Source organism: Gopherus flavomarginatus, chromosome 1, assembly GCF_025201925.1.
Source record: "Gopherus flavomarginatus isolate rGopFla2 chromosome 1, rGopFla2.mat.asm, whole genome shotgun sequence".
Taxonomy (NCBI): domain Eukaryota; kingdom Metazoa; phylum Chordata; order Testudines; family Testudinidae; genus Gopherus; species Gopherus flavomarginatus.
Window position 1 is genome coordinate 231,575,587 of NC_066617.1, and position 202,038 is coordinate 231,777,624.

Genomic DNA, 202,038 nt, shown 5'->3' on the forward strand with positions numbered 1-202,038 from the left:
GTGTTTCCTGGACTGGTAATTTCTAATTTCTTTCTTTGCACTGAAAGAAACATATGGATATGAAACAGAACCATTCAGGTAAAGAAATGTAAAAAAGTGAAAATATTATTAGAAGATTATTAATATGTATTAATCCTGTTATTAATTATGCAATAGCAAGTGAAAAGATGAGCGAGGACCCTTTGGTTTTTAAAACTATTTGGGTTTAAGGTTACTTACATGGGTGTTGCACTTACAAGAGGAATTATGTCCTTTGTCTTTTGTTTGCTTGGCGCTCCAAAGGGAAGTGTCCTGCTGACTTATTCTCCATCATGTCCTTATCAAACCTGGAGCGTTTATCAGAAAAAGGATATTTGCATGCCACTCATCACACCCATTCTGTCAGAACACATATAGCTGTGTTTTCTGTGTTAGCATATATTTTGCACAATTCCATTTTTAGCCTTGATACATTTGAGTCAAGAGGGTTTATGGCCTCTGAACAATTCCCTGTAGTGTCTGCAATCAAGATACTGCAACATTATGCTAGTGTATTATAAAAGGAAGAGCAACTAGTGTGTTTTTGTTGTCTAGTCTCATGAAAAGGATCGGAAGCTGTGAGCGAGGGAAAGCATGGGCTGTTATAGCAGGGATAAGGGGAGACAAGAAAGAACATAGAGGGGAAATCAGATCAGTATATTTTATGTCTATATACTAATGCAAGAAGTATGGGGAATAAGCAGGAAGAACTTGAAATGCTAGTTATTAACACAGCTATGACACAGCTGGCATCACAGAGACTTGGTGGAATAATACACGACTGGAATATTGGTATAAAAGGGTACAGCTAGTACAGGAAAGATGGGCAAGGAAAAAAAGGAGGAAGTGTTGCCTTATATATTAAAAATGTACACATTTGGACTGAGGTTGAGATGGAAATAGGAGACAGACTTGTTTAAAGGCTCTAGGTAGGATAAAAGAGTTAAAAACAAGGGTGCTGTCATGGTTGGGGGTCTACTACAGGCTCCCTAACCAGGAAGAAGAGGTGGATGAGGCTTTTTTTAAACAACTAACAAAATTATCCAAAGCACAGGACTTGGTGGTGATGGGGGACTTCAACTACCCAGACATCAGTTAGGACAATAACACAGCAGGGTACAGATTATCCAACAAGTTCTTGGAATGTACTGGAGACAATTTTTTATTTCATAAAATGGAGAAAGCTACTAGAGGAGAGGCTGTTCTAGATTTGATTTCGACAAATAGCAAGGAACTGGTTGAGAATTTGAAAGTGGAAGCAGCTTAGGTGATAGTGATCATGAGATGGTAGAGTTCATGATTCTAAGGAATGGTAGGAGGGAAAACAGCACAATAAAGATAATGGATTTTAAGAAGGCAGACTTTAGCAAATGCAGGGAGTCGGCATATAAGATCCCATGGGAAGCAAGTCTAAGGAAAAAACAGTTCAAGACAGTTGGCAATTTTCAAAGAGACATTATTAAGAGCACAAGAGCAAACTATCCCACTGTGTAGGAAAGATAGGAGGTATGGCAAGAGACCACTCTGGCTTAACAAGGAGTTCTTCAATGTTCTGAAACTCAAAAAACAGCCCTACAAGAAGTGGAAACTAGTTCAAATTATAAATGATGAACATAAACAAATAACACAAGTATGTAGGGACAAAATTAGAAAGGCTAAAGCACAAAACAAGATCACACTAGCTAGAGACATAAAGAGTAACAAGAAAACATTCTACAAATACATTAGAAGCAAGAGAAAGACTAAGGATAGGGTAGGCCTATTACTAAATGAGGAGGGGAAAACAATAACAGAAAATGTGGAAATGGAAAAAAGTGTTAAATGACATTTTTGTTTTGGTTTTCATGAAAAAGGTTAGTAGTGATTGGACATCTAACATAGTGAATGCCAGTGAAAATGGGGTAGGTTCAGAGGCTACAATAGGGAAAGAGCAAATTAAAAATAACTTAGACAAATAAGATGTCTTCAAGTCACCAGGGCTTTATGAAATACATCTTAGAATACTCAAGGAGCTGACTGTGGAGATATCTGAACCATTAGCAATTATCTTTGAAAAGTCATGGAAGATGAGTGAGATTCCAGAGGATAGGAAAAGGGCAAATATAGTGCCAATCTATAAAAATAAGGATAACCTACGGAATTACAGACCAGTAAGCTTAACTTCAGTACCTGGAAAGATAATGGAGCAAATAATTAAGCAATCAATTTGCAAACACCTAGAAGATAATAAGGTGATAAGTAACAGTCAGCATGGATTTGTCAAGAACAAATTGTGTCAAACCTACCTAATAGCTTCTTTGACTGGGTAACAAGTCTTGAGGATAGGGGGAAAGTGGATAGTAGATGTGGCATATCTTGACTTTAGTAAGGCTTTTGATACTATTTCACATGACCTTCTCATAAACAAACTAGGGAAATACAACCTAGATGGAACTACTGTAAGATGGGTGCATAACTGTCTGCAAAAACCATTCCCAGATAGCAGTTACCAGTGGTTCATAGTCATGCTGGAAGAGCATAATGAGTGGGGTCTTGCAGGGATCAGTTCTGGTTCCAGTTCTGTTCAATATCTTCATCAATGATTTAAATAATGGCATAGAGAGTACATTTATAAAGTTTATATACGATACCAAGCTGGGGGTGGGGGGGGTTGCAAGTGCTTTGGAGGATAGGATTAAAATTCAAAATGATCTGGACAAACTGGAGAAATGATCTGTCGGAAATAGGATGAAATTCAATAAGGACAAATGCAAAGTACTCCACTTAGGAAAGAACAAGCAGCTGCACACATACAAAATGGGAAATGACTGCCTAGAGAAGAGTAGTATCTGGGGTATATAGTGGATCACAAGCTAAATATGAGTGAACAGAGTAACACTGTTGCAAACAAAGCAAACATTCTGGGATGGATTATCAGGAGTGTTGTAAGCATGACACAAGGAGTAATTCTTCTGCTCTACTCCATGCTGATTAGGCCTCAGCTGGACTATTGTATCCAGCTCTGGGCACCACATTTCAGGAAAGATGTGGACAAATTGGAAAAAGTCCAGAGAAGAGCAAAAAGAATGATTAAAGGTCTAGAAAACATGACCTATGAGGGAAGATTGAAGAAACTGGGCTTGTTTAGTTAGTCTGGAGAAGAGAAGACCTAGAGGGGACATGATAATAGTTTTCAAGTACATAAAAGGTTGTTACAAGGAGGATGGAGAAAAATTGTTCTCGTTAACCTCTGAGGAAAGGACAAGAAGCAGCAAGGGATATTTAGGTTGGACCTTAGGAAAAACTTCCTGTCAAGGTGGTTAAGCACTGGAATAAATTGCCCAGGGAGGCTGTGGAATCTTCATCACTGGAGATTTTTAAGAGCAGATTAGACAAACACCTGTCAGGAATGGTGCAAATCAGGGGTCGGCAAACTTTTTGGTCCGAGAGCCACATCTGAGTGGGGATTTGTATGCAGGGCCATGAATGTAGGACTGGGGCAGGGGGTTGGGGTGCAGGAGGGGTGCAGAGTGCAGCAGGGGGCTCGGGACAGGGGGTTATGAGGCTCAGGGCAGGGGGTTGGAGTGCAGGGTGCAGTAGGGGTTTGGGGTGCGGGCTCCGGCCTGGTATCGCTTACCTCGAGCAGCTCCAGGGTGGCAGCAGCGCGCAGCAGGGCTAAGGCAGGCTCCCTGCCTGCCCTGGCCCCGCGCCACTCCTGGAAGTGGCGGGCATCTCTGGCAGTGGCTCCTGGGGGTTGAGTGGGGCAGGTGGCTCCACTGTGCATTGCCCTCACTTGTGGATATCACCCCCTAAGCTCTCATTGGCAGCGGTTCCCTGTTCCTGGCCAATGGGAGCTGCTAGGGGTGGTGCCTACAGGTGAGGGCAGCGCACAGAGCCCTCTCACTCTCCCTTTCCTCCAGGGGACACAAGGACATGGTGCCCTCCACTTCTGGGAGTGGTGTTGGGCCAAGGCAGGCAGGGAGCCTGCCTTAGCACCACTGCGCCACAGAGTTGGTAATCCTGCAAGCTGTATTGAAGGCCCTGATGGGCCGGATCCAGCTCATGGACCATAGTTTGTCCTCCCTGGTCTAGTTAATACTTAGTCCTGCCAAGAATGGAAGGGGACTGGACTAGATGATATCTCGTGGTCCCTTCCAGACCTATGATTCTATGATTAAAAAGAACATGCACCATTAAACCATGTCTGACCACCATGATGCTTGCCTTTTCCTTATTTTAGTGTCTGCCCATGCAAATAGAGCGACCGCTGGGATCAGAGAGCCGCTGTCAGTTCCTAACCAATATTCTATTTTCTGAAAGATCGTAGTAAAAGGCAACTGGGACAAAAACAAAAAAAAAAAGGTCATTTTGACTTCAAATGACAATACAAATTGCAATATAATAAATAATGAAATAGATCTTCCACCTGCCCTAAACCTCCTGAATAGAGGCAGTTAATTTTCTTGGTATATTGGCCCTCTATTTAAACTGTCTGCATGAACTGAAAAGGGAGAGCTGTAAGGGCCCCTCTTAGCATGTTGTTACACAAACTCTAAATATCTGGCATATCTAGGAGTCCTGTGAACAAGGCGGAACCAAGGTGACATTTTAAATAGAAACAAGTGCTTATTCATATCTTCTCTTCTTGACTTCATTATGGATTTCACATTTTTAAAACTTTAATCATTTCTGATTTTGAGAAACCTAGTGAATGCAAAGACTTTTGAATATACTCTAACCAAGGAAATTTACATGAAAAAGTCCAACAGAGCTGTGCCTCTAAGCATAGCCTTGGCAATTGCTGTGAGTGTATACTGTGACCATGAAGCCAAAAAATGAATGTTCCATTTGGACAGAATAGAGTCCATGCCTGTCTTGGCTCTCAGAAGAGCAGCTGGGCTATTATTTGGAAGACTGAGAATCTTCCTAAGAAATTTGTTTAGAATCACTTCCAGTCCCAAGTTATCATTCCATCCCCATATTTCAGCACCATACAAAATTAAGTGCATACCTTGGCCTCCAACAGTGTGATGGCTGGTGCTATTAAGTAGCCCCCATGAGTCCAGGAAAAACATAACACAGCTTCCATTGATTTTGAGGCCTTCTCTTTGGTCAGTAATCATGGAACGCAAGAGGCTAGTTCCTGGAAACAATGGATTGTGCTCGACTGTACTTGCCTGACATGTTGCTGTCTCCATCAGAGATTTTTCCTCTCAGCTTTTGCAGTGGGAATTCAGACTAAGAAGTAAACCACACACCATACCATAAATATGCCTTAAAAATGTTTTGGAAATTTTAATTTTCCCTTCTCTCCCCTTCTATTCCCTTTTAGCCAACGAGTGAAGAGTGGAGTGAAAAGAATAATATCCACAGATTAGGGCTGTTTTTTTGCTAGTCTGTAGCTTTTCACTTATAAAAATTGAAGAGTGAAAAAGGAAGAAGAAGAAAAAATCTCTGAAGTCATGAGACTACTGCATAGGACCTTCAGTTTAATGTTAAAATTGAAATCAGGCCCGTAATGCCCTCAGACCAGCTTTAATAATAAGCCCTTTTATAAAATCTGTAAATAAAGGAAGACAATTGTGACAGATCCAAACGAGTAGGGTACAGGAGTCTGGTAGAGGGCAAATATACTGGTCACTGGATGAGTAGTTTTCTGTTCCCTGAGTGACCAGAGCAGGGGCTACACTGGAGTAATCAGGAACCTGCAAGAACCAATTAAGGCAGACAGGCTAATTAGAACACCTGCAGCCAAACAAGGCAGGCTAATCAGGGCACCTGGGTTTAAAAAGGAGCTCACTCCAGTCAGGCAGGGGGGAGCCAAAGGAGAGGGAGTGTGTGTGAGGAGCTAGGAGCAAGAGGCACAAGGAGCTGAGAGTGGGAGGCTGTGCTGCTGGAGGAGTAAGGAGCACAAGCATTATCAGACACCAGGAGGAAGGTCCTGTGGTGAAGAGAAAGAAGGTGTTTGGAGGAGGCCATGGGGAAGTAGCCCAGGGAGGTGTAGCTGTCATGCAGCTGTTACAGGAGGCACTATAGACAGCTGCGATCCACAGGGCCCTGGGCTGGAACCTGGAGTAGAAGGTGGGCCTGGGTTCCCCCCAAACCTTCCCACTCCTGATCAGACACAGGAGAAGTTGACCGAGACTGTGGGGAAGATCACTGAGGTGAGCAAATCTGCCAATAAGCGCAGGACCCACCAAGGTAGAGGAGGAACTTTGTCACAACTGGTGTCAGAAGTGGGACTTGGTGTGCACAGCGCAGCAGAAGAAGGAGGGTGATTAAAAAAAAGTAGAGGGTTTATCTTTTTTTCACTACAATGGATGACTTAGTGCGCACATTGATACAAGCTACGGCGGCCCAGCAGGAGGCTACCCGTGTCTAGGCAGCCGCCCAACAGGAGGCAGTGCGGCTGCAGCAAGAGACTAATCACCTGCTGATGGATCAGGCTTCTCAAGACCGAGCTATGTTGCAGGAACTGGTAAACAAGGTAAAGACCCTTACAGAGCTGAACCGCGGCCATGATGGGATGCAGATCATACGGGCCAGCCATTGGCTGCAGAAAATGATGCGGGAGGATGACGTAGAGGCATATCTTCTGGCCTTTCAGAGGACAGCCCTATGGGAGGCCTGGCCTCAAGATCAGTGGTCTGGCATCCTTGCCCCATTCCTGCGTGAGGAGGCCCAGAAGGCCTACTATGATCTGCCTGAAGAGGCTGCAGCAGACTACTCCCAGCTGAAAGCAGAGATCCTGGCCAGATCTGGGGTAATGACCGCAGTGCGGGCCCAGCAGTATCACGAGTGGAGGTACCAGGAATACAAAACCCCGCGGTCCCAATTGCATGACCTCATCCATCTCGCATGAAAGTGGTTGGGAACGGAGTCCCGGAGTCCGGAAGAGTTGTTTTGGACTATTCTACTCGCTACCGCCAGACCTTCGTGCCTGGGTAAGCCAGAACGAACCCTCCACCTATGATAAGGTTGTCGCACTGACAGAGAGGTGAAGGACAGCGAAGGAGCTGACCCGACCAGTTAAGGAAGAGGCACGCTGGGTTAAACTAGCAGCACCAAGCCCTGGAGCTCGGGTGACTGGGCAACCAGGAGATCACAGGTGGAAAAAGAGAGGGGCTGAAGGCTCACCAGAAGCCACAAGGAGTCGGAGCACTGAGGGAGAAGAGGATCGTGATGTTAGACTGCCCAAACCAAGAGACCGGGGAATGCCTAGGGCCCCATACAGATGTTATGCCTGCGGGGAGTGGGGACATATAGCTGCACAGTGTCCCAATGTGGAGGAGCCTATGCAGTGTAACCTAGGAAACTGGACAGACCCATGCTCCCTCATCCACCTTGTGGGGGTCTCACTAACCCCACATATGTACACCAGACCAGTAAAGCTAAATGGGTTAGAGACTATGGCACTGGTTGATTCGGGGAGTGCTATCATGCTTGTCTCGGGGAAGCTCGTCAAGTGTAGTCAGCTGCTACGGGCTAAGCGTTCGGGGATAACGTGTCCACGGGAAAGTTGGTTATTACCCCACCATCCCAATAAAAATTGAGATTCAGGGAAACACTACTGAGGTAGCAGCAGGTATAGTCCCTAAACTCCCATACCTGGTGCTCATAGGGAGGGACTTCCCAGGGTTTGGAGACTTAATCCCAGTAGGAGGATTGGAGAAAGAGGGGAACCCTGAAATTAGTGAGGCATCCACAGTAGACTGTCAACCCCAGTCTTCTCTGAAATATCCCCAGATTTATTTTCCATACCCAGACAGGGCAAAAAGTCGAAAAGGGTAAGGAGGGCAGCTAAGGCCTTGGGAACCCAAATACTGACTCAAAGCCAGAGGGTCGCTCTTGTAGGTAGGTGGACCCGAGCAGCTGAAAAGGAGGCCACCCAGGAGGGAGAAGCACCTGAGTCTGACCCCGACCCTAATGCTTCTGAATCAGTAGAGGCAACAGAGACTAGGCCCCTAGTTCTTGGGCAGATTAGCCCCGGGAGAGGAAATTTTGGATGAGACGAGGCTGAAGACCCAAGGTACGACATTAGGAAGGAGGTGACTGAAATAGATGGGGTCCCCGTGGAAAGGAAGACCCAGGGGCCAGGACCCTACTTCATAATGAAGAAGAATCTCTTATATCGGGTTGCACCAGTACAGAGGCAGAAGGTACAGCAGATCCTAGTACCTCAAAAACACCAGAACGCTGTATTAAGTCTTGCTCATAGTCTTCTTTTTGGGGGGGCATTTGGGGGTAGAGAAGACCCTGGCACAAATCCTATGACAGTTCTTCTGGCCCGGAGTACATGAAGAAGGGCGGAGGTACTGTGCGTCTTGCCCAGAGTGTCAGCTGCACAGTCCCCGTCCCCACTTGAGGGCACCTTTAGTACTGCTTCCCATCATAGAAGTCCCCTTTGAGCGAATAGCCATGGACCTACTGGGACCCCTGGAGAAGATGGCTCGGGGCCATCAATATATACTTGTTGTTTTGGACTATTCTACTCGCTACCCAGAAGCCGTCCCCCTGCGGAACACAGCCTCTAAAACGATAGCCAAAGAGCTGGTGGGGATCTTTGTCTGAGTGGGGTACCAAAGGAGATATTAACAGATCAAGGAACCCCATTTATGTCAAAGCTAATGAAGGACCTCTGTACGCTGCTCCATATACATACCCTGAGAACTTCAGTCTACCATCTGCAGACTGATGGGTTGGTAGAAACGTTTAACCGAACCCTCAAGGCGGTGGTGGTAAGTTGGGACGGGAAGGATTGGGACACTCTACTACCCTATCTTATATTCGCTATCTGGGAGGTACCTTAGGCCTCAACTGGATTTTCCCCCTTCGAGTTATTATACGGGCGTCACCCCCATGGCATACTAGATATCGCCAAAAATATCTGGGAAGAGGAACCCAATGAGGGGAGAAATATAATAGAACATGTAATACAGATGTGAGACCGGATAGGCTGGGTCACCCCTATTGTATGGAAACATTTGGAAAAGGCACAAGAGGCCCAGAGAACCCATTAAAATAGCCAGGCAAAAGTCCGACAGTTCCAACCAGGGGATCGGGTGATGGTGGTGGAAGCTTTTGGCCCAATGGCAGGGGCCCTATGAGATGGTTGAAACCATGGGGGAAGTAATCTACAAGGTACGGCAGCCAGGATGCTGAAAACAAGAACAGATTTATCACATCAACCTTCTGAAACTGGCATGCACAAGATGCATGCATAACTGTCCGAAAAGACCTAACCCAGGAAAACAAGCCTTCCAAACAGGTGAAAGTGTCTCCCAATTTAACACCAGACCAAAAAAATGAGATGTCTGAGATGATCTTGTGGAACCAAGATGTGTTCTCAACAAAACCGGGTTGAATAACCGAGGCATATCACCACATCATCATGAACCCTGGGGCCAGAATAACTATGAGGCCCTATTGGGTACCAGAGGCCAAAAGGGAGGATATAAAAGCAGAAGTAAAAAAAATGCTGGAGTTGGGGATCATCGAAGAATTCCACAGTCAGTGGTCCAGCCCAATTGTGCTGGTGCCCAAACCCGATGGCACCACAAGATTTTGCAACGACTTCCGGCGACTAAACGAAGTATCTCAGTTCGACGCATACCCCATACCGTGCATAGATGAGCTTGTGGACCCTCTGGGTAATGCCCGGTACTTGACTACCCTAGACTTGACAAAGGGGTACTGGCAGATTCCCCTTGCGGAAGACACAAAGGAAAAGACTGCATTCTCTACACCAGAGGGTCTTTTTCAATATACTGTCCTCCCTTTTGGACTCCATGGGGCCCCAGCTACTTTCCAGTGCCTCATGGACAAGCTCTTACGCCCGCATACCAGTTATGCTGCTGCCTACTTGGACGATGTGGTCATTCATACCCCAGACTGGGAAACCCACCTAGAGAAGGTGGAGGCAGTCCTTGATACCTTCAGGCTAGCTGGCCTTACAGCAAACCCTGCCAAGTGCACCGTGGGGTTTACGGAGGCCAAATATCTTGGCTACATTGTGGGAAAAGGTCTGGTAAAACCCCAAGTGAACAAGTTGGAACCCATCCAAAATTGGCCTCAACCACGTCGCAAGAAACAAGTCTGGGCATTCCTAGGTGTAGTGGGGTATTACTGACGATTTATCCCCCACTTTGCCACAAGGGCAAGTCCCCTGACAGACCTAGTAAAAGCCCGTGGACCTGATCTGGTAAGAAGGTCTGATACAGCAGAGGAAGCATTCGCAGATCTAAGGACTGCCCTCTGCAGTAACCCTGTACTAATATCCCCTGATTTCACCAAGGAATTTATCCTGCAGACAGATGCATCGGAAGTAGGGTTGGGGGCAGTTCTATCACAGATGGCTGGAGAGGAGGAAACCTGATTCTCTACCTCAGTAGGAAACTCCTTCCGAGGGAACAAAAATATGCAGTGGTGGAGAGAGAGTGCCTCGCCGTAAAATGGGCCCTGGAAGCATTGCGCTACTACTTGCTTGGGCGCAAATTTGTCCTCGTGACCGACCATGCTCCTCTTCAATGGATGCAGCGGAATAAGGAGAAGAACACAAGGTTGACCAGTTCCGTGTGCAACACAGAGCAGGGAGCCGTCATGGCAATGCTGATGGCTTGTCCCATGAGCACTGTCTGGCTTCCCAAGCTGCCCAATCCCTTGGTGTTGAGCAGGGGGGAGGGATAAGTGACAGACCCAAACGAGTAGGGTACAGGAGTCTGGTAGAGGGCAAATATACTGGTCACTGGATGAGTAGTTTTCTGTTCCCTGAGTGACCAGAGCAGGGGCTGCACTAGAATAATCAGGAACCTGCTAGAACCAATTAAGGCAGACAGGCTGATTAGAACACCTGTAGCCAATCAAGGCAGGCTAATCAGGGCACCTGGGTTTAAAAAGGAGCTCACTCCAGTCAGGTGAGGGGGAGCCCAGAGGAGAGGAAGTGTGTGTGAGGAGCTGGGAGCAAAAGGTGCAAGGAGCTGAGAGTGAAAGAATGTGCTGCTGGAGGACTAAGGAGTACAAGCGTTATCAGACACCAGGAGGAAGGTCCTGTGGTGAGGAGAAAGAAGGTGTTTGGAGGAGGCCATGGGGAAGTAGCCCAGGGAGTTGTAGCTGTCATGCAGCTGTTACAGGAGGCACTATAGACAGCTGTAATCCACAGGGCCCTGGGCTGGAACCTGGAGTAGAAGGTGGGCCCGAGTTCCCCCCAAACCTTCCCACTCCTGATCAGACACAGGAGAAGTTGACTGAGACTGTGGGGAAGATCACTGAGGTGAGCAAATCTGCCAATAAGCGCAGGACCCACCAAGGTAGAGGAGGAACTTTGTCACACAATATTGATACCAATTTTGAAATTAAAAGAATAAATGGAAAGTAAGATTAGTATTTGAAGAAATTGCTAATAATTAGTATCAGTTTGTAATGACTTCAGTGAGATTACACAGAATACTGCTAAATTCTTTCACATTGGAAAGAAATTATAATGGTTACAGTTATGCCAAAAATGCCACTTAAGATTTTTTTAAAAACAAGATTGAAGATAAAAAAGAAAACTTAAACATATTGCAATAGGTGTAGCACTTTCCATACTTAATGGTGGGATTCCTGTGTTGTTTTGGAATGTTTGATGAACAGATGTGGAGAAAATAATTGTTTGTATTTACTGTGTATGGTTTGAGTTACTTCTAGGTCAAAACACAGGAAAGTTTGAACATGAGCAGAATGTGGTATTAATGTGAAACAGTTATTTTCTTGTTTTAATTTTCACTGATTTGTAATATCCTAAGAACATCCTTTTTTATATAGATTTTTATATTAACTCTTACTTCTTTTTTTCTAATGTGAAAAAAATAAATAAGGATATGGAAAATGACATACTGTGGGCCACTTACTGCCTTCAGTCTGCTCTTATAACTCCAGCTCCAGCTGATCTCAATAGACATTAGTAATACCTAGCTGTTCCATACCATAGTACTTCCTATCAGAGCTGACGTGATGTGACTTGCCCAGGTCACCTGGCAGGCCAGTGGAAGAGCCAGGAGTAGCATGCAGATCTTCTGAGTGTCAACCCACTGCTCTGTTCACTGGGTCACATTGTCTCAGTGCAGTAATTGTTAACTTTTCCATGATGGTGACCCCTTTTGCTAAGTCAGAACTTTTGCAAACATCTTCCTCCCCCCAATTACATTTACTATAGAAGTAAGAATAAAAAAATGTATCAGTGATCATAAGGGTAGGCCTAGATAATGTATTTTGTGTGTATATTTCGAGAGGTGGCTATAGATTGCTTCACCTTTAAGGGGAAGGTTGTGCAGGGGGTAGGAGAGTGATAAAGTAACTCCTGACTTAAAGTCGTCCCAGTTAACGTTGTTTCGTTGTTATGTTGCTGATCAATTAGAGAACATGCTCGTTTAAAGTTGTGCAATGCTCCCTTATAATGTTGTTTGGCATCCACCTGCTTTGCTTGCAGAAAGAACACTCGTTGGAACTAGCTAGTGGGGGCTTGGAACCATGGTGGACTGGCAGCCCCCCATCAGCTCCCCGCTCCCCTAATTTCCCTGTGTGGCAGCCGCCCAGCAGGCTATCAATTGCCAGGCAGTGCAGCTGTCCCTCCCCCCACTGCCGGGTGCTGCTCCTGCCCTCTGCCTTGGAGCTGCTCCCAGGAGCCTCCTGCTTGCTGTGCAGGGACTGGGGGGGGGAAGAAGAGAGCTAATGTCAGAGTGTCCCCTTACCCCTGCTCCTGCCCCCCACTTACCCCTTCTCCATATAGAGCAAGGTGGGGACATGACAGGGCTCAGGCTGGAGGGAGTTTGCTGGCCACAGCTGCTGTCTCAGCTTCCTGATGTCCTTAGAGTGGTGTTAGGGCACTTAACGGGTCAATGCGCATCTCTCGCCCAAACACAGGGTGTGTGTCTCTGTCTGACATGCTCTCTCCCCTCCCTCCATTCATACTGTCTTGTAGAGTGTGAGGCTACATAGACAATGGGTTAACCCTTGATGGCTCAGCCGAATGCTAGTTCACCATTTAGCAGGCAGGTATTCCCTGGGAAGTATCCCACCCTCTTCCACCCTCTGACTTCACCACCTCAACCAAGCTTCACAATCATCATTGCTGTGTACAGTATTAAATTGATTGTTTAAAACTTATACTATGTATTATATAGGTTTTTGTGTGGTGAAAAAAAATTCCCTGGACAGCCCCCCCCGCCCATTTACATTAATTCTTATGAGGGAATTGGATTCACTTAACATCATTTCGCTTAAAGTTGCATTTTTCAGGAACATAACTACAACGTTAAGCGAGGAGTTACTGTACTTTCTTTGCTTTAGAGTTTGAAGTTGCAAAACCTATAACTTCCAAGGCCTTGCACTGCCCTGACTACCTTTTGTGTGACCCTCTGGTTGTGAAACGCTGTCCTAGCAGAGCAAGAGCACAAAATACTTCTACTTTAGAATTTGGGATCAACTGTGTTCCCTCTAGGAGTAGCAGCACCGGGCAGGGAACAGAAATAGACACAGTGAGGCTGACATTTCTGTTTTTGATTAGGCTTGTTTGGTTTTTGTTGCCAGTTTCAGTTTTTCTTTCCTTTCTTTTTGTTTTGTTTTGTTGGGGACCATGTAATTGGTTTCACATTTTTCCCCTCTGCTCTTTCTGAAAAATAAAATGAGAGGCTCACTCTAGAAGATGAGAAATAGTATTGCCTTTGCCCTGCCCAGTATTGGGTAATATTTGAAAAACTGGGGACAGATGGGTCTAGGCCTGCCCAAAACTAAAGACACTCTCCTCAATTAAGGGGGAGGATCCACTGAGCTCAAGCAACAATTGATTTACTGGGGACAGTGAATGAAAAAAGAGGAGTGGGAGTGGGGTCAAAGATTGAAAATTAGGGATCTGGCAGGGGACACCGAGCAGAAACCCTCGACAGCACCCACTGATACTCAAGAGTGTCTAAGGAGTCAGTGGATGCTGCCCAGAGGAACTCTTCTGGAGGCATGATCATACAAGGGATTGGATAGGGCCCTGCAGTCGTGGAACATCTCTGTCTCCACCTTTCTCCTCCTGGTATGATGGATGGCCACCTTGGCCAGCTCCAGAAAGAGGATGATGATGAAATTCCTCCACTTTGTGCGGCCATGGATGAGACGTGCATTGATCAAGAGGAGTGAGGAAAAGTGTAGCCAGAAAAGGGGCTGCAACTTGATGTACCCTATATAGATATCCACCGGGGTGTTCCTCTCTCCACAGAAGGACAAGTGTCAGGGAGTTTGTGAACCATATCAGGTTACGGTTACAGCTCAATGAATGAGCCACCAGCTAATATCTCCAGCCAGCCATGGAACCAGAGTGGATTACAGACTGGCCCACTGGAGTGCCTCGCCCTGCTTAGGTGGCAGCAGATCCTGCCACTTGGGACATGAGAGTGAGAAAGTGGATGGAAGAGAAGCACGAGTGCCTACAGATACTCTCTGGGCATGGTTCAGAGGTGAACAGGCTAGATGTCATGCAGCTGGCTTAAGTGGCGTGTTGGGGGTGGCAAAGGAGGCTCACAGGGCAAGGGCCTGATGATGAGTTAAAGAGGGTCAGAGGTGAGGAGTGGGTAGAGAACAGCCTCCTACAGGACCCACTCAAGGAAAATGAGAGAAACAGGAGGCAAGGCTTCACTTATTTCTTGGAGCACATGACGGGGGCACACTGGATGGGCTGCCTCATGCACAGGCCGAGCACCACAGGGTCCAGACAGTCCCTTTGATCATAACCCAGGAGGACTCACATAAAGGGGGACTCTGCCACCTGCACATGGAGATGAGGTTTGTGTAGCAGGAGTTCTGTGAGGAGATCCTTCCCCTCGATGGCCACCGCTAAGGTACCAGATGTCCCAATTTTATGGGGACAGCCCAATATTTAGGTCTTTTTCTTACACAGTAACTCCTCGCTTAACATAGTTATGTTCCTGAAAAATGCAACTTTAAGCAAAACGATGTTAAGTGATTCCTATTTCCCCATAAGAATTAATGTAAATGGAGAGCAGGGGTTAGGTTCCAGGGAATTTTTTTTCACCAGACAAAAGACTATATTATATATATGTATACACAGTATAAGTTTTAAACAAACAGTTTAATACTGTACACAGCAATGATGATTGTGAAGCTTGGATGCGGTGGTGGAGTCAGAGGATGGGATATTTCCCAGGGAATGCCTTACCGCTAAATGATGAACTAGAACTTGGCTGAGCCCTCAAGGGTTAACACATTTTTGTTAATGTAGCCTCATACTCTACAAGGTAGCATGAATGGAGAGAGAGGAGACAGCAGGGCAGACAGAGGCAGCGACACACACCGTGTGTGTGTGTGTGTGTGTGTGTGTGTGTGAGTGAGAGAGAGCGCGAGAGAGAGAGAGAGATGTGCATTGCCCCTTTAAATATGCTAAACCACTCTATGTACATTGCCTTTTTAAGTAGACCAGGAAGTTGAGACAGCAGCTACTGCCAGCCCTCCATTCTGAGACACCCTGTCGTGTCCCCACCACCTGCTCTATGGAACTTGGGTAAGCAGGGGGGAGGGGAACACACTGATATTAGTCCCCCTCTTTCCCCTCTCCTCCCTGCACAACAAAAAGGAGGCTTCTGGGAGCAGCTCCAAGGCAGAGGACAGGAGCAGCACATGGTAGTGGTGGACGGGACACCTGAACTGCCCGCAATTGCTAGCCTGCTGGGCGGCTGCCGCACAGGGAACTTAGGAGAGCGGGGAGCTGATGGGGGGGCCGGCCCACCCTGGTTCCAAGCCCCCATCAGCTAGCTGCAACGGGCTGCTCTTTTTGCAAGCAGCGGTCAAAGCAGGCAGCTGCCAAACAACGTTATAAGAGAGCATTACACAACTTTAAACGAGCATGTTCCCTAATTGATCAGCAACGTCACAACAAAACAACATTACCCGGGACAACTTTATGTGAGGAGGTACTGTATAGGTGCTTATTGTCCCCCTAGCCGCTGTTCCAATTTTTCACACTTGCTTTCTGGTCACCCTAGCCGCCATGGACCTGGTCATGGAAACTAGCTTGCAAGTCCTGAGGAGGTCTGAGCAGCAAACTGACCACTCAGAGAGGTCTTGGGAGATACCTCTTGGGTGGAGGTAAAAGGGCTGCCAGTTGTATTGGAGGTGATAAAGGAAGGCATGTGCCAGCATGCTCCATGCTGGACTACCTGCACTGTAAAGGAAGCAACGCCGGGCCTGGAGGTAGCCCAGTGTTTGGTGAGTGGTTTCCCTGGGTAAATGAGGTCCCAGCCCTTGTGCACAATCTGCAGAAGAGTGTACTTGGCAGGGGTTGCCCAGAAACTAGCTGTGATGCTGCTTTCCGTGGCTGCGAGCTGGCCTGTCTGAATGTGTCTCAGCTTGGGGAGTGGGCACCAGGCTGGGACCAAGAGTGCTGCTGTGAAAGCTGTGTTACATCCCTGAGACTCAAGTGGAGTATGATCCCCCCTCAGCTGGGAGATAAAACCGTCCATCCTTTAGTGGGCAAGGGGGGTGTTGGGGGTGGGGTTTACAGTGCAGAGGATTCTGCCCTCTTCAGGTAGTGTGAGAAAGTGCACAGTGCATGTGTCATCTGGGATTACATTATCTGTGTCTGTGTGTGCGCACAATTGTGGTCTCTGTGATTGTCGTCTGAGTGTGCGATTGTGATTTGTGATTGTACATCTGTGTGTGACTGAGATCTTTGCAATTGTATCATCTGTGTGCATGTCTGACTGTGATTGTGTCAGTTTATTGATCCCTGTGTATAGTTGTTGTCTATGAGTGGAATAAGCCTGTGTGATTGTGTGTGCCATGTCTGCTTGATGTGGCACTCTTTCTCCCTCTAGCATCACCTAGACCATCTAGAGATTTCTGAGTCTGCTACAGCCTTAGCTAAGAACCACGTGGCTTTTAGCTCATGCAGTAGAGGCTCATGCACTAAGCTTCAGAGATCCCTGGTTTGATCCTGCTGACAGACACACCCAGTACTATTAATATGATAAAAGCCTCCAAACCTCTGTAGTATATAGCATTTTCCCAGCCCTGCACTACTGGAAGCTTCCCCTCCTAGTGTATGTGACCCACCCATCCTTTGTTTCTTGTTTGCTAGGAGACGGGGGATCATGGGTGTCATAAACAGATAGCTAAGGGTTAATGTCTCTTTCACCTGAAGCACCTGACCAGAGGACCAATCAGGAAACCAGATTTTTTCAACTTTGGGTGGAGGGAATTTGGTGTCTGAGGTCTTTGTTGTCTGTCTGCCTGCTTTCTCTGAGCTTTGGAGAAGTAGTTCTGCTTTTTAATCTTCTGTTTCTAAGTGTAAGGACAAAGAGATCAGATAGTAAGTTATATGGTTTCTTTTCTTTGGTATTTGCATGAATATAAGTGCTGGAGTGCTTTGATTTGTATTCTTTTTGAATAAGGCTGTTTATTCAATATTCTTTTAAGCAATTGACCCTGTATTTCATCACCTTAATACAGAGAGACCCTTTGTATGTATTTTTCTTTCTTTTTTTATATAAAGCTTTTCTTTTAAGACCTGTTGGAGTTTTTCTTTACTTCAGGGAAATTGAGTCTGTACTCACCAGGGAATTGGTGGGAGGAAGAAATCAGGGGGAGATCTGTGTGTGTTGAATTTGCTAGCCTGATTTTGCATTTCCTCTGGGTGAAGAGGAAAGTGCTTTTTGTTTCCAGGACTGGGAACGGAGAGGGGGAGTCACTCTGTTTGGATTCACAGAGCTTGTGTCTGTGTATCTCTCCAGGAGCACCTGGAGGGGGGAAGGGAAAAAGGATTATTTCCCTTTGTTGTGAGACTCAAGGGATTTGGGTCTTGGGGTCCCCAGGGAAGGTTTTTCAGGGGGACCAGAGTGCCCCAAAACACTCTAATTTTTTGGGTGGTGGCAGCAAGTACCAGGTCCAAGCTGGTAGCTAAGCTTGGAGGTTTTCATGCTAACCCCCATATTTTGGACGCTAAGGTCCAAATCTGGGACTAAGGTTATGATATGGTGTGCAGTGGTGGGATAGACAAAATCCAGAAGCCAGTAGGAATATTATTTTTTTTCTTTTCTCTGCTAAGGGCTTTTTAGCAGAGAGAAACAGTTTGGTTTTAAAAGGGAACCAGAGAGAATTTTTTTTTCTGCTCTCTCTGGCAGTTTGTGGCTTGCATCTTAAGCAAGAAACCATTAAGGTGCTATTAAGAGTCTTTTGTCACACAATAGCACTCCCATTGAGAGTCATTACCAGCACTATATATATGCAAATAAAGTGGTTTTTCAGGTTTACTTAACATTGAAGATTAGCTAAAGGCACTGTTGCTAGGCAGACTCCAGGAGGCAACAGAGCCTGCAGTTCAGAAGATAAACACCGGAGGGCACCCCAACACAAGAAAACAGGAATCATGACTTCTAAGGCAAAAATTGAGGCCAAAGGGCAATTCAAAGAAGCTGAACACAGGCGACAAATGGAGATGAAAGAAAGAGAATACAAATCAAAGCACTCCAGCACTTATATTCATGCAAATACCAAAGAAAAGAAACCATATAACTTACTATCTGATCTCTTTGTCCTTACACTTAGAAACAGAAGATTAAAAAGCAGAACTACTTCTCCAAAGCTCAGAGAAAGCAGGCAGACAGACAACAAAGACCTCAGACACCAAATTCCCTCCACCCAAAGTTGAAAAAATCTGGTTTCCTGATTGGTCCTCTGGTCAGGTGCTTCAGGTGAAAGAGACATTAACCCTTAGCTATCTGTTTATGACAATGGGCAGCAGGTATAAGACGCTAAATGGGGCAAGAAATGGCAGATGTGACACACCTCCCTTTGGAACTGTGCCCATCCCCCACCTTTGGAGTGCTGCCTCCAGAAGCTCCAAGAAGTGGGGGCCACAGGTGCCCTGACCATGGCCCCACCCTTGCTCCACCTCTTCCAACCTCCAGTCCGCCTCTTCCCCTGAGACCCCTTTGCCTGCCTTGGGGTGACGGGGAGGCAGAAAGGAGCAAGTGGCAGGCGGGGGTGGGGCTCAGGGGTGGAGAGGAGTGAGTGGAGGGAGGCCTCTGGGGAGGGGGCAGAGAGGAACCAGCAGCAGGCGGGCATAGGCGGCAGGTTATACATGTTTGTGGTGCCCGGGCACCAGGAATATTCAGGAGCTGCAATATTTGGAGCTGGGTCTCTCCCCTGGTCCTGCCTGGATCGGGCCCTGGCCCCTCCGGGTCATCCCCCCCCCCCCGCGCTGCCACGTCTCTGCCTGGAGCGGGTCCCGGCCTCTGCCTGCCAGCCAGCCTCCCCCTGCGTGTCCCTGCCTGCTTGGGCTCCCGGCAGAACTGCCGTCTGCTGCCCCAGGGTCCTCTCACCTGCCATCCATTAATGGCAGGGCTGGCTGCCATTAACCTGTGCTTCCGCCCTCGCCCTGAGTCTCCCCAACGCCCCAACCCCCTCATCCTCAGCCAGAGCCCTCATCCCCCCGCACCCTGATCCTCTGCCCCAGCCCTGAGCCCCCTCGCAGCATGAACCCCTCATCCTCAGCCCCAACCCTCATCCCCCCGCACCCTGATCCTCTGCCCCAGCTCTGAGCCTCCCACATCATGAACCCCTCATCCTCAACCCCAACCTTCATCCCCCCGCACCCTGATCCTCTGCCCCAGCCCTGAGCCCCCCCAAACACAAGAGTCACACACCACCTAGGCTGGGGATGATTTTACTGAATCATACTGAGTTGGTTACTCTGAAGTGCAGAGGGGGGTTAAATGAGAAGCAATCTTAGTTTGCAGGCTTGCACAGATAGGGAATTGCAAGATAGAGTGTTTTATAGGTAGGAGCAGGGAGCTAGGTTAGCCTAGGCATGTGGTGCAACTTTCCTTTGGTGGAAAAGAGAAAGTCCTTAGCTTCAGAAAATTGAGGCTCCCATCTTCTATTTTGGTTTTTGCTACAGGGGACACATTGGTTGTTTCCTGATTTAAAGCAAACAACAACCTCGTAGTCTTGTGCCAATTTTCTATCTTCATTTGCAGTTGTGCTGTTAACTGCTGTTTGTGAGCTTGTGTGTGTAGGTGCTTGTGTATGTTTTGTTTCTTTGCTTTCCAAAATATTGTATTGACAACATTTAAAAATCGTATGTATTTCCTTAGCAGACTTTCGAAATCCCACCCACTCCAGCAGAACACATCTGTTTGTTTGTCTATATATTAGCATACATTTTGCACAATTCAAATTTTTAGCTGATCCATTAAAGTTAATGAGATTCTCACATGCACCGTGATCCTTAATAGGGGATCCTGATATAGTATTTGGGTGTGGCCTGCAGAGAATTCTTTTGAGGCCTGGGGCAAAATCTGAAAGTGAGGGCCCCCTCCCCCACCCCCATCCTTCCAAATCCCCAAGGTTACAAAAACACTGAAGGGGAGCCATGGGGCAAGAGCAGGGAGGACACTGAGGAGCGAACCTGCCATGCACCCAACCTGCAACTGCAGCTCCTGTCCTACAGTGCTAGGCCTGGCTCCCCACTCCCCCATTCTGGGTGTTGTGATCTGACGCACTGAGTCACACACCAAACCTGAGTGGCACTGTGACCCAATAGACTCATAGACTTTAAGATCAGAAGGGACCGTTATGATCATCTAGTCCAGTGGTCCCCAACCTTTTTGTGGCCAGTAGCACATTCATGTTTTCAGAAGAGTGTGATGGGCGCCAGCAATTTTTCAAGGCTTATTTTGTATTTGTACATTAAATAATATGAAAATCATATTTAATACTACATAATATATGAAGCGCTAAGATAAAAAGGGTAATTTTACATGTAAAATGTATTAAATTAAATTATTCGACAATTACTCTTTCACCTTACCATGTGAATTTGCTCTTTTTTATCTACCTGTAAGGAAAATTAAGGAGTTTTTACAAAATAAATATCATAAACAGTTTTCATCTTATTTATCCAAATATATTTATTATTCTTTCTTTAACATAGAATGAAGCCTGCAGCCCCGAAGATCTCTGTCCCCGGCAGACGCGGGGTCACGGTTTCTCTCTGGCTTAAGCCACGACCCCACGCCTGCCAGGGACTGAGAACACCGGTGCCCGCAGCCCCGGAGTTCTCTGTCCCTGGCAGAGGTGGGGCTGTGTCTTCTCTCTGGCTTTGAAGCCAGAGAGAAAGGCCCGGCGCCTGCCAGGGACCGAGAACATCAGCACCTGCAGCCCCGGAGTAGCCGGAGAGAAGCCGCAGCTCCGCGCCTGCCAGGGACAGACAAAGCTGGCACCCATAGACTGCAGCCCTGGAGTACTCTGTTCCCTGCAGGCGTGGGACCCCAGCTTCTCTCCCCTGCTAGGCACTAGGTGGGCACACATAAATGCCCCGGCGGGCGCCATGGCGCCCACGGGCACTGCGTTGGAGACCACTGATCTAGTTTGACCTCCTGCACAATGCAGGCCACAGAATCTCACCCACCCATTCCTGTAACAAACCCCTAACCCCATGCACTAGGTGGCAACACCACTCCAACAAATTTTTTCTGGTTGCCCCACTGTCATGATCGAGGGATGACCAGGCCAAACCTGAGTGTGTACCCGGCACAGTACCACTCAGTTTGGGGGTAGTGTTGCCACGCATCCAGTTTTCAACCAGAACGCCCAGTTGAAAAGGGACCGTGGCGGCTCTGGTCAGCACCACTGATTGGGCCGTTAAAAGTCTGGCCATCCCCAAGCAGACCGGGGTGTGGGAGGGGTTTTGGGGTGTGGGTTGCACCTAGGAGCCACAGGGACATGTCACCACTTCCTGGGGGGTGCCTGAGGTGAGTGCCACCTAGAGCCCAACCACCTGCCCCAGCACCCAAACTCCCTCCCAGAGCCTGCACCCCCAACCCCCTGCCCCTGCTCTGAGACCCCTCCTACACCCCAAGCCCCTCATCCCCAGCCCCATCCCAGAGCCTGCACCCCTAGAGTCCTTACCGCCACTGCATCCTAATCCCCTGCCCCAGCCCAGAGCCCTCTCCTGCATCCTGAACCCCTCATTTCTGACCTCACCCTGGAGCCTGCATCTTCCCAGCCGGAGCCTTCACCCCCTACTACACACCAACCCTTTGCCTCAGCCTGGAGCCCCCTCCTGCACTCCAAACCCCTGGGTCCCAGCCCAGAGCCCCCTCCTGCATCCCAAACCCCTCATCTACAGCCTCACCATAAGTCTACCTCCCCAGCTGGAGCCCTCACCACTTCCACACCCCTACTCTCTGCCCCAGCCTGGAGCCCCCTCCTGAACCCCTCATTTCTGGCCCCACTCTGGAGCCCACACCACCAGCCCAGAGCCCTGCCCCATATTCCAACCCCCAGCCCCAGCTCAGCCCCCCAGAGCCCACACCCCAAACCCCCTCCCGCACCCCAACCCTCTGCCCCAGCCCAGTGAAAATGTGTGAGTGAATGAGGGTGGGGAGAGTGAGCAACAGTGGGACAGGGGGTGGAGTGAGTGGGAGTGGGGCCTTGGAGAAGGGGCAGGGCAGGCACAGGGCAAGGGCATTCAGTTTTCTGCAAACAGAAAATTAGCCCTCAAATGTGGCATCTAGGGAGGTCCTGATTTAGGTTATAGTTTTTGAAATAGCTGCATTATTTACAGGCCCTTTGTCTTGGAATTGCCCAGGGAAATCTGTGCAGAACTCTTTCAATATCTGTGGGCTGAATATATCTGGACAACAGCCCAATTCCCAGAATGTAATGATCACATTAGTTATGTAAGACTGGGATTTTAATTCACACGGGACATGACATAATGATAACTAAGAACCACATCAGCTGAAACAGTAAGCAGGGGCCACTGCTAATAAAACTGGTTGTGGACATAACATCTGATCCAAAAAAGGAAGGGCCAGGAGCTCATTCACGGCCTGATTGTGCTCTCATTGAAGTAATTGGCAAAACTACCATTGATTTAATAGGACATGCCACGTCTGGTCCTGAGTAAGAAATGAGTAAGCACTGCCAGATTTGTCTCAATATAAAGTCTCCTTTAAGCATTAGAATCTCATGTTCCATAAATGTACTTTTGCACAATTCTGTGCAAACAGAGTACTTTTAATGTAACTATTTCTTTATACAATACAAATTATAACATTTTTTTCTGTGATTATATGGAAATAAACATGTTGTAAAACTTATAAAGTTATGAGCTCTAGCTAGGGTATATTTTAACATAGGAAATGACATACTGGGTCAGATCAGTGGTTTATCCAGTTCAGTATCCTGTGTGTCGAAAACCAGTATCATGTTAGAGGTGTGAGAAACTCTGTAGCGGACAAATATGGAATAACTTGCCCATCCAATTCCTATCAGTCAGTGGTTGCCATATGTCCTCAAGCAAAACATTGTGTTTTTTAAATTTATTAAATAGTTATTACAGGCTAGTTCAACATTAAACAGTTACCACATAATGTGAGGGGCTGCTTCCTGGTAATAACAGGTAGTGCTCCATTGTACTTCCCTGACACATTGCTGGCTCCATCAGAGATTTATTCCCAGTGGCAAATATAGGCAAAGAATGATACCACTCACCATACCACAAAGATTCCTTTAAAAAATTCAGTTTTTGAAATTTCATTTGTCCCTTCCCTGCCCTTTATTTCTTTTTAGCCCATGAGTGAAATGATAGGATTTTTTGGTATTTTACCAGAGTTCTTGTTTTGTTTTTTGTCACGCTGTAACCTTTCACTTGAAAAATTATGGAGCAGACATAGGAAACAAGGAAGAAGACAAACAGGAAAGTTTGAACATAAACACAACGTGGTATTTATTTCAAATGGTTATTTTCTTGTTTTAATTATCACTGGTTCGTAACATCTTAAAACATGTTTTTTATATAGAATGTTATATTTACTTTTACCTCTTTTTCCTCTAATGTAAAATAAATAAATAAGGATATGGAAAACACTATGAGCCCCTGACTGTCTGCAATTTGAATGATGTCGCTCCAATTGATCTGAATGGAAATTAGTAATATCTAGCTGTTCCATAACACTTCCCTTAGGTATCATTATCTAAGCAAAGAGGTGGAGTGACTTGCCACAGGTCACCCAGCAGGCCAATGGAAGAGCCAGGAACAGCATGCAAATCTTCTGAGTGCCAACCTACTGCTCTGTTCACTAGACCACATTGTCTCAGTGCAGTAATTGTTATCCTTTCCATGATGGTGGCCCCTTTTGCTAAGTCAGATCTTTTGCAATCCTCCCACTTCTATAACATTTACTGTAAAAGTAAGAGTTAAAAAACACATCAGTGATAACAAGGATAAGCCTATATAATTGATTTATGTGGGCTTGTCTACAGTTCAAAGGCTACAGAATTCTTCTGTTAACCTAGTGCTGTCTACAGGGGGAATTATAGAATCATAGAATATCAGGGTAGGTCGGCTTGTCTACATCATTCAGGGGTGTGGATGTTTCACACCTCCGAGCAACATAGTTATGCCAACCTAATTTTCTATTGTAGATCAGGCCTCTGTGTATATTTGGAGAGATGGCAGGGGATTGCTTCACCTTGAAAGTGGAGGGTGTGCAGGGGGAACGGGAGTGATACTTTATTTGCTTTAGATTGTGATATAATTTCCAATGCCTTGAGATACCCTGACTACCTTTGTGTAACCCACTGGTTATGAAACACTGTCCTAGCAGATTAAGAGCACAAAATAGCTTCTACTTTAGAATTTGGGATTGGTTGTGTTGCCTCTAGGAGTAACAGCACCTGGGCAGGGAACAGAAATACACAGTTAGGCTGATATTTCCAATTTTGATTTCAGCTTGTGTGACATATCAGGGTACAGTACAGACCAGTGGGGGGCTGTGTCACCCCTGCCCTGCAATGTTGGGTGCTTTACTGAACTAGCTCCCAACTGGGCCAATCACAAACAGCCTTCCAGCATACAAGCCACACCCTGAGAGTCTGTGTGTAACTGCAGCCTACCAGCCACACTTGGGTTACCCTCTGGCTCTCACCAGTCTGGATTATATTGCATGGTGACCCTAACACACCCCTAACCCCAGATTTTTCCCCAGAACAGCATGTCTTCTGCTGCCCAGCCCTCTCCTAGACAGTATAAATATTTTAAGTACATTATTTCTTTAAGAGAAAAATATGCCAATTCATTATTACAAACAATTATTCAGACACTTCAATTTAAACACTCTGGATTAGATAAAACAGTAAAACAAGTTTATTAACTACAAAGAAATAGATTTTAAATGAGTACAAGTAGTGAGGCATAAAAATCAGAAATAGTTACAAGAATAAAGATGTTTACTAATGCCTAATGTAACAAACTATATTAGATTCAAACAAAATTTCCACCACATATTCCAGCAGATTACTGACCAAACTCTTAGGTCAGGACCCCTCCTCCACTGAGTCTACATGAAAGGATGGTCTCTGCTGTTTTTTTGTTTTTTGTTTACCTGTTTGAATTTCCTTTGTCTTCCTTTCCTGCTTGATGACTCTGTTAACTGCTTAAATGCAAATTAAGGCACACACACATTTCTTTGTCTAGAACAGACCTGTTTGCCAATTTTTGCCTGGGCAGAGCTCTGGGAAGGGCCCTACCAAATTCATGCCCATGAAAAATGCATCAGAGACCATGCAATTTGGTCTCCGCTGTGAAATCTAGCTATTGTAGAGGAGGAGCAAGGCTAGGGGGCACCACAGCTGGGGGCTCCTACTGTGTGCCAGGCTCTAGCTTTCATGGCGGTAGTAGGTGCATGAAGCCATCGGGTGTGTGTACCTTCCTGGAGGGTCCTGGAGACAGGTCTTGCCCAGCCCCTGGGGAGCAGCCAATGCAGGAGAAGAGGACATCCCATCCCTCCTGAGCCTGGCCCCTCCCTGGCTTCAGGTCCAGTGCTCAGGGATTAAAGGGGCCTTATGTTGGGTCTGTGTGTGCGGGGGACCACAGCACCCCCCAACCATGGGCAGTCACCTACTTGCCTGCCTATAAGGCTGGCCTTGCTTTCCCCACTCATGTGACCCTCACTTGTGTGCTGCTGCCAGTGGTGGCGCTGCCTTTAGAGCTGGGTGCCAGGCCACTAGCCCACCCTCTGGCTGCCCAGCTTTGAAGGCAACACTGCTGCCATCAGCAGCGCAGAAGTAAGGGTGGCAATAGCCCTGCAAACCCTCCCCCCTCCCCGACACTTTTTGGGTCAGGACCCCCAGGGTTACAACACCATGACATTTCAGATTTAAATATCTGAAAGCATGAAATTTACAATTTAAAAAAATCCTGTGACCATGAAACTGACCAAAATGGACCTTGAACTTAGTAGGGTACCAACTATGGGGTTTGGAAGGTGTTGCCACACGTATTTTACCTGCACAATAGTGACCAGCAAATTATGAGTTTTCAACTGGCACGTTAGGAGCCACACTTTAAAGGAAGCGGCTTTATTACGCTACCACGCAGCGGGCCTGCACACAGGCGTGCACATCACAGCTTCTTGGCTTTGATAACGAGGGTCTGGTTCTCTTCGCTGTCGTTTGGTTTGGTGCAGGGCTTTATTGCTGGTTTTGCAATTTTCTCCCGCCTGCGCTTTCGGACAAGCAGACGGCGCTCAGGTTGCGGAGCAGACCCAGTCTCTGCCCTGCCCTGCCGCCGGGCGAGTGGCTTCCCGGGTAAATGAGGCCCCGGCGCCATATCCGCAGAGGGGTGCGCCTGGGAGCGGGCTGAACAGGACCCGGCCGTGACGCCGCGTGGGAAGGGAGCGGGCACCGCGCTGCACGTGCAGCCCGAGGGGCCCCGCCGGCCGCTCTCCGACTCCCCAGGAGTCTAGAACGGGTCAGGGCTCCAACTCGGCTCCCCTAGGCGCGCGGACGGCCTGAAGCCCCGCCCCTGCCTCCCCGCGCCGCAGCCAATAGGCAGCTGCGTTCACTCTCCCCCCTCTCTCTCGAATTGGGAGAGGAGAGGGAGCGCTCGCTCCGTTCGCTCCCCGGGGGCGGTGCCGTCACTGCAGCGAGCGGGCGGGGGAGCCTCTCCGCGGGGCGCATGCGCCACCTGGGATGGTGTTTTGTGTGTGAGGGTAAGGCTACACTTGCACCGCTTTGAAGTGTGAGTGTGGTCGCAGTGCCAGCGCTGGGAGGGAGCTCTCGCAGCGCTGCACGTACTCCACCTCCTCTACGGGTGTAGCTTGCAGCGCTGGGAGCCGCACTCCCAGCGCTGCGGCACTGATTACACTGAGGCTTTACAGCGCTGTATCTTGCAGCGCTCAGGGGGGTGTTTTTTTCACACCCCTGAGCGCGAAAGTTGCAGCGCTGTAAGGCGCCAGTGTAGCCATGGCCTGAGAGTGATGATCTCTTGTGTCATCTCAGGGCTTGGCTACACTGGCACTTTACAGCGCTGCAACTTTCGTGCTCGGGGGTATGAAAAAATACCCCCCAGGAGCGCTGCAAGACACAGTGCTGTAAAGCCTCAGTGTAATCCGTGCTGCAGCGCTGGGAGCACGGCTCCCAGCGCTGCAAGCTACACCCCTAAGGGATGTGGTTTACGTGCTGCGCTGGGAGAGCTCTCTCCCAGCGCTGGTGCTCTGACCACATTCACACTTCAAAGCGCTGCTGCGGCAGCGCTTTGAAATTTCAAGTGTAGCCATACCCTCAGTGTGTGTGGCTGGGATCCTGTCACTGTGTTTGTTGATCCCTGTGACTTGTTGAGTGTCTGCGTTCAGAGGAGCAGCTGTGTTAGTCTGGATCTGCAAAAAGAACAGGAGTACTTGTGGCACCTTAGAGACTAACAAATTTATTTGGGCATAAGCTTTTGTGGGCTATAGCTCACTTCATCAGATGCGTGGAGAGAAAATACAATAAGTAGAATATATATTATTCCACATGAAAGGATGAGAGTTGCCTTACCAAGTTGGGGTGGGGGGAGTCAATGCTAACAAGTCAGTTCAATTAAGGTGGAAGTGACAAGATGCAATAGAATGGAACATATAGTGAGGATATATATATATATTCTGATATATATAATATATACTGTATACATATTCAGGTTCTGTATGTATATATATCTCCTTACTATATGTGCCATTCTACACATCCATGCAGTGGGTTTTAGCCCACGAAAGCTTATGCTCAAATAAATTTGTTAATCTCTAAGGTGCCATAAGTACTCCTGTTCTTTTTGTTGGTCTGTGACTCTCACTGAGTGCCATGAGCCGGTGTGACTGTATGTGTGCTGGCTGAGATAGCAATACTCCTGAAGTACTAGCACCATAAAAGCCCCACAGCCAGACTGTAGCATATATGACCTCCCTAGCACTGTCCTGCCCCGCCCCAGGCTGCCCCCCCCCCCGCATGTGATTCACCCATCTCATTTGCTAGGCAATGGGATGATTGTGCTGACTCATGCTGAGTTAGTTACTGTGAAGTGCAGAGCAGAGGGAGTTAAATGAAAAGCAACCTGCGGTTTGCAGGCATTGCAGTCCTGCATCAGATAAGGAGCAGTAAGGTACTTTACCGCTGTGGGGGGTATCTGAGGCATGAGGTGCAACTTTCCTTTGGTGGAAAAATGAACTATTTAGCTTAAGTAAATGGAAACCCCCATCTGCTGTTTTGGCTTTTGCTACAGGCAACATGTTGGTTGGTTGCGGATTTAAAGTAAAACCAAAATGTCATAGTCTTTTGCCAAGTTTCTGTCTTCATTTGCAGTTAATGTTTTGAGCTGTTAACTGCTCTGTTTGTATGTTAGGGTGCTTTTGATTTTTTACTTTCCAAGAGATAATATTGACAACATTTAAAAATCTTATCTATTCCCTGTGCAGATTTTTGAAGTCTTGGAAACTGCATCTTCTTTCAGAAGGATGGTAACTCTGAGGAAAGTTATCAAAACTGTACTCAGCATTGAGCAGGCGGAAGGGGTTGGGGCACGTGTTCGGAGAAGCATTGGCAGGCCTGAGGTATGCTCTATACTTTCTCGCCTCCCAAAGATATTTGATGTGATGCTGAATGATGATCATTTCCTGGTTGGAATGTTTGATGGTGGATATATGAAAAGCAAAACCCGTCCATAATGCATTAGCTTCATACAGCAGCAGGAAAAAATAGCACCATCAACTAATATAATAGTAAGTCCCCAGTCCTGTGTCAGGGCTTTCCTGATGCTCTGGTTGTGATATGATTTTGGGGCTTGGATAAGAGGAAGCTGGTGATGCTCAACCAGAGATGATGGAGGTAATGCTGTGAAAGCCTCTAGGGCAGGGGTTGGCAACCTCTGGCACGTGGCTTGGGATGGGATGGTTTGTTTACTTGCCATGTCTGCAGGTTCGGCCGATCGCGGCTCCCACTGGCTGCAGTTTGCCACTCCGGGCCAATGGGGGTGACAGGAAGCCACGGCCAGCACATACCTCAGCTTACCCTGGCAGCCTCATGCCAGAGGTTGCCGACCCCTGCTCTAGGAGAAACAGGTGAGTTGATACCTGCCTCATTTACTTTTTAAGTTGGAGATTTTCAAACTTTTGTCGATATAGTAGGAGAACTGGGGGTCCTGCTGTGGGGACCATGGCTGTTATTAGATAAGAGTGGCAGTTGTGCCACGGTATTGTCTTGCAAACTGTGGCCTTCTCTTTGACATCTTTCATCCGACGAAGTGGGCATTCACCCACGAAAGCTCATGCTCCAATACGTCTGTTAGTCTATAAGGTGCCACAGGACTCTTTGCTGCTCTTTCACGTATAGATCTTACCAGTTATCTGTGTCTTAGGCTCATAGACTGGATTAATACAATGAACACTAGATGATGCTACCCCTAAAAGCTATGGGGAAAACTGCTGTTGCAGAATGCTTGCTTCTTGAAGCTTCATGTAGGTAGGGAGCACATTATATTTGTGCTCTCCATAGCTTGCACTGGATTCAGGTTTGCTTCTGGGTACAGTTCATAGTGTTGACTTTGGTTGTTCCCAATATAGCTCTGTGTAGTTTGAGTGCTTGCTGTCTTAGAGCCTGCCTCTTTATCCTTGTGTGGCGCTACAGCAGTTGAGATCAATTGATGCACTCAAGTTGACAAATAACAAGGGGCCTTGTGGTATGGTGTTACCCAGAGTTCAGGACTCTGGAATTCAGTGCATCCATCAGAATCTGTCTGCTGACCTTCCAGGCATGCGTCTAGTTCTGTTTATTCACTCAAGCTTTTGCTGGAGTCGATCATTAGTGAGAATCTTTTCTCTGGGGGAGGAGCTCTCATTGGACTGGAACCAATCTGTAAATAGTTCTATAGTTATTTTTAAACTACTGGGTATACATGCTATGAAACTGTTTTGATTAGTACGTTTCAAAAATAAACACAGGAAATAAAGATAACAAGCACTGAAAAATGATATAGCTTCTATAATTTCATTTGCACCTATATTTGTGTAACTTAAATTTTGAATGCTGGGCTGTAAGAGAATTTGTTTAAGAATCAAAGGATATTTTGAGGTTCAGTATTTCTGACAATGTTATGTTTTGTGTGCAGCATGTAAAGTAGAATTTGATGCAAAATCTTTGTCTAAACAGCCTAAATTTGATTTATTTCAGTTAAAAAATGTGGATCCTTTTTTGTTGCTTGATGAATTCAAAGGAGGTAAACCAGCTGGCTTTCCTGATCACCCCCATCGGGGTTTTGAGACGGTGAGTAATTTTAGGTGATTTTCTGATGTATGTGTTTTTAAATTTGAACCTGCTAGTGTCATTATAACTCAGGGACCTGTTATTGCATCTGTGACTGTGTCTACATGGATGGTGCTGTATAGAGTACAGGTACTCCATGTGTAGCAACAAGGTGCAATGAAATGAAAGCTGCGTCCACACTGGTCACTGCAATGTTGTAAGGTTCCCACTTCTCAGAATCAGGGCCCCACCCCCTTCCCCTGGTAGCGTCGGGGACTAAGTGCCTACGCCAGATCTGTTGCTCGGAAGTTCTGGCTTGCAGTGGGGCAACTAAAAGAGCAACAGCTTAGGCATCATGGGTGTGGGCTGAATGAACTGGCAGTCAATAATTCAGGTCTCATGGGTGTGGGCTGAGTAAATAAACAGTCAGTAGCTCAGGCCTCCTGGGTGTGGGCTGAGCAAACAAACAGTCACTGGCTCTGGCCTTCAGCCATGAGTGTGTGCAAGGGGACCTGGGCCCACCCTGCACCACTGGGTCCCAGCCTAGTATCCTTGAAGCAATGAGTGATCCTGTTGCTTCATTGGCAGGGAAATGTGGGGTTACTGCCTCACCTCTAGCAACTCAGCAGGACCAAAGTCTCGTTTCCCTGGGCTGCTTCTTAATGGCATCTGGTTGGGTTGCTCTGCAGCCACTGGGGCGTGGTTCCCAGTCTTCTTGTTGAATGGCTCACTCTCTGCTTCCTCTTTGGATTCCTGAGTCTCCTGGGTCAATGGCTTGCCTTGACTCCAGGCCAGCTCAGGAGAGTTGTCACCCACCACAGCTGGTCACGGACTCCGTGGACAGTTTGGCTCCCTGGGAAGGACGTCTGGCTCCTGCCCTGGTCTGGCCCAAGCTGAGCTCCAGGGCCTTGTTCATATAGGCCTGGTCTACACTACGCGTTTATACCGAATTTAGCAGCGTTAAACCGAATTAACCCTGCATCCGTTCACACAACGAAGCCCTTTATTTCGATATAAAGGGCTCTTAATATCGATATCTGTACTCCTCCCCGATGAGGGGAGTAGCGCTCAAATCAGTATTGCCATTTCGGATTAGGGTTAGTGTGGCCGGAATTCGACGGTATTGGCCTCCGGGAGCTGTCCCACAGTGCACCATTGTGACCGCTCTGGACAGCAATCTGGAGTCGGATGCACTGGCCAGGTAGACAGGAAAAGCCCTGCGAACTTTTGAATTTCATTTCCTGTTTGCCCAGCGTGGAGCGCTGATCAGCATGGACTGTACGGGAGATACTGGATCTGATCGCTTAATGGGAAGACAAATCTGTTCTATCAGAACTCCATTCAAGAAGTTGAAATGCCAAAGCATTTGAAAAAATCTCTAGACAGAGGCCACAGCAGGGACTCAACACAGTGCTGCGTGACAAGCATAACGGAAAGCCAAAGAATCAAATGGACGCTCATGGAGAGAAGGAGGGGGGACTGAGGACTCCAGCTATCCCACAGTCCCCGCAGTCTCCGAAAAGCATTTGCATTCTTGTCTGAGCTCCCAAAGCCTGAAGGGTCAAAAGCATTGTCCCGGGTGGTTCAGGGTATATGTCGTCAATTTACTCCCCTCCCCCTGTGAAAGAAAAGGGAAACAAATCATTTCTCGCCTTTTTCCAGTGTCACCGTATGTCTACTGCATGCTGCTGGTAGATGCAGTGCTGCGGCGCTGAATAGCAGCATCCGCTCCCATTCCTTTCCTGATGGCATACGGTACAAAAGGCTTGGAAACTGTCCTCATCATACTGTGAGTGCTCCTGGCTGGCCTCGGTGAGGTTGGCCGGGGTCACCTGGGCAAAAATGAGAATTACTCCTGGTCATTCCCGGCAGATGGTGCAAAAGGATTGAAAACCGTCCTCATCATAGCAACTGGGGGCTGAGCTCCTCACCCCCCATGTCTAATGAAGATTCTGTACTGCCTGGACTATCATAGCAGCGGGAGGCTGCCTCCCTCTCATTTTATCTCACTAAAAAGTCAGTGTTTCTTATTCCTGCATTCTTTATTACTTCATCACACAAATGGGGGGACACTGCCATGGTAGCCCAGGAGGGATGTGAGAGGAGGGAAGCAATGGGTGGAGTTGTTGCAGGGGCACCCCCTAGAATGGCATGCAGCTCATAATTTCTGCGGGATATCTGGGCCTCTGACCCGGAGCGGCTGTGCTCTCTGGTTCTCCAGTAGACTTGCCCCATGTTCTAGGCAGGACTGACTCTAATTTTAGACAAAACATAAAGAAGGGAATGATCTGGGGAGTCATTCCCATTTTTGTCCATGCGCTCCCGGCCAACCTCAGCGAGGCCAGCCAGGAGCACCCATGACAGCAGCAGATGGTACAAAAGAATTGATAACCGTCATCGCCAATTTCCAATTGCAGATGGTGATATAGGGCTAGTAACCGTCTCTACTACCTTGCAAAGGCAAATGAATGCTGCTGTGTAGCACTGCAGTACCGCATCTGTCAGCAGCATCCAGTATACATACGGTGCCAGTGACAAAAGGCTAAACAGGCTTCATGGTTGCCGTGCTATGGCGTCTGTCAGGGCAATCCAGGGAAAAGGGGTGCGAAATGATTGTCTGCCGTTGCTTTCATGCAGGAAGGATTGAGTGACAACATTTACCCAGAATCACTTGCGACACTGTTTTGGCCCCATCATACATTTGGGTCTCAACCCAGAATTCCAATGAGCGGGGGAGACTGCGTGAACTATGGGATAGCTATGGGTTAGCTACCCACAGTGCAACGCTCCGGAAATCGACGCTAACCTCGGTACATGGACGCACACCGCCGAATTAATGTACTTAGTGTGGCCACATGCACTCGACTTTATACAGTCTGTTTTTAAAAACCGATTTCTGTAAAATTGGAATAATCCCGTAGTGTAGACAGAGCCTTACAAGGGAGAAGGGATGGGGTTAGCTGAGCTCAACTCTGCCTCAGGGCTATAAGGGGCAGTCAGCAACCTCTTCTGATCCTGCCAGGGTTTCAAGATGTTCACGTGGTATATTTGTAATTTCTTCCTCTTGTCCAGCTGCTGGATTTCATAGTTAATAGCCTTATCCGGCGGATCACTTCATGAGGCCCCAGCCATTGGGTGAGCAGTTTTGACTCCTCAGAGGGGAGTAACAGAAGAACCTTGTCCCCTGGTTCAAAGGCCATTTCCTGGCTCCCTGGGTGTATGACTGCTCCTGTGACTTCTGTGTGTTGTGAAGATTCTTGCCTGCTAAGACCCCCACCTTTTCAAGTTGGGTGCAGTCAGAGGATGTACTGCAGGGGAGACCTTATAATGGGGAAGGTGCCTGCTCCCAGCTCTCACACACCAGGTGCAGGACTCCCCGTGGCTGCCTCCCATAAAGCAGCTCAAATGCAGAAAACTTGGTTGATGATTGGTGAACTTCTCAGATTGTGAGTAGCAGAAGCTCTGTCAGAGAAAATCTCCAAAGCATGCCCTTGACGGTTCTGTTTAAATGTTCCACTAAGCCATCCATCTGAGGGTGATAAACGGACGTCTGAATCATCTCAATGCCCAACAGGTTGCGGACTTGCTTAAGCAACTTTGATGTGTCGTTTGTGCCCTGGTCTGTCCAGATTTCTTGCGGGAGGTCCACTTGAGCAAAGACCTTGAATATCTCCACAGCAATGGTCTGGGCTGTGATATTATGGAGGGGGATTGCTTCAGGGAAGTGGGTAGCAGAGTCCAGGATCACCAAAATGTATCTGAAACTTCTCTTGAGGGGTTCCACCAGTTCCACGGTTATCCTCTCAAGGAGTACCCCCACTATGCGTAGTGGGAGTAATGTGGCTTTCAGTGCTCACTGTAGAGTGATAAGCTGGGAGTCTGGAGAGAACCTGCAAAAGTCTTTGACTTCCTGGTGAATTCCTGGACAAAAATAATTGGTCCAAATTTTGGCCCAATGTCTTTTCATGGCCCAGTGCCCAGCAGCAGGGACATCATGAGTGAACCTCACGACAGCTCGCTTGTGGCACCAGGGCACAAGCAACTGAGTCTGGGCCTCTTGACTTTGCGGGTCACAGTCAACCCAGTATAGGCAGTCCTGTTTTAGCTCAAACTGGGGGTACTCTGTTGCTGATCGAGGCTCTGTGACCCTTCCATTTATGCTGGCCAGTTGCTTGTGCGCTCAACTGAGTTTAGAGTCTTCTCGCTAGTTTTGGCCAAAGTTGGCGCCCAAGTTTGGTGGATCCTCCCCATGTTGATGAACAGGGTCTGCCTTCTCATCAGGGCTGTCGAGCTTGGTGCCCTGGGCTCCCTCAAAGTCAGTGTCGGGATTACTAGATGTCTCCCTCATTTCCTCGAGGGGGTTCCCCCTCAAACATGGGATCTGGTTTGCCTGGCTCAGGGTTTGTAGTGTGTAGAACCCTTGTGAATCCCTTCCAATCACAGCTGCGGATGACTGTGTAGGCTAGGCCTACCATCATGATTCTGATCTCGCTGTCCACGATGACCCAAGTGCTGAGGTAGGGCTTCACATCCCTGTCAATATACTGTAATTGGATGACTCCTTTCTGTGGATTTGGGGTGGTGATGAAGTCTTGACAAGTAACTTTGACTACATCCCAGGTCCATGAGTGTGGGGACCCATACCCTGTTAATCTCCATGGGAACCATCAGTTTGCCAGAGGGCTGTTTTTGAGCATGAGCCTCTCCGGTCCAGCCTTCCCTGAAGTTGCAGTCCATTGCCGGGCATTCTCTTGAAGCCCCTATAGAGTCCCATTGCCCCTGAATCTGGAACTCTCCCAACGAGCCTACACTGAGCCCCTTTGGTGCACCTGGCCCAGAGGGGCAGAGTCCCAGGGTGTTTCTGGGACAGGCTATGTGCTATATTAGGGTCAGGTGCAGCCTCACTGCTGAGTCTGTGTCCTGAGGGTGAGGGGCTGCAGGGTGATCTCCCACCTTCATGCAGCCAGTGGCCTATGTTGCCCACTGCTATGCTGGAGCCTCTGCATTTACTTATTGGCAAATAAAAGTTGCAGAATTTTAAAATATTGTGTGCAGATTTTTTTTTTTGGCGCAGAATGCCCCCAGAAGTAATCTATTCATACGTTTCTATTCATTATAGGTTCTTTTAGTGCCCTCATCATCTTAGTATCTGGGTACCTTCCAGTAATACATGAAGTGACATGATTGACAGTGACATATCTGTTACGTGTGATTTGTTTTCTCTTCCTCTCCCCGGGAGGAGAATTACATGTCCTCTTTGTTTTGGTAGGGTTATTTTTGTGTGTGTTTGTTTTTTAAATGTGCATACTGCTGTGTGTTTTTAAGTTAGAGAGGGCAGATCAAAGAAGGACACCTTGCAGTTACAGCGGAAGGTGGCGAGGTTCATGATGCAGGTTTCTTCCTGATAAAATTAGATGCTGCAATAAAATACTGTTGATTTAATATATGCCAAAGTGTATGAGAGATAGAGATTTTAACTGCCAGTTAAACTCTAACATTACTTCTCTATTTCCTAACATCATCTCCTTTTTATGATGTACTTAAAACCACACAGAAACTGAATGCATCTTTCCTCAAACTACTTCTGGTTTGTTTCTTTGCAGGCAGACCGTAACAGTTGGTCTTGCTTGGAGATGTTGGCTATACTTTAAACAATATTCAGCCCACCCATCGCTACCCCTTTGCAAACTATTATTTTGCAGTTATTTACATGTCATCTGTCACCATAGGAGCTGGACGTCTTGAATAACATGATAAGAACACTACAATCCCTACTGGGTGGCTGTAAGGGTGTGGACTCACCCCTGCGGCACCTCCTGCTGGGCTCTCAGGGAATTAGCTCAATTTCTAGCCTGGAGCGCCCTCTGCAGGCCGGTGATCCACGTTACCGCTTGCTGTTGGCCCTCTGTGTCCCTCCCTGGACCCGGTGCCCCTTTTGCCTGGGGGGCTGCCCTTTGGCAGTAACCCCTTTCTCTCAGGGTCTCCCCTCCCTGGGGAACCCCCACCCACTATCCCCACCTCACTTCAGTATATGGCTACTGCCAGTCATTGTCTAGCCCCATGTCCTGGGGCAGACTGCAGTATCAGCCTACTCATCACTGGCAAGGAGGGTTTTGGACCTGCTGCCCTGGCCTACCTCTGGGCTGCCCTCTGCAACCCCCAGTATCTATTAGCCCAATGCTAGGCTGCAGCCTGGGGCTTTCCAGGCTGGAGCTCCCCAGCTCCTCTGCCTTTCCCCAGTCCTGCTCCACATAGGTATTCTGTCTCTAGCTCCTTGTAGCCAGGTCCTTCTCCCTCTACAGGCAGAGGGAGGAGACTTTTTGGGCTCCTGGCTCACAACCTTTTTATACAGGCCAGCTGTGGCCTGATTGGGGCATGGCCCAGCTGCAGCTGCTTCCCCAATCAGCCCAGCTTTTAGAGCTGCAGCCCTCTCCAGGGCTGCTTTTTGACTCCCTCAGGGCAGGAGTGGGTAACCACCCCGCTACACAGGCCAAAACACGCTTTTTTATGATGGTGTAATGACAATTAATTGGCTAGCACCCATCTCATCACAGCACTCTAAAACCAACGCTAATTAAACAGATGTATCTTACCCTCATCCTTGAAGGGCAGCAAGCTGTACTCTCCAGTAAGAGGAGGTCAGTTCCATAGCTGAAGGTCTTCTATTGAGAGACTCCTAAAACTGGGACTTCAGAGTCTTCTTCCCGGAAGGGAAAGCAATCATGTCCCAAATGCACTTCTGAGTTGCAGTGAGTTTGTACGTATGGATGTGGATAATGGTAATTCAGTTTTGAAGGGAAAATTTTTCCATATGAGGTAGGTCCGGCATATGGAATCCCTCCTGGAAAGAGTTCTTCATTTCATTAAAGCCCTCGTAGTGTTTGCTAGTAAGCCTTAGGCCTAGTTTACCCATGCAAACTGCATGTGCAATATTATATTTGCATTTGAGAAGTAAGGTTGTGGTGGTTCAAAATACTAGCATTTTAACAATATGTTTTTGGAGTTACAGTATTTTTTATGCATTTTAAAGAAAAGGGGCTCCATTGTCTATGGGGAGAAATTTAGCACAGGGTATCAAACAAAGTAGCCATGGAGGTTACAGAAAACCTCAGGGCCAGCTTGCAATACCCTACTTGCATTGAACAGTGTTTTACAGCAAGAGCAATCCCACTGAAGTCAATTAGACTACTTTTGGAATAAAACACTACTCAGAGTGAGGGAGGACCTCAGTATCTCAGGAATACAAGATCAATTAACATGGAAATGGGAGCAAATGCAGAGTGATACATTTTTGCATTGTGGTATGCAGGGAGTTAGCAGTGCAACTCACATTAATATTTAAAGAATATCGCCATTTGCCATACCAAAATTCATCCTAGATTCAGTGTCTTCTCTAATGATTAATAAGCTGGTTAATTATGTGGTGTATTTGTGCAAAAGTGATTGAGAAATCCGTGAATTCCACTTAGAACTTGACTTTTTAAAGCTCATTGGCATACATTTCGAGTGAAAATGAACTAGTTGGACTCACTATGTATTCTTTCTATATTGCTGACTGTTAGAAATATTTACATTACATATAAGAGCAAGCACAAAACATACAATAGACATGACAGTTTAAACTCACTGCATAATGTACATTTTTTTTAAAATTGTGCTTATTTTCTTCTCCTCAGATTAACTAGCATTCAGGCTACTGAGTGCCAGAAGGTTTTTCACACAGCATATTAAAGCAAGTAAACTTTCTTTTGTTGGACAGAAACCTAGACAATAAGTTTTTCATGTTTTTGCACAATAATAAACTTGCTGAACCAGGTAAAGAGAGTGATTCTTGATAAAGCTTCAAGATTATAAAATACAAATATTAAAGTGTATGTAATATTAAAGTGTGCATGACACTTAATTTATTTAGAACTGGTCATTTACCAGGTGCTATGGTATGTAACCTATTGCTTAAATCAGCCTCTGTACCCAATGACTGGTGGATTGCTAATATAATGCCAATTTTAAAAAAAGGCTCTAGAGTGGATTCTGGCAATTACTGGCCGGTAAGGCTGACTTCAGTACCAGGCAAACTGGTTGAAACTGTAATAAAGAACAGAATTATCAGACGCATAGACGAATAGGATATGTTGGGGAAGAGTCAGCACAGCTTTTGAAAAGGGAAATTGTACCTCATGAATCTGAACAGGCCACAGAACCTCGCCCACCCACTCCTGTAATAGATCCCTAACCTTTGGCTGAGTTACTGAAGTACTCAAATCATGGTTTAAAGACTTCAAGTTACAGAGAATTCACTAATTTAAACCTGCAAGTGACCCAAGCCCCATGTTGCAGAAGAAGGCAAAAATCTGCTGGGTTCCTTGCCAATCTGACTTGGAGAAATTCCTTCCCAACCCCAAATATGGCAATCAGTTTTGACCCTGAGCATATGGGCAAGATCCACCAACCAGACATCCAAGAAGGTTTAAATGGGATTTAAAATGGTGCATAGGATGGTGAAGGCCTTTCACATACAGGTGAATTGAACCCTTAATGGACTGTATATAAAGGAACGCCCTGAGCCACTGGGGTAAAACTGTCCTTTACTGTTCAAGAGTGGAGGGTGAAGAGTGGCCATCTTCACTTTGCTTTTGATCACTATAATATTCAGAGGTGCCTTGTTTTTTAAGGAAGACATAAAAATATATTGGCTTTAATCCAATGTAGAGAAGTGATTATTCCATAAGCAATGATAATTTATGCACAGGATAGGAACTAACAGTAAACAGTATGGCCAATCCCAAGTATTCAAAAATCATGAGTTAGGCCCAAAAGAATCATATTTTAAAGAGGAATTTTTGTGGTCCCTTTTTGTCTTCTGGTTTTTGCACCTTTAGGGTGTACTCAGGTCCCACTTACAAGCTTTTCTCCTTAAGCTTGAGTGCTAGAATTTTTTTTTAAATGAGAACTGAGAGTTGACTTAGAGGCGAGTCTTCACGCAGAACTCCAACTGTCATTTGATTGGTTATTTATAACAATCATGAACTTACAGCAGGAAGATTTAATATGTACAGCAAACATAGTGTCAGTGGGCTGAATCCATCAAACTTTATTTCTCATGAGAACCGGCAGATGGCATTGTGTGGCAGCAGAAAAAATCAGTATGCTGAATGAAGTAAGAATTTATTTCATGAGTATTTACTTGTGGGTGGAAAGTACTCATAAAAATTCCTGTTTAAGAAATTCTTAATTTATGTTTTAACGATATGATCCAATGGCTATTGAAACCAATAGGCATTCCATTGACTTTATAACACCAAGGACCTGAGCCAGTGTCCATTAGACAAGTATCTGCCTTCTGACTCCACTAATAGAAAGATGAAAGAACAAGAAAAATCTGAGTTCCAGTGTCCTTGTATGTGACACACTTGGGATAATGCAGCAGCTTAATGCAGCAGCTATTCTTCTAAGGTTTAATTATAATGGTAAGGTACTACTTATTTCATTGCCCATTTTATTATAATACATAAGACATGGGGTTAAACTTAAAAGGAAACATTATAGTATAGTGCTGATATCACACCATCATATATTTTATGAACATAAATATATCACTGTAAGGTCAATATAACAGTAAAACAATTTTTTTTAATGCAAACTACTATTTCGTTCTAGTAGAACAAGGTATGAATCTGTAACATGAAATGTAAAGAAGAAATAGTATTTATAACGTAAAAATGTTCACTTAAATATAATAAAAATGATTGTCAGAACTGGTAATTCCCGCCCCTTCCCCTCCCCACTCCCAAACTCCAAATGTCTGTGCTTGTAAATAGATCCTGAAAGTATACGTTCATTAAAAATTGCAGAGAGAAACTCAAGGAAACGAATACAGACTTTGGCTGATGAAATAATGTCACTGAAAGTGTTTCAAATTGTGGTCTCACTTATAACTACTGTCAGCTTAGAATCATTACAGAGAAAAGTGTGGTTTGGAAGCCACTTGCATTCAGCTCTGCTATAGAGCTGGTTGGGAATTTTTCAATAAAATGTTTTTAATAAAAAAAATGCTGATTGATTAAAATGGAAATTGTTCACAAAACAGGGTCAGTTTTGATGATTCTCCTGACTTGAAAAACTTCTGGGGAATTTTTTTTCAAAATTTTAATATTTTAGAAATGAAGAATTCGGGTTTTCACTTTTGAAATAGCTTTTTATTTTGAAATTTAAGCTAAATGTGATTGCGAAAGCTTAAAAAAAAAGTCAGAATCACAGTGGAACATTTGAATTGACTCAAATTGGAAAACTTTGTGACTTCCGTCCAAATTTGGGATGGGAAAAATTTTTGAATTCTCAAAAATAGTCATGGGATGGGAAAATCATTTATCATCCAACTCTACTCAGCTACCTCATTACCAGATATTCTCACTGTTGCTGAAAGACAATTTCCTGTTCCAGTTGGAGTAAGGAGAGGCAGTACAACCACTTAATAGCTTGAGGGTGCTTGATATTGTGAGGTGAGAACTATATCCAAGTGTTTGATTCTCTGGTGAAAGAATGAATTTCTCCTGTGATGGGAGACTAGGGCCTTTGGTTTAAAAAATGCGAAGGCCAGAGTCTTTCCCGACCCCTCCTTGCCCTAGGATATGCCTATTACTGTACTGTCATGCTGAATATATTGAAACATTTTTATTTTGCCCCTGCATTCTGATTTGTTGTTGTCAAGAGAACTCAACCAAATGCCCACAACAAGCTTGTCAGGATAAGGAGGGGGTTACAAGTTAGTTTGTTGGTGTATGGGTGCTCGGATGGTAGAAGCCTATACAAACAGAGGACTTCATATTTGGTGCAAGCAAAGAGAGAGAACACTTGAATATATCTTCATCCTCAGGAGGGTACAGCCTGTTGCCTCAGTAATTACATCTTGGGTTAAGAAACTCTTTGCCCTTGGGGTATTTTGGTATTTGAGGCTGCCATGTTTGTGGTTGACCTGTCAATGAGGAGTTCTGAGAGTTGTAGCAGAGAGACTTGCATAATCACATATGGTTATTTTCAATCTGAATTGCCCTATAATATAAAAATAAAAGGAGAACAAGGAAAGAAACAAGTCTCTAGGGAAAAGCAGTATGCTTCCTCTAACATCTTGACACTCAGCATGGCAGCAGACCAATAAATACTTAAAAGTGCAGTTCACAGAAAACAAAACTCACTTACATAGCCACATACACTGTAGGAAAAAATATTCTAGAAAAATATGTGGGCCACATCCTGGGTGCACTTTAGCAGCATTTTCTGCTCCTGGGGAGATCAGGAAGGAACAAAGATAGCCTTATCCCACCTTTCTGCCTCCCAGCATATTAAATGGTAAAATTTGTGAAATCAAAAATTAATTATAAACACTTGAGTGTGTTTTCTGTTTAATAAGTATAGCTCTGGCTTTGGTATTCCCTTTATAAATGGTGAAAATTATTATTACTGCTATTTATGGATTATGGGCTCCTTTATGCGAAGTGCTGTGCAAACATAGAGGCGTTGCAATTCATGCCCCAAAGAGTCACAGCCAATAAGGTATCATTTAAGGAACTCATATTATTCTCCTGCAAAGTGCAGTAACTGTCCAGCTCACGCTTAATGTTTTGTTAGCTTAGTGCTTAGTTTTGGCTGTGTTATTCTATGAAGCTTCCACACTGAGTACTTTAAAAGCTTAACTTTTAGTATACAATATCTGAGTTTTTGCAGCCTCTGCTCAAGTTAATAATCTAGCCTTATTATCATTCTTGTTGACTGCCGCTGGAACATCTCAATGTCCGTTCTGTACAAGGCTGCCAGATACTTAGTGGAGTATTGTAAATGTCTTAAGAGAAGTAGATTAACTTATTCCTCTTTGTTTATTTACAACCATATGTTGGTGTTGATGGTTCCGCGATTCTGTCTCACACTCAGATCCGCTCTATGTGTTTGTGTAATATACGGGCCTCAGTTTCCATGGGCTGTGCAGCCAGTTTAGGATGCAACTGTGCAACTTGATTCAAATTCACAATGAGACTCATTGGGTGCAAACTCATACAAAACAGAAACAATAATGCTTGTTGAATCTTCTGCAAACTGAAACCTTTGAGTTCTGCACATCACTGGTTGAGTTTTTTTGAAACCCCCAAACCCTGACATCTTACTGGCTGGATTTTTTGGACTCTGATTTTGTTTGTGAATTGGGACTAAGTTACATTACGTTTGGTTCAGCGAAGCAGTTAGGTATGTTTTAATGTGAACATCTTTTAAAGAGGTTTCCTGAGGTATTTTCTCTATTGCACACAATAATAACTAGGCCTCATATGTTAGTTTTCATTAGAAGATGACAGTTACTGGCTTAGTCAATAGGGGAGAAGCGGTAGGTGTGATAAATCTTGATTTTAGTAAGGCTTTTGACACGGTCACACATAGCATTCTCATAAGCAAACTAGGGAATGATGATCGAGATGAAATTACTATAAGGTAGGTGTGCAACTAGTTGAAAGACTCTACTCAAAGAGTACTTAGCAATGGTTTGCTGTCAAATAGGGAGGATGTATCTAGTGGGGTATCACAGGGGTCAGCCCTGGATCTGGTACTATTCAATATGTTCATTAATGACTTAGATAAAGGAGTGAAAAGTATGCTTATAAAATCTGTGGATGACACCAAGCTGGGAGGGGTTGCAAGCACTTTGGAGGACAGGATTTGAATTGAGAATGACCTTGCCAAATTGGAGAATTTATCTGTACTCAACAAGATGAAATTCAGTAAAGATAAGTGCAAAGTACTGAACTTTAGGAATGAAAAATCAAATGCACGGTTACAATATAGGAAATAACTAGCTAGGTGGTAGTAGTGCTGGAACGGGTCTGTGGGTTATAGTGGTTCAGAGATTGAATATGAATCAACAATGTGATGCAGTTGTGAAAAAAAGACTAATAACGTTGTGGAGTGTATTCACAGAAGTGTCATATGTAAGGCCTCAGCTGGAGTACTTTGTCCACTTCTGGACACCACAGTTTAAAAAGGTGTGGACAAAACAGCAAGAATTCAGAGCATAGCAACAAAATGATTAAACGGTTAGACAACCTGACCTATCAAGAAAGGTTAAAAACACTGGGCATGTTTTGTCTTGAGAAAAGAAGACTGAGGGGGGGCTTGATAACAGTCTTCACTATGGTACGAGCTGTTTAAAAGAGGATGGTGAACAATTTTTCTTCATGTCCATTGAAGGTGGGACAAGAAGTAATGGGCTTTATCTGCAGCAAGGGAGATTTGGGCTAGATATTAGGAAAAACTTTCCATCTCTTTAATTAAACTAATTAAATACAAAATAAATGGAGATCAGCCAAATATAAATCCTGTTTGTAGTAGACTGAGGGCTTGTCTACAATATTGCTTAAGTTGATCTAAGTTACATCGCTCGGGTGTGAAAGAAGCTACTCCCCTGAGCTACAGAAGTTACATCAACTTAAAGCGGTGTCCACAGTTCACTGTGACGCTCTCCTGCTGACATAGCTTCCACCTCTCATTGAGGTGGAGAAATTATGCGTCAGCATAGCGCGTCTTCACTGTGGTGCAGCTACACCAATGTAGTGTGGCAGTGTAGACTAGCCTTTAGTTAGACTATCATTTTAACAAACAAGTTTAAGATAAATGTAGACCTAACAAGAAGCTGACCTTCAAATTATGATTTGGATGTTTCTCCCCTTTTATATTTTTAAGTAAAGAGTTCTACAGTCTGCCCATTTTTGCTCAATACAAGAGTGGAAAAATCATTGGGTTTGATTCTCCATTATATTGCAGCCATATCACAAGGGCTACTTTGCACAGCCTAAATCTGTGCAGTGTCAGGGTAAAAACACTACCATTTGGATTTACATTCACTTTACACAGACTTAGCCCTGGTCTACACTATGAATTTAGGTAGAATTTAGCAGCATTAGATCGATTTGCTCATCCACACAACAAAGCCATTTTTGTTGACTTAAAGGGCTCTTAAAATTGATTTCTGTACTCCTCCCCAATGAGGGGTTTAGCACTAAAATTGACCCCGCTGGGTTGAATTTGAGGTAGTGTGGACTCAATTCGATGGTATTGGCCTCCAGGAGCTATCCCAGAAAGCTCCATTGTGACCACTCTGGACAGCACCCTTAACTCAGATACACTGGCCAAGTAGACAGGAAGAGCCCTGCAAACTTTTGAATTTCATTTCCTGTTTGGCCAGCATAGTGAGCTGATCAGCACAGGTGACCATGCAGAGCTCATCAGCATAGATGACCATGGAGTCCCAGAATTGCAGAAGAGCTCCAGCATGGACTGAACGGGAGGTACTGGATCTGATCACTGTATGGGGAGATGAATCTGTGCTATCAGAACTCCATTCTAAAAGACAAAATGATTAAGCGCAGCCAGACACCAGGTTGGTTACAAGAGCACAGCAGAGTGCGCTGCGCATAAGAGAAGCTTTGAAAATCAGTTTCATGACTGGCCAGGCTACGGTGTGAAAGTTCTGTTTGTTTCTCCTTGATGAAAACCCACCCCCTTGGTTCACTCTACTTCCCTGTAAGCCAACCGCCCTCCGCTCCCCCCTTTGATCTCCACTTGCAGAGGCAATAAAGTCATTGTTTCAAATTCATGCAGTCTTTATTAATTCATCACACAAATGGGGAGATAACTGCTAAGGTAGCCTGGGAGGGGTGGGGGAGGAGGGAAGCATGGGGTGAGGTAGTTGTAGGGGCACCCCCTAGAATGGCATGCAGCTCATCATAGAAGCAGGATGTCCGGGGCTCTGATCGGGAGCAACCGTTTGGCTCTCTGGTTCTTTAGAAGGCTTGCTTGATATTCCAGGCAGGACTGAATCTCCATTAGACAAAACTTAAAGAAGGGAATGACCTGGAGTCACTCCCATTTATGTCCAGGCGCTCCCGACCGACCTCACAGAGGCCAGCCAGGAGCACCCATGTCTGCCCAGACGCCCCCAACCGACCTCACCGAGGCCAGCCAGGAGGGACCAGAAGACAGTAGCGGATGGTACAATACGGCTGCTGCCCATCTTTGCTAACTTTCAAAGGCAAGGAGCTGCTGCTGTGTAGCACTGCAGTACCGCATCTGCCAGCAGAACCCAGGTGATGTACAGTGACAGTGAGCTAAGCGGGCTCCATTCTTGCCGTGGTATGTTGTCTGCACGGGTAACCCAGGAAAAAAGACGAGAAATGATTTTTTGACGTTGATTTCAGGGGGGAAGGCTGACAGCATGTACCCAGAACCACCTGCAACAATGTTTTTGCCCCATCAGGCATTGGTAGCTCAACCAAGAATTCCAGTGGGTAGTGGAGACTGTGGGGACTGTGGAATAGCTACCCACAGTGCAATGCTCCGAATGTTGATGCTAGCCTTGGTACTGTGGATACACTCCGCTGACTTAATGGTCTTAAGTGGGGACACACACAATTGACTGTATCAAATTGATTTTTAAAACAATCAACTTATATTAAATCAACCTAATTTTGTAGTGTAGACATACCCTTAGAGACACATCTATTAGACAAAAGCCAGGCATAAACTGAGGAAAGGGCCAGCCCTAGTCAAATGCAGAGTGCAGTCTCATCAACCTCAAACATTCAGGAATCATTAGTCAACCCACCAGAATCATGGGATTATCTTAAACTTCACAAGATCTTAGAAGACAACAAATTTTTGACTCTGTATTTGCCTTTAATTTTTTTTCATTGAGTCTTCAGTGTTCATGTTGTCAAGCTTTTCTCTGCAACAAGGGCTAAAAATGTACTTTTATTTTAAATGAAAACTACGATTCTCATGACATCAGGAGCTGGGGGCTGCAAGAAAAAGAGCAAATGTGAAATTTGCAATAAAATCATGAGTTGTCAATATGCAGTGAGCAGCTCAGCTGCCTCAGGCTGTGAGGGCCCCTGAATTCCAGGGGTCAGACCCTCAGAGCACATGGCATAGTCAATTCTGGCTGGCTCTGATATCTCTTCACCCATTCTCTTTCTCGGAGTAGAGAACAGAAGCAGTGTGGCGCAATCCAAGCTGAAGAAACTCGCTCCCTGCATCCTAGTGGTCCACTGCTCTGCTCACGTAGTTCAGACGCTACAGGGAAAGGGATTGGCAGATGACAGTATGCACTGTTCCACAATCTACGAGCATGCTTAATGTATTTAACCTATGGTTCTGAAACCTTAATTTGTGGCTAACCCAAGTCACTCCCGATGGTCAGCAAAAGGAGAAGCTTTGTGAACCAAATAGTGGGAGATTGGACAGGGATTTGAGAAGGATGTTGCTCCATGAAAGGGGCTTTTGCTAAGTGGTCCGCAGCAGGATGTTGAGGTGAATCATTATCTGATGTGACTAAGTAATTTTCTATATGGTAAGTTAATTTATCTCATAACACATAGTAACAGAGATTGTATCACAGTCTTTCTAAATTTAAACACATTGAAATAATGATGAACTTGGTACACAAAATCCTAGTACATCTTTATGCTGTTTATTTCCATCGGTGGTATTTTTTGAATTAAAAGTTGGGTATTGAGATATGTGGGAATGGCTCCTAATTTATTCTGGGTTTTTTTTCCTGACTTGACTTTAGTCATATTTTGAAACCATTCTGATTGTTGTGATATATAAGACCTGACTCTTGGTGGTATTAATGGTTATTAATACTTAATGGTATTCATTTTATTGTCATGAATATCTTATAGGAAAGGTTTTTCTGCTAGTTAAAAGCTTATGTAGCCATGCCAAACCTTTAACCACATATGGAGATATACCTATCTCATAGAGCTGGAAAGGATCCTGAAAGGTCATTGAGGTCTAGCTCCCTGCCTTCACTAGCAGGACCAAGTGCTGATTTTGCTCCAGATCCCTAAGTGTCCCCCTCAAAGATTGAACTCCCAACCCTGGGTTTAGCAGGCCAATACTCAAACCATGGAGCTATCCCTCCCCACACATGATAGTCTATAACTGTTTTGAAGGACAGTAATTATGTCTGAGGGGTACTAGTGCCATGCAACTTTGTTGGAGTCTAACACATTAAAAAAACCAAATAAGTAACCTCATCTCAGTTATGTCTCCCTCCTTTCAGAGAGAGAGGGGGAACTCTTTGCCATGAATGTTGAAATGTGCATATGTGTTGGACTTCAAGAATGTGACTTTTTTTCCTTCCCTTCCATTCCTCTGATAAGTATTTTGTTTCAAACAAGCTTAAAAGTCTCAATATTTTTTGTTGACAGGCTCATGCTCTTATGTGCTGTTGGCAAAAAGGGCTCTTCGTTCTTTGGTTACTTACTATTAAGTGTTTTTTCCCTTCCATCTGGCAGAGTCTCAAAGTGAAAACGAAGATTACAAATGCTATTGTGGGCAGAGTGCTGAATATCTGAGTTACTGCAGACATTCTTATCCTATTTGTGTTAAATTTGACTATTGTCAGATAGAATTTGCATATAAAAATTATTTGACCATTTCATGCTAGTAAGCTCTCCTGTAAGATTATATACATTGCGGTAATGCTACAATTCAAAAATAAATACTGTTGCAAGAAGAAAAATTGCAGTCAACTTTATTGGACACTTAAAATCCTTAGGACAGGACTTGGTGCTGCTTCCAGTCTCTTTTCAAGAAGAGAGTAAATGCAGTTTAAAGCAACTACTTTCAACCCAGTTTAGACTGATATTTTTAAATCATGGATTGACCTTGAACTCCATAAACCAGGGCAAAACAAGTGCAAAGACCTTGTTTAAATTAATCCTAGTTAGGCCCTGCATCTTAAGTTTTACAGTCAAAGTTGCCTAAAACCCATAAGGGTTAATTAACACTCTTTGGGGGACTGCAAAACAGCTTTTCACACTACCCTGCCCACTCTCCCAGATGTAACTAGTTCTTGTCCACTCTCATCATGCCACTATACATAAGGCCAACAATAGGATTTTGGGGAGGATCAGTGAGGTAACTCTTTAGAGGAATTGATTCTTAACTCCGTCACCTTGAGCCTTCTGCTGAAAGAGAGTTTGTGCTGGGGTCTCTATATAGCTGCCAATATTTTGTGCAGGTACTAAACAAGTGGCCTTTTTCTTTTAGGTTACAGACACCAGGAATCAACTGGAGGCACAGAGGCTCTGTACCTCTGTACCATCCCTTGTAGCTCCACTCCTTGGCGTATGACATCTGATGTTGTCCATCAGAGTCTAAATAGCCTGATTCAATACCAGTGCCATGCTGTTGTAACCACATTGACTTCCATGGAGTTTATGTCAACATCAAATTAGAATAACTTACTGATGAACTGGCCCTTTGATTTAAAAATTAGCTTTCCTTATGTCTTGAAAGAAATAGCTAATGCATGACGATGCAGGTTTTGGTGTATGAGTAAGCCAGCCAGGCACTAGAGGAAGCTTACATTAACTAAAAAATCATGAGGAAATAATCCTCCTTAAGTGGAGTGGAAGGACAGCCATCAACCTTTAGTAAATAAAAAGGTGAAAAATGAGCAGAAAATTGTTGAACTAAACCTTCTAGTATGGCATTAAACCAGAGTAAAAATGAACTATTACAGCATTTGATAATGTCTTTTTAAAATGGAGAGGAAAAACTATTGAAAGTCAGGAAAACAATTTGTAATTGGAAGCATAGCTGTCAATTAAAAAAAAAACTTGGTTCTTACTATGCAATTCTTGAGTACAAGATGAACACTACTCATACTGAACATAAAGTGGTGCACAGAACTCCCAAGAAGGTTGTAATTCAGTGGATGCATAGTACAGTACAAACATCATAAACCACAAGGACTTAGCTCTAGAGACTTAAAAATGTTAGCAATGTCTCTGTAATTGAAATAGGCGCTTCAGAAACTTGTAATATATGCAGGATAAATTTCAGAAGCTTTTAGGCTTTAGGTTGTTTGAAGAAAGGCAGAGGGTACATTAGATGAGGAGGAAGATTAGTGTGGATACAATGTCTAACAATTAACTTGTTCTCTTTAAAAATGAGAATTTGAAGCAAACTCACATTGTTCAAAAATAGTATAGAGTGGTTCTCTAAAATATAAACAGATTCATAGCTGCACAGCTCAGGGTGCTTTTTGACCAGGTGACAGTAATACCTGCCTTGTGCCTGCAGACAAGACCTCCTTCATATGGAAAAAGTCTCTACCCCTTTCCTCCATCCTCTGATCCCTGCATAAATAAAACCCAGCTCTTTGGTTATGTTCTGCAAGCAAAGTTCAGCCTTGACATGAGGACGCACATCTATATCAACTCCAATGACTTGCCCTGCTTAATCCACCTCTGAATCTACTGTTGCCCACAGTCTTGTGATATTTGGAGGTTTTAAATGTCACTTGATCTCTGTATTTCTGCCTTCCAGCTTATGAATTTTTCCTGATTCAAAATGTCCATCTTTTCCAGTGGGGCTGAAACCAAGGAAAGATGGCTGCCATTTTCATACAGTCCTGGCATGTAGATGTGAGGCTGTCTAATAGAGATGGGCCCCATTCTCATTGTTTTTAAAGGGGGTTGAAACTATGATACCCCAAGGAAAAACCGACAGATGTGGCCTGACAGAACCCAGTGTGCAAATACAAGGGATTGTGTGGAGCACAAGACTGAAGAGGTGAATGGAGAGACTGAGGGAACAATGTAGAGGGAGAGGGGAGAGGAGGAAGCCTAAGGGGGCTCATGAAAATGTATGGGATGAGAGGGAGACTAAAGAAGAGGAGGGTGTAGAGGATAATTACATGGGAAGGAGATGGACAGGGATAGAAAAGCTACTCCGCTACCCCCGGTATTTTGAAAGAGTAAGCAGAGTCCTCCTCCAAGCAGTCAGCAGGGAGGTGTGTATTTTCCATGTGCATTTTAGATTTAATTGTGAACCTGAAATGATTACACATGCCCTGGGAACAAGCAGGCTTTCTAGAGAGACTCAAAAGGCATACCAGAGAAACAAGGTGGGTGAGATAATACCTTTTATTGGACCAGCTTCTTTTGATGAGAGAGACATGCCTTGTCCTCTCTGATGTCGTGGGATGCACACGACTACCACAACACTGCAAACATCCAAAAGCATATGACAAGTATGTTTTTAAGTTATTTTTTAAATCTCATGATTTTTGGAGGTCTGACAATACGTTGGCAATACCAGAATTTGGCTTGGAGTAAGGAGCAGAAGCTCTTTGATAATAGCTGTCTGTTGATGTCTGTCTGTCCTCAGTGTGGAGGATCAAATTTGGTTTAACAAACTATTTAGTCTGGAAGTCTAAATGTGTGGTACATTTTATATCTTTGCTTTATATTTAGCCTTATTTTTATTTCTCCCCCTACATGTAATTGTACTCCTTCCCTTCCTCCACTCTTGGCTCTATTGCCGATGATCCATAATTTGTTTTGGCTTTCTTTTGCTCCACTTGAGTTATGGCTCAGATTGTGTGGGAGGGTGACTCAAAGACAGATGCACAGTTCATTTGTGGTCCCAGATTCTGAGGCCAACCTGGCATTGGGCTGGTTCTTGAGGTGAGCAGGAACAAGTGATATGCTATAACTTATGCCCAGCTGCTTTGGCCCCAAATGGTTGTTCTGGCGGCTGAGAAGAGCTGAACCTCTTCTTGGCCATGCCCCTGACCAGCCCCTACATGTAATGTGGCTGACTGGGAATTTCTCAGTGGCCGGTTCAGCTGGCTTTATTTTACAGTCCTTTTATAGATGCAGAGCCAATGTAAAGATCAGAGGCTAGAATTGGGTCGTCTGCAAGGATATCATTAAATAGACTTCCTTTCCCCTGTAAGGGGACTGTTGGCTCCTTACTAACACTCAGTGGGGTTTTTTTGGTTGGCTAGCTCCCAGTACCAAAAGAAAGGGGAAGTGTTGATAGGAAATCAGGACCCTGAGACTGAATCTCCAGAGGGACTAGGAAGAGGCCAATGCTTCCGGTCAGCCTGATTGAAAGGGCAGGCAGGCCAATAAGGGAATCAGGAGGCCAGGGGTGTCCCATCCTCTGTGGGAGCTGGAGCTGCCAGAGACATAGTGGGGATGAGCTAAGAAGAGAGAAGGGACATGAGCTGAGCTGGGGAGCAGAACTCTGCCAGCCAGAGAGAACCAGAAAAGCATCAAGGAAGCAGGTCAGTGCTGGGAGGAGAGCTGCAGCAACCAGAGCAAGAGGGGCCAGAAAAAGCAGCTCGGGGGCTGGAGGCAGAATGGAGCTGGAGCTGGGGCTGGAGCAGTCTGGAGCTAGGTGTGATGAGCAGCTGAGGAGAGCGAGGGAGGACCCTGGGCAGCGGGCCGAGCACAAGGAGATGCCCCCAGCCAATACACCTTGCAGGCCAAACTTGGGCGTGGGTGGGAGGGGGGGAAGGGATCGTAACCCTGACAGAGGAACTGATACTGGGAAGAAGGGTCCTGCTACCTAGAGCCTGAAGGCGTGTGGCCATTGCCAGAGCAAGTGTCCAACTCGCGGCATCCCTGCAGCACAGCCAGGGCCTGAAAGGAGGCCTGGGATGTGTGAGGAGCAGACTGTGAACTTCCCCTACATTCCAGAGATGCTAGTTGTGATGTCCCCGTGCCACAGAGCGAGGTGACGTGTTTTCTTTTAATCTTTCCCATTTTTTCCTTATTTATTTTTTAAATTGATTGCTGTTTAATAAATTGTATTTGTTTTGAACTGTATGTAATGATCAGTGGCTCAAGGGAAGCATCCAGCACAGAGAGCATCCCAGAGTGGGGACACCCTAGTCCAGGGGTCGGCATGTGAGCAGCTTTTTACTGGCACACTGCCGACAGCCGGGGTCCCTGCCACTGGTCCCGCTCAGCCCACTGCTGGCCTGGGTGAACGGAACCCCTGGCAGTGGCTGAGTGGGGCCAGTGGCCGGGAACCCGGCTGGCAGGAGCCAGCGGATGAAACCCCCAACCGGCAGCGGGCTGAGCCGCTCAGCCTGCTGCTGGTCTGGCGTTCGAGCTGCCGGCCCCTTGCCAGCCAGGGTCCTGACCATCAGCCCCGCTCAGCCCACTGCTGCTGGCCTGGGATATCAGCCGCTAGCCCCGCTCACCTCACTGCTGGTCTGGAGTTCCAGCCACCCAGCCCCCTGCCAACCAGGGTCCAGGCCTCTGGCCCTGCTCAGCCCTCCTGCCAGCCTAGGGTACTGGCAGCCAGTCCAGGGTTCTGCTTCTGGTATGGTCCCAGCACTCAGCAGCCCTTATAAAAAATTACACTACAGTTAGCTTAAAAACTTGAAAACTTAAACTTTCTTTGTATATTATAGTAATCGTTAAAACATGTATAATGTTAATAAATACGTATGTTTGATTAAAGAAAGTAGTTGCACTTATGTGCCTGTGCTTAATTTGTGTTTTTGATGATTTACCTTCTAAAAAAATCTCAAATGTCTCGTATCCCCAGAAAGAGCATCTGGCACCCCAGGTTAAGAACCACTGCACTAAGCTAATCAAATCTGCATTTTAATTTAATTTTAAATGAAGCTTCTTAAACATTTTAAAAAGCTTGTTTACTTTACAACAATAGTTTTACTTGTTTACTTTACAACACTAGTTTAGTTATATAATATAGACTTATAGAGAGAGACCTTCTAAAAATGTTAAAATGTTTTACCGGCATGCAATACTTTAAATCAGAGTGAATAAATGAAGACTCGGCACACCAATTCTGAAAGGTTGCCAGCCCCTGCCCTAGCCCCTGGCCTAAATGGCCACGACAACGTTGGGGACCAAGCCCCTTAGGAATTCTGGGCTCAACCTTATCAGGGTTACGAGGACTCTGCCACTCAGGAGAGTGGAAAGGGAGCCCTCAAGGTCAGGCAGGCCTCTGAGTAAAGGAAGTAGGAATGAGTACTCAGATCCTTTTGCTAGCCTATTTCACCGGGGTAGTGTATAAGCCAGAAAAGTTCCTCACAATAGCGGGACCGTTCGTCCACTTACACCCTGATATGTCTGTCTTTGCAGATGAAACTGACCAAGGCTTGCACTTTGACACTGTCCCTAGTGCCTTCTGCAGTGATCAGGGCCGGCTCCAGGCACCAGCCGAGCAAGCTCGTGCTTGGGGTCACAGATTCTATGGAGCGGCATTCCGCCCAATCCTAGGGTGGCACGGCAGGTTTTGGGGGTTTTTTTGGTTCCCCGATCCGGCCGCCCTGTAGGGGGTGGAGGAGGGGAGCGCCCTGCAGCAAACTTGGCAGGGCAGCCCACGTCCTTCCCTCCCAGTCGAGCGGTGCAGAGCCCTCCCGGCAAGCGATGTGGTGGTCGGGCCCCGCTGAAACCCTGGCAGCCCCCCTGCTCTCTCTCTCCCCGCTCCCTCCCCCGCCCCCACATTAGACCAGGCACGCACTCTGCAGTGCAGGGAGTCCCTCTACACCCTGGCTCCGGCCGCCCTGAGGGATCCCCACTCCCGCTTTGCCGCTCCAGCCATGCCGTTTTTTTTTTCCCTGCTTTCCCGCTCCAGCCACCCCTGCCGCCCCCCGCCTTTTTTTTTTCTTGGGGCGGCAAAAAAGCCCTGGCGGTGATGATAATCTTAGCTGGTTTTACTTTTTCCTTATTGCCATCACAGCAAAAACACTACTATGCAGAAATAGAGCCTTGATTAGTTTCTTCTGCAGTTTCCCTTTTTGTTGGAATTGAGACCAAAAAGAAGAGTTCTGAAAGAAAAACAAAAGGGAGAAAAGGAAAACATGATGGTGGGAGAGGTCCATAAAGAGAAATGGAAGAAGAGGAATGAGTGAGAAGCTGAGAACAAAAAGGTGCAGTGCTGATCCTAAAATCGTAATCCTTTTCAACATGGGTAATTTTGACATCAAATTGTGTGGCCATGTGAGTCAATATTGGGCTACTAGAACTTTCTGGTTTCTGCTACAGTGGAATAGACTGATTCTGTTGTGCTCTCACCTGTTTTCTTATGAGTGCTCTCTATCTGCTTGTCAAGGTTCCTTCCCCACTCTGAACTTTAGGGTACAGATGTGGGGACCTGCATGGACACTTCTAAGCTTAATTACTAGCTTAGATCTGGTATCACTGCCACCACCCTCAAGTACCCCTTTTTTCCCCTGGGTAGTCTTGAGGGATTTCACCAAGTCCCTGGTGAACAGAGATCCAAACCCCTTGGATCTTAAAACAGAGAGAAATTAACCATCCCCCCTCCTTTCCCCCACCAATTCCTGGTGAGTCCAGATCCAAGCCCCTTGGATCTAAAAAACAAGGAAAAAATCAATCAGGTAATTAAGAAAAAGGCTTTTAATTAAAGAAAAGAAAGGTAAAAGAAAACCCTCTGGGAGAGATTAGCATACCAGCTACTCTCTCAGACAACAGATTTAAAACACAGAGGATGTTCCCCTGGGCACAAATTTAGTTACACAAAAAAATACCCAAATACCCAATTACGATAATTCCCTTAATGATACCAAGACAAGTTACAAAGAAAATAAACATAAACCTATTTATTCCTTTCTAAAACTTACTACTCTGATAAGAAGCTGGTTCCTTGATCTTTTTCACTCCGGCTGAAACTGAAACTCTCAAACAAAAGAAAAACTTCCCTCCTTCCTTTTGAAACATCTTGTTCCCCCATTGGTTCCTCTGGTCAGGTGTTAGCTAGGCTAGGTGAACTTTTTAACCCTTTACAGGTGAAAGAGGCATTAACCTTTAACCATCTGTTTATGACACTGTTAAAAACAAAACAAACAAAAGAGAGCTTTTGCATAACAATTTCATCTCTCTCTCATTCTTCCAAGGTAACTTACCTGTTAGATGGTGGCTCTATAGCCCATGAAGATTTTTGCGGACATGCTGGTATATTGAACCCAGGAGATTTACAGGTATGGGAAAGTGGACAGAAAGGAATCATTGACATCTTAATCTTAAACAGTGACTACTTCTGCCTTTTCATTTGAATTTGTGAAGAGCCTGCAGTTGAGGAACACTACCCCTCTTTCTGTTATAAGAGAAGTTGTAACTGGATGCTTTTAAACTCAGCCACTATATTGCACTCTGTTGTCATATGATTAGATAAATTCCCACTACACCATGTTACTGTGGGAAACTTCATATTTTAGCTTTTTAAAATCTTGGCTAAAATACATTAACAAATCAATTATATTGTTTCAATGCTGCACTTCAACATTTGAAATCAATAGATAGACTAAATGTTAGGAAAGGTTATTGTTTATCTAATCCATCTTCTAACCAGACAAAAGCTTTAGTCATATTAACTTGTCCCATGTAATGAAATCCAAGTGTGTTTTCTTTTCTCCATTTTCTAAAATTTAATGTCTGTGTGTGTGTTCTGTTCCTTCTATACCATTTTTCTAGTGGATGACAGCAGGGCGGGGTATTCTTCATGCAGAGATGCTCTGCTCAGAGGAACAAGCACATGCTCTGCAACTCTGGGTCAATCTGAGACGTTCAGAGAAAATGGTGGAACCCCAATACCAAGAGCTGAAAAACAAAGACATCCCCAAACCCTCCAAGAATGGTGTGACTGTGTCCGTCATTTCAGGAGAGGCACTGGGTGTAAAGGTAAACTGTGATCATTGGTACAAGTGGTGCCTATGTACAAGTAATATGTACATTTGAAGCGTTAACTATTCATCATATATTTGCTGACAAGTTTAAACATCAAATGTTTTGTCAGCTCACTTTTGTTGCGAAAGGAGAGATCCTGTGAGTTTTAGAAACATTCTTTGAAGGTTGCAGTTATATGGTAATTGTTCCATCTTGTCTTTTTTGTTTGGTAAGATATGTTTCTTGTAAGAAAATGCTGCATTACAAGTTATTCCCTTATGTAATGTACTGTAAATCATGCATATAACACAGTTCTCCACTCAAGAAGAGCAAAGTCTGTGTGCATGTGCTAGACAGAATGTTCCTCAGCCTTTTGGAGGGCTACAGTTAACTGTCAGTTAACAGGCCCTAAGGCCACGTCCAGACTAGGAATTAAAATCGATTTTAGATACGCAACTTCAGCTACGTGAATAACGTAGCTGAAGTCGAATTTCTAAAATCGAGGTACTCACCAGTCTGGACGGCGCTGCATCGATGTCCGCGGCTCTCCGTGTCGATTCCGGAACTCCGTTCGGATTGATGGAGTTCCGGAATCGATGTAAGCGCGCTCGGGGATCGATACACCGCGTCCAGACTAGACGCGATATATCGATCCCCGAGCAATCGATTTTAACCCGCCGATGCCGCGGGTTAGTCTGGACGAGGGCTAAGAAAAGAAATGTTGTCGCAGCCCTTAATCACATGCATAGTCCCTTTTAATTCAATGGGACCACTTGCATGAGTAGGGCTATTCAATATAAGGGTTGCAACTTCAGGCCCTTAAAAAGTATATGAAGATCTAAATAATGTCTCTGCAACAGGTTAGCCGATCATCTGAAGCAGCATATCCTGTTAGCAAGGTTTGCTCTTGTTGGAATCAAAGGAGGTTGGGAAAGGCAGGTGCTTAACTGTTCAGGTGCAGTAGTGTGCGAGGAGGGCACAGGGATCTCACTTCTCTAATCCTGTGGTCAACCATGTTGGGGGCAAACGCCTTCTGTTGGGATGCACAAGTGGTGTGGTGAACAGGCTGGCTAGTGGTGCCTGCAACAGTAGTGGACCCTGAGGGCCTGGTTCTATACTGCCTTACACTTCGTGTAATCATTGACATCTGTGCAAAGTGGGTGTGAAATGCATCAGATCAGAATGGCAGCAGTTCACACCCACTAGTCCAGATGCAAATGATTCCACAAGGCTTTGGGGAATCAGGCCCAGAATGAGCATGTCTGCTTGTGGAGCCATGATCTGAACCACCCAGAGTGCCTGTAGCAAATGGCTCTTCTGAGCACACTGCCCCACATTTCCAGCACCAAAACAGACATTGTCTCTTTGGAAATCATAAAGCTTCAAGCCGTCTCTACTCTCACCTTTGCAAAAGGCAAAACCAGTTCCCATAGTCTCTGTGGGGTCCAGCTGTATTTCACCCTTCTTTTTATAACTAACTGAATGTTGGCTGAATATATATTGCCTAGGGCCTGATTACCCACTGCCTTGCCCTTTGTACGGTCATGTAACATTTCTGAATCAACATGCTAACATTTTACAGCCATTCTGCACAAGAGGCAAGCGATGGAGAGTCAAGCCCTAAAACTATTCATAACATTTTCCCTGCTGACACTTCACAATAGATATCACTATTGTGCATGAAGTAAAGCTTCATGTTAATGTTCAGTTAAAGTAGAGTTTGGGGACTTCAGAACTGTAAATTCCTTTTGACAGATCTTTGTGTGTACTCGTAATTCCTAGTAATGGAAATTACATGCAGCAGAAGGAATCCTATATAACACTTAAATTTGTACTGGAAAAAGCAAGTTTTTGCAAACAGTGACCAGATAAGAACTGGTACCAGAGCAATTTCTAGATATTATTAGGGCAATTTGAAATATCAAACTCAACTTATTTGTTAAGTCTACGTGATTATGAAGTGTCTATTCCCTCTGCTTTTCTTTCAGCTACAAGTAGACTTCTTATGGAATGGATGCCAAGTAACCAATGAAATAGTATTGTTTCACATTTCAAGTTCTGCTTTCAACTCATATTTACTAAAACCAGGACAATTAATATAATTAAATCTTGGTTATTTTCATGGCAAACGATGAAGGTTCATAATCTTGGTATTTGAATCAGTCTTTTTATTAGGTATTTTATAAGCTTGTGTGACAAAGTTCCTCCTCTACCTTGGTGGGTCCTGCACTTATTGGCAGATTTGCTCACCTCAGTGATCTTCCCCACAGTCTGGGTCAGCTCCTCCTGTGTCTGATCAGGAGGTGGGAGGTTTGGGGGGAACCCGGGCCTGCCCTCTACTCCGGGTTCCAGCCCAGGGCCCTGTGGATTGCAGCTGTCTAGAGTACCTCCTGTAACAGCTGCATGACAGCTACACCTCCCTGGGCTACTTCCCCATGTCCTCCTCCAAACACCTTCTTTATTCTCACCATAGGACCTTCCTCCTGGTGTCTGATAACGCTTGTACTCCTTAGTCCTCCAGCAGCACACCCTCTCACTCTCAGCTCCTTGTGCCTCTTGCTCCCAGCTCCTCACATGCACTTCCTCTCCTCTGGCTCCTCTCTGCCTGACTGGAGTGAGCTCCTTTTTAAACCCAGGTGCCCTGATTAGCCTGCCTTGATTGGCTACAGGTGTTCTAATCAGCCTCTCTGCCTTAATTGGTTCTAGCAGGTTCCTGATTACTCTAGTGCAGCCCCTGCTCTGGTCACTCAGGGAACAGAAAACTACTCATCCAGTGACCAGTATATTTGCCCTCAGCCAGACTCCTGTACCCACTGGCCTGGGTCTGTCACACTAGTTAAATTGCACATAAATCTAGCAGCATATGGAAAAAATTGAGCCAATGTCCTCATGTATATAATGTTACTAAGAGGAGACATGGCTTTGTAATCTACTGGAATGTGCCTTGTAAAGGAAGACTGAGCTTTTGTCTTTGCACTGAATCAACGTGATCTTTTAATCAGACAAGGTTACAAAGAAAAAACAAACCACACAGCTGGCTAGGCTGGGGCCGGGGCCAACTGCTCACACATAGTGCTTGTGAGCCCATCCCCTCCCTTTCCAAGGTGAACCTTGACCACTCCATTTTGCCTCTACATTCCACTGCTCTCATTAAACTGACTGTTACCTTGTAGAAGCAGGGCATCAGACAATTGTCTCTTTCAGAAGTGCTTGTATATTTTCTATCCGCAACTAGGGGCAGTTCAAGCTTGATGCCCATTGAAATCTGGGTCTCACACAGGACGGCCAAGTGATCACACGAGCTGGAGTGATCACATCAGTCCTGTTTGAATCTTTGCATCACCTCCCTCCATTCTACTGCATCAAGTTTGATCTTGTTGTCCTTGCTGTCAGGGCTCTACAGGAATGCCCTGCCTCATTATCCAATCCTTAATGCAATGAGGCTGCATGGATGGTGTAAGCAGGGTGGAATTTGACCCTTAGATTGTAACCTTTTGGGTCCAGAAAACTTGTTGTCTTACCCTACTTAACTGTAAATCACCTAGTACACTTTGGCATTACATCATTTTATATTGGGAGGTGGGTTGGAAGAGAACAGTCCACACGCACAACAGGGATAGTTTGTCTTGGACTACTCTTCGAGGAAGTTCATACTTGCATCTCTTAAAAGAATGATTCCTAGTTCCCTATTAGTAGTGAGTGTGGCTGGTCATTTCCTAACTAAGGAAGTGTGAAGTAACTGGTTCCATCTGTAGCTGCAGACCTTTAAATGAAGAGATAGGTGTGATGAGATCTCTGAGGTGCAGTGTGGGACCAATGTGCCCCCTGAACTCTCTCCAGTCTGGGCTGTCTCTCACAATGCTCTGCTAGTGACCAGCAGCAAACCCCTCCAGGTGCTGTGATCACTTAGCACAGCCGTATGTGGAGCCCAACACTCAGTAGATTGCATAAAGGCTCCTAGAGCCACTCATGAATCACTCAGAGAAAGGCACCATCCCAATCCTCCCCCTCCGCCCAGCTCCCAGCACTGTACTCCAGGAATATACCATCTTGCACTGCTCAAGACAATCAGAGCAGATTTATTAATTGGTTTATCACTTCATCAATGAAAAGTGGACATACACCAACCTTTGCAAAACTTGAGCAGGTTTGCCAAACACTTCATACAAACCCACTGGTAAAGATAAGCAGTAAAACAAATGTATTGACTACAGAAGATAGATTTTAAGTGATATTAAGTGATAGGCAAAAAATCAGAGTTAGTTACCAAAATAAAATAAAATATAAGCGTGCAGTCTAAACTTTCAACCCTATTAGACTGGGCAACATCTGGATCAGGGGTGGGCAAACTTTTTGGCCCAAGGGCCACATCTGGGTATGGAAATCGTGTGGTGGGCCATGAATGTTCATGAAATTGGATGTTTGGGTGCAGGGAGGGGGAGTGATGGCTCAGGCTGGGGGTGCAGGCTCTGGGGTGGAGTCAGATATGAGGTGTTCAGAATGCATGAAGGGACTCCTGGCTGGGGGAGGGAGTTGGGGTGAGGGCTCCAGCTGGGGGTGCAGGCTCTGAAGTTGGGCTGGAAATGAGGGGTTGGGGGTGCAGAAGGGTGCTCCAGGCTGAGACTGAGGGGTTTGGAGGGCAGGAGGGGGATCAGGGCTGGGGCAGGAGGTTGGGGTGCAGGAAGGGGTCAGGGGTGCAGGCTTTGGGCAGCACTTATCTCAAGCAGCTCCCAGAAGCAGTGGCATGTTCCCACTCCGGCTACTACGTGGAGGCATGGCCAGGTGGCTCTTTGTGCTGCCTTGTCTTCAGGCACCGCCCCTGCAGCTCCCATTGGCCGTAGTTCCCAGCCAATGGGAGCTGCGGGGACGGGGGCAGCATGCAGAGCCCCTTGGCTGCCCCTATGCACAGGAGCTGGAGGGGGGACATGCCACTGCTTCTGGGAGCCGAGCAGAACGGGGCAAGCCAGCTGGAGTGGAGCAAGCCTCAGACCCTGCTCTCTAGCAGGAGCTTGAGGGCCAGATTAAAATGTCTGGAGAGCCAGATGTGGCCCCCAGGCCATAGTTTGCCCACCCCAATTTAGATTAAGCAGTTTTTCTCACTCCACTGGATACTGCAGTCCTTAATATATAGCTTCATCCCTTAAACCTGGGCCAGTCTCCTCTGTTGAAGTCTTCAGTCTTCTTCTGAGTGTCTTTGTTGCTTGCAGCATAGGTGGGGGAAGGAGAAAAGCCCAGCATGTGGCCACAGTGTTCTGTTTTTTACTCTTAGTCCCATGTGCTTGGGGAGCACAAGTCCAGGCATGTCTGGGGGGTATTGCTGAGTCTCCAGGCAAGGCTGAGTAATTCCCTTGGTGTGACCTCATACTGGTGAGTCACTGAATTGTAACTCCCTTGCTGGGCAATGGTGGTTGATGGTTTGTTTGATGCCCTGCCCAGGTGTTGGTTACTTTCTTTGCTGTTGTCTTTGGAGAGCTAATATCTGGCTGATTCCCCAACTTACAGCATGTTTTAGTGACAACCATATAACACAATTCTCATAACTTCATATGCATTAACGATATACATATATGGATAGAGAAATGACTTTCAGCACATCATAACCTTTCCCCTGATACCTTACAAGGCATGCTTCATATGTAAGATCACGATTATATAAAAATGAGGAATATGAGGGTTACAGGACACTCCTCCAAGGTATAGAATGTCACAATGAGCATTCCTGAAGTAAACAGCTTCAGGAATGCTCAGCAAGGCATAATCATCTTGTTGCTTTTTTTCTTGCCATCAGTTTTGTTTGTTTTCGTGATAGGCACAATGCCTATATGGAACATTGAGCAGGAATGAACTTGAGGAATTGAGCAGGAACTTTTCTGTTACACAAATATAACTTGGTGCAGGTACTCCTTTTCTGTTAAGGCTGCTCTTGAGACATAGAGAATGTACATGGTACCATAAAGTATGGAATTTCTGTTGCCTTCTCTCAGTGAACATCAGTGAGCGAGGAAATAGGCTTTTGGGGAGTGAATTTGCATAAGATAGCCTGCTACTATGGGTCCCCAAAAGGCATTCATTGTGAACATCTTCTACTATATTTTCTACAAACTGGTATTTTATTTATTTCACAGGCCCCTTTATTTTAAGAAGTAGATACTCTCCCAAAGAATATCCAGGAGCTTGGATCACACAACTACAAACATGAAGTGATACAACTTCATTTGTAACTCAAAATTGCAATGCAAACAGTGCTGCAGAAGGCACACAGCTCAGTTGTTCAAAGTCTTAGTAATGTTGATCTTGCCTGTGCTCTTGCTTATTCAGGGTGCAAGTCCTTGACATAGGGCTTGTCTTCACTACGGGGTTATGTCGACCTAAGTTATGCTACTCCAGCTATGTGAGTAACTTAGGTCGATCTACCCCGGTGTCTTCACTGCATTTGCATCAATGGGAAACACTCTCTGGTTGATTTCCCTTAGTCTTCTCAGGGAGCAGGAGTCCTGGGGTCAACCGGAGAGCACTCTGCCATTGATTTATCGGGTCTTCACTAGACCTGCTATATCGATCTCTGCTGTATCGATTGCGGCAGTGTTGATCTCCCCGTAGTGAAGGTCAGCCCATAGTTACCCAAGAATTACATTCCCACCTACTAGGATGGGATCAAATATACTCTTACACCAAAATAAAAATATTTGACTCACTACAGCATCATTATCAATATAATGGATAATAGTGAGAATAAACACACATCTGGTGCTCCACATTTGTATCTGGTGCTACAGAAATATGAATTTACAGTAGGACCTCACCACCAGAGAAACAAAAGATGGAACTGGTCTACAAACATTGTGCATAATATTGTGTCAGTGATGCAGTACAGAAATGAAGCTGGTTTTCTTCCAAATGCAAGAATTTATCTTGTGTTATAAAGACAGACCACTTATTCTCTGACTCATGCTTTGACATAGCACATGTGAAGAGCTCTGACTGGATTTCTTGTGGAGATTGTGCCTTTAGAAAATGCTCAGCCAGGTAGAGGACACATAGACACTTGGATGCCCGAGGTGTGCTTTTGCCACTGCTAAGTAGTTGGTGGAGCCTCTTATATCTATAGAGAAGCTAAATCGGACTACACTGCTCAGATGGAGCAGGCTTTCAGAGCATTGTCATCCCCCCAGGCAATACAGGCCATGCACATATACTCCTCTATACAACATCTTCTGCTGTTTCCAGCCATAGTGTTTAGAACCCACATACCTGAGGTCTGCCCTCATAGAATAATAGTCTGTCAACTAAAACAAAGGGTGTAGAATGGACTGGATTGACCTGATTGCACAATAGGATGGTTACTAAACAAATACACCAGAAAACTGCTATATTATTTAGTTTTTACAAAACACCAATTAAAAGTTCTCAGTCTAACTTCGTGGTTAAGATGGGAGAAGAGTCAGCTACAAGGGAGAAGGAAGAGAAGCCCTGACGATTTTGATTCCTTCAGTTGCTATGGCCAAAAGAAACTGTGGTGGGGTTGGGGCTGTTGCTGTTTGCATAGTATTACCTTGCACCAAACAGTGAGTCCTGCATGGGGGTATGTGTACAGCCACTGCCTTGCAGAAGTTTCTGAATTTCAGAGCTGAGCACATTAGTACTGCTAAGTGTGAGGGATCTATACTGACAATATCTGAAGAAGTAATAAACCTTTCGACATCATCAAGTCCCTTAAGAGTGAAAAATCAACAGGACTGTCTCGGACTTCCAAATAGCCAACCGTCTTCTAGCCAAAATTCAGTGCTATGCTTAAAAATCATCTCATAAATAGTCATGAGAATAGAAGAATGATGACTAAGACAATAAATTGCAGGCACTGGGTCTACTGCTACACTCAGAATGTTGGACAGAGTATCAACTTTTGCCTGCCAAAAACTCTGTATTTTGATGCAAGAGCAAGTCCAGCAGCTTGGAGTGTCCCTGGATGATCTGCATTTAGGAAATCAGTCTGAGAACCTGAAATCAATCACATTAAAAAGCAAAATACACACACACACACACACACACACACACACACACACACACACACACACACTCACAACCCCTACATTGGTGTTTACCTTGTAATAACAGCATCTGTTCAGGTATAGCTACAGATATTCTCTTCTCACTCTGGAGAGGTAGCATCTGTTGTGTAGGGGGCACAATCTAATGGAAACGATGCATAACTCATTTTGGGTGCCTCCCTAACTCTCTCTTCTTACATGTAGACCATAAGAATGAAAACTGTTCTGCAAGACTTCCATGCTATGCAGATATGAAACTGTTAAAGTGGGGAAACTCCTTTTTTTCAAAATAGAATGATGTAGAAAAGGAAGATCAGATGCTTCTGTTCTCCCTGGCAGAACACAAGAACAAAGGAAAATTCAATGAAACTGGAAGGTGGTAAATTCCAAACTGACAAAAGGAAATACTTTTCATACAATGTATAATTAGGTTGTGGGATTCATTGCCACAGGAAGTTGTTGATGCCAAGAAATAACAAGATTCAAAGCAGGACTGGAAATTGTATAGAGATAACAAGAATATCCAGAGTTATGTTGATTGCTAACAAAAATTTTGGAAAGGATATTTTGTTGCTTGCAGGGCTCATGATACGGGCCTGAAACCAGTCACTAACTATTAGAGATCAGGATAAGACATAACGTGGGAGGCCAATTATCCAACATCTTTCTGAGGTGGGGTCCTTACACTATCCTATGAAGTGCCTAATGCTGCTGGCTATTGCTGGAGACAGGATACTGGACTAGGTAGATTTTGGGTCTGATCCAGTATGATAATTCCTTTGTACATGGCACATAGAAACAAAGGGACAGTCCCCACTATACTCCATTTGAAATGAGCTAAAATGCCCATAGACAACTCAGAGTATGTTGTTTTTCTTCTGAGCTTATGTTTATATTAATACATGCATGTTGTAGGCAGTCACCTAATGAAGCTCTGGACAACCTGGATCACTTCTGCTATCTCTGCTCAATTCTTACCAGCTCACTTAACCTTGACAGGGAACTCGATGCTAGAATCGGCAAAGCTTCTATTACCTTTGGCAAACTTACCTCATGTATTTGGAGCAACAAGTTGCTAAACCTGAACACAGAGGTGGCTGTTTATCAGGCTTGTGTCCTGAGTACCCTCCTTTACGTTTGTGAAAGCTGGGTAACGTACTCCAAGCAGAAGCAGAGATTCAACAGTTTCCACCTCCGCTGTCTTAGAAAAATGCTTGGAGTTACTTGGGACAAACGGATCACCAATAACGAGATCCTTGAGATAGCCGGCCTACAGTCTATGCAAACTATGCTGGACAGTCGCAGGCTTCGCTGGTTGGGGCATGTGGACCACATGCCTCAAGACTGTCTGCCAAAGGCTGTGCTGTACAGTCAACTTAAGAACTGCCTAAGATGCAGAGGAAAGACAAAGCTCTGATACATCAACAAGGTGAAGCAAAATCTCAAGGAATTCTGCATTCTCACTAACAAGAGGGGAAAATCCTTCCCAAAATAGTTCAGTTTGGAGAAGCTGGGCTAAGACTGGTGCAGTCACTGCAGAGAGCCATCAGACAGACCAGGCTGAAGCTTGCAGGTGAGCCAGGAAGCAGAGTATGCTTCAACTTACATCCGGCGAGTGGACCTGTAGCCACTGTGCGAAGGTTTGTCGCTCGCGCAGCAGGCTCTTTTCCCATACCATTGCTAAGCACTCTGATGGACTGACTTAGTTGCATCTCCTTTCATCTGTCAGGAAGTTGGATGGCCGTTACTCTATGCCATATAGCACACTGTGTGATGTCTTCATGTTAGGATATGGCGTTCTTTCTGAAGGAGAGGTTCAGATGAGCAAAACTGTAGAACAAAAAGAGTTCATGTCATCTGCACTGAGAATTAGTGTTTCGTGGAGGTGGAGAAGCTACTAGAGGAGAGGCTGTTCTAGATTTGATTTTGACAAATAGGGAGTAACTGATTAAGAATTTGAAAATGGAAAGTAGCTTGGGTGAAAGTGATCAAGAAATGGTAGAGTTCATGATTCTAACGAATGGTAGGAGAGAGAACAGCCAATGGATTTCAAGGCAGACTTGCAAACTCAGGGAGTTGGTAGGTAAGGTGCCATGGGAAGCAAGTCTAAGGGAAAAACAATTGAAGACAATTGGGAGTGTTTCAAAGAGACATTATTAAGGGCACAAGAGCAAACTATCCTACTGCATAGCAAAGATAGGAAGTGTGGCAAGAGACTACCCTGTCTTAACCAGGAGATCTTCAATTATCTAAAAATCAAAAAAGAGTCCTACAAAAAATGGAAAGTAGGTCAAATTACTGGGGATAAATATACACAAATAACACAAGTAAAGGGACAAAATTAGAAAGGCCAAGGCACAAAACGAGATCACACTAGCTAGAGACATAAGAGGTAACAATAAAACATTCTAAAAATACATTAGGAACAAGAGGAAGGCCAAGTATAGGGCAAGCCAGTTACTCAATGAGGGGGGAGGGAAATAATAACAGAAAATGTGGAAATGGCAGAGGTGCTTAACTACTTCTTTGTTTCAGTTTTCACCAAGAAGGTTGGTGGTGATTGGAGATCTAACATAGTGAATGCTAGTGAAAATGAGGTAGGATCAGAGGCTAAAATAGGAAAAGAACAAGTTAAAAATTACTTAGACAAATCAGATGTCTTTAAGTCACCAGGCCTGATGAAATGCATCCTAGAATACTCAAGAAGCTGACTAAGGAGATATCTGAGCCATTAGTGATTATCTTTGAAAAGTCATGGAAGACAGGAGAGATTCCAGAAGACTGGAAAAGAGCAAATATAGTGCCAATCTATAAAAAGGGAAATAAGGACAACCTGGGGAATTACAGGCCAGTCAGCTTAACTTCTGCACCCAGAAAGATTATGGAGCAAATAATTAAGCGCTCAGTCTGCAAACATCTAGAAGATAATAAGGTGATAAGTAACTGTCAGCATGGATTTGTCAAGAACAAATAGTGTCAAACCAACTTGATAGCTTTCTTTGACAGAGTAACAAGCCTTGTGGATGGAGAAATGTCTGAAGTAAATAGGATGAAATTCAGTAAGAACAAATGCAAAGTACTCCACTTAGGAAGGAACAATCAGTTGCACAATTACAAAATGGGAAATGACTGTCTAGGAAGGAGTACTGCGGAAAGGGATCTGGGAGTCATAGTGGATAACAAACTAAATATGAGTCAATGGTGTAACACTGTTGCAAAAAAAGCAAACATCATTCTGGGATGTATTAGTAGGAGTGTTGTAAGCAAGATACGAGAAGTAATTCTGCTGTACTCCACTCTGATTAGGCCTCAACTGGAGTATTTGTCCAGTTCTGGGTGCCACATTTCAGAAAAGATGTGGACAAATTGGAGAAAGTCCAGAGAAGAGCAAGAAAAATGATTAAAGGTCTAGAAAACATAACCTATGAGGGAAGATTGAAAAAATTTGGTTTGTTTAGTCTGGAAAAGAGAAGATTGAGAGGGGACATGATAACAGTTTTCAAGTACATAAAACACTGTTACAAGGAGGAGGAAAAATAATATGTTCTTCTTAACCTCTGAGGATAGGACAAGAAGCAACAGGCTTGATTATAGCAAGAGTGGTTTAGGTTGGACCATTAGGGAAAACTTCCTGTCAGGATGATTAAGCATTGGAATAAATTGCCTAGGGAGGTTGTGGAATCTCCGTCATTGGAGATTTTTTAAGAGCAGGTTAGACAAACACCTGTCAGGGATGGTCTAGATAATACTTAGTCCTGCCATGAGTGCAGAGAACTGGACTAGGTCTCTTCCAGTCCTATGATTCTATGATAATTTATTGCTTATGTCCCATAAGATGATGAACTCTTAACTAAACTTCCACCTCAAAACAATTATGTTGAAAACCTCTGCTATGCTGTGTTTTGCACAAAGTGATAGCGAGGCTTGCATTGTTCAGTATCTGATCTGATAGATTAAATACTTGTGGCAGAAGTTTCAGGTGCAAGGCAGAATCTTTTATTTAGCTGTGTATGTTTAAAACTTGTTGCTTATTATTATTTATTTGTATTACCATAGCACCTAGGAGCCCCAGTGTGCTAGGTGCTGTACAAAGAGAGAATACCTCCACTATAGCTAGGAAGGGTGATTCCCAATGTGGGTTGATAGACTCCTGCTACTTCTGCTCAAGCTAGCACATAAAAAAGCAGTATTGATGTTGCTGCCTGGCAAGTGGCTGGCTGACCTTAGACCCAAGGGGTCAGGCGGGGTTGGATTTGGGCATCTAGCATGAGCTGCCGGGCTTGCAGTAATGTCCCACTCTGGACCCTTGGCTATTGCTCCTCTGACAGACATTCTGAAGAGTCTCACAACAGCTCTTTCCTCAACCCTGATCTCTCCATATCTAAAGAACAATTCATGCCTTTTATTTTCTGCCTTGCTTTCACAAACAGTTGTGACCCAGAACTAAATCCTCAGAATTCCCTGCCTTAAAGGGCTACACAGGCTGTGCCTGTGTTTACTTGGCCAGCATCCTGTTGCAGAATGTCAGAGATGGGAAAGACTATTAAGTGCTCCAAAAGTTCTCCTTGCCAGTAAAGGACCGTTCTCTATATTTTGTTTTCTAGTGTCTTGACCAGGCTAGTTTAAAAAGTGCTACATACTGCTTCCTGTAGACAAGCCTCTCGCCTCCAGAGCACCTCCATGTGCTCAGGCACATTGTTGCAGAGGTTTTTTCAGCCTAGTGCCTGTTAAGCCATTTTTGTTCCACAGCGATCTGTCATTTTCCATGGCCTAGCCCTCCATCCAGGTCACTACTTAGTCCATTCTCCTACTGGGGTAAACAGAAAAGTGCAAAAATAGGAAACTCAAAAGCTGATGTCCTTCAAGCCCATTTTCTGACATCTCTCTGGAACTTGTCATTCTTGGCCTCTCTTACTCTCACTCTTATGTACCCCCTTTTTGGTCGAGGGGCACAGCAGAGAAGCCTGTTTTCTCCTCTGGGTTCCAGCCCAGGGACTCTCTTTTGAGCAGATAAGGAGTGTTTCTTCAATCCTTCCATCACTTCTTGGAGCTGCTCCTACCTTCACCCTGCTTGCTGACGTCTTCACGAAGGTCCCTGGACTCTATTCCAGCTTAGATCCTCACAGCTTCTCCCTAGCCAGTTATGAAGGTCCTTTCTCAAAGACTGCTCCTAGCCCTTCTGTGCAGCAGCTGGGCGAGCAGTCCCTCTGTCTCTCGCCTTTAGAGCAGTCACTATTTCCTTCCTCCAAAGAAGAATTCCCCCTGATCCCTCTCTCTGGAGTTTGTCTCTCAGGGCTCTTGCCTTGGAATAAACATCAGCAAGGCTTTTGCCAGCTGAACACCCTCTCCATTAGCCTTCCAATCTGGAGGGTTCAGCAGGGCCAGCCTTCTCCTGTCAGTGTCAGTCTGCTGGAAGGGAAGACACTGTCTTTATGCTGGTGGTCCCTTTCTCTCAACTCCTTCCCAGTTGATTGGGTGAGAGGAGAGCCTTGCCCTGCCCCTCTGCAAAGCTTCGGGCCCTTAAAGGGGCAGTGCCAGGATCCCTTCCCCAAGCATCATTCCCAGAACCCTTAGGGTATGTCTATGCTGCAATTAAAAACCCGTGGCTGGCCTGTACCAGCTGACTTGGGCTCACAGTTGACTTGGGCTGCGTGGCTGTTTAATGGCAGTGTAGATGTCTGGGCTTGGGCCACAACTTGAGCTCTGGGACTCTCCCACCTCGCAGGGTTCTAGAGCCCAAGTCAGCTAGCATGGGTCAGCCATGGGTTTTTAATTGCAGTATAGACATACCCTCGCTATATATAATGAACCCCTCCAAAACCTTAAAGGGCCATGCCAGATGGTGGAGTACGGAGACCACTAGGCATGATGGCCCTTAAGGACAGGCCACCCCATCACACTTTCCTTAAAAGATTATTCAGTACACCTCACTGTTAGGAAGTATTTCCTATTATTTTGCTAACTTTTCCTATTTATGATATCATCCCATTACTTCTAGTTCATGCACCCCGTTAAGACACTAAATAAAAATATTGCCAATCCTTAGATTCAGAAATCACGAGTAGGCCTTAAAAATCATGAGATTTAAATTAAATAATACATTTTATTTGCCTTCTGGCTTCTGAGCCTTTAGAATGTATTTAGGTTACGTTTTCAAGCTTGTCTCCACAAATATGGGAGCGAGGTGCTTTGGTTTGTTGATTGATTGATTGATTTATGAGGAATGCTGAGATTCTCATAATCACATGAGTCCAGGAGCTGGGGCTTTAAGGAAAGCACCAAATATCACAAAAGTTGATAACAATGAAATAATTAATCTCCCACCATCAAATCTTTGTAGATCATCATCTTCTGTCCCCCCCTTAGCAATTGCCTAGCTAAGCTATACATACTCTTAATCTTTCCTTCAAGCTCGGTCCCTCCTCCCCTGTTGATATTTTTTGTTCTCTGAACACCTTTATATTTGCCAATATCTGTATGATAATGTGGGATCCAGAACTGAGCATGGTATTCCAGGTGTAAATGTGGCATAAGGAGTTCAGAGAGAGACAATCACCTTCAATAGGTGATCTCTGTACCCAGAATTGCATTGGTGCCTTTGGTGCCATATGGCATTGCTAATGTCTAATCTGTCGTTCACTAGTACTCGTTTGTCCCACATTTCTCCTTCTTATAGTGTGTGAGGTTGTCAGATTATTTTCCCCACAATATATTAGGGTTGTATTTATATATAGGGTTCCCCAATATATATTAGGTTGTATTTTTCCAAGATGTTGTTTTCCCAAGGATTCTTCCCATCCTTCTGATCTAAGTCCCTTTGTATGATTTTTCTGTCCTGACTGCTGTTTGCAACTCCTCACAGGAGTAGCATTGGCAAACTTCATAAGCGTGCTATTTCCCAGGGTGACCAGATGAGAGACATGAAATATCGGGACATGGGGTGGGGTGAGGGGGGGTCGACGGTGGAGAAAAAAAAAAAAAGCTGCTGGAGCATAGGAAAAATTGGTTGGGGCTGAGCACCCACCAGCAGCTCCCCAGCCTGCCCCCCACCACAACAGCTCACCTCCGCCTCCCCTGAGAGGGCTGCTGTGTCCTGCTTCTCCCCCCTCCCTCCCAGCGCTTGCACCGCCATACAGCTGATTCGCACAAGCCTGGGAAGGAGAGAGGAGGAGGAGGAATGCGGCATGCTTGGGGAAGAGGTGGGGCCAGGGTAGGGATTTGGGGAGGGATCCAATGGGGCAGGGAGGGGGTGGAGTCAGGGTGGGGCCAGGGCGGAGTTGGGGGCATGAGCCCCCTCTGCCTGTGTGCCAGAGTGCAAAATATCAGGACTCAGTCGGGACACGGGACAAACAAGTAAATATCGGAACATCTGGTCACCCTACTATTTCCTCACTTTCCGAGATCATAAATTTACACGTTACATAAAACCAGATTTAACACTGATCCCTGCACCACCTATTAGCTATCTCTCCATAACTCTGTAACATTATCATTTATCATAACCCTTTCTTTCCTGTTGGCAGGTTTTCAAACCACATGACTGTTCCTATCCTAGCCAATTCACATTAATTTTGTAAGATTTTGTGAGACACAGGGCTTGTCTACAGAGTGAGGTAACACACTCTCTGGGGATGTGATTTCTAAAATGCACTAATGTGTTGTTCATTAATTGGTACATGTAGACCTTGCTGGTGCTCACTAAAAGTAAATTAAAGCACATTAGGAACCATTAGTGTGCACTGGCAAGGTCTACACAGATGAATTAATGTGCAACATATGTGCTTTAGAAATCACTCTTCCATGGAGCACATTACCTCTCCATGTAGGCAAGCCCACAGTATGAAATGCTTTGCTGTAATCCAAGAATGATATTTATTGCATTTCCTTCAACCACTAGTCGTGTATTTCTGTCAAAAAGCAATCATGAAAAAACAGTGAGCATAACTAAATAAAGATGGAAGGTGTAGGTGTACATATGGCATATATAATCAAGACCTCACTCTAAGTAATATGACAGAAACTGTATTCACAGCTGAGGCCTCCACTTTTCACATAGGTGAGTATTTTCCTTCTGCCATTCGTGTAAATATGTTTCATCTGTGTGAAATGCTGCAAATATGGCCAAAATAATGAGATACCTTGGGGTTTTATGGTTTTCACTGCCAGATGAAGCAAATGTCCGTTTACAAAAAGGGGGGAAAGTAGTATAACTGAAATCACTGAAGTCAGACATGAATACTAAACTAGATGAACTACAGGTCTGATCCAATATGACAATTTCTATATCCCTTTCTATATCCCTTTTAATGTCTCATGACATTATGAGAGGGCACTTTTTAGTTCCACCTTTTCCCAATTACTCTTGTTCCTATCCCAGTACTCTGTAAATTGGACAAGAGAGGAAGGCTCCGAATTAATAGTCCTGATCTCCTCTTCTTTCATAGGTCATTTTCTATAAGGTGTCAAGATGTAATAATGAGCTCTTCAGTCTAGCAGAGAAAAAGGTATAATATGATCCAATGGCTGGAAGTTGAAGCTAGCCAAATTCAGTCTGGAAATAAGACATGAATTTTTAAAGATGAGAGTATTTAACCCTTGGAACAATTTACCAAGAGTTGTGGTGGATTCTCTACCACTGAGACTTCTTAAATCAAGATTGAATGGTTTTCTAAAAGATACTCTCCAAGAATTATTCTGGGGACGTTCTATGGCCTGTGTTATAGAGGAGGTCATGATCATAATGGTCCCTTCTGACTTAGAATCTATGAGCATGTCCCGATTATATGCATTTAAAATAAGCAGGCCCCTTAAGGGGAAGAATACTACTTTCTCCAACTCCCCCCCCCCCACATGAAGTCAGTTTTGTCAACTCCTTTAATTTTATTTGTGAGTGTTGTGATAGTTGGTCATTCACTCAAGGCCCTAGCTCCTGGAGTCAGATTATTCTATGAAAATATCAGCTTTTATTTATTTTTAAAGGAAATTCCTCACCTCCATGGTTGTAGAAAAAATCTTGAAAATTGTGGCTCAGAAACCAGAAGGGAAATTTAAAATAAAAATCTTACTGGTTTTTAAATCTCATGATTTTTAGGCCAGTCTCATGATTCTGGGGGTCTGAGTGATTTTTTTTTTCGTTTTTTGAATACTTGTGGTTCTGTACTAGGTAGTCAGACCAAATCTATCCATGCAATACCAAAAGGAGACAGAAACTTTCATCCTCACCCTCTGTCTAGCAAAAGGCATTAGCTTGATCTACCAGCCTCAGGATACCACAGATGGATTGGACCACACAAGCGCCCCAATATTTTAAAATGCAGAATCCCTGTTAAGATTCGTGGGGGGAGTTCTTAAACTGTTGTTCTTTTTTTCAGCTTGGGCTACAAACATGCAATATAGATAGGCTTGGCAGAATTCTGCTTTTATTATTTTATAATTTTGATGGATGATGTTGATTATTTTTAACCATTATTTAGATTTTTATCTATTTTAGTGTTCACAGTTTTTTAAAATTACGTATTTTAAGAATTTTTATTTTATTTTTATCAATTTAAATTTTCACAGTTGCAGGAAATTATGAGGGCATCAGACAATTTTTTAATGGCAGTAGATGTTGAGATTCGAAAGGTTAAAGCTTTATGAACCATTTAAACACAAATTGTCAACATCACATGTCAAAAGATACAAAGTAAATATCCTTAAATCAACAGCTCATAGCTGTTTTTACTGTTCATTTGCTAGTTCAGGTAAAAAACCGAATTCAAAAAATCTAAATAATTGGACTTTGACTCTAAGATCTCCTCAAGCAACATTTTTCTTACTTTGTGTATCTGTAAACTTGGATTATCAATGGAAATATTTTTTGTCAGTGTATGTGCACAGCAAAATCAATGTTTACTGATATTTACTGGTAAAAATCTAATCATTGCAAGCTTAATATGGGTTTACACCATCCCTTCAACATGGTCACTACCATATTTCCTGTATCCTGGGATGGCATTCATCCTGTCACCTGACCCAGTCCTTATTTTCCTCCATGCACGCACACACTCACAGAGGACTGACTGTGATGTATGCCTGTGGCTGTTCGTCACTTAAGAGCTGCTGTGCTGGAGATCAGGGGCGGGGAGGGGGGAGGAAAGAAATAAATGAAATAAGTGGGGGTTATGTATATTAGTGAGGCAACAAAAGAAATAGCAAAGCATGCTCCAGAGCTGTACGTTACTGCATAGCATGCCTCTTGTTTTGCCACTATTTTTTTTGTGGTATCTCCAACCAAAATTAGACATTGTTACTCTGTGTCAGCATTGCTGGATTCTCCTGGTCTGGAGAATGTGTCTTGGAGCTTGTAACCACTTGGCACATGTGATGTTGGAACTGTTTGTTTCCAAGAAAATTGAGGTAATTTTTCAGTGTGGGAGAATGTTAGTGTTTGTGGGTCGCTGTTGTTCTGACTTGGTTTATAAAGCTGCATGTGGCGCTCTCTGTTGTCCAAATTGAATTCAAGGTCAGTGAGATCATTGCAAACATGCCCCATATTTAGAGTGTGAACTGAATGGAAACTTTGAATTCAGATTTATTAGTTGATCATCAAACTGACAGGTAACTCCCTGACACTGACACATTCCACTGATTCTGATAGCCAATATGTAATCTCATCGCCCCAAGCACACCTGTTAGACTGCTGACATCAGTCATGTGTGGCTGCCATAGTTTATCCCATTTTGCTGTTTTGTAGGTTGAGTATGAGGCACCTGTGTTGTTTTATCTGTGTGTATCCAGAGTAAACTTTAGGAAGAGCCAGGGGACCCCAACACACTTTGAAATAGGTGTTACGTTACCTATTTAATGTTATAATCAGTCCATTTCTAGTTTTATGTAAAGACATCTTAGGTATCATAGTTCTACAGACTTTAAAAATATAGTAAATAGAATATAATCCTCTCTCTACTGCCCCAGCAGTGTGACTGAACCCTTATCTGGAGAAACAACATAGTGTGGGGGTAAGAGAATAGTTCAGGTTTCTTGACCTCTTTGTTGAGATGGTCGATGTGTATGCTAGCTGGGGTTGTCGTTTGTTTGATGTGGCTACTTTGTCCACTGAGAACAAGACTAACACTACCAAATTCATTTAACAGAAGTTACCAAAATGATCTATTTTAGATGGCGGCAGCACATCCCTGCAGCCCGCGCCGCTTCCTGCAGCTTCCATTGGCCGGGAACAGTGAACCGTGGCCTAAGGGAACTGCGAGCGGCTGTGCAAATGTAAACAAACTGTCTCGCGGCTCACCAGCGGATTACCCTGATGGGCCGCAGGTTGCCCACCACTGCCCCAACAGGTCTTGGTGCCCTGTTGTGCTAATCACTATGTGCACATATATAATGAAAAGATAGTCCCTGTCTCAAAGAAATTACAATCTTTGTCTTTTATGTTTTTTGTATATTAAAAAAAATCTAATTGCTATTAAATGCAAACAAAATTGGTTTAATTGTACTCTTTAAGTGAGTTAGTGTGGGAGAATAATTGGGTCCTCTGTTAATGGCCTGTTTAGGATGGACAATATAATCCTAAATGAAGAAATTCAAAATGTAAGGCTGCAATGACAACTTTGATGTAGGTGCATTGCAAACACTATGTATTTACTTTTATGATCTGTGTTTCACAGCAGGAGCAGGAAGACACATTTAGGCCCTGACCCTGCAATCAGATCTTTGCAGGAGAATCCTTGTGGTTGTGTGTGGCCCTGGGTCCCTGCATGGACACAAGGATCAACCTGTATGGATGTGACTGCATTAGTTAAATAGCTGATAATCTCTTCCCCTTCTGTGTCTTGGAAGGGGGACTAGGCGGGGAGGTGTTGGGGTTTTTCTGAGAGAAGAATGGAACATTCCATCCTCCTACATAAATATTTCAGTCCCATTTAAACTATCATCCTCTGAGACCAGTATCACTCAATCTGAGTAAGATATTAAGGTCCTCAATCTTACATCAGGATTTTCAACAGCAGACTCCCTGCACTAGTATGATTTCCCATGGAAGCAGGGGTCCACACTAGCAGATCCCGATGCAGGATTGGGACCTGACATTGTTCTATACAGAAGTTAGTGGCCTGCAGTTGAACCACCACATTCACACTGAGGTTTTTTCTATCTAGATACGGACAATGGACAAAAGACTTCATTTAAAAAAAGAAAGCACACAGGGTAAAGACCCACTCAGTCCTCTCTGGTCTGTGCTCAATGGAAGTCTTTGAACCAATACAAGATAAACAGCTGTTGCCCAGCTTGCAAATAAAGTGTGAAATTGATATGGCTTTGCACCCCTTTGACAAACGGTAATTGTAACATGGGTACTTACATTTCACTCCTGGTAGTTTGTTTGTTCAATGTTCTCATTATTAGTGTTAAGGATTTTGCACAATCAGAAATAAATGATAGGAAATACTGCTTTTGAAATTCTTCTGGGCAGGATGTGCATTTTTATTAGATTATCTCATCCTTGGAGAGAGAAGAGCAGATCTGTCCAAAGCGGATTCTGATATAGAAGGCTGGCTGCCAGGCATAGTTTCAGTTTCTGAGTTTACACTCTCTAGCATGTAGCAGAGCTGACTAATTTGATTTCAGTGACTGGTGTGTCCAACACAACAATGTACAGAAAAGGCGTAGCCACTGTCATCAGGGTTAATCATTTTGAATTTAAAGTTTATTTTAACTAGAAAATATACTGGACTTATTGACATTTAATGCCCTCTAGCAAGAATTCAGCAGGTCCACATGGTAGTGTTTATTTTTTTTCCCCTTATAAAAAATGAATGATCATCTCAGTCAGTATCTTTCTTTCTTTCTTTCTTTCTTGTTTAAATGACATCACAAATAGGGCCGGGGATGTCATAAGGCACACATCTGTCTGGCCCCACAATCATCTTAAAAGCATGCCACGTCTGTGGATAGGTAGGGAGGTATCTACACATCTGCATGCAACAGCCTTATCAGTCTCACAAAGGATGTACAGCAATCCATCTGTCTCACTGCCCCTAGCCCACTGGTTGTAGTGAAACTGTCACTTTCACAGTATGTGAGACCAATATCATAGGCCCTTAAAGTCCTTTGTGTGAGGGAGTCAGAGGGTACGTCAGCATGGGAATAAAAGACCCATGGCATGGCCACATCTGGCCCAGGTCAGCTGACTCAGGTTTGCAGGGCTAAAAATTGCGGTTTAGCTGTTTGGGCTTGGGCTGGAGCATGGGCTCTAGGATCCTGCCACCCAGGGCCAGTCCTAGGGGATGCGGGGCCTGGGACATAGGCACTGAGTTTCTATCATGTCCCACTTTACCCCTTCTCCCAAGGCCCCACCCCACCCCGCCTTTTCCCAGCCCCGCCTCATCTGCTCCCGCCCCGCCTCTTCCCCGCCCAGTTCTGCCCCTCCCCTGAGTGTGCTGAGCCCTCGCTACTTTCCCCTCCTCCCCAGGGCCTCCAGACACAGCAAAACAGCTGATCGGTGGTAGGCACTGGGAGGGAGGGGGAGGTGCTGATCAGTTGGGGTTCTCGCCCCTGCCCACTCACACCTCACCTCCCTGCCTGCCTCCTCATGAAGTGCGGGACCCAGGGTGGTTGTCCCGATTTGCCGTACCCTAGGGATGGCTCTGCTCCCACCTCGCAGGGTCCCAGAGCTTGAGCTCCAGTGCAAGCCTGAACATCTACACAGCAATGTTATGGCCCTGCAGCCCAAGGCCTGCAAGCCCTAAGCAGCTGACCTGGTCCAGCTCCGAGTATTTAATTGCTGTGTAGACATATCCATAGAGGCTAGCAGTAAGAACATTGTTTTGCTGGAGGCTTTCAAATGCTCTCCTGTGACATGAAGAAGAAATTTGAACAGTTAGTGTTTTAAGCTTTATTCTTGATGCAAGTCCATTCGTTGCCATTTTTATAATTTTGCAATTTTTAATTATATTTTTAAGTTGCGTATGTTGCCCTGTGTATGTAAATAATGGTACCATTTGTGACGGGATCCCCCTGGAGTGCAGCCTGGGACTGTGGGACCACTGTGGGAAGAAGGTGGTGTCCGAAGTAGATAAGTCCTAGGCCAGTGTCAACCTCTTAAACTTCAACAGACAGCCAATGCAGGTCATGAAGCACCAGTATCCTATGCACAGAGCAAGATACTCCACTTAGCAGCAGGCAAAGTTTAGCATTCTGCAGTAGCTTCAGCTTTCATAAACTTGGGTTTAAGGTTTTCCCCCTGCAGAACATGTTGCAGAAGTCCCAATCTAACGGTGGCCAACATGTGGGATTATGGTGGTGAGAAGTTCCTTCCTAGCCCTGTCAGTGGATGGGTTGGTTTATGCCCAGAATCAGGAGAGTTATATCCCTTATTTTAAAAATTCAGTCTAGAAACTGGATGTGCTCACTATTCATATTAATTTCTAGGTCTCTCCCTCCCCTTTTTTTGAATTGGTTGTCCTTTGGCCTCAGTGCTATCTTGTAACTGTAGATTCAGTAGGCTAATGGTCATTTTCTTAAATTGTTTTCTCTTATCAGTTTTAAACTCTTCACCTTTCACTTTAATTGAATATCCCTTTGTTCATATACTTTGAAACGATAAAGGATAAGTATGATATTGGATTTGAACGATCTAACCTGCAACTCCCGAGGTTCTCTGATAAGTTGGACTCTCATTATTTATGAAATAGTTATTTAGTCTTTATTAACAACATTTGATTACAAAGCAAACAGTTGAAATAAAAGCTGTTGTTTATGTCTTTGATTTCTCTCTTGGTGCTATTAACGTTTCATACAGAAATATTACATGGATGTTCAGCCTGAATCTGTGGTCCAAACTGCTTCAGGTATTCATGTTCATTCATTCATTATTGCTTGGAGATGAAAAAAAAATAGCCTCTCAATGAGTTTTTTAACAAGCCGTGGAGAACAACAACTAAACTGTTGTGCTTTGATGTCTTGGAATTTAGTCTTAGTCCTTTTAATATCGGTCAGGTAACCTAATCACAACAATCACATTCTTTGTTAGCAGTCTCAGCAGGGAAGGCAGGAATTGATCTGGCATGGAGACTAACCTCTCACCCCTTCAGGTGGTCCCCTCAGGAGAGTGTGGAGGCACATAAGTGGATTAGTGTGGGGAACCTTACATTGCTGGCTGTCAGTTCAACACTTTCCATGAGCATTACATTCCTCTAGTTGTGACAATAGTACAGCTCTGTGCAACAAGTGAAACACAGATCTATTTCCATACCATTCATGTTTTCGCATTCATTTTTTTGTATTCCCTTTTCAGACAAAGCTTTTCCATTGCATTTGTACCCTCAGTTCATAGTAATATGTGTGACTATGACTAATGCAGATCAGTATCCTAATTTTTTTAAGTAATAATGACTGATGGGTGGGGTATTTCCTGGCGGCTAGTGATCATCTGGAGGAGGCCTTTAACCCATCTGGTAATTAACTGCCAGGAAATGTTTGACTCTGAGGTTGTTATTGCTGTTATAAACCAAATAGATTTTTCTTCCCTCACCATGTCTGTTGCATTACATACCTAATGTGCTCTCCCTGATGAATATTTTTTCTTTACTAAATAATTTATTATGTATATATATAGTTGTCCAAGATGCACTAGGAGCTTTACAGACATAAAAAATGTGCTTGCTACCCAAAAGAATTTACAACCTGGGGCCCTAGTTCTGCATTTGGATCTGTTCAGTGGACCCTCATTGAATTAAAAGGGACTCTACAACAGATGCGAAGGTCTGTCCATTCAGATTCAGTTGCCGTATCAAGGCCTACAATTACATATAAAGTTACAAGGATTAACAACAGACAATGGGGTTTATGGGTATGGAAAATTGTGGTTACAATAATGTGCAGCATCCCTAAAAGATAAATATAGATGAATGTTAGCATGTAGGTTAGTTATATAACAGCAACCCCCCTAGAAGCAGCATTGACTGGCTCTGGATGAGATCTGTCTGTCACTGGTCGGAAGGACACATTAATCCAATACAGAGCCTTTAAGAGGAGGAAAAATTGAGGGAATCTGGGCAGAGCCTCCACAAAAGTCACTATTTGCTCATACAATTCATAATGTTCCATGAATTGTGAGTAGCTCCGATTCTAATACAATATCCTGATGGTATGTCATCAGTGTGCACCTAATCACAAATGTAAACAAAATCCGTGTGATTGCTGCATTCATCTGACAGGAAATAACTATTCTAGGAGAAAAGAGGAGATAGGACCACTAATTATGAGATGAGGATTGGAGATTTTCATACCTCAGTTACAAATTGTAATCTGATCAGGAATTGAATCAGAATTGGAAATGCACCATAGTGAATTAAAAAAGTGGGTCCCCTGAAAAACATTAAATAAAAAATATCTTTTAAAATGATACTATAAAATACATACGGAAGCATTTGAAGCCACGTGTTGATAGAATTTATGACTTTGTTGGTATGCAAACTCCACTTCATTTCGTCGTATTTTATTTGTTCTGTTTGAGTATGGCAATAAAGTGCCTGAGTTAAAAAGGTCCAGTAAATCAGCTCTGATATGTAGAAAGCAGATTGATGGAGGACTTCGTGTATTTTTGTCTGTCACGCTTGTATTAGAAAATGCAGTGTCGCCTCATTGGTGCAACCATGATTTCATTAGGCTACGCAGCTTACATGTGGCAATGATTTCTTCTCATAATTAAGAAAACGTTTACAAATAAAACGTGAGGAAGGAAGGAAAGAATGTTCAGGGTGATAAAAATTACAGACTTTTGATTGGGAAATCTTTGAAGACTATGCAGTGTGGATAATCTTTGGTTTTAAAAGGAAATTTGTAAGTATTGATTAATTATACAGTGTTTTGTGGTTTTTGGGTTTAATATGGAGAATCTGCATATGATTAGAATGGGCCACTGCTAACTAAAGGCCAAATTCTGAACTTCTTACTCACTGCTTGGTCAGGGAATTTTCCATTGAAGCCAGAAGAGTTTATCTGAGCAAGGATTACAAGAAAATGAGCAAGACAGGATTTGGCTTTATGATCATATATCTTAGGCACTTAGGAAGTGGTGGAGATATTTTTACATGTCTGGTAGCACTGCATAGTTAAGGGTCCTTTATAAATCATCTTCAGGATTGCATAATTTACAGCTAGACTGTTCCCTTGGGTGTGCGGAAGGGGGAAGTATCAACTCCAAGGCAACATATTCTGTCCCGAAGCCCTGCAAAGAGCTCTCTGTGGGGTTAGTGGTTCGTGAGCAAGGAGAGACTGGAAGGGGAGGGTGGAAATGGGTTTACTATTTGCATCACCTCTCCCTATTTCCCATGGGAATCACTAGGAAATCCACTGTCAAATGAATTCTGAGGCTGAATTAGCTTTTTGTATGGAGCCTTCCACTCTGTGGAACCTTCCTTTAGGGGAGGGCTCCCAAGGCAGCTGCAAACAAGGGAAGCCTGTCAGTACAGCTCCACCATGGTGAGTGACTTCAGAAGTCCCTGCATGGATAGCTCTGTCCTTTGATTACATAGGCAGATCCCCTGAGATCCTGACACTCTCTAGGCCAACCCCCCTGCCTTTTGTTTAGGGGTGAGAGCTCCACACCTTTTCCCCATCCTTTAGGAAATGATCTGGAGGCATCTTCAGAAGTCTACCTGTTAGTGGGCTTTTCCGCAGTGAGAAATGGTCTGGCCCATGTCTATGGAAACTCGCTCTTGTATGAAATTGGCGGGTAAGGTTAAAGCCTACCTGCGATTTGAAGACACAGAAGAGTAATGTAACATGGCCAATAATATTGGAGCCTTTACAGAAGAACAAAAGGAGGCAAATTTACTAATTCTGTGGCCTTTTTTGTGCTGTAACTTTAGAAGCAGATTTTATTTTTTAAAGGATGGTTTTGCAGTTCACTAATCCAAACATAAAACAAAGCCCTTTGGGTACTGGGTATTTAACAATATGAGTTAACCCACAAATATGCAGATAGTTTAAACCAGTCTAGTGTACATGTGCAGGATATAATATCCATGAGCATGTCTGTTACATTTTGGAGATGGTGGATAAGGTTGTACTACTTTAACAGTTGTCAGCGATCTCCCACAGAAAACATTAAATGATTTTGTCATGAACAATATAAAATCTCTGTAAAATTCCAACTTCCTCTTTTAACTCTTCTCCACCTCAGATTTTTCTAATAGTTCCTAACCCTTTCCTCTATTGTTCACTTATTTAAGTGTTAAGTACTGGGTTTATGTATTCATGTACAGCTTTGATCTCCTTCACGGTGCTTTACACCTGCAATGAGACATCTTATTTATTATCCATTATGTTGGACTGTAAAGTGTGCACAGTACTTTACAACTGGTCAGTGTGCCATACAAGGAACATCATCACTGCTCTAAGGTGCTCATGAGCTAACGGCACAAATGGGAATATTTCTTTAAAGGGTTCTCAGAAGCTGCTTAAATTAAAAGATGGAAGAGGCTGCACTGAGATCTCCTGATGCAGTTTCAAAGCCAAAAGACGGCCCATTCTGTTCATTACAATGAAGGTGAAAGTGATCACTTGCTAGTGGCAGGCTCTGCTTGGTCTAGCTTTAGGTAAGCAAAAGAAAAAGCCTCCTGTTTACAAATACTCCACTCTCCCCCTAGGATGGATTAAAGGAAGAGAGAATGCTTAATGTCAGCATCCTCCCTGTTCCAACATAACAATAAAACTACCCTTTTCAGACTAGAGCTTAAAGGGCACTGAAATCATCTTGAAAATGTTACTTTGTGTGTGTGTAAACAATGAGACAAAACTCACCCACTACTTTGGAACCATTTGTGACATGCTGATGGTACTAAATCTGGTATCAATAACTTAAGAGGCCACTGTTGTTCATTACAAACTCCATTTGTTTTGTTCTAATCTGAGTCCTTGTTAGTGTGCATAAAAGGCAAGCTCTACAAAAAGTCACTTCATAAAATGCAGAATTTTTAGTATTCTGCATTCTAAGTCAAATGAACACTGCTGTAGCTTGAAAAAATGTTTTGTGAAAATGGCTATATTGTTGTTACTCAGCAACCTAGATGGGTCGTGGCAGAGCTGTGTAAAAACTGTCTATTGCACCCTGTCTTCACATTTCACTATCATTATTCGTTCACAGATTCCTTAGAGCAGGGGTCGGCAACCTTTCAGAAGTGGTGTGCCGAGTCTTCATTTATTCACTCCAATTTAAGGTTTTGTGTGCCAATAATATATTTTAACATTTTTAGAAGGTTTCTTTCTATAAGTCTATAATATATAACTAAACTATTGTTGTATGTAAAGTAAATAAGGTTTTTAAAATGTTTAAGAAGCTTCATTTAAAATTAAATTAAAATGAGGAGCCCCTCGGTTTGGTGGCCAGGACCTGGGCAGTGTGAGTGCCACTGAAAAGCAGCTTGCGTGCCACCTTTGGCACCCATGCCATAGGTTGCCTATCCCTGCCTTAGAGTGTGCTCTGCCCTGTGAAAACAGAACACATAGTCCCTGTTCCAATGATAATCTCCTGCAAACATTTACTGTCAAGTGTAGTGCACATTGCCACAGTAGTTCCATATGATATGTCTACATTTCAAAAATTTTTGTGGTCAAAATAGTAAGTCTTAAATTGGCTGCTGCAATACTGACTGTCAGTCAGTGTAGATAAGGGAAAATTGTGTTCAAACCTTGTGTCAACTTATAGTTAATCTGTTAGCTGACATGATACTGAACACAATTTGCTCTAGTTTATATTGGCCAGTCGGATGTGGTCAGCATTGTGTCAGCAAACTCAGCTCTTCACACTTCATGGTAAAATTTTATGTCCATCAGCATCTGTAGGGCTAATGACACTGAGCGTCCTTCTGAAAATGTCCTATAGAATTTTGAAGTGATGAAACCAATGTATTTATATAGAAATCTAATGGAGTCCAATAAAAACTTCTCTGGCTATAGAATTTAACAGAGAATGATAGTGTTTCTAGATTTTTTTTGAACTTGTAGAATTCTATAGCAGTGATAGATTTCTCTGTTAAATTCTATAGGATGATTCAAAACCCTGCAGCAAGGGTTTTTTTTTTCTTTTAAATTCAACAGAACTTTTCTAAAAGGACACTAACTTAGCAGTAAATGTTTCCAGGGACGTGCCCTGCATTGTTAACTATTTTAAGGGAAAAATTCTGCCAAGACTGCAAGGCGATAAAATCTAGCAACACTCGATTGGAAGGTGACTGCAAAATCAGGAGAAAATGGCTGTCAACATTTTGGCATGGACTGCCTTTTCCTAGATACATTCTGACAGCTTAACCAAAGTATTCCAGCAAAGCAACTTTATAAACAATGATCCCTTACTATAGTGACTTATCAGTTGCTCCTGTATTTTTGTCATCCAGTTGTTTATATAAGATCTAAGTACATCTTAATGATTATATAATAGCTTAGAAGGTTCTGGGATAGCTTTATCACTTGTCTCCTAGGAAGGAAGGCTGTACATATTGGAGGGCTTAATGATTTGGCATATACACCGTTGAGAGCTCTTTTCTTTTGGGGGCTTTTTTCTTGCACGTCTGGAAGTGCCTCTTAATTAAAAAAACTTCCAAATAACGATAGGCCAAGTAACCCCCCACTGGAAAAAGTATTTTATTGCAGTAATAGTCCTGGTGAATATATTTATTGGTTTTATTTGCTTCTGTTCTATTAACATCTGTCGCTTGTGTGAGGTTTCATCGTTGTTGCTGACTTCTCTGAGGAGCCTTTTTATACAATACAAGGGAACGTAATCATTAGAACACTGGCATCTTTCACTGTTAGACAATTGATAGCCAATATGGGTGTGCACTCATGTTCGCCTGCAGTCTCCAAAGGACAAATGTATTTTGTTGATGTAGGGGTATGCTAGTGCTTAAAAAACACCTAGACTTAAAAAAAATTATCTTGATTTTCTTCAATATTATGTAAACGATAAGAATGCTTGTATATAAAACTATTTATCCAGCTTCTGGTTACCTGAAAGTCAGTTATGTCTCTCGACATCTATGCATTTCTCTTCTGCTTAGCCCAACCCCTGTCTTCTGAAAATTGTACTGTGATTATCCTACCAAATAGAGGGAAAAGCTACTTTATTTAGGCATAAGCTTTCTTGGACTAGAATCACTTCATGAGATGGATGGAGTGAAAAATACAGGAGCAGGTATAAATACACAGCACATGAAAGGATGGGAGTTGCCTTACCAAGTATGAGGTCAGTCTAACAAGACAATTCAATTAACAGTAGGATACCAAGGGATGAAAAATCACTTTTGTAGTCGTAATGTGAGTGGCCCATTTCAAACAGTTGACAAGAAGGTGTGAGTAACAGTAGGGGGAAATTAGTATGGGGGAAATTAGGTTTAGGTTTTGTAATGACCCAACCACTCCCAGTCTTTATTCAGGCTTAATTTGATGGTGTCTCGTTTTCAAATTAATTCCAATTGAGTGACCAGAGAGATTGAAGTGTTCTCCTACTGGTTTTTTAATGTTATAGTCCCTGATGTCAGATTTGTGTCCATTTATTCTTTTGTGTAGAGACTGTCCGGTTTCACCAGTGTACACGACGCAGGGGTATTGCTGGCACATGATGGCATACATCACATATTAGTATATACATATATACTAGATATATATATAGTAGATGTGCAGGTGAACGAACCCCTGATGGTGTGGCTGATGTGGTTAGGTCCTATGATGATGTGCCTCGAATAGATATGTGGACAGAGTTGGCACCAGGGTTTGTTGCAGGGTTCAGTTCCTGGGTTGGTGTTTTTGGTGTGTAGTTGCTGGTGAGTATTTGCTTCAGGTTGCGGGGCTGTCTGGAATTACTACATTCAAAAACCAGTAGGAGAACACTTCAATCTCCCTGGTCACTCAATAACAGACCTAAAAGTGGCAATTCTTCAACAAAAAAACTTCAAAACCAGACTCCAGCATGAGACTGTAGAACTGGAATTAATTTGCAAATTCTCTCCCCCATTCTGTTATCAACCAGTCTCATTCCCTCCATGTAATCTCACCGTTTTTGGGTGTAAGAGCCACTTTTCTGCAGGTCTGGCTATATGGAAGAGCCGATCTGTAACTCACCACCTCATTCACACTTTCAAACATTTCATATCTCAGCTGGAAATACAGCTTTTCCCCTTTGTACCTCTTGATCTCTCTCATTTTTCTGTAATGTATTTATTATTTAACTTTGTCTTAGGACTATTTAACTGTGAAAAGTATTTTGGAACATGCTTCATATGAAAGATGCTACAAAATACAGTTAAGTAATTGTAGTGCTGAAATGATCTTCAAATATTTTATAGAGTGTGTAACTCAGTTTTTTGTTTTGTTAAATAACAACAAACTCAGTTATTCATTTGACGACTTGCTATTTATTATGTGAAAATCATTATATTATATAAAGCAGGGGTTCTCAAACTGGGGGTCAGGTCCCCTCAGGGGGTCGTGAGGTTATTACATGGGGGGTTGCAAGCTGTCAGCCTCCACCCCAAACCCTGCTTTGCTGCCAGCATTTATAAAGATGTTAAATATATAATAAAGTGTTTTTAATGTATAAGGCGGGTAGCACTCAGAGGCTTGCTGTGTGAAAGGGGTCACCAGTAAAAAAGTCTGAGAACCCCTGATTTAAAGGTATACTCCATTTATAGAAATTACCTTTTTCTCTCTACTTCTTCCCCAGTCAAAGGTATATACTCGCACACCAACATTATATCTGGACTTCAAGCTGGACAAAGGAGCCAAGCACATTCAGCCAGTTCCCAAAGGTAGGAAAGATTTCATTGACTAGTTTAACAAAGAAATTGAAGCCACTTCTCCTGTGATGGGTTGAGTATGAATCTCTGTATCTTTGTATCATTATGGGTAAAATGTTCCCCTTATGGAGTATTCTGTATCCTCTGAGTTTAAAAGTTTCAACGTGGCAGTTAGTTACCCTTGGCCAAATGCTGCCCTTGAATACAGGGGTATAACTCTCATTGATATGTCATCCATGTATCCAAGGGCTGAAGAGCCTCCCCTGTATCTGAAGTATTCCTCCTTGGTAGTCCATCGATCCGATAATGACAAATCTGTGCAGATCATCTATTGTTGGTCTCATGATGTGCCCTCTGATGACTGTACAAGCCAATTCTAGAGGTGCACATTTTGCTGCAGATGATGCATGGGAAGTTCGCCGTCAGTGGATTGTGCACTGCTGATGCTCTGTGATGTCATTCGCGTGCCTCTTGTAGACGCCGGCAGCGGTCTTCCTCAAAGGCGATGCAAGTATTTCTAACTATTGCACACCACTGTGTTCTGTCGCTGGCAGCGTCCTCAAGGTCCCTAGGTTTGATACTGCTGTACTGCAGATTGGCTTTGATGGTGTCCTTGTAACGTTTCCATGGACGACCTATATGCCGGATGCCCTGGGAGAGCTCACCATACAGAAGCTGCTGGGGGATTCTGTTGGCATCCATGCGGCTGACATGACCAGTCCAACATAGCTGTGACTTCATGATCATCATTTCGATGCTTGTCATCTGGGCTGTCTTGAGGACCTCGAGATTGAGCACTTTGTCTTGTTAGCGGATCTTCATGATGTTGCGGAGGCAGCGCATGTGGAATGCTTCAAGCTGCTTGATGTGACGCCTATATAGTGTCCATGTTTTGCACCCGTACAAAAGAGATGAGAGAACACAGCTCTGTACACAAGCAGTTTTGTTGACATTCGGATGTTGTGGTGGTTTAAAACTTTGACACGCAGACAGCCAAGTGCCTGGCTTGCTTTGGATATTCGTGCGTTGATCTCATTATCCAATGATCCATCACTGGATATGACACTACCTGGATATTTAAAGTTCTCCACTACTTTAAGATGAGTGCCATTAATGGAGATACTCGGGACAGAAGCATTTGATTCAGGTACAGGTTGATGAAGAACTTCTGTCTTTCCGAAGCTGATAGTTAGTCCGAAGAGTTGCGAGGCCTCAGCAAATTTGTTGACAATGTGCTGAAGATCATTTTCAGTGTGAGCCATGAGGGCACAGTCATCGGCAAAGAGTACCACAAGAAGCAGTTTCTGCGCTGTCTTAGTCTTTGCATTCAGGCGACGGAGGTCAAAAAGTGAACCATCGTGCCGGTATTTCAAGTATATACCTCGATCCAGATCTTTCATTGCATGGTTAAGGACACATGCAAAGAACAGGTTAAATAGAACAGGAGCGAGAACACATCCTTGTTTCACGCCATTGGTGATGTTGAAGGGGGCTGATGTGGCTCCATCAGACAATACTTCGCCTGTCATGCTGTCATGAAAAAGGCGTATAATCTGGACAAATTTTCTTGGGCAGCCAAGTCGTGTTAGAATGATCCAAAGGGCTTCCCTGTTGACAGTGTCAAACGCCTTTGTCAGATCTATGAAGACAGCATACAGGTGCATATTCTGTTCAATGCACTTCTCTTGTATTTGTCTGACAGCAAAGACCATGTCGACTGTGCTCCGTCCAGGTCAGAAACCACATTGACTTTCAGGTAGATTTGCCTTGGAAATACTGGCTATTATGCGGTTCAAGATGATGCGGGCGATGATCTTCCCACCAACGGAGAGGAGGGATATGCCTCTATAGCTTCCACATTCTGCTTTGCTGCCTTTGTTCTTGAAAAGAGACACAATAGTAGCATTGCGGAGGTCCTGGGGTATGTTTTCATCCTCCCAGATGCTGATGATCACGCTGTGGAACGCTGCTAATGCTGCTGGACCTGCTGCTTTGTATATCTCTGCTGGTATCCCATCTTTTCCAGGAGCTTTTCCTGAACTCATCTGGCTAACAGCTTTCTTAATCTCATCTATAGTGGGCAGAGAGTCAAGATCTGTCAGAGCAGGTTGTTGTGGAATTTCATTGAGGACATTATTATTCACGGTTGACGGTCTATTGAGAAGGTTGCTAAAGTGTTCTCGCCATCTTTCGTTGATGCCTTCTTTATCTTTAATCAGCGTTGTGTTGTCTGATGAGAGCAATGGGGTGGTCCTTGGTTTAGAAGGTCCATAGACAGTCTTAATAGCACTGAAGAACATCTTTGAGTTGTGAGTCTCAGCATAATGCTCAATTCCTTTGGCTTGGCTCTCCCACCAGTTGTCTTGTATCTGACGGAGGTCCTTCTGTGTTTTGCTCTGAAGGTACTTGAAATGGTCCCGTTTAGAGACTGAGGAGTGGTCATTCTGCCATTCGATAAAGGCTTTTCTCTTTACTTCCAGTGCCGAGCATATTTCTTCTTGGTTCTCATCAAACCAATCCTGATGTGTTCTTTTCTTTGGTCCAAGAGATGTTATTGCTGTGTCAGTCACTATCTGCTTGAACTGGCCCCACTTTTCGGTTACAGTACCGATCAATTGTCCGTGGGATGTCAGTTTGTCATCAAGACTCCTCTGGAAATTGTTGAAACACTGAGCATCCTTCAGTTTGGCTATGTTGAAAGCAGGTCGCACATGCTTAGGGCGTTTGTTCCGAGAGGGAGCGGTGTGAAGTTGAAGAGACATCCTGACTAATCTGTGATCTCTCCAGCACCCTGCGCCTCGCATTACTCTGATGATCATTATGTCTCAGATGTCTCGCCTTCTGACAATGGCATAATCTAACAGATGCCACTGTTTGGACCTAGGGTGCATCCACGTCGTTTTATATTTGTCCACTTGTCGGAACAGAGTGTTGGTAATGGTCAGGTCATTTTCAGAACAAAGGCTCAAAAGGAGTAGTCCATAGCTGTTCATTTTGCCTACACCATGTGGCCTGGTTACTCCTTTCCAGTTCTCGCTGTCAGCCCCGACTCGGGCATTGAAATCTCCAATTAGGAGTAGTTTGTCTGTTACAGGTGTGGCCTTGATCAGTCTGTCGAGATCTTCATAGTATTGTTCCTTTGAGTTGTCAGGGCATGTTAGAGTGGGTGCATATGCACTGATGATGATGGCATGACGTTTGGCATTTAGTGGGAAGTGTAGTTTCAGCAATCTTTCATTGATACCCACTGGAAGGTCTGGGAGTTGATGCATCAATGAGGTTTTTATTGCCAGACCAACTCCATGTATTCTGTCCTCTGTCTCAGTCTTACCCTTCCAGAGGAAGGTGTAACCACTTCCTGGTTCGCTCAAGGAACCTTCCCCAGGCAATCTTGTTTCACTTCATGCCGCTATATCTATGTTGTAGCGGGCTAGTTCTCAGGCAATGAGAGCTGTCCTTCTCTCAGGTCTTGCAACAGCTTCTCGATCCATGAGGATATGAGGTTACCACTGGGAGTCGTAGTCCCAGTCCTGTACGCAGGCGGCCTGTGGATAGGTAAAGTATAATACTAGATTATTAGCCCAAATTCTAGGGTCTGAAAACTATTAATAACTCAGAGATATAAAACTAGTCCAATTAATGTGATTTTGGGAGACTGGTTTGGAGAAAGGGATGCTCCTGGTTTGGATCCACAAGGTGGCAGTGACTAAAAATTATTACCATCCTCACCTGTTTAGTGAGTTTGAATAAAAGGATTGGTGCTCTAAGATTTGGGGTAAGGGGTTCACATCACAGTTCGCACTGTAGTATCTTTATTGCTGTTCTCAATGGGGAGATTTCAAAGTAAAGCAGCAAGAGGACTAAACTACTCTCTTACCCTTGATGGTGGTTTCACTGCATTAAGGTTGAAGCTATTGGTGAGAGAATTTGCACACAGTTGCCTGTACTATGCCTTGTCTGTGAATAAATAGTCCCTCCACTCTCCAGGATTGTAAATCTCAATTTATAGCTGGGTTCCGTGGTCCTTCCCTCACTGTGGGGGTGGACCTTCCATTACTTTGGTGGACTGTGCTCACCAGTCCCAGTCATTGGATAGGCTCGTCACTAAATGCACTTCAGCTGGGAAACATTAAGAAGATTAAAACCAAACCAAACTAATAAATAACCTAAAGTTAATTTGTTAACTCTCTGTATTGACCCATGAGAAGCCACTTCAAATATCTTCAAGAATCAGCCATTTTACTAATTTGATAGCAGAGAACCAGGTTGACCAAGGGTGGAATACTTTTAAAGCACAGACAGCTTGAACCACACAGTTTAGCTGTGGTATTTCAAACATTGAAATATTTCAAACTATTTCCTTGTGTGTACAGTTTTAATATAGCCTTTATAGAGTTGTTAATTAATAGATTACACTCTTTTGTATACAGCGGTGGCTCCAGGCACCAGCGCTCCAAGCACGTGGCTGGGGCGGCAAGCCACGGGGGCGCCCTGCTGGTCCCTGCAAGGGCAGCAGTCAGGCCACCTTCAGCGGCTTGCCTGCGGGAAGTCCGCTGATCCCGCAGATTCGGAGGCGGGTATGCCGAAGCCGCGGGACCGGGGACCTCCTGCAGGCGTGCCAACAAAGGCAGCCTGCTGCCGTGTTTGGGGCGGCAAAAAGCAAGAGCCGCCCCTGGTTGTGTAGAAAATACCAATACAATTTGGAGGATTTCCCTCCAAATCAACTGTAAAGAAGCATGGAAACAGTAACAATATGGGATTTTCATGTACATCTACTTCATTCTATAGTGGCTATTAATGCACCCTATTTCCAATTTTTTTTTGGTCATCTTAGTGTTTCCTTCAGACTAGACACATCTAAGCAGGGCCAGCTCCAGAGTTTTTGCCGCCCCAAGCAGCGAAAAGAAAAGAGAAGAAAAAAAAAAAGCTGCGATCGCAATCTGCAGCTCTACCACCACCGCTTCAGTCTTCGGCGGCAATTCAGCAGCTGATCCTTCACTCCAAGAGGGTTTAAGGGACTCACCGCCGAATTGCCACCAAAGACCCAGACTTGTCGCCACTCATCGTTGGCTGCCCCAAGCAGCTGCTTGCTGGGCTGGTGCATGGAGCCGGCCCTGCATCTAAGAGTTGAGCAGCAGGTCAGTTACTTTGCTTTCTTAGAAAACAGATGTTTATGCACAGTATTTTTACAATAGCAGCTGATGCAAGTCAATAAAATTTTGGCTATTACATTATTGCAAAGAATCTAGGGCCCAATCCTGCAACCCTCCTTCATGTGGTAACCTTTACTCTCATGAACAGTCCCAGTGACTTAAGTAGGGCTACTCATATGTGTAAAGGTTGGCAGGATTGGGCTCATAATTTGCAAAATCTCCATCATTACCAAATTCCTTCACATTTGCAACACATTTTTGCTTGTTAGCTCGAGAAAAAAGAATTCAATGTTGTTCATTGCTGTAACTGTTGTAAAGTATTTGCATAACAAATTGATTTTACTTTTAGCAAAACAATGTAGAGTTGTTCCCTGTCTTACATTTATGGGGGTAGGGGGAGAGGGAGGACATGATCTCAGGATTTCGGAACATGCCACACATACAGAAAAACAAATTACCTGTATATGCATCTGTCACAGATTTCATCAGATACATTACTCATGTATCATACAAATAGTAAATGTGACTAGTTTGGCCTGACATCTCATCTCAAAATATATATATAGCAGGGGTCGGCAACCTCTGGCACGCAGCTTGCCAGGGTAAACACCCTGGTGGGCCGGGCCAGTTTGTTTACCTGCCGTGTCGGCAGGTTCGGCCGATCGCAGCTCCCACTGGCTCTGGTTTGCCGCCTTCTTGGAGGTATATCAGATGTGGGAGGAGGCGTGGCTGTCCCTGGCTGTGGACTGGCCCCTATGATTAGGAGACTCTGGGTCCAGTTTAGTAACGTATTTAAATACCTGCTTATATCTCATTCACTTAATGGGACTTAAGCCCATGCTTAAGTGCACTGCTGAACTGAAGCCTGTAACCCAGCCTTCTGTGTGCGTGAAGGTGTGGTGCATAATTAAGCAGCATTCTGTTTGCTGTAAAACCAATTCTTTTCAACACCTTTATAAATTGAGTTACATGCCTGCTCCAACATGGATGTTTCAGAGCACGTCTGTAGATAAGCATAATCAAATTGAGCATTGCCTTCTCATCAAGCTTTTCTCTTCTCTGTATGTTACCAAATTTCCAGTACAAAATGTCAAATCTAATACTGTGCACTGGGGAGGGAAGAAATCAGCTTATGGCAGCATACCATGGCTCACCCCAAAAAAGACAACCTACCAATAAAACAACTTGCAAGTCTTGGCTGGTTCATTTCTTTTCTTTGATATTTCTTCAAAAAGAATTCTCATTGTAATTGTTTTATATATTGCAACTTCACAGTACCTTTTTTCTTACTATCTGAGGGTTGCTCATGTTGCATTGACTTGTCATATGTGTGTCACTTTTATGATGATGAGGTACCTCCATAGGTGGTGTGGACTGAGAGAGAGAGAAGCACTTCAGTAAATGTTTTTGCTATACATCTGTGCAGGAGCATGATTTCCCTTGCGTGCAGAGCTGTGCATCAGTTGTGTGGGAGAACGGCATATCAGGTGCAGCTTGGCATTTTATGAAATACTGAGGCCAGTTCTTGCCACAGAAAGGCAGGCACAACCCCCATTGAGGGCCATCCTCTTCCTGAGGATGGTGGCAGGGGCCAATATGACCTCACCTGCTCCCTGTCCTCTGGTGGTTCCTTCCCAGTCTTTCTCCGGTTGAGATAGCTTCTTCTTTCTTCTGCAAGTGGTTAGGCAGGATCCGGGCCTCCCTACTTAATCTTACCTCTCCTTGGGAGATTAGGGTCCTTCCCTCCCACTGGGTCCTTGTAGTGGGGGCAGGAACCCCATGGCATCACTTTCTGGGGATCCATGGGACTGTCTTCCTGTGGAGGGGTTGCTCTTCCACCTCGCTTGGGGCAGATGCAGCCCACACATTGGGGAGAATGGGCTTGATCTGTCTCCTGTTGAGTAGAGCTCATTGGGTATATTCTGACAAAAAGTTTTTTTGGTGGAAAGCGCTCCTTCATCAAAACTAAAACTGTTCATTGATAAATCTCCGCCTGTGGAAAAAAAAAGAAAAAAAATCCTATTTTGGAACTTTTCATTTTGAAATTCTCATTTATATTTCAAAAAGGTTTAAAAATGTAAAGAGTAAAATCAGAAAGGTTTTGAAATTATTGAAACACAATGTTTCAATTGACCCAATCAAAGTTTTTACATATTATCAGTTCACAAACATTTTTGAGATTTTGACTTCTTGTCCTGGTCTGGGATGGGAAGAAATTTCAAAATCTCAAACTTTACAAGATGAAGAGACCATTTCCCCCCAGCTCTGTAGTCAAAGTCAATGTGAGCCATTCGTTCTACTGACTTCAGGGAATGCTGGATCAGAGCCAGTATTATTCACTCACCTCACAAGGATGATGTGAACACTTGTCAGGGTTTGCACAGTGCTTTGAAGATATGGTAGACTATGTACGTGATAAGTATTATTAAATAGATAGTGTCAGGTCACATTTTTATCCCGAATTTAAGGTTTTGTAAAAACTATCATTTACAAAATCTAAAATCCATGGAAATGTTATCATGGCTATTTTTAATTCCAGTGAGAAGAGTTTTCTGAACCACACATTCCTCTTTTCTGTCTGTAACCCAGACATCACAACATGAAATGAAGTCATGAAAACTTGAAAGTGAAAATGACAAAAATTGCATGTAAGTGAAAGTAACTAGTTTATTTTCAGTGTCCAGTGTGAGAAAAATGCAAAATTATCAAGCAGTAGCAGATAAAATAGTTACTTCAAGTTCTTCCACTTTTCGTAATCTAGAGTGCTGTTTGTCACATAAGTAGGATATTTTTAACTTGACAGTGCCTCTCTAAGAGTAAAACTTTTGAGAGGAAGCAGTGCAATTTAGTGATGTAATACCATACACAGAGTACTAAACTGATCTAGAGCTCTTAATACATATGGGGGAACCTCTTCAATAGGAATTGCTGATAGGCCGAAAACAACAGGGAAACAGATCATATAGGAGCCAAAACTGATTAGCAAGGTAAGCATAGAAGAAGTGGAATAGACTTGGGGCAAATACATTATCATGGAGGAAAAGGTAGATTGATGGATTTAGCAGTTGCAAGCCATATTGTTGGGCAATGTTAGTGAACAGTCAGACCTTGGTGTGGGAGCTAACTTGGGCTGGAGATGTGTTACTTGGAAAGGTCATTAGTATTTCCCAAAACATGCATTTTCTGTCATTTAAAAATGTGAGACTTGAAAGAGACAGAAGGATATGGAAATACACCCTCCCTTTTCCCAGCAGTGTATTTTATTTAAAAAAAAAAGTGATACAGAAAGAACAGAAGGGGATGGATAAAAGGAAGGAATTAGGGATTTGGAATGCACAGAGAAAAGATATGAAAGATACTTGAGAATTAAGAAGACGCAGAGCATCAAAAATAGACTTTTGGTTTATACTACAAATGTTTCATGGACATTATAGTCATAACATATTTAATCTTCTGGCATAATATTAGAAAGTTAGTTAAAGTGTTTCTAACACCACAGATAATACAGTTAAAACGTAATAAAAGGTTGCACAATTGCACCCTGGAGAGCCTTTGTCATGCTGAAGCACATTTCCCTTTTATACCCAAACATCGATACAAGAGGATTTAGTTTATCTTCATTTCTTTTCTCACACTGCTGAATACTGACTTACATGTATATTCTCCTTCATAACTGGCTTTTTTCCTGTGCCAATCCCTAGCGATGTCACAGAATTCACTCTGTCTTTGACAGATGGATTGTGATGTCACGTACATTGTATTAGTGTCTCAACTATATTAGTCCAGTCTGTTCTTCAGAGTAAAAAATTGTGGAGGGGAAGAAATTAGTTAAAAATGTCTGTGACAACACTGGGTATGGTCATTTGGGGCTTTTTTGAGAGGATTGGGATGAGCATGAAGTGCTTTCCAGGTCAGAAAAGCTGCTTTGTGTAGATTCACTGCCAGTCTTCCAATGGTGGGAAAGCTAGTGGCTAATCTACCCTAGTGCTCTCACTGTTGCCAGCACCTGTAAAGCTGCACCAGTGCTCGAATAACAGTGAGAGAATTTCTGAAAATCCAGAGTCTTTTTAAGTTTTGTGCTGAAAAGATACCACAGTTGGGAAGTGAAATGAATGGAGTGAGAGGGATTTTAGAAGGCTATCGTGAAATTGTGAGATAGGGTTTGTGTAGGGTTGGAAAACAAGCCACGTTTTATATACAGTGATTTCACTATTTAATTTTAAATCTAATGTATTTGAAGTCTGTGATCATCATCATCATCATCATAATCTCATAGCAGATCCCAAAAGGACATAGCCTCCTTGCTGTTCGAGCATCACCCAGATTGATCTCTAGCTATGTCTGCCATGAGCAATCTTATCATGCCACTGAAGTTTCTGGTGAACACATGATCGCCAAACATGTAGCAGCATTCGTTGGTAAACACTTCCTAATTCAGGAGGCCTCTATCCTAATATAAGAATGTGCCAAGAAAGCTGCTGACAAAGATGGCTGATGGATTTTGCTATGGATATCTTCATTGCTGATTTTGTCCTGCTACTTAGTATGGCAAAGATAGCGAGAATCAAACCCACCAATCCTCCACTCTTCATCCTTCCTCAGCACCCACATTTTATGGCTGTCCAGTACCGCCGGTGTAACTGTAGTCCTATAGAGCCGCAGCTCATAGCAAATTCAATGTCATGACAGCCCAAACAGAAGCCGCTGAAGGGCCCGGAACATGGTGGTGGCTGCTACTATATAAGTGTCTGCATTTTTTGAGCCTCCTCCAGAACTGTCTATGATACTGCCCGTGTATTTGGCAGTTGCCACTTCCTCAGTGTCATAAACACACAGGTTAATACTTGGCTGGTTGTAATCTGGAGCTGGAGGCTGCTTGATGGTAATGGCCAGGGACTTAATTTGGTCTGGATTGATAACCAGATCAGTGCACTCTGCTTCTTTCCCAAGCAGATCAGCCATCAGCTGCAGTGATTCACCAAACTGAGCCAACAAGACAATCAGTATATTTGAGGTCTCAAAGGAAAATGGTGTTCTTCTCAATGCCTACTGCCTCCTCGAGCTTATCCATCAGCCAGTCAGTGCTGATACTGAACAATGAAGGTGACTCAATGCAGCCTTCCCAAACTCGAGCGCAGCTTTCTGTTCCATTGTAGAGCTCTTCAATCAATGACACTATCTTCCCCAGAGATGCCAAGTCACCTCATGGCTTTCACAAGCTTGTTCATTGCACTGAATCCAAGGCCTGATGGAAGTCTATAAACAGTACTGCGCACACCTTATTAAATTCAGCCAGCTTCTTAAAAAGCTGTCTCAAGGGAAAGATCTGGTTGATAGTGGAATGATCAGGTCCGGAGCCACACTAAATATCCCACTCTCTGCCATGAAGTGTATCATTGATTTGAAACATTAACATGGATGGTAAAAACAACATAGTAATACCTCTAGGGTTGCTAAATTCACCCTTATTGTCCCTTTCCAGTCATCTCAGATGATATCAGTGCACCAGATGGTCTGGAAGAGCCTGTGCAGCCATAGTACAACAATACTCTCACCTGTCTTCAGCAACTCAGGAATGACATTACAAACCCCTTGTGGCTTCCCACATTTCAACTTATGGACTGCAATACAGGTCTCCTGTTGGTTGAAAAAAGGTGGCTGTACCGGAACTTCCTGGCCCATTTCAGTCAGAAGATTCACAGTAGGCAGTGGACTGCTGAGGAGTGTCTTGAAATGATCTTATCATTGATACAACTTATCTTGCAAACTCAGACTGACCCTTCACTTGACAAGCTGGTGCCACCTTCCCCTACAAAGATTGCAAAGTTGCAAAGAGGATGTGGAGGTTGTGCCTGGGGACAGCCTGATCTAAACTGGCAGTGTGAGTGAACCACCAGCACAATGACATGATGATGCTTTGCCACTTACACACAGGGTCAAATGCTGTCTTCAGCTGTGAAGATGGATGTACGCGTACAAATTCATCATTGAATTATTTTAAGCTACAAGAAGAGCATATTGCAAATCTAGAAGTACACACTGTCCCTAAGCTTAGTGTAGAAATGGAGAATTTAAAGCCTCAAATATCCAGAATGTTATACACTATGTTGCTGTTTCCCAGATCAATACAATCACTATCGAAGAAACTCCATTATGGTGCCCTATGTCATCTTTCTCATTTTTATTCTAATAATGTGAGTCTTTTGGCCTGCCCATGTTTCCAGTGAAATCAATAGTAAAACTCATATTGAGTTTACTGGGAAAAGGACTGTGGCAGTAGAAGTTTTAGCAGAACTTTTAAGCCTGGGAACATAGTGCAGGGAGAGAGTATATTGGCAGAATGAAACAAAATTAAACACCTTCCTGAAACAACAGGATTATACTAATGCTAACTGCGTGCTGTGTTGCAGCTACCTATTCTCTAAGGGTCTCAAGACTCTGTGCTTAACCCATCTTTCCTTATGTTTCTATTTATGGAGAAAGCTGGTGACCTTACAACAAAAGTTTTATATATCATGTTTTTTCAGGCTAATAACAGACTGATAAATAGGGCCCAACTATCTGCATGTTCTGGGCCTCATGCCCAGAGAATTGGGAGAATGTAGATTGTTACAGTTATTCTCTGCAGTAGTTGACATACAAGTACTATTAGATGTGTTCTTTAAATTTAGAAAAAAAAAATAAAGACTTTGGAAGAAAATCCAGACAGTATTTCAGAGTGGCATGTACTTAGACTATCCTTTCCTATAGCTATAACAAATCTCCAGCATAGATGAGAACTACATTTTAATAGCTTATATATACCAGTTTTAGATTGCCAAGTACTTTACAAAATAGGGAAACTGAGGCATGGAGCAGTGCAGTAACTTACACAAGGTCATACAGCAAGTTAGCGGTAAAACCAGGACTAGCACCTTGGTCTTTTGACTCTGTGACATGCCTTAATCACTGTACCAAACAGCTTTTTTCACTGTACATATTTGAGAGAGTGGTGATATAAGTGTATTCATTCATTGGGATCGGGGCGGCTCCAGCTTTTTTGCCACCTCAAGTGAAGAAGAAAAAAACCCCAAGATTGGTGGCACTTTGGCGGTAGCTCTACCGCGCTGCTTCATTCTTCAGCGGCAATTCGGCGGCCAGTCCTTCCCTCTGAGAGGAACTGAGGGACCCACCGCCAAATTGCCCCCAAAGATCCCGGATGTGCCGCCCCTTTCTTTTGGCCGCCCCAAGCACCTGCTTCCTGTGCTGATGCCTGGAGCCAGCCCTGACTGGGATTTTTAAAAGAAAAATTGATGGCACGGGGAGAGGTCATTTTCTTTTGGAAAACTTAACAGATTGCCTGATTCTCCCAGTACAAGGATACAAGTAACTCTTATCAGCGTCACTAGCATTACTTCTGACCTGTGCCAGATGTAATTGCAGACCAGAAAAAGTAGCACCATGTTCATTTGGTTGTTGGTAATTATTGAGTTTAAATATAATTATTTGCAAAATCCTTGTTACTGCAACGTTACCATTGCAAAGCTAAAACCAAATAGGAAAAAAAATCTAAAAATGTGAAGGTTAATGTTTCAGTAGCAATATTAACTTGGCTGCATTGCACAAAGCCAAATGTAGGACAACACATAGTGGACATTAACCACTATGCTTACAAAACTGATCATTAATTAAAAATCATATACCTTTTTAACTCACGCTAATCACTAGGCAACCTATGCAAATTATTGAATTTTGGATGTTACCAAGTATGTGAATAAGTGGGACCTAATACAATCAACCAGTGAGAATACTATATATCTCAAATGAGAAACTATAGCTTCTATTAAATTTAATTTTTTCCTCCAGTAACATTAAAGAAAGATTATTACAGAACAAGAATGGCATCCTTAAATTTAATTGCTCTCCTCTGTGGCTTGCATGGTGAAGGTGTGATTATTAATCAAATGCCGTTAATAATAGAAGGAGGCTTCTAAACTAAAATATGTGATAAAAATGTTATACCAAATGACAGAAATAGATGCAGGAGAGGGTTGGTATGGATTATAGGGAAAATATTTACTAGGGGTAACTTCAGCATTTCATCTTACAGAAGAGAAATGAAGAAAGTTAGTAAGGAACTCCTTGAAGAAATTAGTGGGCCAAATCCTCAGATGGTATAAATTGCTGAAACCATATCAGCCGAGGATCTGGCCCCAGGTGTTTAAAGGAAGAATTGCACAAAGAAAAAAGGTCCAATACAATACTAAACTGTTACAGTAGGTAAGGAAAATGTGTTACTGATAGAGAAAACTGAGAAAGCTCTGAGGCTAATACAGAATTACTGTGAGGAAAGTAATAAAAGTGGATACGATTCTGGAATTTAAATTTCAGAGCCAGGAAAGGAAATCAATAAATATCTCTTATGAAAGAAAAAAGAAGGCAGACTTAAGTGCTTTTCCCTCCAAGGAGATTTGCATGGAATTTGTGGTATTTTCTCACAGACTTTATGCAGCCAAAACAAAAGGTGGAGAACAGACGTACTGAAAATGATTTAAGACAGGCAAAAATGCCTAAAATCTGAGGGCACTGGCAGGAAAGATTAGAAGACCTAATTTCAATTTGGGAGAAAGGGACATGGAGTTAAAATGTTTACAATCAGATGAAGTAAAAGATCTGGAGGGGATACTTTGTGAATTCCGTAATTAGTCAGTGGCCTGTCTGGTCATGTAGTAAAGCTATTTAAAACATTTCTACAAGGATGGAGTCTCTCAGATTGTATATAAGATGAAGAGAAAAATAAATCCAGAGTGTATATAAAGTACTGTGATGTGCTGAATTCTTTGTGCCACCCACACGTGTTAGAACTGCTCAGTTTTATACAAACAAGGTGGGGTGAGGTAACATCCTTTATTCTGCCTGAAGAAGAGTTCTGTGTGGCTCAAAAGCTTGTCTCTCCCGCCAACAGAAGTTGATCCAGTAAAAGATATTGTCCCTCACCCACCTTGTCTCTCTCATATCCTAGGACCAACATGACTACAATGCCACTGCAAACAACAATTTTACAAAAACAATGAGGAGTCCTTGTGGCACCTTAGAGACTAACAAATCTAAGGTGCCACAAGGACTCCTTGTTGTTTTTGCTGATACACACTAACACGACCACCCCTCTGAAACAATTTTACAGAAGCCTAAATCAACATGGGGGATAAAAATGTGCCCCATAAGGGACACATGGGAAACTTTTCCAAAATGAATCATGTTGCAGAACTTCCACCTATTTTTTGTTTTTGAACAGGTTTTCCTGGTTATTTCCTGGTTATTTTCACACAAACAACAAGAGAAACTACGTAATTATACAGGGGAAATAGTAAAAGTGACCACACAAAATGAAACAATAGGAAAAAATATCTAATTGTTTCCAGTTATAGTAATCTTAGGTATTACTTATAATGATACCAGATACAAAATTTTCAGATGAAAATGTGAGCTTTTAAATTGCTGGTGTCCTGTTTAATAGGAATAAATCTATCTTATATAATTACGAGAGGCACTATGGAATGTATCATGGAGAACAGAGCATACAGTATCAGTATAATTCCATGCAGTGTTAAATATGAGTACATTAACATTATGTATGCTAACCTTTAATATTGCTTGATTATATTTCAGGATGGACATCTTTTATTTACACTCTGTCTGGCAATCTGTATGTTGGTAAGTTTCCCATTAAACTCTTATTTCAGTTGTTGATAGGAAGGATTTAACTTATTAAAAGTTACTGTTCTAGGAAAAAAGGAAGATCAGACCTACAAATAATTTAGATCCCATACTTAAAAAATCAAGCATAACAAAGAGATGGGGATAGCTCAGTGGTTTGAGCATTAGCCTGCTAAACCCAGGGTTGTGAGTTCAATCCTTGAAGGGGCCACCCAGGAATCTGGGGCAAAATCCGTACTTGGTCCTGCCTAGTGAAGGCAGGGAGCTGGACTTGATGACCTTGCAGGGTCCCTTCTAGCTCTAGGAGATAGGTATATCTCCATATTTAAAGGTATGTGGTTTAGCACAGTGATCTGTTAGAGCAAGGGTGGCCAATCTCTGGCTCAGGAGCTGCATGCAGTTCTTCAGAAGATAATATGCAGCTCCTTCCATAGGCACCAACTTTCCAATGTGCCTGGCTCTGCCACAAGCCCTTTCCCCTGAACCTGCAGTGACCTTGCACCTCCTGCCTGCCACAAAACTGCTGAGGGGAGGTGCTGGGAGCAGGGTCAGGGAGCTGATGGTGGGCTGCTGACATATTACTGTAGTTCCTTGGCAGTGTACATTGGTAAATTCTGGCTCCTTCTCAGGCTCAGGTTGGCCACCCCTGTGTTAGTGCAATCATTTATACTATGCACTTCCACTGGGTATCAATACACGTGCCATTTATACCATCAGGTTTTAATGAAAAGTAGCCCAAAGGACACATTTACATTAAGAGATTATAAATTTTCAATACTTTTTTTCAGATCTATTTGATAACATAATAAAACTGACTATGGCCCCTGTCTGGCAAGCTGTTCTATGTAGGCTGACTCCTATGCCTTCACAGAGTCCTCATGGGGCTCCACACAGGTGCAGGCATCCACCCATAAAAGGCAACTTGTATGCTGTGCTCATTAAAATGGGCTTTATAGCAAAATGACATAGACATTGTCTCAAGCAAATCCAGGAATATGACTAGTGGAACATTCCATCTCTTTAATTTTTTTTAAACAAAGACTAATCAGTTGATAATCTCTAGCTGTTATATAGTAGTTTTCATTAGTAGCTTTTGAAGCATTTTACAAAGGAGAGCAATATTTTATCCACATTTTACAAATGGGGAAACTGAGGTACAGAGAGATGCTATAACTTGCCCAAGATCACTTTGCAAGCTAATGGAAAAGCTAGGAAGAGAACCCATGTTTCCTGAGTCCTAGCCTACTGGTCTGTCCGCTAAGCCACACTTCCTCCTGTAAGTAGGCTGTCTCTCCTTCCGATATTTTGTGAGCGATTCCAGCTGCTGGATTCCATATGCTTCTAGGCCAACTTGGTCTGGGAAGAGCAGGTCACCATTCCCAGCTCTGGGTCTCTAAGGCACACTCTTGAGTGAAAAACCTTTGCCTGACACCCTTCCCTGGGACATGGGGCTCTACAACCCGGCCACAATAAACCACCAAATCACTGTCTCAACCCTTCCAAGCCCCCAGTTGCTTATTCACAGTGCCTCAGAGTTCCACCTTGCTGTGGGCACGCTAGCCTTCTTTCAGAGACAATGTAGCAGGCAAGCAAGGGATACAGGCTTAGCAAAGGAATTTCTTAACCACAATCACTTTTAGGTAAGCACTGTAGAGTTACAGATCTTTGCAACGTAACTAACAGTTCTGAGACACAGCCTGTTCTAGACTATTCTCAGCATTTCTGAGGTCTGGTCAGCATTCCAGGCTGGGCACACTCTCCTGTCTTTTCTGTCTCTAGCCCAGTCTTCTGGCATGTGGAGGTGAACATCCCTCTTCTCGTACAACACTGACCTCTTAAATACACCCTCTGATACTGTTTTGCGATGCGTGTAACTGTTAACAGTAGGCTAACTTTTGGCTTTTCCCCAGGCCTATGCAAGGGGCAGCATATAGTTGTACTGCACCAGGAGCAGACCAAGAGCCAGATTGAATGAGTGTCCTAGTCTGGTTCCTGGCTGCCCCTCTTGCTCGGAGGACAAGGAAAGGTATCCATATCAGCCCTCAGGCACAGATTACTTCCCCCTGTGTGCCAGCTCAGCTACATTGTTGGCTAGTGCAATATGTGTATGGAGTCGAGGACCCCCCCATTCCATGCTCTTGCTCACATGTGCAAAAAGGGGAATAGCGTCATGGAGACAGCTATCCCGTGTTGTAACCTTCCAGATTTATTGCTCATGCAGGGGTGGGCAGAAGTGTCTTACATCACCTCTCCACTCCCTTTTGCAGGTGTGCTTAGGGCAAGTCACAACCTTGCTCTATATTGGCAACCAAAAGAAAAAGAATAAGACTTGATAGTAGTATAAAGTTTGATTGCATGTCACGTGGTGATTCTAGCTGAATATTTTCATTCAGTTGGTTTGGGTAATATACCTTGTAATACTAGAAATTGTGGACTCTTTTAATTCTTAGCTCCAGAAAAAAAGAAATAAACCCATTGGGGAATACATAAACAGTAGCTGAGATAGTCACACTCTGAAAATACTACAGTGTAAATGCAGAACCTGGTTTTTTAAGGTTGCTTTTCCTTTCCTTTTACAAATGTTTAGACAGCCAGATCTAACAACACTTGCAGCAGTTTTTCCGTGGGCCTTTTGTGTACAGCACTGTTAGATTTAGCATTCTTGGCCAAGGTCAGTGATGGAAAATATTTATCTGATTTGGCTGTATTTATAACTGACAGCCATTTTAAAAACATTTTTTTCTTTTGAAACTTACTTTGTTTAATTAAAGAAAGATAATTATATTAATAAAATACCAGGGAAATCACCTGTGAACATAGGAACTATCCTCTTTCCTGCTACTTGGCAGCCCTTTTGCAAACATTTTACACCTAGTCTTTTTTTGCAATATTGGAAAATAAAAGTAAGATGTTATAAGATTTAGTCAAGGGCCTACCATTCAACTATGAAGCCAGAAATTGCTAGAACAGGAACAAAACATATGGATTACATCTATGTCTGTACTTCATTTTAAGTGATCCTTCAAATCACAACTTTATGGCTTCCATCCGTGCACTATGACAATGAGTGAGAAGGAGCAATAATCCCATATAAAGTCAGACGTGCAGTTCCTTGGCAGACTTGTGCTAGTCAAGTCTAAATTCTGATTCCCTGGAAGAACAATAGAAGAGAAATCACCTAGGAAGTCTAACAGGTCATTCTTAAAAGGATGCTGATGCTATCTTCAGAATATGGGCCACTTTAGATTTTATTTTATAGCTTTGCAAAGTCCAGTTCAGTTTTCAAAATGAATGCTTTAGTGTTCTTTCTGTGTATAAGGAACAAATTGGTTCCAGCAGTCTAGCACTCCTTGAATATCAGACGACAGCGTGCACACAAAGGAACACAGATGAGCATATTCACTATTCTTGTACAGCTGCCCTCTCAGCGTTGCTTGATAGCTTTTAAGGAATTTCATCTCTGTCCTTCCATGTGACACATGGTGACACATCCTTTTCCAATTTCTTCATGATTTTATACCAGTTAAGCCTACAAGAAGTACATTAATTCCAATATACACGTGTTGTTTGTCTGAAAAAGGTTCAGTACAATTTCATTTGTCCATTTTTAAAGCTCTCTCCATGTTGAAGTGTTTAGAAATGTCAGTTCAAGAAAATAAAGTCATTTCTTACTCCTACCATAATTCAAGGTGTTAGTTTTGTAAATTGTTCCCATCCTTCAGCTTACAACTAACTAAAAAGTCCACAAATCAGGTAGGGACAAGAGTTTGGGATAAGGGTGGGGGTGGGGGAAGTCTTCATATCAACCAGAAAAGCCAGATCACATCCTGTGTATCTGTGACTAATAGTATTTCAAGGTGAAGAGGCCCCACATAAGGTCCTATTCACCACTTAGATCCCTCTTAAGACCAATATTAAAGGTTTAATTGAGGCCTAAGTGCAGGAGTGAAAGTAAAGCTAAAGACTTATCGGTACGGGGGCCCGCTCTATCCCCTGGAAGGGGTGGGGCCTTGGGCAGAAAGGGCAGGGCTGGGGGTCAGCATCCCCCTGCCAGCTCTTCCACACTGCCTGGCCCACGCCACCTGGGACTTCAGCGCCGATTCAAAGGGCCCGGGGCTCCAGCCACTGCTGCGGAAGCAGCAGCGGTGGCCGGAGCCCTGGGGCCCTTTTAAATCACCAGCCCTGGGGCAGCTGCTCCTTTTGCACTGCCATATCAGTGTGGCAGTGCTTTAAGCAGGGTCCTAAGTTAGCTGGGTATGGGCCGGTACTGGCAGCCACTTTTCACCAGTATGCTGTACCGGCCCATACTGGCTTACTTTCATCCCTGCCTAAGTGGTAGATAGGGCCCTGTAAGGGACTGCTACACTGAGGGTGAAATGTACTCTGAAAATCAATAAAAATCCTATTTGCATATGTACCAGAAAGCTTTCGTAGGAATATGACTATTAAAATTCCAGGCACTCCCCTCCTCCATGTCTCTTTTTTGATCCCTTTTATTAACATGTGTGTTAACACTGGTGCAGGTCTCAATATTTGCTATCCAACAATACCATATTACAGCAGAAACAAGGTTAGGGACTCTTCTCTCTCCCCTTGCATGTAGACATAAAGAAAAGGAGGGCGGCCATCACCTCCCAAGCCTGTTTGCAATCCCTAGATTGAGAACTCATGTATTAGTGTACCAGACGCATTCTTCTCCATCACACTTCTTCTCTCAACTGGATAGTACTCTAATCCCTACGGGCATGGTGTATCAGAGGATGCGCATAATGGACTTGACAGAGAGGGAGAAAAGGCCTTTGTTCAGCTGCCGCAGAAAGGAAATTAAAAGTAAAAGACAACTGAGGTGGACAGCAGGTATGTGTGAAAGACAGAGTGGAAATGTTAGAGGAAGATGAATTAAAGAAAAGCATGTGTGTTCTTAAGTAAAATAGCTCTCAGCAGAAAAGATGACTAATCATTTCATGATTTGCAGCTTTGATTGTGTCATGCATTGTCTTTTTACATATCTGGTCTATTCAAAGGATCTGATGATGCCCAACAGAAAATCGAACCCCATCACACAGCAGTGTTGGACGATGGTGACGGTGTTCAGTTAGAAAACAAGGTAATCCTTATCTTGTCCTCATGCTTGGAGCTTATAACTCAATTCGGAAAAAGATTTTGGATGGGAATTATTAATTTTATTTCTTTGATTGGTATTTCCATCACACCTCCCCCCAGTCTTTTAATGCACAGAATGTGCAAACATACCATAAGAAATGTTAGGACTGGGAAGAGGCCAGACATCCCAAAATGCATGTCATTTTCATAACTGGTCTTAAAACTGTTTTCTTATTTTTTCACCGTACATCAATTCCCCTCTTGCACTGGAAACACATCTAGATAAGAGGTGAAATCCTAATTGGGGAGCTTTGCCATTGACTTCAGTGAGGCCAGGATTTCACCCCAGTTGTTTGTTTCAGCTCCTTTATAATCTCTTTCATAATTCTGAACATTCTAACTGGGTCAAAGTGAAGTATCCCCTTTCCCAAAGAAGGCAAAGCTCAATTTAATTAACCCTAAAAAAACCCCCAGCTAATCATTGAATCATAGAAGATTAGGAAGATACCTCAGGAGGTCATCTAATCCAACACCCTGCTCAAAGCAGTACTTGGTCCTGCTAGTGAAGGCAGGGGGCTGGACTCGATGACTTTTCAAGGTCCCTTCCAGTTCTAGGAGATAGGTATATCTCCAATTAATTATTATTATTATTATTATTTTATTATAACCCCAACTAAATCATCCTAACCAGGGCTTTGTCAAGCAGGGCCTTAAAAACCTCTAAGAAAGGAGATTCCACCACCTCCCTAGTTAACCCATTCCAGTGCTTCACCACCCTCCCAGTGAAATAGTTTTTCCTAATATCCAACCTAGACCTTCTCCACTGCAACTTGAGACCATTGCTTCTTGTTCTGTCATTTGGTACCACTGAGAACAGCCTAGCTCCATTCTCTTTGGAACTCCCCTTCAGGTAGTTGAAGGCTGCTATCAAATCCCCCCTCATTCTTCTCTTCTGCAAACTAAGTAAGCCCAGTTCCTTCATCCTCTCCTCGTAAGTCATTTGCCCCAGCCCCTTTATCATTTTTGTTGCCCTCCTCTGGACTCTCCAATTTGTCCACATCCTTTCTGTAGTGGAGGTCCCAAAACTGGACACAATATTCCAGATGTACCCTCACCAGTGCCAAATAGAGGGGGATAATCACTTCCCTCAATCTGCTGGCAATGCTTCTACTAATGCAGCCCTATATGCTGTTAGCCTTCTTGGCAACAAGGGCACACTGTTGACTCATATCCAGCTTCTCATCCACTGTAATCTCCTGGTCCTTTTCTGCAGAACTGCTGCTTAGCCACTCGATCTCTAGTCTATAGCAGTGCATGGGATTCTTCCATCCTATGTGCAGGACTCTGCACTTGTCCTTGCTGAACCTAATCAGATTTCTTTTGGCCCAATCCTCCAATTTGCCTAGGTCACTCTGGACCCTATCCCTACCCTCCAGTGTATTTACCTCTCCCCCCAGTTTAGTGTCATCTGCAAACTTGCTGAGGGTGCAATCCATCCTATCATCCAGATCATTAATGAAGATATTGAACAAAACCAGCCCCAGGACCAACCCCTGGAGCACTCTGCTTGATACTGGCTGCAAGACATCGAGCCGTTGATCACTACCCATTGAGCCCGATGATCTAGCCAGCTTTCTGTCCACCTTAGAGTCCATGTATCCAATCCATACATCTTTAACTTGCTGGCAAGAATACTGCCAGCAAGTTATAATCCCCAAATGAGCATTTTTCTGGCTTTTGGAGAGCCTCTGGTGAGTAGGGGGTGGTGGTGAAATGAGGTGTGGCTGCTGGGAAGCAGGCCCAGTTGAGAACCTGGCTGGATGTGAATCTTAATCAGCTCCATCTATACTCTATTGAGATCATCCTGCCTTCTTGATGTGTTCTGATTCCACCTTGGAAGAGAAGAATCATGGGGTGGGTGGTGTGGGTGGCAGAAACTGAGAATGGGAAGTGATACACACGGAATCTAGATTTGCTTGTGCTCAGACACAGGCTGGTGGGTGAGTGAAGGATCTCTCTCTGCTTGGAGAGGACCTTCTAAAACTCAAGGACAGGAATTTTGAAGGAGATAGAGAAATTTATTTATGCATTCACATGTATTTACTCCATCGGTCCCAGGCCCTAAGTACATTGCAAGGTATAAATAAAATAACATGGCATTGGTCATGAAAAGGGGCAGAGTGACAGCCTTGGAGACTGAGGTTTTTGATAGATTCACCAAACACATCCAGCATGAGTAGCACTAGCTTCCCTGTGTCACCAGTATCTGAAGGCAGTCCTAGAGGGAGTACCTCAAGGGGTCAAAGGAAGGGAATCATGGGTACCTATGCAGACAAAAAATAGCTTTGTGTTGTGTATAAAGGCAACAGACTCAAGGGAGAATGAATGGAGAACTCATTCTCCATGCCCACTCAGTACTTATTATTTCACTGAGACTTCCTGACAGGACTGCCAACTGGTGACACTGTTTTTTGTGTCCAAGACTCATGTCCAATAAGGACGTGGATTTAAGGTGACCTACTCTTTTATATAGGCCACTGACCAGCTTCCGGATGATGGTGACTAGCAATTACTCACCTAGGCTTCAGTGCCATCAGCACAATATAAATGCCTAGACAGAGAGCACTGGATTTGAACTGGTAACCCAGATGTTAAAAGCACATTACCAATCCCTTTGAATCAGCCAGTCCTTTTGCAGTGATTTTTTAAATAGGAAATGCAATGTGAGGGTTTAACTGGAATCTTCAGTAAACTTTATTGATGGTTACAAGATCAAATAAAGGTCAGGAGTGTGCCAAATGAAATCTTAAGAGTGGAAAAAATCATCCTATTAGAGCCAGATATGAAATTTAATTATACACTCTGTATATACACATTAACTTCTATGTAAACAACCACAGGGGATAGACCATTAATTTTCCCTTGCTGATGTCAGGGAACTGATTTACCCTTTTATTGACCTGAGATTTGTAAATGTTAAAATGCAGTAAATGTTAGTGTAAATAACCAATATTTCATCCCCAAACTTCCACTTGTATCCGATGGGTTTTCCTTTCAAGTTAGTGTGTTACTGTAATAGATGACTCTGGAATGGAGATGAGGCCTGGTGGGGCCATGAGAACTCTTACGGCTTTGCTGTCATATATCATTCCATCTAGACTTTCATAGTTTATACTCCCAAGTGAATTATGGTCCTTCAAGTCACTATGGAGCCATTATTGCACATGACTATACTGCACTGAGGAATAAGGATATGTCAGTAGAGGGTATCTTAGGAGCAGCAATAGGCAAAACATTTCAGAAAAATAAGTATGTCATCCTGTCCTAATTTCGGCCTGCTGTCTATATATCCAACTCAAACCCCATGGTTTAGCTCAGTTCACCCAGAGTTCCCCTACCTGTTATCTCCATTATACCTACTATCTTTCTTTGAGAAGATTACATTATGGAGTATGGAGGGAGGTTGTCTTTATTCCGGAGCCTCCATGCTGAGCCAGGCAAACTGCTCTGTTGAGATCTTACTCAGGCCTATATCTGCAAAGGTACTTAGGAACCTAAGTCCTGTTTTTAGGTACCACTCTGATCCACAAAACTCCCACCCAGCTGCTGCCTAACTCTGCAGGTGTCTAATCTTGCTCAATGCCTAAGTTTTTGTGGTAAAAGTTCCCTAGGGGCCTATGTCTGATTCTGGGTGTAGCCACTGCTGTCTCTACTCTAGGTGCCTGGGCACCTATCTCCTGCTTAAGTCATAAAGCAACCCATGAACTGGAGGAAGATAGGCACGCCTTTGCCTAACTAACCTGTGAGGCCAGATCTATTGGTCTGCTCAGAGGCCAACTAACTCCACACAAAATGGCCTGGGCGGAGGGGGAGCTCATTTATAAACTTTAGCCTGTGGTGAGAGCACTCATGTGGGATGGGGGATACCACAAGTTCAGGTTCCCCCTCTGCCTCAGAGGGAGAAGAGATTTGTACAGGGATCTGCTGCCTCTCAAGTGAGTCCTCTAACCACTAGGTGATAGAGTCATTTTCACTCTCTGGCTCCATTAATAATTAATTATTCAGTTAAAGTGGAAATAACTGCAATAGGAGGGATTCAGGGAAACCCACATCAGAATATCCGGTAGCCTAGTGGTTAGGGCACTCCCTTGAGAGGTGGCAGACTTCTGTTTTCCTCATGAGACAGGGACAGGGGGACTTGAACCAGCTCCTCCTCCTCCTCCACTCCCTGGCTGTTTTGGGTGGAGTTAGGCAGCCTCTGAGCACACCTACCGGATAGGCCCCGCATGTTTGTTAGTGGAAGAGTACCTGTCTTCCCTTGGCTCATAGTTCACAAGCAGAGATAAGCGCCTCCCTGCAGCCCAGACATAGGCACCTAACTCTGTGAGAGGGACAGAGCTTAGCACACACCCCTCTCATCCATCTCTCCCACTGGCTAGCTGAAGCGGCTCCCTGCGTAGTGTGCTGGCTTTGTGGATCACATTCTAAGGCACCTCTCTCTCCCCATTCATTGTGTAGGAAGCCTAGACAACTAACTCAGCTTTGTGGATCACAGTTTGCTCCGTGATTTTTCTAAGTGCCTAAGTCCCTTGGTGGATCCAGGCATCAGTTACTCAGTTTCTGCATTTTGTTCAAGGATGGAAGGGGGGATATATAAGGAGAATAAAAGCAGCTTTAAGCCACCTTGCACTCCTTATATGCTAGGGCCAGGTGGAATCTTGTCTGGACCCTGGTGTAAGTTAGGCCAAGGGCAGCTCCAGTTTACACTCCACTTCTCATGGTCTCCTTTGGGTGCTGGGAAGTAGAAAATTGTCATAGTACATCTAGGCCACACTCTCTCCATCAGAGGCTGGGAACTGGGCCTCAGGGAGCCATTTCTGCTCACTCTAAGGCCTCTTTACTCTCTGACAGAGCGATGTGAGAGAACCTTTAGCACAACTGAGGGACAGCCCCTACGACTTTGCCAGTATGGTTGCCAACTTTCTAATATTTAAAAACCAGATACCCTTCACCATCCCTTTCCCCTGAGGCCCCACCCCTTCCCTGCCCCTTCCCCCTAGGCCTCACCCTTGCCCCGCATCTCTCCCCTGTCCCCGGTGTGGGTCAGGAGGGACTCACCTGTGGAGCTGGGGTTGGGAGCTGCAGCTGCCTGATGCAGGTAGGAGGTGGCCCTGTTGAGTAGGGGTTGGCGCAGGTGATAACTCGGTGCCTCCCCAGCTCCCCGGCCCACAGTAACTGGACTTTGGGTGTCCGGTCAGTAGATCTGACCAGACACTGTCAGGTCCCCTTTACAACCAGACTTTCCTCTTGAAAACCGGACACCTGACAACCCTATTTGCCAGTCAAATGGAAACAAGGTATTTTGTGTCACTTATCACCAGAAATTTTACAGCACGAGAGATCTGATTAAAACTCCAAAAATGCCAACATTTCACTTACGTTTTATGTAACTATGATACGTTCACAGATGGGAGGGGGGTTCTGCGTGCCACCATGATGGGCTGAATTCTGTTTACCTTACTCATGCATGTGGTCCCACTAACTGCTTAGGGTTTGGCCTGAGTCTAAAATGCACATGGGGAAACCAGTCTTACATCTTCTGTTTCTGTTATAAAGTACATCATCTTCAAAGAAATGTAATTGCCACTTGGATATAATCTGACCTCCATCCCAACATGCAGCCATGGTACAATCTGTTACCAAAGCTGTTCAGTTGCATGAGGCTACTATAGGTGAGGAATGTTCAGTCAGATTTCTTTGATATCCTGTGAGCTCTCAATCAGTAGCCACTTTGATTACCTCACTGTTAGGGTGACCAGACAGCAAGTGTGATAATTCAGGATGGTGGGTGGGAGATAATAGGCGCCTATGTAAGACAAAGCCCCAAATATCGGGACTGTCCCTATACAATCAGGACATTTGGTCACCCTACTCACTGTAGAATTTTAGTGTAATCTGTAAGCAAATGACTGCATTAAAAACCCAGTAGATCATATAGGGTGACCAAACAGCAAGTGTGAAAAATCGGGATGGGGTGAGGGTAATAGGAGCCTATATAAGAAAAAGACCCAAAAATCGGGACTGTCCCTATAAAATCGGGACATCTGGTCACCCTAAGATAGTATATCAACTTTGTTGATATTATTCCCTGCTGAAATATGTAATATTGTTCTGACTGTGGAGTAAGTTAAATGCCAAATAAATCTACCTTGTCTGTAGCACTAGCAATACAGAAGTCATGGGTAGGAGTAGCCATGTGGATTCTCTTGCTTGCTGATTAAGTGGAATCACTTGTAGATAGTGAGCAGGGTCAAGGATGTTGTTGTGACTTTCAGTCTTGTCTTTCCTTGACAAATCATATGTTTGGCATGGTCCAAAAGTGTTTATTCAGTTGTGCAATTGGTGCAGTCTATACTCTTGTGTCCCATGACAATTTTGCAACAACAATACATGCCTTTAAGAGAATGAGGTTCTATTATTGTAATTTCCTTGCAAAGCATCCAACAGTTCATCTCTTTTGCTTGCAGTCTCTTCAGTATGCAGCAGCACATTTGTTCATTGCTCCAGGGTACTGGGATCATATTACACTTTCCTTGCTTGTTGTACATTGACTGCTTATGAAGTATCAAGTTGACTTGGAATTGTTCATCTTGGTTTTTACACCTTTAGTGGCTATATTTGTTACCTCCTCCATAACCCTCATCTGGACAGGTAATTACATTCTGACACCACTTACCCTCTAAGGGCCACAGCAGAGTATCAGATTCCAGCATGTGACCAGGTCTTTGCTATAGTGAGCCTTGGATGTGGAATTCACTCCATCAGAAACCTGCCTCTCCTCCTTTTTTTTCCTATTGTCCAGTACCTTAACTCTTTCATCCGCATATTTTATATTTTTCTCTTCTCCTCTTTTTTATGTTAGATTTCCTCTTAGATTTTTCTACAGTGAAAAGCGAGGGGGTTTTATTCTATTTTATAACATTTGAGGGCATTTTTTAAATAACAAGAAAAACAAAATAATTGTGAATTCATTTCACCACTTTGTAGTTAATGTTTGGTAACCATTTCAGCTGTGTTCTGACTACATGTCATATAAACACATGCTAAGGGCCACACGGTAGTCAGCCCATGCACAGGCGTGCAAAGGGAAGAGAGTATAAAGAGCTTCCATTCTCTTTTATCTCCTAGGTTGCAGGAAGCCACAATTATAGCTAGGGCCCTACCAAATTCACGGCCACGAAAAACATGTCATGGACCGTGAAATCTGGTCTTTTGTGTACTTTTACTCTATACTATACACATTTTACAGGGGAGACCAGTGTTTCTCAAACTGGGGGTCCTGACCCAAAAGGGGGCAGCAGCGGGGTTCCAAGGTTATTGTAGGTGGGTCATTGTATTGCCATATTCACTTCTGCGCTGCCTTCAGAGCTGGCTGGCCAGAAAGTGGCAGCTACTGGCCAGGCATCCAGCTTTGAAGGCAGCATTGCCAGTAGCAGCACAGAACTAAGGGTGGCAATGGGTGGCCCGTGAGTGGCGGCTGCTGGCCGAGGGCCCAGCTCTGAAGGCAGCAGCATAGAAATAAGGGTGGCAATACCATACCAGGCCATCCTTACTTCTGCGCTGCTGCTGGCGGTGGCTCTGCCTTTAGAGCTGGGCTTCCAGCCAGCAGCTGCCGCTCCCCAGCCATCCAGCTCTGAAGGCAGCACTGCAGCCAGCAGCAGCATGGGAGTAAGGGTGGCAGTCCCACAATCCCCCTACAATAACCTTGCGACGCTTCCCCTCTATACCCTTTTGGGTCAGTACCCTACAGTTGCAACACTGTGAAATTTCAGATTTAAATAGCTGAAATAATGAAATTTATGATTTAAAATCCTATGACCATGAAATTGATCAAGTGGACTGTGAATTTGGTAGGACCCTAATTATAGCCATTGCTGTCCTGATCAGTGGCTCTGTGAGCTAGTGCCTTTAAGGGTCTGAATTGCGTCAAAAGGGCAGACAGGAGGCAGGGTTTTGGAATACCATTCCTCCACAGCAGCCAGTAGCTCTGGCTTGCTACAGATGGGATATTGCACCCTCTTTAGCATAAGGACCATCTCGTTGGATGTGTATGTACAGCGTCTAGCGCAACAGGGCCCTGATCCTCAGGAAAATCTCTCTGGGTACTACTATAATAAATATGAAATAAGGGGTGGCACAGCAGTTGTTGTCTCCAGGAGATTTGGGCACAGTGTCTCTCATAGAGAGAGCTGTTTGAAAAATTTCAAAGTATTCTACATGATGATTTATTTGATGATTTATTTCTGCATTTTTTTTACTAACTCTCCTCTTGGATCTTCCTGTTGGGCTGTATGGGCCTTGCACTGCTCCCTATTCTGAGCTAGGCCTTAGGGCCAGATTATGCTACTGTCTATACCACTGAGCAGTGAATTCATGGTTATTGTCATTCATATGTGCTAAAGCTGAACAATCATCCTGCAGATATCTAAGGCCCTGAACCTGAAAAGCACTTGGTACAGATAGAATCCTGTGCTGGCACAGTGCCCCATTTCTCTCCCTGTATTCAGGGGTCTATCAGCATAGAGTAACTTGCAGAATCAGGGCCTAAATTGGTTGTTTGATCATTAGTAATAAATATATATATATATTCAGCTCAAACTCACTTAGCTTTACATTTCCAAAACACTGTGCTAGTATGTCTAGAGTGAAGTTTCTGGTTGCAACAGTCATGATATTAACAACAGTTTTTTACTAAAACCATCTTTTAGAAGTTTAATAATGTGTGTCTGTTCATTGATAAACCTAAAATCAGTATTTAATTGCTGTGCCATAAATATCTTATTAAAGCTAAATTAGATCCTTATTTGAGACGCTTGAGATAATGACAATTTTTCTTTTTCCTTGTAATTGCAAGGAGAACAAAAGGTCTTCTGTGTGTGGATTAGTTCTAGAGAATGTGTAGATCCCCTCACCCCTCACAGGATCAACTTACAAATACTTGCTTAATGATTTTAGCTGGGAATTATGTTAGCTTCCTGAACTTTGCTTAGTACAGAAATGTAAACTGATACAGAAATCCTATAACTAATGGTTTCAAATGCAAAAAATGTGATGAAGTCATATGTTATTTTGAGGTCAGGGTTAATTAACTGCTTCTATTGAGCTCATATTTTATTGTTGCAGCTTGAAACTACCAGTATAATTGGTGATAATCTAGGGCCTGATCCCACAAATCCCTTTTCATATGAGTAGTCCCTTTGGTTTTGATTGACTACAGTGAGCAGGCTTCACAGAATCATGTTGTAATGTTTTGCCACATGTCTCTGGATTAAGATGATTTTTGTATCCAGTGCTTCTCTTTTTGTTTTGTTTGGCATGTGGAGATGTTGGTCGGGACCTGTCCTTGGGTATAATCTGTTGTTAAATACCTGAAAGGAATTTATTTTCTCACCTAAATTTTCACACTAAAGTATACATGTGAGCAGATACTACACAGAAAGAATTTGATACCAGAGGAAAACTATCTGTTCCTTGTTTTGTCTGTGTGCCACTACTTCCCTCCGTGTGCTCCCATGAGGCCTACTGAGGCACAGTGCAGGAGGGATAGCTAAGTGGTTTGAGCATTGGCCTGCTAAATCCATGCTTGTGAGTTCAATCCTTGAGAGGGCCATTTAGGGAACTAGGGTAAAAATCTGTCTGGGGATTAGTCCTCCTTTGAGGAGGTGGGGGTGGACTAGATACCTCCTGAGGTCCCTTCCAACCTTGATATTCTGTTTCCCTCTTATTCTTAAGAACTATCCTGCAGTGGACCTATCTCCCCTCAGGGAGGCCCTGTCTAGTAGCAGTCTCTAGTCCAAAGAGCTGTGTTACCTTTCACCATGCCTATTCCTACAGTGCTGAGCTTCTCCTGAAGGCCCAGCCCCAACTTGAACCACTGGCCCTTGGGATTTCTTCTCTGGAGTCCTTCCTCTAATCTGGTTCTCCCCAAACTGGATATTTATTCCCAGGCCATCTGCCGGGAGGTTGGTGTTTCACAGCCTCCTCCGGCCATGCCACCCTCTCCTTCCAGGGCCAGTCACAGGAGACTCCACCCTCTGTAGCTCTCTTCCAGCTGAGTCTCCCTGCTCCCCATCACCCAGCTCTTCCCCAGCTGAGTCTGATACATGAATTGAGCCACCTGCTCCCCAGCCAGTCAGGATCAATTGCAGAGGCTAATTTGTGATAGGCGAGGCTGAGCCTATCTCCCCATAAAGGGCCAGCCAGCCTGCAACAGTCTATAAAATGTCTATCTAAATATAATCTATAACATGAGTCAGCAGCCTTTCAGAAGTGGTGTGCCAAGTCTTCATTTATTCACTCTAATTTAAGGTTTTACGTGCCAGTAATACATTTTAATGTTTTTAGAAGGTCTCTTTCTATAAGTCTATAATATATAACTAAACTATCGCTGTATGTAAAGTAAATAAGGTTTTTAAAATGTTTAAGAAGCTTCATTTAAAATTAAATTAAAATGCAGAGCCCCCCGGACCAGTGGCCGGGACCTGGGCAGTGTGAGTGCCACTGAAAATCGGCGCACGTGCCGCCTTTGGCACATGTGCCATAGGTTGTCTACCCCTGATCTATAATAACATAATCTAAATATATGTTGCTATTTAATGCATTCCGTTTATCAATTTAGGGTCCTGAAATAAGCCATTTTGTGTTAGTCGCTGGGGAGCCAATTAAGGAATCCGTGGTACAACATGGTAAGCATTTCTAGTAAACAAACCACTGGTTGGCTGGTTGATGGTTTTGTCTTGTAAACTAGCAGAAAGAATTCCAAGGATGTGCGCCATCTCCCATACCTGCCAGCTTTTGGAGCCCGTTATGTTCCTCTCCATCACGAATACAGTGACTGAAAATTAAAGTCAATGCCTCCCATGTTCCCCAGCCAGCTTGTTTGTATATGAGATAGTGCTGTTGGACTCAAGGTGTATTCTTTGTATTTCTGTATTCTAAAAATATAATATTCTATATTTTTAAAGTACTATACTTCTCACTTTTAGCATGTTTTCCATCCATGTTTATTTGAAACATTTTAAAAATAACATGAACCCTGAAAAAACTCCCATGAAATCCATTAGGGACTTCACTATTGCTATTGATTTTTTTTTGTGGGGGACGGAAGTGCTCAGATACTAACATGATGGGTGACAGTTGTGTACTGGAAAATGAAAGACATCTGAGTCAGGACATGGTGCGGTGGGCAGGGGGAAAGTTGGGAACCATGGGTGCAGATAGTATGAGCAAGCTGTTTCCTAGAAAGTCAGTTAAGTTAGAGTTTCTCCACACTTCTGTTGACTCTCTTTGCTTTGTCTCTGCCTTCATTAAAAACTTTAAAATCTGATTCAAATCCCATTAAAGTCAACAGGAGATCTTCTCTTGACTTACGTGGGCTTTGGGTCAAGTTCTTAAAGGGGAGTCTAAATATAACTGTCTGAACCTGCAGCATTTGACTTCATTTTGTAAATATGATGGAATCTGTGGCCAGAAGGGAGCATTGTGATCGTCTCCCCTGAAACACAGGCCATAGAACTTCCAGAGATACCATTGAGAATTTCTGCACTACTAATAATACCTAGGTGTTAATATGGCACTTTTCATCAGTAGATCTCAAAACCCTTTATCAAGGACATCACTATCTTTATCCCCATTTTACAGATGGGGAAACTGAAGCACAGAGAGGTGAAGTAACTTGCCCAGGTCGCCAGCTGGGAAGAGATGCCATATTTTTCAAGTCCCAGTCCAGTGCTCTAGCCACTAGGACATACTGCCTCCCCACACTAAAGCACACTGAAGTAGTGCCTCCGAAGGGAAGTTTACAGTAACGCAGACAGGGTCATGTGCTGTACTTGGGATGGATAGCACTGTGGGAAGGAGAGCAGAGAAGCCAAATGTTAAATGAGGCATTTAAGTTTAAAATATTTTTAGATTAAATAGTATTTGAATTAAAATGAATAGTTAATTAACTGATTATAATGTAGTGGGGAAAGGCACTATTCATACAGGGTGAAATTCCCCCTTTGGCAAAGGACCTGTTGAAACCCTATGATTCCCCTTGCAAATGGAAGGAGGGGAGTGGGGAAGGGGAAGACACAGAGAGCAGAAGACTCAGCACATCCTGCCTGGGGAAGGGAACTCCATGCCATCCCTGAATGAAGCAATACAACAAGGTCAAGCCACAATCACTGGGGACAAACTGGTTGGCAGGGGTAGAATGTTGCATTCAGAAAACAGATGGCAAAAGACTAAAGCCACAAATAATATAACAATGTGTGTTTCAAAAATAATTTTTCTATTAACTAACAGATCACAGCTGAAAATATTGGATTAAAATTATTTTCTATCATAGGGCCATTTGTGATGAATACTCAGGAAGAAATTATACAAGCAATTGATGATTACAGAAATGCAAAAAATGGATTTGAGAGAGCTGCCACCTGGAAGTCAAAGATAGGAAACCAATGATCTGCAATGTTAAGAGTATAGCTGGGTGTTTCATATTTACATCATTAGGGTCTGATCCTGCAAACCCTTACACATGTGAGTAGTCCTGTTGCCTTCAGTGGAACTACTTATATGAATAAAAATTACTGAATCAGTCCAGTAGCGTATATTTAGTATACCTAATTACCAAGGTGTGTATGTGTGATTAATGTTTTTTGAGGGTTAATACTACATTTCTGCATATATATGTACATGTGTGTGGAAATGCATTAAGTGATTTTGTTTTGGTGTACAAAAATATATTTCTCTTTTGCTGCAATAAAGACTCTTATTTTAAATCTATTGCTTCATAAGGTCTCTTTAAAGAAAATTATTTATTTAAACTACTTACTTTCTGTTGTGACACTCCATTAAGCAAATCTTACAGCCCAGAAGATATAAAAGAGTATGTAGTCATCTCGGGAACTAGCTATTGTAATGCGTGTGCTGTGGAAGAACGTGTGCTGAAGTTTCATGTTTCAGGTAATCTTTTTAAAATAATGGCAGTCTAGATTGCATCAGTTAGTTTAAAAACTGCAATGCTATTGGTAGGGACAGAATGGGATTAGAGCCAAAGTTTGACTCTGTTTCTGCCAAAGTCTGTATCAGATTTAAGACACATGCTTCTGCAAGCTTCCACGAAGGTTGTGAAAAAAGTTTTAATACAGAGTTGGATTACAGCTCTCTGTAGCTCAAAACATTGGCCGTTATACTACCATCTTAAAAGGCAGCTGTAACACAGAGCACGGAGTATAGCATATTTTTATGTTTTCTGGACCACAAATGAATTGAGTCCTTTTGTGAGTCTAGATGGGAGATCAGTTAATAACGTTAATGTGAATCTATACCTGGTTACTTGTGAGAGTATCCGATAAAACCAAACAAACCCTTAAAAACTTTTTTCAAATGTATCTAAAGAACAGTCTACGAAATGACATTGTCTAGGTGAATTATAATTGTGTTGGATGAGACAACAGTTATTTACTTTCTCACGTGCATATTCTGTTTGGATTTACAACTGAAATTTTGGAAGCTTTTTTTTTTTTTAATTGTTGCAAGAAATGCATTTCGAAACAGAGCCTTCCAGCTGTATGATATCAACTGCGTAGTAATCTGTGGATCTTAAACATCAGAATGTACAAACGGTGGGCAACCTTGAATATTTTCATGGTGTCTTTTCTGCATTTCCTGCAGGGATCTGATTATGAGTATGGACCTGTGAAGGTAGGTGGGCTTTAATTTACTAATACAGCAAATCTCAATTTGTCTGAGAATACATGAATTGCATTGCATGAAGTGGCGGTAGTGTCTAAATAATTTTTGTTTGTTTACCTATTTGGTGGTGTGAGTTATTGTTGTTAGTTACACCAATATCAAGTAAGCAGAGAGGAACCAGTATTCTGTACTAAATAGTTTAATCCATAATCATTGTTTGATAGTTTTGCCCTTTTAAATTTGCCTTATAAAGTTTCTGCCTTAAATAAATCCTTTAATATTGGTTTTAAAAATAAAAAATTAACTTGAAAGTCAGAAAATTTAGATTTTTTTTAAAAAATAGATGCTCCTTATCATTTTGCATTAGTATATTATCTAGGGAATTACATACAAGGTATAGTAAGATTTCTTCTGAAGCACTTGTTCAGTAATTTGCCACCAATTAATGTCTCTTCTCACTGTTGTTAAAAGACTTTATCCAGATTTTTAACCTATGCAGTGACAGATAATAATACAGCATATTGACCAGAGATTCAGTTTTCTTCTAAATGGGATTTGTACATTGAAAATTAAGACGAAGCATCCTCATGAATGTGGGACTTTTCAAATCTGACTTTTTGAGAAAATGTAAATACCCCCCAGACAGTAATTTCTAAAGGAAACCAAGAATCAAATAAGATTCCTAGTTTGTAGAATTTCCAAGTCACAGTTAATCCAGTGTGCACCTGAGATACTAGCAAGTCCTTGTGACATTAAGGAAAAAAAACAACACAAGTTACTCTTGTTCTTACTTCAGAGAACGTTTTCCTTTACTAAGCAATGACCACATACTAGTCCATAAAACACACTGAATTTTGATCTCTGTTCCAAGAGGCTGGGTTGCACACACAAACGCAGAGATCCTCTACAGGAATGTCAATTAGCATTAGTGCATGATATGTGTTTGAGAATGACAAATGACTAGTCCCTCTGCATCCTCCTGGTATGAAGTTTTAATTTACATCGTGAACAGTCTTAATTTGAAACAGTGAAGACTAGTATAATCAGTTTGTTCATTTCCTTTGCACCTTGATTGACAAATCATTGGTTTCTTCCATGGAGATGACTAAACCTATATGTGACTGGGTGCACAACAGAAGTAAAAGATATGATGAGAACTCTGTCTGCAGATACAGCACAGAGTGCTAATTCAGTATATTGATAGTCCAATAGTTACGTGGGTAAAAAATCTTTCACTGAATTTTGTAACAGTATATGCTCCCCCAAGAATAAATACAATGGCTTATTTAGCTATGATATTCTTAATAGCTTTTCTGCACACTGTATGTACTATGATGCCACTGTCATACAGTCTTTTCAACATATGTACAGCTGTAATGGTTGACATTTGGCTGCACTGTCAATTAGTCACAGTTTGGCCATAACATATTACTGCAGTATAAGACCAGTTACTCTCCAGCACTAACATGAAGGTGTGGTGTAGGTCACTCTAAAAAAAGATCTGTGTTTCAAGTAGACTTCACCGCATGATGAAACCAAAGTTAATTTCTCTGCTTTCTCATACTTGAAATATTCTTCTCTTTTTTTGTGAAGAGAGAGATTAGTGGTTGAGTTTTAAGCACATTTAAGTTTTTAGATATTTTACTTCTTGATATCAAGATTTTGATATTATTTTGGCATTTACTTCAGATGAATTTCCTAAAAATACAACTCTTTAATGTAATGATGTTTAACGTAATCCATAGATTCCTAGCCGTTAGGGGGAGAAAATGCCATTTGATTAATCTAGTCTAACTGCCTGAATTTTGCAAGACTACGATCTACAGCACTTCTACTATTGTCTGGCCTCTTCCCCTGGTAGTTTAACCACTGCCCAGTTGCTCCTCTTGGGTAAGATCATCTCTTCTGTTATGCCGTACAGAAGGGAGTAAATGGACCTAAGAGGCCATGTGGCGAGGAAATATAGCTATGTAGGATCATATTGTGACTTATCTGGTGCTATTTAACTGTTAAAGTATTTCTCCTGCTTGCAAGTAGCAGCTCTGTCACCCCAGAGGGCTGCATATGTAACCAAGGATGCTACAAACATTACTTTAGTTGCAGAACACAGAAAATATATAGCAATTCATACTATAAACTTCTAAAGCTCTTTTATGTCAATGAGAGCTGTGATTGAGTAACAACCGCAGAATAGAGATGTGTGTAGTATATTAAAAATTACACTCACATGCCGTTAAGGAACATTAGTTGGGTTGCAAAATCAAGCATGCAAAAGTTAGAAAATACCAGAATTAAGATTGATTTTTGCGTGCTTGACTCTGCAAACCTAAATAATATTTTACATACAAAATATGTGTGGAATTTCCCAAATTAACCCCCACCCCACAAAAAATAACATAATGTGGTATCATATTGCCATCCACATAGTTCATCAGCAGGGTTGGAACCTTTAGATCCACCACAGACCTCTGCCATTTGAGGTAAGAGTGTAACTAATAGCAATGGTAGGTGTCTCCTCAGTGTGGCCCAGTGCTAGAGGGGGGGGATGAGATACACACTTTGCCAGTAGGTTTCACAGATATTTGCTGACTGCAGAGGAATGTTGAGAACCCCAGGAATTTTGGGTTGCATTCCAGGCTCTGTAGGGTAGAGTCTTTAGTGGGCACAGACCCTTCTGCCCATTCCCCCTTCTCCCCACCTAGGATTGCCAACATTCCCTTATTACAAGGGACGTCCATTATTTTTTCATCTCTGTACAACAAGACCAGGCCTTGCTGAGTGCTGCAAAAAGTAGATAGAAATATGCCTGGTGAATGTAGATGATGCTTATTAATTATTATTGATGAAGGTGATACTATCAGGAGAAGGGGTAGAGTGGGGATGCTAAGAGAACAGTCTCTTATTTTTTAAATACAGTGTTGGGAATCCTACAGGCCTCACCCCAAGTTGAACCCTTCTGCCCTGCCCAGTCTCTTCGCTACTCCCGGCTCCTCATGCCAGACCCATTCTCCTCATCTAACTGGTATTCAGTTCTCTAACTCCTCATCCCACTCCAGGTATCCTTGCCCAACCAGACCCAGTTCCTCCCCTCCCAGCATCTCCATCTAAGCTGTTTCTCTCATCATCATCTACTCACTGATTCTCCTTCCCATCTTCCCAATTCCCACCGGTTCCCAATCTCAGTCTCCCATCCTGGGCTCCTCCTCCATTCTCAGTGTCTCCACTTCACCGGGCTCCTTGTCCAGCTCTCTTTGCCCAGCCTGTCTCAGTTGTCCCCTCACACCTTGGCTCGTTGCTAAATATGTCTCCCCTGCCCAGTGGTTTCCAATCCCAGCCTTGACAGTTCCACCCCCTCTTGCCCCCCAGCTCTGTCTCTGATCCCAGTTCTCTGCCCCAGCTTCAACATCTCCCCCGGCCCTCCCATTTCCCTCCCTGGCGCCCAGTTCCAGCCACCATCTCCCTTCCTGCCAGCCTCCAGTGCCAGTCTTCCTGCCTCCACCTTCGGCCCCTTATCCCAATCTCCTCCCCACCTACCCTCAGGTCTGACTCTTGATCCCTGTGCGTTCAAATTAGGCAATGTCCTTCTCCACACTGCCTGAGCCCAGAAGATGGGGCATTGCATGCACCAAAGGGACAGACTCCCTGCTTTCAGTTTTGGGGCCTGTGCCTGGCCCAGCCACCCTTAGCTGCAATTACAGGGCAAGTCAAGTCTTGTTCACTCTGGGCTGGAGCATGCTCAGTGCAGATGGAACCTTTAGAGATTTCAGCTGCTAAACTCTAAATCATCTCTACAGAACATGTGAGAGCTGTGCTTTTTCAAAGGCTGATAATTTGGGTGGATTTTCATGCGAATGGCAAAAGGCACATTCCTGACACAAAGGCCACCTGCTTATCAAACTTCAAGTAACTGCTCCACTGCCTGAAGGGAGCGGGAGCTTCTAAGTTAAAGGTCACCAGCTTTTTTAACATGAGCTAAATGGTGTATTTTTTCTGTAAACTCATTCACGGAAATGGCTGAAGCATTTTGGCTGAAACTTTCCAAAAACAAAATTCAGCCAGAGGCAGACTTTAGCCAGGAAAAAGTTCATCCTGAACAGTTAAAGTTTGGTAAAGTTATGAGCAACTGAAAACAAAGTCTTCTAATGGGAAGTGTGAGGCATCCTTCATAATAGATAATGCTGCCAGCCCCATCTAAAATAATGGCAGGCATCAGTAGTGACTCTACAGTGAAGGTCGTGTTGCAATTGGCACAAAATTGGAAATCCTTCTAATTCACACTTTAATGATTGGACCCAGGCTGCAAAATTTGGCACACTGGCTGTTCAGACAATAATTGCATTTTCCATGTCACTTTTTTGAAGACTATTTATTAATTTTTGCAGAGGAAACATTAAGAAATGTTCCCTTGCTGAAATTTTATCCTGACAGTCTCTTATTTTTAGGAATCTGCTAGCTAAATAACTCCAACCATCTTTTCCTATCTCTCTCCCAGAAATTCTCTATTTTTAAGTATCACAGGCATAGATCACTTTTTCCAGAACTTTAAAATTAAATACTAAGAGAGCTATTCCTTTTATTCATCATAACCCAATTGATCTCCACCAAGAAAAGCCAATGGAACTGCTCAGATCCGTCAGCTACTTCTGTTCTCTAACACTACAGCTGTCTTTGTAATGGAAGTGCAAGTTCCTCATCTCTGAAACTTGGCCTTCAACTTTCCCTGCCTCTTTTCACTCTCTGCCAACCCCTCTTTGAAACAGAGAGATGAAGCCTAAGTTGTTAGATCCACAGCCCACCTCTCCTGTTGAAGTCTGCTCCCTCTGACAGATCTCCTGTAGTTATTAGAGAGGAGCCCTGGGCTTACAGACCTGAGGAAGACCATTGGACTGGAACTCCTCTGCTAAACTTAACTGCAAGGTAAGGGATTCTAGATATTCCCCAGCCCCATGAAAACCACTGTACCTTCTCTAATTACTCATGCATCCACACACAGTTAAAACCACCCATTTTCTAGGCACTTCACACTCATACAGTTAAATCTGTAGAGGCTGTTTGCAGTCCAACAATCTTCCGGAGGCCCATCAGACTGGGATTCCCACAGGAGGCTTACCAGAGGTAGAAACTGCCTCCAGAGCACAACTGGTACATCCATGCCTGTGGCATGGCCCTCACCAGTCCACCCAGCTTGCTCTGCTGCACAATGTTGAGAAAGGGGGCGTGGGTCTGTCTTCAATATGATCTTCATCTTGGGAGGTACATAGCTAGAGCAGGCCTTATGCCTCTGCGATCACAGGGAGTTTGAATATAAATGGTCTTCATGCAGGGTGCCCAGGGAGGAGGGGGTTCTGTTTTTCCTTTCCAAAAGCCAGTCATGCTCTGTCCCTTAATGACCACACTGGCATTGTCTTTCAGACAAAAAACTATGCATCAGTGCAGTGCCATCTATAACCCTGCTGTTGAGGTCAGGAAATTGGAAGCTGTGGAGTAAGTGTGTGTGACATTAAATTCTGAGGCTGACCTCCTTAAAGATGAGCTTGTAGGATGCAACACCCTGAAAAACCAAAATCCAATTGAAGAGATTTTGCAAATCTAAAACACAGCATCTTAGCTCCTTCTCAAGTTCCAGCTGTGATCAGTGGCTCTGTTCTGCAGAAGATTTTGCCCACCTTTCGTAAAAAGATGAGTCAGTGAGTTTCCTATCACATCTGACTCTTTCCTTGTGGAGGCTACAATACCTGGAAGCAGAGTCTAGCACACAGTGACCAACAGAAAGGGAGTTTCAAGGGTGCTGGAAAACATTCCCCACTTTTAACTAGGCATCTCTTCAGCGTTCCTTACACTTCACTTTCTATAGCAGTTAGCAAACTGTTTGAAACCACCAATATGAAACAGTGGCTTTCAACAACAGTTCTTGCTTTTGCTGTACCTTTGCTGATGTTGATTTATGATGACTGAAGTTGATAGTCACTATGAGCAATGTCTTACAAAACCTGCACAATGTTCCTATACTTCCCCTGAAGAGTACAATTTCCCTCCAAGTAAATCATGGAGAAAGCCGGTTTGTTCCTGGCTTCTATCTCTCATCAACTTTCAAAGCAACACAGGAAGATTAAAGCAGAATTCTGTTTTATTGCCATCCCACACTGCATTAGTCCTTGACTTTTTTCTTAGCCATTTGGAAAGGAAACTAATAATGCTGTTACCTTAGATAGCACAACTCTTGTTCATGAGAAACAGCAGGAGAAATCCTCCTGACTGCACAGTCTCAGTAGGAAATGTAATGTCTGGAGATTCAGCAGACCTCTCTTAATACTATGAGCTGTTTAGGGTAATCAAACACAGGCTGGCAGATGCTTTCAATCAATCATTAGCTGTTTGAACTAAAGACAGCAGCTAACTAAACATGGACATCAATCTTGGTCCACAACTGGAAGGCTATAAAACTGGTGGGGAGAAGCTATGGTAGATGGGGAGTAGAAGACATTTTTAGACAATCGTGGGGGGGTCACCATTCTGCTGGTTGGTGATCACAGTGAAATAAAAATAAGCAAGTAACTTGGATATAGCAAACATTTACTTATTGATGGTCTTCCTCTGCATCCCTTACTCATGCCTGGTCTACATGAGAGATTTGCTTCAGCTGTACCACCAGCAACAAGTCATCAGTGTTGTTGCACTGGTGCAAACTCCTAGCATAGACAAACAAATCAGAAACAAGGCTAGCCTGCTTGAAAAAGGGATAAGCTACTCTTGTGCAAATTAGGGCTTGTAGCAGGTTTGCCTGTCTGCAGTAGTGGCTTTCTACTGGTGCAGGTACTCCAGCGGCTTGGTGCAATCCCCAGAGTGGATGAGGCCTGAGTAGCGTTTACCCACACGCACAGTATTGACCACTCACCACCCACTTGAAACAGCGTATTCTTATGCACTGCTTTAAATCTAGATTTCTTTTTGTTGAGGGCTTTTTAAAAATCATTATCTTAAAAAACCTCACATAGCAGTTGTGTTGTTATAGTGAAGTGACCGGGGACAATGTTTATTTTAAACCCTCTTGATATAGCAAGTGAGTGCACTTATAAAAGCTGACCACTGCTATATCAAAAGGGGCTTTAAAATAAACATTGTTTTCAGTCCCTTGGGCTAACTCCTGCCCTGAAGGCACAGCCATAGTACGCAGTGGAGGGGTGCCCAACTGCCCCAGGTGAGCAGTAGGAGGCATTCTGCTCCAAGGAGGCAGGATATCTCTCAGAGCTCGCTGGCACACAATGAAAGCACATGTGCAGAGCTGTCCCTTGGGTAGGGAGAATCGGGGCACTTTGGGGGGCCCCACGCTTCAATAAAATCGGGACTGTCCCGATATTTAGCTCTTTGTCCTGCATCCCAACCAATGTACGGTTGGGACGCCATTTGTCCTGATATTCAGGTGGGGAGGTGAGGCAGAAGGCAGGCAGGCGAGCAGGGTGAGGAGGTGAACAATGAGGTGACAGGCAGGCGGATGGCGAGGAGGAGACCAGCGGGCGGAGGGGTGGGATGGGTACCCTGGATGGATGGCGAGGAGATTAGCGGGCAGGTGAGCAGCGGGCAGGCGGGTGAGGAGGCAAGTGGCAGGTGGACAGTGGGGTTGGGGGTGAGGAGGTGAGCAGTGGCCAGGTGCGCTGGGTGGATGGTGAGGAGACTAGCAGGAAGGTTGATTTATCCTGGGCCCCGCACCCCCCAAGGATGGCCCTGCACATGTGGTACTACATCCTTGCTCCCCTTGCACCGTGCCCGTCCCTTTGGGGCTACTATGGATCTGCCCTGTCTCCTCCCCATCCCCTTAGGGGTACGGTGCCTAGCCCTTGCACAGACTGCAGGGGCAGGGCAGAAGGAGAAAGGCCCTTGCGACATTCCCCCCACCAAACACTGTGCACCCGCGTGAGGGGCGAGGCAGAATTTGGATTTTCATGATAACTATGCAAATAGTCACGGTTTTCTGTGTGTATAGATAGCAGAGCAAACAAACACAGCATACTAGTTTGCTCATGTTCAGATTATTTTGCTTGTTGAGCTGCATTTACGTGCCTACTCTTCCCCCCTCCCTCTTCCCCCCACCAAATATGATTTCTAGTGTATGACTTCTGTCTCCTTAGCTGGTGATACAACGCCATCTAGGGTCCTCGGGATCTAAACAGAACTGCATCAGGTAGCCAGCTGGAGACATGCTATGGAATGGATGACATTTTGCAAGACTGAATGGGCATCACACTGAGGTTTGGAAAGGGACGATTCCAGGGCTTGTTTTGCAGGTGGCTGTATTTCAGCCATAGCCACTTTTCTAGCTGTGAGTTTCATGCTGCACCTGACGACACGCCTGCAGCACCACTGACTGCAACAGTGCTGTTTGCGTGGATCTTAAGAGTTAAGTTTGGCTCCTGTTCAAGTGCAAGACGTTTGCACCTTGTTGGCGTACTCTTTGTAGTGCTGCCAGTGGAGAGTGATGCGCACAATTGGCCAAGCCCTTTAATTTGAATTAGGAACATGATTCAGAAGCCTTTTCCTTTGGATACTTGACTGACCGGCTAGGGAAATATTACTTAAGAAAAATTACAGTTCCAGGAAATTGTATGCATGAGGGAGAGGTAACATAATTTCAGTCAGTGATGGCAGTCACTCTGCATTATACAGTGACATTTAGAAATCCTGCTTCTTTGATTGGTTAGTCACAGTTCTAAGTCATTGATTAAAGCAACGCAGGTCAGAACCGGATACTGATGAGAGGACAAAACAACAGAAAGCTCCATGGCATTAAAAGAATATTTGCAATGAATAGTAGCAGAGGGGTAGCCGTGTTAGTCTGGATCTGTAAAAGCAGCAAAGAATCCTGTGGCACCTTATAGACTAACAGAGGTTTTGGAGCATGAGCTTTCGTGGGACGAAGTGGGTATTCACCCACGAAAGCTCATGCTCCAAAACCTCTGTTAGTCTATAAGGTGCCACAGGACTCTTTGCTGCTTTTGCAATGAATAGTGCATATTCAGATTCTCTAGCTCGCTTCTTCATGTCTGGGACAGTCCAGAATCATTGTCCTGGGCCTTGCAAATGATGGACAGTTGCCAGACTCAAATGGCAACTCCCTGGAAACATTCATATACCCCTGTAATAGGACATTTCTTGACATGTGTGCCCGTCACAGTATTAAATTAGCTCCTAATATTCTCTGTGATACAATATTACTAATCAGTGTCTGGAGTGGAATTCTGTACTGTTCCAAGCCTAATGTCAATTTGGAAAGAAAATATTACAGCATCACGGGAAAGTATGGGTGAGTATGGTATTTATTCAAACAATGGTCCAAAGAGTGTTTTAATAAGAACTACAAAGCAGATGGTACCATTTAGCTCGTACTGACTTAGACAATCCCAGTGCATTTAGGATGGAATTCACTGATGCCCTTTCACATCCTAAGCTATTGGATTTTGCATGGGGAAGCATGCGTGTGCGTGAGAAGGGGTATGGAATCCACTACCTCAACTATTGTGGGCTAAGATGGGGCAGGTCCCCACCACCTCCAGCACTGCTTCTTTCCTCTCTCTGCCTCCCAGTAGCTGTCCTTCTTGCTTCTCCTCTCCCATCTTCTTCTCACTGAGCTTGTCAGTGGTTTCCCCTTCCAGGAGCTTTAGGAGTCTCCCTCCAGTCTTTTTCTCTGGCTCCTCCAGTATAAGCACGAGGTGGTCTGGCTGCAGCAGCTCTCCTCCTGCCTGTGCAGCTCCTTAGCCCCACATGGATCCGGACTGAACACTTAGAGGAGAGGGCGTGGGCAGCATGCATACATTAAAAACAACAATAATAATTGAGATGAAAACATGGGCCCCAATCAGCCACCAGCCAAGGATGGATGGAATGCAGTTGGCATCTTCCCTATTCAGGTACAGTCCCTGGAGCCGTCCTGAAGGCCACTAAAAGCGCGAAGAATTGCGGGAGCACAGCTCCATGCCTGCCACATGCTACCTCTGCCTTGGAATGGTCCCTGCAGCCAGGCCTGTGGTGGTGAAGCTCCCCATAGCAGTGGACCTTCCACGGAGAGAGATTGAGGTTGTCCTAGGACTCCTTTGCACCAATCTTAGAGTATAGGGACAGCGCTGCACTGCTCCATTAGGACCATTCTTGTTAATTTCATATTTATCTGTGGGACTGCTGTCTCTGTGATTAGCCTCCAGAATGTTGTGTGGTTGTGTTCTCTTGGCCGACTCTGCTCTGCAGTAAGAAAACCAAGAGATCTCTTATTAGAGCAGTGTGAAATGTTTATGTTACAAACTCCAAACTCATTGAGAGCTTGCTATCATTCATAAACCTTGCAACCTGATTCTGAGAAGTAGTGTTGTTTAAATGGGAGAGCAAACTGACTCCCTAAACCCTCCATGACTCCTTTCCGCAAGCATACACCCACATCCCCGCCTTTTACTAAAAAAGCTACTACTGGCTAATGGGGGGGGGCAAGGGGGGGAATGGGGAATATATTTGTGAGATGCCTTTTGATAAAATATTAGCAGCACTTAACTGCAGCAAGCATGACAAAAAATTGAATTGACTTGAGTTTATTTATGGCTTTACCTTAAAATCTGGTGAAAATCTGCAGGGTTTTTTGTTGTTGTTTTTTTTGCTTCCTTTGAGTTTTTGAGTTCATCCAGTTCAAAGGCTCAGAGTGAAACCCAAAGATAGAAGCCAAAGCACATTACTTTGCATATGTCTCTGAGGGCATTGATAGTATAAGCATGCTGTTAAAGTGCTAGAAGTCTGATCTGCATTTGCTGTAGCTTTACAAAGGATGCAATTCCAGTGGCGAAATCAATCAAACTATAGAACAGCTGCGTCCTTGAAATTACAATGTAACTAATATAGTTTTGCTGTGAAAACACATCATATTCAGCTAAGCCAGTAGCCATTTTATGTCCATTTTGTGGCTATGAATGTGAAGATTAAGAAGCAAAAGATTAATTAAACCTCCTATTTCACAGAGTCAGTTACTAGGATATGGGAGATAGGAAGGAACTTTTCCTCATGCATGGGATCGCACAGTTGGAACATGATAAGCATGTTTCTCTGTCTCTGAAGTTTTAGGTAGTGGTCCAAGAATGTGCTGCCAAGATTTTAATGAGGGGCTCCATGAAATATTCCCCCTGTCAGTGATACATGTGAAATTCCCTGGGTAGAATACTCCCCCTAAGACAAATCCATCAATTCCATCCTCCCTCATGCAAAATCCAGACAAAAATTGATTAATTTTACATATTTTTACTCCCAGAAATCCACCCATTACAGACTCTCCCTCCTCCATCCTTACATCCCTACCCTAGGCCCCAGTACCTCACAAGCCACCATGCTCCAGTGCTCTTCCTCACACCACGCTGGTGGTGCAGACATGTTATCCTGCAGCTTCTTTTGCAGCAGTGATGGCAGGCAAGTTGTCCTGCTCTCTGACTGTAGAGGGGCTGGATGGGTGGAGAGGAGGTCCCTTCTGTGGGTGTGGTCAGTTGGAGAAATGGACCCTCTTTACTTTTTGATGCAGGCAGGTGTCCAATGAATGTGGGAGGTCTCCCCTACCTGTTGTGAGTAGCCGATGGATCTCGCCTAGGCTAGCGCTTGGGAGAACAGAGCTCCAGGCTCCCTCCCAGTATGAACTCTTCAAACTTTGGTTGACAGCTGGACAGGCAGGCACTAATAGGGAGAGAGTTGGGCTGCAGGATTCCCACTTGGTGTAGCAGCAACTTGGCCATGTCTTCTCCTCTTCCTCATGCATTGCTGGAGATGCAGGGACTAACAATGCATTGCCTATGTGGTCCTATAGTTACAGGGGGAAGATGCAAGAGGTCATGGCGGTAAAGAGCATATTCAGAGAGGGCTGAATATGTTAACAGCCTTAGCATTTTGGAGCGTGTTGTGAAACAATTGCTGCTGTCTGTCCATGATTATCACATCACTATGCAGAGGGCCATGCTGAAGATTTTGGGATATACCCCAAACATAACTGACACAATTTACATAACCAATGTGTACGGGGGGGGAGGAGGAGGGGGAATCTTTAAGTTTTTTCCAACTTCCTGTTGCAGAAATTGAGCCCAGCTGCATATTCTTGTCAATCCTAGCTCTCCATTTGTGCACAACACGTTTACATTTTCAAGGTTATCTTTGCAAGGGAAAGAGCTAGAGACTGCCTTTTAAAAAAGTAAAGATAAAATTCTCCTTTACAGGGCCCTCAAACTGGCTCTGTCAACAAGCAGCTTTTGTGAGCCCTCCAGCTCATCACTGTATGGGCCCTTCTGTAACAATGACAACAAACTATATGGTCTGAATGATACGGAAATCCCAATACAATGGGATAGCTTACACTTTTTTTCTAAAATGTTAGAGGCAGATAGGAATATCCTAAGGCAAGAGTGGTGAGTAGCAATGTTCAAATAACTTAAGTCCATATTAGTGAACCAGTAAGTAGCTTCAGAAGTGGTTTGGCATAAGTCTGACATGCCACCGGCAAACAATCAAAGCGAGCACTGATTTACAATGTGATCCGTACTTTGCGACTGGCATGCACATTGTGCATTGTCTCTTATCTTGCAGAGCTGTAAGAGATGACAGCGTCTGCTGTGCAAAGTTCTGAAATGGTTCAATGCGGACCATTGTTTCCAGGGTAGGTTGAAGCCTAGGAGTTTTTTAGTGGGGTTGGCAATCAGATGTTTGTTTGGGACATTAGCATTATCCCAGAACTCTTTCCCATGTGCCTCAGGATGGAATGAGGATGCTTTAAGAACTTTAGCCCAATCCCCAAAAACCTTGCAAGATTTCAGATGTGTCTTTGGAAGGTTCTGAAGGTAGTCCTGAATTGGTAAATTCAAGTTGGCCATGGTTTGCCTGTACTCATGAGCTATGTGTGTCTCTCTCCCAATTTTGGGTAGAAGCACACATGCCACAATGGAAAACTATTGAATGAGTGTTCATTTTAATCCATTACAGCATGAAGTTGCACGTCCAGAGATTTGGTAAGTGAGCTGTCCGCCAGACAGGTGCGCAATATTCAACAGCCAAATAATGACCACTTAGACCTAGAATGAGGTCATGGAACTTTACTGTCTGAGTATTAAGCCGGCTTCCTATAACAAAGTAAGAGGCCATCAAGTTCAGGTTCAGCCCATTTCATACAAGACAGCAATGTTAAAATTGGAACTCTATTACTAGGAAGCCAAAAAATGTAATTACTTGTTTAGGATCATGTTGATAATTAGCAAAGTGCTTGATTTGCACATTACTGTAGCTAATTATTATCATGTGCGATGTGCAAATCAAGTACTTTGCTAATTTATAATTTATAACATACTTATAGGCAAGTACTTCACAGTGGATAGTGTCACAGATGGGAATTCATGTGTCATGATTTCATAGCTGATATAAATTCAGAAATATTGTTCAGATGGAATGTCGAGAAATAGAGAATTTCCATAATGATACTCAGAAATGACATACCATTGCTGGTGATGTCATAATGACTGCAAGCCAGATCCCAGTTTGTTAGACATATAGTAAAGCTGGACTCTTGATACAGGATTTTATAGGGTACTGCAGTAGGTTGTTAATAAGGCTATGATTTACTTTTGCAAGTCTGATGTTTTCAAGCTGCTCAAGGTTTTCTCTCATAATTTTAGTACACCTCTACCCTGATATAACGTGACCCAATATAACACAAATTTGGATATAAAGCGGTAAAGCAGTGCTTCGGAGGGGCTGGCTGTGCACTCTGCTGGATCAAATCAAGTTCGATATAATGCGGTTTCACCTATAATACAGTACGATTTTTTGGCTCCCAAGGACAGCGTTATATCAAGGTAGAGGTGTATAGAGCACTGCAAATGTGAAAGTCACTGTTTCACGATAAGTCTACAAAAAAAATGGACAATTCAGCAGCTGGTTTCCCAGACTACTGCCTATCATGCTGAACAATATTGTCTTGTTTCCTTGTACTTCCCCAACTACCTGTCTGTATCTATCCATTGTCTCTTGTCTTTTACTTAGATTGTAAGCTCTTTGGGACAGAGACTGTCTTGTTCTGTGTTTGTACAGCACCTAGCACAATGGGGTCCTGATCCATGACTAGGGCTCCTAGACTGTACAGTAATAATAATAGTAACGATGATGATATTGGAATTCCTCGAGTGGAGTTCATGCCACTGCAGAGCCCACACAAGCCTGCCACCATGGCTTAAACCCAAGAGTGGATGGCAAAACAGAGGAGTCTCCACATAATATATGGGTCTTTGTGGTGGCTTGACATTAGCTGGTGATGGGGTAGGCTGGGAGGGAAGGAGGTTTGCTATTATCCAAGTAATACCTAAGTAATTCTACAAGTGGAACTAGGTAAAACTTTTTGTGCAAAATATTTTTTTGCTAAAAATTTTCAGATTGGGTCATCCTAAACAATTCACAGATTTGGATCAGTTTCGGCAAATTGTTTTAGCTGGGTATAAAAAAAAATCAGAAACGTTGAAATGGTTTATTTCATTCTGGAATGAACCATTTTGATGTTTAATCCCAGAAAAATGTTTCATTTTGGAATCTCCCACAATTTAATTTTTTAGATGTAAAAACATTTTAAAAACCTCAAAATCAAAAGAAAATATTTCAGTTAATGGAAAACAAACACTTTGGGAACATTTTGTTTCACCAAACAAATTTCACTCTGGCTCAACCCGAAACAAATTCAATTTTTTTAAAATGTTTCAGTTTAGCCACTGAACTGAAAAAATGAGTCTTTGCACAACTCAACACACAAGTAGCACAGGACGTGTTTGGCCACATCATCTCATAGGCTCTAGTAACCAGGTGTACCAAGTATTCATAATTCCAGTGAAGGTTGATGGGAGCTATGGGTGTTCCATGTCTCTGAAAACTGGGCCCATAATGGCTATTGACTAATGCATTTTAATAAATATGAATAGAAACTAGGTTATTTTCAGATACACTGCACAAAGACATGCGACACCAAAGTAACTGGCCATTTCAGTGCTGTGGTGATTAATACACAAATTATTTTAAAGGCTGGATCAACCATAGTTGGATAGCATCCAAGCAGCACTGGAAGCTATACAACAGATAACTCTAGATAAAAAGATTGTGATTATTTCATCTCACCACCTTCCTCATGACCTCTCATGAATGTAACAGTACTCCTACTTACTTACCAGGACGAAGAAATTCACATCCAGATTTTTTGTCTCTTTTACATTTTCAAATGACAGCTGTAAGCTGAAATTGTCCAGACACTCATGCTACATTGTGAGTAGCACTCTCCCAGGATAATCGGATTAATCTTAAAAAAAGAGATTTATTTCAAACTTATTTTAAAATGTTTGTAACATGGTATTAACAAGATCTCCACTCTGTGTTATGCAGACTCTTTCCTTGTCAAGATACAGCACTTGGCATCTCTATATAGCTTAGCCACTGAGAAGCTGTATCAGTGCTCCATTAAACAAGGCAATATTATTGAGGTCTCCCTTTCCCTGGCCTGAGACATAGGAGTCATAGCTAAGCGTTCCATTGCTATTTGTGTAGTGCTCATTACAACAGCATCCATGTCTGTTAGTCTGGAAAGCACTGGAATGTTTGCTTAGGTGTGAAGGTGGTGTGGGTAGGACTTTGAGGGAGATGATTTTATCAGTTAAATAAGGTTTTCATGAGGCCTTTCTTGGGTTGTAATGGCAGCCAGTAAGTCCCTCAGCCCGTGCTGCTTCCAGTAGCTCCCATTGGCCTGAAGCAATGATCCGCGGCCAGTGGGAGCTGCTATTGGCCGGACCTGCGGACGGGGCAGGTAAACAAACCGGCCCGGCCCACCAGGGGCTTTCTCTGCACAAGCAGCAACCCCAGTTTGACAAACACTGATATAGAGTGAAAGGTACAAGTGGGACCATCGTCAAATTAATGAAAATGTAACCTTGGTTTTTAGTCAAGCTTTCTGTCTCTCATTCTGCACTGGCTATGCTTCACAATGGATACATTTACCTAAGTGAGGAAGCTAATTGTCGCAGTCCTTGAAGAAAGTGGCTTTTGATTTGCAGATACGCTTGTTTCTTTACAGTTCCTCACATGAATTTAAGACCTGAGTATGTCTTTCTTTTCTTATTACTTTGCACTCATCTTTTTCCAGTTGTGTAAAATTCCTGCATGAGATGCTGAATGGTCCAAAGTCGAAACAAATCAAAAGTGCAAAATCCATCTGTAACAGGCCAGCAGTTTATTAGTCTTAAGCATCCCCACCCTGTTAGCAGATGTTGATCCTGCTGGGAAAGTGTTAGGTGGGTCCTGCTGACTTCTGGTGGAGATGGCTCTACAGAGAGTTAAGATGTAGGGTGTGGGCTGAGCAATCCTTGGGAAGGAAACCTAGGAGCTAGGGAGAAGGTGTTACTGATACTTGTGTCATCTGTTTGTGGATTGTTTTGTTAGTAAAGCCCAGTCTCAGGACAGGGCTGAGTTTGCACTTTATAGATATACTGTATGGTCTGTGGGCCAGATCCTCATCTGATGTATATCAGCACTTTATTGAATTCAGTGGAGCTATGCCTAATTTTTACTCACTGAGTACCTGGTCTTGTCTTTGTAAATCAAGTGGGAAAGGCCTTTGCTCGCACCATCTTCTTTTCCATTCCAGTGTTACCTATTTTAAGGGGTTTTAGGGTTCTGCACACGTCTCAAATTATTAGAGAGAAGATAGATGTTAGTTCTTTATGGCTTCTTCTGGAAATACAAAAGTTATAAGTATCTAAACATCCCAAAGTTGACCTGAGGAATTGTTTCTTGATGTCTGTGAGACTGTGCATAGCTCAGTGCAGAAAAACAGATTTTCCTCTTATTGTTGAAGGATAGCTTTGGAAAATCTGAGAGTTCAGTGTTATGGAAAAACATACAGCTTGACACTAATACAAATATGATTATTACCTTCTGTTATGGAATCCATTCTTACAGTTCAAAAATAATATTACAAATGGTTGTAAACCAAAGAGCCTGGGATCAGTTATGTAAACATAAGACTTTGGTTTGATATTTGTTATTTGTGTCTTCCTGCAGAACCTCTTACTGTAGGCCATAGCATTTGTGTTTTGTCATTTGTAGTGTGTGCTTTTTGGCATTTGAACATTGTAAAACTTGTCAGATTCACCATGAAATAGCTTGAAATGTGATTTTGTTCATTTTAGGGTCATGTATATGAGTCTATCATGACTAGTTTCTCATGACTCTCCCAAAGCATTGTAGATGGTAAGTTTTTTGAGGCACGGATAGTTGTTTTAGTAGCTGTGTGCACAGTGCCTCGCACAATGGGATCCCATTCCATGACTAGGTACTGACACAATACAAATAATAACAACAGTGGAAATGACAGATATTTCCACATCCTCCTGGATGAGCTTAAGGAAAGGGGAAGACAGTGAGTGAGAGATCCTTCAGCACCAGAATCCTCCAGCCTGACCAACCCTCCTGAGACTGAACTACCTGACTACAGGTAAGTCTGATCAGACCTCATCAGACTTATTTCCAAAGGTAAAGACTTGGCAGAAGGAGTCTCTGACACTGAACTAGAAAGCACAGTGAGGAAGAGAACAGTGTGAGATGAAGTGGGAAGACAGGAGGTGGTTGCAGACCGAACTGAAGTGAAAAAAGGTAGAGATGGGGTGTCTGGCACACACCAGGGTATGGACCAGTGGACAAAGCCATGTTTGGAACATGGAAAGAGTGCAGAAGAGATGGAATCAGGGCAGTGAGAGGTGAGTGGGAGGTGCCCTCTGCACATTGCTTGAAGTCAGAGATAGCCGAGAAAAGGCAGCTCCCATCATCTGCTGAAGCAGAGGGGAGCTCCCTTCCTTTTCCATGCTTTTGGGACTTGATCCTATGCTCACCAAAGTCAATCGCAAAGCTCCCATTGATTTTAATGGTGCAGGATCAAGTCCTTGATAAGCAGCACTCCTCAAACCTCTCCGCCTCTTCCTTGGCTGTGCAATCTCGCTGCCCTTCTGTTTCAATCAACTTTAAACCTTTGTCCCCAAAGAGAGGCTGCGGTGGAGGGAGGAAGAGACATTTGAACAGCAAGCAGGAGGTGGGCTTGGGAAATGCTAACGCACACATCTTCTGGGGAGCCTTTCCATGATTTGTCATGTCTAAAACCGGCACAGCTGCACTGTTTTAAGATAAGGCTTTCCGGCATCTGTGTGTGTGTGTGTAATATGTGTTGTCTGCTGTAGATTTGCAGCAATAAGCAGGCACGATCCTGTCCTTTTCTGCATGTTTTACAGTACCAGGCAACCATATGGTGCTTTAGCGTTTTCATGTTTTCACTGTACGAGGTCATTTTTAGAACAATTTATTTGATGATGTGTTCTAGGATGATTTTGGTATCGAACAATATTCATTGCTGCTCTGCCACAAGAAACAGTGCATAATCCTATAGAATCCCTTGTGTCTCAGAGTTCACAGGCTATGGATAATTAACAGGTTTGCTGCATTTTCACACTCATTTAAAAAGTTTTTATTTTTGAATGCTCTTAAATTATGAAAAACCATGTATACACGATGTGATCTGACTGGAAATAGGAGAAACACAGTCTATTACAATATCCCTGCCAAAAGAACTAAGATTTCCACATTACACTCTCTGAACTGAGCTTTTCTTGCTCTTGTTCCCCTTGAATCAGAGTGGGGGACCCAACTCAGAAAACCTCTCCAACCTCCAAAGAATCTAGGCTGCTGCATTTTTGGTAGGACTGTGAAATGGCTAGTTAAACATTACCTGAAGTCTTCCTCTCAATGCTACACAACCTTATCCCTTCTTGTGACAGCCTTAAGAAGGCAAGTTCAATCTACCCTATGGTTTGAGGGATGATGGCCTTCAAGGTCCTGAACACTCTGTCTGTGATCCGGCAAAGTAATCTGGCAAAGTACTTAAGCGCTAGCTTAAGGTGTGAGCAGTCCCAGTGAATTTGAAACATGTCCTTAACACCCTTAAAGCTAAACACATGCTTAAGTGCTTTTCTGAATAGGGATGGACTTAAGCATGTGCTGAAAGATATGCACATGCTTAAGTGCTTTGCGCAATCAGGGCCCTAGTCTGGAGGAAATCTTTTCAACTGGAGGGAGGAGTTGTGCATGAGGTGGGACCTTTGAGGATGATGGGCGATCTCTGTCAGTTAGCGAAGTGGAAATGGTTATGGAATACAAGATGCTAGAGGGGAAAGGCTTTGCATCACCCTGCACCACCCCGCGCATCATTCCCTCTCCATACCATTGATCAGGTACAAACTTTGAGCAGGCTAAGCAGTGCTCCTAAGGGAGCAATGGTTTATCTCAGCAGCTGTTGCCTTCGCAGTAAAGTGCTTCAGGGTGCCATAGATTAGGATGGGGATTACTGGGGAGAAGAAAATAACTATAAAATCTTTCCACCCCCAAAAGAAGCTAATATATGAAAAGACCTGGAACTATTCCTTGTGCAGGTACACAGCTGGCTCAGCTGCACTATAAAACTGAGGGGCTTGGAACAGTGAAGAGAGTTATACAAGTATAATCAAAGTGGTATGGCTTTCTATCGTAGACGAGGCATAGATTCACAGTGATCATGCAGATGTGTTCATGCTTTTCTCTTTATTGTGTTCTTAGTGTTGTCAGACTTTTTTGCTTGAATAGTAATTTTTAGGAAATCCCTTAGTAAACTCTTGAACACCCTTCCCTCCCCCAAAGAACAAACAAAAAATTCCTCCTCAAACTACTGGCCTTCATGTACAGTACAGAGCTATCTCTTTGAATTTGCATAATATCATAGTCTCATTTTAAAAGTTCCCTTTAATTTAAATCTGGTTTAAAAGTCCCAGACACTGTTGATTGCGCTGGAACGTCTTCTTGCACTAATAAAGGACATCATGGTACTGTTTGAGGGTGTTTGCCATTCTATTCCGTTCTACTGCACTTGAACTGCTTACTCGTTAACTGCTTTATTATTGGTCCTAAACTCTTAGTGTCTGTGAGATTGAGCAGACAATTTGCAAATGGAAAAAAATAGGCAAAATTCTTACAATTAATTATTTATTACAAATTATTTTCTCAGCTTTTTTTTCAGCTTTCCTAGATCAACAGAACTAGAGTGGCATTGCAGTTCAGTATTTGTGATAATTATTCATATTTATATTACACTTTTGGGCTGGATTTCCAGAAAGGTTTAAAAGTACTTTTCAAGCTTCACTAAATGTAAACTACAGCAGAAATCACTTTACTCACCAGTGAAACACAGTAGTCTGTAAGGTGAAACATGACCACAGGCTAGAGTACAGAGTAATGCTACATATAGGTTTAGGATAGGAGTGAATAACTTATTTCAAGTGACCTAAGCAGGGAATTTTAGGTAGGTGGAAAGTAATTACCCAAAAACAAAGTTGGCCAGAACATCCGAGCTAACATCTATACTCTTGAAAATAAATAAATAAAAATGAAAATGCCTCGGATGTTTTGATAATTAACAACACATGTAGTCAGGCTGTTGGTTTTACATCTTGTCCAGAAGACTGCTCCTCATGCAGCATGGTGTCCCCCTGATTGTATATGGAGCACTGGTTTAATATCGATACAGATCTTGGACTATTACCTGCTCAATCACCAGTTTCATATATTGGGGTTTCCTCGATGTTCTTTTACTTATAAGAATTGAAGTTTTGCTTATGAGAATTGATGAGATAAGATCCCAGGGAGGGCAGCACTTCGTCATGTGCAAAAAAATATTACCATGAGCCCCATCACAGCGCAATACACATGTGCATACATAGTCAGAGAAATACTGTACGCTTCCAGTAAGGAATGCTCACAAATAATATGCTGAAGCCACAGCTGTAAATTGACTTGTGAATAATACTCTCAGTAACTACAATAGTTTTGCTTGAGGAGGTCTGCGGGATATGGCCAATAATTAATACCGGAAAACAGGTAAGATTCTTGTGAACAGGCAGACTCTCCATCTGGCTCTCAGCACTGTGCACACCCTGGGTTAATGTCCAAAATTCATCTCTCTTCCTGCGGTAAGCCTTTATTAAACCATGAACCTCAATCGAAGCTTTCTCCTGAGTTTGGCTTGTTCCTAAGATGTCTTCCTGCAGAGCCTCGCTCCCCTTTCTCCCTGTATATGGCCTTACCCCTGGTTCCCCAGTTCTTCAGAGACATGCAAAACTCTTTATCATCACATTGGTTAGAGCTACTTGGAGTCAGCAGAAATAATGCTGTAGGCAGGGCACTAATCTTTACATCAGGCTGAGTCAGCAGAAAACCCCTGCATTTCTATGTAGGGTCCTGGAACATGACACCCTCTCACAAATGGGTGTATTTTATTAATACTGACATTAGGAAACAAGCTGGATTGGGCCTTATAGGTACAGGTCTGCCTTGGGGGTGGATAAGAGTTATATCATTCCAGCAGGAGCACTAGCGGGCTTTGTGACTCAGGCAAGCACAATGTCTCCTGGAGCTGTCTCACTGTAAATATAGTGCTGTTTTTTTAAAGTGGTTCTTGTGTACTGCATTCTGTACATATTGCAAGTGCACTGCCCTTCTGATGTTCCTCTTTCATCACAGAGGGCATCTCTGTCAGCATTGGAACGGTCAGAACAGCTGATAAGGAACGCAGCCAGTCTGGAAGAGCTGCTTCGAATCACTCACGCTGAGGACTGGAAGCTGTGGAAATGCAGACTAAAACTCAAAAGCCTCTCCCATTTAGATTCCCGGTCTGCGTCCCATCGCTCCACCAGATTTGCTGCTGCTTTCTATGACATTGAGACACTGAGAGGTAAGTGTGCAGTTGTGCATGAGTCATCAACTTCATCAGTGGTTTGAGCATTGGCTTGCTAAACCTAGGGTTGTGACTTCAATCCTTGAGGAGGCCATTTAGGGATTGGGGGATTTAGTTGGGGATTGGTCCTGCTTTGAGCAGGGGGTTGGACTAGGTGGCCTCCTGAGGTCCCTTCCAACCCTAAGAATCTATGATTTTCAGGATCACCAAGCGCATGTGTGACTAGGAGTTAAATAAACAGGCATTCTTAGAATAGACAGCTTCAGAGGGGAAATAGTGAATGAGTAAAGAAACATCATGTGAAGGAACGTGTTAGGCAACACCCTGCATACGTCTTCCTGGTTTATGGTCAGAGCTGGTTTAGTGCTCTCTGTACACAAGCCAAAGAAAAGATATATGAAATATGGATTTGCCAGTCAACAAAACAAGAGGAGAAGTAAACATGCAGGAATGGCTTGGAAAGGCTGGCTGAAGGGACTGCCAACAGCAAAATGCTAAATCCTGGAATTTGCCTGCAGACAGAGACAAATGAGCCTTACAGAAAGCATTGGAATTCCTACTTTTATGAGCTGTGTTCTGATATAAGGCACCTCATCAGCAGAGAGATTGCCACCACTCCGTATGGGTGGGAGCTACCTAGCAAGGAGGTACTGCCTTGATCTTCTTTAAGAGTCTGAGAAAATCTCTCTGGAGAGAGGAAGTAGGTGCTAAAACAATAGACTTAATACCCGAATGAGATGTAGGTAGTCATAATCTAGACCCTCACGTAGAATGAATTAAAATACGACTCCCTTTTCAAATGAGAGAATCAAGATCTAATCTAAATTCATTGAACTAAAAGAAAGAGATAGTGATTGTTCCTTGATGACGTGAATAGATATTATATGATAGACCTTTATTATACAAGCTGTGAAGTAACAAGGTGTAAAAGATCTGTTCCTTTTATTGTACAGTCTTGAACTTGATACAGTGTGACTACAGCCAGAATATTAACTTCCCTGTGTAGAAGCCAGAAAACAGTGATCCTATTCCTATACGACTTCTAGGATATTTGCAGTCCCTCTTTCACATCTTTGCTGACACTTCCACATCTTTTGCTTATTCATTTTAGCTAAACTAAGACTTGGCTGTGTTAGCTGGAGCTTAATTTGCATCTCTGAGCTGAAGCCCAAAGATACAGACAAAAGTGCCCACACTAAATTAGCTTGCAAGTAATTGAATGGGATTTAGAGTCACAGAGTCAGAATTTAAGGCCAGAAGAGGCCATCAAATCATCCAGTCTGACCTTCTGTATATTGCAGGCCACCAACTGCCACCCAGCACCCACACACTAAACCCAACAACTAAAATTAGACCAAAGTACTACAACCCTCAAGCAACTTAACTATTGTGTGCCACAGGCAGAGGGCAGGAGGGACCAAATTGCACCAAAACCTGAGGCCTCTGCAATGGCCGGGAATTGATTTAGAGAGATATGCCTACACGAACCAAGCAAGCAACCAACACTGTATGCTGCAGAAGGTGGTGAACCCACCCACCCCCACACATGATCTCTGCCAATCGGACCTGGTGGAAAATTCCTTCCTGACCCTGAGTATGACAGTGAGTCCAACTCTGAGCATGTGAGCCAGACTCATCAGCCAAGCAGCAGAGAGGGAGAACTCTGAGCACAAATCCACCCCATCCTGTGTCCAATCTCCATTTGTAGCAATCTCTGATGTTTCAGAGGAAGGAGACCAAAAAAAGCAGAATACATTAGCGAAAAAATATCATTTCCTGACCACTTATCAACACCTAAAAATAATATAACTGCTTAGCTAATAAGGTTAGAAAAACAGTCACCATCTCAAAAGAGTAGCAAGTATAAACAGATGAAGCAATAGTCTACAGATGACCTTTACTGAGTCATCTGAAGGAGCTGTTAGCTTTCTCTTCCCTTTCTCTTTAAACATCTAACTCCAGATACAGAACTGCCAAATATCCTCACCAGATCCAGGTGAGAAGATCATTTAAATTCAAATAATTGAAATTTGTGGTAGAAAAATCCTGTTAGGTCTTCTTCCCCATCTTCTAAGGCGGAATTATTCCAAATCCCACTCTATTAATGTTCTAATATGCCCTGAATCACCACAGAATCTGACTGAGCACCTACTAAAATCATTCACATAAACTTATATTTCTCTTTCCCTCTCCCAGTCATCAGGGACTGATCTCTGTCTATGGTGTGTTTTGTTTTAATGATGTAGTATTGTGTGAAGACTAGGCCAAAGACATAGATGCTTATCACCCCATTGCTTGTCTCTCTTTACTGGTTCCCCGTGAACTACCAGGGCAAATTCCAGATTTTGGTCTTCATCTTCCCTGAGCTCCATGAATATGTAACTCATGCATGGAAGAGATCAGAATGAGCACAAATCTCAGTGCTTGAAAAACAAAATGTAAAATGCACTTCTCTGATCTAGTCTCCCTACAACAACACCTGTTTTTCAAAGTGATTAATAGTGGGAGAACGTGTGTGTGCTTGATGAATATTTCTGTTATACAAGTGACATCTTGAATGATGATATGCGCACAATTAAATTAATTTTCTACTTTAACCGGAAGCTCAAAGTCAGATTCTGATCTCGATACACTGGTATCAAATGGAGTAATTCTATCGACTCTAGTGCCGTTACTCCAGGTTTACACTGCTATGATGAAAATCAGAATCCATGCCCCAAAGTCCTAATTGAACAATGGCAAATAAACGGATCCTAGGGCCAAGATGTTCAAAAGTGACTGGTGATGTTGGGTGTCCAATTTGAGAGATCTTGATGGAGCCTGATTTTAAGAAAGCGCTGAGCACCTCCCTCTGAAAATCAGGTTCCTTTAAAGTGACTCATGCTGGGTATCCAAAAATGGAGGCACTCAAATTCACTGGTCATTTTTTAATGTCTTTGCCTATTGATGAGATCCTGTCCCTATCAAAGTCAATGGGAGTTTTGCCATTAACTTCAGTAGGGCCAGGATTCCATCCCAGACCTGCTTCTTGAGTCTTTTTTAATTGAATGCAGTTATTATTATTTTTTCAATACTGTTCATAATGATTGTGCTTTCTACAGTGATAGATGAGGAATGGCAAAAAACTCAGTGTATGCCAAGGGAGACCTGCGTGGAAGTTGCCAAAGAACTAGGTACAACCACCAACAAGTTCTTTAAGCCTCCCTGTGTGAATGTGTTCCGGTGTGGAGGTTGCTGCAATGAGGAGAGCTTGGGCTGTATGAACACAAGCACAACTTATGTTTCAAAAACGGTAATTGAAACAATTTGTCTTCCTTCTAGCCTGTCACTGGCTCTGAAACAAAGTGAGGGAAGAGGATGCTGGGCCTCTGAAAGCCAGTTATGGAGATACCTGAGGATACAGCTATTCTCTACAGTCGTAATGATAAGCATACATTTGTATTGATACCAAGCGAATAAGGCCTGGCGAATGATGATTTAGTACCATTTTATAGTCACTTTACACAAGTATACATGACGAAACCTGGTGCACAGCAGTGGAGAATGAGCTCACGTGAATGGACTATGATCTCGTGTTGCGTTAATGAGTTTAATTCTTCTTTATTCTGTAGCTGAAACCTGGGATTTCCTGATGCTAGTGGCTCATGGAGACTCCCAATATCACTGACCTAATGGATTCTGTAGGAAATTCTCATGGTAGTGCCTCAGAGATAAGTTCTAAATTTTGAAAATTGTGGCCAGTGACAAAAGAAAAGTGACTAGTGATTTTAGGTGTCTCATCGTTTGGGTGTCCTGCTTCACATGCCTTAAAGGAGCTTGAATTTCCCAAGTGCTATGCAGCTGCTCTTTGAAAATAAGGTGCCCTCATTACAAATGCCTTAGGTTTTCAGTGTCCAAAATCGCAAATTGCTTCTGAAAATGTAGGCTTAAATCAATAGGCAGATACTGCTAAGTAGCAACAGGCAGCAAATAACCTGAATTTTGCAGGCAGCACTATTAATTTACGGTTGTTAAAACTTTATGCCTTTACAGAGATACATTAAATTCTAGTTATGAAAAGTTTTTGCACTGGTACAAAATTTGTGGACAATTGTTTAGAGAGAAAGTTAAAATATTCCTGGAACAAGGATTCTAAAACCAGTGGTCTTGACCCACCTATGTGTTATTCCAGTTGTGTATCAGTGTAATTCCACTGATTTCAGTGGAGTTGTGCTGGAACAAACCTGGAGTAACACAATGGTGAATCAGGCCCAATACCTTCTATGTAGATGTTTGTTAATCAGTTCCACTTCACATCAGGAGGAGAGTGGTCTTATGAGCTGTTGTATGTATACCACAGATGTCTGACCATCTCAGAGGTCTGGGTTAGGCTAGAAATCATTTATTTATTCATGTAGTTATGCTTGGAGCAGTAGTTTATAAGTCTGTTAAAAAACTAAAGTTTATTCAATTCTGCAGAGTGTAACATTCCTTTAACTTCCTTCAAAATAGCTATTTTCAAAAGCCTTTGGGTACATTCTGTTCCCAGATACAACCATGTAAATCCAGAATCATTCTACTAACATCAATGAAGTTACTCCAAACTTACATCAGTGTTACTGAGAACAGAATTGTCGCCTGAGCTCTTTATTTCTTTACAGAGAAATTGTAGTCTTCATGGTGAAAAATCCGCTGGAAGTTGAGACAGACAAGATAAATGAGTCTCTATATAAGTGATTGAGGTTACATTGCTAATGTATATGAAAACAAGTTCCAGTCATCTACATGTTTTTCAGCTTCAATCATGAAACATACTGTTGATTGCTCGGTAAATGATATTTACAATACATCATTTTGTTAGCCCTGGGTCGACTATGCTGACCAGTTCCTAGCTCCGTGGGCATTGCTTAATTTTCCCTTTTGGGTAACTTAGGTCCGACCTGCGGTGGCTACCAGCAGAAAAGAGGAAGGGGGGTGGTAGAGGGGAAATGGCAGTGAGTAGGAAGCTGGCATTAAAAAGATTTTAAGAAATAATGATAGGTGTATAATAGAAACTGAACAGTATATTTCATTCTTCTAGCTCTTTGAGATTTCAGTTCCTTTGACAAGTGTGCCAGAGCCAGTGCCAGTCAAAATTGCCAACCACACAGGTTGTAGATGCTTATCAACTGCTCAGCATCACCAATATGCCATCATACGAAGATCTGTCCAGTACCCAGAGGAGGATGGGTAAGGCTCTCTGTCTTTACAAAATATTACAGATTATACTGGATTAACTAGGAAGCTCTTTTGTTTTAAGTCATTCGCTACTGCTTTTCTTCCATCTTTTGCTTTCCCACTAGTTTCCAGATATCCTGGGTATTCTTCAAACTTATAGAGCCAAACCCAAACCTGCTGTAAAAAGGTTTAGTCTGCATATATTTGGCAGCCAGATTGAGGTCACAATTCAGCAAGTACCGAACTAGAAGCACTTGGGTAATCCCATCGCAGTTAATGTACCTACTCGTATTCTTAAAGTTAGGCATGTTCCTAACTTGTGCATCATTGAATTGGGACGTCAGTGCAGACTGCCACAGTGTTCCTATCTAGGGTAATATGACACAGTGCTTAATTTGTAATGAAAGAGGTGCCGGGGCTCAAGCAGTTTTTTTTCTTTCATAACATGGCAAGCCCAGAGGCACCTGAGCTAAGAACTGCCAGGCCTAGAGGTGCCAAGATTCAGCCCTAGCAAGCCCTGGCATAAATTAAGCACTGCTATTGCCATTATTTCCCATAATACAGTTGACAGGTCTGGCAGTAAATAATTGTCTTGAGCAAACTCCCTGACTAGTCTTTTTCAGTAGCTACATTAATTCTTGTGAAGCTTTTTAAAAATATTTGACCATGTTGTTTTTCCTTCTAGTTGCCCTTTTACCAGCAAACTTTGTCACAGTGGCTTGATATGGGACAGCAACAAATGTGAATGCGTGGTAGATAAAGAACATCCTGGCAGAAGGGAAGGTAAAAGTAGTATCATTGTCTGACATTTCTGCAGCTACTGTCTCTATCAGAAGGGGGTTGATAAGGTTCTCTCCTTTTTCTCACTGAGATTTCTCTTTGATTCTAAATCAATAGACTGCATTGCCTTATTATAGAATACTCTAGTTGTAAACACGCACACAAATGGTGTTCCCTCATCTCATTTTCTTCTGAGGATTTTTGCCTTTTCATATTAGCAATGCGAATAAGGAATAGCAATATCCTGGAAGGAATTAATGTAGCTGGCAGTCACTCTACATTTTCATTATACACGGATGACTTAGTCGTTTGTTTAGGGGGCTTTCAACTCACTATCCCACATCTATTCACCTGTATTCAATAAATGTTCATGTTTTCCTGAGTTTAAAATAAATTGGCAAAGATATTACCACTCAAATTCAGGGCTACGTTCTATCCTCATACATAGTGCACACATGAAAACTTAACTGAAATCAGTAGGGTTGTATGAATAAAAAAGTGCTGAGTGTGGGCTTCTGCCCTCAGTGATTCTAGAGTTTGATCCTGCAAACCATTCCTCACATGATTGATTCTTATAGGCTAGACTCGACATAAATTGCACTTGAGAGGAAATGTGCTTCAGAGACACCCCTCTGAGGCATAATGCTTCCTGTGCTCCCCTCATATGTGGGGGAAGGAGGGAATGTTTCACTCGAGTCTTTTACAGGGCTCTTTGTTCTCTTTCCCCTTGTGCCCAGCTAGTTCTCTGGCTGGCAAGTTGACACTCAGGGTTGAGCTGTGACTCCCTCCCTCTCTCCTTGGTCCTCACCCACTGCGTGAAGAAAGTTATGCATGCAGGCAAGGCCAGGGCACACTCTATATGATGCCAGTGGAACTACTTGTGAGAATAAGGCTCTCCGTTAGGCTACTGGATACAAACTGAACAGAATAACGTTAGTAGAAATGATATGTAGAAGTGACTTCCAAGAAAGCATCCAACTTGTATAAAAGCATAAGATCATTATCAGCTATTGGCTCCTTCCTCTTTTCTTGGTGGAGAAGAGTTGAATCCATCAACTGAAAACTTTCCTTGAGGGGAAATAAACAACCTGCTATAAATCTAAAGAATTTTGAACATATTGAGAGGTATTAAAAATATCCCTAAATACCATACAATATTTATATTCAGATGGGCAATAATGGGAATCTAATCTACCTGGACTACATGGACACAGAAGAAAATCTTGCTTTCTAGATGATCTTACATTCAACAAATTAAAGAATACAAACCAGTAGTAAAGGCAATTTGGCAAGCATTTGCATTCCTAGGCCAGTGACCTAAACTAAAACTGAATCACTCCATAAACTCTTTCTGTCTAGTATGCTCTCTTAGCATTAATAGACAAGAAACCAATTTTACTGGGACACAGGTTTGTCATCCTGGATCAGCTCATTAGTCCATCAACTATGGTATCCTGGCTTTATCAATGCTAAGTAATTGATACCTTATAGGAAGACCAAAGCATGGGGGTTAGGGGGCGCCAGGCAAACTCATATTGCACCTACCATCTAGCCATTTGTGCTATGGGCTAACAACAAGAAAAATAGGGTGACTTAAAATAACAACTGTATTATGCCTTTTACTGATGTAAGACAAACATTTACAATAATGAACAATCATTTGCTGCAGTTTGACAGTAGCTTAGACAAATTAATTTTAAATAAGACCTTGAGGCTAAAGCAAAGAGCGAATTGAACAATCTACACCAATTAATATATGCCAAGGTTCATCACCCAAGGAGAGGGGAGTAGAGAGCATTTCACTACTACTAATTAGTTACTACACAGTACTGTCTATTCATTTTATAGGTTACCCTTGCTGCTGGTTGTCACCCTTGGGTAAGCTTTACTGGGCAGGAAACAGAAGTGGGTAGCTTTTCTGTTCCATTGGTTGATGTAGATTCAGTTGTTTTTTATGGATGCTGTCTTCCAGATAACCTACTGAACGGACAGTAACCAATTTATCAAATATTGCTGTGTCAGGATTTAATATTGGTACCCAGCCACTGAACAAGATTGTTTTGAATAACATGTGCCCCAGTTAGGATGCAGTGTCACTGACCCAAATTATGACTGGTGCTAACAGGCAATTTATTTACCCAATTTGTAGTTACAATGTAACTTAGTTTCTTTACCAATTTGTTTTTTTTCTTGCCCTCATATTGTTTGCTGCCATTTGTTTTTTGATTTTTACCTGTGGGTTGGTTAAACAGTTTAGCAAGGTTATACACATTGTACATGTTGTACAGCAATAATACAATACAGCAATAATATAGCAAGCAGTACAATGATAATACAGTAGTACAGCAATAATATATTTGTTTTTACACAGTAACCAAGTTGAAATTAAATGACAGTTTTTCTGGTCCAGCTAGTGGTTTTTAGCTGATTGTTAACTTAATTGTCCATATATGGTAAGTCGAGGTGTATTTGACCAGTCTCTTATTTATAAAGCACTTCATTTTTCTTTTCCTGATGCTTGGAGGTTTCTTCACTGTATACTGATATTATTTGGTGTCTTCAGGGTGTGATATTTTCTGGCATCTTTCGTCTGTGGGATGCAACTTAAACAACTTTTGTTAATTAACATAGTAAAGGGTTTTTTTGTTTGTTTGTTTTTAGTAACCCAAACTTAATACATAGTTTTAACTTAGTTTGTTTACAATGTAATAAGAACAATGTAATAGAGACCGAGCCTTTTATAACACAAGCTATACTTTTGCAGTTGTTGTATAGACATTCATTTTCGTTTGAGGTGCATTGCGGCTAAAATAAATGCTCATAATGTTCCATGAGAAGGTGTATTGTTTTCCTTTGCTGAACACTTTGTTTCAGCAAAAGAGATAGTAACATAATTTTAACTAGCTTTCTAGAGTTAATTTGCTTGTAATACCAACTTCACTCTTGTTAACTGTTTAGAAGCACAAACCTTAACAACCATTGCTTCCCATTAACATAACATAACAAAAGAAAAGCATATAAAATTAAACCAACTATAACATTAAACCAAAGGGTATTTGAGGGTATACTTTCATGATGCTTTGTTATGTTTGGGAGCCAAAGGTGGAAACTTGTTGAAATTGTTTGGTTAGCTTTATGTATAAATTGTTATTTTAAAACATTTTGATTGTGACATTCTTTTAACTATATTTAAAAGTGCAAACAAGTTTATAAAAAGCCCAAACAAGAAATTAACATTTTTGTTAATATTGTGTTTACCTTAATGATGAGGTTTCCCCTCACATTTTTTCTTTGACTAACAAATTAAAAAAAGACCTAAAAAACAAAACTGTGATTGATAAAAGAGAATTCTTTTTGTTTGCAATTGCATTATTTGCATTATTTGCTGAGGCAGAAATATATGTACATATATTTATAACTGAAACCTTTTTGAACTTTGCACAAAAAAATAGCATTAATAATACTATGATTATACCCCAGCCATGATTTTAAAATAAGGTGGTACATATACACATCTACATATTTTTTTAAAAGGGTATAAAATTGACTTTTGTTGCAACAAAATTAAAATAATTTTTAAAAATAATCACGTGACACACACACATAGACACAAGACACACACATGACATACAGGACAAACTTACAATTAAAACAAATGGCTCCAGAATTCTATTCATAACTATATAAAATAACACAACCAAAAATAAAAAAGTAAAAAGGGTTAAACATCTGAATAAACAAGTTATCACCTTATTTAAAACTTGTAGCATAAATTTGATAAAAAATATATTAATATTTGCCAAATGTATTGTATTAATTTGGTAACAAGGAATTTTGCATTATTTTATATTTAACATTATTTTAAAACTCTGCTATATGGAAATAAGAAAAGCCCATGTTTCAAATATTAGTTAATGGTTAGGATTAGAAGCAGAGAGTGCACTTCTGTTGCTTGGCAACCATATCTTCAAGAAAGTTAGGAATAATTCCAGCTGTTGCATTCCTGAAGGGTTAAAATAATTAATTTACTGGATTTAAAATAATTAATTTACTGGATTTAAAGTTTTTACCTTGTTTTCTTTTTGTTTCTTGTTTTGTTCTGTTTTCAATTGCTTTATCTTTTGGAGGTTTCTGTAAAAACTATAACTTTTAACTTTTAAAACACAGAAAAAGCAGAAGTGAGGAGAGGCGAGGAAAAAAGGGGGGGGTGAAGAGCAACCTAGGAAGGTAGCAAGACCGGAGCCAAGAGAGATTAACTCTATCAGGGTATTTAAAAGTACAGGCAGCAGCAGCAAGTTTAGCAAACTGAGAAAACATATAAAGGACAAAACTTAACTGGTATGTAAAAATATTTGAGAAAGAAGGTTCTATTTTTAGATATGAGCGCGGAGTGTGGTTCCGTGGGTCAAAGCAATTGGGAACCTGCACAGTTGGGAATTACGCCCCTGGTTTTTATCCTGGCTCTGAGAGAAGATTGGGGGTAGTTACCTGCTCTTGTAAAACCTGAATTTGTTCTCCCAGTGTCTGTTGCTTTTGTGTGCATGCCAAATGGATGGTGAGGGTGCCCTTTTTTGCTGCAGTTAACTGTTTTTGGACAACTCCATGTGTTAATGCATCAATTCTAGGTGTCAACCCGCTTAATTTTAGTTTTTTTTACTTTGAAATTCTTTTTTATTTACTCCCCTGTGATCGAGTTGCAGTTCCTGTCTCCTAATGTGCTCTGTGAACTGTTCTATTTTTTCCTTCATTTTATTTACCAGTTCAATGAGAGTATTGTTTGCTACTGTTTCCTTCTGTGCACTTACTTGTCCCGTTCTGACAGGCACCAGTCTAGGTTCCGGTTTAAGTTTAACTGGAACCCGGCTTTTATCATAAGTTGGTGGTTGCAGTGCAGTGGACCCCATTTCATCTTTTAATTTTACTAGGGCCACCTTTTTCCACTTCTGTCCCCATTCTTCAGGCACTGTAACAGCACTTGAAGTGCGTTGAACACCAGAGGACGGCACTTTTTACTTCTGCAGGTTTTCTACAGCTGTCTCCAATTTTTTATTTTTCTTCTGTACGTTTTCTACAGCTGTCTCCAATTTTTTATTTTCCTGCTTTACTTGCTCGAGCATATCATGAGTCTGGACTGCCTGTTGCCCTGCTAAAAGAGCTTGGGCTTTCCAGTGCTTGACTGCCTGGGTTGCCTCTTCTACTTCTCCTATTTTTTCTGTTACTTGTTTGGCCAGCATGTCAGCGTGCTGTCTAAGCCATCTCACTGCCATAGACATTAGTTGCAAAATTTTTGCTTTTTTACTTTTATTACTATTTCTCAGAGCCTCGGTTTCTACCATCACTCTACATATGCCAGTCCATGTTTCCCCACTCTCTTTTTTAAATTCATATGGACCCCCTTTACTGGCAATTCATCTGGTCCAAGAGTTATCAAACTCCATGGAGATCATAAGGGAGAGGATCAGGGGGTTCCCTAGCTCGAGGTTTTCTGCCATGTTCGATTGTGATTCTTACTCGGGCAGGTTCACTTACTCACCCAGATCAGCGGTTGGGGTCACCAGTGTTGTCAGATGCTACCGGTGTGGTGCTCTGCTCTGTTCAATGTTAGTATCACTCGGCTGCGTGCGTATGTTCCCTCTGTGTGCTGCCCCAGCTCTGCAGAGAGCTGACACAGCAGACCCGAAGAGAACCTCCAATGACCACAGAGTCTAGTAAGGTACGAAGGCACGTCGGCCAGGTTTATTGCTGTATGGACACAATGATAGTTCCTTGTAGATTTCTTAGTCTAACTCAGGGCATACTATGAGAAAGTGCCTCTTGGGAATGGACTCAGCTCAGTCAGTGGCGGGACTTTCCATTGCCCCCTCGGCTGGACAAAGACACTGCCTCAGGAATGCATTCTTATACACAGGTACAAACAAGTTACACATCACTCCTGACGTATTGAGGTGCAACCCTTCTATGTAGTAAGGTACTGCCTCTCACCTTGTACATGTTGGTTGGAACAAAACAACTCTATCCATCATATTACCCTTTTGGCCCTGTTATTGGGATGGGTCAGCCTGTTCCTTGTTATCTGTGTGGAATGTGCAAGTATGTGAATGTTCTGATCTCTAGTGTTCAGTACCTTTTAGGTACGTATCTTCTTGCAGCATCAGCCCTTTCCTGGCCAGCTTGTGTGAGCAGGGCCTGCCTCTGGCTCACAGCTTAACTTTGCTTTATGTTAGCAAAGTCTTGACCATTACTTTAGTTCAGGCCTTAAGCCTCATACCAGGCCTGTGATACCAAGGTTTATATCTCAGGGCCTCCTCTTACTACAGAACCTATGCAGATTTTAGTATATTTAAATTGTATTTGCTTTTTATGTTGTTTGGCTGTTAATTTCTGGTATTAAGCTAACAACAATGGAGGCTTCCCTCAAATAATGAGTATGGTATATCCTTTCTGGCCATTGAGGTCAGAGCTCAGATTCCAGAGGTCATAGTCATAGGTTAAATTTCACATTCCATAGGTTAAATCCAAGACCTATTTATAAAATTACAGGAAATTACCATTCCATTGACACATTGTATGCTATGACCTTTAACCAGGGTGTGCTGCCAACACTTTACTAAGGGCTCTCATAAAAATGTTCACCTTTTGTCATGATAAATCTCCTGGTATGCCAGGATGTGCATGTTTGCAGAGAAGGGGTGAGGTATTGAGGAGCACAGTCATTTATTTTCTGCTTTTATCATTGAAACAAAATGTTTTCTCACTGCCCTAACCATATTAACCGAGAAGGGAATGTGTGCTGCTTAGCAAACAGACTTAGACTAGGCTGTACCTTGCTAGAATTGTTTTATACTTTGTTTCTGAAAAAATATACTGACTACATTGATTGAGACCCACAATGTTGTGTGTATGTTGTTTGTACCTTGTATGGGATACGTTTGGTTTTTTTAAATACCTGCCATTTGGTGTAATCTGCTGCATTCCAAAAATAAAAAAGCTCCTCGCAAATATTTTTTGTAGGCATCCCAGGGGAGGTTGTCTCTTTCAAGGGTGATTTAGCAGTATAGCTCCGTCAGAGGCAGGGAAATCATCTTGATCTTCTCTTCAGTTTGGTGGTGGTTTCATCGAGCATATTAACTCGTAATAGAAATTCTAAGGACCAGATTCCTCCTTCATGTACACATGCATAAATCCTGGTGATTTCAATGGAAGTTCCACACATACAATCATATAATCTAAAGCAGAATCTGGGCATACAGACCTTATTGCCAAAAGATTTGTCTGTTGTTACAGGACTCCCTCCTCTTGCTGAGCTGGCTAAGTGTGGACCACATATGGAATTTGATGAAGATAATTGTGAATGTATCTGTAGATGGAAATGTCCCACTGATTTTTTCCAAAATAAAGAGAACTGCAGCTGCTATTTGTGTAGGGAGAGCCAGGAGAGCTGCTCTCAGAAACACAAGATATTTCATGCAGAAACCTGCAGGTAAGTGTTCCTTTCCTTTCAATTTCACACCTCTTAACATAGCTGAGCCTCCTGAAAACCATGTTCTTTTTCAATTATGAACTTGGAAAATACAATTCACTTTTGTAGTTTTGGGGGTAGTTGTTTTTTAACGTGTTTGCCAGTTTTCTTTGCAGTCCCAATCTATTGATATAATGTCATTTATTGATGAAACTTGAGGACAAGGAGTTAAGACCCTGGGTTATATTCTTAACTCTCCCAGTTACTCACTGTGTGACCCAGGGCAAGTCACTTAACCTATCAGTAAAATGGAAATAATACTTACAATATTTACCTCATAGAAGGTCTGAGGTTTGTTTAGCTAAAGTACTTTGAGACGCTTGGACAATAGGTGCTACTTAATTGAAAAGAGGAGTTGCTAATATTTGTTATGTAGTTTCTAAGCACCTTCATGCACAGAGACGTATTTGTTTCTAATATTTGGGGAACTATTGCTTTAACTATCTTATCTGAAGACAGTGTATGTCCCAGAAGATTTATGGTGGGATTTGGAGCCTTTCATTTCCAGGTGGTTCAGATTCAGTCCATGTCCCTTGTGACTGACAGTCATTACCATCTGACTGCTGTGCAGTGGCCTTTGGGAAATAAGTTAATTGTCTCGGTATAATTCATAGTGAACAGGTGTCCATGTGACAAAAAACATCATCACATAATGCCTACCATTAAATGAGCATATTTTCTCATCACCTCAGCAGAGTGCTCAAGGAATTAATGGGGGTGGGAAATTAACTATCCTTTCATGCATAGATATAGACCCTCTAGGTCAGGGCTGAGGTACCTTGAGCTGTGCGGGAAACCTGCATTGTCTGTGTTGTATCTGTCCTGTCCTGTGGATAAGTAGAGTGCTTCATCTGCAAAGATATCACTTCAGCACCGTTCCTGTTCAGGAGCACTGCATTCACATAATTTAAAAGACATTGAACTAGAGCGGCCCCTTCACTGCTCTGAAGGGGGCTCAGAAGGAGGCAGGGGAACTGCTAGCTCCACAGTACTGCTCCCCCTCCTGGGATTCTCTTTTGGAGCTCTGTAACATGAGGACTCTGCAGGATTTGGAGGTCAAGAGAGCATGAAGCAAGGAAACAGCTGCTCTCTTCAGCGTTGCCATCTGGTGGGCCCTTGAGTTTCCACTTCGGAATCTGATTAGAAATTATTCTTTAAAGCAACATTAACTTGGGGGCACTCTAGGGCTGCTACTGTGCAACTGCTGGGAAATTCAGGCAACGGCAAGACGTGGTTAAAGAGAAGGGATGTCAGCTTTGATTATCATTTTGAATTTATCGTACAACTACTGTCAGATGTGCCATATTTAAATGTATATAAGAAAATAAATACTTCAGTTATTCAAGCTGTTTATTATCCTGTGTCATCTCAAATAAATGCAGACAAAACAAAAGCAAACAAACCCACCCCACAAAAGGGTCAAGCTATGGCTTCATTGGGTTTGTATGGGTAAATATGCTAAGATGCTGAAAATGTTGAAGTATATACAATTGGAGAGCTATCACATTATCATGCTTCTCTCTCTCTCTCTCTCTCTTTATGAAACAGCTGTGAGGACAAGTGCCCATTCCAACCCAGAACATGTTCAACTGCAAAGCCAGTGTGTACAAAGCATTGCCGTTGTCCAAAGGAGAAGAGAAGCTCTCATGGGTCTCAAAGCAAAGAAAATCCTTGATCTCGCTCTCCTCCTCTCTCCCAAAAACACACTGCTTTGCAAAGTAGCTGTCACTGACTTTTAAATCATTAGTAAACATGGGACATCTTCCACATTAATCGCAGAAGAATGAATCCAGTCTGCATTTATTTATTAGATTAATCACTAACTATTAGTGGACCCTCTGGGTCATTGATAGCTGTCTTCTAATGGATAACTACAGTAGAAAGATTACCAGCTGTAGGAAAGGAAGAGTTTAAAGAGCCAACTCAACACTGTTATATGGAGGATGAGACTGGTATATGTGTAGTAGAGTGAACGTCACCATCCAGCAGTTCAGGAATTTGAACTAAATAGTCTCTGAATCCTTAGCTAATGCATCTCTTTGGTGAAACATTCTTCAAAGCTTCAGTGTACAGGATTTGGCTTCTAATATGCTCAGCACTGAATGATTTGACCTACTGTCCAGCTTTGATTATCATTTTGAGTTTATCGTACAACTACTGTCAGATGTGCCATATTTAAATGTATATAAGAAAATAAATACTTCAGTTATTCAAGCTGTTTATTATCCTGTGTCATCTCAAATAAATGCAGACAAAACAAAAGCAAACAAACCCACCCCACAAAAGGGTCAAGCTATGGCTTCATTGGGTTTGTCCCCACTGGAACTGATTCCAGTCCACACCTAGCTTGGAGTAAGGACCCGTGGTAAATCTGGTTGTCACAGTAGTTCGAGTAAAGGATTTCATTTCCCACACAGGTGACAGGTTTCAGTCTTGGGTTTTTTTGGCTCCTGCTGTGGTGTGTTGGTGCCCTACAGAGGTAACACTCAAACAGCTACCAAAATACCCCCAGAGATTTTTGGGAAGTCAAATTCTGTTGAGGGCTTGTTTTACTTTTAGGCTGTGATGCTATGGAAATAGAGGGTATCTTCGTTAGGGGGGAATTCACTTCACCCACATATGACCTGAGCAATGGAGCGTTATGCAGGTTAAGTGTGGGAAAAGGCTGGAAAGCCCAATCATATGAGTCATTTAAACCTGGACTGGACAAGTCTGGAGAAAATACTGTAAGGAAAAATCCTACACTGGTAGTGGGATGGATTAAATGACCTAACAGGTCTTTTCCAGTTCTAAATTCTATGTTTCCATATGCTATTTTCAGAAGATGGACGCTCAGGAGGAACAGTGGAAACAAAACTGGACTCCTGGACATAACATAAGGAAAAGAAACAAATCTTTGTAATGTGTGGGCTGAGCATTATTTTCTGGATTTATACAGGATTTCTTTAAAAAGAAAAGGGCCAAATCCTGCAGTATTTACTCAGTAATTGGGCAAATTTCCCATTAACTTTAGTGCATAGGTGTGGGAACTAGCAGTGCGAGGTGCTGCAGCACCCCAGGGATCCCAGCTGATGGCCCTGCACACCTGGAATCCCGGCCTCAGCTCTGGGGGATGGGGGTGGGTAGTGGTAGGGGGGCTGGCTTTCAGCACCCCCACTATTTAAAATGTTCTAGTGCCACTGCTTTAGTGAGACTCTTATTTGAGTAAGGGATATAGGATTTGGCCCTAGACAAATGTTCTAAACAGTTACTCCTAGACCCTCTGTCATCTGGCTATTGCTCGTGCACTTGTGGATTCTCCTGGCATACTCTCTTCTCCCTGATAGACTTCAAGTTCATACACATTTGTTATGGGACAGGTTGTCCCGTCCCCTTCTGCAGGTTCCTCAAGGCAATAGAAGAATGCCACCCCTCCAGTTTGCTCAAAATCCAGCCCCTTGGTTGGACTTGCTGGCAGAGTATGCTGCACCGGTCCAATAGTTATTGTAGCTTGTACATTTCCCCTATATGTCACGGAGCTGTCAGAGAAACTGCACTTCCTGAACACCACGCTGCCTCCCATTTTGGGCCAGGACCTAAATGCACAAAACTTTGTTAGTATAGCTTTGTTTGCGCAGCTAAACGATTGTTTAAAAAGTCAGGCAATACAATTCTATGCCTAACTGACAAGGAAGAGGCCTTGTTAACATTAGGTTTGCTATTAGGTAATCGCAAGGAATGATACTCTTAAAAAATAATCATACAAAAATGATCCTGCAAAGACTTATGCATGTGCTTTATTTTACCAATTCTGAGTCATTCTATTGACTTCCATGGGACTACACCCAGTATGCAAAGTTAAGCACTTGCATGAGTCTTTGCAGAATCAGGGCTGCCTTCTTGTCCCCCCTCCCCATTCCTTCATAATGCATAGTATCAAAGTTAACATTACCAAAGTTTCTTTCCTGTCTCTCATGTATACCATTGGCCAGATTCCATACAGTTGGTCCAGGAATGCAAAATATCCCTGAATCTGCTAGGCCCCTGATGGCATGATGGAGATTCACCTGAAAGAGCACCATGTGCCAGCACTGGCCTCCCTTGGGTTTCTATGGTGCAGAAGGATAGATTTAATGGGAACCCTGCTGATGGAAGATGCACCGAATCAGCACATCCATCCTCCTACAACCCTTGTCATCACAGCCTACTTTTTGAGTGGTGCTGGCTCATGCCTGTCCTTCCAGCACAAGGGAGATGGCAGCTTATTTCTTCTACAATATATTCCTGCCCTAGCAGATCTTCTGCCACCAAGGCCCTGTGTCAGTGTTTGTGCTGCTGGAAGCTGTCCTTTTCCATAATGCTATCCTACACGAACAGTGAAACAACAAAACTGGAACATGTGCTGGATATTCATAACATGCCACATAACAGCAGTATGTGGAAAAGCTGAAGAGTTTAAGCATAATACTGCAAATGCCAGTTCTGTGGGATGTTCTTGATTATTACAGCCACAAGACAGTCTGGGTGTTGCAAACACCATGGAAAAGACCATAAATCCTCTATGTGGAAAACAGGGACTAAAAGGAAAACACTGACAGGATCTTTTGTTGCAGATGGAAACACAAGCAGATATGTAATGACAAGAGTTTGATGAGGATTTACCCAAACTCTTTGAGGATAATTTATTTGACAGATACCGGAAATGATCCATTTTGAAATCTTTAATGTAACATAAAAAATAAATGCTTTTTACATATCAACTTTCATGCCAATATATCATAAAATGTTTTTCAGATTTCATAACAGAGATTTAAAAAAACAATGCAGAAGACTTAAGTGAGGCATGTAAAACTGATGACAGATCTGTATTTTGATTGATGTCATTAGCTCTTGACCAATGACTAAAAGATTTCAACTGCAAAAAGGTTGCTTAAACAGAGGAACATCTCTTGTCTGAAATGTGACATGCCTTTTATTACTGTGTTCAGCTTGCATTGCTTTTCAAACATATGGACCTGATCTACAGATCTCATAACCAGAATAAGAATTCTAAACTTTCTTGTTATATTATGTCTAATTTGTACATAATCAGGACTGTATCTGGATTCTGGCCTTTTGAGTTCTCCTCTATACACTAATATATACATTAAGATTCAATACATTTAAATAATAATGACTAATTCCTCATAAAGCCCATATGAAGTTTGATTAGAACACCAGTTATTACTGACTAACCTTTTCACATCTTCCATGTGTTTTCTTGGACTGAATGAGAAACATAGTAAAGCTTCAATACTGATGCAGCCCCCACCTTTGAAACAGTCAGAAAAGTATTGTCCATTAATGAAAAATGTACTTAAATTCTGGAGGGACAGAAGCATGTGTTCTGCCTACCTGAGGAGGTGACAATGAAGAACGCCAAACAAATCTGGTAAGGATAAATAACCTACTTATTTCAAACCAATCCATATTCTGTATACTTGTAGAAGGGCCTGCAGCACATGGAATACACAATGGAAAGCTGAGAGATCATTAAAAGATTATTGTCTTTTAAACAATATTGCAGTATCTATCCCTGTCCCTCATGCCCTCTCCACTTGTGGATCTCCAGCTCTGTAGTATTTGTTCCCTGGCCCATTCCTCAGACCATGTAGAGCTTGGGATTTGCAAGTAGAAAATGAGGTACAGGATGGGCACTGTCTGTACATCATCTTGTCCACCTCAGACTTGAGATGCGATGGAATGGATAAGACAGAGTCCGTCTGGGCAAAAATCACGCTGGGTAAAAAAGCAACTAGAGCTTCCCCTGAGATAGTGCTTGGGGTGTGCTACAGACCACCGGGATCGGATTGGGATATGGATAGAAACCTCTTTAATGTCTTTAATGAAGTAAACACAAAGGGGAAATGTGTGATTATGGGGGACTTCAACTTCCCGGATATAGACTGGAGGACGAGTACTTGCACGAATAATAGGGGTCAGATTTTTCTGGATGTGATAGCGGATGGATTTCTTCATCAAGTAGTTGAAGCACCTACAAGAGGGGATGCCATTTTAGACTTGGTGTTGGTGAGCAGTGAGGACCTCGTAGAAGAAATGGTGGTAGGGGACAACCTTGGTTCGAGTGATCATGAGCTGATTCAGTTCAAACTAGATGGAAGGATAAACAAATGTAGATCTGTGATTAGGGTTTTTGACTTCTCGAGGGCTAATTTTAAAGAGTTAAGGAAATTAGTTAGGGAAGTGGATTGGACGGAGGAATTAGTGGATTTAAATGTGGAGGAGGCCTGGAATTACTTTAAGTCACAGCTGCGGAGACTGTCGGAAGCCTGCATCCCGAGAAAGGGGAAAAGAACCATGGGCAGGAGTTGTAGGCCAAACTGGATGAGCAAGCAACTCAGAGAGGGGATTAGACAAAAGCAGAAAGCTTACAGGGAGTGGAAGGAAGGCAGGATCAATAAAGAAAGCTACCTTGCTGAGGTCAGAACATGTAGGAATAAAGTGAGGAAGGCTAAAAGCCACATTGAACTGGAACTTGCAAAGGGAATCAAAACCAATAGTAAAAGGTTCTACAGCCACATAAATAAGAAGAAAACAAAGAAAGAAGAAGTGGGGCCGCTATACACTGAGGATGGAATGGAGGTTAAGGATAACCTAGGCATGGCCCAACATCTAAACAAGTACTTTGCCTCAGTTTTTAATAAGACTAGTGAGGAACCTTGCGATGATGGAGGGATGATAAACGGGAATGTGGATATGGAAGTGGATATTACTGCAACTGAGGTAGAGGCCGTACTTGAACGGCTCGATGGGACGAAGTCGGAGGGCCCGGACAATCTCCACCCGAGGATATTAAAGGAACTGGCGCGTGAAATTGCGAGCCCGTTAGCGATAATTTTTAAGCAATCGATAAACTCGGGGGTTGTGCCGTATGACTGGAGGATTGCTAATGTAGTTCCTATTTTTAAGAAAGGGAATAAGAGTGATCCGGGTAATTATAGGCCTGTTAGCTTGACGTCTGTAGTATGTAAGGTCTTGGAAAAAATTTTAAGGGAGATAGTAGTAGAGGACATAGAGGTCAATGGTAATTGTGACGAATTGCAACACGGATTTACTAAAGGTAGATCGTGCCAAACCAATCTGATCTCCTTCTTTGAGAAGGTGACGGATTACTTAGATAAAGGAAATGCGGTAGATATAATTTACCTAGATTTCAGTAAGGCGTTCGACACGGTTCCGCACACGGAGCTGGTAGTTAAATTGGAAAAGCTGGGAGTGAATATGAAAGTTGTAAGGTGGATAAGGAACTGGTTAAAGGGGAGACTCCAGAGGGTCGTATTGAAAGGTGAACTGTCGGACTGGAAGGAGGTCACCAGTGGAGTCCCTCAAGGATCGGTTTTGGGACCGATCTTATTTAACCTTTTTATTACTGACCTTGGCACAAAGAGTGGGAATGTGCTAATAAAGTTTGCGGATGACACGAAGCTGGGGGGTATTGCTAACACGGAGAAGGACAGGGATACTATTCAGGAAGATCTGAACCACCTTGTAAACTGGAGTAATAGAAATAGGATGAAATACAATAGTGAAAAGTGCAAGGTCATGCATTTAGGAATTAATAATAAGAATTTTGGATATACGTTGGGGGCGCATCAGTTGGAAGCGACGGAGGAAGAGAAGGACCTTGGGGTACTGGTTGATAGCAGGATGACTATGAGTCGCCAATGTGATACGGCTGTTAAAAAAGCAAATGCGATTTTGGGATGCATCAGGCGGGGTATTTCCTGCAAGGATAAGGATGTGTTAGTACCGTTGTATACGGCGTTGGTGAGACCCCATCTGGAATACTGTGTGCAGTTCTGGTGTCCCATGTTCAAGAAGGATGAATTCAAACTGGAACAGGTTCAGAGACGGGCTACAAGGATGATCCGAGGAATGGAAAAACTGCCTTATGAAAGGAGACTCAAAGAGCTTGGCTTGTTTAGCCTGGCCAAAAGAAGGCTGAGGGGGGATATGCTCGCCCTATATAAATATATCAAGGGGGTTAACGTTAGGGAGGGAGAGGAATTATTTAAGTTTAGTACTAATGTAGCCACGAGGACGAATGGGTATAAACTGGATATTAGGAAGTTTAGACTTGAAATTAGACGAAGGTTTCTGACCATTAGGGGAGTGAAGTTCTGGAATAGCCTTCCGAGGGAAGTAGTAGGGGCAAAAGACTTTCCTGGCTTTAAGACAAAGCTTGATAAGTATATGGAGGGGATGTTATGATAGGATCGTTAATTTGGGCAATTGATCTTGAATTACCACCAGACAGGTCTGCTCAATGGTCTGCGGGGAGATGTTGCATGCGATGGGTACTGAGTTGCTGCGGAGAATTCCTTCTTGGGTGCTAGCTGGTGACTCTTGCCCACATGCTCAGGGTTTAGCTGATCGCCATATTTGGGGTCGGGAAGGAATTTTCCTCCAGGGCGGATTGGCAGGTGCCCTGGAGGTTTTTCGCCTTCCCCTGCAGCGTGGGGCACGGGTCGCTTGCTGGTGGTGTCTCTGCAGCTTGAGGTCTTCAAACCATTTTTGAGGATTTCAATAACTCGGTCCTGGGATAGGGGTTGTTATAAAATTGGATGGGTGGGGTTCTGTGGCCTGCCTTGTGCAGGAGGTCAGACTAGATGATCAGATTGGTCCCTTCTGACCTATGAGTCTATGAGTCTATGAGTGAGGATTCCTCACCTAACTTAATGCTGACCACCACCATCAATGCAGGCCTACTTACACTCCACAACTTCCCCTGAAGGAGGTGTCCAGGGCCAGTGTCCAGTACAATATACCTTGAAGGCTAGAGAGAGGAATGGGCAGGAAGATACTGTGGCAGCAGAGATGGTGGTTCCAGGCTACTATTGTATGTGGATATTAGTCTGATTCAGAAAGCTGAATATCATCTGAATGTAAGGACTCATGAATTAGACTAGAAGCCTATTTGTTCATCCCTTTCAAACAAAAAAATTAAAATGATGGTGTTTCTGTGCAAATCTGCTTCTCTTCCCTCTTCCACTGGTGTAAATCAAGAGGAACTTTGTTTAAATCAATAATTACACGGAGGTGGCTACATTAGTGTAAACAAAAGGAGAATTAAACCTGCAGGAGTGGGTTTGGTTTATCTTCTCCAGGCAATGGGACTTGTCTTTCAACTGCAAAACATAATAGATGCTATCAGCTAGTAATCCATATAGATTTTGGATCCTAGCTGTGAATTACCACATGTGTAACTACAAGTGGGTAAGAAGGCAAATGAATTTATGCTACTTACATAATCTGTTCTACACTGAATGATAAACAAACCAGGATGTACAAATGATGTCCTGTCATCCATTTAACTCGGTCAGCCTCCCATATCAATAGTTACAGAAAACATCAACAAGAGGTTTTAACTCAGGGGGAAATAATCTGATTTACATTAAGTTTAAAAGGAAACTGTTCCCAGTCAGTGAACTATGATGGATGGTGGCAGGGCACCCCATCTCACAATACCTATTTTTTGTTTTATTCTTACCATATTTTACAATGCCCCTAATTCTTAAAGGCCCTTCATTGGGATGACCCCTCCTTCTAGCAGAGGAAACCTGGAATCTGTTTCTTTCAGACCCTGCCAGCATTTTTCCTTGGAAAGCAATGCAAGGTGTCCCCTGCTTCTCGGGGGGCTGAGAGCATCGAGCCTCTGCAGAACAGCAAGTGTTGCCAGGTTTCTGAAGAGCAAAATCTAACATACTTTAAAATGTTTATAATTGGATAGGCAATGACTCCCTGATTCTACATTGTTAGATTTTTTTTAAATGTGATATTCAGTTGTTGAGAAATAATCTAAGTTTGAGTGACAAGATAGCAACAGACCAGAAAGTGTTTCATATAGTTTCCTGGCCTGGACTGTTTGGTTACAGTGGTGGTTCTTTCTTTATGAAGACACTAATCCTAATGTTTGGTTTATTTGCAGTTATTTCACAAGCCCAGGTGAGAATGTGATGAAGACTAAACTGATTAACTCATCACATTCCATTTATCTGAATCCATGGACACTGTTGCAGGGTAAAGTATCAATCTAGGGTTTTCTATTGAGCCCATCACTTTCGTACCTAAATTAATTTACTCCCCTGGAAAAATATATCTGCATGGCAACATCCCTAGTGGATTTCATGGAGGACTTTACTTTTCTTACTTTCCTGATAAAGAATTACTAGCTTGTATGAATGAACCTTACTGGCGAGCATAGTGCATTACTATTGAGAGTAGTCACAAGGAAGTTAATTAAAAGGGATATGGACCCTGTTGACATGAGCAGCTACTCAGAATTGGAATGGATGTTCAAACATAACTGTGCAGTATTTGATTGGCTCTATTCTTGAGGCAAAAAAGAAATTATATAAATACTATATTACAAAGTGGAGCTCACCAAATTGATAAGAACTATGAAAGATTTGTTTACTAGATGTTACCCATTTAATGAACTGTAACAGTTTCTTTAATCAGATTATAAATGCACTATTATCAAAAGACCTTTAAATCCACATAGTCCATCTCCAGTCTGGGAATATCCTGTATATCCTTTTAAAGAAATATTTGTTTCACTTTACGTTGATATTTTAATTAAAGTTACAGTTGAGTAGTCATTCTTTATCATTCTTTATCAAGTAAGTTAGCTTTTAACCAAATGGCTACAATTTTCACTTCTGCCCTTTAAGATTACATAATTTATGATACAGTACAGTATATATACATCCTTTGAGATGGGAAATGCAGTCTGCTCTTAATCGAAGCCCTGTAGAAGGCACCCAAGATGCTACAGTAAGGGGTACCTCAAATGCATGTTGTAGTAGTAGTAATAATGAATTTTATAATCTTTGCACTTTCAGTTAGATAGTTGAAGGAAATAACTATAACATATCACATTGTCACAGAGTACTTTCACAGGGCTGCTGGGTTTACACAACTGCATTCAAACCTAGGCAGGCAGTGCCTTGGTTCGCAATACACTTGGATCAGTAAATGGTTAAGGGTCCTCTAGCTCCATCTATTGTTCTAACATCATTTTCCCTAATTTATACTAACAAACCACTTTTGTTAACATTTTCACGTGAGAACCATCTTAGCATTTTTGCCATTTATTTTGTGCTGATTTTATGGCATTAATTATAAAGATTATTTTTCTAAAGGGATGATGCCTAATTTTGGTTATTTAAATTCAAAATCTGATTTATCACAAAAATAATTATTTTGTAAGATTGGCCTTCCTGGATCTGTGCTAACATTGTTGATGCACAAATGGGGAAAAACACATGTCCAATCTGTCCAGTTTTGGTCCAGCTCCAGGACTAGAGAGGTGGAGGTTTAGATCTGTACCCTCTCTGCAAGTTAATACATACAAAGCCATTATTAGGGTGCTCTAAAAGCTCCAGTGAAGAAAATTGAGCAGAGAAAAATGTAGGCTGAATATTGGGCGAAATTACATAACAAGGCAAATTATCAGGGTTTGATCCTGAAGTCTTCATGTGGGAGGACTGTAGGACTGGGCCTTTAGATTTTGGAATGGTCTCTGAACGGAAATGATGAAAGACTCCTATTCTGAGTCACTTAAAACAGGACTGCACAAAACAATTGACAGCACACTGTGGGGGTCCAATCCTTCACTGGCAAGAAGCTAGACAAAGTCACCCAATAAGTAGTTTCCATCTCTAATTCCATGGATAAAAAAAAATAGTAAGTTCAGCTGCATTAGAAACACTGGATGGCAAGGAGCTAGGCTGGGATCTGAGTCTGCAACATGGAAAGACAGGAGCAGCGCCAGGGTTTTTGGCGCCCTAGGTGGGGGTCCTTCCGCGCACCCGGTCGTTGGCGGCAGTTCTGAAGCCGGGGAGTCCTTCCGCGCTCCCGGTCTTCGGAGCACTTCGACGGCAGGTCCCGGACCGAGTGACGGACCCGCTGCACAATTGCTGCTGAAGACACGGAGCGTGGAAGGACTCCCCGCCGCTGAATTGCCGCCGAGGGCGGCAAAATGCTGCCCCCCCCCCCAAATCCTGGCACCCTAGGTGACCGCCTAGGTCACCTAAATGGAAGCACTGGCCTTGTGGAAAGCTAACTTATTTTCAGGACTCTGAGAGGGAATTTCAAACAAGAGAAAATAAGTACTTTTTATATGTGTCATTTTATACATGGATTGTGCTGTTTTACCCTTTGGTTGTTTATTTAAAATTTTACATCAACATACAATCTTGTCCGGTGTCCATGAGATTTTATTATCTACAAAGTCAGAAGATTTACAGGTGGGATTTTAAGGAAAAACAAGTGTTTGGATATAATGGCATTATCCTTCTTAACCAATTGTTAGACTGTGTTAAGTATCTGGCTGGCTCTCCATCTACAGCACTGATACTCAGACTGCAATGGTTCAGGAAAGAAATTAATGATCAACATTACCCAAAAGAACCATAGTAGTGTGAATTCACTGTTTCCTTTACTCCCTCTCTCTCTCTCTAAAATTCTCACTGCAAAATGACCAAGTATTGTTATTTTATGAACTACACTTGGTTAATAACATAGTAAAAGCATCTTGATCGTTAATATCATGTGCTGCAAAAATTTGCAGGAGACACATTAAAGAGCCACTTGTGGCTTGCAAGCCTTAGTCCAAGTATCACTGATCTACAGAAATAATGCAGCACCAGTCAGTCTAGAGCAGGGATCTGCAGCCTTTGGCACACAGCCTGCCAGGGTAAGCCCTCTGGCTGGCCGGGCCAGTTTGTTTACCTGCCGCGTCCGCAGGTTTGGCTGACCGTGGCTCCCACTGGCCATGGTTTGCCGCTCCAGGCCAATCGGGAGTACGGGAAGTGGCGCGGGCCAAGGGATGTGCTTGCCGCTGCTTCCCGCAGCCCCCATTGGCCTGGAGTGGCGAACAGCGGCCAGTGGGAGTCACGATTGGTCAAACCTGTGGATGTGGCAGGTAAACAAACAGGCCCAGCCAGCCAGAGTGCTTACCCTGGCAGGCCGCCTGCCAAAGGTTGCCGATCCCTGGTCTAGAGTGTTACAGGAACCTTATTCTTACACTTTCAAAAATTGCTGAAGTGGACTGTTTCCTCTCTCCACGTCATCTCAGGGAGAAATGCCAAAAATCTCCACTCTCAATTACTATAGAATATCTCCAGCCAGAGACACAAAACAAAAACCAAGAACAGTTTACCCTTCACTTCAGAGTAGAGGCACAAAATATCAATTACCTCTTCACCTCAGAGCAGAGGCAAAGCTATCACAGACCAAAAAAACCTATTTTTTTCTCATATGGCTCATGGTTGCTCTTTGCTACTTCCTGCTTAGCTTCACCTAACAATCTTGCTCTATACCTGGCATTTAAGGCCCCAGTACTCCATTGTGGGACTATTCACAGTGGTAAAGTCAAGCATGTGCATTTAAGTGTTTACAGAATTAGGGCCTAAGCCAATCTCTATAGGGCAGAGCCCATCAGCTTTCTTCAGTCCAAGGAAGAAATTTAACTTCTTTGATGTCAAACTCTGAGCACAGTACGTACAGCCCATCATAACTCCATTTGGTTTCATATGATTCTTTATTGGTGCCTGTTTGCTACAGTGCTGTAGTATAGATGTCAGGAACATCATCACTTGGTAAATTACACTTATTTTAAAATGAAATAATATGTATGGTTTAAACATTTGTCTTTTGTTTGTTAAATGTGCATGTGTGTGTGCATACAGAATTAAACAAATTATATATAATAGTATACATAGGTTTTATACATTTAATTTTTAAAATGTATTGTGTTCATTAAAAGAACTACGCAAAGCCTGTAGTGCTCCAGTTTGGAAATATTTTGTAGTGGCTGGGAGTGGAATGGGGTTGCTGGTATCTGGAGGCTGAAGGAGTAATTGGTTCTAAATCTAAACATTTCTAATATGCAATCTAGGTTCCAAATTATCAGTAAACATCAAGGGATGCAGGCAGGAAAACTTAGCCAGAATACTCTTCCTGACTTCTTTTGAAAGGACAGTCCAGTGTTTTGGATCAGTTGTGGCAAAGGCTCTACCTCCTAGCTAGTGTTCAGATAAATATAGTGGGCCCAAAGATCATAGCTGCCATGGCAGGTTCCTGAATAAAAAGAGGTCTCTGAGAGAACATGGGCCTATCCCACTGAGGGTTTTGTAACTCGGTGTCAGACCCCTGAGTGGCATCTTTTGGGTCTGGTGCTGTCCAGGAGTCAGCTACAACTTGCAGAGCACAGTCATATATAGTCTTCAGCCCATTTCACTTAGCGTGCTGCAACGTATGCCAGATGTCATTTCACTGCAAATTTTCTCAGGCTAAGAAATAAAGAACTGCAGTACTCCAGACAACAGGTGACAAACATATAAACTACTGTGGCAAATCAACATCTTAAAAAGATTAGGAGTTTTCTTGATAGCTGGTGATTCTCCGGGATCAGCATGATCCCAAGGCTGCATACCAACAATACTGGAGGTACAATGAGGTGTAGGTGCTGAACAGAACCTTTAAGCAATTACCGCCTTCTACTAGCATTACTTTGGTCTTTTCTGAATCTAAGACAGCTAGTTTTCATTCAGCCAACCACTATACTATCTGTGACCGAATGGTGTCTTCTGCTGGAAGGATACAGATATATGCAGGTCAGCAGCATATTGGTATTGCAGCCTGTATCATCTTGCTATGCTAGCAAAGATTTGCACATAGATATTTGAATAAAAACAGGACTGAGCCTTGAGGGACTCCACAAGTCAGCACTCCTGGCAAAGAGCAGTAGAGATTCTTGCCATGTGTGGTGATGTGTGGCCTGATTGGTAGCAGCTGACTCCAGGGCAAGTGCTGTGGGACTGCAGAAACACACATTAGTTTTCCGGTAATAAATAAAATATTATGAGTCTTGCGATTCATGGTGCGTTTCTTAGAGCCCCAGCTCCGGGAGTCAGGTGAATGTGCTAGAGTCCCAGCTCAGTAAGCTTCTAGCTGCAGAGAAAAGCTTCAAGAGGAGCCCGGCTGCCGGCTCAGAAACCCGGGCGGGATCACAGCCAGGCAAACACTCCCCACGCCCAGACCCCGCCCGGCGCAGGCCAGGGCGCTGAGCGCTCCCGCGTTCGCACGAGGAACCCCGGCCCTAGGGCGAGGAAGGGGTTAAAGGGAAGCCCGGGCACGGAGCACCACAGAACGTCAAGGACGCCACGTTCCGCCCTTTCCCCCCTCAGCGTTCCAGGGCTGAACCAAACTGAAGCTTCCGATTGGCTGCTCTGTCCCGCGTGACTTGAAGCTGCTCGCTCCATTGGTTGGCGGCTCGGGCTTCGGGGCAGAGCGGGGGCGGGGCGGGGACAGCGAGTGGCCGCTGCTCCCTCCTTCCCGGAAATGGATGGACCCGCCTGTTGGCAGGTACGTGAGTGACTCTGCCCCGCTCCTTGCCTTGGCCCCCCCCCCCGCAGAGCCAGGGCGCGGAGCGGGTCCCCCGGTCTGTCCCCTCCCCCCGCCAGGCCTGTGGGGCGGCCACGGCCCCTGTGACGTGCTCGGCTGCGCCGGGGCTGCTCAGGGACCCCACCCCCCCGCCCGCGGCCGGCCTGCGGAGCCCGGCTGGGCGGGGGGAGGAGCTGCTGTCACTGCCCCCGGTGACAACCAGACCCTGCAGCCCCAGCCAGGATCCATCCCCTTGTATGGCAGCCCCGTCCCCTGGCCGCGCTCGGCAGGCGGGCTCGTCTCTCCCGGTGTAGTGTAAGTACAGCGCCGGGCGCGGCGGGGTTCCAGCCCCCCCCCACGTAACACAGACACACGGGGCAGTTGCTGGCTACTTCTTGTGCAACGGTGTTTGCAACGCCGTGGTAGGTTTCCATCCCGCAGAGCCTCGTAATGTGATGATTTTCTTATAAATGCGGTAGAGGCTCAAGGTCATTAACGTTAGTGGTTCATGGGCTCCAAAGTTGCCAGTAAGGGGGGGGACTTGATGTCACGTGTTTGTGTGAGCACTGTGCAGGGGCCAGGAGGGCACCAGCTCGTGCTGTTTTGTTGTAATGAAAGTATAGAGAGGCTGAGGCAATATCTTTTGTTGGACCGTTTTCTGTTGGTGAGAGAGAGAAGCTTTTCAGCTGTACAGAGCTCTTCTTCTAGTCTGGGGAAGGCACTCAGAGTGTTATAGCTAAATGCAAGGCTGTACAGATCATTTAGCATAGATAGTGTATATTTTAAGGGACCATTTCCAATGAAGTGGCCTGTTAACGCCCCTGAAGTTGTAGGACAAAAAGGAGGGGTTAATGGGTTACAGATTGTTGTAATAATCTATAAATCCAGTGTCTTCATCCAGTCCATGTTTTTTAGTGTCTAGCAAAGTTATGAACTTAAGTTTCTAGGCTCATCTTTTGAAGGTGGTGTGTCGACTTCCTTTGAGGATGAGGTCTGATGAGTCAAATGTAGCGTGAGCAATTTGTGAAAGGTGTAATACAGTGCTTTTGTCTTTTATTTTCCTGTGTGAGTTCAATTGAGAGCACAGTCATTGGTTTCATCCATATAGTTGCTATTGGGGCATTTAGTGCACTGGATGAGGTACACCACACGTTGTGATAGGCATATGTAGGACCCATGGAATTTGAAAGGTGTGTTGTGGGGATATTGATCATTGTAGCAGTGGAAATAAGTCTGCAGGTTTTGCATCTGTTATAGTAGCAGGGTTTGGTGCCACTTTGAGTTGGTGTATCTGGTCTGTGAGGAGCTTTCTTCTGATGATGATAAGCTTGGAGAGGTTGAGGGATTGTTGAAGGCCAGAAGAGGGGGGTTGGGAAATATTTCTTTCAGGGTGGGATGCCCATTGAGTATGGGTTGTAATTGTTTGCTGATACTCCATATGGGTTCTAGTGTGGGGTGGTAGGTAACAACTAGGGATGTGCAGTTGGAAAGGGGTTTATTTTTGTATTAAAGCAGGTTCTTTTGGGGTATTTGAGTAGCCCGTTTAATGTTGCGATCTAGTTCTCTAGTGGAATGTCTGTGTTTGGTGAAGGTGTTTTTGAGTGTGTTAAGGTGTGTATCTCGGACCTTCTTCTCAGAGCATATTCTGCAGTACCTGAGTGCCTGGCTGTAGATAAGTTTCTTGCTGTATTTGGGATGGTTATTGGATCTGTGAAAGTAGATGTGGGAATCCATAGGTTTCTTATATGTAGTGTTCTGTAGGGTTCCACTGAAGCTGATTTTGGTGTCCAAGAAGTTGATGCTGTGTGGGAGTGTTCCAGAGAGAGTTTAATGGATGAGTGGTGGTTGTTGAAGTTGTGGTGGCAGTCTGAGGGAGTTTGTCATATCTCCAGAGGATGAAAATATCATTGATGTATTCAGGTATATCATTGGTTTTGTGGTATAGCTCAAAAGCTTGTGTCTCTCACCAACAGGAGTTGGTCCAATAAAATGAATTCTCATCTACTTGTCCCTCTAATATCCTGCGACTGACATGGCTGCAACTACACTGCATATATGTATTGAAAGTGCAACATTTGTAAACCAAGACCCGGACCCTGTGTCTGGAAGATGTACTTTTAGAAAAAACAACTTATTGGGCATGATGCAGGTATAGCTGTGTTAAGTTTTGTGGTCTGTTAGATACAGTAGTCCAGACTAGATCAGTGGTTTTCAACCTTTTTTCATTTGTGGACCCCTAAAAGATGTTAAATGCAGGTACAGATCCCTTTGGAAACCTTAGACATAGTCTGTGGACCACAGGTTGAAAACCACTGGACTAGATGATCAAGTGGTTCTGTGTGGCCTTCAAAACTATTTTAAGTAGGAGTTGCATCACTTGGTTTTATGGACATGTAGTAAAATCATATGATGGTGATCAGATTTCTTTAAAAATTGTTATGCAAGAACAGAACCTATGGCTGTACAAAATATAGTCCTAGTCCTGCAAAGGAACTTGCAAGTGTGGACGCTCATATGGAGTCCTTGTGAAGTTAATGAGTAACGTGTGTGGACTCCTTTACATGACAGGAGCCAATTATGTGAATATGTGGGTCAGAAACTCAGAAAACCGATCAGAATTTTTATGGTCATTTATAGTAATTATCCCTGCATTGTGAAAACAAGTGTATGGTATTTTACAATAATTAAGGCCTGGCTTAAAGAGCTTAAAAACTGTTGATATACAGAAAAGATAACTTATGCTCACAGGGGTGGGAGGAACTCTTCTTAATACAAAGTGTAAAGAGTGAATACCAAGACATGAGATGAAAGGACAAGTCTTGAGTTTTACTTTAGGATGGTGTGATAATGATCCTCCTCTCTTAATAGGACTGTAACTCTGTGTGTGTGTGTGTGACATACATACTTGTATATAGTATACTGTACTCACTAGCATTACATTAATGAAAGGCCAATATACATTTTATAAAATGTGGTATTGCTTCAAAGAATATGGAACATGTTCTGCTGTAATAGTGGCTTTTATAAAATTAAGCACTTTTATTGGTCTTTTATTAGCACAGTATCTAAGGCACATTGGTAAGAGATTGTAATTCAGTATTACAGTATTGCATATAGTTCTTCAACTTTTATTGATAAGCAGAATTTTGTGGTAACTATATAAGTGGCTCATCAGCCTGGTATCATCCCCAATTCCTATCCCCTGTCCTGTTGGTCACAGAAAACTGCAGAAAAGATCTGGGGTTCTTCCTGCCACTCAGAGCCAAAGAACACCTCCGTCTCCTTGCTTGATGGTATTGGGATGAGGAAACAGAGTCACAAGAGGCCATGGAGCCTTACAAATTAATGAGGGAGGTAGTTACCAAAGGCAGGATGTGGCTGGGAAGGAGGGAGGGTTCTATTGTAGGTGGATGGCATAGAGCAGAGGTGGGCAAACTATGGCCCATGGGCTGGATTTGGCCCCTCAGGGCTTCAGATCCGGCCTGCAGCGCTGGCGGTACCATGTCCCTGTGGTCCCTGGGCGAGGGGGCAGAAGACTCAATGCATTTCCCTTGCCTCCAGGCACTGCCCCCCGCAGCTCCCATTGGCCAGGAATGAGGAACCGTGGTAAATGGGAGCTTTGGGGGAGGTACCTGGAGGCGCGGCAAGGACAGCACACGCAGACCCCTCTGCTCCCCCTCCCTCAGGGGTTGTAGTGCTTCCTGGAGCGGCGTGGGGCCGGGGACCAACCCCTCCTGTATCCACCCCCCAACTCCCTGCCCACACCTCGCACTCTTCCTGCACCCCAACTCCCTGCCCTGAGCCCCTCATACATCCCGCACCCCTCCTGCACCCCAACCCTGCCCTGAGCCCCCTTGTACACCTTGCACCCCAGTCCCCTCACCTGAGCTCCCTAACCCCCTGTCCTGAGTCCCCTCATACATCCCGCAACCCTCCTGCCCCCCAACCCCCTGCCCTGAGTTCCCTGCTGCATCCTGCATCCCTGTGCACCCCAACCCCCTGCCCTGAGCGCCCTCCCGCAGTCTACACCCCTCCTGTACCCTAACCCCCTTCCCTGAGCTCCTTCCCACACTTCCTCCCGCACCCCTATCCCCTGCCCGGCCCTGCATACAATTTCCCCATCCAGATGTGGCCCTCTGCCCAAAAAGTTTGCTGACCCCGGCATAGAGCTTCCCAAAAGCTAGCGCCAGCCCTGCAGAAACTAAAATGCTAATATTGCTGTAGCATGAAGGTCCTTGCAGAAGTGACAGTCTGAAGCCCTGCTTCTTTACATTTTTGGCAATAATTTTTTTTCACCGTCTTAGGTAATGAGGAGGCCCAGATCTACAAACTGGCTGGCTACCAGAAGGACTGATTTCTAAACTTTTTCTAAATATGGATTGCAGAAGAATAGGAGGCCATGGACACACACTCTCTCCAACTTCCTCTATTAACTGCATAAAAGCCCTAGCAACTGGAATTCGAGCACATAGTATATGCATGGTATCTGATTTTTTTTATCCAAATATGGGAGGAGTGGAAAGTCACATCTACCAGCTGTCACAGTGCCTGATTGAAAGAGGGCACAAAGTTATAATTGTCACCCATGCTTATGGAAACCGAAAAGGCATTCGTTACCTCGCCAGTGGTCTGAAAGTTTATTATTTACCTTTGAAGGTCATGTACAATCAGTCTACAGCAACAACGCTCTTCCATAGTCTGCCTCTACTCAGGTACATATTTGTGCGGGAGAGAGTCACCATAGTCCATTCCCATAGTTCGTTTTCTTCCATGGCTCATGATGCACTCTTCCATGCCAAGACAATGGGACTACAGACAGTTTTTACAGACCATTCTCTCTTTGGATTTGCTGATGTCAGTTCGGTGCTTACAAACAAACTTCTAACTGTGTCACTGTGTGATACAAACCACATCATTTGTGTCTCGTACACTAGCAAGGAAAACACTGTACTACGAGCCGCACTGAATCCTGAGATCGTATCTGTCATCCCTAATGCTGTTGATCCCACCGACTTCACTCCAGACCCAAGTAGGAGGGATGATAGTATGATAACAGTAGTTGTTGTCAGCAGGCTTGTTTACAGAAAAGGTAATGAGGTCCAAACTGTAAGTTGCTTTTCAAAAAAAATTTTTCTCATTTTTTTTTTTAAATGGGTGGTAAGAAATGTTCAATATTTAAGCAACTGAATACAGATGCCATATCGGTGACCGAAGGAAAATGCGTTGAATCTGAAACAGTTGTTTCACTCATTTCCCTCTTTCCACTTCCATGTATTATGTCTAAGGGCCTGATCCTAAGGGGTTTAACTCCTATTGACTTCATTGGAACAGAAGCTGGCCCTGAACAGCCAGCCCTGTGAGTCACCAAGTGACTGAGGGTACTCAGCAGCTGTCATGGAGTCACAGGGTTTGTGCTATGGCTCCAGCCTGTCTCCAGTCCCCTGGAAGTGACCTATGTAGTGTGCCCCAAAGACCCACACAGTTCCACAGGGGAGGCCCATGGCCTTTAAGACCCCAAGACTGGCCTTCAAAATCTGTGTTCACTGTCTGTTTCCATGCCTCCTTGCAGCAAATCCAGCCAAGCCAGATTTGTTGAAAGAAAAATTAAACCTATGTCCGCTGATATTTTTTTTTAAATTCTTTGGTCTTAGATTTTGAATATATGTACACTTCAGTCAGATTCATGTAAATTGGTCTTGTACAGATTCTACAGTAAGGTCCCATTTCTACAGTCAGTGGAAATGAGCACTTGCCACACTCACACAGAACCCCATTGAAATCAGTAGAGCTTCTGGCAGGCACAGTGCTGTCCTTGGACGTAGTAAATGTGTGTTTGTCCTGACAATGTCTCTTTTAAATAGAAAAATAAATAACTATATGAAACTAGTTAGGTCCCACCCCTATAACAAATCCTGACCAGTTTAAAAAAAAAAAGTTTCCACTTTTTCCTCTTTAATTGTAGCAATGAGCTGATATTTAAGCAAATAAGCATTGTAATCTTAAAAACCTGAAAGTGAAGCTGTTTATTAAATGAAAATTGACTCATTTGATTTTCATTGCCCCAGTAGGTAGAAATGGAAGGCGTAAACAAAGAATATAAACCAGTGATACTCAGACTGAGGCTCGCGAGCTGTAAGTGGCTCTTTAATGTGTCTCTTGTGGTTCTTTGCAGCACATGATATTAAAACATTGTGTGACTTCATTATTAACAAATCAGGATGCTCCACTAGGTTATTAACCAATTGTAATTGATAAAATAATAATGGTCAGTCATTTTGCTGTGAGAATTATATATATATATATATATATATATATATATGATTTGTCATACTGTTTAAATATGAATATATATTCCTATAATAAAGAAACAATGAATTCACATTAGCTCTTTTGAGTAATGTTGATTGCTAATTTGGTTCCTGAACCACTGAGGTCTGAGCATCACTGACATGAACTGTGAAAATTTTAATTTTTTTCGCTTTCCATAAGCATAGGTGGGGCTGGTAACAGAGGTAAAGAAATCTGTTTACTATATAATTTTTAATTGACAGTATGCCCTTAATTTCTCCTCTTCAACAGAATTTTAATGTTTATCATAGGTTTTTGTTTTCAATTGCTTTTGTTTATTGTAATTGTAGAAAGCAGGAAGAAATTTCTTGATATAGTAAACCTAAAGGTTCTAAATTTTTAGTTCAGGTTTTAAAAATGCTATGTCAAATACAGCATATTGGAATACCGTATCGTTGCTGAGTAACTGTTAATATTCTAATCACTCACTCTTTATCATTCAGAGTAATATACATAAAAGATACTAATTCAGGCTAATATACATACATACATATAACTAAAATAGTTAAGCTAATGAAAAATATTCTTAATGGAATTCATGAATATTTTTACTGCTACCATGAATTTTTTTTGTTGGAAGATGGGGGAAGGAACAATATGAGGCACTATTTGAGCCATTAAAACAATATGGCCATCACAAGAATTCAGTGTGATATTAATGGCCTAGTTCCTTTCTTTCTTTTTAAAAAATAGATGAGAGGGACTTGTGGAGATTTGCTCCATAAGGATTCCAGCCTGAAGCTTCTCCATTGTCACCTTATCAGGATTTGTTCCCCTCCGTTGCAGAAAATGACGCAGGATCTTTAGCTAAACCTGAGGGATCCTTGGGAAGCCAGGGACATTCATGTGGATTTCCTGTGTCTCTGTTCTAGTTTGGCCTCCCCCTCACCATGGCTTCATAGAAGTGCGGCTCAGTCAGATCACAGACGTAGGGCATACAATTTGGACTGAGATACTGTTTTAATGTAAATCACCTATCTCTAAATTTAAGTACTGATTTTTTTTAAAAAAATATCGTATCCGTATGACCAGTTTTAACCCAATGCTAATTAAAACATTAGAATAATAAAACTGTAGTTTTAGTTTCATTCTTTATTTCTGCTTTTAGATTCCTTTTGCTAGTTGATTTGGGGTCCAGTACTTACTTTATAAAGAGATCCTGAGTGGCCCAGAATCTCCACAACATTGCATGCTTAGGTCCTGCCCCTGACATGCCCTTCCTGTTCCCAGCCATCCACCTTGTACCAGGACTTGCAAGGGGGTCCTCAGAGGGAAAGCCTGCAGCTGTCCTCCTCAGTTCCTGCACCAAGGGAGTTCTCATCTGACCAGAACTGGGGCTTTTAGGGTCCCTTTACTGGTAAAAGAGGTTGGAGCTGGGGTGAGACTCTCACCCATTGACTTCATTGGGTCTACTCATGTGACTAGAGTTGCAGGATTGAGTCTTCTGCTTTTTAGCAAACTGTGTTCATATCTCAGTTGTGGCACTTGCGGGGTTTGATGCCTTGTGCAGTAATTTTCTGTAAAGTTGAAAATGGTTGTATGCTTAAAATAAGCAAAGAGGATACATAATTTAAACACTTCTTACACTCTTGCATTCTGCTAGTTTATCGGTTTTGATATTTTAATAGCCAGTGATGCATCCATCTTTCAGAGACCTCTGATTTTGACGTGTGTGAATAGTGTTACAGGAATGGATGGCATCAGAAAGATAAGCTCTGAACACTCAAATACAATAATAACTGCTCTACATTTTGTATTTTAGGTATAGATTTGCTTAGTGGTATAATTCCTGAACTTTGTCAGAAATATCCAGATTTACATTTCTTAGTTGGAGGAGAAGGACCAAAGCGAATAGTTTTGGAAGAGGTACGGGAAAGATACCAACTACATGACAGGTTTGTTCTATGTGTCTGTGGTTACAATGTAAATATAAAAAAGAATATGCTGAAACAATGAGAGGGTGGAGGGAAGTGGGTAGGGACACAGATTAAACGAGAATAAGCAGATTCTTGCAAAGTTACACCCTGATTCTGCAAGTTGGTTTGTGCCGGCAGATCTGTGCCAAGCCCCAGTGAGTTCAGTGGACTCTGCACAGGCATAAAGATCTGTCCACACGAATCCAGTTGCAGGGTCAGCATTAGAGTCCTAGCCATCGCAGGCAGTATCATACAGTGAAATAAGGCGTCAGTGGTTAGGCAGCTGGTTTGCTGCCACTGCTGCTTATCAAGCTGACCAGCACTGTTTTATTGTGCTTCCCCCATCTGTGTACCTACCTGTTGTCTCATTTTATACTTTGATTGTAGGCTCTACGGAGCAGCGACTATCTGCTTGGCATTGTACACACACATAAACACAGTGGGTCCCTGATTGGCGCTCCTAGGCGCTATCATAATAAAACGATAAATTAATAGAGGTAGGATCTGTTTCCATAGCAAATATTGGTGTGAGTTGGTTCCTCTTTTTGGGGGAGGGGGGAGTGGGGGCGGATGAGAAGAGCTTGTTTTTCTATTAGACAACAATATGGGTTGCTGGTTCATTGTTTCTGCATATAATATCAAGCAATAGAAACAAACAGAAATGAAATCCTCACTGGATTAAGATACTGTTTTCTACTTAATTATTTACACTGCACTTATTGATGTTTTGGCATATTCAAATTTACACACTTGAAAAACTAAAAATAATTTTTCATTTTCCAGCCAAAAATTTAGTGGTTTTTTTAAAAAAACCTGTCTGGATATATGAAAACTATACTAGAGAGTTGCACAGTTCATTGTTTCTGTGGGTTCAGCTCACTGCACACCCAGAGGCTCCTTTCATTCCTCAAACCCTCTTCTTCCCCCTCCCCCCCCGTGTGCCACCGCTCCATCCCCCTCTTTCAGGGCCTCCCTTCAACTCCCCCTCACCCCCACCCTCCCTCAAGGCAGGGAACTCCCTACAACCTGGCACACCTTCCCTCATGGCTGGGGCTCTGTGTGCCTTCCTACCTGGGTCCACCATTCCCATGCCAGAGGTTCTGTGTGTGCCCTCCCTCCTCCCCGCTTTATTATTTCTTTTCTCTCTGTGGGAGAGAAACATGTCTCTCTTCTGGTTTTCCTATTTCCCCCCAAATTAAAGGGTTCCTCCCAGTGATGCCTAGAAAACTCCCTGAACTTTTGGAATTGATTAGAGGTTGTGTTGAAAAGTTACTGGTTGGCCAACGGATACGAAAAAGCAATTGGTATTTTGTTTCTCTTTTTAAATCTACTGCACATGTGCAGGACATGTGTTCCTAAATATTTTTACTAGAGATGTGTATATCCCTGTTATGTATTACAGACTTCAAATATCTGTCTGATAATTACCCAGAAGAAGCTGTTTTGATTTCTTTAGTGTGATTTTATAATTTTCAGAAAAATATTTTCAGACTGTTTCCTGTTTTGCATTTCATGTGGGACAGAATTTTTATAGTCTCATAGGTTTGTTTTTTTTATAATGGCTAGAAAGGTCTATTGTGACTCATATATTCTGGTCTTCTGCTTAACACAGGCTATTGAACTTCCCCTGAATTAATTCTTGTGTCAGGTCCAGTAGTTGTTTAAAGCATATTTTTTAGGAAGAAAAATCTTCCCTCCTCTCTTGCCCACATGATCTATCCTGAATACGTTATAACCGGGGACTTTAACATTTCAGTCATGCAGATCTTCCCACCAGGTTTCAATAACACCAGCTAGGTCAAATTTATGCTCATAAATGATCACTTCCAATTCCTCTTGCCTATGAGCTAAGTTCCTAGCATTCTTGTAGAGGTAATGAAAGTATTTCTTCTCTGCATTTACCTTTATTAATTTTATTCTTGATATGTTGATTTTGTGCTAAATGAGTTCTCATTTGTTCTCCCTTTTCACCCTACCTTTTTGTTATTAGTTTAACACCTTCCTGACTAGTCTAGTCAGCCAGTCCCCTAGACGATGGAGGCCATACAAATTGCATGGTGCCCTCTCCCCATACAAGGTGATCCAGTTTTCCAAAAAACCAAAACCCTGTACTTTATAACACTTACCTAGCCAGCGATTTGCTTCTAGAATCTTTTGTTTGCTGTCTTCCTTCACTCAGAGGACTTCCTTCCTCGCCTTCAGCACCTTTCTAAGTTCTCTAAAGTCATTTATAATCTGAGTTATCACATGAAGCAGTGTCAGTAGCGTAGATATGCACCATCGCTAGTGGAGTCTTGCCTGTCAACTGCAGAAGCCTGTCTAGCCTTGCAGTCACATCTTATGTCTTGGCTCTGGGAAGACCTCATGCCATCCTGTTGTCTGCCTGTCCCTTGCAGAATGTTCTTTCCGTTCTGTAGCATAGAATCCCTGACAAAGATCATCTGTCTTCTTTGCATGTTTGGAGATCTTTGTGAGCATGGGGGGTTTTCTTATGGGTCGGGGTGAGCAGCCATTCTCAGGTATTTCCTGTATGCTCTCCATTCCATTTGACTTGCTGGCTCTTCAGACACACTTTTTTTACCATGTCCACGCTAAGAATCTGGTAGTGATTGGCTATTTCTAGCTGTATGGAATTCCTGTGGTCTTTGCTCAATTGGTCACAGTCTGTCCATCATCTTTTTTCCTCCAGCAGTGTAGAATGCCACTTTGTTCTCTTGCCCTCTTGCGGTTACAAGCTGCCAATACTGTCTGGTTTCTGCTCTTTCTGTTTCCTTGGTCATCAAATCCTTCTTGAACCTGGGATGGTGTTGTTTTCAGAATCTGGTTGTCCAGGTACTCAGCCTCTCAGATATGCAGTGTCAATACCTATTCTTTCAAACCATGGGTCTTATCTTCAGCACAACCACTAACTTCTACCTCAAACAAAGTCTCTTTTGCTTCAGGCAGGAAAGAAATCATGGCACATGTGTTGCAGGTCACAGCCACTTTTCCATTGCTGGTAGTCATGGTACTGAATGTAGAAACATACCAAGAAAGAGAGCGCCTTTATTCTTCCTGTAGATCTTTCCTGTTTGCTGCACTTGTTTGAACATGGGAGACTGGTAAATTTGGAATATTAACCAAATAACATAAATCTTCCCTTTTTAAGCTAGAAAACATGGTAGAAATATTTTAGAGGCAATTGCCATAAAAACTCAGTTTTTCAAACAGTTGGTTTTTCTTTTCAAGCTAAATACAGAGCTTTGATTAAAAATTAAGCTTTAAAGAAATTGGAATAAGATGGTGTCCACTCTGCTTTAATACAGTACTATGTATACACCGTTAACTGTATGTTCCAAAATATGTAATGTTTTGTAGCATTATTACAGTATGTGAAACCAGTGTTCATCTTTTTCTTTAACTATGGGCAGAGTGCGTCTTTTAGGGGCTTTGGAACACCAGGATGTTAGAAACGTGTTGGTCCAGGGACACATTTTTCTCAATACTTCTCTCACTGAAGCCTTCTGTATGGCAATTGTGGAAGCAGCCAGTTGTGGTTTACAGGTAAAAGAATCTTTGCTGTATAGAATGCATGCATACATATTTTTACAATGCTTATTTTCATAATATATGCTTATAACAGTGCATTTCATCTGAGGATCTATAAGCAGTCTACCAAGGTGGGCAAATATTAATCCACATTTACACATCCTCTGGAAACTGAGATGAAGAGAGGTTAACTGATTTGCTTAGCTCCCAGAGGAAGCTCATGTAGAGTTGGGAATAGCTTACAGGTCTCCTAACTCCTAGTTCTCTGAACTAACCAAGCTGCTTCTTCAAAATGCTGTTCTGTATGTATTTTTTGAAAGTGTTTTTGGCCAGTTAACTCTCTGTCCATGGACAATATATCTGTTAGACTTTTGCCTCTACCTTCCATCAGCAATAGGTATTTGAAGAAAAATGTTTGGTGAATATGACCGATCTTTTGATTGATTTATGTAGCATTGATTGAGCCATTGTTCTTAACACTGTTCTTTGGCTGACTCAGGAGCTGGCATCCATTTCTTAAGTCAGCTGAGGAAGTATTTATTCTATGTAGAGATTTCACATAAAGAGGAAAGAGATCAAAGACTAGGACATTCTTGGTGGAATCCCTTGCTGGCTTCTATACTTTTGTGAGCGTTATGAATCCATGTTAGTGTTGTGAGGGTTAAAATAGCAACTAAGCAGAGTCATGCTGTCAGAGATTCCATTCCCACATGACTTTTTAAATATAGAGGCTGTCTTGGACATAGAGAAATTTAAATGATGGGGACTGGAATCCTCTCCAGAGATCCATGATAGTAGATTCTGCCTGCTAGCCTCACCCCTCTCTCCAGTCACAAGTCCCAGTACCCATTCCCTTTCCACTTGCTGCTTGGGGTGAGTTCTAAACTTTTTTATTACTGCCTAATAATAATAGATCTGCCAAGAGTTTGTGTTCTACTTCCTTCCTTTTTTTAGATTAAAATTAGTATTCCAAAACTTTCAAATATGTTATGGTCTTGTAAATGTTAGTGACACAGAAGCTTAAAAGTGTGTGTGGGAGATAAAACGACCCTCCGCCCCTCTCAAATTTGCCTACTGGCCTTTTTTCCCTTGGGGATGGTGGAGGTGAGGGGGGGGGGGCGCGAAAGAGGCGGTGGGTAGGGAATCCAAGCCTGATTATACATAATCGTTTGTGTATGGTGACAAGCACTTTAGGGAAAGATAATTCCCTTCTTTGAAAATTTCTGTTGTACATAATACTTTCTGCTTCTGCAGGTGAGGTCCCTTTTGATATCCAGATATTGATTCTGAATGTCCCACAGCTAAGCTACTGCACTAACACCTCTGCTAGGTCCAAGACCTATAGTTGTCATGCAGATTAAACTCTTCTTGAAGTCATTTGATGATGTTCTTGGAAGGCCCTGCAAGGCTGGATCCTTTGTTTTAATCTAAAGTACTCCTGTTGAGCAATTTTATCTTATTACCAGTCTAGCTGTATTTTAGTGAGTTATGTTATGCAGCATATATACTACTTAATTGTTTTGTTGCCTCCAAAGGTTGTGAGTACAAGAGTTGGTGGAATCCCTGAGGTGCTACCGGAAAATCTTATCATTTTATGTGAGCCCTCAATGAAATCTTTGTGTGATGGTCTGGAAAAAGCTGTTGCCCAGATCAGGTCAGGAACACTACCAACCCCAGAAACTATCCATAACAAAGTAAAGACATTCTATACATGGAGGAATGTTGCAAAGAGAACTGAAAAAGTACGTAGACGTCTACTTCTGACTGTCTTAAAGTGTGATTTTACTCGAAAAGTGATTCTATATAAGTAGCGTTGTGAAATTCTGTGTATTATTTCAGTGACACCCATATCAAATGTGCATGGTTTAACAAATAAAAAGTGAATGTTTTCTCCGCCAACTACAAGCCCTGTAAATTCACACTACCACTAGGAAATCAAACTGGATTCTTTCCTTGTTATGCACCGTTACCAACAATAAAGATTCAGAAGTGCAGATAATGCCCTCAGTTACGTCTGTGCAACCCTGTTGTTTTCAGTTGGTTTGTGCGCATGTCTGCTTGACCTTGAAATTTGAAAAGGTACTGAACAAGTCTGATGCACAAAAAGGAATAGAATCTGTCTGTCTCTGGCTCTGCCAGATTAACAGAAGTAAAACTTAGTGATTAAAATAAGATCTTAACATCTTCAGATACCATTGGACACACAGAAGTTAAGGATATGTTGAGTAAGAAGTTGCCATGTTTTCACAGCCACTTATCAGAGTAGACCTGTACTTTTATATGTTAGTACTTTTTTTTTACATTAGTGACAAACTTTACCTGTTATAGATAACGCAGTTATAACTTGTTGCAGCAAGCTCTTCCAGCTGACACTTCTAGAAAAACTGATTTTGGCCTCAAAGGGGTTGGTAAGAGATAAAATAACATGCCACTTAATGTCAACTTGGTTTTATCAGTGTCCTATAGGATAATTATAACACACCCATAAGATTGTATTTCTCAATCCATTTCATTTTAAACTTCACTGTTTTCAGTGTTTTAACTTGCACTTTAAGAATAGCTTGTCATGCTGCAACATTCTTATTGCACATTGCTCCAATATTGCTGTTAATGTCAGCTATGTTGGCTAACCGTTGCTGCGTAAGGAATACTAATATTGCAGCTACTGGAAGAATGTAGTCTTTTAATCAATAGTGCAGTGGTCCCCAACGCGGTGCCCGCGGGGAGATCTTATTGCAACCACGTCCTGGCCCCTGGGAGAGCACCTGCCGAAATGCTGCCAAATTTCAGCGGCATTTCAGCCTCTCGATGACGACGCTTGTCGTTGACAAGTGATGTCATCGAGAGGCGTCGCTCCCGAATTTCGGCGGGGACACCTCTCGATGACGTCACTTGTCAACGGCAAGCAGCGTCATCGAGAGGCGTCGCCGCCGAAATTCAGCAGCATTTTGGTGGGTGCTCCACTGCCGCAGTGGTCCTTCAGCTGGCGTCCGCCAGCCAAAAAGGTTGGGGACCACTGCAATAGTGGAATAGGAGATTAAAAGGGTTGTATATAACCTTTTAAAAAAAACAACTACTCTTTGAAGTGTGATTATAGAGGTTAGTTTGGTTTAGCTTTTAGGAAAGAGCTAAAAGAAACTGGATTCTAAACAAACTAGGAAAATGTTGGGATGAGTAGAAGAGTCACATTTTTTAACCATGAAACAATACTGGTTATTTGCAGAACTAACTTCACTTTATCTCTGAAATAACTGCCGCATGATAGTTGCAGTTCAAAGACATGGCTTTGGGGCTATTAGAAAACTTCCATTATCTATATGTTGTAGATATTTATAGTGCTGCCTTTTTAGGATAGCACCATTCTCTAAATAGTAGTTTTGAATAATAGTACTCACTAAAAAGAAAGTTGTCGCTTGTATATTTTCAAGCCTATTCTATTATTGTATTAATAACTCTTACAAAGTTATTTTTCTCAAGAAAGCTCTAGAGTGTGTCCCATTCCTACTTACTCGCTAGCTGCAGGTACAAAGATTAGAATTTAGACAGCCCTACCTGATTTGCATGGATGAACAAAGAATCTTTGTGCTGCAAATCAAGTCATTAAATCACTATGGTTTGTTCCTGTGTGTGTATAGGCTTCTAATTTTACATATACACACACATGCTCACCCCTTTACCTTTAATGTAAGGATAGCAAAAGAGCTTCAGACTTCCTCTCATAAAGAAAAATAGAATTTCTGATAAAATGGACTCAGTGTTCAGCATTCTGGGATTCCCACATATTTTTGTGGACAGGGCAAGAAATATACTTTTCATTATTTATCATCATGTTGAAGTGTGAATGAATAGAGTTTGAGTCTGGATTGGTTGACTTTCATGGAAAGTTAGTTTTTTCTAACTGGAAACCCTCCTTAAATAGCTAAGTGTCTGATCCTTTTTGAATCCCACTGAGCTCTTGCCCTTAGTGATCTCTTGTGATGAGTTCTGTGAGGTAATTTTTAATTAAGTTGGGGAAAGTATTTCCTTTTCATCAGTTTTAAATTTGCTGCCTTTCTGTTTGACTATCCCCTTGTTCTTGTATTATGTAAGGCTGATTAGTAGTGTGTGATCTTTCACTCCTCTGTGCCATTCGTTTTCAGGTTACACGCAGTAATGTTCCAATCTCTTAAATCTGTCTCCCTGTGGAAGTTTTTCCACCTCTTTAGCTATTCTCATCTTTTTCTTTTTTTTAAAGGACAGTCTTTTATCTGTAAGAAGCTATTTTTGTTGGACACTCCCATCTAAGTTTGGAACAGGATCATTATTATGTGCAATACATAGTAAAACACAGTTTTGCCTAATCTTCAGAGATAATATATCATAAAGATGACTCAGCAAAATTTTAACTCTTTCCTCATTCCCCTCTTTCAGGTGTATAACAGAGTTGCAGATGAAGTGGTATTACCAATGGACAAGCGGCTTGACAGACTGATATCTCACTGTGGCTCAGTGACTGGGTGTATTTTTGCTCTTTTTGCTGTATTAAGCTTCCTTTTCCTGGTGTTTCTGAGATGGATGACTCCAGATTCCCTTATTGATGTTGCAGTAGATGCCACAGGTCCTAGTGGAGCATGGACTCAACAGTATTTTTCTAGTAAAAAAGAAAGTGAGAAAGAAGAGATTTCAAACTGTTAAAAATGTTTGAAGTGAGGAAGAAGGGCATTGCTGTCTAAAAGGTTTTAGTATTTGCTGATAGTTAGTTCCATAAAGAGATACTGTTTTTAAACTCTTAAAAGCTTTCCTAAATTGTTGGAAAGAAACTTGATAAAATGTGCTACCTCAAGTTAGGATTGTGCTAATTAGTTTTGGGGAAAGATTTAAACATATGCAGTTTATGGACATAATTCTTTTGCACTTAAAGTAGGGAGGAAAGTGGTAATATGTACAGCTCAGGTGTAAAACTACCTTCAGAGAGACAAGAATACTAGATTTCATCTGTTATTAGTGTATTATACAGAGAACGAGCATGGATTTTTCATGGTGTTATACCAATATAATAAAAACCAGCAGGATCTTATTAAGAGGGATAAGACAAAGATGCCACATTTATTGTAAATATAATAATAAGGCAAAAGATAAAAGCAAACAACGTTGTTTTACTACTTATTCCTATCACTGCTTATTCCTTATACACACACACACATCATTCATTCAGGTTCTGTATAGGTGTTATAGTTACCAGCCTAGAAGTTGCTCATTCCAAGTTACTGGCCAGGTATCTTGGTCATGAGGATGGAGCCAAGTCTGTGTCAGATGCATCTGATGCTCCTGGAGATTGGCAGCCGAACCAGGGACTCAAAGTCCTCACTTTTTAGAGTCCATTTTTGTAGGAATTAATTCCTATGTTAGTCTATGGGAACCGTTTCATCCTGCTGTTGTTGGCTCAATTAGCAGATGGCACATTCCTGGTGGCTCCACACTGTTTAAAGTGGCACATTCCTTCCAGGTGTTTGAGGTGGATCCCAGTTTACCCTCCAGGGGTTGTCTGGTGGTCCACTTGACACATTCTTCGGCCGATGGATCCTTTCCAGGCTGGCACCTCCCTAACCATTCACGTACATCAAACATTCATCAACATACATTCTATATCTTAACCATATTTTAGTTTACTGTCTCCTCCACTTTTGGAATGTGTGTTAATTCCTATGAGATTCCTGGCCCTGTAATCACAGAGGGTGAGGGTCTGTTTGTTTACATTGTATCAATTACAGCTTAAGACTAGCATAGTGTTTACTTCAAGAACAAAGTCAATTAACTTGTTTGTAAGTTTTACACAGTAATAGAGTATCTTTCACAGGACAGATACAATCAGTGTTCTCTGCAGACAGGAGTTTACAAGCCCCAACAGAAGAACAAAAAGACCTCTGCACTTGGTGAAATTGGGGGGGTCACTGTCACTTGGGGGAATCACTGTTAGTACCCTCTTTAATATCCATACAGTGGCACCTAGGGTGCAAAATACAAAATTAACTAGCTTTAGATGGTTTTTGCCAACTCCTGATATTTGTATTGATGTATTGGAGACCTGTGAAGAATTGGCAAAATAAAAATACCTACGCAAATCAATCAAAAACTGAAAAGTGATATGTGAAATCACTTCTGTAAAAACAAGCACATTACCATGTAGACTTTCAGCATTTGATATACTGCTAGCCAGCTCTTGTCCTATCCAGCTGTATCCCCTAGATAGACACTTCTGGCTGCACAAAACTAATTTTGAAAGGGTTCTTCAATGTTCTGCCTAAATGTGATCAGTATCTCTCTGATCTATCAAAACTCCATTATAGAATTTGTTTTGATATTTTAGAAAATGCTAAATACTGCCTATTTCACTCTTACATGTAAAAGTAACATTTTATTTTGTTTGTTTTTAAAGTACTCATGAAAGTGAGGGAATTATATTGTTTTTTAGAAATCAGCATAATGCAAAGACACAAGCTTCCAAGAATAGCTCAGGTCTGCCAACTTCTCCAGTAGACCGTGCCAAAGTGTATGGTAACTTCTGTTTGTATGAGAGATGTAGATAAACATCCACTAAGGGCTAGACAAAAACTACTGGTTTTTTTTCGTTTATGACATCAGTTGCATTTGAATTCATCTTCAGAAGAGAAAATGTTAAATGTTATGACACCTAGACTGCACCAAAGATATTCTTAAATGAATCCAGCAAGTTAAATCTCTTTCTGGAAAAAGTTAGTGGGTCTGGCCAATAGATTTGCATATTCCCTGTGAGGTGAGAAATGTGGTCCCTTGCAGTCATTGGTTCACTAGCCCTAATCTAAGTAGTCTACACCTATATCAATCAGAAAACAACTTTGAACACATAAGAAGTGAAGATATGATATTTCACATTCCTGTAAAGCAACTCTCTCAGGACATTATCTGTTGTATGCACTGGATTAATTTCTTGTTATAGCATTGTTTTAAACTGAAGGGGTTTAACGAACCTGTGCATAATGAAACTCCCCATGATATAATTGTATTCTGGATGTGCAATATGCAAAGCAATGTTTTCAAAACTTTGCAGAATAACTGTGAACATGCAACCAATCAATGTTTTGTACAAACATCTTCTAAAATTTAAGTTTATTTTGCTGTGTTAGGTTGCAAAATTGACAACTTTTTTTTAAAACTAAATCTGTTTAACAGTATTTTAATGAAGCACTGATGTGATTATGAGAGGCACACTGTTTACAAAGTCTAAGATTTAGTTTCTTCTGTTAGAAAAAATGCTCAGCTCTAGATATTTAACATACAGTAAACATATTATACATTTGAACATTTTTTAAATGTTAAGAAAAAAGTAGAGATTAAATATAGTACTACTACAGAGATTGATAAAGTGGGTAGAGTTGTAGGTAACACTTTACTAAGGAGAATTTTGTAACTTTTAAAATCTGGTGCACTATTTATTTTTTGTAAAAACAACTTCTAAAAAATCACTGATACCATTTCAACTTAGTTTTACAATAAGTATTTTTGAAATGTTATGCTGATTTCAGTTTTCTTTTGGAACTTTTTTGTTTTGATTGCCAAAAGCATATAGGAACTCATGTAAAGCGTACAGAACTCATAAATTATACAAAACTCAAATGTAGAGTAGGAGAATTATATATGATATTCTTTCTTGTGCCAGAGTATTACATGCTTCTGACTAATACAATAAGGCCTTCTCATAATGTTGTACAATTTACAGGTTACCTCAGGTTTCTATACTTTGCAATAAAGCACTGATATTTTTAGTTATAACGTGCATACCCAAACACTAGCAACATATATGGAAACTCACTGCACTGATGCTGCTGCTCACTATTCTAGCATTGTAACTAGAATGTTCTGTGGTAAACGACGTATAAAAGAAAAGGGTTTTGGCTTGTTGTAAATGAAGTTTAATCTGACTGACTTAATTACAAATGAACTGTATCTCACACAGTATAGTTTATAATATCTGTAGTTCGCCTGATCACACTACCAATTTCCTCTTTTCAAACACCAGGTCTTTGACCTCATCAGTGTATCCATTAATAGTTCCACTGGACTCAGTAGGATTACTCTCCTACATAAAGTTACTCCGTATACGTAAATGTTTGCAGATCTGGGGCCTAAAATTGCAGTGTGCAAGTTAGATGAGTAAAAGTGGGCAGGATGGAGTCGTCTGGCTATACCAAAAGAAGGACAAGAGACACTTGATATGGTTTTAATTAGGCTGCAACTTTATTATTAGATGTCCAGGACTACCCAGCAGATAAGTCTGCAGTGCAGATAACCCCATATTCATTCAGTATCGACCTGGGAACTTCCTCTAGCTCCACTCTTTTTCTTTTTTTTTTTTCTCCCCCATCCAGGGCCCCCAGCCAACCCATTGATGGGACTTTACCATCTCTCCCCTGCTTGAATGAGGGTTAAGGTTAGCTATAAGAAAGGGGTTGGCTCCCTGCCGTACCAGTCATAGGAGCCCCTCTCAGAGAGAGAGACACACACACACACCAGTTCCACTCCTTTAACCAACACCTCCTTTTTAAGTCCTTTACCAAGCTATTTATCTGGTCACGGTACCTTCCCTATGGAGTACCTGCACTGGACAAGTATGCAAGTTAGATGAGTAAAAGTGGGCAGGGTGGAGTCATTCCTTTCACAGTCAGTGAGTGATTCAGAAGACAGCAGTAGGCAACAATGGGAAAAGGAGAGGAGGAAGAGTGCATCCGAAGAAGTGGGCTGTAGCCCACGAAAGCTTATGCTGAAATAAATTTGTTAGTCTCTAAGGTGCCACAAGGACTCCTGTTCTTTTTGCGGATACAGACTAACACGGCTGCTACTCTGAAACATAGAATAGAATATTTGTGGGACTGACAAAGGCATGGAATACTTGAGGAACAAAGTATAGAAAGCCCTGCAGAGTTCATGGGTAAATGCCAGTATAATAGTAAGCAGATAATACTTTTTAAAAAATCTGAAGATATAATTGTGAAATATATTTTCCACTTTTACAAATAATATCCATTAAGTGTTACCAAACAGTGAATCAAACCAACTGAAGAAATAATGTGTCTTAAATGGAGAAAAATCTGAAAGACACCTTTTGAATAAAGGATTACAGAAGATATTTCCCTCTTCTTGATGGAGCGGGTCATCTTGAAAACTTGAGTGGTTTGACTTACTTCCTTATTTCAAAGATGATGGAAATCTTAAACTGATTTGCATTCCATAGCATGTGAGACCTTGCCTCTTGTGCCTAGACACTCTGTACAGACACTGTGAACATACATAACAGCATGCTGATAATGTAAAATAACCTGTTAAAATCAGATCAAGTATCAAGGGAAGTATGAATGCCTCCTTACTGTATGATATTCAAATGCTTTTTTAAGAGTCTAGATAGATCTACAAAGGTATATCAACTTGTAATGTTTAATCATTTTTGTGATCAAGGCTTTCTGTATAAATATTTTGTAATATAAATTTATTTTCCTTTTGATATTTATTGATCTGTTTGGTTACTGTTTCACCTTTCATCCATGCCTGGACTTATAAGGATTTAAGTTTGTCCCCAAAAAATACTTACTTACCAGCTTTACTAAATGTCTCTGTCATAAACAGATAAGTAAGAGTTAATAGAACAGAAGTACTTCATCACTCTTTTGCCTGTGAAGGGTTAACAAGATCAGTGAGCCTGGCTGTCACCTGACCAGAGGACCAATCAGGGGACAGGATACTTTCAAATCTTGAGGGAGGGAAGTTTGTGTGTGCTGTTAGTTTTTGGTTGTTGTTCACTCTGGGGGCTCAGAGGGACCAGACGAGCAACCAAGTTTCTCTCCAATCTCTCCGATACAGGCTCTTATAAGTTCAGAACAGTAAGTACTAGGTAGATAAAGCGAGTTAGGCTTATGGTTGTTTTCTTTATTTGCAAATGTGTATTTGGCTGGAAGGAGTTCAAATTTATATTTTGCTGAAAGGATTTTAATTTGTACTTGAATACTTAGGCTGGGAGGGTGTTCCCAGTGTCTATAGCTGAAAGACCCTGTACCTATTCCATTTGAAATTTACAAAGATAATTTTTACTGTTTTTCTCTCTTTAATTAAAAGTTTCTTGTTTAAGAACCTGATTGTTTTTTTTTTATTCTGGTGAGACCCCAGGGGATGGGGTCTGGATTCACCAGGGAATTGGTGGGGAGAAAGGAGGGAAGGGGGAGAGAGAGGCTAATTTCTCTCTGTGTTAGGATTACTTTCTCTCTCAGGGAGAATCCGGGAGGGGAAGAGAGAAGGAGGGGGGAAGGTGAATTTTCCTCTATGTTTCAGGATTCAAGGAGTTTGAATCACAGTGATCTTCCAGGGTAACCCAGGGAGGGGAAGCCTGGGAGAGGCAACGGTGGGGGAAAGGGTTTACTTTCCTTGTGTTAAGATCCAGAGGGTCTGGGTCTTGGGGGTCCCCGGGCAAGGTTTTGGGGGGACCAGAATGTACCAGGCACTGGAATTCCTGGTTGGTGGCAGCGCTACAGGTTCTAAGCTGGTAATTGAGCTTAGAGGAATTCATGCTGGTACCCCATCTCTTGGATGCTAAGGTTCAGAGTGGGGAATTATACCATGACAGTCCCCCTTCCCTTAAATAAAACAGCAGAATTTCAAAGGAGGAGGAAATGCTATATACTAAGCATAGAACACCAACGACTATTCAGCCCCCAATATATGCTTTCTACTTGATATGCCAGGTGTGTGTGTGTGTGTGTGTGTGTGTGTGTGTGAGAGAGAGAGAGATAGTAAAGAAAGTATGTATGTTTCTGCTGGAAAGTTATTTATTGGTTTCATGTTCCCCTAAGTTGTTCTAGGTCCTTTCCAGAACATAGAGAAGACATGAGCCCTATCACAAATATGTTACAAGCTAAGTCCCTGACCTTGCAAACATTTGTGCCCAAGTCCGTGGGACTACACTTGTGTATAAATTTAAGCATGTATACATGTGTTAAATCAGGCCCTTAAGGCTCATAACGTAGAAAATCTATGCCAGAAAAATAACAAAGCGGGAAAGGAGGACAGCACTACAAGAAGACTCTGTCTCGGCCCAGTGAGTTTTAGTGGATTTTTAAGTAGAAATGTTATTTTAGCATACATTGTATTTACACTGGAGCTGCCCAGGGAATTTGTTTCTTGCATACTACACCTCTCTGCAGGATTCAAAGCAATAGTGAATTGACTTGCATGGCTTTCCTGTTTTCTAATCTGTGCGTCATCAATAAAAAAAAACCCGCTGACACTGTTTTGTTATACACCTGAAACTAGCATCATGCTAAAATATTCTTCAAGTTACACATTTTGCTTGTAAGTTAACAGATGTGGATATTGAATCCTTCAGGTTCCTACTTTAGTCTCACACCAGTGTAAATCTGCAGGTCAGGAACGGGCACTGGCTGTGTTTGTCTTCTACTTGCATGAGAACTAGCGTGGAATAAGCACCTCTCTGGGTGTGTCTGCCATGTGTGCTAAGCTTTTTAAATGTATCTGAAATAATATTAGCTTCAGGCACTTACAAATTCAGCTTGTAAGAAATGTACATCTGCAGCTCAAGGGTTGGCAAGAACTAAGGCACAGTAGTTCATTCCTAATCTTCTAGAGGCTCTTTCCTATCTTCTGACCCATTGTTTATACAAGAGCTCAACTAGGTTACTCCCCAGTGTCAGCTCATGGGTCACATCTGGCCCATGGGACCCTCCTGCCTGACCCCTGAGCTCCTGGCCCGGGAGACTACCCTGGCCCCTCCCCTGCTGTTCCCTCTCTCCCACAGCCTGATTTTGCTCTGCTGCCAGCACAATGCTCTGGGCGGTGGGGCTGCGAGCTTCTGGGGCAGCGCAACTGCAGAGCATGGCCAGCCACCAGTGCTCCAGACAGCGTGGTAAAGGGGCAGGGAGCAGGTGGGGGGGGATTAGATAGAGGGCAGGGGAATTGGGGGGGTGGTTGGGGTAAGGGTGTGGATAGGGGTCAGGGCGGTCAGATGGCGGAGAACAGGGGGATTGAATAGGGGCAGGGGTCCCCAGGGAGCAGTCAGGAATGAGAGGAGAGGTTGCAGGGGGCAGTCAGAGGCAGGGGTTCTGGGGGTGGTCAGGGGACAGGGAGCCCGGTGTCTGTGAATGGGGTGGGGGTCCTGGGGTGCAGAAAGGGGGAGGAAGTCAGGCCATGACCCTCTCCCCAAACCAGCCCTCCATACAATTTCTGAAACCCGATGCAGCCCTCAGGCCGAAAAGTTTGCCTGCCCCTACTCTATTGAAAATGAATTGCTATTGAGGCAAAGCCATTTTCCCTTGCCTGCACTCCGCACTTTGAGAAGTTAAGAAACTAGTGTTTGAGGTTTGATTTTAAAAAAACCTTGCTCTTCATTTACCATCTTTCAACATGTGCAATGGTAGCTTATGACACACAACTATTTAGCTGTCTGTGACTATGCAGGCAGTAGTTGATGAGTCCTCTAGCTGAAATCCTGGACGAGGTAAGTTTTCTGCCAAGTTTTAAGAACATTTCTTTTTCAGTTTGGGGTTAAATCCTCAAAGCCAGGTGGCTAAACTCTGTGCATAGGGATAATTTTTCCCCTTGCAGAATAAATTTTTTTTTTTGCTGAAAATGCTATTTTTTTCTCCAGTGAGCAACGCTGTTCTCTAATAACCTTCCTTTGTTGGAAGTTAGCAATGCTTGCATCCTCTTATGTTCACATTGTCCAGCATTGCACAGGAATGGACTTCCTATTTGTCCAGGCAGAGGAGGGGAGAAGAAATCACTCAAATTGTTCTTTGAGTAGATGCAGCTGTGTATTCCACTTAGGTGTGTGCCTGCCCACTCACCGGAACTGGAGAATTTTGTCTAGCAATACCCGTAGGATGCAATACTTGTGTCTAGTGGCCATAGCCCCTCCCCTGGCTTTATGAGGTGGCACCGCCCCAAGTCTCTTTCAGTTCCTTCTTACTACCCATGTCTGGAGTCGGAGCTCTGTGTGGTTCTTAACCTCACAATTCCCCTTTGACTTAGTTGTATATAGTTAGTACCCTTAGTAACAGTATTAGCTAGTTAGTTTCATTGTTTTCCCTGGTGTTGCCCTCACCAGGGTTAAAACATTGTCTGTGATGTGTGTGTGTGGGGGGTGACCCCCAACAATGGCCCTCTTACAAGGTGCTTGCTCTGCTTAGGTTAGGCTCATGTCAAAGAGTGGCATTCGATCTGTAAATATTCATGAAACAGGTGGCTATAGACCTTCGCCTAAAGCAGTTCCTTCTCGAGCAGGCCACGAGGCATGTTTTGGCACTGAGGGTTCATCATGCAGAATCACCATTTGCAGTACATTGTGTCCTTCCTTTTGGTTTCTCTTCTGTCCTCTGGGTTTTTACCAAATGTACGGTCTTGGTGATGGCGTACCTTGGGAAGAAGGGAATCCACGACTTCTTGTATTTGGACAACTGGTTACTAAGGGACAGATCCAGAGAAGAAATTCTCTTTCAAATATATATTACACTGCACTTGCTTGATGTCTGGAACTCATCCTAAACCAGGGTTTCTCAAACGGGTTGCCGTTTGTGTAAGGAAAGCCCCTGGCAGGTCGGGCCGATGTGTTTACCTGCCCAATCCTTAGGTCCGGCTGATCGTGGCTCCCACTGGCCATGGATCACTGTTCCAGGCCAATGGGAGCTGCTAGAAGTGGCACAGGCCGAGGGACTTACTGGCTGCCGCTTCCAGCAGCTCCCATTGCCCCAGAGCAGTGATCTGCTGCCGGTGGGAGCCGTGATTGGCTGGACCTGCGGATGGGGCAGGTAAACACACCAGCTCGGCCCACCAGGGGCTTTCCCTACACAAGCGGTGACCCCTGTTTGAGAAACCCTGTCCTAAACACTGGGAGATCAACACTGGTCCCAGCTCAGAAAATTGATTTCTTTGGGGCCTTAACAGACTCTACAAGTTCGAGACTGTTTTTACCAACTGACTGTATTCAGATGTTTCACTGGCTTTGTCTCGATCTGTTGTCTCAGCCTTCCAAGACAGTTCAAATGTGCCTAAGGCTCTTGGGCCACATGTCCACATGCATGCAAGTGGTTTGGTTCATAAGGTTGTATCTTTGCACTCTTCAAATATGTCTCAGGACAGTTTATCTTCCAGTTCTTCACCCTGGGACAGTTTTCTGTGCCTCTCTGCATTCATCCTGGGCTCCTTGCAGCGGTGGATGGTTCGGAAGAATGTATGTCAGGGCGTTCCCATCATCTGGCCTTTACCAACTAGGATGGTTGTCACTGATGCGTCCCTGATGGGTTGGGGAGCACACCTAGGCTTGCTGAAAGTTCAGAGTCTTTGGTTGGAGCAGGAAGCTTCACTTCACTTTTTGAGACTGCATCAGAGGCTTAGTGGTTCACATATTTACTGACAATACCACCATGATGTATTATGTGACCATTCCAGGATGCTCTGCCAAGAGGCAATTGAGCTGTGGCAGTTCTGTATCAAGGAGAGTATCACTCCGATAGCCTATTACATGTTTGAGGTCCAGAATACTCTCATAGAGCATCTCAGTAGGAATTTTTCCCTGAGTCATGAGTGGTCTCTGAAACCCAGTGCTTTGCGAGTTATCTTCTCAGCTTGGGTCATCCCGACAATTCATCCGTTTGTTACAAAGTATAATATGAAATGCCATCTGTTCTGCGATCGAGAGAGCCTCAGTTCAGGCTCATTGTCTAAAGCCTTCCACCTCAGCTGGCTACTATGCACTTTTCCTCCAAGCCCAATTATTCATTGATTTCATAGATTTCATAGACTTTAAGGTCAGAAGGGACCATTATTATCATCTAGTCTGACCTCCTGCACAACACAGATCACAGAATCTCACCCACCCACTCCTGTATCAAACCCCTAACCTATGTCTGAGCTATTGAAGTCCTCAAATAGTGGTTTAAAGACTTCAATTCCACAGGCCATCTTTGAGATGAAAGCAAATCAGGCCAAGCTCATCCTCATTGCTCTGGCATGGTCTACGCAGTGCAGGTTTTCTGACTTCTCATGTTGTCAGTTCAGCCTCCCGTACCTCTTTTTCTCCAGCCTGACCTGCTGACACAGGATCATGGTCACACTTTGCATCCTGTGCTCAGGTCCCTGCATTTCACTGTGTGGCTGTTCTGTGGTTGAATGAGGACGATGTGTGGTGTTTGACAGCTGTTTGACAAGTTCTACTCAACAGCAAAAAGCCCTCTACCAGAATGGCCCATTCGGCAAAATGGAAGTGGTTTTCAATGTGCTTGTTGGTCCATGAAGTTCAGCCAATGCTGGCTTCTGTCCAGGATATCGTGTAGTATTTGCTGCACCTTCAGTTGTGAGGCCTTAGGTTAACTCATTGACAGTGCATCTGGCAGCAATATCAGTGTTTCATCCTCCCATTCATGGAAGGATTTTCCAATGCTATGGTAGCAAGAGTCTTAAAGGGGCTTCTTTGTCTCCATCCACTGGTGCGGGACCTGGTGCTGTTGTGGGAGTTTAATACAGTCTTAGTGGCTCTGATGGGACCTCCGTTCAAGCCTTTGGCATCTTGTCTTTTTCCTCTATTCTGTCAAAAAACTGCATTCCTGGTGGTGATAACATCAGCAAGGAGAGTCTGTGAGTTGCAGACTTTGATGGCAGAGCCTCCGTACATACAGCTCTCCAAAAACACAGTGAAGTTGCGGCTGCACCCAAAATTTGTGGCTAATGTGGTTTCTCAGTTTCATTTGAACCAGGTGGTATATTTGCTTGTGTTCTTTCCTAAACCACATTCATTTCTGGAGGAGCAGCGCCTTCACATGATAGCCGTCAGATGATGACTAGCCTTCTATCTGGACAGTACTAAACCCTTTCATTCTTCACCTCATCTGTTTGTGTCATATGCAGATTATATGAAGGGGCAGGTGATTCCTTCACAGATGGTCTCTAAAGGGATAACTTCCAGTATCGATGCTGCATACAAAATAGCTTTTCCTGTGACCCCTCGACAGATGCAAGCTCATTCTATGAGAGCACAAGGTAGGTCAATGGCATTCTTAAGTGATGTCTCAGTCTTGGATATTTGCAGGGCTGCTTGTGGCTGTTGATTACATTTGTTTCTGAACCATTATGCCATTACTGCATCATCCAGAGCAGATACAAACTTTGGGAAGGCAGACCTGCAATCCTTGTTTAAGTAGACTCTGAGCCCCACCCCCTGTGGATACTGCTTGTGAGTCACCCCAGTGGAATACACAGCTGCATCTACTGGAAGAAGAAGTGGTTACTTACTATAACTGGTTCTTTGTGATATGATGCAGAGATGCATTCCTGACTGTGACGGGTTTCCTCCAGAATGTCACCGGGAACTGGGGTACTAGTGAGCCCTGTGACGTACCAGCCTGGGCTCCCTCTCACATTGTGCTGCTGTGACAAGCTGTCGATCACTCCCCCTAGCATTCACACAGGCAGAGACACACCCAGCTGCAGTTGCATGAAGGCTCTGGCCAGCCACTGCATGAAGCAAAAATAGAGAGGCTACAGCCAAGGTAACCCCCAGCTCCCCAGGCATGGACCCCCCTCTGGAGTATAAACCCAAAATTATACCATCTTGCACTGTACAGGGATTTATACAATGTAAAATCATTAATAGTTTGCCCCTCCTTTTATGTGGAGAAGAATATGCAACAAGTGTGTGTTAACCAAGCTGAGATATTCCCCAGATGCTTCAGTCAAAGGCACACTGGTTCAGATGAAGGAAAAACAAATTTATTAACTAGAAAAGATAGATTAAATTGATTATAAGTGTTAGCAAACAGATCAAAGCGGATTACCTGGAAAATAAACAAAATACAAACTAAGCCTAAAATACTAGATAGATTGGATATGAATTAGCAATTTCTCACCCTGGCTGATGATCCAAGCAGTCCACCAGCTTTCCATACACAGGCTAGAAATCCTTTTAGCCTGGGGCCAGCACTTCCCCAGTTTGGTCTTTGTTCCTCAGGTGTTTTCAGGAGTTCTCTTGTGTTGGGAATGAGGCCCCTAGATGATGCACACCCCACCTTGAATAGCTTTACCATAGGACGAGAACCCTTTGTTTCAAAACACAGTTCTCAGTCCAGCTTGTGGAAAAATACAAGTACCCAAATGGAGCTCAGGATCATGTGGTCTGGTCACATGCCCTTGCAGAGTCATTTCAGCCAGTATTTACAAGCTGACTGAAATGTTCACAAGAAGGCTAAGCTCTCCCCTAGTCCATTGTCTTTGCTGATGGGCCATCAGCACTGTCTGACTTCTTCACTGGTGTACCTAAAAGGCTAGTTGTGGGTATCACCCAAAGTAAATATGTTTGAAATACAGATACATAGTTAATATTCATAACTTCAGATACAAAAAATATACATGCATACAAATAGGATAATCATATTCAACAAATCATAACTTTTCCATGACACCTTACATGACACATCTTGTACTAGATGCATCATAATTATGTTATAATCATATTACAATCATACAATTATGAAGAATATGGGGTGCAGTGGCACACTGACCCACCTTCTGTCCCTTCTACATCAGAATTCAGTCTCTGACTGGGTGTTTGATGTGAAGGAACTGAGGGCCGTTGAGGCAGAGCCATCTCATATAGCCTGGGAAGGGGCTATAGCCAGGAGGTCCGGGTGCTTCCCCTCTACAGGTACTGCTAGGAAAATTCTCTGGCTCTGGTGCGCTGAGTGTGCACCACCTAAGTGGAATACACATCTGCATCACATCTCGAAGAACCACAGTTACAGTAACTAATTGCTTCTTTTCTCTGTTGCATTAGTTCTCAGACACTGGTCTGTGGAGAGCTGGCTGGTCACATGACACTGGCTCTTCCCCTTATTTTCATTTGCTAAATTGCATTAAATCAGCTAAAAATCCATTATTTTACTTATCCAGGTGAACAACTGCAGTAGTTATGCACTTGTGAGTGGGAAAGCAAGTGGTGTGAATAAACACTTCCTTTCTTATTAAAATGTGGTGCATATTAAACTTCATTACAGTACCACAGTTAGCTTGAAAGGTGACAGATTGTTTCATGTGAATTGTGCTTTTTCTTTTACCAAACAGTTTTTCTTTCCTCCTCCCCTTTTATCAGTCTGTCTAAGCAGTCACTGTACGAGGTGCTAGTCCCTGGGATCTGAACACCAACGGGCAAGTACCTGTATTTATTCCAATGGTAGCTGAGAGACTGAGGTGCTGAAGAGTGACATGAGAATAGATGGAATGCTGGAGGGTTGGGAGGACAAGGGGGAAACCAAATTACTTGAAGTTGTCCAGGAAATAATTCACTATAATATTTTGTTCCATATGTCCAACTATGAGGTATCTTTAAGAAGAGAGGTCTTTCTCCACAACTGGTATGACCCTTGAGGTCAAAGTTCACTGAAGGCTACAGTCTTTCTCTGCGTTTGGGCTGCAGGTGAACTTGCAGGAAGGAATGAGATGGTTCCTTTCTCGTTTCTATACTATTCCCTGCCCCCAGATGTTATTTATTTGTTTAGTGCTGACAAAGTGTGTGGGGATGTAGAGTACACATACGCATATTCCCCTACCCCCAAGGAGATTGATTGGGACTCTCAGCCAGCATAAAGTCCTGCCTGCCCATGCAGATCCCGTTGCAGGATTGGACCCTACCACAGACACATAAATTGGGAAGCACTGGGACATTGTGAAGGGGAGGGTTGAATGGCTTAATGATTTGGGGTTTTTGCATCATAAACTCATTTCTTGGATTTGTGGGAGAAGTGGTTTTTAAGAGGAATTTAAATAACGGGAGGATTGTGCGTTCAACTAAATACATAC

At 43.0% G+C, this 202,038-nt stretch overlaps 3 protein-coding genes and 1 long non-coding RNA gene across 12 annotated transcripts; 3 read left to right on the top strand and 1 right to left on the bottom strand.

Moving 5' to 3' along the window:
* The first annotated feature begins 15,488 nt into the window (after positions 1-15,488).
* On the top strand, positions 15,489-119,717 carry PIR (pirin). 6 transcript variants are annotated; one of them, XM_050964511.1, is made up of 10 exons: positions 15,489-15,538; positions 28,773-28,907; positions 30,523-30,615; positions 55,331-55,414; positions 55,908-56,114; positions 86,865-86,949; positions 101,739-101,783; positions 106,811-106,893; positions 117,568-117,634; positions 119,281-119,717. In XM_050964511.1, exons 2-10 carry the CDS (start codon positions 28,812-28,814, stop codon positions 119,394-119,396), a joined length of 876 nt encoding a protein of 291 aa, XP_050820468.1. In that variant the 5' UTR covers positions 15,489-15,538; positions 28,773-28,811; the 3' UTR covers positions 119,397-119,717. The 6 variants fall into 6 exon arrangements, with proteins under 6 accessions (XP_050820468.1, XP_050820478.1, XP_050820441.1 ...); XM_050964521.1 differs by lacking the exon at positions 15,489-15,538 and adding an exon at positions 26,607-26,631; XM_050964484.1 differs by lacking the exon at positions 15,489-15,538 and adding an exon at positions 28,379-28,459.
* Positions 25,167-26,816, bottom strand: LOC127056769 (uncharacterized). Its single transcript, XR_007775908.1, has 2 exons — positions 25,922-26,816; positions 25,167-25,687 (listed from the first exon to the last, which is right to left on the bottom strand). It is a non-coding gene; the product is annotated as an uncharacterized LOC127056769 (long non-coding RNA).
* A 90-nt stretch (positions 119,718-119,807) lies between the features above and the next one.
* On the top strand, positions 119,808-158,170 carry VEGFD (vascular endothelial growth factor D). 2 transcript variants are annotated; one of them, XM_050964366.1, is made up of 8 exons: positions 119,808-119,897; positions 120,609-120,638; positions 142,248-142,458; positions 145,563-145,753; positions 147,521-147,669; positions 148,343-148,440; positions 155,722-155,917; positions 157,505-158,170. In XM_050964366.1, the coding sequence occupies exons 1-8, from the start codon at positions 119,889-119,891 to the stop codon at positions 157,629-157,631; spliced, it is 1,011 nt and encodes a 336-aa protein (XP_050820323.1). In that variant the 5' UTR covers positions 119,808-119,888; the 3' UTR covers positions 157,632-158,170. The 2 variants fall into 2 exon arrangements, with proteins under 2 accessions (XP_050820323.1, XP_050820316.1); XM_050964359.1 differs by lacking the exon at positions 119,808-119,897 and having other exon boundaries at positions 119,946-120,638.
* A 13,134-nt stretch (positions 158,171-171,304) lies between these two features.
* On the top strand, positions 171,305-192,697 carry PIGA (phosphatidylinositol glycan anchor biosynthesis class A). Of its 3 annotated transcripts, none has more exons than XM_050964154.1 (6): positions 171,305-171,367; positions 175,690-176,474; positions 179,496-179,628; positions 183,060-183,192; positions 184,713-184,919; positions 187,588-192,697. In XM_050964154.1, the coding sequence occupies exons 2-6, from the start codon at positions 175,760-175,762 to the stop codon at positions 187,849-187,851; spliced, it is 1,452 nt and encodes a 483-aa protein (XP_050820111.1). In that variant the 5' UTR covers positions 171,305-171,367; positions 175,690-175,759; the 3' UTR covers positions 187,852-192,697. The 3 variants fall into 3 exon arrangements, with proteins under 3 accessions (XP_050820111.1, XP_050820121.1, XP_050820130.1); XM_050964164.1 differs by lacking the exon at positions 171,305-171,367 and adding an exon at positions 171,656-171,700; XM_050964173.1 differs by lacking the exons at positions 171,305-171,367; positions 175,690-176,474 and adding an exon at positions 176,990-177,517.
* The last annotated feature ends 9,341 nt before the right edge of the window (positions 192,698-202,038 follow it).

Excerpts from the sequence above, each read along its gene's own strand:
- PIGA (XM_050964154.1), top strand. The coding sequence starts at position 175,760 with ATGGATTGCAGAAGAATAGGAGGCCATGGACACACACTCTCTCCAACT. Across the intron at positions 176,475-179,495 it reads CAGGCTTGTTTACAGAAAAG|GTATAGATTTGCTTAGTGGT; the intron begins GTAATGAGGTCC and ends TTTGTATTTTAG. Across the intron at positions 184,920-187,587 it reads TTGCAAAGAGAACTGAAAAA|GTGTATAACAGAGTTGCAGA; the intron begins GTACGTAGACGT and ends CCCCTCTTTCAG.
- VEGFD (XM_050964359.1), top strand. The coding sequence starts at position 120,549 with ATGTACAAACGGTGGGCAACCTTGAATATTTTCATGGTGTCTTTTCTG. Across the intron at positions 142,459-145,562 it reads TGACATTGAGACACTGAGAG|TGATAGATGAGGAATGGCAA; the intron begins GTAAGTGTGCAG and ends TGCTTTCTACAG. Across the intron at positions 148,441-155,721 it reads ACATCCTGGCAGAAGGGAAG|GACTCCCTCCTCTTGCTGAG; the intron begins GTAAAAGTAGTA and ends CTGTTGTTACAG.
- PIR (XM_050964484.1), top strand. The coding sequence starts at position 28,400 with ATGAAAAGCAACCTGCGGTTTGCAGGCATTGCAGTCCTGCATCAGATA. Across the intron at positions 28,908-30,522 it reads GAAGCATTGGCAGGCCTGAG|TTAAAAAATGTGGATCCTTT; the intron begins GTATGCTCTATA and ends GATTTATTTCAG. Across the intron at positions 117,635-119,280 it reads GGAATCCGTGGTACAACATG|GGCCATTTGTGATGAATACT; the intron begins GTAAGCATTTCT and ends TTTCTATCATAG.